The 236,011-nt window shown below is 46.4% G+C and overlaps 35 protein-coding genes, 3 long non-coding RNA genes and 1 other non-coding gene across 95 annotated transcripts in view; 15 read left to right on the top strand and 24 right to left on the bottom strand.

The window, feature by feature from the left end:
- The first annotated feature begins 1,795 nt into the window (after positions 1 to 1,795).
- On the top strand, positions 1,796 to 8,558 carry LOC108157742 (neurotensin receptor type 1). The gene is made up of 7 exons (XM_017289920.2): positions 1,796 to 2,433; positions 3,623 to 4,234; positions 4,300 to 4,465; positions 5,194 to 5,326; positions 5,394 to 5,592; positions 7,059 to 7,282; positions 7,351 to 8,558. Exons 2-7 carry the CDS (start codon positions 3,811 to 3,813, stop codon positions 8,101 to 8,103), a joined length of 1,899 nt encoding a protein of 632 aa, XP_017145409.1. The 5' UTR covers positions 1,796 to 2,433; positions 3,623 to 3,810; the 3' UTR covers positions 8,104 to 8,558.
- Positions 8,559 to 23,176: 14,618 nt separating this feature from the next.
- On the bottom strand, positions 23,177 to 28,531 carry LOC108157007. Of its 3 annotated transcripts, none has more exons than XM_017288807.2 (2): positions 28,388 to 28,531; positions 23,177 to 24,034 (listed from the first exon to the last, which is right to left on the bottom strand). In XM_017288807.2, exon 2 carries the CDS (start codon positions 24,019 to 24,021, stop codon positions 23,266 to 23,268), a length of 756 nt encoding a protein of 251 aa, XP_017144296.1. In that variant the 5' UTR covers positions 24,022 to 24,034; positions 28,388 to 28,531; the 3' UTR covers positions 23,177 to 23,265. The 3 variants fall into 3 exon arrangements, with proteins under 3 accessions (XP_017144296.1, XP_017144297.1, XP_017144298.1); XM_017288808.2 differs by lacking the exon at positions 28,388 to 28,531 and adding an exon at positions 25,882 to 25,955; XM_017288809.2 differs by lacking the exon at positions 28,388 to 28,531 and adding an exon at positions 25,779 to 25,873.
- Trnai-aau lies at positions 24,364 to 24,437 on the bottom strand. The gene has a single exon. It is a non-coding gene; the product is annotated as a tRNA-Ile (tRNA).
- LOC108157006 (mitochondrial dicarboxylate carrier) lies at positions 26,139 to 30,277 on the top strand. 2 transcript variants are annotated; one of them, XM_017288805.2, is made up of 3 exons: positions 26,139 to 26,479; positions 28,928 to 29,359; positions 29,425 to 30,277. In XM_017288805.2, exons 2-3 carry the CDS (start codon positions 28,959 to 28,961, stop codon positions 29,870 to 29,872), a joined length of 849 nt encoding a protein of 282 aa, XP_017144294.1. In that variant the 5' UTR covers positions 26,139 to 26,479; positions 28,928 to 28,958; the 3' UTR covers positions 29,873 to 30,277. The 2 variants fall into 2 exon arrangements, with proteins under 2 accessions (XP_017144294.1, XP_017144295.1); XM_017288806.2 differs by lacking the exon at positions 26,139 to 26,479 and adding an exon at positions 28,742 to 28,865.
- A 106-nt stretch (positions 30,278 to 30,383) lies between these two features.
- On the top strand, positions 30,384 to 31,212 carry LOC108154351. Its single transcript, XM_017284616.2, has 2 exons — positions 30,384 to 30,650; positions 30,814 to 31,212. The coding sequence occupies exons 1-2, from the start codon at positions 30,411 to 30,413 to the stop codon at positions 31,129 to 31,131; spliced, it is 558 nt and encodes a 185-aa protein (XP_017140105.2). The 5' UTR covers positions 30,384 to 30,410; the 3' UTR covers positions 31,132 to 31,212.
- Positions 31,122 to 33,239, bottom strand: LOC108154349 (lipase 3). Its single transcript, XM_017284615.2, has 3 exons — positions 33,134 to 33,239; positions 32,355 to 33,074; positions 31,122 to 31,560 (listed from the first exon to the last, which is right to left on the bottom strand). The coding sequence occupies exons 1-3, from the start codon at positions 33,212 to 33,214 to the stop codon at positions 31,180 to 31,182; spliced, it is 1,182 nt and encodes a 393-aa protein (XP_017140104.1). The 5' UTR covers positions 33,215 to 33,239; the 3' UTR covers positions 31,122 to 31,179.
- Positions 33,240 to 34,274: 1,035 nt separating this feature from the next.
- On the top strand, positions 34,275 to 34,894 carry LOC108154633. The gene is made up of 2 exons (XM_017284956.2): positions 34,275 to 34,531; positions 34,587 to 34,894. Exons 1-2 carry the CDS (start codon positions 34,311 to 34,313, stop codon positions 34,798 to 34,800), a joined length of 435 nt encoding a protein of 144 aa, XP_017140445.2. The 5' UTR covers positions 34,275 to 34,310; the 3' UTR covers positions 34,801 to 34,894.
- A 101-nt stretch (positions 34,895 to 34,995) lies between these two features.
- On the bottom strand, positions 34,996 to 39,025 carry LOC108157342 (mucin-5AC). Of its 3 annotated transcripts, none has more exons than XM_017289360.2 (9): positions 38,945 to 39,025; positions 37,879 to 37,982; positions 37,425 to 37,819; positions 36,877 to 37,317; positions 36,578 to 36,706; positions 36,190 to 36,514; positions 36,036 to 36,127; positions 35,837 to 35,966; positions 34,996 to 35,762 (listed from the first exon to the last, which is right to left on the bottom strand). In XM_017289360.2, the coding sequence occupies exons 2-9, from the start codon at positions 37,964 to 37,966 to the stop codon at positions 35,644 to 35,646; spliced, it is 1,719 nt and encodes a 572-aa protein (XP_017144849.1). In that variant the 5' UTR covers positions 37,967 to 37,982; positions 38,945 to 39,025; the 3' UTR covers positions 34,996 to 35,643. The 3 variants fall into 3 exon arrangements, with proteins under 3 accessions (XP_017144849.1, XP_017144850.1, XP_017144851.1); XM_017289361.2 differs by having other exon boundaries at positions 36,877 to 37,284; XM_017289362.2 differs by lacking the exon at positions 36,877 to 37,317.
- A 588-nt stretch (positions 39,026 to 39,613) lies between these two features.
- Positions 39,614 to 40,106, bottom strand: LOC108154233 (28S ribosomal protein S21, mitochondrial). Its single transcript, XM_017284460.2, has 2 exons — positions 39,859 to 40,106; positions 39,614 to 39,789 (listed from the first exon to the last, which is right to left on the bottom strand). Exons 1-2 carry the CDS (start codon positions 40,003 to 40,005, stop codon positions 39,673 to 39,675), a joined length of 264 nt encoding a protein of 87 aa, XP_017139949.1. The 5' UTR covers positions 40,006 to 40,106; the 3' UTR covers positions 39,614 to 39,672.
- Positions 40,107 to 40,642: 536 nt separating this feature from the next.
- On the top strand, positions 40,643 to 43,527 carry LOC108156254 (dnaJ homolog subfamily A member 4). The gene is made up of 3 exons (XM_017287605.2): positions 40,643 to 40,785; positions 41,646 to 42,777; positions 42,862 to 43,527. Exons 2-3 carry the CDS (start codon positions 41,674 to 41,676, stop codon positions 42,970 to 42,972), a joined length of 1,215 nt encoding a protein of 404 aa, XP_017143094.1. The 5' UTR covers positions 40,643 to 40,785; positions 41,646 to 41,673; the 3' UTR covers positions 42,973 to 43,527.
- A 590-nt stretch (positions 43,528 to 44,117) lies between these two features.
- On the bottom strand, positions 44,118 to 47,155 carry LOC108156253 (WD repeat-containing protein 36). Its single transcript, XM_017287604.2, has 3 exons — positions 45,939 to 47,155; positions 45,446 to 45,877; positions 44,118 to 45,383 (listed from the first exon to the last, which is right to left on the bottom strand). Exons 1-3 carry the CDS (start codon positions 47,080 to 47,082, stop codon positions 44,209 to 44,211), a joined length of 2,751 nt encoding a protein of 916 aa, XP_017143093.1. The 5' UTR covers positions 47,083 to 47,155; the 3' UTR covers positions 44,118 to 44,208.
- Positions 47,156 to 48,599: 1,444 nt separating this feature from the next.
- LOC108157615 (neuropeptide CCHamide-2) lies at positions 48,600 to 54,230 on the bottom strand. 3 transcript variants are annotated; one of them, XM_017289749.2, is made up of 4 exons: positions 53,995 to 54,230; positions 50,767 to 50,847; positions 49,128 to 49,354; positions 48,600 to 49,060 (listed from the first exon to the last, which is right to left on the bottom strand). In XM_017289749.2, exons 2-4 carry the CDS (start codon positions 50,840 to 50,842, stop codon positions 48,953 to 48,955), a joined length of 411 nt encoding a protein of 136 aa, XP_017145238.1. In that variant the 5' UTR covers positions 50,843 to 50,847; positions 53,995 to 54,230; the 3' UTR covers positions 48,600 to 48,952. The 3 variants fall into 3 exon arrangements, with proteins under 3 accessions (XP_017145238.1, XP_017145236.1, XP_017145235.1); XM_017289747.2 differs by having other exon boundaries at positions 54,110 to 54,230; XM_017289746.2 differs by lacking the exon at positions 53,995 to 54,230 and adding an exon at positions 51,483 to 51,825.
- A 1,761-nt stretch (positions 54,231 to 55,991) lies between these two features.
- On the bottom strand, positions 55,992 to 59,422 carry LOC108157112 (GILT-like protein 1). Of its 2 annotated transcripts, XM_017288988.2 has the most exons (5): positions 59,232 to 59,422; positions 56,930 to 57,064; positions 56,494 to 56,853; positions 56,306 to 56,434; positions 55,992 to 56,118 (listed from the first exon to the last, which is right to left on the bottom strand). In XM_017288988.2, the coding sequence occupies exons 1-5, from the start codon at positions 59,301 to 59,303 to the stop codon at positions 56,110 to 56,112; spliced, it is 705 nt and encodes a 234-aa protein (XP_017144477.1). In that variant the 5' UTR covers positions 59,304 to 59,422; the 3' UTR covers positions 55,992 to 56,109. The 2 variants fall into 2 exon arrangements, with proteins under 2 accessions (XP_017144477.1, XP_017144476.1); XM_017288987.2 differs by having other exon boundaries at positions 55,992 to 56,434; positions 59,232 to 59,420.
- A 1,304-nt stretch (positions 59,423 to 60,726) lies between these two features.
- On the bottom strand, positions 60,727 to 61,237 carry LOC108154231 (dolichol-phosphate mannosyltransferase subunit 3). Its single transcript, XM_017284458.2, has 2 exons — positions 61,006 to 61,237; positions 60,727 to 60,943 (listed from the first exon to the last, which is right to left on the bottom strand). The coding sequence occupies exons 1-2, from the start codon at positions 61,153 to 61,155 to the stop codon at positions 60,809 to 60,811; spliced, it is 285 nt and encodes a 94-aa protein (XP_017139947.1). The 5' UTR covers positions 61,156 to 61,237; the 3' UTR covers positions 60,727 to 60,808.
- A 98-nt stretch (positions 61,238 to 61,335) lies between these two features.
- LOC108156527 (coiled-coil domain-containing protein 149) lies at positions 61,336 to 65,327 on the bottom strand. Of its 3 annotated transcripts, none has more exons than XM_033388636.1 (8): positions 64,129 to 64,221; positions 63,733 to 64,074; positions 63,483 to 63,643; positions 62,833 to 63,423; positions 62,557 to 62,664; positions 62,396 to 62,486; positions 62,205 to 62,343; positions 61,336 to 62,140 (listed from the first exon to the last, which is right to left on the bottom strand). In XM_033388636.1, the coding sequence occupies exons 2-8, from the start codon at positions 63,788 to 63,790 to the stop codon at positions 61,546 to 61,548; spliced, it is 1,743 nt and encodes a 580-aa protein (XP_033244527.1). In that variant the 5' UTR covers positions 63,791 to 64,074; positions 64,129 to 64,221; the 3' UTR covers positions 61,336 to 61,545. The 3 variants fall into 3 exon arrangements, with proteins under 3 accessions (XP_033244527.1, XP_033244528.1, XP_033244526.1); XM_033388637.1 differs by having other exon boundaries at positions 63,483 to 63,639; XM_033388635.1 differs by lacking the exon at positions 63,733 to 64,074 and having other exon boundaries at positions 61,421 to 62,140; positions 64,129 to 65,327.
- LOC108153971 (copper homeostasis protein cutC homolog) lies at positions 65,200 to 66,308 on the bottom strand (the record flags this gene model as incomplete). The annotated part of the gene is made up of 1 exon (XM_017284067.1): positions 65,200 to 66,308. A coding segment is annotated over one exon (966 nt), but the record flags the coding sequence as incomplete, so codon positions are not given.
- Positions 66,273 to 68,506, top strand: LOC108156528 (programmed cell death protein 10). The gene is made up of 5 exons (XM_017288034.2): positions 66,273 to 66,552; positions 66,662 to 66,839; positions 66,969 to 67,101; positions 67,168 to 67,332; positions 67,761 to 68,506. Exons 1-5 carry the CDS (start codon positions 66,481 to 66,483, stop codon positions 67,843 to 67,845), a joined length of 633 nt encoding a protein of 210 aa, XP_017143523.1. The 5' UTR covers positions 66,273 to 66,480; the 3' UTR covers positions 67,846 to 68,506.
- Positions 68,507 to 69,158: 652 nt separating this feature from the next.
- Positions 69,159 to 99,768, top strand: LOC108157085. 21 transcript variants are annotated; one of them, XM_033388979.1, is made up of 20 exons: positions 69,159 to 69,480; positions 75,796 to 75,961; positions 76,028 to 76,126; positions 76,182 to 76,412; positions 77,987 to 78,110; positions 78,168 to 78,547; positions 80,454 to 80,976; positions 81,042 to 81,153; positions 84,970 to 85,115; positions 85,195 to 85,395; positions 85,636 to 85,820; positions 85,882 to 86,554; positions 86,630 to 86,922; positions 88,108 to 88,188; positions 89,687 to 90,355; positions 91,022 to 91,339; positions 91,459 to 91,545; positions 91,688 to 91,976; positions 94,998 to 95,065; positions 98,496 to 99,768. In XM_033388979.1, exons 1-20 carry the CDS (start codon positions 69,371 to 69,373, stop codon positions 99,300 to 99,302), a joined length of 5,562 nt encoding a protein of 1,853 aa, XP_033244870.1. In that variant the 5' UTR covers positions 69,159 to 69,370; the 3' UTR covers positions 99,303 to 99,768. The 21 variants fall into 21 exon arrangements, with proteins under 21 accessions (XP_033244870.1, XP_033244868.1, XP_033244867.1 ...); XM_033388977.1 differs by having other exon boundaries at positions 85,630 to 85,820; XM_033388976.1 differs by having other exon boundaries at positions 80,424 to 80,976; positions 85,630 to 85,820.
- On the bottom strand, positions 76,442 to 77,504 carry LOC108157086. The gene has a single exon (XM_017288948.2). It carries the CDS (start codon positions 77,360 to 77,362, stop codon positions 76,601 to 76,603), a length of 762 nt encoding a protein of 253 aa, XP_017144437.1. The 5' UTR covers positions 77,363 to 77,504; the 3' UTR covers positions 76,442 to 76,600.
- On the bottom strand, positions 81,168 to 83,563 carry LOC108157087. Of its 3 annotated transcripts, none has more exons than XM_033388988.1 (2): positions 83,469 to 83,537; positions 81,168 to 81,729 (listed from the first exon to the last, which is right to left on the bottom strand). In XM_033388988.1, the coding sequence occupies exons 1-2, from the start codon at positions 83,520 to 83,522 to the stop codon at positions 81,259 to 81,261; spliced, it is 525 nt and encodes a 174-aa protein (XP_033244879.1). In that variant the 5' UTR covers positions 83,523 to 83,537; the 3' UTR covers positions 81,168 to 81,258. The 3 variants fall into 3 exon arrangements, with proteins under 3 accessions (XP_033244879.1, XP_017144440.1, XP_033244878.1); XM_017288951.2 differs by lacking the exon at positions 83,469 to 83,537 and adding an exon at positions 81,781 to 81,846; XM_033388987.1 differs by lacking the exon at positions 81,168 to 81,729 and adding an exon at positions 82,802 to 83,417 and having other exon boundaries at positions 83,469 to 83,563.
- On the bottom strand, positions 83,654 to 84,392 carry LOC117187097. The gene is made up of 2 exons (XM_033388989.1): positions 84,319 to 84,392; positions 83,654 to 84,259 (listed from the first exon to the last, which is right to left on the bottom strand). Exons 1-2 carry the CDS (start codon positions 84,370 to 84,372, stop codon positions 83,723 to 83,725), a joined length of 591 nt encoding a protein of 196 aa, XP_033244880.1. The 5' UTR covers positions 84,373 to 84,392; the 3' UTR covers positions 83,654 to 83,722.
- LOC117187098 lies at positions 97,699 to 98,143 on the bottom strand. Its single transcript, XR_004471871.1, has 2 exons — positions 97,798 to 98,143; positions 97,699 to 97,731 (listed from the first exon to the last, which is right to left on the bottom strand). It is a non-coding gene; the product is annotated as an uncharacterized LOC117187098 (long non-coding RNA).
- Positions 99,769 to 102,125: 2,357 nt separating the features above from the next.
- Positions 102,126 to 106,679, bottom strand: LOC108157582 (sodium-independent sulfate anion transporter). Of its 2 annotated transcripts, none has more exons than XM_017289705.2 (6): positions 106,483 to 106,679; positions 103,759 to 104,417; positions 103,357 to 103,693; positions 103,026 to 103,288; positions 102,782 to 102,967; positions 102,126 to 102,717 (listed from the first exon to the last, which is right to left on the bottom strand). In XM_017289705.2, exons 1-6 carry the CDS (start codon positions 106,511 to 106,513, stop codon positions 102,358 to 102,360), a joined length of 1,836 nt encoding a protein of 611 aa, XP_017145194.1. In that variant the 5' UTR covers positions 106,514 to 106,679; the 3' UTR covers positions 102,126 to 102,357. The 2 variants fall into 2 exon arrangements, with proteins under 2 accessions (XP_017145194.1, XP_017145193.1); XM_017289704.2 differs by lacking the exon at positions 106,483 to 106,679 and adding an exon at positions 104,493 to 104,645.
- Positions 106,680 to 108,594: 1,915 nt separating this feature from the next.
- On the top strand, positions 108,595 to 116,280 carry LOC108156148 (ataxin-2 homolog). Of its 3 annotated transcripts, none has more exons than XM_017287471.2 (5): positions 108,595 to 109,115; positions 111,552 to 111,979; positions 112,043 to 112,976; positions 113,045 to 114,552; positions 114,610 to 116,280. In XM_017287471.2, the coding sequence occupies exons 1-5, from the start codon at positions 109,039 to 109,041 to the stop codon at positions 115,050 to 115,052; spliced, it is 3,390 nt and encodes a 1,129-aa protein (XP_017142960.1). In that variant the 5' UTR covers positions 108,595 to 109,038; the 3' UTR covers positions 115,053 to 116,280. The 3 variants fall into 3 exon arrangements, with proteins under 3 accessions (XP_017142960.1, XP_017142963.1, XP_017142961.1); XM_017287474.2 differs by lacking the exon at positions 108,595 to 109,115 and adding an exon at positions 109,250 to 109,363; XM_017287472.2 differs by lacking the exon at positions 108,595 to 109,115 and adding an exon at positions 111,082 to 111,252.
- Positions 116,281 to 119,336: 3,056 nt separating this feature from the next.
- On the top strand, positions 119,337 to 120,638 carry LOC108156150. Of its 3 annotated transcripts, XR_004471831.1 has the most exons (4): positions 119,337 to 119,431; positions 119,560 to 119,715; positions 120,037 to 120,258; positions 120,598 to 120,635. It is a non-coding gene; the product is annotated as an uncharacterized LOC108156150 (long non-coding RNA). The 3 variants fall into 3 exon arrangements; XR_004471832.1 differs by lacking the exon at positions 119,337 to 119,431 and having other exon boundaries at positions 119,513 to 119,715; positions 120,037 to 120,206; positions 120,598 to 120,638; XR_001775091.2 differs by lacking the exon at positions 119,337 to 119,431 and having other exon boundaries at positions 119,513 to 119,715.
- Positions 120,279 to 121,102, bottom strand: LOC117187021. 3 transcript variants are annotated; one of them, XR_004471829.1, is made up of 4 exons: positions 121,010 to 121,102; positions 120,845 to 120,926; positions 120,590 to 120,786; positions 120,281 to 120,496 (listed from the first exon to the last, which is right to left on the bottom strand). It is a non-coding gene; the product is annotated as an uncharacterized LOC117187021 (long non-coding RNA). The 3 variants fall into 3 exon arrangements; XR_004471830.1 differs by lacking the exon at positions 121,010 to 121,102 and having other exon boundaries at positions 120,279 to 120,496; positions 120,616 to 120,786; positions 120,845 to 120,936; XR_004471828.1 differs by lacking the exon at positions 121,010 to 121,102 and having other exon boundaries at positions 120,280 to 120,496; positions 120,845 to 120,936.
- A 631-nt stretch (positions 121,103 to 121,733) lies between these two features.
- Positions 121,734 to 134,224, bottom strand: LOC108156149 (uncharacterized protein DDB_G0283357). The gene is made up of 5 exons (XM_033388647.1): positions 134,091 to 134,224; positions 126,080 to 126,173; positions 124,802 to 125,963; positions 124,498 to 124,707; positions 121,734 to 124,434 (listed from the first exon to the last, which is right to left on the bottom strand). The coding sequence occupies exons 1-5, from the start codon at positions 134,155 to 134,157 to the stop codon at positions 122,938 to 122,940; spliced, it is 3,030 nt and encodes a 1,009-aa protein (XP_033244538.1). The 5' UTR covers positions 134,158 to 134,224; the 3' UTR covers positions 121,734 to 122,937.
- A 9,213-nt stretch (positions 134,225 to 143,437) lies between these two features.
- On the top strand, positions 143,438 to 144,364 carry LOC117187416 (low-density lipoprotein receptor-related protein 6-like). 2 transcript variants are annotated; one of them, XM_033390069.1, is made up of 2 exons: positions 143,438 to 144,024; positions 144,090 to 144,211. In XM_033390069.1, exons 1-2 carry the CDS (start codon positions 143,460 to 143,462, stop codon positions 144,116 to 144,118), a joined length of 594 nt encoding a protein of 197 aa, XP_033245960.1. In that variant the 5' UTR covers positions 143,438 to 143,459; the 3' UTR covers positions 144,119 to 144,211. The 2 variants fall into 2 exon arrangements, with proteins under 2 accessions (XP_033245960.1, XP_033245959.1); XM_033390068.1 differs by having other exon boundaries at positions 143,547 to 143,625; positions 143,661 to 144,364.
- Positions 144,365 to 145,997: 1,633 nt separating this feature from the next.
- Positions 145,998 to 146,815, top strand: LOC117187417 (low-density lipoprotein receptor-related protein 6-like). The gene is made up of 2 exons (XM_033390070.1): positions 145,998 to 146,076; positions 146,112 to 146,815. The coding sequence occupies exons 1-2, from the start codon at positions 146,020 to 146,022 to the stop codon at positions 146,790 to 146,792; spliced, it is 738 nt and encodes a 245-aa protein (XP_033245961.1). The 5' UTR covers positions 145,998 to 146,019; the 3' UTR covers positions 146,793 to 146,815.
- A 1,524-nt stretch (positions 146,816 to 148,339) lies between these two features.
- LOC108157350 (low-density lipoprotein receptor-related protein 6-like) lies at positions 148,340 to 167,064 on the top strand. Of its 7 annotated transcripts, none has more exons than XR_004472112.1 (6): positions 148,340 to 149,068; positions 164,588 to 164,777; positions 164,833 to 165,301; positions 165,923 to 166,077; positions 166,134 to 166,511; positions 166,567 to 167,064. XR_004472112.1 is itself a non-coding variant. In XM_033390066.1 (3 exons), the coding sequence occupies exons 1-2, from the start codon at positions 148,362 to 148,364 to the stop codon at positions 164,751 to 164,753; spliced, it is 873 nt and encodes a 290-aa protein (XP_033245957.1). In that variant the 5' UTR covers positions 148,340 to 148,361; the 3' UTR covers positions 164,754 to 164,777; positions 164,833 to 165,325. The 7 variants fall into 7 exon arrangements, 2 of the variants coding, with proteins under 2 accessions (XP_033245957.1, XP_033245958.1); XR_004472109.1 differs by having other exon boundaries at positions 166,129 to 166,511; XR_004472110.1 differs by having other exon boundaries at positions 165,923 to 166,287; positions 166,364 to 166,511.
- Positions 167,065 to 167,890: 826 nt separating this feature from the next.
- Positions 167,891 to 208,986, top strand: LOC108155026 (protein split ends). Its single transcript, XM_033390054.1, has 8 exons — positions 167,891 to 168,905; positions 198,803 to 198,966; positions 199,045 to 199,287; positions 199,352 to 203,186; positions 203,247 to 205,908; positions 206,028 to 206,126; positions 206,206 to 206,344; positions 206,410 to 208,986. Exons 1-8 carry the CDS (start codon positions 168,875 to 168,877, stop codon positions 208,822 to 208,824), a joined length of 9,588 nt encoding a protein of 3,195 aa, XP_033245945.1. The 5' UTR covers positions 167,891 to 168,874; the 3' UTR covers positions 208,825 to 208,986.
- Positions 208,987 to 210,952: 1,966 nt separating this feature from the next.
- Positions 210,953 to 214,637, bottom strand: LOC108155025 (endoplasmic reticulum mannosyl-oligosaccharide 1,2-alpha-mannosidase). Its single transcript, XM_017285580.2, has 6 exons — positions 214,253 to 214,637; positions 213,902 to 214,189; positions 213,256 to 213,736; positions 212,857 to 213,197; positions 212,600 to 212,787; positions 210,953 to 212,543 (listed from the first exon to the last, which is right to left on the bottom strand). The coding sequence occupies exons 1-6, from the start codon at positions 214,337 to 214,339 to the stop codon at positions 211,889 to 211,891; spliced, it is 2,040 nt and encodes a 679-aa protein (XP_017141069.1). The 5' UTR covers positions 214,340 to 214,637; the 3' UTR covers positions 210,953 to 211,888.
- An 853-nt stretch (positions 214,638 to 215,490) lies between these two features.
- On the bottom strand, positions 215,491 to 226,477 carry LOC108155731 (RUN and FYVE domain-containing protein 2). 8 transcript variants are annotated; one of them, XM_017286740.2, is made up of 7 exons: positions 224,103 to 224,211; positions 223,038 to 223,917; positions 219,172 to 219,605; positions 218,862 to 219,109; positions 218,385 to 218,802; positions 216,410 to 216,507; positions 215,491 to 216,319 (listed from the first exon to the last, which is right to left on the bottom strand). In XM_017286740.2, the coding sequence occupies exons 2-7, from the start codon at positions 223,882 to 223,884 to the stop codon at positions 215,692 to 215,694; spliced, it is 2,673 nt and encodes an 890-aa protein (XP_017142229.1). In that variant the 5' UTR covers positions 223,885 to 223,917; positions 224,103 to 224,211; the 3' UTR covers positions 215,491 to 215,691. The 8 variants fall into 8 exon arrangements, with proteins under 8 accessions (XP_017142229.1, XP_017142230.1, XP_017142233.1 ...); XM_017286741.2 differs by having other exon boundaries at positions 223,038 to 223,914; positions 224,103 to 224,209; XM_017286744.2 differs by lacking the exons at positions 223,038 to 223,917; positions 224,103 to 224,211 and adding an exon at positions 225,951 to 226,473.
- Positions 219,657 to 222,451, top strand: LOC108155733. Of its 2 annotated transcripts, XM_017286748.2 has the most exons (4): positions 219,661 to 221,464; positions 221,526 to 222,080; positions 222,145 to 222,251; positions 222,315 to 222,451. In XM_017286748.2, exons 1-4 carry the CDS (start codon positions 219,787 to 219,789, stop codon positions 222,384 to 222,386), a joined length of 2,412 nt encoding a protein of 803 aa, XP_017142237.1. In that variant the 5' UTR covers positions 219,661 to 219,786; the 3' UTR covers positions 222,387 to 222,451. The 2 variants fall into 2 exon arrangements, with proteins under 2 accessions (XP_017142238.1, XP_017142237.1); XM_017286749.2 differs by lacking the exon at positions 222,315 to 222,451 and having other exon boundaries at positions 219,657 to 221,464; positions 221,526 to 222,075; positions 222,145 to 222,248.
- Positions 224,787 to 225,886, bottom strand: LOC117187420 (low-density lipoprotein receptor-related protein 6-like). Its single transcript, XM_033390073.1, has 2 exons — positions 224,978 to 225,886; positions 224,787 to 224,912 (listed from the first exon to the last, which is right to left on the bottom strand). Exons 1-2 carry the CDS (start codon positions 225,540 to 225,542, stop codon positions 224,884 to 224,886), a joined length of 594 nt encoding a protein of 197 aa, XP_033245964.1. The 5' UTR covers positions 225,543 to 225,886; the 3' UTR covers positions 224,787 to 224,883.
- A 64-nt stretch (positions 226,478 to 226,541) lies between the features above and the next one.
- Positions 226,542 to 228,834, top strand: LOC108155734 (DNA polymerase alpha subunit B). Its single transcript, XM_017286750.2, has 2 exons — positions 226,542 to 228,506; positions 228,564 to 228,834. The coding sequence occupies exon 1, from the start codon at positions 226,647 to 226,649 to the stop codon at positions 228,474 to 228,476; it is 1,830 nt and encodes a 609-aa protein (XP_017142239.1). The 5' UTR covers positions 226,542 to 226,646; the 3' UTR covers positions 228,477 to 228,506; positions 228,564 to 228,834.
- On the bottom strand, positions 228,508 to 231,274 carry LOC108155735. 2 transcript variants are annotated; one of them, XM_017286751.2, is made up of 5 exons: positions 231,095 to 231,274; positions 230,260 to 230,385; positions 229,869 to 230,185; positions 229,671 to 229,793; positions 228,508 to 229,596 (listed from the first exon to the last, which is right to left on the bottom strand). In XM_017286751.2, the coding sequence occupies exons 2-5, from the start codon at positions 230,263 to 230,265 to the stop codon at positions 229,113 to 229,115; spliced, it is 930 nt and encodes a 309-aa protein (XP_017142240.1). In that variant the 5' UTR covers positions 230,266 to 230,385; positions 231,095 to 231,274; the 3' UTR covers positions 228,508 to 229,112. The 2 variants fall into 2 exon arrangements, with proteins under 2 accessions (XP_017142240.1, XP_017142241.1); XM_017286752.2 differs by having other exon boundaries at positions 231,233 to 231,255.
- Positions 231,275 to 232,002: 728 nt separating this feature from the next.
- On the bottom strand, positions 232,003 to 233,275 carry LOC108154422 (filamin-B). Its single transcript, XM_017284692.2, has 3 exons — positions 232,858 to 233,275; positions 232,410 to 232,781; positions 232,003 to 232,351 (listed from the first exon to the last, which is right to left on the bottom strand). The coding sequence occupies exons 1-3, from the start codon at positions 232,994 to 232,996 to the stop codon at positions 232,053 to 232,055; spliced, it is 810 nt and encodes a 269-aa protein (XP_017140181.1). The 5' UTR covers positions 232,997 to 233,275; the 3' UTR covers positions 232,003 to 232,052.
- Positions 233,276 to 233,912: 637 nt separating this feature from the next.
- The window catches only part of LOC108156650 (tubulin polyglutamylase TTLL13), a 2,862-nt gene continuing 763 nt past the window's right edge, over positions 233,913 to 236,011 (bottom strand). The window contains exons 1-6 of one of the 2 annotated variants that reach the window (XR_004472107.1): positions 235,939 to 236,011; positions 235,728 to 235,881; positions 235,030 to 235,664; positions 234,463 to 234,970; positions 234,243 to 234,408; positions 233,913 to 234,181 (exon numbers count right to left, since the gene is read on the bottom strand). The exon at positions 235,939 to 236,011 is cut by the window's right edge and continues 763 nt beyond it. Coding sequence is in view for 1 of the 2 variants with exons in the window: in XM_033390060.1 (XP_033245951.1) it covers positions 234,298 to 234,408; positions 234,463 to 234,970; positions 235,030 to 235,664; positions 235,728 to 235,881; positions 235,939 to 236,011 (1,481 nt within the window). In the remaining variant the exon portion in view is untranslated. The other variant, XM_033390060.1, reaches the window with a different exon arrangement.

Below are 236,011 nucleotides of genomic sequence, written 5' to 3'. Positions count from 1 at the left end.
ACACGGGCACGGAGGCGGCATCGTTGCGTATACGCAATGCGCAGAGGTCAGAAATTGAGGCCCTATTATTGATGGCGATTACGCTTTCATTATTCACCCTCGAGTTGAAGGGCTCATGAATAACCCAGGAGCTCGACCACCAAATTCAGATTATGAGCCGAGGTTTTTTTGTGCAGAATTAATTTAACGCCCGTTTAATCGTTTTTATGGCAGATCAAAGTGTGTGGAAAATCTGAATCTGTTTGTAAGACCACAAACACCATTCGGATGCTTTCAAATTACTTTTAAGGGCACTCGTGTAAGCGGGATTTTCTCGAGATTCCTTCCATTCCCAGATCGACCACTATGTGAGGCATATCCTTAATGGCTTAAGCCTCTTAAGCTCGCTCCAGACCCTGACCGGATTGTGGTCACGCTTCAGATATTGTGCATATTTACCGCGAGCAGACAACCATGCCGAATTACACTCAAAATTTGTCGGCGGCTGAACCTCTTAAAGTCAGCCACAAGATGGCTACAGCTCTGACGCCGTTTCCCGTATTTCAATCGGATTCGAGGCCCGAGGCAGTCGAGGGAAAATGAAAACAAATCCACAAATCTGCGGACGAAGGCCAAGGCCTGAATCGACATTAATATGCGGTTTTTTCTTCTTTCTTCCAATGAATAGTAGTTGAGTGCGAAGGAGAAGGGGGGCAGGAGAAGGAGCAGCCGGCAATGGGTCATGTCCTGCAAAACAAACACATTTCTCCCCGACTTTACGAGCGCTTGGGAGCTGTCGGACAGTGGTAGCCAGAATGGCTTAGATTTCGCGGAGCGTTGATTGCTGCAAGACCACCCCGTCCCTTCCCTTCCGATTCGCTAAAGGTCAAGTCAAACGCCAGTTAAACACTTTCCAGGGGCGGCGCCACTAGCTATAAATATTAAAAGTAAGTGCGAGTGGTTCGGGCCATTTGCAATTTCAATTAGCAACTCAAAAACTAACCATTCAGACCATTCAGTGTCATTCCATTCAATTGGATCGACTGCCATTTATGGCCGCGCTCCGCTCCGTGAGCAGCTGCCCGTCTGCCCGGATATTACTCATGCGACAAGTATGACATTACTTACGGCAGGCGGACGAGTTCATCTTGGTGCGGGATAAAGTAAGGTACATGAATTTATGAATGAAATTAATTCCCGATGTTTGCGTACCTCAGACACACCAGCCGAGAGAGAGAGACAGTCGTACCGGGAGTGAAAGAGAGGGATAGGGCGACTAGGACAAGGCGAGAGCTGTTGGTTAACAGAGCTCGCGCTGTGGCTAACAGCAGACGCGAAGTGCTGCCTCAATTGCCGCAAGGCAACTCAGTCTTCAACGGACTACGCTGAACTCCGGACGTGCGCGAGCCTGACGAGCCTTCAGCCAAAGGAAAAACTCAAAACTCTCGGAAATCTTGCCACAAATTGTGATTGATTGAAATGTGAAATCAAGAAATCGAAAAAAAAGAGATATAATAAGTTGCATAAAGAAATATCTGTGCAGTGTCCAAATAAATACTAAATTTTTGATGGAAAACACAGCAGTATTCCAAGAATTTAATACATATGTATGTATTTTCATAAATTAAAATTAATTCAAATCATTCTAGAAAAATAATTGTTTCCAAACGTATATATTCCAAAATCGTATTCGGGAAATTGGAAAATACCTTTAAATAAGTAAAATAAAATGTAATTACAATTAAATATAGTTAAACAAGTGTACATATGTACACATAAATGAAGAATTTTAAAAAATAAGTCATTAAATCAACGAAAACTGGAAAAAGTGTTGAACATATTAAAAGGACTTCAACTATAGACACATGTAAAAATCAAATAATAAAAATAAAATCGAACAAAATAAATGAATAAACTTATTATGTTACAAAAACACAATCAACAGAAATTTCGCTGAAATGTGATTGATCAATGAATTTCCTTAAAGCACATGAATAAATTACAATAAAATCGAATTTAAACGAAAACATGAATTAATTAAAGAACATTAATTAAAACAATACTACAGAAAAAACACAATTAAATACCAAAATAATGAATCGATGAATGAATTAAGTGATTGATATGTGAGGCAATATAAATAAATAACTATAGCTGAATAAACAAAAGTTTGTTGAATAAATTTAATTAAAAAACTTCGGAAAAAGTGTAACCTTTAAATACATAAAAAGTGCATTTTGTAGTTCACAAATATCCCAATCAGTCCCAAGCGATTGACAAACGCTTGAATAGATCTCACTGATTGCCCAACAAAGTGCAAAACTAATTTTCCATTCAGTGACTCCATTATATCGGAAAGAAACACCCAAACACTTCAACACACCTTGTGGATGTAATTCTAACAAAAGAAGAGCCTGAACAAATACGAATACAAACGCAGCTGTTGGCCCGGAGGTGAGCATCGTCATCTCAGAATACGAGAGCTGGCTTGATTAAAATTTACTCAGGACCTGCACCCAAATATATATTCCCCAGTATCGAGTGGAACTCGTTTTCTAAATTGCTCAATATTTTCGGATACCGCAGAGTTTAATTAAAAAATGTTGAAGCTCCTCGTTGTCACCTGCTCGTGCTCGTTTGCGGCCTTCACTCTGGGAGGGGAAACACGAAAACTAAAATGGAATTGGCACCCAATAATATGGTCCGCTCTGGGATTGGTTGGCTGATTGGATGGCGCAGCTAGTTCTATAAATTCGATGGGGGCAATTCGATATTTGTTGTGCCTGCTGCTCTACTGTTTTGCTCTGTAATGCCGAATTATATCTAAATCAACTTTCACACCTGAGCTGGCAATTCAATTATTTTTCCAATTAGTCAGCGTCAACAAGAGGAAGTAGCAGTAACAGTGGCCGCTGCCCTGCCCAGCCCTTCTTGAAAAATCCTGTTTTCATTCACATGCGTAGCATACTTTTTAGGGCACTTTAAGTGCTACAGAAAACCATCTTAAGCAAGTACATCCCCTGAAGAACGTGAAAACATAATTAATTGGAAGAATCAAGCACAAAAATGCGGGCCGAAGCCAATAAGCCAGCCTGGTATTAGCTTCAACATGATGTTCCATTTATTTGACTCCTGACCTCGGAATGGGGCTCTTACGTGGCTGCTTCTGTTTCAGAGGCAGAACACCATTCAAAACGTGTCGCTGACATAATGAGTGAAATATTAGCTCGGCTCCCGATAGCCATTTCTCATACATCTTTAAATCGTCGCATGTGCCGGGACCTATTATGGGCCAAGCGACATTTGTGTGGGTTCGAAAAGTTTCCCATTTGAAAAAGTTTGGCGCACATGCAATCAGTTTTCGCTTCAGTCCGAGTACTCGACGCAGTCCGAGCAAATAGAAAAAGTTTGGGGCCCACAATTGTATTGATTGCCAGCGATCTGTATAGATTTAGCTGGAGATGCTTCCGAAGTATTAATAGAGCAAAGTGGCCGTAGTCGTCGAGTGGTTGGGGGTGGTGTAGTGGAGACTATCATCTGCCCGACAGCCACCTGTCGCCGCACCGTTTCGTAGCCGGGCCGGGCCGATTCAATTTAAATTCATTCCTGAGTCTAATGACTTTTAATGTTGTTTGCTTCACAGGCGAGTGCACAATTTGGCCCTGTCGTCGCCTGCTTATCAGCCATGTGCCACCGCAGCAGGGGACGCGCAAACAACACCGCCGCCAGACAGCATTAATAACGCATTGACACAAGACGACGGATTTCGGGGGCTCCCGTTGGAGTTGGAGCTGGAATTGCCGCACCCGCAATTAATTGAGGACTGCTAGCATGTTGCAAGGCGTCAGCGCCATCACCCATGACAGCAGCGATGATGGCCTCAATCAATCATTCATGGCTCATGTGTCGCCTGGCGCTAGTCTTGCCCCCAATCAGAGCCCGTCCTCCATGCTGCAGAATGACAAATTCCTAACACATGTCGCCCATCTGCTCAACATAACGACCGAGAATCTTTCGAATCTGCTCAGTTCAGACAAAGGCACCAATGGCAGTGCCGTGGCCGCCGACTCGTCGGCCGACGACTCCCTGGCCCTGCTCACCGTGCTCACCGTCTGCTACGCCCTCATATTCGTGGCCGGGGTGCTGGGCAATCTGATCACCTGCATCGTGATCGCTCGGAATAACTTCATGCACACAGCCACCAACTTCTACTTATTCAACCTGGCGGTGTCCGACCTGATTCTGCTGGTCTCAGGTGAGCGAGCTCAACCGCGGCACACTCTGCGTATACGTAACGTTACATTCTGCAATTTCACCCAGGCATTCCCCAGGAGCTGTACAACCTGTGGTACCCGGACATGTACCCGTTCACCGACGTCATGTGCATTATGGAAAGCGTGCTCTCAGAGATGGCTGCCAATGCCACAGTCCTCACCATTACCGCGTTCACCGTGGAGCGATACATCGCTATCTGTCATCCGTTTCGGTAAGTTTCGACCCCGACAATGATAGCCAGATGCCAATTACATTCTCTTAATCATTCAAACACCATTCATTAACTTTATTTCATTAACAAAGTGTATAAAGTATAAATAGAACAGAACACAAAGAGGTCAATATGAGATATGGCCCCAGTAAAAGCCATGGATACGATGCGATAAGGTTTAATGAAAGTGATAGGCATAATAATTATAATTATTTATTGTCAAATTGACAAGTTATGAAAGGACAATAAAGGCCTTACACTGGATGTCAGCTCCGTTGATTAATATGAACTAATATCGACAATCAGTGATTCAGAATATTTGTTGGTGTGTATCAGAGGTGTCTTTTTGGATTCGCCAACATGAAAATAGCGACCACGTCCGTACCAGAAATATTAAATCTGCGATATTCTACGAAATTTGAAGCTTTTTTGAGTGTCATTTCGGGGAAATGTGCCTTCAACTAAGAGTCACTTTGAAAATGTACACACATAAATAAATACGAGTACAGTCACTTGGGAGCTTTGTGGAAACTGACGGACATGAAAAGTTGTCAAGGAATTCCTGGAGTCGGTTCCAGAGGTCGGTGGTCAAGCAGGCTGGAGTTGCTTTCCTTTGAGTGTCTCGAGGTTTTGAGTTCATTCCTTCATAAACATTTACATTCAATTCGCTTTAATATTGGCCATAAAATGTGGCATCCTAATCTTTACATTCACTCCATCATTTTCAGGCAGCACACCATGTCGAAGCTGTCTCGCGCCATTAAGTTTATATTTGCCATTTGGCTGGCGGCCTTCCTGCTGGCCCTGCCCCAGGCCATGCAGTTCTCTGTGGTCTACCAGAACAACGGATACTCCTGCACGGTGGGTGGAAGCATACTCAAGTTCACACCATTTCGGGCGTAACTGACTTTACATCTCCCTTCCCCAGATGGAGAACGACTTCTATGCCCACGTGTTTGCCGTGTCCGGCTTCATCTTCTTCTGCGGACCCATGACAGCCATATGCGTGCTGTACGTCCTCATCGGCGTGAAGCTGAAGCGGAGTCGCCTGCTGCAGTCGCTTCCGAGACGGGCCTACGACGCCAACCGTGGACTTAACGCTCAGGGACGAGTCATCAGAATGTTGGGTAGGTGAGTTGGTAGGCGTTGAGATGGGGGCTTGATTGAGGCTGGGGCGTTCCACCCACCGCCTGTCAAAACTTTTTGCCGAAAGTCTTAAATTGAAATTCACTGTCAACATATTTGCGTTGGCGACATCAAACAAGAGATTCGTCATACCCCACTCCTGCCCCCACTCCTCTCTTGCACAGCACTTTTCATTTAGCACATGGCCTGTACTCGTGCGAGTCGTGCGAGTTGAATGTGCCCCATAGATGGTGGGTGGTGGGATGGGAGAACTTTGCGGTGTCGTTAATTTTTTGGATGCATCAAGTGCGTCTTCAAAGCCATTAAGCAGCTATCAGCTGACTGTGCACAGATCGGAGGCAGGTGGCATCTCAAAGTAATCAGCTGGGGACACATCAAGGGAGTCGTGAGGGTCGTGAAGCGTGGCAATACATCTCTCTGGGGCCCAGGCTAGGCATTTGCCAAATAACTCACGGGGTAAATACTCGTACTTACTAAATGAGACGTACGCACCTCGCCAGAAACCATTCTGTGGTTCATTTTATTAGAAATGTACATACATGTATTTTTTGAAGTGTCATCGTGAAAATGTGCAAAGTTCAAAGAAAAATATCTAAGCCAAAAAAAACATACTACAGCCATAGAAAAAATGGCATTGAACCCCGAATAGTTGGATTTAAATGTTTGCATTATATTGCACCGTGGAAAAAAATATAAAAAAAAGTATATATACTTAAAATAAATATTTTCTACAAATTTGATATATTTATTTACTTTAAAGTGTTTGATATTAGGATTAAAATGTATCTAAATCTAGAGAAATTTATATTAACAATTTACGTTCTGGCTAACGATGTACAAATAATTTTAGGTCTTTCGAATCCCTGATTTGTAGACCTGAAAAGCTACAAAGAAGCAGAGCCAACCTTTCCTTAATTGTATATGTATTATATTTAAAGCAATTTAAAACAATTCAGTCGAATAGGGGTCCAGGTACAATCGATCGATAAACGTGAAGAAATTCAACAAGATAAAGGCTTTCTTTTAATTCAATTATGTTGAAACAAATTAATTGAATTACTTTTCCTTGGAGCTCGCCCAGAGCTTGTACAATTTCGGTCACAGTTTGGGGCAGGCCTTGAAGGCCTCCGAGTAAGCTCCTATTAGCCCCTCATGTTGGGAATGTGATTGAAGCCACGAGCTTGGCTAGGGTTCTGGTAATTAGTGTCATTTTACCAAGTGTCCTGGCAGGACAAGTTCATCCCATGTACATAAACATTTTTTGAATGATTGCCCGAACGATGGGATTACCTGGGATACAGGGATACAGTCCTTGTTGTGCCTTTTGTTTCCCTAACATTCCCAGCAGTCGCTGGGAGGACATTGTTCAGAGTAGGGCACTTTATAGTCGACTACTTGGCAATGAAGGAGTATTTAATATGTTCTTTGTCCTTGCCCCTCTTTGCAGTAGCTGTAGCCGTCGCCTTCTTCCTCTGCTGGGCTCCCTTCCACGCACAGCGTCTGATGGCCGTGTACGGCCTGTCGCTGATTAACATTGGGATCAACCGGGATGCCTTTAACGATTACTTCCGCATACTTGATTACACATCCGGAGTGCTCTATTTTCTGTCCACCTGCATTAATCCGCTGCTGTACAACATCATGAGCCACAAGTTTCGGGAGGCTTTCAAGGTAAGTGCCGCGGTCCGCCGCTTCCTTAATTGGCCCTTAAATGCGACTTGTTTCCCGCCAATCCGCAGATCACGCTGACGCGCCAGTTTGCCCTGGCCAGGAACCATCACAACCAGCAGAGCCAGCACCACCAGCACAACTACAGTGCTCTGCTGAGGCAGAACGGATCGATGCGGCTGCAGCCGGCCAGCTGCAACAACAACGCCCTGGAGCCGTACGGCTCCTACCGAGTGGTGCAATTTCGATGCCGGGACGCCAGCCACCAGTTGTCGCTGCAGGACAGCATTCGCACCACCACCACGACAACGACGATTAACAGCAGCAGCATGGGCGGAGGTGGAGGCGGGGGTACCACCAACGGACCTGGCAGACGCATCCGCAAGCAGGACTTCTACGGCGCCGGCACAGGCAGTGCTGTGCCCCACCGCATGCTGGCGGCCCAGGTCTCTCAGCTGTCCTCGCTGGGCGACGCCAACTCCCTGCTAGAGACCGAGGTGGTGGATGTGGGTCGGCACTACGCCTCCGTGCGGGCAAAGCGCGCTTTAATGGCTACCAAGAGCGGGGCGATGCTCGTGACGCCCTCGTCTTCGGAGCAGCCAGAGAACAGCCAGCCGGCCACACGCCTCAAGCTATCGCGGGTCATAAGCCGTCGCGACGAAGCTGTAGCAGCGGCCACGGCTGCCACGGCTCCCTACAGTGGCAGCCACAGCCACAGCCTCCCCGACCCAGAGACCCTCCAGGCCGGAACGCCGCGCGAGTCGCGCAAGTTTCCCTGGCGAAAGCGAAGACAGAAGCGGGACGACGCGCACTCCTCCCAGTGAAGGGCGCAGGCAGAGATAGCCGTGGGTATGCTTAGTTAGGCATTGTTTAGTTAGCACAATAAACTTTCTGATCTGTGGACGAGTCGAGCCGCTTGTGAAAAACTTTGTCCGGCTGGAAAAGGGCTCGAATCGTGGGCTTTGGCTTTGGCGATTTGCATGCAAATTTCATTTTGCCAATTGGCCATAAAAATAAAATCTACGACGGCGATGGAGAAGATGGCGATGGCGGCCACGAGTGGGCCAGACGATTTATGTGGGGCATAAGCCCAGTTAATGAGGCATCGAAGTGACGTGACAAACTTTCTTGCCCCCGCCACAGATAGAGCCTCATAGCCCGTCGTCGCCGCATCTACCGCATCCTAGAGTAGTGCAGTCATAAATTAAGTGTTAAGTGTTAAGTGCTGAGCTACGAGTAAATAACACGAATAAAAAATAAATAAAGAAAATGTTGCCAACGTTACAGCAAAAACCTCTCCACTTCTTTGCACAATGCGTGCCAAAAACATTCAGCTCATCTGCATCTTGAGTTCATCCTCTCGAGACACGAAAGAACAAGGAAGAACGCTATTGTGGAGCACTAAGAGTAGCGACTAAGGGATACCCGCCACCAGTTCGACTTGGACTTCAACCAGCATCTTAAAATATTCAATCTTTTCAAGGAACCCCCTGTGACCCTCAACTAAATTTTGCAGGAAACGAGTTAGCAGCCTGCGGAGCGCCCCTTGCATAAATCTACAAGAAAAGTGTATACCCCTGAACCAAACGCCTGGTGCGTGTAAGTAAGAGCTTCTCACCTTTGCTCGAGCTACTCGAACAGGAATTCCAGGCACTCGGTCCCCGCCTTGCCCCGCCATTGTTCCTGGGAATTGGCAGGCATTTTGCCAGCGACTTCTAAAGGCATCCTCCCCATGCATCTGCATCTGCCAGCTAAGCCATTTCAGTCTGCACTTGGCCAAGTGGCCGAGAGAGACCCATTACTCAAGGGGGCTTTCGGGGAAGCTCTGTATTAAAATTGAAATGGATGTGAGTGCAGTACAGTGCCAGGAAAGGGCTTGTAATCCGGGCGTATTGGCACGTGTTGGATACTCCTAGCAGGGCTAGAATCAGTAAATAAATCAAGTTCAATCTTAAATAAACGGGAATTATGGCTCCCGCTCTTTGGGCATTATTATTAATGATTTTTCGAAAGCAGTGGATCCAGATTCACGGAAAAGTGATTGGGAAATTTGATCATGGAAAGGCAAACGACAGATCTGTTAAGGTGTGACTTTATGCGTACTTACCCCTCGAATATAAATTAGCTTCTTTGAATAGATTTTCATACGCCCTGTTGCCGGGGAAGGAGCCTGGTGATGTGCTGCCAATAAAATACAATGGACCGCCATCCTCGTCCATCATCGTGGAGTGCAGGGCTTTTGAAAGGAGCAAAAGGAACTTCCCAAAATGGACAAGAGCGGGTCTTTCATCAATAAATTGTGTGGCCTGCCGCCTAGTCAATCATAATCTGACACAATAAAGATATTAATCAGAGCCATAAATTTACTCATGGTCTAGACAAGCAGTTTAACGGCCAACAGCTCCTCGCACAAAGCTCCCTGACGGAGACGAAGACGAAGAGTTCTCTGATTCGCATTTTGTTCACCCTTCAAACAGGGCTTTAATATGCTGCTGGAGCCGGAGACCTCCACAGTCCGCATATTGTCCCGGTCATTACGCACAGACATTTCAGATTACTCTTCCAGTTTATGAGCGACAAACTTTCACTTTCCAAAGCAGCAGATTCATTTGTTGTTCTGTCAGAGGGAACAGCAAATAACCATGACTCAGAGTGGCAGGCAGACTGTCTATAAGCCGGTCATGTCCATGTCCAGATTTTAAAGCCAAGCACCCTCACATGCATGCCGCATGCCGCCCGGTCATTCTGCACGGGTCCTTGTCTGCACCTAACGAGCCAGCAAAGAGCTGGACAAAGTTCCCCCAGCTCCCATGGTACCCATCATCGTGTTAGCACAAGGGCCCTCCAGAGTCTCCTCTTTCCTCCAACCCATTGTTATCAATGCCAAACGGATCAACTTATGCCGTAGGCGAGCAAATTAGAATCTGGCCAAAACGTCTCAACTAGCCTTCAATTAAAAATGCACACTGCGGTCGAACAAGAAATCAACAGATTTCTCCGGCCCGATGCGGTTGGTCGAGTCTTCAAGTAAAGCTGTGCAAACAGGACTTCAGGCTGTACATATATGTACGTGCATCTATATATAGCGTAAGGTCCTAGTCCTGGTCCTTGGAAAAATATTTCGGTGAACCCAATTGATTCTTTTGTGGTAATTGTTGTTGTCACGAGGTCAACTCTTGCTGTGGCTCTTGCTCTCCTTCTGGCGATGCCGAATAAATATTATTTTTGATTTGTTCTGGTTTCGGCTTAGCCAGATTTTGGTGGGATAAGTGTGGCTCTCCAGGAATTTCGGAAATACGCATTGATATTTCGAATAAGGCGATTTAATTAAATATTAATTGCATGCCAAAAGGGAAAATGCGGTATCCTTGATGTGGAAAGTGCGCAATAAAAATGGTAAACATCGAAAGGCTCACAGCCTCTGGCCCTGGCCCTGGTCCTGGCCCTGGTCCTGGCCACAGAACAATACTGCAAATTAAAATGAAAAGCGGAATGTTGAAATCCGAGCAGCAGCCAACAGCTGGCACTGGCAGCCAGCATTTGACAACAAATTAGACGGGTGTCCTGCCCTCCGACCCCACCCGGTCACAGTTCAACAAACGAAAAGTGCTTGCTTTATGGCCTCGATGTGGATGTACTCGACGCACTTGAGGAAAGGGCTTCCAGAACCGGTGGCACCCGCCTGCGGCTGCGGGTGTGGGTGACGGTGGGCGGGGAAACAAAACAAAAGTCGCAATCCCCGAAAAGCAGACAACTCGAGATTAGCTGCAGCTCAGTCGCAGTCCAGGCCACAAGACGAGGGCCAAAAATAGCTCGGAATACTGGGCTCAATTGCAGCCAGCGAAACAATAAAGTGTCTTAGCCCGGACCTTGGACACGGAGCATTGAGCATTGGGCATTGAGCAGAGACCCAGACTCAGACTCAGTCCCAGACTTGAGGTCTGTCTATGTTTTTGTTTACCCCTACCAGTCGGTTCCTCGGCCCCAGCAATTGCCCTTAAAGCGCACCAATTTAAGGATTCAACAGAAATGTTCCTAGAACGAGAGCTTAATCGCGTTGCCCTTAGATGTGTGTGCTTTTTGCCCTGCGGAACGTGTCCGGGCTAATTTGTTTGGGATTTAGCGCCATCATCGTCCGTGCGGCTCATTCTGGTAGAGTTTCAGTTGACGTCAGTGGAGCCGAAACTAGTATTGAGAAGACTTCCACAATTGAAATTAGGCCAATTTGCATAGATTTCATTAATTGAGGCGCCACTCGTGCAAGAGAACGGCAGCCTCTCAGCGACAGTTGAGAATCCTGCTCAACTCGGGGACAAAAGTAAAGTTTATTAATTAGCATTCGCCTGGGAACCAGCCAAAGTGTCCTTTTCGTCGGACGGCAGCTGAAGAGGCAGCCACTTCCATCTGGCAAGTCAACAAGATTCTTTAGGTGAAAATGTTGTTGTGGGTGTATTGAATATTTAATTCCAACGCTTTTCACTCTGTTACTTTTTGTAGTTATCCGATTGCACTTCCGATTGAAATTTGGTTTTATTTTAATTGAATTAACTGCATTTTAATTGTCACTATAAATGGAATAACGTACCTCAAAAGAGACAAATTGCATTTCACTAATTTAAAAGTGAGCAATGGATTTCATTCAATTAATTATTCCAATTATTTCTGTTGACCAAAAATCAGCCTGTCAGCTGCGTTTAAAAAGTTTCAGACCTTAGGGGAATGCGCCACCAAAATATTGTCCAGTTTCTAATTAGTGAATAGTTGAGGTTGTTGGGGCATGCCACTATAATTGTCATGCATCAAGGATTTCCATGCCACCAGGCAAAGGAAAAAAAACTTTTAATTGATTTATTGCAAAAGTGTTGTAAAAACAAGTCGATCACTAGATTGCACTAAAAAGTTCTGCATGAGATTATTATAATCGTTTATATTCTAATGGAATTGTAGCTCGTCCTCCGGCTGCTTTTCAGTCCAGTGTATCCTTTTCGCCATTAAACGAAAGAAATTATTTCCACAGACTCAGAGAATAAGTAGACAAACATCAGATCGATTAATGGGAAAACTTACAAATGAACTATAACCAGTGCCCTTTCATTCAAGGGCGTTGCCTCTGAAATAAGAATGGAAATAGGGGAAAATAAAGCGAATGAGTTATTTCTTTGATATCCCATCTTATTTTTCGCATTGCTCATTTAATTGAAAAATACTAAGAACCTCCAAAAGTAATAAAAATGTACTTGTTGTGGTTTTCAGAAATTGCAGCTAAAGTTCCACCAATAGAAACAAAAGGCTGAATACTTCACACATGTGTATGTAGATCTTTTTATTCTTGTCTTGTTCTTTTCCCCATTTAACAACTATTTTCCATTGTCAACAACAGCGACATTTGGTCGACGCTTTTGAAGGAGTGCACATGCAATAAAACTCGAGTAAAAGGAAACGCCACTCTTAAATGTTCTTTGTTACTTTTCTAAGAAAAGCACCATCTAATACTGTACGAATCTGATATGCTGTAAAAAACTGACATTTAAGGAAAATAAACTGTAAGTTCAATAAAATTTATTGCATCTAAAAGCGTAGTTTGTTTTGCAATATATTTATTTATTTGAAAACGCCATAGAAGACCTTTTCTTGCGTTATTTTTGCAATCCAACAGCACATAATTGATTTTATTTATTTAATCAATTAGTTTAATCATGACCATAAGAACCACAATGTTTCTAGGTCTTCAGATGGCGTATCTTTCCATTTGTTACAGTCGCCGCAAAACGTTTTGCCTTTCGACCTTCCACAAAATGTTTGCATCTTGTATTTAATGATGTTTACGGACTTAATGGAGTATTTACAATTTAGTGCGTATACTTTAAAAATATTCACAATGAAACCTAAATATATCTCAATTCAAATACACAAAATCGTATGCATACTTCAGATTACAGTATATAGACCACACTCTAAGAGGTCATCAATGTTTCTTGATAAACTCCTAGGTAATGAACAAAGCAGGATTCTCAGAAGCAGAGCAGAAAACCGACAGAACAAAAACAGCATTCCATGGAACTCGACTTTTTGCGCCAAACCGCTTTCAGCCAGCATCGTGGCCGCAGGCTTCTCCCACAACCTCTGACAGATTGACAGTTAAAAATGGCAGTGGTATATTAAAATAAACCTGAATTGGCATTTAGTTTGCCTGAGAATGAAAATAATAGTCCCATGTATTCCTTTCCTTGTTTTCGTAACGCTTGGATAGTCGCAACCTCAAAGTTTTTCCCAGAATAATGTGGGTATCAGTGAAACACAATTTTCTATTTCATTTTGAAGACATGTACTATCCCTATTCTAAGCCACGACAAAATGGCGTTGTGCTGGACGTGAGATTTCATTTTGGATATCCAAGTTTTAAATTTTTTTCTTCTACCATGCTTTTTGGAAGCATACGATTATGCAGGATTTACCAAAACTGGTACATTCATGGGACCATCTGAATAATAAATAAATATAAGAAATTATTAAATATAAAGTGAATTGCTCTGACGATGGCACTTATTCCAACATCCATTATGTTTGCTTGAGTGGTACATTTTTGTGTTATTTTTTTTCATTTTAATGAATCTTGCTATTGGCCACGTCCACACTCGATGGAAGAACCTCATCCACATGTGGGAGCAGCGAAGAGCTTCCTCTACGTCGATGCTTAACTGGAGATGATTTCGAGTCACGTTCTCATGAATCCCAGTATGAATATATTACATTCCACTTTTGGTGCATGACCATACAGAACCATTATCTAGGAATGCTTTCATTTCCAGTTCGAAGTGAATTCCTACAATGAGCAAATTGCAGTCGAAATGAATTCAATTAAAATTCAGTATAAACTAAAACATATCGTTGTACGGATTAAATGGCAAACAATTGCTAGAGAAACAAAAGAATTTCAACTATTTCGGAAGGAGTTGAAAGCCTCGTTAGGAAGGACCTGTGTGTCTGCATTTAGCGGGACATGTTGCCAACATCCGTTCCACAACAAATCACACAAAGGATCCGAGCCGAGCCGAGGCGAGCCGCACACGCGACCGGTGCGCAGCTGGTGGTACCGCCTTCATGTGGGGCCTGGCATGGGGCATAGGAGCCGTTGCCAGCGTCTGGCACGTAGCTTTCGGTCTGCTGGAGCAACACGCGTCCACTGGCATTCGTCTCCAGCTGCTTGGCGTTGAGGTTCAGGCTGAGGCGATGTCTGACGCTTTAAGCGGCATTAAATCGTTGATATCTTCCAGCCTGGCATGTGGTCCACATTTCCATTGCGGATCCCGACTAGACTTGCCCTAATTGAAATGGCTTACTGGCGTATTGAGGACATTTTCTTACGTTCAGATTAGACAAACGCCCCTAAAGACTGTGAATGAGAGGACAGCTCCAGACAATAAGTACACGCTCATTTGTTATGCTGATGAGAAAATCAGCAGACAAGTGCACTGCAACACAAACACAAACACCAAAGGTACAGGACAACAAAGGAGCCCGACCTGGCGTACAAATGATCTGCAAATCTAGTCAAATTTATCACGAATCCCGCATTCCTTGGTCACGAAATCTGGCAGACTGACAGACAGGAGCCATAATATTTAGAGTGATTTTCACTGCTGACACAGCAGCCAGATATGCAAACTAGCCACAAGCCAAGAAGCTGGGGAGCCCATACATCAAGTGACCTTTCGTCAAGACACGCCTTGACCGCGTCCGAGTCGGATGGACTCCGTCCCGTCGGTCCTCGTCCAGGCCACAAATCAAGTGCAGGCTACAAAAAGCCAACAGACGAACAAACATCGGTCTGGACACATAAATATCACGCCCACATTTAAAACACTCAATGCATAAATCAATGCTAAATAAACAATGGGGCGGGTCACGGACTGGAATAGTGGAGCAGAAGTGGGGGAGAGGGCAAAAACGTGTGCGCCCCGAGGCATGCTACACTTTTCCTGTTTGTGTTTCTGCTTCACTCATCATTATGTAACATTTTGCAGGACAGTCGGGGCAATAATGAGAATTTTTAAAGACAAAAGGCGAAAATACATTGTGACCTCGCACAAACAAGGCAACGAACTGAATTAAATGGGAATGAAAACAGCAATAAGTCAACAGTAAATCAATTGGAGCACATTTTAACGCGATTTCCGACTGATTTATGCACAAAGAAGCGAGTCGAGTCCGAACACCATCACCATCCACAGCACAATTACTGCCATCCGATAACTGAAGAATTTCGCTGGCATCTATATATGTACATATAAATGTTGTATACGGCACTTCACCGCCTTGTCTGTCTATTTTAGTTCAGATAGTACAGCCAGCAGCCTTGAAGCATATGAAAGCCAAATCGGATAAGATAGGATTACAGCTTAATATAATCTCCACGGCATAACCGCCCATTAAACGGCATTAGCAGAGGACGGTTTCCCAGGACCTTCAACAGAATTGCATAAATGCAAGCGAAACAATAACAATTGTATCCAAATGATTACCTTTTATTTATCCACTGGGCTATATTATCTCTGGAATTATCCTAAAAAACTCTTAAATCTCAGCATTGCTACGTTGATTAAAATACTTTTACTAGCGGGGTGAATCTTTATATGATATATGATCTAAGATAGTTTTATGTAATAATTACATATGTAGACTGTAAACTGAAGTTGTTATTCTTTTTTAAGAACTAATTAAAACCTATTTCAGAGTAATGGTAAGGAGCCGTCCTCGAGCTGAGACGTCCTTTACAGATTATTAGCAAATCTGCAATGAACATAAAATGGGTTTCTTCTGCAGCTGGCACGGTGCAAGCCACCAAGTTAATTGCAAGTTTCAGAGCGTCCCGAGAGGAAACGACCACAAAACCACCTCTTCCGTCTTCAAAATACAACTTGGCGCCATTTAGCAGCCATGGAGCTAGCATGTGGCATGGTGGCAGGTTCCTCTGTTCACCACCACTTTAGCAGACGCACAGCGGTGCAGGAAAGCGGCGAGATTTAATTGTTTCTTGGTCTGAGCTGCTGTTCGTATATCGTTTGTCGTCTGTCGTCTGTAGTCTGGCCCGGAGTGCTACCAAAGACACAACCCGGGCAAACAATGCATCATTTGTGCCGTGCACAATGCATGTAAATTAAGCGGCTAAGTAAGCGTAACGAGACGCGAGAAGCCCCACGTGCTCCTGCCACAGACAGCGCACCGGCGCGACCTGACGCCAGGACAATGCGAATGGGGTCGCAGATGTGCGCTGAACGTGTCGCTAGTTCCTTGCTCTCCCATTCCAGGCCCCAAAATAATCAGCCTGAGGATGAGGCCATGTGTATTCTCGAAAATGTAGCCCTTCAGGGCTCCAATTAGCAGGCAACTGGATGCAATAACTCAAGTGAGAATACAACAATTATACTTATGATTAATAAGTAAATTAAATTACATTTACAATAATATCTTCTATCTGCAGTAAGCCGTAAGCCATCTATAGCTATAATTTATAAATATAAATTGTTGGTATTTATCTTTAATAAGTTTGTCAACAAATATTGATATCCCATCAGCAATAGCGCTTCGCAAGTCCAATCTTGTTGCGGTAGGTCAGATTTTTGCAATATTTCAGCAGGCACAGCCCATCCTCAAAAGTTGGGGCATAACTTTAATGGCCAAAATCTATGCCAACGCTATTTGTCTTATCGCCATCCAAGCAACTCCTATGGCTCCGGCTTTGGCAGCCACTCAATTTGCATAATTTTGTGTTAATTGAAAAAGTTTTGCCGTCCAGCGAATTTATTGCCCAGAAGAACAGAACTCCCATCTGCTGGAGGGGAGCTGCAAACTGCTTAAAATAAGAACTGAGAGTGATGTGATTAATAATATAATTGAAACACTGGGGTGGGGAGAGCCTACGCCGGCTATTTAGGCTAAGCATGGCCAAAGGCAGCCAAGGAGACACGCGCCCGCATCGAGGACTCGCCATCAAAGTTATGGCTCTGACTTTGGCAACAGTGCGAGCAGAAGTGTCTCTGTGCGTGAGTCTGTGGCTGGGGCTGTGGCTGTGGCTGTGCATGTTTCTAGGCCGCAGAGGCCGCAGAGGCGTGGGTGGCCACGTGTTGGGGGCCATGTCATACTGTGGTTTTGTATTTCATGGCAACAACAGTAGCTACAACAGTTGTAGCAGCAGCAGCAGGACTGAAACAGCAACAAATTGCTTACACTTACACTTTTTGGGTCGCACATTTTATTTAATTTGATGATTTCATTAAACAAATTGCCCAGCGACCGGGTGCTCTTTCCTCCTCTTCTTTCAGTCTACATCTTAATTTTAACTCTGGCGTCTTATACGAGGTTTGTGTGTACGAGTATGTGTGGCCGTCGATGTTTATGCTTGTAGGAGCTCGGGCCTCCGACTGGCGGCTGTCCCGGAGCAGGACAGCTCTGACAAAGAAATAATTAAAATTAGTCAAAGCTAATGGAGGAGCCACATCGGGAGCAACTACTCGTACAACTGATTGCAGCTAATGTCGAGTGACCTTCATCTTCATCAGGCCCGCGCCTTTCCACGCACACCCACATAGCACCGGGGTGGGCGGGGCTCACCATCCACTAACTCTGCTCGCTGTGTCTTTTGCCATTTTGGCTTTTCAAGTAATCTGCTTTAATGCCTTCCATTATCATTCGCTGTGGTTTGGTCCCTTTTGCTTCCTTCTATCTGTGTGTGGGTGAATGGGTGGGTCTGAGTGTGTGCGTGTGTGTGTGAAAACCCTCTTGTTTGCTTTTGCCTTGCTATTCTGTTTCCGTTTTGCCGACACATGAAAATTACAACACGCGACTCTCCATTTCAGACAGTTCATACATTCTTCGGCCACCTGTGTGAGTGTCGTTTACACACGAGAGTGTGTGTACCTACACTGAGGAAATCCGTAATGTTGTAAGAATGATACATTCCGGCTTTTTCTCCCAGCAAGATGTTCGTGGCACCACACCGTTCATCATTGAACCGGCAACAACAGTAGGGTGCCTTCAACACTTTTCATATTACTTTTCTCTATGTGCGCGAAAATACTCGAGGGCGTAACACTCTGCGGGGGCCTTGCCAAAGCTAGCAAATGTTGATATTCGCCCACTGTCGGCCGCCCCTCTTTATCTTGCCCCATTGTGCAAGGGCTGAGGGTGTGCAAATTTACTGCAACGCCAAAGTTTTCAGCAAAATTACGGCCATAAAGTAGGTGTCGGGGCGTCAGCACAAAGCACACGCAAGAAGGAACCGCAGGAGCAAAACACAATTAAAGGTACAAACATTTTGTGGAACATAATTCTAGCAGCTTTCTGCCCGACCAATGCTTATCAAATGCAGAGCTCACTGCTCGAGTCCTTGGCCATAAACATTAAATTTTTTATTATATAAGTGGCTGTTTTACTAGGACGTCGACTCTTGACTGTTCGCTCACTGTTTTAGTATGCCAGGCAGGATGCGACAGCGGACACGGGCTGCCCGATAAGCCCAGCATTTGTCAAATAAAGATCAGATCGATTGGCTACGTGACGGTAAGTATTTTGCTCAACTTTGGATACTGGGCATTTCTTCGAGCTTCCCTCAGGTTCAACCTACTTAACAATACCAGTCGCTACTATATACATATGAAAATTTCAAAGTCTAAGTGCAGTAAAAATATTAAAAAGATGACATCCAAAGAACTTAGACAAGAGACTAGATTTTGCATTGATATTCTTCAAAAGCCATGCCTTTGTGTCGCCTCTGCGCATCGGTCTACGAGTATGTTTAATATCTGCCAATCTGTGCTAAAATGTAAATTCCAATTCCAAAGTGCCTCTCAAAATGCCCCCTTTGTTACAGCTGAATGGCGCTCTTTCGTTGGTCGTCCGTTGCATCAGTGGCGCGGGCCACGTGTTGCTGCCTCTGATTCTGATATGCCAGTTGTCCTGGCCCCTGGACAACGATGGTCAGACGAGCCCTGGTCAGAGCCAAGGCCACGCCGGGGGCATCTTTATGACAGCCGGGCAAGCCATAAAAAGTGTTTCTGCAAATAAAGCAAACGACCCGACCGGAGCGGACCGGACCGGACCGGACTGGACCGACAAACAACGCGAACGATAGAACGCCAGGGAATAGGAGATTTTTATACAATTTGCTGGTAACGAGCCATCAATATCGTATCTTTCTATGTTATTCTCGGACACTTTTATGGCACGGAAACGTCCAAGTCTGACCGTGCATATCGAAATTGGTAATTGTTTGGCCCGCGTCCATGCTCATGTCCATGTTACAGCCTGTCCCGTGCCCGCTTGGGAGTCGGAGTTGAGTTGGAGCCCAGAAAGATTGTCACACCATTAGATTGAGTTTTCAATTTGCTTTGCGATGCGTTGCGTCGCGTAGGTGCCAGGCAATTTAGCACTTAGCTGGGCTCTAAGCCCGCCCACGCCCACAGGCTCGAGCGCCCCCACAAAGCCATCCAACCGCATAATCGTGGCACAGCCCACATTAGAGTCGCGACTCGAATATCCGAAAGAGTGTCAACCCACATAGAGTGCCACCTGAAGGCAGGGCCAAAGGTTGTGCGGCATGTGTGGCAGGAGAGTGGCAAGACTATCCCCTGGAGCAGGAGCAGGAGCTGCTGGTGAGGCTGTACAGGGCGCCAAATGTTGTGTATACGCCGCGCAATCAATTTGAATGCTTTCCGGTTTATCAGGCACTTTTGCGTCTCTATTCGGGTGGCAGTCACATCGCGCATCGAGTGGCAATGCGATTACTGCATCTATAAATTGTTTGGCCTAATGAAAGCACCCGATTATCAACCAGAAATTGCGGCTGCATTTCACCGCTCTACGAGAGATTTCAAATAAATCCGTTTAAAACGCGCCTGCGAATCCACCTACCGCACGGTCCCCCCCAAATATTTTGCGCACCAGTGCACTGTCATTGGCCCGGGATGCTGCGGCATTTGAGCGAAAATTATTAAATTCGTTAGCGCCCATTTCGCTAAAATGTATCTTTAATTGCTTTCCCGGAAGCGGAACCGAAACGGAACGGAACGGGGGGAAGCCATGCCAGGGAAAAGTTTTTGCCAGCGAAAGGGGAAGGCGGGGAAGAGCACAAAGGACCCCCTAAACAGTTGAAAATTTTCCTTTTTCTTTTTGCCAGAACACGACAAAAATGTTCATATTGAATTAGTGAAATTGCATGCATTTTCCTTGTGTTTTTCCTTCTTGCTCCAAATTCAATTTTAAAAAAACCGGAAAACAGAAGTGGGCAAAAAAATGTCACGTTGCTAGAGCTGCGTATTCAAGGCCAAAGAAATTTTTATTTTAGTAAAGCGATCAATCTCTTTGAAAAAAAAACTCTCTTTTCAAGACTTAAAGCTACAAAATTCCGCTTATGAATATATATAATATAAACATATGTATTTTCCAACCCAATGCCACATCCTGCTCACCCACTAAGGCCACCTTCAGCTCTAATAAAATTTATGTTTTGCAAATTATTTATTAATAAAAGATGCCAGTCGCTATATGCATATGCTTCTTTAATGGATTATACACAATTAGTTCAAGTTAATTTAGTTAAAGTGTTAGCGAACTGATTTGCCTTTGCTTTACCCATTTATATGTAGATTTAGGCTGCTTATCTTGTCTGGGAAACAACTCTTTGAACAAGTCGTCTTAGAGTTTTCCTCCCAGAAGAGTTCATGATGCCAAAGGATGTCGCGAGACGCTGACACTCTAAAGCCCAAAGTATCTGAAGTGTGTGCGGTAGTTAAATAAATATTACGCACACGCCATGTGGGGGGCCACAAAAAAGATGATGGGCCGAGAGGAGCTGCCGATAACTCAGCGGCAACGCAACGACAAAGTGGCGATGAAAATCGAAAGATATGGCGCCATATCAGCTGGCAAGCCAAAGCTGAGCCGAGACCTTAAAAAATTGATGCCCTTTTTCAGTTGAGAAGGGTGAACAGCGAAGCCTTCGCGCTGGGGTTGGGGTAGAGTATCGTATGATGCTGAGGCCTAGGCTGACGTGGTCTGACGTGTCTGTGTTCGTTTGCCTGGTCATTGTACTCGAACTGTTGGCTCCCCAATTTCCAGGCCGGACCGCACTAATACGACGTTATTATCATTGATGAAAGGACGGCCCGGCCCGGTTCGGCTCGGCTCGGCCCGGCGAGCCAAGTTTATGTTTATGGCGCTCCTATGTGAATAAATTATGGGAGGCGGACAATTTTTTGGTCTTTTTTTCTCTCGATGCCCTATTGCTATTGTCATCGGCTCGCGGTCCAACATGGTAAGCCCACATCTACATATTCCTAAATGCCAGTATGTATACATACGAGCTTGTGTCTGGTTATTAGGCAGCTGCATTCCCAGAAATATTGCGGCCGAGAGCGGTCGCCTGTGGCCCGTTCATTTCCGATTGTGCCCGAAAGTACGGGCATGCAACAGAAATTGTACATATACTCGGTCGTATGTAGCTGTGTTATTAGCATGGCTCTGAGAGAGGCGTGCCATAAGCCCCCTCAAAGTAACATCCTTTCGTACTTCATGTTTTTTTGCCCAGTCATTACACCCACTTCCCGCATGTTGCTTCTGATGCGACTAAGGAGGAACCGGCAATTGGATTTGGCCCTCTCCCTGCCTCCGCCCCGACCTGTATACATATACATTTCTGCTTCCGGTTCCACAGCTTTTCGTCTCCATTCCTTTTCAGCCATCTCGAATTCGATAGCATATTTTGCGACTGGATGGCACTATTGGTTGGAGTCCTCGTCCTCGCGGATAACTTCCAATGAGAAACCCTTAGCGCTCTGGTGCACAAAATCATTTGCGTAATTAATGAATTCATCTGTTGGGTTTGTTTAAAGGCAATATCTTCGTGTACGCCACGGAGAAATGCAATTCCCGATTCACGCATGGCAGGGTCTGGCAGCCATTGGGGGGTTCTTCGATGGCAAATTAATGAAAACAAAATTGTAGCTCTGCAGCAGACAATGAAGGCCACAAGTGTTCAAAAATGCTGACATTTGCGGGGTTCCTTTATTGGGCAGTGTTCCGAAATCTGGTGCTTATGAAATCTCCTTTATTTCTGGTGAAAATTTGTCTTTAGGATCTTTAGGAACCCTCCTGCGCTCTTTTAAGAATTTCCAGATGTTTCTGGGACACACCAGATAGCCAGTCATGTTATATGATACCAAACTTGAAAGATTAAGCGCGTAGTTTAACAGTCAAACGAAATACACATTAATCAAGTTCAAAAGATAAACTTAACTTTTTCAACAATAAAATATTAAATTTCTTTTAGAGATTTTCGCTCGAGGGACGACGAACAGTGCGAAGATGGGATAACTTCTCACAATTAACGAACTGAAGGGACACTCGGGAGGCTATACGTATTGCGATGTGGAAACTCAATCCAGTACAAAGAAATCGCAGATATAAATAAATCTTGTCCAGAGCGGAGGACCGACCTCAAAGTCCGTGCCATCCAAGCACATTTGAAGAGCAGTTAATCAACTTTTTTCTGCGTTGTTTGGTAAAATTCAATTGCCAGTTTTATTGTTTTCTTTTTCGGCGGCGTCCTTTACCATATTGGGGGCCTAGCGCTGTCCAGCCCCGGCGAAAGTTTCTCGCTCTGAACTTTACTTTGGGGCCAGCCGATGGCCGGCTGCTGTAAAGTCATTTATACTCGTCCTTTATTGATCGTGACCAGACATAAATTCATCATTATTCCCTCATCAATGTGGCTGGTGACGTCAACAGATGCCACCAGATAGCAGAAGGACAAAAGCAATTACAACGAACGAAGAAAAACAACAGACAGCGACATTGACGAGAAGGCGTATTGCGATGGCTGATTGAAAGTTTGGCTGCGGATCTCAGAATATAGAAAAACATGGCTTTATTAAAATTCATACAAATAATCATATCAAATGGTAGCTCGGAACTGGAGCCCCGGACCGCGGCTAGACTTTCACTCCCACCTCGCCGGGGGTAAACACCTTGACATTGCGATCGTTGACCTTGTAGAGCACCTCTTTGCGTGCCTCCTCGCACGCATAGCTGCCCTCGTCGAGGACCCGCTCAATCAGCAGCTTGCCGTCGACCTCCCGGAACACGCCGCTCTTGAGCCTTACGACCTGGATGCGCACTTGGCCAAGCTTTGCCACGTTGTTGTCGGTCGGCTGGTATATGTCGCTGTTGCTCAGCTTGGTGATGACCGTCAGATTGTCGCGCTCCTTGGCAAGGGAAGCCAGGTCTTGGCAAAACTGCTGTACCTGCAGTTTGCTGGCACCGAGATTGAACAGGATGGACAGATTGTCGATAAGTATGGTGTAGCTGTTGCGGTTGGCGTAGTTGCTCTCCACCTGGGCTCGGATGTCCTCCACCAGCTGCTCGGTCAGCGTCAGCCCGTCCGGGGTCCTCAACCATTTGCAGGAGAGACCCTCGCTGGCCATGTCGCTCAGAACGTCGATCACGTTGAGGGTCTTGCCCTGGAAGATGTTCGTGTTGTAGCCAAGACGCATGCCCGCGTTGAAGTAGTGCTGGTAGTGGTGCTGCAGGCAGACGAGCAGGGTGCCCGCGTTCGAGATACGCAGCCGCTGGCCCAGGATGCAGCTGATCAGGAAGCTGCCATCCACATTAGACTCCTCGCTGATGTGCACGAATCCCGGCAGCTTCTGCTCGTTCAGTCCGCAAGCTAACAGCACTGAGGTGGCCATCACGTTGAAATATCTGAAATGAAGAGTCGATTTATAAGTGCCATCAAAAGAGTTCAATTAATTAACCGGCTGGTCACGGATGTCTGGCCAAGGAGGTTAAAGCACTCGACTTGACCGGAGCAAAAACTCCTAAGTAATTTATTGAGCAGGAGAAAAAAAAAGCAAAATGAAAATAGAGGAATCTACATTTTGTCACTTTATCATGGCTGTCAGGGGCACTCGTGGATATAAATCGGGCAATTACTAGCGGGTAGAGTGTGGGAAAATATGTCAAGAAGCATCAATAAATTATTAAGCATTTGAAACAGCAATAAATTAAGAAAAAAAAGGAAAAAATCAGTCTGGCCCATGAGGGGATCGAACCCGCGACCTTCGCGTTATTAGCACGACGCTCTAACCAACTGAGCTAATGGGCCGATGGACGAAATCGCGACAAACTCAAAATTGAAGCCCAAAGCTTCTGAGCGAAAGCTTTTTGGCAGAGCTTTATTCTCACAGCTAAGTTGTAAACACTTTGCCTTGCCCAAAGTTATATTTAAACAGAACTTAGCACTTGGGCAAAAGTTGCTAAAATTGCCGGCCACTACTTAAAGTGTTAATACACATGTACTAGAAACGTGCGAGGAAATATTTAAATTTGCTTTAAACATGCCCATAATAACAGCTGATGAAAATATTTGCCAATTCATTCGGCTTTTGGGGGGCCAGCTCTTATCGCTGCCTAGCTTCTCCATATCTCCGAGAATCAGATTGCACACCAAATTATAAACAGATTTTGTATTGGGAAGCAGCCAGCTTAAAGTGCCAGAAAGTCGCAGACAAACAAGAACGTTCTAATTAAACCTTGACTCCGAAATGCATTTAAAACCAACTATGAGCTTTGCTTCTTGTGCACATACTCGTGTTGCTACATTAGTGCATACAACAGCGGTCAAAATAACAGAGCTGATAGTAAAAATAATGCATAAACTTTTCTTATTCTTTTCCAATCTGGCGTTACTCGCCAATTTGCATAGTGATTAAGAACCACTATATTTGGAGAACAAAATGACAACAATCGATCGTACGGTATGTACCTGTCGTGACATTACGTTTTGAGTTTGAGTTACAAAATTGCATCTTAATTGCATACGAAGCTGAAGAAGATTGCCGAGAATGCCGACTTTTCTGGAATATTATATGGGATTATATAGTTGGACCCTTTTGCAATGTTTTTGGATATTTTAATGACCTTTTACAACTAGGAAAAAACATTTGAACACCTCAAAGGAAGCTATTTCTTGCTATCCTACTTTTTTGACCGCAGCTGTATAAAAATTTAACTCCTAATTAATAAAATTTGTCGAGCAATTGAGCTAATGTCTGTCACATGATTAATGCCCTTTACCTTGAACTATTTTGGGAAGGCACATGCCTGGATTTCCTCTGATGACGTAAAGCAGATGTACTCGGACTGGGCGTGGAAAAAAAGTTCATAGTATATTTTCACATAGCTTATGTATGACGAAGTGGGGAGGATGTGGGTGGATTCGATATTGAATTGAATGGAGCTCGATATAATGGAACGGTCTGTTGTCACTGGAATGCCATCCAAAAGTTTATTCTTCTGTCTGTAGGGAGGTGTAACCAATTCGATTTCATTCTTGAGCAATTACACAGAATGTCTATATGTTTATATTCTCTTATTGTACAATCATAATGCACGCACATACACACGAAGCTTGGAGAGCAAACGCGCCGTAAAAAAAATCTCTCACCAGTTTTTATTTGTTGCTTACGCTCCCGCTCTCTGGTTCTACACCGCTTGCTTAGCTTTCTCTCTGTCCAGCCGTCTTTCTCTCTCTCTGTCTCTCTATTTACCCGTGCCACTCTCTGTGTCAGCGTTTCCACTTTTGCTTCTGCTTCTGACTGGCGAACCAGCAGTCTGACAACTAACTAACTAAGCTGATCACGATCCCGATCCCGAACCCCGATCCCAGAACACTTCCCATGTGCCCGCCTTGACCGCGCTGCCACCTCGGCGGGCGATAAAACAAATCCAGAGTCGGAGCGAGAGCAAGAGCGCATGTGTAGGGTCTGCTGGCAGCCGGCTGATGTGTGGGCTCCGCTGGCGGTGATCAGTACGATTTCTGTGCTCGACCGTAACGTTACGTATACGTGCGCGCCTAGCCTCCAGCAGCAGAAGCAGAAGCAACCCTGACCAACCCCAGAACCCAGAACCCAGACCCCAGACCAGTTTTCGTGGACAGCAATGACGTGCTGAGGTCGTCGCTCGCTCCCTCCCGGCTAGCTCTCGCGCTGCGCTCTCTTTAGCGTGTACTTGTGTATAGGTGTGGCGTTGCCAAAATATAAACTTACTAAAAAATCTTCTTAACGGAAAGCAGCAGCAGCAACAAAAGAAGGCAGCAGCAGAAACAAGAACGGCAGCGAACACACACGGCAGCATTTCTCGTTCAAGGTAAATTTCAGATCAGCTGTGACCGCCGCTGCTCTTCTCTCGGGCGGGTCGTTTCAACTGCAGTCGTTTTAAAGTGCAATTTGCGTCAGTTTATTATTCAATTTTGCGGTGCCGCGAATGCAGGGGAAACAGGAGGCTCTAAAATCCAGCGACAAATAGATAATCTCCCTGGAATCATTGAATTATCACGCGATGTTGCGTGCCAGATTTAATGATCTAATCTAGTCTAGTCGACACGTGCGAGGCCCCAAAATCGGCTGTTCCCAAGTGAAAGAAACTGTATCACTGCCCCCGATCTCCAAACTTTTTTGGGGGCTCGGTTTGGCAAAACAACATTTTGTATGGCAGCGGATCATGTGATACTTGCGCCGCGTTATTGATTCGACTTTGACCAGCATTCAGTTTTATATTCAGATAAAATTTAGCCAGCCAGAGACGAGAATAAACCAAAACGCACGGAAATAACAAAACAGTTTGCCGAAAAGTCTTTCGCTGTCTGCATCTAATTTATGGAGCAATCGTGGCACGTGGAGGATGTTCGCCTGCAGGCCCATTGTACACATATAGTAATTGAATAAATAAATAGACGGCCGGGAAAACAAACACATGCTAACAACAATGTTGCCGGCTGGGATTTCGATCAGCGGTAAACACAGTATCAATCCATAAACAGGGACACAATAACAAATCGAATGTTGATTGGTACCCACAGACCCGCCTCCAATTTTAGTGCTTATTTATGGCAACAAGGCAACCGTCAAAAGTAAAAATCGAACATTATGGATAGATACGAACTTTAGTCACATCGATGTATTGGCCAATTTCTCTTAGATTACTCGAACCCAAGCGAACTTTTCTTCAGAAGTAAGCGACAGTGTACTTAGGTACTTAAACTCTCCGAATACTGGCAAAAGAATGGATAGTTACCATCGGGGGCCAAAGCATGAAGAAATTCAAGAAAATCCCCAAGAGCCCTACGTTTTTACGAGTATAAAGTTGAAACGCACACTTTTTGAAAAATTAACATATTTTGGGAAAAGCAGATAGTAATAGACAATTTAGAGGCGTCTTTCTTTGCCTCTGGGTTACTTCTACCAGAAAATCAAACCTATATCTGAACCGATTCAATACCTAACCCTCTTTTAAATTTGTATGAATATTACCGTTCGTTACTTACTCGTTCCTATAACTATGATATTCCAATTACAGTTATAGTTTCTGATATAAAATACTCTCTACACGTATATTAAAATGGTTTAATTCTGGCCAAACATTTGGCTCTCCCATTTAATTCAGGTTTTTCATAAGTGGGACGGGACTCTTAGGTTAGCTTTTAGAGAACATTAGATAGAAACGTGGACGTATCGATGCAGAGCCAGAAAATACCAATGTCGAAATATCTTGATCATTGATAAATATATGCCCGTTGTACACAAATAAAATGAATGATAAACATTCTTATCACTGTTGTCCGATCTACCCGATAACCCTACAGGTATATAAGTACTTATGTGTGCAGATGTATACATATATGTATGTACATAAGCTAATAGGTCGAAAAGCATTTAGCTTACATGCATAATACACATATATGTACATATGTACATACATTAGCAAATAGCATCAGTACAAAACCCGCACAAAAATTAACCATTCGGAAGACTTTGTCACGCTCTCTTTCTCCCTCTCTCACTCTCGCTGTGCATATGCTGAGGGTCTGGCCCCTCTGGCACCCAGAATCAGGGCCAACGCGGATGCATTTGCGAAAACTGCAGCGTATACTTAAAACAGAAACTGGAGACGCTCGCCCGAAAACCTTGCAGACTTGTGGGAAAGGGCAGTGACAACCGGCAATGGCGACTTGTTGCGCAAGTTCACGGGTAGCAAACACTCGCTGCAATCACTTACCAGTGGAATGGGCGGGCACGCGAAACTCGGGAACAGTTTAAAGACTGGGAAGATGCACTTTTAAAGATTAATTTTCTAAACAGATTTAAAAAATTCACAAAAAAAACATGTTGATGGGGCTAGTATGACCGTAGAAGCAGCCATCAGCTGTTCGATAGGTTGTTGTCACGCGCGTATCGTTCTGTTAGGCGCTGGAAATGTACTGTTGTGCGCAGAGTGTGCTGCTAGGCGCAAAACGTTAACGCCATTTAAAAGTGCGCGCGCGCGCAATTGCCAAGCTTAAAGCTAAGCCTTCCAGGCTCCGTTAACGTCACGGGTCAGCTGTTGCCGCTGGAGCCTGACTTCCCGTCAGTTCCTGCGTGTGCTTTGTGAAAAGACACCATCATGACATAACACCTCTGCCGCTAAATTTAGTTAAAATGCCGTCCCGCGATAGGATATAGCGTCTTCTAATGTAATTTAGATACGTTTTTACTAGGTAAAACCAGGCGAAGAAGTAGGGGTCCGGCATTAAACGGTTCTCCACGATTTCCATTGCAGCTAACAGTTTTGAAGTCCACACTCATACGAAATGACCACCAAGCAGAAGCAGTCGCGATGGTACTTCGGCGGCCTGGCCAGCGCTGGCGCTGCCTGCTGCACTCACCCCCTGGACCTCATCAAGGTCACGCTGCAGACGCAGCAGGGCAAGCTGTCCGTGTTGCAGCTGGTCCCAAAGATCATCCGGGAGCAGGGCGTGCTCGCATTTTACAGCGGACTCTCAGCCTCTATGCTGCGGCAACTTACCTACTCCACGACGCGATTCGGGGTCTACGAGGTGGGTAAGGAGTACATCAAGACGGACACGTTCGCCGGCAAGATTGCCCTGGCAGGTCTATCGGGCCTGGCGGGCGGCATTGTGGGCACACCCGCCGACATGGTCAATGTCCGGATGCAGAACGATGTGAAACTCCCACCTGAGCAGCGAAGAAAGTGAGTCCCGGACGAATTTCTAGCTGATTGACCGAATTCCAATTAAAGATTTATACCCCCGATAGCTACAAGAATGCCGTCGATGGCCTGATCAAGGTGTACCGGCAGGAGGGATTCGCACGCCTCTTCTCAGGCGCCACCACGGCGACGGGTCGCGGAATCCTCATGACCATCGGGCAGATCGCGTTCTACGACCAGACCAAGCTGTACCTGCTGGCCACGCCCTACTTCCAGGACAACCTGATGACGCACTTCACCGCCTCCCTGGTGGCCGGCACCATAGCCACGACCCTGACCCAGCCGCTGGACGTGCTGAAGACGCGCTCAATGAACGCCAAGCCGGGCGAGTACAGCGGCCTGTGGGACATCGTGCGGCACACGGCCAAGCTGGGACCGATGGGCTTCTTTAAGGGCTACATTCCGGCCTTCGTGCGCTTGGGCCCGCACACGGTGATCACTTTCGTGTTCCTGGAGCAGCTGCGTCTCAACTTTGGCTACGTGAAGTCCAGCTAGCCGGGGCAGGGCCCCAAATGGTTTCCTATTAGGCAATAAGCTGGCCGAGAGGTGTTCCCAATCCCCGTCGCAATGCTAACATTCCAGCTGCATTACTTAACAACATGAACGACACTTCACTACACTGCACTGCACTACAGTACAGAAAATAATTTTGTTTTAGCCAAATGTTAACCGTTAAAGGATGCTTTTATTGTTGCAAATCGAGTGTGTTTTAGCTTTGTAGGCCCATCTACTGTCGCAACGGAGCTGCACTCGTCGCGTCGTTGCGCATACTTTATCATTGCCGTGCTATTAGTAATTAAATATACATATAATTTGTTGTAAATGGGCTTCTGGCTGTTGTTGCTTTCTGTGTTAAGACTGTCTGTCATGCAATAATTAAATAAACTAAGCAAAACCGAATTGAAATTGGATATCACTAATCTATCGACACCCCAAACAAGCTCGCATCCGGTACGATACTTGTACAAGCTGAACTTGTAGCCCAGCGAGATCCTTATAAGGGCCCGCCACCAGGCGTTCACTCAACAGTGAAATGACTTATTCTGCCGGGTCAGTGTCAGTCCAGCAGATGCTGCTTCTGGGCCTAGTCCTGCTGGCCGCCACCCCAATTCGAGTTCAAGCGAAGCACACGCTGAAGCTGCATAGCCTGGAAAAGCTGCACGAAGATAACGACGATCTGGAAAGCGTGTTGCGCATAGCCGAGGACGAGGAGAACCTGGTCAAGGTCAGCGGCGAGCTGAAGCAGCACGTGACCATCGACAACGAATGGCAGGTATGGAATCATCTCTGCAGGAGCTTTCAAATTTAATCAAAGGATGTCGTCCCAATTCAAGATACGGACTCTGCTCCAGCTCAAATTAGTCCCTTACTTTTAAACGATATTTAGTTAAAGTGTGTGTATATTATTAATCCATTCACGGGCGTACCCTTTGCAGATCCACTTTCTTATATCCCGCGCCAAAGAGCGCGACGAGGAGTTCGAGGAATTCTTAAACATGCCTCGGCTCGGCGTCTGCGACGTTATGAAGACCTATTACAAGGAGTTCCTGTACGAGAAGCTGAAGGAGCACTCGAACGCACCGCACCCTGACTCTTGTCCCCTGCCGCCGGAAAACTACCATCTCAAAGACTATCCCCTGGACGTGCACCAACTGAAGAAGATTCTGGTGCCCGGCTACTATCGTATCGAGAGCAAGCTGCTAAAGGAGGACCACATCAAGCTGTCTTATCTGGCGGTTATCCAAGTCGAGTGAAAACAAGTGCACTTTTCCCGCACTGATTTTATTTTGGAATTAGTAAACTTATTCGTGGGACTGCATCTGTTTCAAGACCTCATCGTACACGTATTTCTTGGCTTCCGTTCCCCAGATGAAATCCAAATGCGCCCATTTCTCGAAGGGCACCAGGTAGTCCAGGCCCAAGTTGGGAAGCTCGTCGCGAAGATGCCGCACATCACCCACGTCACACATCCAGTCGTTGGCTCCATAGTAGAGCATGACGGGGGACTTGGCGTTGGCTAGCTTGTAGTTGGGGGGGAAGTACGATCCGTACTCGTAGGGGTTACGCAGAGCGGTGTAATCGAACTTCCGGAACTTGCCCGAGTTGTACTCCTGGCAGAAGTGCAGGTTCTGGTTGACCGAAGCACCTGCCGGAGAGGTGGCCTTGATATGCTCCAATAGTTCCTGAAAAAAGTGTCATATTATAAATATAAATGAGAACCGCACACGTAACTTCAACATGCAAGAAAAAGATATGGAGAAGGTGGGTATTTTCACTAACAGAGAATTCAGGATTTGAAATCTCAGCCATAACTACTAAGACACACTGGGAGAGAGCGAGACTGCGATGGAGAGTGGAACGATCCGATCGCAACGATCTTAACTTATCTTATCTAATAGAAAAGATCATTATTTATTACTCTCGGTTCCCGATTTTGACCGTATCTTCAATATTATGAATAACAAAAGATATCGTATATGACGCGTTGTTTCTATACACTTATTTTAGTGTGATGTTACAGGACCCTCCACACAAAATCAGGTAATTTAGTCGTTATAGTCTATGAGATCTAGGCGCTTATAAAGTCTGACGGCTGGAAAGGTATTTCTATATCGATTCGACTATTGATGCTCAGGAAGAATATATACCAGAGGTCTGAGGTTTTTTTTTCTGGCCTGTACTTTTTGAATAGAGGGTATAAAAAGCGCGAACTATCACATTTACAGGAACAGGGATAGCTGAACTAAATATATACGGTCCTGATTATTGATTTTTGAATCTCTACACTAGACATTCTGCAGTATGCATTAGTTCCTTCAGAGATAGAAGGGGACTGGCACTTGTTAGTACGGGTATTAGAGCAATCGGAACACCTAAGATAGTTCTATAGTAATACGCTATTGATACTGATACGATACTGATTATCGTTTGCAGGTTTAGGTTCGTTGACATCATATATAAAGAGAGAGGTACTCACATAATCCAGCTGATCAGAGTCGTAGCCGCCGATTAGGAAGATCTCGTTGGCGCACATTTCGGCGTAAGGGGAGGTGGCCTGGCACATCTCGATGCCCAGATCCTGCTTGAACTTGTTGCTGGGCATGAACTCCATGGAACCGACGAGCTCCACCATGGCATTGGGCTGGCCGAGGATAGGTGCAAAGGCGCGGGTCATGGGACTCTTCATGTTGCTCATGTAGGCGGCCGGACCCAGCAGATGGGCGGACTTGATTTTGTTGTTGTACTCGGGCTTCTCGGAAACCATGACCAGGTATACGGTGGTACCCTGGGAGTGTCCCACGTACTGCACCTGCGTCTGTCCAGTAACCTCCAGAGCGTAGTCGATCATGGCGGGCACGTCGTAGATGCCAATCTCGTTCCAGCTGAAGTTCCAGAAGAGCTGCCAGTAAGTGGGCCAGTACTTGTGCGCCTTGGAGTAAGTGTTGCCGCGCGCATTGCCCATCCAGACATCGTAGCCTGCATCGGAGAGGATGTAGGCCAGCGACTTCTCGGGTCCCATCAGAACCCAGTCCGAGGAGGAGCTGAGCATGCCGTGCATCAGAAAGGCCACGGGTCTGTTGGGGGTATAGCCCGTCTTTGGGGAGTAGGGGATGCGATGCATGGTCAGGATGTAGTTGTCGCTGGTGGTCACCGTGTGGCGCTCCATCGGATACCCATCGTCCTCGATGCGCTCTCCCTATAATAATGTCTGATAATAGCAGAAGTGCCCCTCACTCGATTTCCCTGCACACTTACGCAATCGGAGATGGGTCGGCTCCCAGCCAGGACCAGGCCTAGGCCGATCAGCACTATGGATAATTGTAGGGTTCGTCTCATCGCTCAACTGTGGTCCGAGCACCCTCGGATTCCTCCTTTTATAGGGGTCTGCTGACCATTATCTTCAGATACGACTAGTTGGCCGCAATCAGATTTATTGTCTGCTGATATAGACGCGACTGAGGCGTGTTCGTAGTGACCCCCCCGAATCAGTTAAATATATATTCGTAATATAGTATGCAGAGAGATAGATAGACTTTGGTCTAATCAGTTTCTTGTTCTGATTGAAATCATTGGTTTTCAATTTACGATCGAAAACCTGGACCCCCAACCCAGCACCTGTTTTTATTATCATTTTCCAATTATTTTGATACCCCCCCATTTATAACGAGTTCAAGGGCGTATTACACTTTTCATTGATGGATGCTACAGGTATAATGGTGTGATGTTCTGGGAAGGGTAAGAAAATTACTAAGTTCCCTAGCAAACCAACTAAGAAATATTAAATTAAGCCAAAGACTGGGGTATTCTAGTATTATAAATGATATAGGTGCATACAAATAATAATAGTAAAGGGATTCAACTCTCTTGACAACCTTGACGACTGACTCTCTGTCATTATGTTGGGAGATATTTCGAAAAAAAAAAAAATCTATCAAAATAATTATCTTAAAATATGCCCGGTTTGTTTTATAGATATAATATTAAGAAATAGTGGAGCTTAAAGTATTAAAATAAGTAAGAGATACTCTTAAGAGGTAGAGAGACGAGTTTTGGCTATAATTTAATTTCAAATGTAGTCTTTACTAGTGGGTATCTTATAGTGTATATAGTAGCCAAACCAAGCAGAGTATAGCATAGTATTTTGACTGGCTTTTGTTTTTATATTAACTCATTTATGCAGAGATAACTGTTAAAAATAGAAAGTGCGATTACCAAAGACGACACTTTCTCAGGAATTTCTGTGCGCACTTCGTCAGCATGCATCTGGGTTCTTGGCCACATTTTGATGTAGGGCTTGGCAACATTTCTGTGAGCAGGAGTTTTTTTTCACGGCCCTTAACTGAAATCAGAGCAAATTGAATATTGATTTCTGGGGACCACACATGATTGGTGGTCTGGTGTCTAGCACACGTATGCCGTGGACTGGCTCCCCATGACGACGCTTGACCACAACATTGCCTCCTGTGTGGGAAGTGGACATGTCAGAACGGCCACATATGACATTCGAAGGTACATTTTTGACGCGAGTGGAGTAGAACTAGCCAAAAGGGATCCCAAAATGAAGAATCAGCAAGTGTTGGTTGACTACTGGACCATGCTCAAGACCTCTGGGCTATGCCTACTGCTGGCCTTCTGTGGATTCGTACTCCTCAAGTAAGCGCGAGTCCCCTGATTGGAGAGCTCCCTTGTAACTCGGAGTTTATTCCAGGATGGTGCAGACTGTATTCTGGCTGCCGGGGCACCTGAAGAAGAACCAACAGCGGCTGGAGGAACTGGCCAGGCAGTACGCCAAAGAGATTGGGGACGACGAGCGGGCCGAGATCGAGAAACTCTTCAACAGCAACGAGCCGCTGACGGAGGAGCGCATCAACCAGTTGCTGGACAAGCCGGCGGACGCGGTCGAGCCCAAGAAGGACCAGTAGACTAGATCGCACGCATGTTTTATATATATATATATATGTATTTTAGTGTATAATCGATATTTCTTGATACAGGTTCTAGTTCTTATTTGCATATCGTATATGTAACTCACAAACAATCAATCGGTTAACCAATTCATTAATAATGCACAATAGCTCAATTACTGCGGGGAGAACGTATAATAGGTGTTATTATTGTGTCTGCTGCTGCTGATTCTGCTGCTGTGTAGGGAGCAGCTATGTGTGTATATTCGCTACTGATATATGCGGACTCAGAGCCCTTTCCTGCTTCGTTACCAAAGATACTCTGCTCCTGCGACCTCGACCGCATTGTTCCTAACTAACTCATATCAAATACAAGCAAGTGTACCATTTACTACGCAGTAAATATTCTACTTTCTGTGTTGGATTCATGTTAAAAGCTCAAAGAAGCGCAAGTCTCCATCTGTTGAGGGTTTCAGTAATTAATTTTGCTATGGTTCCTAAAAATACCGTGTACTTAAGGGGGTTTCTCTGTCTCGTCCTCTGCCTGACAACAAAAATATCACGCGAATCTTTTGCTATATTACACATAGGATAAAAACATATCCATAAATCAACTTGGAAGTGCCAATCGACCGGGTAATTTCGAGTACTCACAATAAAAAACATAGGGCTAAGTCTAATGAAAGAGTCCTAGGCAATTCCGAGAGAGAGCATCTTCAAATCTGTTTGTTAAATGTCGATAGCTGATATCTGGTAGCTGATGTGGATTATGCATGTATACATTTATATATATATATTTATATATAGATAGATTTATATTATTCTGATAACTTTTGCTAAAGCGCTGCGCTACGCCGCGCTCTACTGGCTGGGAGTATGCATTGGAAGCCTGTAAAATGGATTGGCCAGGTTGACCCGTGCTGCCGGCAGCAGTTCTGGATGCTCGGTCAACGTGTCTGACAAGGCGCTAAGCAGCACTCCTGAAACGGATTTAATTGAGAGATTCATTAGTTGAGAGAGAGTCGGGATCGTCTTGGGTGATAGATGGACTTACGTAATACTTTTTTCTGCAAATCAACGGGTATAACGCCTAGGGTGCCCTCGTGCTCCAGGAACTCGGTTAGCTTCTGCAACTCCATTTGTGCCTCATCGGATCCATGGGCCAGGGACTGGGCGAACATCACCTAATCAGGAAGACAATCAATCGTTTAAGAGAGCACACAGAGCTAGGCTATGCTATTTCTTGTTGCTACCTTTGCCAGCTTGTAGAGGATCTCCTCCAGGGAGTACTCGTTGTACAGGTACTCAACTATCTTGGCCCGACCCTCGTCATAGTCGGTTAGGTCTAAGAAAATGGTATAACGTTGAGGAATCTACATATGACTAATATGTCTGGTTAATTCCCACCTTGTTGCGCCTCATTATCCATATCCTTCAGCTTGTTCCAGAAGTTGAAGCTATCAAAGGTTTTCACTGGCACGGCTCCTGCCTGCGGCGCAATCCCCTTCGCAGCATGCACATCCGGGAAGGGTTTCTCCGTAGTTGTACTCGTGGTACTGGTAGCTGTTGTTGTTGTGGATGTTGTTGATGTCGTGGGGCTGGGGGGACTATGGCGCTTCAGCTGGTTCTGACGGACCTCCTCGGGGAAAATGCGGTTGGCATAGGATCGCTGCAGGAACTCAATGCCCAGACGAATATCCTGCAAGAACTTGAGAGCATTCTCTCTGGTGATCTGGGGGATAGAAAGATAAACTTGAGGATCGGACGGCTACGGAGAAGATGGGTGATAACCAACCACTCTGCCACTGACTAGTTCCTCCACTGCCTTGACTACAGCCGTCTCGTCGCCAGTCCAAAATATATACTGAGCCATGTCGAATGAGGAGTACTGTCCATTAGGACTGTGCAGTAGCCCCTGGACCGTCTGGAAAACAGATTAGCAAAGAGATTCGATTAGCAAGAGAGCGAACAAGGTGAAGCTACAAAAATGACTGGATTGAGGTTAAATTTTCGCTGAAATCTGCCAATTTATTGCCAATCAATGGTCAATGGTCTGTGATCGGATATCGGTTATCGGTGATTTGTCATAAAAACCTTGGCCGTTATCTTCGGCGCGCTAGACCTCCGTTCCGGGTTCCATGACACCACATCAAAGATGATGTCCCCAATGGTCTCCTTGTTGACGTCGTGGTCGTGGCTGTGGGGTCCTGCCACCTTGGGAGGTGTCAGGGCGGTCAGTTCTGTTTCCGCTGCAGCTGCTTCGATATTAGCTGGCACGGCCGCATCCCCTCCAGACTCGGATTCGGGTTCGTGATCAGGTTCAGGTTCAGGTTGAGATTCGGCTGCTGCTTGGGGCTCAGATTCGGGCTCGGGCTCGGGCTTTGGTTCCTCAGGTGGTGCTGCCGTTGTGGTTGTTGTTGTGGTGCTTGTGGACGTGGTTGAGGATGTTGGCAACACCTCCGGATTCTGGCCGAAGGCTAGACGAGCTGCACCGTAAAATGCCTGTTGGTTTTTGGGTGGTTTCGTGGATATACACTTGGATTTTCAAAAGACACATTTGGTGTTTACAAGGCGTGAGAGAGAGAGAGCAGGCAAGCCACACTACCGACTGGGAGGAGGGCTGGGGCTGGGATGGGGCTTACCTTGGCATGAACCGTCGGCTCGACCACCGTCTTGATGGCTGTCTTCGGCTCCTCCAACTGTGAGCGTTCGCTCTCCTCCTTTGACGTGGCCGTCGTGGTCGTGGCAGAGGTACTGGTGGTGGTTGTAGTCGATATCAGCGGCGTAGCCACCTCCAGTTGCCGCTCCAAATCCGGCAGGATGTTCACGTTAGCACTTTGATGGGGCTCGGGGGCGGCGGCACCCTCCTCCACGCTCTCCTTGGTAGTAGTGCTGGTGCGGGCGGTGCTACCGTCATGCTGCCGCTTGCTCACACCCACCTGCTCCTTCCGCAGCTGGTCCAGCTCGCCGACATCGTCCTCTATTTGGGGGAAGACCGCATCGTTGCGCTTAACGGCATGAACTTCGTGCGATGGATCTGTGGGAGGGACCTGGATTAGCACTGGGTCCACTACGGTGCAGCGGCTCGTGTCTCACTGTAGATATAGGGCAGCAGGGCCGGGTAGGCCTGCGCTAAGCCGACGCACGCCAGCAGGAAGATGGCCACCAAGTTGCTTGAAAACATGCCGCGGATTCCAGATCTGAAAGTCGCATTAGACATAATTTATTCGATTACCAGCGAGGGCTCGATTAGGCGCACACCAACACTAACATCCACGAAGATGTAACGGCCCGGCCCCAAAAGGAAACACACAATACAGCGGACACACACACACATGCACATATCCAAATCACGCTAAAAATAACACAAGAAATCGATAAAACAGCACAACAGCCAAAGTAAAGCAGTAAAAAAGCCAGTAAGAACGCAGTAATCGACTAAAAGATACTCCCTATTCAGATTTATAGCGTGTGCACTGGTCGGAGCCATTTAGAATTCAACAGGCACAAGCCTTCCCTTTTCCGAAAAAGATTTGCTGAAGATTGTTTCCACTTAACGGAGGGCTAAATTTCAAAATTCAAACGACTATTAAAGCTGATTAAGAATAGCCTTTTTAAGTTACTATGTCAGGGGCCCTCCCTCCTCTTGTTACATCTGACGAACGCATATACCTTGTTCCTACGAGTACCGGGTATTTAAAGAAGCGGGGCGGGAAGACGGAGAACAGCAAAGAACCAAACATGCCAACTTTCGCTCCCACTGCGCCATAGTCCCATCGGACTCACACACACCACAGAGAAAGCTTTTCTTTTGCGTGAATTGGGTAAATTGGCCGCATAAGCGAATTATCGATGTCATTGGAGGAACACTTGAGCACGTTTTGGAATCCCAGTTGTGGGCGCTATAAAAGAGCCATCAGAGACAGAGGCAAGTGTTTGCAGCGCTGCTGCAATTGCACCACACACACATACAATAACACAAACACACATGTACAAACACATGTAAAAACAAGAACCCGCTCGATTGGGCCGCAACGCACTTTATCGAACAAATAAGTTCTTTCTATAATATTTCTGAAAAGTATGCTACATATCTTTGATTTGCAAAATTTAAAAATAATTGGCAATCGACAAAACATCTTCAAGCCAATATAATTTTTACCTCTCAGATTTAAGACAAAAAAACACGTCCGATGCGTTCGAAGGGAGAAAATGTATAAACCTATCAGTACCGTTAGTACTGTGGGTCCGACAAGGTATAAGAAACTAGGGTGAGGCCTCATGACGCTCTTTTAGGGACCAAAGTTGTCAAGTGTCTTTTTCTCTTTCATTGCGACAAATGTGTTTCGCCCCACGTAGCCACTATCCATGTAATCAGCATAGTACGCCAAAATCGAATAAAAAAAATTCTAAACAAAGAATCATATTTAGTAGCCACCATTAAAGCATTTATGAAGTTTGTGTGACCCCAAACAACCAAAAAATCATTTAGTCGTGCTCCCACAGAATTTCATAAGCGTTTAAAAGAAAACTGTGCCATAAGAGGCGCTGATTTAATCTAATTGTTTGAATACCCGTACCCTTACCGGGTAACCATCAGCAGAGTAATATTTAACTGTTCAGATGTTTGTAACGCATCTCCGACAAGTATATTTTCTTAATCAAGATGACAATTCAGTTCAACCATGTCCATCTTAATGTTTCTACAGAAGCATGTCCCTCATTTTTTAAGCTACATATATGGATTTACTGAAATAAAGAAGGATGGATTTCTCACTGGCTCACTGCTATTGGAGATCCCACATGTTCTAATCAATGTAAACATATTCCATTTACCAACAAGTTTTCTTAGATTTATTACATTAAGAACACTACGATGAGCCTAGGAAACTAACTGCAGCCGGGGAAAGGTTCAACACGGTTCTTGCGGAGCACAAACTGTATTTTGCGGTTCATGTCTTCATTGTAGATGGCTTTGCACTTCTCAAAGTTCACACGGCGACGCACCTAAAAGAGATCAATCAGAATTAACGTATTGTTTAGATATGAATACGGAGGAACAGGCCGTCCACCCACCTGGTAGGGCTTCTCATAGAAACGCGTGCGGCGAAATTGATCAAGAATCTCTTCCTTTCCCAGCACGCGGTTGAGCATGCGGCAGGCCTCTTCCACATTGTTATTTTGCACTAGCACAGTGCGGGCCAGGAACTGGACGTGCCTCATGTTGTCCGATTTCAACTTATATTTCAATTTTCAATAAACAAAATAAATATTTATTAAGTAACCAGGCGGCAGTAGTTCGATTGTTTTCGCAAGAAAAATCGATAGTTGGTTCATTTAATTCAATTGATTCATTTGGAACCATCTTAGAGATGCTACAGTTCAACATAATATCATTATTGTTCTTAAACAAAAAAATTTGATAATAATTTAAATATTTAGTAATCCTACAATTATACCAGCTAATAAGATATTGATATGGTACAGCTTGGCGCGGATCTGTAGCGACTATCCAGTCGATAGTATCGATAGCCGTCGAAAAGGTTATTGGCTCCGACAAGGTGTCTTCTACACGCTTACGTTTTATGCTTTGACCTTTTTTATTTAAACCTTATTTCAGAATAAATGCAATAAGGAGTAATTAAAATAAACATATCTTTTAGAAAATTGATCTATCAATCGGACAAAATTATATATTCTGTTATGGAAGTCATATCTAGTTAGTAATATCAAATCGAATATCAACATCGAGGAATATGGTTTCCAATCCTTGACCGAGAACAATTAACCTATTGTTGACCCAGAGGGTAACATTTTCCGCCGACTGTTTAAATAGAGGGGGCTTAAGTAGGCTAAGCTCGTTTCTCGATGAATTTTCTTTCCAAGCGTGGCGAGCACGGAAAAAGTAGTCAGTTTTATAAATTATTGTAAAAAGTGTAATTGTTAATAGCAAAAGTTAGTTTTGCTAGACACTCGAATATACGGCAGCAATTAATTTTAAAGGTAAGTGGCGATTCCCCAAATAATTCCGTTGGTCTAATCTGGCAGATTTCGTTTTGCATTCCCATTGTGTGTGTATTTGGTGGACTTCTCTTGCCTTCCGCTTTTGTTAAGTAATCAGCGATAATTAATTTTTCGCCAGCCAGCGAGATGGGCTACGAAAATTACAATTTACACATTCTTTTGTAAAAATCGATTGAACTTGTTCTTTTCGCTCTCCCATGTCCCTCCGTCATGTTCGTGCAAATTATTCTGACGCAGCGTCTTGCGCGGCACATGTTTGTACCTAGCACACACACAAAGGCCAATGGGTGTGTGTGTGTATGTTCATGTACTTAACTTTATTTAGCGAACATTTATTGGCATGGTTTTCAAAAAACAGAAAGGCAATCAATTGAAAATTCAAAAAAGTAGTTTCTGCATTGCCCTTTATTCTGCTTTTCACTTTGTCCAAGTGCTGGGTGATTTTTTTTTTCTTTCATTATCGTGCTCTTTCTTTGCGGTCGCCGTTCGCAACGGCGCGGTGACCAGGGCTGCCAAACGCTGACGAAATTTTCTAGAAACTCTGGTGTGTGTATGCGTGTGTGCGCCCGTGTCGTCGTTGATAGGGCAGAAGGGCAGGGACGCAAGGTAGCGGCGTCAGCTGCTCATCGGTCACCGACGGCATATTGAAATAGAAAAACTTCTAGAAAACGTGGACTGCGTCGCAATTTTCGCGTACTACTGCTCGGCGTTAACCTTGAACCGGGCCTTCCGGAAGCAGCACATATGCACACACTCATCCCAGAGACATAAAAGCATCGCACCGCCCGAGGTAAAGGGAATCGTAGAACTCTATAGTAATACTTCATTTCTGCTTTCAGTTATACAGGTTCAATATATTAATACAAGATGGTCAAGGAAACCGGATACTACGATTTGCTGGGCGTGAAGCCGAACGCAACTCCCGACGAGCTCAAGAAGGCCTACAGGAAGCTGGCACTCAAGTACCATCCCGACAAGAACCCCAATGAGGGGGAAAAGTTCAAAGCCATCTCGCAAGCCTACGAGGTGCTGTCCGACGTGGACAAGCGTCAGGTGTACGATGACGGCGGCGAGGCCGCTATCAAGAAGGGTGGTGCCGACTCTGGCGACTTCCGCAACCCCATGGACTTCTTTGAGAAGTTCTTCGGAGCCGGATTCGGTGGCGGCGGCGGTGGCGGACGACGTCGCGAGCGCCGCGGCAAGGATGTGGTGCACCAGATGTCGGTGCAGCTCGAAGAGCTGTACAACGGCGCCACGCGGAAGCTTCAGCTGCAGAAGAACGTGATTTGTGACAAGTGCGAGGGCCGTGGTGGAAAGAAGGGCAGCATCGAGAAGTGCGCCAACTGCCGGGGCAACGGCGTTGAGACGCGCGTCCAACAGATTGCACCTGGCATCATGCAACACATCGAGCAGGTGTGCCGGAAGTGCTCTGGCACCGGCGAGGTCATACAGGAGAAGGATCGCTGCAAAAACTGTAACGGTCGGAAGACGGTGCGCGAGCGCAAGGTGCTGGAAGTGCACATCGAAAAGGGAATGCGGGATGGTCAGAAGATCGTATTCACAGGGGAGGGTGACCACGAACCGGATTCTCAGCCGGGTGATATCATTATACTGTTAGACGAGAAAGAGCATTCACTCTTTGCACATGCCGGCCAGGATCTCATGATGAAGATGCCGCTGCAGCTGGTGGAGGCGTTGTGCGGCTTCCAGCGCCTGGTCAAGACTCTGGACGGCCGTGATCTGGTCGTGGCCACGCAGCCCGGTGAAGTTATTCGCCACGAAATGACGAAATGCATCTCGGAGGAGGGCATGCCCATATATAAGAATCCAATGGAGAAGGGAATGCTAATCGTTCAATTCGAGGTGATTTTCCCTGACGTGATCAACCCGTCTGTGGTACCGACGCTCAAGCAATGCCTGCCACCGGCCCCAGAGGTCGACATTCCATTCGAAGCAGAGCAGACTGTTTTGGTAAGTAGATGATATTAAGTGAATCAGTTATCTCCCTTCGAATCTTGCTGATATCATTTGTTTCTTACGTGATGCCCCAAACAGGAGGACTTTGATCCCAAGCAGCGCCGCCAGCAACACCAGCGCATGGCCTATGACGAGGACGATGGCGGCTATCAGGATGGCCCCCGAGTCCAACAGTGCACATCAAGCTAAGCGGTTATACATACTTACTAGTACGCCAAGCCCAACCAATCCATACGGCATGCCAGCGCTGTACCCCACCCCATATTGTAACCTAGAACCCGAGCACCACACTGTAACTATAGATTGCAATGGCCGAAGACCAGCCACACAGACCCAGTTGCGTGTTGCATTGTGCTACTCCAAACACCACACTCTACACTACACTACACAACAAGAAACCAACCAATCCAGAAACTAAAGTTATTTCATCTGGCCACGATATATGCAAAGCTACGATAGCGATATTTAAGTATAAATCAATGGAAACTTATCAGATGTGCACTATGGCTATAATGCGTGGTTGTTCGAAAACTAACCAGAATATATCTTCTCAATACGTTTATGTTGAGTTACGATTGTCGTCGATAAACCCAAAACTGAAACTGAAAACGCTAACAACAAATCAGTCGCCACTAGAACCGTATCTAAGAAACAACGTCTAGCAACAAGTTTAAGTTATTTAATTCCAGCATAAATAAAAGCGTTAGTTTAAACGGATATAACAAATAAATAATTAATACACAATTTCTACTCAATCCGGTGTTCTAGTCGACTCTTTCTTCCAAAGGTCGTGTCGTCCAGTCTGCTGCAGCTATCTCTCATTCAGTTATCGCTGCACCGTCACCCAAAGCATGATTCACAGGCCCCTAATCAAATATACTAAATATGGTATATTATAATAATTATGTTCCGGTGAATTCCGTTTCAAACCCGCACAGCGTCATGGCAGATCCAAAGGGTGTAGTCTGGTTAAACGTCCAGAGAAGTTGATGCCCAGTCTGTTTGGGTGACCTGTGGGACCGTGGGTCTCCTTGTTTTTGATGAACAAAACTGCATTGATGATGGAACGTAGGAGGTTTGCGCTTCTGCCTGGCTTCGTCTTAGTGCTGCATGAGCCTCTTGATGATGGCTTTCATACGTCCAAATTGGTTTGGGTAGGCTTTATGGGAGACTTTATGTTTAGTTGATGACGTGAGACGTATTTATCCTTTACCATTCAGGCTTACAGAATGACAGTTTCCTAAAAACATGCAGTTGCTTGTAAAGAATTTCCGAAGCATGGGTAGGATTTTGCCCAGACAGCATGTCGTCCGCTATTACGAAACTAGGAAGGCTTCGTCGTTTTGTGTTTCAATTTATTTACAGCGTAAATGGATGAAAAAACTACAAATACGAGTGGATTGGGGTATGGGGGGAGTCTATTTACTAGTTCGCAAAGTTACGTAGGGCGGCTACCACGCCGGTTCCGTAGGTCAGCTTACTCTCGACTCTATCCCAGGCCTGCTCCTGCACCCGCGAAACAGTGCGCAGTGCTCGGACCAGGTCAGGAGACTCCGTTAGGGTGAGGCCGTGTGAACGAAGAAAGACGCTCAGGTAGGATTGGGCCAGTTCAAAGTTGAGGTTTGTGCCGAACATGAACTCGATGAGCTTGAGGAACTGCACCATAGCCAGAAGGGTTCCGCCGGCCTCCGGATGCAGCGATTTGATCTCAAAGTCGACCATCGAGGGACCCAGCTGGGTTATGTGAGTCACGGCGGGATTGAAATCGTTGCTGGTGGCAGTTTCCTCCAGCAACTGGCCGAAAGTGGTTAGATTGTTGAGTGTGGAGGCTTGTAAGATGCGCGAGCTGTCCTTGTCTGAGGCCGAATTGGTCACATCGAAGCGCATTTCTAGGCCAGACACAGTGGGCAGGAAGAAAGGCGCCTGCTTCGGCGCCTTGGGTGGGGCCTTGGGCTTGTTGCGCTGCTTAATAAGCTCCAGATCAAGAAGGTTTTGCCAGCGTGAGGCAGCCAGGCCCGATAAGGTGATTAACTCGGGTGCCAACTGTTTTGGTGTCTCGTATTGGGCATCGATCGTCTCGCCCAGTTCGTCGTCATCCCCATCGATTTCCAGCTCCTTCATGCCATCCTCCAGATCCATGGCATCGCAAACGTTAGTGGGCAGTCCGACATATGGGGCTGGCTCATGTGGGTCAATGGAACGCAAGGAAATCTGATTGAACAGCGTCTTGTTGGCCCAAAGGTAGATGCCCAGGAGATTGACGTGAGCCGTGGCCAGAAAGTCGCCATTGGGAGACATGCTCAGCGAGACGCATGGCCGCTCGACACGGAAGTGGTCAATCATGTACGAGGAGGGTATGTCCCACACCTTGATTGTGGAGTCCATGGCCGCTGTGATCAGCCAACGGCTGTCCGGACTAAAGGTTAGATCGTTCAGTTTGGCTGTGTGGCCCACAAACTTTCGCACAATCACCCGCGTGTGCATGTCGATGACGTACACCTTGAAGGTGTCCAGTCCAATGGCCAGCATCGAGCTCTCTCTGTGCTGTCGCATTATCGATATACCATCTGCCAAACGCAATATGGCCAGGGGCTTGTCAACTGCAGAGCGGAGAAAACTTATTTAAATAATTGAATCATTTTCCGAGAGCAGGGGTCATTACCCTTTCCCTTGAAGGGCCAGAACTTGAGCAGCCCCTCAGAGCAGCCAGAAATCACGCACTGATTGAGATTGTCGCTGGCCAATCCGCGCACGGCCTTCTTGTGAGCCGGCGCTCCGTAGCTGGCGCGATGCAGTCCCGACTGGATGTTGAAGCGCTCGATGTCGCCACTGCTGTATCCAATGATCACAAAGTTGCCGCAGTGCGTCAGGACAATGCACGTGGTCTCGCTCTGGAAGTTGACGCGATTCTTGTTTTGGAATTGCTTCGGCACCAGGCGGTGCTCGCCCATGCGGCTCTTGTCGAACGTCCATGTGGTGGTCTGTATGATGCCCGCATGGATGGCGGCTATGTTGTCCCACTCCTTCTCGCGCGCCGTGTCCGAGGTGAACTCCAGAATCGGCGGCATGCTAAACTTGTCGAACTGAAAGCGATCTGCAAAAGGAAATTGTTTCGTGAGAAACTTTTAATGCTTTGGAGGATCATTCTGACTCACTCTTATACTTGGTGGCCTTTGGGTTGTAGGAGGCCCTGCCCATACTCTTGTTTAGAGACTCGGAGAGGGTGGAAAAGACACGCAAGGTGCTGTCCTCGCCGGAGGAGAGTATGGAGACGCCGGAGCTGCCGTGATAACGTATGCAAAGCGGTGGCTTGGTGTGCCCCTCACGAATGCGCAACTGGCGTGCGCCCCCGTCGGGCATGTCGAAGACAAAGAGCTTCATGGAGTTGTCAGGGGAGGTGGTGAACACGACCGGCTCGCTGGGAAAGCAGATGGCAGTGGTGATCTCCTTCTCATGCGCCTGCAGTTGGCCCGCCAGCTTGCGCTCTTCCAGATTCCAGAAGGCCATGTAACCGTTTCTGCAGGCTGACACCAGAATAGGAGGACCGTCCGTGCGGAAGGCTAGACTGGTGACCACGCCCCAGTCCTGCTTGAAGGCCATGAGCACCTCGTCGAACTTCAGATTCAGCACAATGATGGCGCCATCGCCATGCCCCACAGCCACTACGTCCAGTGCTGGCGCAGGCTCGATACACGTCACGCGGCTCTCGTGGTGATTAAAGGTGCACACAATGCTGTTCTTCTTGATGTTTAGGATCTTGATCTGGCCCTGGCGGGAGCCGAGCACTATCTTGTTAATGTATGTGGGCGGATGAGCTACAGCCGTGACCTGGAACTCGTCCACCTTGAACGGAACCTCCAGATACACATCCTCGCTGAAAATGTTCCACACTTTCAGCACGTTTTCGTGGTCCACGGCAATCAGATTCGAGCCGAAGGGCAGCAGAAGGTGCACATCCCGGTTGTGGCCACGATAGACATGGCGTATGTGCTTGCCAGCCCGCCAGGCGTAAATGCACTTGTTGCTCGCCGTGTACGTGTGCAGCCTGTCGGTTGCCAGGGCCGTAATGTCGTCCGGGTGCAGACCACTCACATGGAGCAGGCGGAAGTGGCTGGCAGTGTACACCTGGAAGGAGCGCCCGATGCAGGTGATCACCAGCGTGTCTCTGCGGCGCTGGACGTACCGCGTCACTGCGGGTACATGGTTGCTCACATAGCCCAGGGCTCGGTTGCGGCGAAAGATTTTGCTGCTCTCCTTGAACACGGCCCGTGGCTCCGACTCATTATTATCCTCTGTCATTCTGTGTATTTACTTTTTTTTGCAGTTTTACTCAATAAACAACATGCCGCGACGAAGCACGTGCAGTAAATATACGAAATATACCGTAAATATACTGACGAATTCAAGTTCATATTCCTCGATTTCAATATTCCGTGGAATATTATAAGCTAGATAAAACATTTTGACACGCCCACATAATTTTTTCCGATTATTACATCGATTTCCTACAAGACTGGATAACTTTAAGTTCTCATCATTATTGTATTGTTTATAAAATAAGGTTTAAACAAAACCGGTCAACAACAATTTCCACTAAATTAGTTTAAATACAAAGTAACTACACAGTTGCTACATATTAACTACATATCCATGTAATTACCAAAGGCGACACCTGAAGGGGAAATGTGTACGTTTCAAAAATTTTTGCCCGTTTTTTTTTCATATAAGCCCCATGGAAGCGCCAGTGTAAAAACCTCCGTTATCCATGCCTTTTTTCCGACATTTTTGAAAAAATTGAGATTTTGATGGCAAACGATCAGGAATCCGATTCTGATCGCGAATTAGTATTCGATGTGGCCTGGGACATGGCTCTAAGTGGCATTTCTACACGGTTTCTACATTGGTGCATTGCACAAGAGGGTGAGTCCATAACGCGTCTTAAAATATACTGGAAAATACTAGAAAATACGATGAAAAGTATAAAAATTGCGAGGTGTGTGAGCTAGACGTGGTGGCAAGAAAATAAGAAAATCCGATAAGGTATACGGTCCGACCCTCAGAAATATACCAAAATATATCGTCTTATTTTAAAAACATACCAAAAATATACTGACGAATTCAAGTTCTCTTATACATATTCCTCGATTTTGATATTCCGTGGAATGTTACTAGCTATCTAGATTTTTTAGCCATGCCCACATAATTTTCTCCGATTGATGAATCAATTTTGAACTTGACTGGCTTATTTTAAACACTTGCTTTTATTGGATTTCTTTATACCGTTGAAATGAAAAAAATGAAAAGTATATTGTACACTGCGCAACACTAAAATTTACATATCATAAACTAAGTGGGCTCATGGCACAAAGCTGGCTGCTACAAGCGCACTGGCGGCGAAAGAATAAAGTTTAAATTTTGTTTTTCACCAACATGCATACATTTGTCCGTCAAACAGTAAAATAAAAACCAGCTACTAATTCCATTTTGTTGCTTCTCTAGCACATTAGCTTATTTATTTAACCACTTTTATCATTATAAATAGAAACTCTTGTGAACATTTTATAGGTTGCATTGTCGTAATATAACATTTATACACTTATAACGATTAATGATTAATGATTAACATACATATACAATATACCTTACACTGCCTTCCGCTGCCACATGGAGCTCCAAGCATTGATGGTGCCGTGTGCCTTTGGAATCCGTATAGGTGATATATAAAGTAAAATTACAACTACATATAGTCTTTCGCTTTCCTCGTTAATAAACATAAATAGTGTGTGTATGCATAAAGATATTGAAACACGATGTAATTGAATTGTATCGGTTTTATTCATCTCTCGACTCCTCTATATTTTTTTGTGCACTGAAATCCTTACCAGCCCCTAAAAATTTCAGTTATTTTTCATGCGCTCTAAGAGTTGAAGCAGAAACATTTGCTGCGCTATTTGTAGACATTTATCAAACATTCTATACATTTTGCGGAAGTATGTAAATAACACTCATAGTAATTGGTAATGTCATAATGTTGCAGGTGTTGTGGCTCTTCTTAATGGTTTGGTTACTTTTGCTGTCGGTGCAGTTTTTGTTGGTGTTGTACTCCATTGGATCGGGTGTTACTGATGCTGATGCTTGTTGTGCTTGTAGTTCGTGTGGTCAGTGGTTCTTAGTTCAACGCATTCATCGGCACATCGCGGTTGAACAACTCTCCGGAGTTGGTCAGGGGATAGTCGAGTTCGCTCAGACGTGGGGACGGTCGGCGTGGACGGTTAAACTGCAAGAGGGGAGCCGATTAGCTGTTAGTCAAGCCGAAACCGGTGGAAGCCCTGGCCCACACCTACCCATGACTTCATGATTTTGTACAGCGCCTGACGGGCGGGGTAGTCATCAAACTCGCCCTCGGGCAGGGCCTGTGCCTGTTCGTTTGGCGCCAGCATGGGCAGCAGGCCATTTGGACGCACATACTCCTGCTCAGCCGCAGACTCGCCCGCTCCGGCTCCTGTGCCGGAGCTCAGGGAGCGCTTGCCGTGGCCCCCATAGCACACATGGCCGTAGGCCTGGCATCCCTCTGCAAGAGTGGGAGGGTGAAGATCGAAAATTAATTATCCATCGGCAGGTGACCAAGAAATTGCAAACGCTTCTAGCGGGCCATCTAATCGATTCCAGCGCACAAAAATCCTGGGACCCCATTCCCCGATCCTAGGCCCGACCCCGACCCCGACCCCGAACACGGGCTGAGGCACGACCTGTGCGTGTGCACTCCCCAAAGGAACGCACCACACACAAACTTTGTACCATTACGAGTATGTGGGGCGGGCAGATAGACTGCCGCTCTGACAGCCGAAATCTTTAATCGCTCTCCAATGCTCCGGAGAGACATCTTGTGATAACCATTTGACCCTGCCCGTTCCGCCGGGCGTCTGGGAGTGAGCGAATAAACTTTTGGCTGCCTGCTATTTTTGAATTTCCGCCCACACAGGCAAACATAAATTTCCCCTCTGCCCTCGAGGGAGTTGTCCTTGACATTAGCACAGCGCCGAAGAGATTGTGGGGCAGGGTAGCACGGATTCCTCGTGGTCTCTGACTGAATGCAAATATGGCTGGATTTTTAGGGTATCTTTCACATCGACGATGTGTGGATTTCTCTTGTCCCACAATGTTTTGCTTGTATTCACTTTGGGAGCCTGCTAACAGCCTACTCGTAAATGCTATTTCAAAGGCAATCAAATCGAAAAGTTTCGGTAATTGATGCGAACTGGGATTCAGATGATCATCCAATTATGTACAGACATACGCATATCCCAGAGGCAGCACAAATGCCGTTCTATAATCGAGAATATTCAATCAAAAGTGAACTGACAAGTAATACGGGAATATTTGAGGATACAGACGGACCACAGAAATGCAGGGAAACGGAAATTGCAGACCCGTGTTGCTCGTGCTCTAAGTTTAGGTTATTATTGCTATTCAATTTTTGATTCAATATTATATTCAAAACCCGTTCTAGCGCTATCCTTGCTCTCCCAGTGTGGCAGTTTCCTCTCCTTGACTCCTCGTGAGTCTTGTGCGTAGGTCCACATTGCATTCTCGTGAATAGTGCTCGTTGTACGACAGAATGTACCACACATGACTTCTGTGGCCTTTGGGGGCACCACAGAGGAGTCAGGAAATGGAAATTGCACACCTTATAGCCCCACTGGCCCAGCTCCGCACTTGCCGTTCCCGCAGCTGCATAAACAAAGACTCCGGGGTCCCTGTCAATGGCTGTCGCTAGAAGGAGGAGAAGGGCGGTCGGGTGCCGTTTGTTTGTCTTGCATTAAACTGCAACAATTGATGCTGCCAAGGAGGGGCCTGGATATGTGGCATGTCACACATTTATGGCTTTGTTTTTCGCTCTTAAATTGAATGCGATATTCATGCGAAACGACTGTTCCCGCAGCGTCCCATTTAAACTATGGATCTCTAGATGCGGCTACTCACTTTTCGCCTGGCTCTGTTGAGCGGCCAGGACCACGGTGCAGATGACAACCAGCAGCAGCGAAATGGTGGATTTCATGATAGCTGTAATAGAGAGAAAGGGGAAGAGTTAGAGAGCTGGAGAGCGGAGGATGGGCACCTGTTGAGGACGGTGCCTGGATTTGACAGAGCGCGGCCCCGGAGGGTGTGCTACACTAATTAGGAAATCCGAGCACACGACGGGAAAGAGTCAGAAGTCACATAAATCGCACAAGTCAGCATGCATTTAGGGAGCTAATCCTGGGCCGCAAAACTTTTTGAACTATGATTTATGTAACGCCCCCACACACACCCACACACTCGCACACACTCGCACACAAAGACAATTAACTTGAGGGCAAAGTGGCAAACGTGGAACCTCGGCAAATGTTTGTTTATTACGTGCTTTGAATTCCCAGAACATCCAAGATATTCAAAGATGAAAGATAAACTCATTTAATTTACCGAGACCTGCATGAATCCTCTCTTAGAGTCTGAGCGTGTGTGTGTGTGGGCCTAAGACTGAAATTAAAATTTGATTCCAGATGATGCCGATGCCGATGCGGATGTTTGATGGGTTTTACAGCCCACATCAATCATGCGGCAAGTGTGCGTAATTAAGTTTATTGAGAACCGAACCCGGTCGCGTGTCACACTCGGATGCGACTGCAGTCCCGCTCCAGAGCGGGGAATTCACTAACCTTAACTGATTGTACACGTAACTCCCTTTGTTTTCCCTGCTAACAGGTTGCCGTTGCCTTGATAAACCCTGTTTATCAGCAGCACTGGCACTCACTGGCAATTCGCGCACACTTGGTTTGAGCTTATTTTCAAATTTGATTCGCCTGCCCTGCCTCGGCCTACAATCTAGGTTCGATAGATGGATGGGTTCTATAATCACAGACACGACCGCGGTTGGGGCGGATGTTTTTGCCAGTTTCACTTGATCTGGGACCCTCGAATGCGACTGTTCTCAGCACCGCGCCACCATCAGCCGAATTCTTGAGCACGATTTCACATTTTCAAGCACCCGCCAGCGACTGAGGCCGATCCGCCGACTCGCCCCGATCTATATGCCACATTAAAAGCCCAGCCCGGCCCGGCCCGGCCTGGCTGATAACTGATAAGCCGCGATCTACCCGGTAATCTCCGCGCAATCCGTGTCACGCGTGCTCCTTCCAGCTCCCACCCCCACTCCCATTTCCACTCCCACTCGTAGTCGCAGTCGCGCCCCATTAATATTTCCATTCCTGTCGTCTGCCGGGCTATTTCGAGGAGCTGTTCGGGCTAAATTTATGGTCGGCCGATAAGTGATTATTAATATGTGGAGTGCTACTGTAGAGTGCAGGAAAAATCAACACCCACACCCACGCCAGCGCCAGCGCCAGCGAAAACAATAACAGTATTCTCATTACATAAACAACATGATTACCGGCGGAGGGCGCTGGACGATGGTTTATCAATTTTCCCAGCTATTTAGTCATCATAATGATGCCTTAATGAGTTGGTGCTGACAGAGCCACTGTCACTAATACCCGTTCGTGCGGCTTCAGGGCATCGTAAATCACATTTGGAAAACTTTCCACAGGTGCTGCCGAGCTGTGGCTAGATATGGGTGTACCCATAGATCCCCCTCGGTCCAATCCCAATCCCAATCCCAATCAACATCTGCCAATGCAAAGTTCACGAACACCCGTTCGATCGGTTTCCGTGTGAAATTTTCTAATCGCCAGCTGATAATCCGGACAGAACAAAGCAAAACGATGCTAGATGCTAACCAGGACAGCCTACAGAAGCGTGCCTTTGGCATGGATTGAATGGAGTTTGGGACAGTTGTACTCGGGTCGATTTAAAGATAAAGAGATCCACATTCACCCAGGTGTTGAACTATTTTTAATTATAGCTACGTACGAGTAGTCTTTGAGTCACAGCTTTCTTTGGTCTGTCCACACCACGTTTAAAGTTGGAGCAAGAGGTACCAAAAGAAGAGAAGAAGTTACCAGGTTTGAGGTGGGAGTTTTGATTAACTAAAGAATGTTAATACTAATTGGGGATCCTATGTAAGATGATCATCGTTTCTGTGAACATTTTCTATATTTAATAAGGAAACGAAACCAAACTCTTCGTTTTTAACTGCCTTTTCTTTTAGATCTGCTAAGAGGAAGCAATGGGGAACTTAACTTTTTCTGAGAACTGTTTAAATAAAGCCATTTGGAGGATAATAATCCGATGGTTTCTTTTCTTTAAGAGCTTTGATTTGGAGTCATTCTCCAATTATTTCTTTGTTCAAAAACTGTATTAACTTTTGATTGAATAGATCTCCAAACTCAAAAAGAAGCATTTCGAGTCCAAAATAATGTACATTTTTTGTCTTAATATTCTTAATGTTAACATGCTTCTTTGAATTTTAGAAATCTTAGAATTAAATTAAGTTTAGAGCAAATTACCATCTGTTTAAGGCCTAACCTCATTAAGCATTAGAAGCTTTAATGAAACTAAAACCGGAAATATTATTCAAGACATGATTATATGAATCCAATCTGTTAGATGTCAAATGGTTAGCATTTATAATGCTTCTGCATGTGGAATTCCCATAACTGCTCTGACTATAAATCATAGTAAGTAAACCAATTAAGTAGCGAGCAAAACTCGGGAAAAGCAAGGAAAGTCCCCAAATCGAGTTAAAGTTACACAACAAGTCGGGCTTGAATATACCTACTGCCTGTCTTTCTGTCTAGTATCTGCCTGCCTGCCTGACTGCTCTTACACTGCTATGCATGATTTATGCAGCTGCTGGCTTTCAGTAGGAGCTCTCAACTTGGTCCTGGGTAAATGAGTGATTCGATAGCGTTTCCTAGTTTCAACTTTGGCAGCAAGTGCGTCTGGCCCGCGGCAGTTTGGAGCGGGAGTGGGACCGGGAGTGGGAGTGGGAGTGGGAGTGGGTGCATTATGAAAAATAAATCAAAGTGGATTATCGTCGGACAGGGTCGGAGTGTGGGTGTGGGCTGCAATTATGAGCTTTAATCTAATTTAATTCAATTAAATTGAACAAATAAACAAAAAGCCAAGCACACGCCTCGCCGCAGGGCAGAGGCAAATTAGTTGGTCCTGGCAAACGGCCGACAATTAAAGCAAACAAAGTATCTCGGCAGTAATCGGAGCAGCATATCTTATGGATTCGACAGGCACCTTCGGGAGGGGGCCGCTACTCACCAAGTGTTTTTAATGAGTATAAGTTGCGAGAAATTTTCGAATAATTTTCTTTGGTTCAACACAAACTTTTCACTTGTTTGCCCTTAGATTAGATTCGCGACGATGGAACACCTACATTCACTTCACTGGCCAAAACGACTGACTTTCTCGTCCTCCTTGGGCTGGGGTCCTCTCAGGATGGTTCTTCTCGACGGGATCTCGGCGGTGTTTGTGTGGCTCGACTGCAGTCCGGAGTTCTTGTGATGCCGCCGGACGCAGACGGCCCTGCTTTATACTGCAAGACGGGGCCCTGTCTGTGTGCGCGTGGGTGCGAGCGTGTGTGTGGTATACCACGTGCCAGCCAATCAGAAGCGACCGGAAAGCCGAGTGGCACACGAAGTGCTCGCTGGCAGCGGGCGCCTAGATGTATGCAATGATACGTTGGTCGTTTCGAATGCCATCGGAGGGAGGGGTGGGCGCTCGTAAATGCGTGGGAGCTGTAATGCGGTGGTTTGGTAGTGCCTATCCAAAGAGCATTTCCTTTGAGGCATGGTCAGGGCAGGGCGGGGCAGGGCAGGGAAAAGAGTGGAAGAGGGCTGTCCCGGGGAACGTCAAATTAGCAACGCGCTCAGATTTATTTGCTCGGCAATACCTGGTCCTCTGCCATCGCAGAACAGCCAATGCCACAGCCAAAGCGAGCGCGTCACTTCAACAGATATGAATACATGAATGAATGAATCCATTTTGCACCTGTTTGCCACTTTCCGCCTGCTGACGCAGATGCCACAGTGCCGTGGGCCCAGTCAGAGTGCACTGCGAACCTTACCCCCCAGATGATGCCCCAGTACATGCCCACGTGGTGTCGAAAGCGCTTGCCATTTAATTAGTTTAGTGCCCCACATTTGATCGATTCACTTGAGGTGCTTTTGAATTTTCCCCTAGCTCAGCATTTGGTGTAAAGGAAATCTCACATGCATATCAACAGCGGCCGCAAATTGATTTGCTAATGACTTGTTTACAACAATTACCCGACTCCGCGATAGCCTCCCACCACCAGTCCCCCATCTGCTGTAATCTATCCGGCGAACGCTCCTCCCTGTTGCTGCCCAGCCCCAGCAGCACTGCCGATTCCAGGAGCCTGGCAGCGCAGCTTATCGCCTGGCACCAAAAACAAATTACACGATAAGCAGCTGACGCTACTCCGCAGAGCGATCAAAATATTTGACAACAAACATGTGAATTACGGGTAAGCTCCCACCTATGCAGGGCTTCCTCGTCGGCGCTCATCTCCCCATGCTGCCATCACTAAGGTGCATCATCCGCGAGGACTTTGGACTCATTCAACCATAAACACATCATTTCTAGAACTGGCAGCACCCTGACTTAACCCGGTTCCTTCTCAGAGATTACGCCTACAACTATATTTAAATTTATAGAGAAACCCCGAGATCCATAGGGCTGATTGGGATGATTCTTGAATCGTATTGAAATGCAGCCTTGGGTTCTCCAGGAATGCGCTCCATTTACCATTATACAAATAAACTCAACAACATGTTGTTGAGAGAAAATAGTAATCGTAATCAATGCTTTACTTTACAAACGGATTGAACAGATCTTCAATCTGGATTTCAATGGTCAGGGATGACGGCATCACTGACGTGACCAAAAACAAGGGATAATGCAGTCATCATAAAAAGATCGTGGAACGACTGATGGAATGGACCGTACATCAATTATTCTATCAATTATATACAACATGTAATCTTGAGTCCAAGTCAAGCAGTTAAGATCGCATATTATTCCTCTACAATGTCCTGTTCCGCAGTTTAGCATCCAAATTGTTTCATTTTTTCGACAGCGTCAGGTCCAAGTTTACTCCTTCGTGGGTAATCGGATAGTTTTTTGATGGTATTTTATTCGTGGAGGCTTTTACGATAAAATACAAAATATTCTGCGGAAAATGTTAAAAATATTCCAATACTCTACATAATATCTAAACTTGTACTCAAAGAATTCACAATTTTTCAGTTTTGAACGTTTTATTTAATTGTTACATTTAAGAGCACTCCAGCTCTTGCAAAATAAGTTTGATCTCTGATATATATATTGGAGCTGGACGATTGGACGGCTTGGGTTTCAATTGGCCTGGAAGCAAACCAGTAAACAGAACAAAAGAGAAAAACAAATCATAAGGCATTGAGATTCCCCATTGCACGGAAGTTGGGACGGAAGCAATGGAAGATTGAGATTCAGATTCAGTTGGAAACTTGACAGCTTAGTAGAAGGAGCGGATAAACCAAAGACCCAGCAGGGAGCTTAAGATGGCGCTTACGCTGGCCAGGCTAGGGGTGGCGGCGGCGTTGTGCTGAGCGCAGATTCTGGGCTGGGGCGCCGAGACGTACTGGCAGAGGGTGCCAATGAAGTTGACCTGGGCGCGGTCGTTGACCTTCTTCTCGAATTGCTGCAAGACAATGGAAGATGTGGTTAGGTGATCAGCTCCTGGAGTGACGATGCACTCACCTCGTTGAAGAGAATACTGGGCACGCTGGTGAGGGGCTCCTTGAGCCGCATGGTGGCTTCGCCGGCCTTACGAAGCAGCTGACTGCCCTCGGTGGTGTTGGCGCAGGTCTTGATGTTCTCCCAGTTGTTGATGTGGTTCTCGGTGGCACAGCGCTGGCCGGGGTACACGTTGTCCGGGAAATTCTTGCCGGCCCGCATCAGGCAGTTGATGAAGTCGAGGGTCAGCGACTCGCGCGTGTACTCAATCTGGTAGGAGTTGGCTTGGATGTGCTCGATGGCGCAGGCATGCACCTTGTTGCCGTAGCACTCGTTCGGTCCATGGTGGCAGGTGAAGGTCACCTCGGCGCCCTGCGTGAAGAACTGCAGGGGCAAACAGATACCGATGCAAATGAGCCATTGTCCTGGTCGACCCCATGGCCCCTGCCACAGCACTCACCTGGGACTTGCCGAACGGCACAAATGTGAGATCCACCACATCGCGCAGCTCCCCCTTTACGGCCGGATAGAGCTGCTCCGTAATGAACTTGGCGCTGTCCGGGCACAGGGACTCGTAGTAAATGGCAATGGGGACCTGAGATGGAACACAAAATGGAAAACAGTTGTTTAGGCGGCAATTTGCATTTTTGCGAGAGTCCATCCCAGTTGTGGCATGCAAATCGTTTGCAAATCAGTTGCGGCTGAGTTGGCAACTGCACAATATTATTACTCTTTGTTTGTCGAACGGGGACAATTGCCACATGCCTCATGCCTCACTTGGCAGTTGAAAATTTTGTTCAACATTAACCAGCATTTGTTGGTGGACAAAGAAGGCACAAAGTCGAGTAGATGCAGAAAATATATACGTACGCACGTACATAGGTGCGTAAACAACTCGATAGTGTATGTATTTTAATACATTCTGTAATATTGCTTTTTAGCCAATGTTCCAAATGAAGATATTACTGGCTAGGCCCTAGTCTCTAGGCCCTAACATTGACTGCTAGTTTTCTATGAAATTTCACTTCTCAACACGAAATGACAGACGGACATATATTTCTTATATAACCCAGATCAAATGGTACCGGTCGATTATAGATTATACCTTATTTCGAAGCAAAACAAAAAATTATGAAACGTGGATGGGTTCGTGGATACAAACTTTGAGCGACACTGTCTTCTAGGATAGATTTTGTTTGATTGGGAAGTTACTTAAAAAGAAATTCTTTCTCACCGATGCGTTTATGTACATACACATACACACATTCGTATGTGTGTACCAATGTACCTATACTGGAGTCTATAATTGGCTTGTATGACTTTGATGTACAGATGTTTTTACATATGTACATAGTATATATTTATTGGATTAGCACTTAACATGTGGTTTTATACGAGTATGTATGTCGAGTGCCTCAATTGAGGGAATTGAAGACTCATTCGATTTCGCCGATCCCAGCTAATGAATCTGCTCTCAGTTCGTCTTCCAATTATTCTCCCTCTTTCATTTCGATCAATTTAAGTGGTCGTACTCCCAGCCTGAGTCACAGATTCAATCAAAGTAAAGCTGTTTCCGTTGAGACTGAGTACAGTATGCACCAGCTACAATATAAGTACTAGCAAGTATTCTAACTTTCTAGCAGAAAGAAACTCCAGTAGATCAAAACTAAACTAAATGCATATACATATATAATTAGTAACTGCCAACAATGGAATACTAGAATACAATTGAGAAAATATACAAGTGACCATAAATACAGTGGCCACACAATACAGTGGATTCCAAAACTAGCCTTACATATATGTGCAGCCTGCTTAAAGTCATTCGTTATAGATTTTATATTCTAAATTATATTCTTCTTGCAAAGGATGTACTGGGTTATATTATCTTGGAGAGTATTTAGCGAGAGTTCTTATTTACAAAACTAAAGGTTAGGGCTACAATAAAGTATACATGCACACAAATTTAAAGTACCATGTGGTTAAAGCTTCCACCAATCAGGGGATACCATTTGTAAAAAAAATTACTTTTCATTTTGCCAAACTAGTGTTGTATGGCGTGACTAAGGAGCGGCAAATGATGCGCAATAAATTTAACAATGACTTCTAAAAAATAATAAAAATAAACGGAATGGTGTGCACACACATATGCAAATTATTTTCTGTTTTTTCCACGAACAAAGCGTCGGAGTTGGGGCCAAAGTTATATAAATCCGCTGACACACCGCTGGAAGAACCATACCATACCATTCTTATTTTCGCTGGAACAACCACAACCGAAACAACCACACCAACAGGTTGGTGGGCGGGGGGCGGGGAAGAATGGAGTTGCAGTTGGTCGCCGGCGCACACCGGTTCCCACTATTCGAAACTGGTATCAGAACCGGTTCGCATCACAAACAACAAACGAAAATACCATCAGAGCAGAGTAGCAGAGCTGTACAATGGAAATTATGCTGAATGATTTTCCGTGGCATGGCATTTTCCGACAGCCTACAGTTCAGTCAACCCGTGCCACTTGTTGCTGCCCCGAAAAGGGTGCAGCACCACTCTATAATCACTATTCAGAGTTGGTATTTTCGGTAACTATTTCTTTTCATGCACTTTTCCACCTAAATACTCGCACTCGTGCATACTGCGGCGTCTTCGGGGGCCCTGACACGCTTTTTAGTTGTGCAATCATTGTTTTTGCGCGCTGATTCGCGTGGCCTCGTCTAGGGTTTGACCACTTAAAGATGGGCCAGATGGGGCCGGAGACTCACCTTGGCAGCACTGTGGACGGAGGCGACCAGGCAGCCCAGCAGCAGGCAGACACCAATGAATTTGTGACTCATTTCGCTTTTTATGGAATATTCGGACACGTAACCAGCGGCAGTTCTGTTGCGAGAGACGTCTAAGCGCGATTTGTTTGTGCTCAAAGCTTGACACGCTAGCTAGCCCCCCCAAGAGTCAGAGTTGGCGTCTAGCATGCATAATTGGGGCTGGGCAGGGTAAAACTATAAAAGGTAAGTCCACGTCGCGAGAGCTCTCCATGGGCCGTCCGCTCTGAGAGCTCTCAGCTTGGCTCTGGGTCGAGCCACGTTGCGACTGCATTTGAATGTACGTACATACATATGTACATCTGTGTGCAGACCGGTTCCCTTGGGAACTCTCTCAGCTCTCTTGTTGATACCGTCGCATCTATATACATACATATGTACGTTTGATTAGTGGCCCTACCTAAAACAGATATACCTCGGGACTGGTTAGCGGCTAGCGACTAGGATTAGTTAGAGATGGCATATAATTTGAATTGAATAAAAAAGATTAAACCTGCGGCGACAAAGCTAGCAGTCACTATTTTTAGAGACAGGGCCAGCTGTAGGTGCTATAAAACGAGGCGCCCTATGATAATAATACTCGCTTCGGTTTTTTTTGTTCTTCTGGGATGAACAAAATAAAGAAAACGTAACCAAATTAAATTAGTACGAGTGGTACGACTTAAATATAAACATAAATTTTGAAAAACTTCGCAACAGTTACTGAAATATTGGGAGTGACATCTACAGCACAGCTCAACTCAATAGGTTCAAAAATGTTCAAATATCAAAACCGCTATATCTTTTTAACCAACCTACCAACCTTGATGAAATAATTTATTTTTAATAATTTGTGGGTTTTTCAAAGAAAATGCCCTTTTATTTGATCTCAACTGAATAGGTTCAAGGCAATGATTTTAGTTTGTGCTGTACGATGTCAGTGGTTATTCCTATTTGAATTTAATTTTGTTGAGACTTGTCGCAAAAAGCAGTTGGATAGCCTTGGGTAGCCTTTAAAACAAATACCGCCCCTCGGAAATTTGGTGCTCCTGTTCAGCTGGGTATATGGGTGAAGTACTCAGTTGTCGTCGTCCTACAAATTTACCATGATCGAATCTCCCACCAATTAATAGCTCTTTGGGGACTCTGCGAATACTTATTGAAATTCTTTCCGGTACCTTTGCACTCCAGATCATGCGGCTCTCCATAAATGTACAATCAGCGTTGCGCCATGACGTGGTACGCTTCTTTACGGTTTTTCATTACGGATGGATGCAATATAAGGAAGATATTTTCTTCCAGCGTTATCTGTCACTCAGTCTCGTGGGTGTTCAGTATTTTCATTCCTCACAAACTGAATCTCCAAATGTTTTCAAACTTTTCCACCTGGGGAAATCAATCTCATGCGGCTGCAATGTTTTCCACGCACGCAAGAACCGCAAGAAAAAGCGGCACAAAGTACATTCATATACAACTTTTATAATTAATGGAATTACAAATTAACATGCACAAGGTTTCAGCGTAGTATGTTGCCCACTCCATCAGTCGCGAAACCGAAATCCCTTGGCAATCAAATCTTTGCGGGCCTCTAGAATCTCAGCCTGCAGTTCCTTTGCCGCCTCGGGGCAATCGTTGAAGGTAAATGTCCGGTACAGCACAGTCCACACGGAGTATAGCTAGGGTTATTGGACAAGATGGGAATTAACTATGATTTCTTCCATGAATTCCCTCCACTTACGCCAAAGAGCACCAGCAATAGCAGCGGCAGCAGCTGAATGTGCAGCAGATATTTGCTCGTAAACTGCGTTTGCACTGTGCCCAGCACTACAGAGAGGTAGGGCACTGCGAAGAGCGTTACGTAAAAAAGCCAGCGTTGAAGGTTCGTCATATTTGATTAAATTATTAAATGTTTATTATTTTTAATTCTGCGGTTCTTTACTAAGCGACAAAATATACGGTCTCACCCTCAGAAATATACCGAAATATACGGTCTCATTTTCTAAATATACCGTGAGGCACGAACTTAGCCCACTTAAGCCCTCTTTATTTAAACAGGATAACAACTTGATTTAAGCTGCGGAAAAAAATAGTATTAATAATCGTTGGGAAACGCAGATCCCAACATTCTCTTCCTTAAATACATATATTAATTGTAGGCGGGTATATTAATATATATATATTTAATAATAGAACGGCATCTTGTCAACATTTACGATATGGTTCTATTAAAGTCCTGTCTTGGGGAAAATATATAGAAATATGGGACTAGATTTTGCTACTAATGGATAATAGAGGCCACATTCTCTGCTCTTATAGTGACCAATGCCTCGTAATCGCGCAGGTCTAGCTCATGCAGTGCCTTCTGCACCAAGGTGGCCAAATGCGGTGGCAAGTCCTTAAGATCTTCCATTCGCTCTCGGGCCACAGCGCTGGAAATGCGCGGCGTACCATTGCTGCGGGTGCCAAAGCCACAGTTTCCGGAGTCTGTGGTGGCCGACGATGATTTATGGAAGTCCTCCCTCTGCACATCCACTTCGTAGACGGACGAGTCCACCGATTCGGCTGAAAGCGATGACATGCCATCGTCAGAATGCTGCAGCGTCTCGATCCCATTGCAGTCACTTGGTTTGTGCTTGTTGTGTTCCTCCGGTTCCGGAGTCAGAGTGCCGGCAGCATTATCTGGAGCACTGGACGGAATGCTGCTAATGTCGATGTCATCAACCATAGCGGCGCAGTAGCCATTGAGCAGGAGCTGCGAGGGTGCATAGCCGTAGTCGTCATCATCCTCCTGATCCGCATCAGCACTATCTGCATCCCCGGCCAGGAGTTGCTGCCAACGTTGCTCCAAGTCTGTCATTTTACCAGCGAGTATTCTGTGGAAAAATAGAGTTCATTGAATGGAATTCTCTTGAATAGTTATATCTGAGTATCTCTCACTTGTTGGTCTTCTTCTGATGCGTTAGAGCCAGATTCTTGTCGTTCAGGTTATCGAGTAATGCCAAGCACAAGGATTTCAGGTCATTTATGGTCTCCGTTTTCTGTGGCAAATCAATGCCGCTTTCTAGAATTGTCTTAACTGAAAATGAAAGCATTAAAGTGGAGGTAATAGGAAGGCTACAGAGGCTTACCCTGCCTGGGGCTCAATATGGTTTCATCGTTTGTGCTGGTGCCGCCGCCAAGTTTCACAATTCCTTTTTTGCGCTTCGTATCTAACATGGACTGAGGGGCAGGTTAAAGAGGGATTGGTTGTAGTACAGAGTCGATGAATTTACGTGATTTGTTTTGATACCTTATATTTGGAAATGCTCTGTTTGGTTAGATCCAGCTCGCCCTCCTGGATTTTAACACGTTCATGCAGGTACTTGTTCTCCAACAATACGCCATCAATATCGAGCAGCTGCAAAACATTATGAGTCTTAAGATTCGAAAATACCAAGATATTGCATCAGCCTTGGGCAGCTAAGTCGATCCCAGAATCTAAGAACAATATACAGTCCGAAAAACGTCGAACCACTTTTTGGCCATGCAAAAACTTGGTATTGCTTGAACCAAACAAAAACCTCACCTTGGGATGCGTTTTCTTGGCCCTGAGGGCCACAAATAGTTCGTGATTTAGGCGATGCGCCTTGCACTTGTACGCATCCCGCTCTGTAATCAGTTCCTCCTTTTCGTCAATGATCGCCTTGAAATCAAACGCAAGCTGCGCGTTTTTCTTCTTCAGATTCTCCAGATGGCAAATGAAGTTGGCCCGCTCCCGCCTCCATTGCAGCTCCTCTTTGTTGCGTGCCGCATTCTCGCTGGCCATGGCCTGCACCCGAGCTTTGTTGCTGGCCTCTGTCTCACGCAGCAGCTCCATGTCTCCTTGAATCTCGTTCAGCCGCTGCTTCAAGCCCTCCACTTCGGTGTTTAGCTTGAGGTTCTGCTCCCGGGTCTCGTGTAGCAGTGCAGCAAGACTCGAGTTCTGGCTGAGGGGGCCGCATCCGTTGCCGCCCACGGTCACGAGTTCGCTATTGTGTTTCAGGGCAGAGTAGCGCAGCTGCAGGGTCTCTGCCATCAGCTTATACTGATCCCGTTCCACGCGGAATTGCTCCAGCTCCAGCCGCAGTATCCTCAATGCCTCTACTTTGCTCTGCAGCTTACGATGAACGGCGGAGGTCTGCAAAAACACAGTAACACCTTTCACATATGTAAATTTTTAGGCAGGGGTCGTCTTACCTCAACGTTGTAAGTGTCCATATGGTCTCCGTAGGAGAGCTCGTATTGGCTGACTGCTCCTCCACTGGCGCTGGCCACATCCAAGTCCAACTCCAAGTCCATGCTGAATGTCTCCATAGGTTTTGCAAGTGTCTGACATTGACAATACAAGTCGAGGCTGTCTGGAATTACAGATATCACAATATCTTTGCTTCAGAGGGCTCCATTCTGGCCAAACACAAAGCCAAGAATGAAATGAATCAATTTTTACCTGCGCATGCGCTTAAAGCGTCAAAATGTATGCTACATATGCTGTTTAACGATAACATGTGCAGGAACAATCGGATCAGTTGATATTTGTTGCATTTATTTATTATTCATAAATATGATTCAAAATGTTTCTAGATGTACGGATTTTTATGTGTCAGACACACTTTCGAGAACGTGATTTTATTGAAATCGTTTTCGCGGCGGCGCGGCTGCTTGCAGCCAAACTGAAGGCTCCTCTGCCGTTGAATCAGAGCGCTCCTCACAAGATTACAAAGAATCTTCACATCCGAAACTGTCTCGCTTTTGATTTGCAAACTTTCAACGCTCTCCAAAATGTTTTCAACTGATGGGTCACAGTCTTAAGAGTCATTCAAGTTAAAGATTTCTATTTACATACCTCTTTCAATGAGCTTTTGATGGCGAACCAGATCCTCATCTCGGGAATACAACGACGCCGGAGCAGGAGCAGGAGCATCCAAGCCTCCCCTCTGTCGATTATCCAAGTCAATTTGGAATGATTTATACAGCGCTTGTCTGTCCCATGATACGTCAGTGGAACATCCGGCCGCCTTGGCTTCTTTTTTCGGCAAATAGCCCTCCGTCGTGGGCTTGCATTGGGTCCAGCATATTTCCTCAAATGTGGCCGCCTTGCAAGCCTCACGATGTGGGCTCCTTTTGATTGGAAAGCAAGACCGAGGCGCGCGCAAACGTTCCATTTCTTGATCAATAGAATTCATCCTTTTTCGCACGCCAAGGAGTTGCGCTGAAGCTCTTTGTTCACAGGCACCATTTTCCTGCCAGACAGATTTTCTAGTCACGCCAAGGAGTTGCGTTGAAGCTCTGTTTTCGCAGCAACCATTTTCGCTCAATACGGACTTTGTCCTCGGGCCAGGGAGTTGTTTGGAAGCTCTTCGCTCTAAGGCACCATTTTCGTTCAAGACAGGTTTTGTTTTTACACCCAGGAGTCGCGCTAGAGCTCTTTCTTCAGAGGAACCGTTTACGCCCCTTACAGATATTGTCCTCAGGAGTTGCTTTCCAGGTCCTTGTTCACAGGCACCATTTCCGTTGGGGACCACCTTGACCGCACGGTTTGGTTTGATTGATGGTTTGATGGTTGATTGGTCTGGTCTCCGTCTTTCTTCGATTAGCGACTTGAGAGTCTTCTCGTTGGCCCTCAGCTGGGCCACGACATTTTGATTGGTCCGCACTAGCCTCTTGATATTGTGAATCTGATCGCTAAGCTTGTTTCCATACATTTCGACCCTTTGCAACACATCCTGCATGCTGGCCACCTGTCGTCCAAAGTCCGTTTTAGTTTTTGTTGATGTGGTCTTCTTTTGTTTATGTCCACTCATGACTACGTCTTCGATGGTGGTGCTGGTCCGCAGGTTGGTCTAAAATTTACTAGGAAATTTCCCTTAATTTTTATATTGCTTTTGATTTGAATTTTAGAAAAAAGACTACCATACGAATTTCACAAACTGACAGCTGGGATCTCTATCAATTCTGAATTATATTGATGAACCTGATGCACAACATTTGTCAGTCTGGCGATAGAAAATTAACTTAAAGCTAGCCAACACCATGCACCATCCTCTTATGCTCCTATCCTCATCGACAACTCATGGCATTGGCTATGGTTACCATTTTGCGCACCACATTCGAGTTGGTGCCGTAGTAGGGGTCGATGTCCTGTTTGCCCATCGTCACATCACATTCCATGCGAGTGGTAGTGGGCGCCGTATAGTCCTCGCCGGCCGTGTCCATGGCAGAGGCGTGGAACTCGAGGCACCGACTGACTGTCAGGATCTCCTCTAGATTGGCCACCTTGATGCCCGCTCCAGGCATTATGATGATGTCCCTGTGATGTTTGGCGATCAACTGAGCGAGACAATCGGCTCCCTCGGCTGCCGATGGCCGGAAACCGCTGCTCAGGATACGCTTAAAGCCCAGCTCCCGCAGCAATTCGACATGCTCGTGCATACGCTTCTGGTCGGTGAGATCAAAGGCCCGGTGAAAGGTCACGGGCAAGCCACCAGATTGCTGCATCACTTGCCGGCACTTGTTGGCGTCGATGGTGCGATCTGTGTTGAGCGCGCCAAAAACAAAGCCGTCGGCGCCATGCTCCCGCAGCAGGGCCATGTCCGTGAGAATGGCCTGCATTTCCTCCTCGCTGTACAGGAAGTCTGTGCCACGTCGGGGTCGCAGCATGCAAAATATGGGCAGCGTAAACGAGTCCTTCAGCGTTTTCAGCGTACCCACGGTGGGTGTGAGGCCGCCCTCGCCCAGTGCCGAGCACAGCTCTATGCGCGAGGCACCTCCAACCTCGGCGGCAAATGCTGAACCAATCGAGTCCACGCAAACTTCCAGTTTTATGTCATGTCCTGACATTTTTTGTTTATAAACAAATATTTTGTTGTAGGCGTACAGCGGTGGGCCAACCAGCCGATGCCGATCAGCTGTTTCTGACCGCACATCTCTAGGAGCACGAGTGCAATCGATATAACGAGTGACCGATATACCAGCTCGAGTGCATTGTTGGCAACACTGTGCCCATTTTGTTGTGAACAATTTTTGTTAATTTTTTAATTTAATTTGTGCAAGTCGTGCGAGTGCAGAGTGCGTGGCCCAGATAGCGGAACCATTAATCAAAAGTGCAGCATGCGCCAGTCGACATAGGAAGTACCATCAACGCAACGCAATAGGTTGCAGCCAGATCGGACGTTGGCAATAGACGAAGTACATAGAAATGACCATGGGCGAGCGTGAGCCAACTTCGTCTCTCGTTCTGCCCGTTATACTGCGGCCTATTTTCTCACAGGTATGAAAACCCAAACGGCCAAACAACGCCATGCCAGTTAGTGGAAACTGGGGGGCGGATTGCCAGATTTACGGATGTTGCATAAACGTGTATTTAACTTCATTTTCAGCTGGAGCGACGCGATGTTGGCGCAGCTCAATCTCTGCGCTCGGCCATACTTAAATCGGAGCAGAACAATCCGGGGTTTTGCTACGACCTCGTTGCGACGATCGTGCGACGTGCTGATCTAAATGTCAACCTGAATGAGGCCGTCTTGCGATTGCAGGGCAACATTACAGAAGCAGACCGTAAGTCGAACAATGCAAACAATTGAATGCACTTGCATACACCAATACCATACCCATACCTATGCGCCTGTGCTTGTGCATTCACCTTTTGTGTTTGTTCTCACGTTTATATTTATATATTTATCGCAGTTAATGAATACCGCTTGACACGCACCGAGGAGCCCTTCCAGGAGCTGAACCGCAAGTCAGTGGCCCTCAAGGTGATCCTCAGTCGCATACCCGACGAGATTAACGATAGGAAGACCTTTCTGGAGACCATTAAGTGAGTACCTACTCGTATCTATCTATCGTCACGCTGTTTAATTGTGAATCATGCATCTGCTTGCAGGGAAATCGCCAGCGCCATAAAGAAATTGCTCGATGTGGTCAACGAGATCGGCTCGTTCATACCGGGCGTTACGGGCAAGCAGGCTGTGGAGCAGCGGAAGAAAGAGTTTGTCAAATATTCCAAGAAGTTCAGCACAACGCTGAAGGAATACTTCAAAGAAGGACAGTAAGTGTTGTGACAAAGACACTTTGTCTATTTATCGTTTCTGTAAGGGGCTGCGAGCGAATTTTACCCGCCTGTCTGATAGCCAGCCGGTTTCTTTAATCGTCTCATATCTGGTTTCTTATCGTTTCGGGCCAACCGTAAGAATGATGTCATGCCATAGGCGTTCCGGGTTTATGTTTATCAGCTGTTGGAATGGAATGGAGTAACTCTTCTACGAGTGGGGTGGGGGTGGGGCATTTGCTTTAAATTGCAAATCGAACTGTAATGGTTTCGATTAGGCACTAATGCTAACCGGCCTTGAAGTAATTGGCCTGTCCCCTGTCGTTACTGGTGACCTTTTCCGGACCCTGACCAGATAATCGATTCAGAATAGTGAAGTATGAATACTACCGTACTAATCAACCATCAATGTTTTCTTCTATTTCCAGACCGAATGCAGTATTCATAAGTGCACTTTTTCTAATACGGCAAACGAATCAAATAATGCTGACAGTTAAGAGCAAATGCGAGTAGAAAATTAAATGTTTGAATTATGACAAACCTTAGTGGCATTTTAAATTTATGTTTAAATAACCATTTAACTACACCCACACACACACAAATCAAATAAAATCGAGAAAGAGATAAGCGCATAAGAAATGCAAGCACACAAATATTACACACACTCCTTCGCCCCAAAAAGAGCCCGAAACAAAAGCAGTCCGAGTTAAATGTTAAAACGAAAATCTGTTGCAACTATCTAGTTAAGCCTAATCCTAATGTACACCATATATATATGTATGTATATGGATATGTAACCACTAATCGGAGACTAAACCCAATGCTAAAAAATGCTAAGGCGCCAAGCATTGATTGTAATTTATGATTGACAAAGAGAAACTATTTGATGGAGAGGACGACTGTGTGCATGTGTTGTTTATATTTCTCGTTTACAATTTATTGTAAATAATTCATTCTTTTTCTGTTAACAAGAACAACTGCAGCCGTTTGTTTGCTTTTGTTTAGGAAAAGCGCCTACGAATAAATTTAAAATTAGTGAAAAATGAGAGCGACACAGGAAATGTATGTAGACCAGAGAAGAAGACGATGAATAACCCTTGAATTTTTAACTGTTTTTAATTGTTAGAGTTTGAAATTGAACAACTATACATAATAATAATCATTTACTTGATGATATGTTTGATTTGAAAATGCGGTAGCGAAAGACAGTAGAGTAGGTGGCCGAGAGGCAAACTATCAACAGGATAATGAACGAAAATTATTTTATTTAAAAAATGTTATACAAAAACGAAAAGAAACAAATAAAACAAAAACTCATAATGTAGAAATAACAAAAACAAAAACGACAAATAAATGTATTTATATTCCAAGAGGAAACTTTATGTTTCATATTACTACGGGTCAAAGATCGTTGCACACAAAAGGATGGAGCTGAAAAATAGATCATCTGTACATGGATAGTGGTTTATAGTTTTTGATGTATGGTGCTTACTCTAGAAGGTTTTTTATTTAGTTTAATTTGGGTTTTGTGGGATTATCTTTAATATTTTAGACTACTTTTTGACCTATCCGTTTGTAAGAAATTGTAAGAAATTACTTTCTTTTGTGCGTAAAAAATGACTACCCCTACACTAGGAATCTTTTGTGTTAGCTGCGGCTGTTAGCCTTAACAGTGGCAGAGCGTTAACAGTTTCAACCCCAAAAGGGGAGAGACAGAGAGAGCGCCAACGCCAAAGTGCGGAGAAAATTGCCCATTTTTCAGTGTCATTTGACAGAAAAATCGATTTGCCGTGCACACTGGGCCACTCCGGGCAGGCAGTCGGGCAGAAATCAGAGTACAAACCAGCCGAGCAGCGCGACCGAGATGACCCACTTTTCGGTTTTCGCACCAACTGCTATCCGAAAAAATTGTGCTTCTAAATGGAATTAAATTGAATTTTTTTTGTGAAAAGCAGTTGTTAACTAAACTCGCGCCTAATATATGTAGCTTAGTTTCGATATTATGTACAACTCGTAGCCGTAGCCTAGTGTAAACTCTATGCATTTATGTGAATTCGCCAGAGGAAACGTGGAAGAGGAAACTTGGCATAGGCGACCTGAAAAAGCACCAGCAGTGAGCAAGAAGAAGCACCAGAAGCAGCAAAAAAGGTTCGCATCCCGTACAAAGTCCCGTTTCGTTTCGTTTCGTTTTCCCCCATCCATATCCAGTCCAGTGATAAATCCGATACAAAAAGTGTAACAATTTTCCCCATACGAGAGGAGAGCCACCGTACTGGGCGACTACTGGACACCTCGAACGGTGGGTACGGAAAGAAAAAAAAAATTAATAAAAAAAAAGTCATGAAGCGTGCTCACGGAAAATTTTGCTCTACACCAAATGTTTTTCCCCAACAGCGAGCGCTAGGCAGCAGCCGCCTGCTGCTGCGTGAAAATTTTCATTGGGCCCCATAAAAACGCAAAAAAAAAGAAAGTTCGCGAGTGACAAAAGAGTTTTTCCTAAATGAAAATGAAAAGTAAAGTGAGAAAAGTGCAATACAAAACTCGCAGGACCTCTCGCAGAAGGGGAAGTGTGAAAAAGGGGCCGCAGTGAAAAGTAAAAGTGTAAGAGGAGCTTATCGATGAGGGGAAAAAGCAACCCATCGAACATACATACACGCGGACACATGCATGCACATGTGTATGTACACGTACGAGCATGCAGATATGCAAATGAGAGTAATCGAAACGTTGAATGAAAATGAAATTCGCATAAAAAACTGCTAAGCGTACTGTAAAGTGCATAAACGAAGGCACTCTAATTGGTTAATAAATCAAATCAACTGCATTTGGGCGCGAATACTAACACAATCACACCCATTATACTACACTCGCACATAAAGCACTTTAGAGCGAGAGGTAAGTAGGTAAAGCAGTATGTAAATGGCCCCTGAAACTGAAACTGGAGCACAGGGAGGAGAAGCAGGGGCTCTGCAGGGCCCAGGAGATGTAGGAAGACCAGAGGCAGGGTAGCACGAAGAGCAGAAGCAGAGGCAGAAGAAGAGCGGTGTGCTTACCGTTTGGCGTTCGTGTGTCAGCGCGTGTGTAGGTGTAAACATTGTACATACATATTCATACTACTATAACAGTGGCAGCACCAACAACAGCACAGCTCTCCGGCTGCCATCTCTCTCCCACGCTTCTCTCCGACTCCCTCGCACTGCTCAATGACATTTACTTTTGATTGAATTCCGTTGACGTTTAATTTTGCCCACGTCTTTTTTGTTGTTTCCCACGCATTTTGTTTGTATTTATGGCGTGCCTAACCTTATGCTCTACTCCTTCTGCAATGATCGGAAGTCACGCGCCGAACGACAGGAATAACAAAATCAATCAATAGCAGCTTAGTTATAGGGTCTTGTTAAATGATGCGAGTCCTCTGGAGTCCTTAACCATGTGGATTCTAACTATCCCATATACATACATTTGTTGTTATAAGATCCTATGATAATACCCGCCGTATGATTTAGCAGATCAGCAGACCCGCCCTAGATTTGGCCTTCGCTTCTGCTGGCATCTCAAAAAAAAAACCTATTTAATTTCGTATACGTATTTTCTTCGCCAAGGATTAATCGTTGGCTTTGGCCAATTTTGACATATGGCCATCATTCAATAATTCATGCGCTGTTCGGCTTCGGCGACCCTGGTTGAGTGGCCTCATGAGATTTCCGCCGGCTCTAGCCCCCACTTTCCCCCATAGCTGCGCTATGGTTTTGTCTCCATGAATGGCTCTCGCACGACAACATTTTTACGACTATGGCTGTGAGTGGGTATATAGTTTGTTATAAATAGGCAGGATAGTTTTTTTCCGCCTTGGTGCTCTTGTTCCGTTTCGGCATGGGGCCCGCTTTTCCTTGGCGGCTCTGCGATTGAGGTCAAATCATGAGAAGGATAATGAACTTTTCTCACATCTCAAAACGTAATTGCTTGACTTTAAAAAGTTTCCGTTGTTTTTGTCTTATTTTGAAAAGTTTCACTCTGAAGACTTTCTTTGAAGGTTCTGTTCTCCATTCCATGGTTGTACGTATATTTATGCATGTAATAGTTCTGGTAATAGTTTCTGTAATTGTTGGTATTAGAGGTACTTACTCGTTAAGTGTTTTCGACAATGCGAAGAATTTAATTTAATTGAGCACGCTTCAAGCAGCGGGAAAAACTTTGAAAAAACTCTACGCAAACGTAATTTTGGGAAATGTTCAATAAGTACAAATTATCTGCCAAATGTTTGCGTTGCTGGGAAATTCGTGGAGCAATTTGTCAAGGTAAAGGCTACCGATGCGATGCCAGCTGCAAGTTAATTGCATTTCTTGCGAAACTTGTCTGTCAACACCAACACATAACCCGAAGGTAGAGCAAGTGCCACTTTTCAGTAAATGAATTTTGGGGTGGCAGAACAAAAACCGAAAAACAAAGAAGCCAGAACGACCTAGAGTCGGCTATAGGGATACCCAGCTGCAGAGCTATCGGTCCGAGCTATCATTTTCCGATTCCGAGGAAGTTGTGTCTGAATACTAGTCTTACTCAATTTCCCCCACTACAGATCGACATCTGTATGTCGCAAGTTTGGAACAAACTTAATCTTTATGAGTGTATCTCTAATGCTCTCCGATATCCAGGTTTTATGTACCATCCGATAAGGAATATGCAAGGCTGAATGAATTATTTATGGTTTAAGGAACTCTCTAGTTTTCCAGCTTGTTGCATAAATCTGCCCAGGTACCAATATACCCCTGATGTGCACTATCAGTGCCGTGCAGAAAAACCAAGGAAACTTTTTAAATTAGTTTGCAGTAGTTTGTGGCCAACGAAAGTTGGCAGGACCTGTTCCACTCGCTCGCTCCCCCTCCCTCTCCCTCTGCCTTTGCCTCTTCCTCTGCCATTCCATTAAAAACTTATCAAATATTGTTTTAATTACGAGTATTTACACCATTTCTTGCTGCTGCTCTGACAAATGCATATAGAAACGAGCATTCGCCGGAAATGAAGATATTGAGGTATCCTCCGACTGCTGCAGAATGAATGGGAATTTTCCATTTCATTTACTCCGCTGGCCTGGCCACACAACGGCGGCCAAAATGTGGGTTAATAGAGTGTAAGGCTGCGCTGGGGCATGCCGCAACCTAGTTTCGGTTTCGGGAATGGGAGCGTGGAAGCGTGGGCCCCGGAGAGGCTAATCTGCACTTTAAGAACTCATTAAAATTTCAAGCTTGTGGCCGACATTGATGGCTCAACTATGCGGAAACGGAGCTCTCGGGCTGGGGCTCTCTCTATCCATCTGTCTCGTGGCCAGCGGGGTCTTCAGCTGTTGGCTAAATGTTTAATTGTTTGTTAGCCAGTAGGCTTCAATTCCAAAATGGTGGCTGCTGACAAACAAGTCGGATATTACGTAGGCTACCCTACACTGAAAGAAATACTACATAATTTAAATTTGTTCATTAAAATGTGGTAACTTTTTAACCATGTCTGAATGAAATGAAATGTCTGAAGCTAAAATATTTGACATATTAGAATCGATTATTACATATATTTCTTCCAGTGTAACTTTATAAGTGTATGGGTAATATGTGAGCGAGTGTTGGTGTGTGTGCTTGTACTCTAGGGAGATAAATGGTGCCAAGCACTGCTGCTTCACTGCTACAGACCCAACTATATGTACCATACCATACCATCGCCCTCCTCCTGCGGCAAGTGTGAGTCGCTTAAAATAGTCACCGACAGGCACGGCACAAAACAGATACTCTGGCGATATGGGATGGGGGGTGGGTATGGAGCTGTGGGCTGGTTGCTCTTCCTGTTTTTCTTTGGGTTTAAAGGCAAACAAGGAAATGACAGCGGCCCGATAGCAATCTGCTACTGCTGGACAAAGTAAAGACCAATAAAAATAAAGAACATACACCCACATTTTCACAAAGGCCTTTGTGAACAAGAGGCAACAGCCATTGTGAAATTCATGCCATGATGTCTTCCATCATAATTAAAGCAGAAGAGAAGACTTTGTACCCTTGAAGAATGATCTTCCTGTAAGAGATAGTCATCCGTTTTAGTCACCCGGTTTCTTCTTCAGAAGAAAACCAAGATTTCCAAAAGGAACAGGGATATGGCTATGGTTCTTCAATCATCTGTTGAAAGTATTAACACCCTCTTCAAGGATATAGCATACAAGTCTGGTGGTCCAAACTTTTAAAATGAGTCTAACAGCAGCACTTTACATTGTGTTATTTACATGCTGTAAATGTTGCGCTGTTAAGCGTTAACAGCCTAGCGCACATGCGCAGGTGCGGGCTCTCCGAAGGGACATTTACTCACGCACTCTCTCTCCCTCGAGCCATATAACCGACTCTCTCACACAACTCCAGACGGTTGTCTCTGTCGCCCATTCGAGCAGCGCGAGCTTAACAGCAGCGGCCGCAGTAACAGTGCCAGTAACAGCAACAAAAAGAAAAGCCATCCCCCTGCATAACAGCAACTAGTGGCCGGCTGTGCGAATGTGGAACCTGGTTGCGCCTCGCTGAGGGCATTTCCATCCGAGTCGGGCTGCGCTGAGGTCGAAGTGAAGTGGGTATTTATTTGGTGCATGTGTAATATGCAGAGGGAAATGTCAGCAGAGATTGCGGAGGAGGAAACAGCAGCGGCAGGAGCAGGAGCAGGCAATTAGTAAGTGACAGTGATTGCTGGCTGATTTGCCAGTTAATGAGTTGATGACAGTGATTGTGATTACCAATGGGGGCAGCGCAACAAGAAATAATACGAGTATTACATGTGGGTGCCACAAAGGCGCCAGGCAGCCAGCCAACCAGCCAGAAGGACGGCGTGCCGCTGCAGTGGACAGGTGGTTTTGGTTGGTTCCCTTTGATGTTCGCACCGGAAGGGGCGTAAGTATTGCAAAATGGCAAAAGGCTTCCGTTTTCCATCGGCTGAATGCTGTCATGCTCGCCCACCGTGCAACAGGGCGGGGCAGCAGCACCACACGCTGGAGATAAAGGCATCAGGCATCAGCCAGCAGAGGATAAACGTTGTCATAGCTTTTAAATGTCACACCGCCCATACAGCTATCGCTACCCATAAACACGGCAATTGACAGCCCACTCCGCGCCCAACCAAAGTATATCTGTGTATCTGTGTAGGAGTGCGTGTGGGTGTGTGCGTGTGCACAGGATTGGATGTGGATGCACCTGAGCTACGCCCTAGCTACGATATATTAATAAATCTTAAATCCGTGCAGCAATTAAAAGCTCTTTCTACACCTACACCTACACCTACACTTAACCGTACGGCAACGCGTGCGGCGGCCATATCCTAAATAATTGGATTAAGGTTTCCATTACGGCAAACTTTACTGCACTTTTCGTTCACTAAAAGCCCACGTGCCAAAGCCGCAGAGGAAACCTTTCATCTGGCCAATTAAATTAATACTTAAGCTTCGTTCTTTTTTTCGCATCCTGACTGCAATATCCTTACCTTAAAGACTCAAAATTCCATTGCCAGACGAAAGTGCACTATTCTTTATATGGCGAACCATTAATTTTTCCGCGTTAAACAAACATTTCTCATCTACACTTTCACATCCTTCCTATTCTTATAGCCTTTCCGCCGTCTAGACCATCTGGCGCCCTGGTCTTTCCTCGTTTACACTGAAGAAAAAGGATATTCCGTGAGGGGAAAATTATCTCACTTGACTATTTGATGCCCCAAACTATTATTAATTATTGAAATCATTAAGAAATTGGTATAGACGCTGCTATTCGACCTGTGGATATTCAGATACTGTGTCTTTTTTCTTAGTGTACATTTATCTAGAATGGTTTATGAGTAATGTTTGGCTTGACTCATCCTGGGACTGGCTGAGAGAGTTAGATATGGGGTTTTGATAAAGAGAGGAAGAGAGTCCCCTTAAAGCCAAAATTTTTTACATTTGATGAAGCATTACAATGGAAATTTCTCTCGCAAATGAATCCTAGGGCCCAGCGTCTCTGAGAGATTTCACAGCTGCCTGTGAGGGGGCGGTTGGATGGATATCCAAATGAGCAATCTCTCAACAAGTCTGTGGAGTGCGATGAGTGGCTGTACTGGCAACGCCTCCTCCGAGCCTGTGCGTGGCTATAATACACAACAATAAATCCCGGTCAGCTAGGCAATTAACCTTAAGGTCAAAGTTCACACCCTCAGCAATGACCCACACACACGTGCGTGGTGGCGCCTATTGAAAGCCGCCGAAGCACCAGCAGCTGACCTATTTCCACACGACCACGACGTGCATATAAATAAGTAAAATATCCAATGCAAAGGATATCAAAGACAACAACAAAATACTACTATTTATATGAGCTAAATGGAGTCAAGTCGCAGTCGAGACCCCCGCCGACTGGCTTTTATTTATCGATGATTGAGAGAGAGTCTAATCCTCCATTGTTTTCCTTTGCATTTCAGTCGTCATAGGGGCAGCCACAGCATGCCGTACGAGTCGATGCACCACCATCAGTCGGCGGCCGCTGCCGTGGCCGCTGGCACCGCTCCCAACGGAATGCTGGACTCCCTCAGCCTCCAGCTGCGGGACTCGGAAATGCGACGCACAGAGATTGAACGGGCGCATCAGGTAGGGGGATCCCATCATCTACAACCAAAAAAGCTCCTTGTACTAGTCCATTTGTGTATTCCCCAGGAAACCCTGGCACAAATTCGCAATCTAAGCGGAAGCGCTCGTCCCGATGCCGAGGCGGTTGAGAACCTACAGTCGAGAGCCCGTGAACTGGAAAAGAAGGTATGTCTCAGATTGCTCTATGGACCACTATGTGAATGATTAACTGTTTCTTTAGGTTTCGCTGGAAAACGTGCACTGCGAGGAGCTGCAAATCGAACTGTCGGCCGCCTTGAAGGCCAAGGCAGCGCGTTCGGGCCAATCCTCCCACATGGGCAGTGGCGCTACGGGGTCCGGCGGTGGACTCATTCCAACATCGGCTAGCAGTTCCACCGTCACATGGGCACCGACAATCAGTCACCAGGACCAAGGCTCGGAGATTGATATCATAATGGCAAAGATTGAGCAGGTAATGGGCAGTCAGAAACAGCCAGGAAATTGATTTGGCTAAGGGTTCCCTCCCATTACTGATACTGTAAGGGAACCCAACCTTAGATCTTCATTTTATTCATCGCATGGGTGTGGGTGTGGGTGTGGGTGTGGCTACGAAGAGAGAAACATCTGGTAGGGTTTTCGTGTAGGATCAGCGGAGATGGTTTACTCATACTCGCTGCTTGAAAACGACTCATCGGAATCGTTATCCTTGCTCAGAGCCTCTTCTATGAAGCGATTGACTTCGACCTGGCTGACCACCGAGCAGCCTGATAGAGAATCGCTGTCGTCGACGTCCTGGGACAGACACGACATGAAGCTAATCATACTAGACGCATCCGGAGTCCAGTCGTTCAGATCAAACTGCGTGGCGATCTCGTTGGTCTCGTGGGGTCCCTTGGGGAATCCGCCGTCATTGTTGATCTGCAGCTGGCAGCGCATCATCTCGTTCTCTCCAAAGAGGCGGCGAATAAGCTCCTGGTTTTGCTCGGTCTCCTGATCCTCCATATGGCCGATGTCTTTCATCACATCAAACATGCGATCGATGCGCTCGTCCTGCCCATTGACAATCTCCTGGAGACTCGCCATGTATTTCTCACGGAGGTTGTAGCTGTCCAAGAGAATGTCGCCCTGACAGTGCTCCTTGTACTTGGCCACGATCGTCTGAACGCCGGCAATGTACTCCTCCACTGTGGCCTTCAGTTCCAGGTTCTCGCGCAGCTCTACCGCCTCCTCGTCCTTATCCGCCAGATGCTTGATGAGCTGCTCGTGGCGGTAGTTACAAGATCTTGAAATTTCCGAGTCGACTACGTGGGCATCCAGCAATAGCCCATCGATCTGGAAGATCAGTTGGCCAAAGCTATCGGACAGCTCGCTGGCCGCCTTCAGGAGATCACTCATAGATGCTGAATCCTCGGTATCGCTCATTGCTACGTAGAACTCCAGTTGATTTATTGCTAACGTTGAATTTCGAATTCTTTTCTCTGTTACTTCTTTGTTTTCCTAGTTCCCAGTTTTAAATACTGTTCCGCCAGTCATCCAAGGGTAACAATGTAAGGTCCTACTTTGATCCGAAAATATTGGAAAAGGAAAGTAGGAAAGGGCCTACTTAGACTTGAAAATGCATAAGCGAAAGCGCTCTGTAGTAGGGTCAGGACAGGCACGTACCAATAGTGCCATCTCTAGTATCTCAGCTTCGCTAAGGGTCTAGCTCATGATGCACTTAGTTATAAGGTGACGTCTTCCGCTGTGGTGAGGACCATCCACGCTCTCTTGACTCTCACAAGCGCTAGAAAAACATAGAAAACGTTTTACGTTCTGCACGCTTACAAGCAAACTGACAACCGGACGGTCCTCGAAAGAGAGAAGATTTGCTGACGACATCACCTTATGACTCAATTCATCTTGGTCTAGCTTGCACTGCCTGCGAGCAGCGGAATGAGTTCTAGCGATCAATGAGAATGAAGAGACCCGAATAGAAGTTGCTCTTTGTTGCTTTGGGTTTCTTTTATTTACAACTAATTATTATCTTGTTTACATTGCGTAATTCAGGATAATCGTGTGCTGGCCGAGCTGGAGCAGCCTCGCACCTCGGCCAGCGCCAGCATGTCAGCATTGCCGCCCAGTTCCATGTTGAGCACGGTAAATAGCGAATTTAGAACCATATCAAAGAGTGGTAAGTGCCGTCCCTTAATACGCTTTTCTATGAATTAAACATAAATTTCTTTTGCAGAACTCGAAGAAGAACTGAATCGTTATAAAAGGGCCGTATTAGGCGGCACCTCGAGCGGCTGCGTCTCGGCTTTATCCTCCGGCTATTCGAGTCTGCCGCACTCCCTGGCCTCCACGCTGCCCAATGGTGCCAGCACCAGTTTGAGCGGCGCCAGCGTTGGCTCGCAGAGCGTGGCCGCCGCCGTTGGAGCTGGAGCTGGGAGTAGTGGCCTCCAATCCATATCGGCCCTGGTGCCCAACTCAATCAGCGGCATATCCTCGAGTCTAAGCAGCCATGCCATACAATCACTGAACGCGGCCGCCTACGGCGGCATTGGCCAGAGCTCCGTAGAGAAGCTGCTGAGCGGTACTAGTGGCATCACTGGCATCCCACCATTGCCGGTAAATATTCACACGATGAAGGCTATGCCAACGGCATTAAGTCAGGTAAACCAACTATTTTCAATCGCAATGCATCTAACTACAACAACAACCAGTACAACAGCTGCAATTTCCAATAGTATTTGTAAACGTTCTCGTAATCCCGAACCGATCAAATATGCTTTGAAGCTTTTTGGCATCGCCACGGCATTGGTTCATTTTTGGCTTGCAAAATATCTAGAGCATCACCGAATCATAAGATAATACTTATTAATTCTTTGTACCCATAGCGATCATAACTTAACTGCTTTCATTCGTTCGTTTTTTGATCCGATGATCGTTCATCGTCGATGAGGCTTGGCTCGGCTCCTGCAGCTTCCGACCGACAAATGACGTCTGTGTCTCAGTGTAAATCTCACAAATTGAGTTTGGTTGTAGTTGCATTAGTGATGAAAATATACATACATCCACACACAGCCACACACACCACCCACTACGACATAAACAGCCACAAAAACAACACACACACATAGAGCCTAAGACATTCACTAGATTTTTAATCAATTCATACATACATACATATATCCAATTCCATGTTAAAATTGATTGCTAACTCCATTTAGTCATTAGCTCTTGTTGACCTTTGCACCTAACGCTTTTGCTGGCATGCTAGAAATGCATCTCATCCACACACTCATGTAAAGATTATTATAAACTATACTAAACATATGTGAAGTATGTCAGGAAAGTGTTATCAAGATATGTAATACCAAACACAGTGTAAATTGTAAAATTTCTTTGGGTGGTGTTTGAAAGGGGCTCCAGGCTCTCTTCAAAGCCACCCGCGGCTCTCTCGTATGAGTTATGAGATAGCTAACGACTAAGATGTTACCATGTGCCACCTGTCAGCTCATAATATATCGTATGATTCGATTCATTAAACAGACTTGCTTTAGTTGGTTCTCTATAGCTTAAAGCACTTCCCTAACATACTGCTGCACATACACCTGCATCACATAACATTTCCGACTCCTCTTAGTTCCCATAAATCGACACATATTGTACATACATATATAGTAAACGATACACATGCATATCTGTACAAAACATAAAAAACCTAACTAAGAATTTCATTTGAAAGCTTCCCGTTCGTTGTTGATAAACGTTTTTTGATGATGTTAATGATGATGATGATGATGATGACGATGATTGGATGCTTACCATTCCATACCCGTACATACAATATATATTGCTTGGAAACGGCTTCAGTTCATAGCAGAAACTAATCGTACTCGTACTCGTACTAACCCATTTCATGACCCACATCAGATCAGATCAGTGTATTATCCATACCCAACCAATCCATCGTATTTATGATACGTTTGTCTCTCTCCAGCCGAATAAACGTGTACTCTCTGTGATCTTTCTTTTCCCATTTTATGTGCTTTCTTTCTCTCTCTCTCTCTCTTGTTTCTTGTCTTCCCTCTGCTCTCTTTCTCACTCTCTCCTCTCGACGTGTTCTTCCACTCGTGTGTGATATATTCCATGTGCTTTGACTCTGATAAATCTGCGGTTCGATCGCATACCGTCAAACGCCAATCAATTCGTTCTGCAATCAATCTATATGTATGTCTGCATCTGTATCTATGTATATCTCTCTATGTGTGTGCGTGTACATACAACCAAACCCGTTTCGTGTCTGAATATCCTTATAACTAACGCCCCAACCTGTAAAATAACCCAAAAACAACAACCAATACAAACCCAAAAAACTCACAAAAACCAAAAATCGCATTGTAAATTCGAAACACCCGAAACAAAATCCAAAATTGCAAAACACACCTGCAATCGACACTGAATTGATATTGAAACTGAATCTGAAATCTGAATCGAGTAGCGCGGAACAATACAACTGTACAATTTACAGAGCACAACCATGCCCCTCCTGTCACTCAACTCGCATAACCTGCCGCCCGCTGGCTCGAGCAGCTACTCCGGTCTGGGGCTGGGTGGCAGCGGTGGCGCCGCCGGCTCCTCGCTGACGCATCCCACCCTGGGCAACATCAGCATGCTCGATACCAGCGCCCTGCTGGGCGCGGCCGGACTTGGTCTGGGCGCCGGGCCAAGCGGCAGTGGCATCACGGGCGCCACATCGCTGTATGGCCTGAGTGCCGGAGCCGCCGGAGGATTGGGCAGCTCGTATGGTCCACCGTTTCTAGATGTGGCCTCGAGCGCCTCGTATCCGTTCACGTCGGCTGCCCTGCGTCAGGCCTCCAAGATGAAGATGCTGGATGAGATCGAGATACCACTGACCCGGTACGGCAACCGGAGCTCACCCTGCTCGCCAATACCGCCCAGCAATTGGGGTCTGGACGAATTCGCAGATGGCCTGAGCCTCTGCATGATGCACAATCGGGGTGGCCTGGCGCTGGGTGCCCTGGATCTCGACAGTAAGCACAGTCGTCACATAACCCTATAGGAAGGACCATATCTATAAACATTATTCTATTAACAGCTCGAAATCATGGCTTGAATGGAGCCAGCGAACCGCAAGTGGATATGCTGGATATTCCTGGAAAGGGCCGCTGCTGCGTGTTCATAGCCCGTTTTCCGTACGATCCACCCGAGTAAGTCCTTCAAATTTGCATAGTTATTTGTATATACTTTATATAACCTTTCATGTAGTATGTATATACTTTATAGAACCTTTCACTGGCTAGGAGAGCCCTTGTTTAAGATGTCGAATTGTTGGGAAAGAAACAGGCATCGACAATTTCGAAAACACTTGAGACTTCGAAAAATTTCTTGAACGATTCCTTTACGCATTGCACCGCATTTTCGTGTTCACCACTGCTAATTTCTTCCTGGAATCTTTTCATGACTGCAACTAGATCCAGGATCTGTATTGCAACTCCTTTGACACAAGAGATACCACCAATAACTGCATTTAAGACCAAGCCCGCACAGGCGAAAACAACCTGACCGGCTATGGTCACAAGCTTTTCCAAGGCGGACAGAATTTTATACTCCAAATCTGCGAGTCCTATGCTACAATCCACCACTTCTCGAGTTAATGCTGGCGCTTTCTTGACGAGTTTGTCCAGCCACGATATAAAGCACATCAGATTCCTTGGGTCCAATAATCTTAGGGCGATTGCAAAGGTTGACATATTCGCGGAACTTATTATTTCATCCTCTGCCAACTGCAAGGGATCGGCGATTAGCCAAGATCTTTCTAGTTAAAGGCTTTTTACCGATAAAAGAGGGAACAAGCACAGCGCAACGGCCATCACAAGATGGGTCTTCATGGTGAAATGACATTTAAGCCATAAATGAAAGAGTCTTCAGCTCGCAGAAAGACATACATACCCAAATTGATTTGCCTCGGAACATCTGCACATTAATCTACCATAGTGAAACGATTTCTTACACTTATGTATGTATATTTACTTTATGCATTCTTTTAATGACAGCTTCTCATCAGGTAGCCTCGAATGCATTATTTAGTCAAATAAAGATATTAATTTTTTGTAAAATGGCCGATCAGTAGGAGGCTGGGTAGTTGTAACAGGTTTAGTAGTTGTTGTTGTAACCGGAAGGGAACAGCTATCGATGACTTCGTAAACACTTGAAGCTTCGAAATATTTCGTAAAAGCCGTGTTCGCGCACCCGGATTGAGTGTTTGGTTCACTGTTAACATCGCTGTTGAACTTTTTCAATGATCCAATCAAAGAGTATGCCTTTTGGGCAAATGCTTTCACACAAGATGTTCCACCGACGATTGCATCCACGATTACACCCTTACAGGATTCAAAAATAGGCTTGATTCCTGCGACAAGGTCTTTGAAGGCGGGCACTGCGCCCATCGCTTTTCCACCATATTTTTTGCCACATTTTATCAACTCAAAAGTTATACTTCCTGAATTCTTGACAAGTCTGGACATCCAGTATAGGTAACACTTCATTTTGGTAACATCCGTCAATTTTTTTAAAATTTCAAAGCTTGACATGTTTGCGGAGCTTATTTTTTCGCCATTATCTGCCAACTGCAAGGGATCGGGGATTAGCTAATATCTTTCTAGTTAGGGGCTTTTTACCGATAAAAGAGGGAACCAGCACAGCGCAACGGCCAGCACAAGATGGGTCTTCATGGTGAACTGACATTTAAGCCCCAAATCAAAAAGAGTCTACTACCCGCAGGGCGACAGACATACCCAAATTGATTTGCTTCGGAACATCTGCACATTAATCTACCATAGTGAAACGATTTCTTAAACTTATGTATGTATATTTACTTTATGCATTCTTTTAATGACAGCTTCTCATCAGGTAGCCTCGAATGCATTATTTAGTCAAATAAAGATATTATTTTTTTGTAGAATGGCCGATCAGTAGGAGGCTGGGTAGTTGTAACAGGTTTAGTAGTTGTTGTTGTAACCGGAAGGGAACAGCTATCGATGACTTCGTAAACACTTGAAGCTTCGAAATATTTCTTAAAAGCAGTGTTCACGCAGCCGGATTCATTGTTTGGTTCACTGCTCCTCTCCTTGTTGAACTTAGTCAATGATCCCACCAAAGAGAATGCCGCTTCTGCAAATGCTTTCACACAAGATGCTCCACCGACGATTGCATCCACGATTACACCCTTACAGGATTCAAAAATAGGCTTGATTACTGCGACAAGGTCTTTGAAGGCGGTCACTACGCGAATTGCTTTTCCGCCATATTGTTTGCCACATTTTAACAACTCAAAAACTATACTTCCTGAATTCTTGACAAGTCTGGACATCCAATATAGGTAACACTTCATTTTGGTAACATCCGTCAATTTTTTTAAAATTTCAAAGCTTGACATGTTTGCGGAGCTTATTTTTTCGCCATTATCTGCCAACTGCAAGGGATCGGGGATTAGCTAAGATCTTTCTAGTTAAGGACTCTTTACCGATAAAAGAGGGAACCAGCACAGCGCAATGGCCAGCACAAGATGGGTCTTCATGGTGAACTGACATTTAAGCCCCAAATCAAAAAGAGTCTACTACCCGCAGGGCGGCAGACATACCCAAATTGATTTGCTTCGGAACCTCTGCACATAAATCTACCATATAGATACGATTTCTTACACTTATGTATGTATATTTACTTTATGCATTCTTTTAATGACAGCTCTCATCAGGTAGCCTCGAATGCATTGTTTAGTCAAATAAAAGGTAATATTTTTTTGTAGAATGGCCGATCAGTAGGTTTGGAAGTCACATCAGCTTTAGTATTTGTTGTATTACCCGGATATATACAGCTATCGATGACTTCGTAAACACTGGAAGCTTCAAAATATTCTTTAAGCGCCTTCTTCGCGCACGCGGTTTTACTTTGTGGTTCACTGTTAACCTCGTCGTGGAACTTTTTCAATGCTCTAAACAAAGAGAAAGAATTTAGGGTAAATGCTTTCAAACAAGCTGCTCCACCGACGACTTTATCCACGATTATACCCGTACAGGCCTCAAAAATGCGCCTGATTACTGCGACAAGCTCTTTGAAGGCGGCCACTACGCGCATTGCTTTGTCGCCAAATTGTTTGACACATTTTGTCAGCTCAGAAACTATATTTCCTGAATTCTTGACAAGTCTGGACATCCAATATAGGTAGCACTTCATTTTGGTAACATCCGTCAATTTTTTAATAAATGTATAGCTCGACATGTTTGCCGAGCTTATTTGTTTGCCATTATCTGCCATCTGTACGGGATCGGGGATTAGCTAAGATCTGTAAACAGACTTTAAAGGCATCCTTTTACCGATTTGGTGGCGCAAAAGCAAAGCACAGCGACTAGACCAAGATAGAACTTCATGGTGAACTGGTATTAAAGCCATAAATGAAACCATTTTGGAACAGTACCCGAACTGATTTCTATTGCGAAAACCTGCAAATTGATTCGCTTTATTCCAGTTCAAAAAACTTCATCAGTTAGGTCTTATTTATTAATTATAATTTAATTAAATGAAACATCTTGTATAATAGCTGTATAGGATGTTTGGGAATTTCATTAATTGGATCAGTTTCAGAAGTGCTGTGTGTGGAAGCTGAGAAGCATTCTTTAAACGATTCTTTCGAGGATTTGGTTATACTTAATGGTTCAGTGTTGATCCCTCTGAGGAATTTTTTCAGCGCTATAATAAAAGATTATTATATAATCGTACAGGCCTGAACAATGAGCCGTTCTGGACTCCTGTCGCTTTTGCGCCAAAATCTTTGGTACAACCGACCAAATCAAGAGTCAATGTTACCGAATTCTGGACAAGCCCGGCCACCCAATATAAGAAACACTTTGTTGGAAATGGCCAGACCTGAAACGACGGCCTGAACGAGGCGGACGTTCGTGTTTAAACCATAAATGAAACCGTTTATGAACCATAACCATATTGATTCGTTTAACTTCATTTTGCAGGGAGGCTGAGGGCGAGCTGTCTCTCTGCACCGGCGACTATCTTCTGGTGTGGACCAGCGGCGAGCCCCAGGGTGGCTATCTGGATGCGGAGCTACTGGATGGACGACGCGGCCTAGTGCCCGCTTCATTTGTACAGCGCCTAGTGGGTAGGGGTCCTCGATTCACACTCACTTTCTCTGTCCTGGGCATACGGTAATCTCTCACTTTGTTTCCTTGTCCTGACAGGCGACGATCTGCTGGAATTCCATCAGGCGGTTCTATCGACACTGCGCGATGCCGAGGACGGCTCGATGCAGTGCGACACAACGTCGCTGCCCTCCTTGCCGCCGCACAACCCATTGCTCACACACACCCACGAGGACCTGGCACGTTTGAGTGAGACGCACACCGATCTGGAGCACGACCAGGATGACATTAGCGATAATGGTAACTATTGCCCCTAAGCATCCGGCCCGAAGGGATCATATTTTTAATCTTTTTGGTTTTTGTGGCGATCCGCGAATGCATCGCTCTTTGCATGGCATGAATGTGAGCATTACTCTTGATTCCTGAGACCAGTAGCGACAAAACCCAGTCCCCAGTCCCAGGCTAGCAATCATCTACAGATTGAGGAGCTTCTGACATTCATCTAATGGTTATTTTCTCTCTTCCGTGACACAGTTCCAGCACCCAAACACTTGACGCTGGAACGGCAGCTGAATAAGAGCGTGCTCATTGGCTGGTCACCACCGGAGCCAGTGGGCTACAATCTCATCGAGAGCTATCATGTCTATGTGGATCGTGTGCTGAAGGTCTCTGTGAAGGCTAATGAACGCACACGCGCACTAATCGAGGGCGTTGACTCCACACGGGTAAGGCTTAAGCCCTTCAAAGGATATCCTTCATGATAAAACTTACTGATTCCTTCCACAGCCGCATCGCATCAGCGTGCGGAGCGTGACCCAGAATCGGCAGACGTCCCGGGACGCCGCCTGCACCATGATCATCGGGCGAGACACATCACATCTGGGCCCCTCGGCGGTGCGCGCCTCGCACATAACGTGTTCCTCGGCGGTCATCTCGTGGCAGCCGGCCAATTCCAACCACCAGCACGTGGTGTGTGTGAACAATGTGGAGGTGCGCACCGTCAAGCCGGGCATGTATAGGCACACCATCACCGGTCTGGCGCCGAGCACCCAATACCGGGTGACCGTTCGGGCCAAGCATCTGCGGGCGGTGGGGCAGCAGACACCCCAGACGCCGGGCAGGCCCGGACAGGAGGAGGCACCCGGTGCCTATGCAGATTTCCGCACCCTCACCAAGGGCCTGCCCGATCCGCCGCAGGAGATTCAGCTTGAGGCTGGGCCACAGGATGGTACCATTCTGGTGACATGGCAGCCGGTCGCCAGGCCCACCGCGACTGGGCCTGTTACCGGCTATGCTGTGTACGCCGATGGTAAGAAGGTCACCGACATCAATTCGCCCACCGGCGACCATGCCCTCATCGACATCGGCAAGCTGGGCGTCTTCAATCCGCGGGCCGTGACCATACGCACCAAGTCACGGGACTCCCAATCGGCGGACAGTGCGCCCATCTTGATACCAAGTGAGTGGCGACGTGAAGGGCGCAGAAGAAAGGACCATCCATATCCCTAATCGAATCTGATTTGATCTGTTGCAGACACTGTGCGCAATGCCGTTGCTCGCCGGGGACCAAATCAGATGGGCATGGGTCCGCAGCTGCCGCAGGGGCCACACGGCATGCAGCAGCAGATGGGGGGCATGCCCGGGCAGGTGGGACAGCAGCAGCAGCCGCTTATGATGGGCCAACAGGATCCTCACGGTCAGTACGATCCCAACCACATGCAACAGCAGCAGCAGCAGCAGCAGCAACAGGGCATGCAGCAGGGCATGCAGCAGGGCATGCAGCAGGGGATGCAGCAGGGACAGCAGCCCGGTCAGCCGGGTCATCAGGTGAGTGTCCAGCCGAAGGCGGTGCCCTCGGGAGTCCGTATACACTGTAAATAATGTTCTATGAACTTCGTTTTGTTTTATCATTTCGATGCAAATTGGCTCTGAAATATTCTAAATTCTATTATATAAACTTTAAAGCCAACACACCATCGAAGAATGTACATACCATTAAGATATCTACGGATTGTAGACATATACTCCATATACTCCCTATACTATATATACGTCCGAATGCTACACGATCAAATCATCCAATGAAAAACTTTGAAAATTCCATTCCTAACAACTGCTTGCATAACCACAAACCCTGCACCATCAGAACGAGATTGAATAAGAATCCTTAAACATCACACACTCCCTATAAGTATATCCTAAACGATTGCATCTCTCTCTCAGAGGAGAGGGTCCTGTGTTGTCTTAAGTTTTACTTTACATCTTTACCTTCTCTCGCTCTGTTTTCTGCTCCTTGAGATCTATTTTTGGACTGCCTTTATTTCCAACTACTACTACTACTACTTTCGGTCGATTTGTTTTGCAAATGTACCACATTATATACATACACTGAGAGAAATTCTGAGACCATCGCACCAAATTCACACAAACAAAGTACTTACTAAGGGACTCCCATAGAGTTCTCGATCCTATGTATGTGATAAGAACCAAAGCAATTAAAAGACCTTCTCCCAACCCAAAAAAAAAGATGAACCTTGTATGTATGTAAAGTTATTTTTGATTACTTTTTCTTAAGTTTAAGTTTCAGTTTTATTTGAAGAGATATTTGCCCCAGAGTATGCCAACTTTTGCTAGTATTTTTTCCATATATCATTTCAATTCTTGGGTTCATTTTAGTTGGTTCCGAGTAAAGTTCACAATTATTGTAGCATGTCTTTGGATTGCAATTAAAATTGCAAAATGAAATTAAAATTAATAATAATAATAAGCAAAACCCAAATATATTGCAATATATACGATTTTGAACTTTGTTAAGTTGATTCAGATTTCAAAATAGAGTTTTTATCTAAGTATTTGAGCGGAAATGAAATGCCGACCGATTTTATTAAGGAATATACGCAATGCAACGAACAATTTTAAACAAAACAAGTTACATATTCATTTTCATTATATGAAACCAAAAAACTGATACGATCGATATCCGATCCATACCGATCCGATCCGACATAACAGCCCGACGGAGGCTCCGGCTTGTTAGGTGGCCTGCTCGGTGGCCTCTTCTCGAAACCCACACAGAGTCAAGTGAACCAGAATGTAAGTTTTACCCACAACATCTCTCACATATTACCACACACACCATACGGACACACACTCACCCACACTATAGACATAAGTTAACCGTTAATTGTAACCGTAACACTTGCGTACAAGTATTATATAGAACCATAGAACATATGTTGAGTGTTCGATGCATACATACATATTTTGTTTGGTCAGTAATCTCTAGCCTAGATTTCTCGCTTTCAACTCCAAAACAAAAACTGGATAATTGAACCTGTATATTGAAGTCGAAAACTGAGTAATTTGCAGCATTATTGCCTATACTATAACTATAACATGTGAAAGCCTTTGATTTTGTTTGAGTTCCTTATAGATTCCTTAAACTTTTTGGTTTTCTTACTAAGTATCTTTGTATATGCCATGCCTCTAGGGAAATTATTTAGAAAATTATCTGGCTTGTAAGTACCAAAAACAGGATTGATTGAGGGTATACAATTCTTGCATGTTTAAGCCGGAAATACTCAGTAATGCCCATATGACATTAGACTCTTTGGTAACTGACTAACTGGAAAAACAGAGATAGACTGATGGGTGCACGCAGCATGCAGTGAGAGCGAGAGATATATATGCCAGCTGTGTGTGTTGGAAAACATAATAGTAAACCCAAATAGTGACTCAGTTCTGCGAACACTAATTAGGCGTTTTGTCTCTGTTCGCAGCAAAGTTATCAAAGTCTAATGTCATAACACTATAAATAATATAAGCCATAGTTTCCAGCCTACAGCATAGAAACATCGATCGACATTTATGGGGCAGATTGAACTTTATACATAGGTCCGATCCGATACCCCAGACGATCATTTGTACAAAAAAAAAGTCTTACTGTTGTGATCTTAAATTGAAAAATACTTATAAACTAGTACCTATCATATATCCTATGTAAATCCGCAGTTGCTGCTAGAAACACACAAACACACATACCACTCGCAGATACCGCTACTGTATCTGTATCCATCCACCCACCAAGATACTCCGAACTCGAATCCGTGCTTTCTTACTTCCGATATTACCATTCCTAAAAACCTACTACTTACTGCATTACCTGTACCTGTACCTGTACTCGTCTAGCTTCGTACTCGACTATCAGTATAGATACTTGATACTTTTCAGTTGTTCGTATATAGATCGTAATGCGCCAAACACACACACATACACACATATATACATATACATTTACATACAGTAAAACACATTCAGCTTTCGTACTTCCTTAGTTGTCTAATAAAAAGAGAAAAAAACTTTAAAGTAAAACCAGCTAAACGCAGACGCCTCCACCTTTGCTACTAAACCGAAAAACCTCTCTAAAGACAATGTGAATGAAAAACAGAGTACAGATTAAGAACCTGCAACATCCTCAAAAGAATCTAAAAACATGCTAACAAAATTTTAAATTCATTCAAATTAATTCAAATTCATGCGCGTGCAAACACGATCAACGAACGACGATCCTTGGGAATCGAATAACCTCCAGGGATACCAGCCGGGGGCAGCAGGAGCTCAGCGTGGCATGGCGCCTTTGCCGGGCAGACCGCAGGGGCCACAGCAGCAGCAGCAGCAGCAACAGCTACAGCAGCAGCAGCAGCAGCAGTACGGTCCTCAGGGCCCCAGAGGAGGGCCACGCTTTCGAGGACCAGTTCCCGGGCAGATGAACATGCAGGGTCAGCAAATGCAAGGTCAGATGCCTGGACAGATGCAGGGTCAGATGCAGGGTCAGATGCAGGGTCAGATGCCTGGACAGATGCCTGGACAGATGCAGGGTCAGATCCAGGGTCAGATGCCTGGACAGATGCCTGGACAGATGCCTGGACAGATGCCGGGACAGATGCCTGGACAGATGCCTGGTCAGATGCCTGGTCAGATGCAAGGTCAGATGTCTGGTCAGATGCCCGGACAAATGCCCGGACAGATGCCAGGACAAATGCCCAATCAGATGATGGGTCCACGTGGTCCCCTCAACCAGCAGCAACAGCAACAGGGCCAGCACCAACCTGGCGGCCAGCAGCCGGGACAACAGCAGCAGCAACAGCAGAAGAAACCCCGCTACTTTGTTGCCATGTTCGACTACGATCCATCGACCATGAGTCCCAATCCCGATGGATGCGACGAAGAACTGCCGTTCCAAGAGGGTGATACGATCAAGGTAAGCCACGCTGATCCCCTTCCAACACACACAGAACCACCAAAACACTTTCCAGCTGCTGCCGCAGTTGATAGGCCCCCGCAGATCAGATGGCGATGTGATGACGATCCACCCACCACTCGTACAACGGTAACCCAGAACCAGATATGAACCAGATATCGTCATCAGATTGAAGATTGGATGCAATTGGATGCGATCTCGATATCGATATTGATATTGGCTGCGCTTGCTTGTTGCGCTAATTGAATGATCAGTGCATGTTTTTCCTTCTGCCCACCCACCATTCACCGACTACTCGACTCCCACCTCACTGACTCTCAGACCCACTCATCAGACTCGTTGAGATCTCGATCGAAATCAGTTCAACCGTATTCTGTATCCGTACCGTACCGTTATCCGTTTACCCCTACCCCCTCTGCAACTACAACTACAATCTATCTATATCAACCCATACAGTAATCAAATACTACCCACTAAGTAGACGTTGTTCTCTCTCTCTCTCTCTTCTACTAGTTCCATAAATAATCGTTAAGCTAGCGTTATGCACCCAATACACTTTTACCCACAATAATCTCCATGCGATCCCATACCGAAACTCTGCCCGATCTATACTCATGTCTCCCCATCTCTGGCTCTTCCACTCCGCTCTCCTCTGTCTTGATATAGGTCTTTGGTGATAAGGATTCCGATGGCTTCTACTGGGGCGAGCTGGCCGGTCGGCGAGGCTATGTGCCGCACAACATGGTCTCCGAGTTGGAGGACACAGCGGCACCGATGGCTGCAGGTGGTCAGATGCCTGGTGCCATGCAGGGCGCCGTTGGCGGCCAAGCTCAGGTGATGCCAGGTCAGGTAGTGCCCCAACAGAGCATGCGCAACGTGAGCCGCGATCGTTGGGGCGACATCTATGCGAACATGCCGGTGAAGCGGATGATTGCCCTCTACGACTACGATCCTCAAGAGTTGAGTCCCAATGTGGATGCCGAGGTGAGTCGCGGGAATGGATCGCTTGAAAGTAGTACTACTCCTGTGACTGAGTATCAGCTTGGACTCTTTTGTTTTTTGCGCCTCTTGTTTGATCTGTGAATGTGTTATCTCCTACTTAGCGCAGGGCAAGCCGTGCGGGGAGTGGTCTTATGGGTGGTCTGTTGGGTAGTTTTCTGCCAGGCTTCCGCCAGGACGTGGCAAGTGAAGTGAGTGTCCCTCAGCCCCAGCCACCTCCATAGAACACCGCCACTAGTGCTAAGACTGCTATACCGATCTACACTTTCTGTTTGTCTAACCTTAAACCAAACCAGATAATGGCTAATCCCGAACTCCTTTGCTCATATCCAGCAGGTGGAACTGTGCTTTAAGACGGGCGAGATCATTTTGGTCTACGGTGAGATGGATGAAGATGGTTTCTACATGGGCGAACTGGACGGCGTACGAGGCCTGGTGCCGTCTAACTTCCTGGCCGATGCGCCCGACCAGTACAACAACCAGATGGGTCCCAGCGGCTCGGCCGGCCGTGGTGGGCTCAGTCAGCGGGGCAGGGGCCAGGGACCCGGTGCGAGAGGACCACCGCCGCCGCCGCGGGATAATATGATGCCTGGCGCGGCCGGGCGTGGTCAACCAGGTAAAAGTAAGTAGTCTTTTGTGACGAACAGAACGACAATACATACTATATATCCGCAATTTTTCACATTTTCTTTTACGTTTTGTGTTTTTTTTCATGTATTTTCGATTTGAGTTGAAAACGAATTAATCAAATCCAATCTAATGATCAAATGATACAGAAAACTTATTCGAAAAAAAAAACCAATCACCGGCTTACAAGAGATTTGAATTTTATTTTCCAAGTCTTTGGTTCGGTACTTCTGTTCGTACGATTGAGTTTTCAAAATTCTGAAATCAAAAATATCACCCAAATAATACAAAAACATATACTTTTATCTCGAAATCACTTTATAAGATGAAATAACTACTATGCAGGTTCTTCCAGACTACATAAACAATAATTCCAATTCCACAAAGCAGGATAATGTACTGTGTATACCCACAACTATAGCAAATCCATTTCTGATACCCCCTCCTAATATTTTGAGTTTCATATTATTTCTTCGTTTTGTGTTTGTGTCTTTCCAAATCTTCCCAAAAATACGAAACGATATTATACCACTCAGCCGAACAAACACAGAGAATATTTTCCACTCTTTCTCTCTACTATTTCTGTCTCGACTCTCTATCGCAAAAACTTCAAAATGAAACAAAAAAAACAGTTACAAGTTGAATACAACAAATTCTGATTTTGAACGCCGCCAAAATTTGATTTCCATTACGATTCCGAGCGAAACTTTCTTATGTGCAACTCTTTTTCTCCCATTTCTTTTTTGAATTATTGAATTAATGCGATTTCCGTTGATGTACAAATTAAATGATTTCCAGCACCAATCAGTTTGATATATTTCCAATTATATATTTACTATATATATATATCAATATTCCTTCATTGTTTTGTATGTTGTTTTGGTTTTGTTTTATTTCGATTCAAGTGATATATAATTCTAATCAAAATACAAATATACAATAGATAGTTGTTGTTCTTGTTGTTGTACACACACAATATATTATATCTATATATTTCTTAAGCATATATCACACCATCAATCCATTAACCAATCCATTCATACTCATACTCCAACAAAGACTAAAGAATTCAACGGATCAGTAATAAGTATATCTGGACTTTTCGATATTTATTTCGAAATTTAGTCAGGATCATCAATCATTGACCCTCATGGCCATTACTCACTTTCATTTCTCATCTCATTACGACTTTTGTATATATATTTTCACCTAGCTTTTTCTTCTTCTTCTTGTCTATACCAAAATTCTTAAGTTTATTTTCTCTTTTCTATACTGGTCTCCTGTCTCTTTGTCTTGCGTGCCTTTCTCTAGCCGTGTACAAATTATAGTTGGTCTTTGCATGTCAATTGAATAATGTATTTTTTTTATACAGTTTAACAGATTATACTCCTTACTTTGGGTTTTTGTTTTTAACAGTAAGGCCAAGTGTTTGCATTAACAATACTAGTAATTAACTGCACCTGATTGCCGAATGAACTTGAAATATGCCTAGTAGATCACCCACCAAAATGAGACATAGAAACCAAAACCAAAAGACAACCAGCCCAGCCAGCCAGCCCCTTGAACCAGAATTAGTGAATGATCATGTGAATGATCGATCGTATCTGTAAATACTGTTGGTAAAGTGCCTCTCTCTGACAGACAAGACAGATCCCGAACCCCCGACTAGCAAGCAAAGGGTAAACGAAACCTCTGATTCTTTCGGATTGTAATCCTCTGGGACCGCCCCGAAGATCCTTGTATCCCACAAATACAAACAACATTTTTTGAGTACCGTTAAGTACTCTCGTACTCGTATCTGCTTCTCGAACTACAATAATATTTCTTTTAGCGTTGCTTTCCTCTCGTTGATTTTTGGACTTTTTCGTTTTCTGGTTTTTTTCGTTAAATGTTTTCCTTCTGGTTTTTCTGAATGTTGGTCTTGTTTGTTTGCGAATTAGCTTCTTCGATATATATTTACTATTCGTTCATATTTTTGTTCAAGATATAACAACAAAAACAACAACAGCATCAGAAAAGGGCTAACCAAAAGCACCAAAAAAATATACAAAAAACTTTAAAAAAATTCAATTTCAAATAAATACGAGCCGTCGTCTCTTTTGTATCTAATGTACATCTTTTTGTAAAATACTAAATTTAAATTTAAACTTTAACTTAACTTATTTCCAAATATACAAATACAATATATAAATATACTACTAAGCCACCTAAGTGCCCGTCCAACTACTACTATTTATACTACCAATACCAATACTACCTTTACTTACCCCAAAAATAACTTGTAAAGTGCATACCAAATGCTTTAATCGAATCCCCATCCACTATTCAGAAATATCAAGCACTATCCAGGGCTATATTTCGTTAGATCTGAAAGGTAATATTTAAAACAATTTTAATCTACATATTGTATGTCTGGACAACAAATATCCCAAATAACAATCAAATTAAATGCAAATCAATTCTCTATCCAATCCGATCCGATCTGAAACCATTTGGCGCCTCTCTTCCTCTGGTTTTTGAAAAGCTCAAAATTTTCAACAGAATGAAGCCCGTATTTTATTTGAAAATGATGTGAAACATTTTAAAATGTTTTTTGTTTTGTTTTAAGTTCGATTGTACCCTTTTTGTTATGAGTTTTTCAATTGGTTTGTTTTTTCTGAACTGCGGTGAATTATAGAGAACAAGACCTACCCACGCGGAGGAGACCAACCAAAAAAGCATATCCTGAATAGTCTTTCCAACCCACATTGAATCACAGATCCCAGAACAGATTCAGGCAGCTTCAGCAGTCCTTACTCGAACTCTTTATCGAACTCCAACTCGAAATTGAACGCGACTAAATTTCCATATATTTCGATATAAAGTTTTGGTTTTGTTTTTTCGATCATTTGGTTTTGATTTACGTTTGGGTTTCCACCTCTTGCGTTCGACTACTACAACTACTTCTTTCGAATAATTTTTTGTAATGGTCTGCTGTGGTAAATGTGAAGTCTTTATGTTATATTCGTTGCTATAGATGCTCGCCCTGCTTCCCCTACACTGTTAGACAACACGGGCCATCCTGCCCCCGATCACCAAACGCAGGTAAATACTCTTTCTCTTTTGTTTCCTTTTTGTTTTGAAATATTCGTTATAGCGAACGTATGAAAAAAAAAGAAAGAACAACGATATACAATATTTTCGTTTGTTTTTTGAAAATAACAAAAAAAATAAAACTGCTTAAACTAAATTAACGAAAAAAAGAGTTACGTATACGCCAAAATGTATCCGCAATTGTTCACTAAAAATACCCAAACAACAAAGCCTACTTACAAATACTATATTATTATTACTACAACAACAACAACAGCCACAAACTACAACTACTTACAACAGCTATACCTCTATACCTGTACCTGTACCTATACCTATACCTATACCTATACCTGATCTTCTAGCTATACCTCCTACACCTTGCTATATCTGTCACTCATTTACTTTTCGGTTGAAATTGTCGGACAAGTCCAAAGTCATTCATGAGACCCCGAACCCCATCCTCAGATACTCAGATACTACTGACACCGACAGAACAGTACCAACACTCTATCTGTCCCCTTCCAATGACATACTGCTATCGCTTTCGTGCACACACTCACGCCACTCCAGTAGCGTCGTGCTGTTGTGTACCGGTCTCTTTTTCATACTCGCCAATATTCGATTCGATTGTCCATTGTTTCGTCCTCTTTCTCTCTCTCTATGTCTATAACTATTGTACGCATACTAATACTACTACTACTACTAATCCTCATCTTAAACCTAATCTTGCTCTGTCTATATAAACCCTTTATGTGTGTGTGCCATAACGTATATCCAGTCCCAAGTCAAACGCTTACAGTACAGTACATGAACATTCCGATATAAACGCTACCAATCAACAACCGATCAATAGTACATATGTATAGCTAGCAACATGTTTATCTTGTAGTTAACATCCAAGACAAAAAACACAGACATTTTATATATACCAACATCCCAAAACAGAAACAACATCAGCATTCAGCATCGGCCACAGGCTCGTCCGTGTAAAGATCGTTGAGAGCATCCATATAGCCTGCAAATGACGCACTTCATGTTGATATACTTAAAAACGAACTACAACACTAAGGAACTATTATGATAATCCAGATATCGTGCTTTTGTGTATAGCCTGTACATATATAAGAGTTCCATTCCCGAGGAGCTTCAACACATTTCCACAGCCACAGTCATTCACATCAATTTCCTCTTCAGTTATTAGTTCTTCTTATTTATACATTTTCTTTTGTTATAAGTTTTCCTTATACCGTTTGTTTTTGCCCAATGATTGGTCAGCTTATGGACTTTCTAGCCTCAAGGCCTAGTCGGAGGCTCGTAGAATATATTATACTTATACATAGGGATATACTGATTAAGGATTCTTAACTGATGATTTGATGACAGTAATTTTTATAATTTAAAAATGGAAATACCTTCGGGAAGAAATTATTGAAAAATACTTTAAAGTCCTAAAAATTGGTCTTCATTTTCTCCTTCATAACTATTGTATTTTTTCTACATCTACGAGCAAGCTTCTCCAATTTAGGAAACAAATCATCCGAATAAGGCTTTTAATTTTTAAAAATTTCAATATATTCTGATTCCAATTGTGATCTGTTATCCATTTCCTGGAATTTTCATTCTGATTGCCATGAAGATAACATACCAGCTGCTGCCTCAATTCTATATCTTATTAATTTTATTAACCCTTTTTGGGCTTATGGGAAGGCCACGTTTTAATTTCTAAGATTATTTTTTGTTAGGGGGATTAAATGAGAATTATTTTGCTTCCACATGAATACAGATATAATATACATAGATACACAATTTACAAAACTAGTCCGAACCAAAAGTGTAGGTAGGGTCTGGTGTACTTCTAAACGTCTTCCAGAGCAAACAAAAAACAAGTTTCCCCCAAATTGAGATAAATTCCCAAAAACGAAAATATGTACAGATATATATTCAAACAACATACAACAAAAACAACAAACATCTTATCTAAGTATTACCAGATATACGAGACACACACTCAAGTAAACTCAAGTATTGCTGATAAGAACCAACCCATAAATATACATACATACATACATATATACATAGCATATATATCTATATATGAATACATTTTAGTTTCTTTACTGGTAAACGCTACTAATTATATTAATTAATTGCTACTACTACTATTGGAATATTGGATGTAATGTGTACAAACTTCTATGTGATTCACTGTATGTGTAACTCTTTGACGTTTTTTTCGTTTCGTCAACTGATGTTTCAGTTATTTTCTACCTTCCACGCCTCCTAAGTTGAATCCCAGAACCACCCGAATTATGCTTTTCACTACATAACCCTCATATGATTTTATTTTTGGCTCACCTTTACGTTTTTAGAACTGCATTTTCCTTTATGTTTAGACAAGAAAGAAAAACACAGCGATACGAATACGGAATTTAATTTGATTTTGTTCATCGAATCATTGGAGATTGACCCAATCTATCTCTAGATGGTTTCTGATTATGATACAATCGATCACAAAATACACACCTACTATACTTATCCACATGTCTCACTCTTCTCATCAAGGTAGTGTAAATATATAGCGACTAGATCTACTTAGCGAAGTCCGTGCCACCCTGGGTCCAGCATCGAGAGATTTTTTTTTATTTTTTCTTTTTACAAGACAGAATACCACATATCTGTTGTCGAAAGAAAATGTTGCCACATTTTTTTTTTATTTTTGTAATGCGAATTCTTGTGTTTACCTTTTGGCCCTAGGCCCCAGTTCATTTTGCGTTTGAAAACTATTAAGAAACGTTGCTAGTTCTACATTGTTTTTGAGTTGTTCTTTTCCAAACAAACAAACAAATTGTCGATCCCGTCGACAGATGTGTGTACATTTTACATTTCGCCGAATAACGTACTCGTATTGCTACTGGTATTCGTTTTGATTGAGAAGACGGAATACCATCTTGGAGCTCATTGATTTCTGCTGCACAGGATCCCGCTTCGGTTCGGTTCGATGCGGTTCGATTCGGTTCTTGAGTAGCCATTGCCATTTCAGTACAGTAGTTAAAGCATGTAGTTGCCATTACTAACATAACCAAAACAAAAACAAAAACAAAAACCAAAAACAAACAACCATCTCAAGTAATCTCAGCAACTACTGCTCGTGGACGAGTCCAAGTGCAACACCCATATTAGAGTTGTTTTTCACTGCTACAAACTAACCAATCCCTTGGCCATTTCGAGTAACCACTTGAGAGAACAAAATGAAAATAATACCTACATATGAAAATATTGAGAAAATTTTACCCATAAATATACTATACGTACAATATATAAATATTTGAACAATTAGTTTGCCATTCGTTTGACGAGATTACCGTACTGTATCCCTGATTGGAGCCATTCTTCGACTAACTCGTTCTCTTTGGTATATTCGATAATCGCCAACTTGCAGGGGATGATCGGCCGCGTTGGTAATCAGCAGCAGCAGCAGCCGTACGGTCAGCAACAGACGCAAATGGGACAACAGCAACAGCAGCAGCAGCAGCAACAACAGCAGCAGCAGCAGACACAGCAACAGCAAATGGGACAACCTGGAATGATGGGCATGGGCCAGCAGCCGCAACAGCAGATGGGGCAACAGCAGATGGGACAGCAGCCAATGGGCGGCATGGGACAGATGGGGCAAATGGGCCAAATGGGTATGGGAGGACAACAGCAGCAGCAACAGCCGCCGGTCACGACGCAGGCGCAAACGGGTGGCCTGTTCTCCGGCGCGACTAGCCTGCTCTCTGGTGCTACTTCGGCTGCCACCGGTGGTCTATTTGGGTCGAAGCAACCGCCCAAAACGGATCCAATGCAACCACCCGGCGGTGTGCAGCCAACGCAGCAACAAGCAAATGCCTTTGGTGCACAGCCCGGGATGCAACAGCAGGGCATGCAACAGGGTATGCAACAGGGCATGCAACAGGGTATGCAGCAACAGGGTATGCAGCAACAGGGCATGCAACAGCAGGGTATGCAACAGCAGGGCATGCAACAGCAGGGTATGCAGCAACAGGGCATGCAGCAGGGCATGCAACAAGGCATGCAACAACCGCAACAGCAGCAACAACAAGTGCCACCGCAAGCCCAGCCCCCGCCGCAGGGCGGCGGTCTGCTGGGCGGCCTCAAGGGCATTGCAGCGGCGGCGCCCGGCGGCGATGTCCTCTCGAAAGGCAAAGATCTATTTGGCAAATTTGGGTTCGGCTTTGGCAAATAACCCCGGTCATTCCATAGGGTCCTGTTATATTATTCGTAGATTAGACCTATTATTACTACTATGATTATGATTATAATTATTGCTACTGATTATAATTATGATTACTAAGCTAATATAAAACAAAAACCAACAAAAACGCTAAGAATGATAACAAAAACATAAAAATTAAATAAAATGAAACCCAAATCCCCGGTCCACAGTGGGCTAATGTGAAAGTTGTTGTTGTTGTTGATATGATAAAACAAAAACAAAAAACAAAAACAAATGATAAAAACTGCAACTAATAGTACTAATGGTAATATTTTTTATTAATTAAATTGATAGAAAAATATTATGAGTGACAGACAACAACAGCAGCAGCATCCCAGGGCAGCCACAAAGGAAAATCCGACAAATGAATTGTTGTAAAATTATTTAACAAATACAGAAAGAAAAAAAAAACAGAATCAAAACCCATTATCCCAAAGACATACATAGATATCGAACACACACACACACAATATACTGAATACATATATACAGAAAATGCAGAACAAGAGATGGGGATGCGGATGCGGATGGGAATGGTATGGGATGGGGATGCGAGGGTGGAGAAAAATACATACATATATATATTATACATATACATACATTATATTTACAATTATTTGTTAACGCACATTGTTAAATTTGCTACTGTTGCTGACCAGTTTATAAATATTAAAAAAAAAAAAACGAAAAAAGAAGAAAACCCAAAAAACGAGAATAAATGATAAAAAAAGGCAAACACATAAGATAAACTAAAAACCCAAAAAACATAAAGATACATATATTATATGTATATATTGAAAGTATATTGAAATCTAACAAATGAGATATACTAAAATTACGTTTATAAATCAAAGAAAAGCAAAGAAAAAAGAACGACCGCATGTTGAGAGTAATGTCAGAGGAAGAACAAATATACATACGAGTACATACATTAAAACTAATGAATAAATGATATGATACATATTTACATACATACATACATATATACGCATAGACTATATACAAAAATTCGCATTCAAGCCAATCGGGAGCGACCTTTACTTCCAGTCCAGCTAAAACCAAGCCCCAAACGCCCCAACCCCCTAGCCACACATTTTCGATGATAGATTTCATCTTTCGACTGTTCTCCTAGCTAATACTATTCGATATTCCCCCTCCCCCACATTTCTTTCAGTGTTTTGATGTCCATAGAAGCATATATGCGATAAATATCAGTGTAACTTAAAGCAAACCAAAGACCAAGAGAGATCTACTCCTACATATTGCATATGGGGGATACGGTTACCCATAGCCCCATGTGGCATATATGTATAAATAAATAAAGTACTTAAAAACAAGCACAAGAACTTAGCATTAGATACAGGAGATATACAATGGCCCCACCCCCTAAAAATTCCCTAAAATATGGAGAAACTTTCATTCGTACTTTCCTCTTTCGCCCCCCTTTGCTACTAGTGCTATCTATCCAAACCAATACATAAGTACTACTCGGAACCCTACTTTACCTATTCCAGATGTTAGATTAACCCATTGCTATTGCCTTTGTTTTTCTCTCCGAGGGCTCCGAGAGAAAAAGTTTCCTAAGGTTCCAAAAATTGCTTTAACTCAAATCTCTCACACACTCACACACACACACATACACATACATACATGCGTACCTCTTGCTTTACAAAAAAATATAACAAAACAAAAGAAAAAGAAAAAGTACATACATATATTAAACGACAAAATTTACCAAAAACAAATACGAGTATATTAAACAAAAAGCATATTTAAAAGAGCGCATACATGTATGTACATATGTATATGTACGAGCATATGTATGTGCTTGGATGGCAATGAATTGTGAGCAAAATATTACTTTACATACACACACACACACGCAGAGACACCAGCAGACACACACGCAGACACAGACTAATGCAAACTAAGAACTCAACTGCAGGTTGACACCACTGTACATTGTACGATAAACTGGCAAATAGTAGTTTTTGGGCAGACCAGACACTAGATATCAGAATCAGAACTAGTCGAATGATAGCTAAGAAATGTTGAAATGTGTACCCCCATGAGGGGGTGTTACGAAACAAGTGTTAACTTTTCCCACGTAAATGATTTATATCATACAATCAAAGAGAAAATACCATTGTATTATTTAGAGACACTTCCGAGGGACAAGCAGCGCAATCGACAGATCAGAAAATGACAAGCAAAACTTACAGAACAATCTTACGAGAAGAAAGCCCCAACTTCGGCTTCCACCACCGGAGTGGCTATATCAACTGCAGGGATATACCGCGGCTACACAGATACTTATACACGGTTAACACAGAGATACACTATATAATCACCCCCACATACAAGTACACACGAGTATATACAACAATTTATTTCAATGGAAACCAGAGATAAATACCAGAAAAAACCAAAACCCCACACACAGACAAACAGGAAGATAATAGCGGAAAATACTATGACAAAAAACAAAACAAAAAACAAAAAACAAAAAAATGAAAAACCAACTAAATTGTTATACTGTATTATTATACTTTTTCTATAAATTATAATTTCCTTATTGAACAAACAAAAAAGCGAAAAAAAAAACATAATAATTAAACAACAATTTCAAAGAAAACAATATGGCTCTCAATGGACTTAATTTCATTCAGAATTTTCAGTGCTCCAGCAGAAAACATTACTCATACGACGTGTAGATTTTGTTTTTTTTATGAGCCACCACGACACGTGACTCTTTCTCCACCTGCTGGGGAGGGCCATTATCTTTACAGCCCATCAGAGTATACAATATATAGTTTAATAATGCAATTAAGTATTTACAGAGCCGCTTACTAAATAACTTAATCTACAGAGCTAACCATAAAAGCAATTGCGCAATGCCCGCCCGTCACTGGCAAACGTCAAACGGTGGCAGTTCCCCAGAATCATTTATCTAGATACAATACAAACAGACGCTGACAGGATGACTGACGTGGATGGCAGCGGGGCTTTAGATAGGAACAAACATTCAAAGTTTCGCTTCGAGCTGCGGCGGCACAGACTCTTTCTCCTGCTGCAGGTGACTAATCAACTGACTGTCCTCCTGGCAGAAGCGTAGATTGCCATTCACTGGCAGCATTTCCTGCACCTTCAAGCTCATGTTCTGGAGGATCAACAGCACATCGTTCTCGGCCATCTCCTTGCTGACTGCCGTCAGCATCTCTGTGAAGGTGGCATCGAACTGCATGAAGCGGGTACAGTCCAGGACAACGGGGAAATCGTTGCGATATAGCGAACAGGCACCTCTCAGCTCCCCGCGGAGAGTGTCCACGCCCGTGTAATAGATGTCCGAAAGGGGCACAACATGCACATAAGTTAGGGATTCGTGCTGTAAAGACAGGATATATCTTAGGCATAAGAGAATTCAGAATTTCCATTGTTTCGGGTCGTACCTTTTTCAGGGAAACTTCTATTTTAGGATTACCCAGCCGCAGCAGAATAAACACCATGCTCAGAACAATGCCAAAGAGCAGGCCCAACTCCACACCCGCCACCAGGCAGATGATGAAGCTGCCCACCCAGCTGAAGAAATCCTTTTTGTTGGTCTGCCACAGCTCCCTCACGGGGGCCACATCAATCTGCAGAAATATAAATATATATGATATGTGCCTATGACTACAGTACAAATCCACCCACCATAAAGATCACGGCTGCAATGAGCACAGCCGACAGAGAAGCCTTGGGTATGTACTGGAAGTACGGCGTCAGTATGCTCAAGGCGGAAAGCACAATCAGGCCCGTGTAGATGCCAGCCATAGGTGTGCGTACGCCCGAGGCCTGACTGACCGCCGAGCGGGTGAATGCCCCACAGGTGGGCATGGCACTGAAAAAGGAACCCGCTATGTTGCACAGGCCCAGCGTCAGCATCTCCTGCGAGGCATCCAGATTTCCATCTTTCACTGCAAAAAAAAACCACACCCAAAATGAGGCAACATTCGACAGTTGATCGAATTTTACGTATACGTACCAAAAGCCTTGGCAATGGCGACATTGGCCAATACGGCTACAATGGGGACGACAATGATGCCGCTGCCCAGCTCATGGAGGATATCCGTGAAGACATAGGTACGATTCTGGTATTCGAAGGCAAAGGGCGGCAGCTTGATCGAGGGCATGGCCGAGGACACTTTTGAGGAGAGGGCAAAGGGTACCGCTTCCATGGAGCTCTTCTTCACCCAAATGAAGACCAGCAAGCCGGTGAAGAAGACCACGAGGGCATTGCGCGAGATGCTAATGTACCACAGCACCTTCTTCAGGCGACGCGTCAGCGAAGTGTCCTGCTTGAATTTCACTTGCGAAAGTAGCTGTGGAGCAAAAGAGAGAGATTTCTCTACCCAGGGACTGTTTAGTAATCTCTCCCAAAACTTACACGCAACGACAGCAGCACGCACATGCAGGATATGCCCATGGCGGCATCCGAGGGTTTAATGCTGCTAAAGAACTCCCCGATCGAGGTGAATCCTTTCATGCGAACACCCAAGAGATTCTTGATCTGAGCAAACACCACAATCACAGCCGTGCCGGAGGTGAATGCCTTAGTCACAGGACCCGGAATGAAGCTCACTATGAACCCCAGCTGGAACACGCCCATGGCCAGCTCCACCAGACCCGCAAGGAAGGCCAGCACGATCACAACCTGAACGGGCTTATCAGCACAGAACTGCAGCGTGAGAATGGCCATTAGGCTGGTGGGTCCAATGGAGACCTGCGGTATCGTCCCAAAGAACACGTAGATGATGGATCCAATGAAAGCCGAGTACAGGCCGTACTCGGAGGAGAGGCCCGCGAGCGCCGCATAGGCAATACTCTGTGGTATGATCGTCAGTCCGAGGGTGATGCCCGCTATCAGATCGGCAAAGGCCCGCTCCCGATCGTAGTTCCGTATCCAGCTGAGAATGTAGATGCGACGTAGTAGCCAGTGGGCCTGCTTGGGCTTCGTGTACTTCCCCTCCACGTCAACGGAATGCGACTGGTCGTAGTAGTCGTCGCCATTCTGCAGCGTATACTTTTCCTTCTCCTCGCAGTTGGCTGAAATGAAGGGACAAGTGGACGGCTCTTCAGTGAAAGTTCGAGTCTCAGGATGGGTTGATCAGTGGCTCCTACGATCGTAAATGGTGGCCACTGTTGCTGGCCCAGACTGGCCCTTAGATGCTCCATCACTCCGTTTGCCCGTGGGCCACAAGCCGAACGTGTGCTTTCGCGGCCAACGCATTTTGTACTGATTTGTCTGTTTCAGTTTTCGGTTTTGCCAATGGGCCAAGTACCCAGCACCGCGCTCTCTCCCCAACGAATTTTGTTTGATTTTTGTTCAAGGCAAGGGGAATTTTTTTAGCATTTTAGCACGGAACGAGCAGCAGCAGTCCGGCTTGCCCCGAAGCACAGCCGATCCGAAACAAAACACAGATTAATTGTGTGAAAACGAAACGTAATTAAGCACATATGCATGCTCGGATGGGTGTATCTGTACCTGTGTAATAGTTATAAATAACCGGGGGATTCTTTACTTCGATTGAGAGACATTATCAGTCTAGTCGTTTTCTCTGTTTGTTCCGGACTCGGAAACCAGTTTCAGCTTCCTCAAAATGTACCGAGCTATTATGCAAATTTTGATATTGTAGCCCCGAGATTTGTAGCTCAGTTTAAATTGTGTCAGCAAATCATATACAGCAAACATTAACCAGAGACATACTCGATTGTATGATTAAAATTCACTAGAAAAATTCAAGCTGAAAATTAGCACATTTTGTACTATCAAAAAATACCGACTCTTTTGGGAGACTATGAGTCATCAGTCTAACTACAGGAACAATTGATTCGAATTGGGTGTTAGCTTTGGCACAAATTGCGCTAAAAGCTTGTGCCAATATTGTTCCATAGTTGTACATCACGGTTGTATCGGTTGGGTAATTTTATTTCAAAAAACAATTCATTTCCAATACCCAAGAACTGCTCAATCCCTTTTTTCATTCATCTAATCAATAAAATCATCAAATATCCGTACAAACAATCAATGGGAGATACTCGTACATTTATCACGCTTCCATCGCATGTAGAGCCCTGCCGTTGACTCTCTACCCAACTGCTTGTTAAAATATAAATATATACTCGTAGTAATTATTATAATGACGCCCAACCAATTTAAGCCATAATACAATCAAATCATTATATGATTTCGCTTTTGTCATTTCTGTGGTCGATCTGTTTGTAAAATTTAAATATATTTTGTCATAGCAGCAATATTTATCGGTCATGTTGAACCCAAAATAAAAACCAAAAATTAATGTTAATTTGTAACATCAGGCCAACAATTTTTAACAGCTTTTGTTGGCCAGATTTGCAGCTTTTCTCTGGCTGCTAATTAATGCGGGCGATCGGTAACAGGTATAGAAATCGCAGGTGTAAACTGTTTAGAAGTAAAGAAAAATGTGAGGGATAGATGTACAGGTCAATGTACATAATCGAGGAACAAATTTGTTGAAATTTGAGGTTTTGTTTGGATAAAATGTAAGGTACAATTATCGTTTCGTGGAGGAATAAAACCAGCGGATATTCCTAAGGATATGAAGACTGATATATGTACACTCAGAGAAAAAAGCTCAGAGAATCGAATAGTTCCACTTTGATTTAGAAATGTCTAGCAATATGGTTACACCGAGAATGGAAGTCTTTCACTTTTTGCATTAATATGAAAATATTTGATATAAATATATTTCAAATTTATCTAGATATATTTCATATTTAAAATAAATATATTTCAGATACATATATTTATTTTAAATTGTTTTATATTTAATTTAAATTTTGGTAGCACTATGAAGTCTTTTTAATACATTTATGTGTATTTAATTAAAAACAGAAAATTACTTTTAAAGATGGGTGGGTGTGTTTATTTTTCTACAATACCATATTTATGTCAGTGTAGATAAAGATATGCCCACCGATATAAAGACAGTTGCAGGACCAAAAGTTATAGCCTCTTGTTTCAACATTTCACTTGATCACCACAAATCCTTAACCAGTCCAACATTGTTTAATCCATAAGAATCCACACTTAGTGTCAACTTCTTTGCAACTGATTTAAAGCTCAACCTACCGTCAAAGGATAACTTCTTTACGATCGTCATGCTGCACTTAAGCGTATATCCGTAAAGCCGTTCGATCACAGGACATTCAATATATTTATCTGAAGGATATCGTATCTGTTTGTATATTCCTGTAGGCTTTTCTGTTACACCCGAGTGAACCCAAGTGCACCGTTCCGCAATCTAATGAAAACTGCCGAATGGGCGAATTTCTGAATGATAAATAAGCTGGAGACGGGCAGGGCAGATTTTTCTGATAACACAAAAAATGAAAAAAGTCAAGAAAACGACAAGCGACAAGCGACGAGCAATCCTCCTTCTTTCTGCTCGAGATCAGCGCAACAATGGCACACTTAACGCCCCATCCCATTCGGCAGGCAGATGGGCACACAAACAATGCGGAGAGGCTGGGCCCACAAATAAATACACTATATAACTGGATATGTCAACCGGGAGCAGCATCGCCATGTGGAGGGAACTACGACGATATCGCGGTCCAAGTACGAAGCGGGGGGGAAAGGTGAAACTAGTGGGTTGATAAATATTTCCGCCACCCCACTGGTTGTGGACCCCAAGTTATTTTCCATCTCGGTCTGCTGGTCAATTGGAATTCTCGACAGGCAATATTTGGCTTTGAGTTTAGATACCCACAGATTTATTGTGTACTTCAATCAAACGGCGACGCCTGGTGACAGTCTTTTGAAAGGCTCTTTGTATCGGGTGCGAAAATAGCTGCTATAGGTAGATTATGATTAGATTTTGACCCCCACTTCGCCTGGAGGCAGCTAGGTGTTAGCTACCCCCCAGCCCACAGGGTATATATGTATATTACAATACTACATGGGGCGCGTGGGTCTGTCTTGGCAGATATACAGCTTCGTTATATCTTAACGAGGCTGTTGGCGAGATGGCGTCGTAATTAGTATCTTAAAAATTATCTCTTACGGAATAGCCACAGTAGCTGCTGGCAAAATATGTATTTACGGCTGACTTTGAAATGTTTAAAGTGCAAAATTGCCGCTTTAAAGGAGTTTCTCTTGGCCCCAAGGTCGTTGGGCGTCAGACGCTTATCTGAGTGTGGGGTAAATATGCGGCGTTTTTGTATCTAGACAGCCGCAGAAAGCAGTCGCAACTATTAATAGGTACTTTAATGTTTGTGATCTAGATTTGAAACAAATATTTGTGTGGGTGTCTGACAGCGCAACTTAGTTTTTCCAAGAATGTGTCAGGGCGTCGCAAAGCTGCCTTTAATTTTAAAACATTTTGGCGCGCAGAAATTCAAAAGTGCCGTTGTAGCTGCAAGTGTTTGGTAGCGATGAAGTATCGTTCATTCGATAGATGGTCTATCGCATAGCTGTTTATCGAATATATCGAGTATACACAATTCGGTCGTACCACCGATTGCGGTATATTTTATACCTCTCTGTATATATTTTGACGTCGAAATTTGGTATATTAAGTAGCATAAAGAACAAAACTTCCATACGCAGGTTTTTTCATTTTCGCTCTCTCAAATCGTGCTTCCTGCATTTTTTATTGAACTGGATTGCATTCATATCAGCTTGGAAAACAGTACTGCAATAATAATTTCGGAAAATAGGGTATACAAATTTCTATACTCCTAGCTTAATCCCGTTGACCAGCAAAACTTACGTAGATGTTCAAAACTTATTTTAGACATAATCAAAAAAGAATAGGATTACCAAAAAATTATCCAATCTAGTAGAAAATTGATTCGTCAGCCGGGTAAAATTATAGTTTTAGTGCTGGAAGCCCTAGCTTGCTAGTAATATTGTGCCGAATATCAAAATCGAGGAATATGATTTCCGATCATGGACAGAGAACGATTAACCCATTGTCGACCATTGGGTAGTTTAATAACCTCCACGAAAATTATTAATCTTGAGGAAGTGAAAGATATCGTTTTTTGTAAGTAAAGAGGAAGGATAGGACGGATTTCCAAAAATAACAATTATTAGCTTAACTTGTTCACCTGTATAAAAAGAGGGGGGGTTAGTGGGCTAAGCTCATTTTTTTCATCAGTATATTTACGGTGTATTTTGAAAATGAGACCATATATTTCGGTATATTTCTGAGAGTCGGACGGTGCATGAGGAATTAAAAAGATAACAAAATACTCTTCGCGTGAAAAGTTAATAAATTAAATAAAGACTTTTTTAATTAAACCAAATTCGACCTGTATTGTTCTCGTATCATTGTTCGGTGCAAGTTCTGCAAATAAGCAATGGTAACTAGGGATGGGAAAATATCGACAATATCGAAATCCAACCTTGTCAACTCGTTATCGCTCTCGTACGCAGGGAAAAAATAAATTTAGCAACAAAAGCATATTTAGCAGCAAAGTAACCGTGCTGAACGCCGCCAATATTGCTTTTTTTGGCTAGAAAACGCCTCGCGTCGTGTTAAAAGTGACCGCCCACCACGCGATTATATCAAATATAAATCAGAAAATAGCCCAAGCAAAGGAAAAACGCAAAGTTTCATACGTTTCATCGTTCGTCCACTCTTCTGGTGCTGGCAATTGGCTTGCACTCCCCCAATCTATTATGAACAACAATAGTAAGCGGAAAACTCGACCTAATGGAGGCGGTGGCGGTGGCGGAGCCAGCGGCGGCATCTCAAGGTAAGAAGAAGCACCAGCTGCAGTGGAAAAGCGAATGCAAAAAAGACAAAAGCGACAGACACAAGGAAAAAAGAAACGATACGAAGCGAAAGAAAAAAATAAAACACACACACAAGTGTAATCGGTCGTGTGTTGTGTGGGGCTGGTTTGCTTTTCGCTGCTGCTTGCCGTTGCCCTGACAAATTGAAAACTCGACGACTAAAAACGCCACTGAAAGAAAGAGCGCTCTCCCGGTCCGGTCGAGAAAGGTGAAAGCGCGTCTCGTGTCTGTTTCGTGGTGGCAGCTTTTGTTTTTGTTATTCTTTCTAGTGGCTGCAACTAAATCGAATCGAGGAATTCCTTTCCCGTTTCGTATTGTCTGAAATCATTCTGAATTTTTGGAAGACCAAATCGTAAATGCAAATGGCGCTTATATAAGAGGCCCAGCTGTGTGCTTGTGTGTGTCAAATCAGTGTGTTTAGTGTTCATTGGTGTGCGTTTATCGGTGTCAGTGTGTGTGTCGTCTGTATGTGTGTGCTTTCAGCATCAGATTTTATGCTTTGTTTACATTTCCCTTTCGCCAGAAAAAATTAGTACAAAAACATAATTTGTTTAAAGGTTTCCGTTGTCGCATTAGTGGCTCATGTTGCCCCCAAAGAGTGCCTCCGCCTCGCTCGCTCGCACCCCCAAACAGTTGGACCCAGTTCCCCTCTTGCCGCGCCCCCGCTGCTGCGCCCTTAAAATGTTCAATTGAAATATGACTGCAGCGCGCCGCACACACACAACTACACACATCCGCATTTGTGCACAGTTCCGGGCATAAATGTTGGCACGGCTCTGTATGTAGCTCTCTCTCTGTCTCTAGAAACGATGGAATGTGAGTAAATGTTAAAAGCAGATAAAAGGCAGAATTAATGGGGTTCCTAGAGTTAAACATTTTCAGTCGTGCCAATACTTATCGCCATAGCTGTTTATGGTACACGATCATTATTTATTTATATACCAACACACATGCATGTGTATAATTGTGAGCACTGTGGGGCCTGGCGAGGGCCAGGCCAGGCCAGTGATGCACGCACACGCGCGCACGTATTGTACTATAGTTTTTCTTTTTGTTTTCTTCGTTTGCCTCTTTTTTCGACTGCATTTTCTTGCACAGTAAGCATTTTGCAGTTCTGCCTCTGCCATTGCTATGACGTGCAGCGGCTGCGCTGCGCTGAGTTTCTTTTGGCACACTTCGTCTCCCCCTTCGCTCGGCCTCAGCCTCTGCCCCTCCCTGTTGGTGTTCCGCTGGGCGCTCGAAATTTGGGTCACTTTACAATTCGCTGACCGAACGATACATCGCATCGCTCTTGTTTCCATTCTACTTCTATGCATATTTATCCGCTATTCTGCCATGCACACTTGCCTTTCGAGACTGTGCCGTCAGTGCCTTCGTTTCGCTTCAGCCTATTTCTGAGAGCAGCTCTTGCTCTTAACCGTTCTCTCTCTGACTGTCTCTGGCTCACCTTATCGCCACGCATGATTCACTCTTTAAACGCAATCAATTATTTGTTTTCATTCACGAAAATGTGCACAATGCACGCCACTCCTGCCGCTCCCCCTTCGCAGCGACTGCTGCACACCCACGCCCGTTGCTTGCTGTTGTTGCGGCTATGTGCGTGGCCGGGTTCATTGTGCGTTTCGTTGCGCATTTCACGGTCGTCGATCCTGCACGCAACCAACACCAAGTCCATCCATCCCCCCAAAAAAAAAAACGAACGCCACTGGAAACTGAGCTGAACCGTGATTAAATAGGTACGGAGACAGAGCAGAGTCAGCAGAAAAACGAACGTCGCTTAAAACCATAAATATTTCGGAGAATTCTACAGTAATTACTCACTGTTTTAAACACACAAGCAAAACGTAAACAAAGAGCGGAGGAACCAGATACCCTGAACCCCTGAAAAACGAATTCAGTCCCAGAGGTGATTCCATTTTGTTTCTTTGGCCACACTGCAGTTTTCGTACGGTAAAGCAGCAGCTGGTTGCGAATATTCTTGTGGAAAATCTATCCAATTCGTAATAAAATCAATTTAAGAAGCACAACGAGCGTTTTTGATTTGGAAACCAAGTCGGTGACTTCCATAATTCATTTAGTCGCATAGCGCGCGTATCGGTAAGTTCTAAAAACCGAACTAAAATGAACACACGCACACATACCAACAGACACACACACAGCCCCATTGTGGGGGTGGGTCTTTAGAAGGGGCGAGGGTCGTGTCGTGTCAGAGTTTGCCAACAACGAAACGAACGAACGAATCGATATCGCTGACGTCCCTGAAACGCTTTTCGCTTTGTCTTTAGCCTGGCTACTATATGGCTATGGCTATCACTCTCGCATCACATGAACATTGGCAGCCCCGAGCCGGAGAGACGTTGTGCTTGTGAATAATTTGTGCCGTGCCATTCTTCCAGATACAACGCCAACGACAACAGTCTGAGACCAGCGAACAATAAGCCAGGTGCGGCTGGAAACAGTGCAGGAGCAGGAGCAGGAGCAGGAACAGGCGGAACAGCAATTCGACCGGTGGCGCAGGGCGTCTATAATAACACGTTTTACATGCACTCGGCTACGGCGCTGGTGGGCAGCGTTGTGGAGGTGGTCCTGCGCTCGGGTAATATCTACCAAGGCATATTCCGTACATTCTCGGGCAATTTTGACATCGCACTGGAGCTACCGGCGTGCATTAAGTCCAAGAATCTTCCGGAAGAGGACAAGGTGCCAAAACACATTATATTCCCTGCCGACACTGTGGTTAAAATCGTGGCGAAGGACTTTGATTCGCAGTACGCCACCGCTGGCGCTTTTAAGACCGATGAAGCCATCTCTGATAAGTGCAATGGTATGTCCTATCTAGTATTCAAATCCTTTCATCTCCAGTGCTTATCATTTGCTCTTCGCATAGGTGTGCGTTTGGACGAGAAGGAACTGGAGCCGTGGGACTCTGGCGCCAATGGGGACATTGATATAGAACTGGATGGCGCTGCCAATGGCTGGGATGCCAATGAGATGTTCCGCAAAAATGAGAATACATTCGGTGTGACTTCCACTTTCGACGACTCTCTGGCCACGTACACGATCCCACTGGACAAAGGGGATTCGCTAGAGTTCAAGGAGGCCGAGGCAAAGGCTGAAAAACTTGCTGCCGAAATTGAAAACAATCCGACGTGCCGCGACCGTCTGGACTTGGAGAATGGTGATGAGGAGGCACTCTTTGCTGCTGTCGAGCGTCCGGAGCAGGACCATCGCCGCGATGGTGACAGGGAGCGCGAGCGCAACGATCGCGACAGGGAGCGTGAGGAGCGCGACAGAGACCGTGACCGTGATCGTGGCAACAAGCCGCCACGTGGCGCTGGCGATTTCCAGCTGCGCGAGACCATGAGCAGCGATCGGTATATTACAAAGCAGACGCGCGGACCCCAGATGTCGCATGTGGGCATGTCCTCGCAGGGTGGTGGCGGCGGTAGTCGCGATCGTGATAATGGTCTTATGATGCCCGGGGTCATTAGTGGCGGCGGGGCTGGCCAGGGTGGCGCTACGCAGTCGGCTGCAGTTCTATTGCTTGCAGGCGGCCTGAAGGCCTCTGGGCCAGCCTCGTCCGCCAATGCGGCCGGCATGGACGCCTCCGGCAAGTATTCGATGGTTAAGCGCAAGACGGTCACCCAAGGGGGCAAAGTAATGCGCGGCAATGTGCCCCCCAACAGCAGTGGCGGCGGCAATATCTCTGCCGTTCAAGGCGGCAACGGCAATCCTGTGGGCCAGAGCAAGGGCGGCTATCAGCCCACCATGGTCATGCAGAACCAGTATGCGTATCAGGGCAACTCGCAAATAATGCACGGGTAAGCAAACACCAAAAGCAAAGGCAAGTCCTTCAATATATTAATGTAATTGTTTCGCTCTCGCGCAGGTCCTCTCAATACCGGAACCCATCTCACATGAGCGGCGGCCCCTCCAAGTTGAATGGCGACGCGAACGCCAATACCAATAAGCCGCTTCCCCAGCGACAGATTCGCCAGTACCAAGGCTCTCAAAGCAATTCGCTCAACTACGGAGGAGAGCCACAGCCGCAGATGGGAAAGCCCATGCATAGCTCCCATGGCGGCCATCCTGGCCAAAATAGTAATTCGCCGCCGCTGCAGACGGGTGGGCAGCCGCAACAGCAGCAACAGCAACAGCAACAGCAAGCGCCACAACAGCAGCAGCACCAGAACATGGCGCCACAGGGCCAACAGCCACAGCCGCAACGTCAGATGCGGTCTCGCGATAATCAGCTACAGGATCTGCGACAGTTTGGCCAGGACTTCCAGCTAGCTCCAACAAATAATTCACCGCCACAGCAGCAGCCGCAGCAGCCGCAGCAGCCACAGCAGCAACAGCAGCAACAGCAGCAGGTGCAGGTGCAGGCTCAGGTGCAACAGCAGCAACAGCAACAGCGTGCCCTTCTGCAATCGGCCTCGCCACCGCAGCAGCAGAGCCAACAACAGCAGCAGCAACAACAGCATGTGCCCATGCAGCACCAAGGCCCACCACCTCATCTGCATCAGGCAGCTCTATCACAGCCACACTATGTGCCTCAACCACAACAGCAGCAGCCGCAGCCTCAGCAGCAGCCACCGCCTCCCCAACAGCAGCAGCAACAGCAGCATGTACCGCTGCACTTGCAACAGAAAGCTCAGCAGCCGCCACAGCAACAGCAACAGCAACAGCTGGTGGAGACCCAACACCAACTCGTGCCTAAGCAGCATCAACAGCCACCAGCGCCGCAGCAGCAGCAGCAACAGCAGCCACATCTGGCGCCGGAGCCATCCCAGCAGCCGCTGCCTATATACCATCCAATGCCACCGCCACAGACGTCGCCGGTAGTGATTACGTCTCCGGTCCTGCTGGAGGCGCCGGCGCCGCCGCCGCAGATACTGACGGCCCAACAGCCGCCGCAGCAGCAGCAGCTGGCGGCCACACCCAAACCAGATGCCTCTACGGCACCTGGCAGCAACACCACAACGCCCACTGGCATAGTCAGTACGCCCACGACGGCGGCTGCCTCCAGTGCTGGGTCCGAGAAGTCCACGCCTGCTGCTGCATCGAGTGGAGCCACCAGTGGAACCGCAGCCGCAGCTGTCGGCGCAACTGGTGCTACTGGTTCTAGCGGAAGTACGCCTGTGGTAAAGAAACATGTGCTCAATCCTTCGGCCAAGCCTTTTACGCCACGGGCGGGGGCCGGCACACCCAATCCCTCGCGCCCCCATACGCCACAGACGCCGGTGCCAATGCCGGGCATTTATACGACCACGGGCACACATGTACCGGCGGCGGCGACCAATCAGCCCATATACGTTGTGCAGCAGCAGCATCCATTCCCGCCACCTACACACCCACAGGCCGGACAGCCACCGCGCCTACGTCGCAATAACTATGGTGAGTCCTACGCACAGAGTTTTTGGAATAATAATCGAACCCTTAATTGCATTACAGCTCCAATGGGAGCATCGCAGATGCATGTCTCGGCAACCACGGCCACCGGACAGCCGCTTATGGCCGCCGGTCCCATGACGCAGTTCATCCAATACCCGCACGCACCACAACAACATTTCCAATCACAGGGATATGCGCCCATGCCGATGCGCTTGTATCCGGATCAACAGCCGCAGTTGCAGTTCCTGACACAGACGCCACAGTCGACCACGCCATCGCCAGGACAGCCGCATCAGCCGTTCCATCCGCCACCACAGCCCTCCCCTGCCGGCGGGGGACCACAGCCGGCATACACGCCGCCCACACAGCAAACATACCAGTTTATGTGCGTGCATTCCCCACACGTCCTACCCAATCACTATTTCCAAACACAGCCGACGCCACATCATGCGCCGCAAAATCCACAGTATCAGATTGTGATGCAGCAGCATCACGCACAGTGAGGATGCCACCCGAACAACAGCAACAGCTGCACCTGCAGCTGCAGTGCCAATGGGCAGGGGCAGGGGAAGGCATTGTCGCGCTGCAAGGAACGGAATCTGTACGGGCAGGCAGCCAGTCATTAACAAGCCACATTTACACACCACATAGCCACATAGCCACCAGCATACAAAAATCGCTACACCATCCTTCAATCGCATTCAACCTTGAGTAGGCGCGCGCGGCTTTTGTAGTCGCTCCAAGCGATCCCCAAGAAAAACACACGCATCCAATCCCATCCCATACCCCCAAAATCGTATGCCATGTGCAGGAACAGTTCATTCTGTAGTACATCTCACAGACCGAGACAACAACTAGGAAATTATAAAATACAATTAAAAAAAAAAACAAAAACAAAAAGGAAACTAGTAAATTTTGAAATTGCAAGACTTCTACAGCGCACGGAAGCGAACAAACCAACAAAAAAAAGCAATCACTGAACAACAAACACCAAACGTATAGAAACTACAAAAAAACAAAATAAACAAAAACGAAAAAAAAGCAAAGTTAGAGATGAAGAAGCAAAGCTAAAAGCAGAAGTCGAAGTCGAAGAAACCCCAAATTTATTTGTTAACAACAAAGTGTATAATGAAAGCAATGAGAGGAGCGTTTCCAGCCCCCGGCTCGTCCCGCCCACTTGCGCCCCTAGGCAACTTCCAAATCAAATCTGAAGATTGGCTATCACAAAATTAATACAAAAAAAAAAAACATAAATCGAAAATCGATTAGCGAAGCGAAAAGAAGTCAAATCAAAAGTTTCAGCAAAAAGAAATAGGACGGAGGAGCTACATTTTGTAAAACATTGTTTTAAACATTATCCTTAGATTGCACCTTTTGCTGTTCTATAGTTTTATCCCATTTGGCGAGCCTCACCAACACACACAAACAAACACCCCATACACACCGACACCAGACATGCCACAAATTTCCCCTCCAGCCGCACACCCAAAATCCCTCCCGACGAAGAAAGAAAGCGACATGCAGTCTCACACCAAAACCCAAAAGTCATCATTCCAAGTTGAATTTTCCAAAATGTGCAGGCAGTTGTAACCCCGCGATGGATGGTGGTGGATGGTGGATGGTGGATTGATGGAGGCCCAAGCCGAAACCCTTTGGGCTTGCACTGCGGGAAATGAAAAAAACGAATGTGAATTTCTAGAAAAGCAATACATTTTTATTTTATTTCCCTAATTTTTCTGTAAAACTAATTAATTTGATAGAAATTGAATTTTGTTTTGTTAGCCTTTGTTTTGCACTTAATTCTATAGCATTTATTGGACATGTTTTGATACAATTTTCCTTGGCCATTTGGACCAGGATATAGGATCTTGTGTCTCCGGCTTCTTTCTGGGTTTTGAGTGCCGCCTCCGTTGTCCTTTTACAAAACTGAAGAAGAACAAACCGTATTAATATACTTTGCCGGTCATCAAAAAAAAAACAGTTTGATTATAATTCGTATATGATCAATAAGAGCATCTGTTGTGGTCTGTTTTGTTTTGTAAACCTTCAAGTTTCCTTAAATGAAAAAAAAAAACAAGATTATAAAAGGTAACAATTATTATAAATTTAAATAAAAACAAAAACTAAAAAAAAAAAAACGAGAAAAACGAAAAAAAAAAACCAAAAAATATAAAACATGTGTGTATCCTTATTTCCGAGTATCTTGAGCTGGCGGGCAGCCCGTCATCATTTTTCTCCCGGGGAATGGCTCAGATCTGAAAAGAATGGATTGTTAAGGGGGCATTTCATGTTGAAATTTCTGTACCCAAACTCGTCAAAATGGCTGTGATATGATTCAAGAGTACATAAGGTCACAAACATTTTAACGACATGGTATAAGAAAGATGCTTTCCGTCCACTCTGTGCTCCATCCTGCCCTGCCCCGATCGATGATGGATTGCTGGCCATTCCACACGAAACTCATCAAAATGGCTGTGATATGATTTGATAAATGCAACATTTCACAACCGTTTGATGGGTTACGTAAGTATGGGGATGACGGTTTTTTTTTTGTCCAAAAATTACGAGCCGAACACTTGTTGGGCACATGGGGCTGGGGGCTGGGGCTGCACATAGGCGGGGTACATACGAGTATGTACATTTCTTGTGACGCGAAACTGCAATCGATGCTCATTGCAATGCCCATCAAAGCTGGCTGTGATACGCTTCAAATGCAAATATATCTTTCTTCAGCCATTTTTGATGACACTGAAAGTAAGGATACCAAGTGCCGATATGCACGCACACACACACACGCACACGCACGCAATGCACCAACACCCACACCCACACGCGCCTCAATGCAATGTTCACGTAACTGTGGCGGCGGCAACGTAAAGCGATTTTGGGCGTAATAACGTAGCCATTTACATACGGGGCACAACGCACAACGTAGAGTAAATAACGTAACACATAGGCGGCTTTTCTGTCGTAAACGTATACATATATGTATGCATGCAGTGGGGGTGTGTGTGTGTCTGAGCGAGTGTTGGTGGGTTGTATCCTGCTGTAGTTTTTCTTATTTCCGGCCTTTCAAATTACTCGTCTTATTTGCGGGGGAGAGGTTAGAGCTCAATTCGAGTGAACTAAAGGATTAAATTAGTCTGTGTTAGTGTGTGTGTGTGTGTATGTATGCGCGCGTGTCCAATTGCGCGGCTCGCGCAGGACTCCTGGTATAGTATCATTCTTCGTTCCGTTCCGTTCCGGCTTGCTATGCGATATTTCTTACGTTTCAGGGTACTTTTTGTCTGTATCCTTCTTTGTGTTCTGTAGGTTAAGTAGCCGAAATATGTACGTTGCATGTTGCATATGGATCCCGCGATGTGTGCTCTGCCATGCACTCGTATGTGTCTGTGTGTGTGCAAAGCCAGCGCCGACTGCGACCACCGCCCTCTGCTGCCGGCCGCTAAAATGTCTGCCATCCAGTCTAACTGCTGTGTTGCCTGTTGTCTGTACGTCTGTCTCTCCGATGTCTGGTGTGCCGTACGTACGTACGAACGTACGTTTGCCGGAGTGTACGGCACGGAGTGTTCACCCTTAACATGCCCTTCCCAGGACCCAGACGGCAACAACCACCATACCATTCTCTCTCTCTCTCTCTCTGCCCAAGCGGGAGAGTATTACGGGGGAAAAACGAAAAATTTTTCAAAATTTAATTTTGGAAGAGAGAGGAGCAAAGGAGCCGAGTGGCCATGTTCATTAACCGATAGATTTGGATACATTCTACTGCGAGGAGGACTGACTGTTATTCCATTTGATAATAATTCCAAAATCAATGATCTACTGCGCATTTATGTATCCCTATGTACAGGCAAGGGTGTTTCCCCAGTCGGGCTGATTGATTTGTGGCCAGAGTCGGGTTTGTTGTTGCCGCGTCTGCTGCAGTTTTTGCAGTCGTCCAAATAGTACAATACTCCTTGTACACATACATACAATCCAATGTGTGTGTAGAGCAGGCGAACGACCGACCATCCCTTATTTTTCTTCTTCCTTTCCTGCTGCTGCTGCTTCTGCTCCTGCCTGGCACTCTTTCTCTACACGCCATCTGCTATGTGTGTGCGTGTGTATTACTACAATCGCAGACGGACTTTTTGGGCTTGCCGATGCCGATGCCACCCACCCTTCTACCAAACAGCAACCTCATCATCATCATCGTACGGTACGAGTCCTTCCTTCCTGACTCTCTCTCTCTCTCTCTGTCGTCCAAGCAGTTGTCCTGGTGCTAGTCGGCATTTGTCGTGTGTATACCGAAATTCGTAAAATTTCATTTATGGCTAGGGCTGATTGTTGTTGCTGCTGCCACGGCTGCCACGGCTGACGCTGCCTCTGCCTCTGCCGCTGCGCTGCTTTGGCTTTGTTCCTGTTTCAGGGCGACGGCCGCCGACGCCGCCGTCTTCACCTTCACTGTCGCAGCCTTTTTTTGGGGTGTTCCGCCCAATTCAAAGATGAATTTAATGCGCTTTTAATTGAGGGAATCATTGAACTCTACTCCCACTCTTATGCATGATCCTTCTGCCACCGTCCCTTGGGGGTGCTCCTGTGGACAATGTGGTATCGTTCCTTCTGTATCCGCTCTCCTCGGCATCTTCTGTATCCTGCGGACAGGCATATTGTGCCATATACAAACTTTTCACATCCGCTCCATGTATCCTGGATCCACCGCCAGCCTACCCAGGGACATGCCAGGGCCGGGCCCAGCCTTTTGCGCAGTTTCGAATAATGGCCGCAAAACAAAGGAGAAAGGAAAGTCGTGGACAAATAAAAAAAACGTAGTTTTCACCGTTTCACTTGAGTTTTTCACAGCTTAAGCCATTTCCTACGCCATTTTCGTGCACACGTACTGGTACGCTGCGACCTTTTCGATTTTTGGCATAATCATTTATTTATTTATTGTGCATTTTACCGTTCGATTAGCAATAATTTATTAACCGGTTTTTCTCGTGACGTTTTCGCCTTTTTACAACCACACAGAGAACGGAACGACGACGGGCCAACCATCGTAGAAATATTCAAAAGGATGGTTTGGTTGTTTTCCACCCTCTCTCTCCCTCTCTCTCTCTCTGCTCTCTCTCTTCGAGACAATATGTACAGGCGGACGCAGGGTATAACACTATTGGTGAGGGACAGGTAAGCCACTTTTTGCATCGTTACTTGAGTCGGATACTTAGAGCCAGAGTTAAATGCACCTCATGATTTATTGTACCTTGCGGCCAACTGCCGCTCGTGAGTGTGTGTATGGGTGAGAGCGGGAAAATTTGGCAGGACCTTTTCTCTTTTTCAGCGCTCTCTCGGCCCTGCCTTCGGCCTTCGTGTGTAGTTTTCAATTACAACTGCCGATTGGGTGCGCGCGCGAAAAAAGGGCAAAAAAGGCGCGCCCCCGCCCGCCGACCGAAAAAATACACACAAAATGTATTCCGTTTTTGTTTCTTCCATTTTCACTTTCGACAGAACTGCGCTGACGCATTGAGAGCGGCTCTCACTCTCAGTGTCCCCAGAGAGAGAGAGAGAGAGAGAGAGAGCGCGGATGTATGGGAACTGTACAATGCCGAAGGAGAGATCAATGCACGTATAGGATTCGTTCAACCTCTAGACAGTCAGAATGCCAAAGGATACTTTGTGTCAGTTTAATAGAAAGAACTTATCTTTTTTCGCTCACTCTCGGTAGTATCGGTAGTAATACTTTGAATATAAAAATTTATAAATAATAAAAACCAGAATAAAATTTTATTTCATAATTTGCCTTATACAAATAATCCTATAAGCCTTACGATCCCTGCTTTTAGTGGTAGATATGGATATGGAGCGTTACAGTTTCCATATGAAATTACATTGAAATATTAATGGTATTCCTGAAACATATTTTTGTTTCTATATGTACATTATCCATTCGATTTGGTGGCTGTACGCACTTTCATAATTTTCAAAGCATTCAAAAATTTTTAAAACAATTAATTAGTTGCAAAGTGTATTGATATCTCAATCATCTTTTTTCATTGCTTACCTTTTCAGTTGTTCGTTGATATTTACCTTGTGCTGTAAATGGATCGGAAAATACAGGCCATTATTGACTAACCTTGCTGTTCAAGCATTTGGTCCACTCTATTTTAAGCCGAGCTAAAGACCCCTCGAATATGCAGAATAGGCCCTTGCCCTTTAAGCCATCGGCGCTTTCTGTTCTGTCCTTTGCCCCACGTACTCCTAAGTAGAGATATTGGCACATTACTGTAATTTCTGGTTGAGGAAGTGGAGCTCTTACGTAGCACAGGTCCACTGATGCTTATGCACTCGAACTAATTGCAAGGATATACAAACTTTGATGCCGCGAAATGATGCCCATTCTGCTCATTTTGAAACAAATATCGTAATTTAATCAAAAATTTATGATGAAAGCCTCTTTGCATGCGATTTGGCGTGGCTTTACCTTTGCCCGCCATCATGGTTGAGGTGGCCTGGGTCTGCAGCATATTTGCCAATTCGCCGAGATCCTCGGGGGAGGTCCTTGCCCTTGCCGGCCACCACCTGCTTAACGGCCTTGACCTTGGGCTTGGCTATGGATTCTGCGAGAGTTCCAATCGATTTTCGTGGTTTCTTTGGCTTGGCAGCCAAAACAAATGACGCTAGATGATCCTCATCCACAGCGAACACTGTCACCATGATCTGGAAGTCGGACTTGTCCAAGAAAAAGCCCAAACAAAATTAGAACATAATCTTGGATCTATTTGTGTGTGTGTGTTTTGTGACTGTGAAAGGTTTGCACACCTGATTTTCATCAGTAAGAACAGTAATTTGTGCGATTGATTCATGATTTTCCATCGGCATTCTACATACAAGGCTGGTATCCAAAAAATGTATGGGTAGAAAGAAAACGTGTGACCTTTCATATGATTTTTGTCTTTTGACCATACCCCTGCTTTTTTTTAGAATTTATTTCATTAGATACACATACATTCCAAGTTCTTTATTTACTTTGATATCCAATCCAATCTTTATTCCTGCATAAATTCTTTCAGCACAAAGTATGGACCCACTGTGTGGTAATATGGGATCCCAACAATATATACTGATTATAAAATTGAATGTATCGGGTTTCTTTATTCATTCATTCATTCTTTTACAATAGATAAAATGTTCAACAGCAATAAAAAATATTACACAAATTTTAAAAATGTAAATAAGTTGAATAAATATTGTACGAATTACGCTGTGCACGTTGTTGAGAGTTGATTCTGATTCTGTGAGGCAGGACAGCGATTAGGGGGCTGAGAGTGCGCGAAGGTTTGGCCCTAATCGATGCGTTGGTTTTGCCTGCTGCAATTTGTTGAGGAATATTGGTTCCGTTCCAGCCACATTGGGGCATGTAAAACAATTAACAAGATGCGGAACCCGTTTCCAGGGGAAGGTTACGTGCTCTGGTAACTGGTAACTGGTATTATGTATTATCTGGGCGTGCGTTCATTCAAAAAGGTGTCTGGGTCTGGCAAGTTAAAACTAAAAACGAGATACATATATTGTTCCTTTTTCTTTTCTTTTTCTTTTCTTTTTGTTGTTCCTTTGTAAATGGCATCATGTTCAAAATGGTGAATGGGGGCTCTGAACACGGCCGATGTTATTCCTATACTATATATTTTTATAGTGTACATATAGTACGATGTATGGTGCAGATTGGATGCAGGTTATGCGAATGTGATGTGTATGCATGCGTGTGATTGGTGTTGAGATACATTCATTGTACGATATATACATACGTGTATAGTATGCATAAATAATGTAAGAACTGTGTTAGCGTTAGAGCTGAAAAATCGAAAGGCATATTATACTACAACATACTGCGCTCTACACATACCATAAGATTAATCGATATTAATATATGTTCAACATGAGCTTAACACGTATTGCAACAGGGCCAGAGTTTCCAAAGTGCTAATAATAAATTTGTAATTTCATCAGCGTTTTTGGGATCTACTATACGATACGATTCGATACGATACGATGATGATTCGTGTGAGTCTTAGCGGCTAGAGGGATTGTAAAATGTTGTGTGCTGGGAGTATGGGAGTGCTAGGCCTAACCAATGTATTTGTATGTATTGTGGGGGTGGGGGGTCGGGGTTCATTATAATTACATTAACGATATTAAATGGTATAATAAATAACTATAATTAGCATACTACATAGATCCCTCTCTCTCTCTCTATATATATATATATATAGCATGTATGTATGTATGTGGATGTTGTCTCTCTCTATGTTTAATGTTTTATCAAATGCATACTCTTCATCTCTTCCATCTGGGAATAGTGTCTTCCCAGTTTATGCCTATCTATATTCCGCTGCTGCTGATTAGCGACTGTCATTCGGCATTTTTGATCTCTGAGTTAAGATTGCGGCAGGCCTCTCTCTCCCGCTCCCGCTCCCGTTCCCTTTCCCGCTCGCGCTGCTCCTCCTCCAGTTTGAGGACCTTGCTCTTGAGGCCACACAGTATCTCGGCGGTGGCTATGTTCTTGATGGTGCTCAGGTCCAAATGTTGGCTATGATTGTTGTTGTCATCGTTGTCGTGCTCCCCGTGGCTGTTGCTGCTGTTGTTCTTGTTGTGTTCCGCTTCCTGCTCCTCTGCATGTTGCTGCTGCTGTTGCTGTTGCTCCAGTTCCAGGCTCCGATTGATCGCGCTGAGCAGCTTGTGCTTCCCCAGAGCCAATGCTATGCCATTGTTGTTGTTGTTGTTGTTGCCGATGTCGCCTCCTCCTCCGCTGCTGCTGTTGTTATTGTTCGAGTCCGTTTCCATGTCCATTGCGCGACTGTTGTTGTTGTCGTCGTACTTGCGGTCGTAGCCGCCGGAGAGCAGTTCCTCGTCATGGCCATTGTTCTGGGTGGCCTCGCCCGACAGGTCGTGCTCCACTTCGCGTTTTATCAGCTGTATGTCCGGCGTGGGCGTGGATGTGGGCGTGCGTGTGGGTGTGGGTGTGGGCGTTGAGCGTGTTGGGGTTTGTGGGCGGGCCCGGCTGCCATTTGCATTCGGGATTTGTACGAGATTCAAGGCTTCTTCATCATCATTGTGGCAGTTGCTGCCACTGTTGCTACTGTTGTTGTTGTTGTTGTTGTTGTTGTTATTGTTTTTGTTGTTGTTGTTGCCGCCACTGTTGGTCAGATGATGACTCTCCACGAGGCGAATCTTGAAGCTGTTGTTGTGCGTGGCCGGTGGCGGCGTCTGTGGCACAATTGTCGTAATGGGCTCCATGATGTTGCTCTCCTGCTGGCTGTGGGCGTGGCTGTGGTTATTGTTAAGCGCGTCGTCATGCTGCTCGGCGCTCGGATACCGCTCCCGCTCTCGTTCCATCTCCTTGAGCCGCTTCTCCGCGCCCAGCTCCGTGTTGTAGTGCATCAGGATCTTGCGCTTGGCCAGATACTTGTGCTGCTTGCGGGCCGAGTCCAGCATCTTCTTGCTGTTGGCCTGCAGGATGGCAAAGGAGTTGTTGCTCTCGGCCTCTGTCAGATTGATGCTGCCGCCATTGCTATTGAAGTTGTTGCTGCTGCTGTTGTTGTTGTTGTTGCGATTGAGATTCTTGATGAAGGTCTCCGCCAGCGTCGCCTTCGATTTGATGTGCTCCCGGAAGCCGGCGTAGCTGGCAGCTCCTCCGCCTCCGCCACCCCCGCTGGAAAGGGGAGTGGGACAGCGGTTGGGGCCATTGTGGGACGGTGACGGCGACGACTGGTGCTGGGGCTGTCCGCCGTAGCCGGTGGCATGTCCGCTGGTTATATTGACGCTATGTGTGCCCCGCTCATACCGGCACTCGGTGCCGTCGCTCTCATGCGGCGAACTAATGTCACTGGCATCGCTGTCCAGGTTTTTCTGCAAGTGAAAGTCACATTTAAATAAAAGCGCAGATAATCCCCAGGCCATCCCCAGACCCACCTCTGTGTGCAACCCCTTGATCTTCATGGCCTCGGCCACCTTGAGGAACACCGGCAGATCCTCGTATTTAACGTTCACCTGGCCGCTGTACATGAAGTCGAGCAGTCCGGCCATGTGACCGGCCTCCACGTCCGCCATCAGCAGGATGGGGTGACTCGATGGGTTCTCCAGGAAGATCTGCTGGAAGTAGGGACTGCAAACGGACAGGACCTGCAACGACACAAGACAAGAGCGAAAAGAGAAGGGCGAAAGGAAAGGGCATTGTATGAGTGCGGGAGTTCTTGGGAGTGCGCCGCCTGTTTACCAGTTTGTGGGCCTTGAATATCTTGCCGCCGGCTGCAATGGTGACGTCCACCATTTTCTCGTCCTTCTGCAGAGAGTGGAAGCCGCGACACATGTTGCCGTGGAAGTTATTCCACGACAGCAGATACTGGTCGATGGTGTTGGGATCTGTGTACGGCTGCTGCTGCTGCTGCTTGAGCGTCTGCTGCTGCTGCTGGTGCTGCTGCTGCTGCTGGTGGAGCTGCTGCTGGGCGGCCTGGTGCTGGGTGGCCGTGATGTGGATCTGCTGCGCCGTGGTGGGCGGCGAGCTGGGACGCGGCGTGGGCGGTTGATGGGGATGAGCGAGCTGATGGTGATGCTGCTGCTGCTGCTGTTGCATGTGCGATTGCGGTGGAGTGTGTATCTGTGCCTGGTACGCTTGCTGGCGCGCCGCAAATTGTTGCTGCTGCTGCTGCTGCTGTTGCAGGGCATGCTGCAGGCCCGGTGGCGTCGACGAGGACGACAGGCGGTGTGGATGCGGCGATAAAGCCGGCTGGTGGCTCATGAACCGCTGCTGTTGCTGCTGCTGTGCCTGCTGCTGGGCCTGCTGTTGGGCCTGCTGTTGTTGCTGTTGCTGCTGACGAGCATGCTGCTTGATCTTGACCATGTTCTCCTGCTGCTCCTGCTCGCGCTGGCGCATCAGCTCCTGCTTGATTTTGTACTGCTGCATGGACAGATCGTCCACGCTCTTGGACAGCTTCACCATCTCGCTGTTGCTGTTGAACTTGCTGTTCGGGAGCATCGGCTTCAGCTCGTATTTGTAGTCGCCAGCGGCTCCGCTGGCAGCTGCCGCCAGCTTCCGCTCGGCAGCCAGGGCGGCACGGTCCTTTTGCCGCCTGATCAGCTCATCGATGTCCATGTAGGCGCCGCTGGTGGCCGCGGCAATGGCCGAGGCGATGATTGGATCATCCTCGAAGACGCTGTCGTCGAGGGTCTCCTTCAGGGTCTTGGTGGACGAGAAGAGACGCAGCGAGGGATCGTTCACCTGGTCGCTGAAGTAGACATCCATCAGGGTGAAAAAAGGCCACTCGCGGCGCTTGGGCTCCTCCGACATTTTGATGGCCTTGTACTCCTGCAGGAGATTGTTCCATTTCTTGATGATCTTCGACAGAGGCAGCGGCACATTGAGCTCCCGTTCAACCACGCTACAGATCAAAGGGAAAACAGAAATGGAAGTGCAAATGGACATTGAAATAGAGAGTTATGCAATCACATAAGCTTCGATTCATAAGCGTATCTGATGGATTGTCTGTCTACTTACGCCCAGGCATATTTGGAGGCATTTCGCTTGCCCGTGAACAGAGGCGACAGTTCCGCCCGTAATCTGATCAAAGATTTGACTTTTTCTGCTTCCCCTGCAAAATGAAAAGAAAAGAAATCAAATCAGATCAGATCAGCAAGGGGTTTCCAAATTGTATAAGAATAGGCCTTGGCCATGGAGCCGTGGGACGGCCGACTGAGGGCAATGATCTGAGAGGCTGTTGCAACTTTCCACCTGCCACCTTCCAAATGCAATTCAAGTTTAGACCCCGCTTAAGACCTCTAGGCCATATAAAAGCGGCAACAAATTATAGAAAACTGCAACAAGCGGCAGCAAGGTGTTCAATGAACCCAAGGAGAGTGAGTCCGAACCGAAGTGGGACTGGAAATCGGAATCGGGTGGGTAATCACAGCAATCATCTGAGACAGCGTATCGATCGATTGATCGGTTCGGCCATACGCGACCACTATATAGGCTGTTTGTACCCGTACCCGTATGCCTGCTATGCCTTCTGGCTAATTGCTTGGCAACTTTTACCCAAAAGCCCAAAAATCGAAACTGAAACTGAAAAATGTAGCCAAAAAAGCCAGCAGCCTGGCTCTCATCCATCTACAGTTGCAGAGATGAGCATGGGATGAGCTTGGGGGGGGCTCTGCCTGGTTACATGGCTTAAGCCCATACATATGTAGGTACATACATAGGTATTGTATGTATGTATGTATGTATGTGTGTATGTACAACAACAATGTCCATAATGACTGAAAACTATTCAACGTTGAAGAATTCATTAGCAGATTTCACTTTCGCTCATGACGACGACGACGACGACGACTCTGGCAATTGCTTGTTTCTCTTCTCTTTATTTATTTACCGTAATTTCTACTCGTTCACTTTTTTCTATCCACTCGTCTCTCTTTCGGGGCTTTTGGGGGCTTTCGGGCAGCACTTCGGCTCTTCGGTATTTCTTGCCTTTTGGCTGCGGTTGATTTCTTGTTTTTTTTTGTGGCTGGCTGCACTGCGTCCAAGAAGTCGCACAAGCGCCTGCTGCCGCCACCTTGCCTGGGCCTTCGATGTGAATGTGAATGTGGATGTGGGGAGAAAATGGTTTGCCGTTCGTCGAAGTCGAAGTCGAAGTCAAAGTCGAAGCCGGATCTAAGAAAGAGCTCCAGCTCAACGAAAGGCGGCTGCTTTGATTTTTCTTTGGGACCCCCAGACAAACTATAAAATTTTTTTGGTCATTTCAGAGACCATTCTACAGACTGACTGCACGAAAAAATGAGATAAAGAATGCAGGGAAGATGCCATCGGGGGCTACTTTCTAAATTTGAGATGTATGCCCTGCCCCTGTGCCCTGGGGGTCGACTGGATGCGTCACTCGCCTGTAGAGACTGGTCTATGTCAAGGCAAGGGCCTTAGATTTAGCCAGATTGACATCAATCTTGTGGGATGGTTGAGCAATTCCCAAGCCCCCATTCGATACGTTTAACAGACTTATAACCTAGCCCAACCCCAAAAAAGACGCGGCGCGATCGTTAACAGACAAAAATCAGCAAGAAAACGAAAAAAAAAACATAACAAGCCAAAAAAATATTATTCGCTGGCCAAAAGCAGGCAAACAACGCGCGGCGTCGTCTTGCCAAACAACCTCAACCTTCTGCGTTGCTCTACGCGCATGATCGTGACATGCTCAGGTTCCATGCTCCACGTTCCCGTCCCGTTCCCCCCCACAGCCAGCCATAACTGGAGGGGGGGAATCGCTGAGTGGTAGAGCGCTCACAAAAGTTTCACTTTCTTTGCAACAAGTTTTGTGCGTCTGCGCATACAGGCATGCCCCGTACCCATACCCATACCCGTACCCATATGTGTGCGTGAGTGTGTGTCTCTGAGGTTGGCTTCTTTCGGTTTCTACTTTCCGTTTGCGCCCTTTTATGTAACCCAAATCCTCGCCAGCCAGTCAGCAGCTCTTCCTCTTTCTCTTGCTCTTGTGCTCTTGTGGATGCTGCGGTGGCCACCGCTGCTTCTTTGGCAGACAACAACCCAATGGGTCTGTGTCTTGGCAGAGTGGCTATCAGGGGGCTACAGCAAGCAGAAGAAACAACATTTACCGTTAGTTTCTCTTTTGGCCTATATTTTGACGGAGCGAAGCCACAGTCGTCGTCACCGTCACCGTCCACGTTGAATGGTTGTTGTAGCCTGTTGTTGTTGTTTTTGTTGCATGCTGATGGGTTCTTTATCGCTGCCTATCTCTCTTTCTCCAACTCTATCTTTCGCAGTGTATCTGGTTGTGTGCTCTGTGTCCACTTCCGTTTTGGAGGAGCACAGCACTTTCGTGGGTCGAGAACCGGTTCTATTTTTACGCCACGGAACTGCAATACCCATAGAAATACTACGCTTTTCGGGGGATCGCCCACATATCATTCGTAGAGGAACGGTTAAGGGGAGGGATCTTTAAACATGATTCTGAATCGTTTTTTTTTTTTTGGTGTTCCAATCACGTCGTTGCCTTTATAATTGGCGGCCGCCGACTGATAGAATTCCATGTTTTATTGCCTTGGACTATGGCTACTTAGAATGGCTGATGATGGCTGGATGGCTGAATGGCTGAATGGTTTGTTGGTAAGCTTCTTTGGGGCCCGGTTTCCATTGTGTCTCCGGCTCCGTCTCTGGCTCTCTGTGCTGCGGATCGTTTCGTTTCGCTTGCTTTCTTTTTGCCACGCTTATTTGGCTTCTTGCACTTTTCTTTTTCTTTCACTCGGGCGCAGAGCAGAGCCAGACTCAGAGCCTCGAACCTGGTATAGAAACGAAAATTGTGAAGGCTTCTTGCTTAATTCTTTGTTTGTTTGATTAAACGTGGAATTGTTAACCGTGACGTTTCGTTTTTTTTGACTTCTCTTCTTTTCTTTCTTTCTTTTTGGTTTGCATCTCTCCTCTTTGCGTGAGAATTTCTAATTGGGTCAGGATTTGTGTAGGTTTCTTCTTGGTTCTTCTGCTCTCTCTCTCTCTCTTTCTCTCTTTCTGACTGCCTGCATGCCATACAACGTTGCAGGCAGGCTGAAATTAATGAAGCATTTGACGTGCCCTACTCTCGATCAGCCCGGTACTGAAAGTGATCTTCGGGAGAATGGAACTGGCTTCGATTCAATGGCATGGTACTCGAATTCCACTTGAGATTGAGATTGAGATATGGGCATTTCGTGCGACATTGATTGATGGGGAGATGGGGGGACACAGTGCTTTTCAACCGTAAGAGATTATCAGAATAAAGGTTGGACTTTTATCTTTGAAAACCCAACCTGAACTTCAAAACCTCTGCCTGGAAAAATGCCATTCCTTAAACGAATGCAGGAATTCCTATGGGTATGGAGCCCCAACTTGGGCATTGATATGGTAACCCGATCTCCATGCCGAATCCCAAAGAAATTGTTGCCCGAGCATGAGGCGGCTTTCCCAGCTCAGTTTTCTTTTAATGCTGCTGCTGCTGGTGCTGCATTTCCTTTTCCTTCGCTTCGGTTCGGTTTGGTGTTTTCTCTCCAGCAGCCAGCATTGAAAATGCGCATACGCCCCATACGCCAGCTCCCAGCTCGAGCTTCAGCTGCAAGTCATCGACCAGGCAGCCAAGCAGCCAAGCAGCCAACGGCAACCTAGCGAGTGGAGTGCCATTTAATTCTTGGCTTTTACTTTCTCCCAAATGATGCACAAATGAGTCTGGAGAGGCAAAGCCAAACGGCAAAGAAAATACGAGCGGCACTCTTGTTTATTATGATTTTTTCAAAAGAAAAGTCAGAGCTAGAAGAAAGTCCCGAGAGTCGACACAAAAGACAAAAGTCAAAAGTTGCTAATAGGCTGGAAAAATTCGCTGGAAAATGGCTGCAAAATAGATGATATAAAACCGAAAACTGAGCAGCAAAGCAGCGGTGGAGCGGTGGAGCGGTGGAGCGGAGTAACTTGTTGTTGGGGAATTTTCTTTTGCCAGCGGACTTTTCTCTTTGTGTTGCTGCTTTTCCATTGCTGTTGCTGTTGCTGTTGCTGTTGCTGTTGCAGTTGCAGTTGAATGTACGCTAACCGACAGTGGAGTGGAAATTCCGCACCACATATAATCATGACCAGCCAACGTCATGATCATGATTATCATCGTCATCATAACGAGCCACATCATGGCTGGCAATCATCGTCATTATCATGGACATCACATCGTCAGAAGTAATTTAGGAAAAATCATTTCTTTCATTTTTCTTTCTTTCTTTTTTATGCCCTCCACTTTGTGCATTTCTCTGGCTGGTTTGGCTTTGGGAAAATTTTCGCTGAACTTTTCATGCATGCAGCATCGAGTCGAGCCCCGTAGAAGCCAAAAAATTTTGTGGTAATCTCATTGTTTGCGAGAAGGTTTATGAACTTTTACAAAAAGATTTTCTTTTCGCCCCTCTCTTTGATGTTTGTCATGCACTTGATACTCTGTTGCCTGCCGCATATTTTCTACAAAAGTCTCTTGCTTTTCGAAAGTGCAACAGCGATTGGTGGCAGCAAACATTTACCATTTACCAATGAACATTTGCCTGTTTGCATTTTCTAATTGCTGTTATGATTTAACGGACTGCTAATGAGGGGAAGAGCGAAAAAACACTTTTGATTTCAGCAATTTCAGAGTCCAGTTCCTCCCCATTAATATTCTTATCATGGCGGGGCATATCATTGGCACAGCCAACGCTAACTGTAGGCGAGTATATAGACAGACATATATATAGTATCTACCTGATTCAAGAGCTCTCGGCTTGCCATTCGGGTTCGGTTCGGCTCACATGAGAAACTTTCACTTTGCGCCGTCAGAAGCAACAGCAAAAGCGAAGCAACAATAAAAACCCAAAGCTCTAATGTTAATGTAAATAGCGGTAAGAGCCGCCAACCCGTACACCCATACACACACACACAGATACACATACGCATAGCATTACGTGCTTGAGATACGTCAGAGCAGATAGATACTCTCGTTTATTGAAACAAAGGAAGAAAAAAGAAAAGAAACCCCAAACAGATGCGAGTATATGCATTCAAATGCCAAATCATTTATTTAAAAAAACTATGGTTGGCCCAACTTCAAGAGAAATACAATAATAATAAAAATCAAATTAAATTGCGGCATCTTACATAAAAAAAAAAAAACTTAACCTTCCCCACACACGAAACCAACAAAATGGTTTCATATATATTTTTTTTTCGTTTTTCTCTCTGGGTTTTTTTGCGCCCTCGCCCTCGCTCCTACCACAATTATCCACTCGAAATGTGGAATGACTTGTACTTAATCATAAATATTCGTATATGTATTCGAAATTAGTTTGGTAACTTTCTATCGTTATTGGACAGGCGACTGCTATTACTCATCTGTGCATCTGTATCTGTATATGTCTGTTGTCCCGATTGGATCTCTCAGCATCTCTTCAATTTCTGGGTCACTTCTTTTTGCCTATTATTCAATTGGCAGACCACAAAAGGTGCTCCCTGCCAGGGGGAGGCACTCTTCCGCTGGTGGGGCCACAATTGAAGAAAAACCTAAAGTGAAAGTTCTAATAAACCAGCGGGAACGAGCTCCGGCCGGCCACAATCAAAATATGCAACAGAGCGCGCAAAGGGGGGCTGGAGAGGGAGCTGCCACTGTGTTGTGGTAGTCCGTGGAGTAGAGTGTGCGAAAGAAAGGCAAAAGAAACACCGATGAATGGAGCGGATGGTTGTTAAAATAAAATTAAGCATTTCTTTTTGCGCAGAGTCTGTCTTTTCTATTTTGGGCGAACAATACTGTCTGATTCTTTCTTTATCTTTCAGTAATTCCGAATTAATTGCAACTTCAACAGTGAAATGTATCCATTTCGTACTGGCCATCGATCAACCTAGAGGCTGCCGCCCCCCACTTCTTGCGGCGATTGCATAAAACATACTGTTGGCTCCCAAAAACGCAAGCATTATAAAAGAATTAATAAGCAATTGCATAATGGAGGAGGCTACGTGTGGGACTAGGAAGCGAACTACTAAAACCTAGAAAATAAAGAAAAGAAAGCAAGAGCTGAGGAGTATCGTTAGTCGTATAGATCGGGCTACAACTTTTCCCAACAATTGGAGTGGCTAATGACATTGGCCAGATAGATCCGATGCTGCGGTAACTTTCGAGACGAATGACAAGATACAAGATACTGCCAGGTATTGCATAATGTGCCATACGAAAATAGAAAACAGAGAAACAGAAACAGAAACATCGACAACAATCGAATAACAGGGGAAAAGGGGTAAAGGGGTAAATAACGCCGCTGAAGAAATTGATGTATGTCTGTCAGTAATATCATTTGTAGCGGTTTATCAGCCAACGGTATTATTGGGCAACCTCCACTCTCCACTCCACTCGACAACCCCCTTCGATGGCCGCCAAACGCCAACATTTAAACTATTTTCTTGTTATGTACTTCAGCCGCAAAAAGACACACATTTTGGCAACACTTTGGATTTTTTGACGAACACAAAACCCGATGAGTCATTCTAGATAATTAATGATAAACAATAAACAATAAAATCACAATCGAACGACCAGAAACCCGAAACAGACCGAACAGACAACATTGCGTATACGCAACATGGGCCAGCATCGAGTTTTTTTGGGAGTTCGAGAGAGATCCACACGCGTCGCGTTGCCTCGCGTCGCGCAGGAACTGTTGCAATCCCCCTGGCCTTTCGGTCTTTCTCTGTCTGCTGGCTGTGGGACATTGAACTCGAAACAGCAAAAGTTTTTGTAAACAAAACTCGATTATGCAAGAGCCTTAATTATAATGGAAATGGAAATGCCACAAACATACAACAGACATACAGAAACTTGCAGTTTGGTTTGGCTGCTATTTCTGCCTCTGACTGACTCTGACTCTGACTCTGGCTTTTGTCTGTTGTTGATTCGAAGCCAAAATTGAAGGCTAAGCGTGATGAGATTGGGAATTGGTAAGGGATACTCCTTTCTGTTTAGCCATTTGCATGGCCCTGAAAACTGGGTCAATTTTTGACAGGACCAGGAATCATGGACAACATTCACCCCCAGAGAGAGAAGAAAACAGAAGAGAAGAGAAGCAAAGACTTTTAATAGCCAAGAGAAGACAAATTAATGAACGGCACAAAGGAAACATAAATTCTGCAGCTGGAAAGGGACTCACAGAAGCCACAGATACAGCCAGAGAGGCAGAAGGCAGAAGGCAGAAGGCAGCGTCGGCTGTCGACGAGAAAGAAAAAAACGAAGAAACGAAGCAACGAAGCAACAACTTTCACCTATTAATATTCGTGTCGTACAAACGGCAGAAGCGAGCTGCCGTCAGGCAGTGAAAGAGGCAGCGGACAGAAACAGCAGACGGCAGCGAGTAGAAGCAGCAGCAGCAGCAGAAGAAACGACAACGACTGCTGCTAGTCGACTGCTGGCGATGCTCAACAAAAGCCACATCGCATCGCATCGCCATCCGCCGCTTGGCTGGTTGTGACAGAGCCTCCAAACTGGCTGCAGCTCCAACTCCGACTCCGACTCCGATTCCGATACCGACTGCCACTGGATGAGCATGAGAGCCGCCCACCCCCCTTCCTCTGTGGCATGAAAACTTTCTATAAAAAAGTTGTTTTTGCTTTTTGTTTTGTAAATTTCTTTCTTGCTCTGCAGGTTGCCTGCTCAGCGGCTCAGCGGCTCGGCTTGGATTGTTTGTTTGTTGCTTTCGCCGTGCATTCTGCGGAATGACTTGCAAGAGGGCAAAAGGTGGGGGAGGAGAGTGTCTAATCAAGCCACCCCTTAACCCTAAGTGTGGGCGATACGAGTTTCGAGTCTCTAATTGATAGAACAAGTTTGGTTAAAGGACAGTAGATGGTTAAGAGCAGCATTGGATAGTATAAGAGTTATTAAGTATACGCAACCAGGTACCCATATCTAAAGGAATCATAGTGTTTCGAAGGCTAGGACCTCCTCTGTCTCTCTCTCTCTCTCTCTATCTGTGTGTGTTCAACTTACAACAATATCTGGTTGAGTACTGGCAATTTGCATTGACTGTTGGTGTCATAATCTCGTTGGCAGCCATATCCAATTTCAATTGCCACAGGTTCTCGATGATAGTATCCTTGTTGTATCCTTGCTGGCTGGCTGGCTGGCTGGCTGGCTGGCTGGCTGGCTGGCTTGGTGGTAATCCAAATTTCTTTGATTCGATTTTGATAGTTTTCTCTTGAGGCTGAGACTTATTTGGTTTGCCTGCTGCTGGTTGTCATTGTACGATGGCAATATTTATAATTCAAGTGGCACTCACGCACACGTTGGAGCAGCCCCGAAAAATCACTTTCACTTTTGCCTTGGCGTTTTGATATGCGGAGAACACAAGACGACGACGATGATGATCGGTCTGGTCGTTACCAAAGACTGGGTAGAAAACTATAAACCATCCGCAAAGTCAAGAGAAGTCAACATTTTGATTGCATTTCTGATGGCATGGTGCTGCAGATGCACACCTTACTATATATACAATATACAATATTTTTCACACTGGGTGGGGGGGGAGGTAGCACACTCTTTCGGGGGGGACACACTTTTCTGTATAGATATTTTGTTCGTCCGGCTGTTGGGTTGTGTTCACTGCGCAGGCGCGACGCTACTGAGGCGGACTTTCTACGAGTGCTTCGAGTTGTAGTTCTTCACGCAGTTCCAGATGTTGGTTTGGTTTGGTTTGGTTGCTGGTTGCTGCAGCAGCTTGTTGCTTGTCTGTGGTGCGATGGAGATTCTTGCGCGCCGAACGTTTTGAACGTAACGTCTGCCTCGAACCACTGTCGACGTCTGTGCGGCAGCGCACAGTGAAACCAGCGCTTATCCTCAAAGATCGCCTAAGAAATTTCATGCCCATTCCATTTCGTTTCTCATCGGCAGCAACAGCAACAGCGACGCTTTCGCTTGCCACAGACACACACACACAGATGCATGGCTACATGGTATGGGTTCTTCGGTGTGTGCTTTTACCATTTCTTTCTCTCCATCTTCACACAGATACATACACACACACACACACACACACCCCGAGCAGAGGGAAGCTCTCGGGTTCGCGTTCAAGTTTGGTTCTTCGTTGAAGTCTTTTGTTTTGGTCCGCAGTTTGTGCTTCGCCATGTGCTTCGCTTCGCATCGCATCGAGTAAGAGTTTCGCCTTGGGAGCCACCACACACACACACACACACACACACACACACTACCTAATTATTTACAGTTTCAATTCCAATACGTTCCCCGACTTTTATAACTTTAACTTTCATCGCTGTCGCTGTCGCTGCCGAAGTGGAAGTCGAAGCCTCGCTTCTAAGCGACAAACTTCGGGCTTTTTGGTTGCTTCTTTCTCTTCTCTTCTTTCCTTTCCCTTCTTTGCCTTTGCCTTTCCTTTCCCTTCCTTTCCCTTCCGTTCCGTTTTGCTTGCGCTTGTTGCAAATTACAACTTTCGTCTATTTTTGTCAAGATTTTTTTGATAATTATATAATTTAAACCGTATTTTTTGTTTGTTTGTGGCCTTTGTTTCCAGCCAGACACAATTTTTATTTTTGCGCTTGCCTTTCCATTGAAGCCATTGTGTGGCTTCAGTTTTTACTTTTCTTTGTGGCTAATTACGCACAAGGAGAGTGAAACTCCATTAGATTCTTAATTATACTTTAATTGCCCCCAACAACGGAGCCCCAGCCAGCCAGCCAGCCAGCAAAGCAGAAATTATCTTTCAGTATTTGTCGAGTGCAGTCGGTAGTTGCATTTGGAAATCTTTCACTGGCTGCATTTAGTATCTGTTGTTGCCAGTTGCTTTAGTTGCCTGCCCCATGCTCAGTGAGCGTTGCAAGCTCTGGCTCTGACTTTAGCAGGAGGCTCCATTTTAAGTATCTTTTGGGAGCTCTCTGTACACTTACAGTTGTTTCTTTTGTTTCTTAGCTCTTGCTGATGCTGATGCTGTTGCTGCCCCTCTGCCTGCTGCTGCTGCTGCTGCTGCGGATGCCTGCACTGTCGTTGCAGTTGTGGAAAAACTTTCTAATGTAGAAGATGTCTGCTATACACCACACACCGCATGGTGTACATTTTCCCTGGCTCTAGACCATTGTGCCGCCGCGATTGAATTGCCCGCCGCTGCTCACACAGTAGGCCTATAAGGCCTCTGTTTGTTCTGCGTTTTTTTCCATTTCCATTGTGGATTTTTCTCACAGCTCAAAGAATTGTCGAAGAATTGTCCAATGTAAAAGCGCTACCAATTCTATGGGCACCAATGCCATCGATTGATGGTAATTCTGCTGCGTCTGCTGCTGCTGATGGGTGAAAGTTTTATGCTAAACCCAAGGGACTGTTACATATATAGAGAGATATAAATCACTTCATTACGTGCGCTTTTCCCCATCTAAGAAGCAGAATGCAGATACAGATGGAGTTTCGAAATACTGCCCGATCATGGTGTCATCTGCCATCTCCAGAGACTTTCCAACCATCTAATAGGCCCAAGACCCAAAACCAAATTTTTTTGTATTTACATGCTAATATGGAAACGGAATATTTTGTTGTTTCTCTTTTGATTTTGATTGCCAAATGATGGTGCCAGCAACAATAGCAGAGCTAATAGATTTAATTGGAAGCCCGGTTGGTTATATAAACCTGAGAGCAGCCCCAGAACCGCAACGAAAACTCTCAACAAAGATACAGAAAGATACGAAAAAGATGTATCTGTATCGCTGGGCAAATGATTAATGCAGCCAAAAGCCGAGACCTCAAAAGCCAGAAATCGTATTTTCACTTTTTAATAATTAACATAAAATTATTAACAAGACGCGCCAAGACGGAGGCAGAAAACGCCCGAAGAACTAAAAAGAAAGAAAAAAAAAAAGAAAAAATGAAACGATGCCAAACGCATTAAGCCAGAGAGCACCCCAAAGCCAAAGAATAAGCCATGAAAGTTGTAAATTTTCAAAAAGAGTAGAGAGAGATCTCTCTGTGTGTGATTTCATAAGGTCTCGTAAAAGAACGCATGACTAAGGGCCAGCAGCAGCCGAGAAGAAGACTAAATACACTCGAACATTAAGCCAGGCCAAAAGAATTTTAAGTGAAATGAGTTTGAAAAGCCTTTCCCGAAAGCGGCCATCGTGGGGCCTGACCCAATTACCCATTTAAGCCCAAAAGACCAAACGAAATAACCAAAAAAGAATCAGAGAAGAGGTGGCTGGTGGATGGTAGATTGAGAGCGGGATGGAGTGCGGCAGCTGGGGCACAAGACGAGTAAGTAACAGTTATGTGACGGGCAGACAATCGAAAGTTTATGTCATGCTGCCGACAGCAACAGAGCGGCAGTGGCAGTGGCAGCCTGAAGATACATATGTGGTACGTACGAGCATATATCTGTGGCAAATCCGACAGGCGTGCAGGAGCAGCTCTAATGGCCCTGGATATGGATGGATAGTTCTTTGGGAAGCAGGGGTTTGGCTCAAGAGACACACACAAGATGGTTTGTGTGCGGGATCTGCCTTTCCCAGCCACAAGCGAGTGAAATATAAAACAATGTTTTTTTTCGAAAGTCATGCCAACAAAATAAATGGTTCTTGTGCGAGTATCTTTCATAGGCCTACCAGTAACAGTACCAGCCAGCCACCAGCACGAACAATTGAGAGCAATAAAGCCGCAAGAAAAGAAAAAGTAACTTCACACCAACAAAGCGCACACAGATACACATACACCATCATCATACAATGGGCAGCAGCGTCCGTTGCTGACCAGCAAATCGAAAAGATACACGAAAAAGAGAAACAGAAAATAAAAATAATAAAATCGAAACATGAAACATTCTGATTGTATGGAGCAGAGCCCCTGGAAGTAGGTCAAGCAGCGACGTTGCCGTCACCGTCACCGTTGCTGCCTCTGCCTCTGCCTCCGCTGCTGCTGCTGTTGCTGCTGCTGGCTTCGTCATCGCCAACGCGCTCTTGGATTCGGCTTTGGTTTTGGCTTTGACGTTCGATCTAGCAGTGGGTCTCGGTCTCGGTCTCGGTCTTGGTCTTGGTCTTGGGCCTGGCCTACCTTCCGCTGCTGCGGCGGGGGGAGCACACACAAACAGACACAAGGAGAACAAAATAAACCAGACACAGATACAGACACAGAAACCGCTGACGGAATACTTAAGCATCCGCGTCCACTTGCACTTTCTTTTTCCAGCTCTGCTCTGCTGTGGCTTTTTGCTTTTCTCATTCTCATTCTGTTGCTTTTCCAGTACCCAGTCCCATGGCTCGAGTTCGTGTCTTGAGTCTTTCGTTTGGCTCGGGAGCACGTTTGCTTCGGTTGGCTTTCGCTTTGCTTTGCTTTGCTTTGCGCTCTTTCCCCCTTCCCCCGCTTTGGCGTTGGAGGTGCTGCCAACAAAACGTGTTCTGCCCAGCTTTTGGAGGCTCGTGTTTGGCCATCTATTAGATTCGACGATTGGGCCAGCTATTTTGAATATCATTTTTATTCGATTCGATCTAATGATGAATCAACCCACACTTCTGTAGGACATGACTAGAACATTAACAATTAACAGAAATGGGAAAAGCTTTGGGAAATTTCGTTTTAGCTAGAAACAGTCTTCAGAGTTCAATATAATTTAAGGAAAACATTAATTTTTTTTATATAAAAGATATAATTAAATAAAATATTTTATACTAATATCAAAATTTAAGTAAAAATAATTTTTTATCTTTGATGTCGAACGGGACCAAATAAGTCGGACAAAAGTATATTTTTTTTTTCATTTGAATTGTATTTGAATAAAATATTTATCACAGATACACCGAATTATGTTGTTTGCTCTTACTGTTAGACACGGGAAAAAGTATATTGAGTATATTGAAATGTTTTTTTATTGATTTTTAATTTTGGACCTTTCCATAGAAAGCCCATATTAGTATAAACAACGAGGGGGAACGTTGTGAATTGCTGATGCGACCGCAACTCTACATTTATACCCGATACTTAATCAGTATGGCTCTCCTCCGGCAGACGGCGTTAACATTGAACGAAAAAGATTACGTGCGAGAGAGACAGAACATGTCGTCGGGCACTGCGTAGCGAACGAAAATTGATTTCTTACTGTTGGCTATAATAATAATGCGATCTGATCAAGATTCAACAATCTGGTAGATATGGTCATTCTCTATGATTGTGCGTTTTTAATTTTCCCGTATCTTTAAAATTGTGGATGCCACAGATTTTCGTCATTTGCGGAGGCGGAAAGGGGTGGGGAGAAATTTTGAAATTTTGATACCAAATTTTGTTGCTCTAGCTCTTATAGTCTCTGATAGGTCTCTTGATAGACAAAGCCGACCATGAATCTTGTGTGTTAGAGAAAGACAGAGCGAGAAAGAATAAAATTGTTTTCTTCATTCTGGCTTTTTGGTTTTCTCCACAAATCTTGGTCCTTTATGGGGGCGAAATGGGGCGGGACGAAGTTTTGAAATACATTTCTAACAGTTACATATCACACAAGAAGTTGATCTAGCTCTTATAGTCTTTGAGCACTGGGCGCTCATAGGGACGTACAGACGGACGGACAGGCGGACAGACAGACATGGCTCAATCGATTCGGCTATTGATGCTGATCAAGAATATATATACTTTATGGGGTTGGAAACGCTTCCTTCTGGACCTTACACACATCCATTTTCACCACAAATCTAATATACCCCTAAACTCATTTTGAGTATCGGGTATAAAAATACTTGTTTTTTTAGCGTTCTGATATACCGAAGGAAAAGTCTTTATAGGGCCGAAAGTACTTACTTTCTGCATTACGAAAACTTTGCAACATCCAAATATCCTTCTATTCTTTATCATCTTTATAATTCGTGTTATGTTTATTACCTTTGTATCATTCTTTATCATTTGTACCGGCCAGTAGGATCATGTGGAAGATCGCTGTGATGTTCCAATTTTTCCTGCTCCATTTCACAGAATCTACGGGAGTCGTCTATCTCTGAGGGTGTTGAGTGCACCAAACTGATTGAGCTGTTGGAAACATTCCTCGACCAGTTCGGAAAAATATACGTGAAAGCCCCGCATTCGTAGGCGTTTATGGGCAATGTTTAACCAAAAAGCCTACGGCAGGCAAAGAATGCTCTTGATCAATTTTTTATGGTCGTTTGTAGGGAAGGGACAAGGTAAGTCCAAAGTCCACAAACCTTGTACCTTCTTTTATTTTCATGAACACTTTTAAATTTTTCCCGCTTGCTTTTGAACTGCCTCGCAGGGATGATATTGATAAATGTATCTATCAGAAACAACAAGTCCACTAGATGGCGGCACTGTACTTTTACATCAATTTCATACCATACATTTCAGCTTTTGTCGAGTGACAAATCGATCACGATATAAAGCGGCGAGCTTCTGTCAGAGTGACATTCGACAACAGCATCGAGGAACCACCACCACCAGCAATCAGCTGTCGCGATTTATCGAAGCAGTACCATCTCAATTGGAGGATTTCCCGTGGACGGGTATTTTAATATTCCACCGAAAATAATGAAAATTTAATAATTTTAGCGCAGTTCAGTTGCCAGTTAAACGGAAGGATAGGATGGATTTACAAGAAGAATTTACAATCAGTAATATTTTTCGCCATTTACTTCAAGTCGTTGAACTGTTTAAATAAATATCATCACATTGGCCTTGAGTCAGTTCAAACTCTTGGAAAAAATGGAATACGGGTTGGTTTTATGTGTCTCGTCATTCTGAAACCAGGAGCAGTAGAGTGAACATCGAAAAATCTTGTTTAATTTTTAGTTTTGTGTTTGTAGACTGTGCTGCGTCGGCCGCTATAGTCCTTGCTGTTGACCCTGTTGACCTTTGTGGACCTGTCGCGACGGTGAATGCTGCAGCAGCTGTCAACCATACTGCTGAGATATAGCCCATGTCCGTGGAATCCGAAAAGGTAACTGAATGTTAATTTCTAAATATATTTGACTTATTCTCTCTCATTTCACCAGGCACCCTACCTTTCTGTTCTGTTCATGATGGCAGCCAGTAATTTTTGGCGGACCGGCGACGTCTAGCTCTTCGCCTACTTCTGGTGGATCAATCTCTGGAATTGGTTCAGCCTCCCAGACTGCGCACTGCTCGTCCAATTTTTGCCTGCTCTACGGCCACATGCAAATCACTGAGGAGGTCGCCATAGAAAAGCGCCGGTTCGAAGAAGGAAGAAGTAGCGTAGCAAGCATCCGCTCTGAAGAGGGCAGATTGTGGTGCCTACAGTGGGGGCGTTGCGATCTTCCCGCCTTCGAGCGCAGCTGCTGTCTTCTCTACATCTCCTGCTTCCATCTGGCGCTTGTTTATGGCCACCTGATGAGTTGCATGGGGCTGAAGGGCTGGAAGAAAATGGTCGAGCAGGGAGAGTCTGAAAGGATGAACCAAATCCTCCTGATGATAAAGGGCTGCAATAAATTGGATGCCGGCTGTTAAGGGTAATAAAGCTGTAGTCGAACGAACTTGATGTGTTTTTTGTATAGTGGGTGGTGGTTACAAAGGGTTCATTATCTGTGAAAGTCTACAACAAGAAACTTATGAAGATACAATATTTTTAGTCTGACAGAATACTCAAAACCTACTTATAGTAAAGCACGAGAGATATAAATTCCAAGGTGTTTTTGTAAGCAAAGAGAAAGGACAGGATGGGTCTACAAGAAGAATATACAATCAGTATATATCTGTCGTTGGAATGTTTGAATGGTGGCGGCTTAAGTGGGCTAAGTTCGTTTTTGTCATGGGTATACTTTTTGGTATATTTAAAAAAAACACGGTATATTTCGAAGGGTCTGGCAACGCCAAAATGGCGATGGTTTTTCGACATCGATCTATCGATAGTGCTATCGATACCGGAATGTTGAAACCTTTTTTAAAAGACAGCTCATTTTTAAAATTACATGAAAATTTCATGGAAAAAAGAAGAAGAAGACGAATTCACAGCAAAATCATAGCAAAATCAGAGCAAAAGGAAGAAGAAGAACAGACGCCGGACTGGGGGTGGGGGTGGAACAGCTGTTCGTCTGAAACGGCATCTGGACACAGGCGTCTTCAGGATTCTGGCGTCTGGTGCGTGGAAAGACCGTGGAGAACGTGCGGGAGCCGTGGGTAATGGGGCCTGCTCCACCGCCTGTACCTGTGCCTGCCGCCTTCCTGCTGTTCTCTCGACCGAGTACAGCGACGGGAACGGAACCACGACGACGAGCGATACCCTTCAAGGATGTGGGCGATGCGCACGCCCTGGACGTGTCGGTGGCGGAGAGGCGCATCTACTGGACTGACCAGAAGACCAAGTGCATCTTCCGGGTCTTTCTCAATGGCTCCTATGTGCAGCAGATCGTGGACTCGGGTCTGATTGGGCCGGACGGCATCCGATGGTCCGATGCGGAGGTTCGTCTCATCGAGGTCGCCCGCCTGGATGGCAGCAGTCGGCGCGTGCTCTTGTGGAAGGAGGTGGAGGAGCCCCGGTCCCTGGTCCTCGAGCCGCGCCGCGGCTACATGTACTGGACAGAGTCGCCTTCGGACTCCATACGGCGTGCCACGATGGACGGATCCGAGCTGCAAACCATCGTGGCGGGAGCCAACTATGCGGCCGGGCTCACATTCGACCAGGAGAGGAGTCGCCTCTACTGGGCCACCCAGTCGCGGCCAGCGAAGATAGAGAGCGCCGACTGGGGTAAGAAGCACCCGATACTGGTTTGCAGCGACACCGATGAGCCGTACGCGGTTTCCCTGTATCAGGACTACGACTGGAACACCGGCGACATTGAGCGGGTGCACAAGACGACGGGCGAGAACCGCAGCCTCGTCCACTCGGGCATGACTTACATCACTTCGCTGCTTGTGTGCAACGACAAGCGACAGGTGGGGCTAATACGTGCAAGATCAACAACGGGAGCTGCTCCCACCTGTGCCTGGCCCAGCCCGCAGACGGGGCACGACCTGTGCCTTGTATACGATTTAAAAAGGCCAGTAAATTTCGTAAGCAAGTGAATATATAACTAAAAGAGTGTGAACTGCACACAACAGCTGCTGCAGATACAGGAATAGCCTGCACGAAAAAGCTCGCTATTTCTAACAGAGCACAAAAGCTTATTAACAGAGTGTTAACAGTCTCCCGGTTCTAGCCGGTTGACAAAAAGAAGAAGAAGACGAATTCACAGCAAAATCATAGCAAAATCAGAGCAAAATCAGAGCAAAATCAGAGCAAAAGGAAGAATAAGAACAGACGCCGGACTGGGGGTGGGGGTGGAACAGCTGTTCGTCTGAAACGGCATCTGGACACCGGCGTCTTCAGGATTCTGGCGTCTGGTGCGTGGAAAGACCGTGGAGAACGTGCGGGAGCCGTGGGTAATGGGGCCTGCTCCACCGCCTGTACCTGTGCCTGCCGCCTTCCTGCTGTTCTCTCGACCGAGAACAGCGACGGGAACGGAACCACGACGACGAGCGATACCCTTCAAGGATGTGGGCGATGCGCACGCCCTGGACGTGTCGGTGGCGGAGAGGCGCATCTACTGGACTGACCAGAAGACCAAGTGCATCTTCCGGGTCTTTCTCAATGGCTCCTATGTGCAGCAGATCGTGGACTCGGGTCTGATTGGGCCGGACGGCATCCGATGGTCCGATGCGGAGGTTCGTCTCATCGAGGTCGCCCGCCTGGATGGCAGCAGTCGGCGCGTGCTCTTGTGGAAGGAGGTGGAGGAGCCCCGGTCCCTGGTCCTCGAGCCGCGCCGCGGCTACATGTACTGGACAGAGTCGCCTTCGGACTCCATACGGCGTGCCACGATGGACGGATCCGAGCTGCAAACCATCGTGGCGGGAGCCAACTATGCGGCCGGGCTCACATTCGACCAGGAGAGGAGTCGCCTCTACTGGGCCACCCAGTCGCGGCCAACGAAGATAGAGAGCGCCGACTGGGGTAAGAAGCACCCGATACTGGTTTGCAGCGACACCGATGAGCCGTACGCTGTTTCCCTGTTTCAGGACTACGACTGGAACACCGGCGACATTGAGCGGGTGCACAAGACGACGGGCGAGAACCGCAGCCTCGTCCACTCGGGCATGACTTACATCACTTCGCTGCTTGTGTGCAACGACAAGCGACAGGTGGGGCTAATACGTGCAAGATCAACAACGGGAGCTGCTCCCACCTGTGCCTGGCCCAGCCCGCAGACGGGGCACGACCTGTGCCTTGTATACGATTTAAAAAGGCCAGTAAATTTCGTAAGCAAGTGAATATATAACTAAAAGAGTGTGAACTGCACACAACAGCTGCTGCAGATACAGGAATAGCCTGCACGAAAAAGCTCGCTATTTCTAACAGAGCACAAAAGCTTATTAACAGAGTGTTAACAGTCTCCCGGTTCTAGCCGGTTGACAAAAAGAAGAAGAAGACGAATTCACAGCAAAATCAGAGCAAAAGGAAGAAGAAGAACAGACGCCGGACTGGGGGTGGGGGTGGAACAGCTGTTCGTCTGAAACGGCATCTGGACACAGGCGTCTTCAGGATTCTGGCGTCTGGTGCGTGGAAAGACCGTGGAGAACGTGCGGGAGCCGTGGGTAATGGGGCCTGCTCCACCGCCTGTACCTGTGCCTGCCGCCTTCCTGCTGTTCTCTCGACCGAGTACAGCGACGGGAACGGAACCACGACGACGAGCGATACCCTTCAAGGATGTGGGCGATGCGCACGCCCTGGACGTGTCGGTGGCGGAGAGGCGCATCTACTGGACTGACCAGAAGACCAAGTGCATCTTCCGGGTCTTTCTCAATGGCTCCTATGTGCAGCAGATCGTGGACTCGGGTCTGATTGGGCCGGACGGCATCCGATGGTCCGATGCGGAGGTTCGTCTCATCGAGGTCGCCCGCCTGGATGGCAGCAGTCGGCGCGTGCTCTTGTGGAAGGAGGTGGAGGAGCCCCGGTCCCTGGTCCTCGAGCCGCGCCGCGGCTACATGTACTGGACAGAGTCGCCTTCGGACTCCATACGGCGTGCCACGATGGACGGATCCGAGCTGCAAACCATCGTGGCGGGAGCCAACTATGCGGCCGGGCTCACATTCGACCAGGAGAGGAGTCGCCTCTACTGGGCCACCCAGTCGCGGCCAGCGAAGATAGAGAGCGCCGACTGGGGTAAGAAGCACCCGATACTGGTTTGCAGCGACACCGATGAGCCGTACGCGGTTTCCCTGTATCAGGACTACGACTGGAACACCGGCGACATTGAGCGGGTGCACAAGACGACGGGCGAGAACCGCAGCCTCGTCCACTCGGGCATGACTTACATCACTTCGCTGCTTGTGTGCAACGACAAGCGACAGGTGGGGCTAATACGTGCAAGATCAACAACGGGAGCTGCTCCCACCTGTGCCTGGCCCAGCCCGCAGACGGGGCACGACCTGTGCCTTGTATACGATTTAAAAAGGCCAGTAAATTTCGTAAGCAAGTGAATATATAACTAAAAGAGTGTGAACTGCACACAACAGCTGCTGCAGATACAGGAATAGCCTGCACGAAAAAGCTCGCTATTTCTAACAGAGCACAAAAGCTTATTAACAGAGTGTTAACAGTCTCCCGGTTCTAGCCGGTTGACAAAAAGAAGAAGAAGACGAATTCACAGCAAAATCATAGCAAAATCAGAGCAAAATCAGAGCAAAATCAGAGCAAAAGGAAGAAGAAGAACAGACGCCGGACTGGGGGTGGGGGTGGAACAGCTGTTCGTCTGAAACGGCATCTGGACACCGGCGTCTTCAGGATTCTGGCGTCTGGTGCGTGGAAAGACCGTGGAGAACGTGCGGGAGCCGTGGGTAATGGGGCCTGCTCCACCGCCTGTACCTGTGCCTGCCGCCTTCCTGCTGTTCTCTCGACCGAGAACAGCGACGGGAACGGAACCACGACGACGAGCGATACCCTTCAAGGATGTGGGCGATGCGCACGCCCTGGACGTGTCGGTGGCGGAGAGGCGCATCTACTGGACTGACCAGAAGACCAAGTGCATCTTCCGGGTCTTTCTCAATGGCTCCTATGTGCAGCAGATCGTGGACACGGGTCTGATTGGGCCGGACGGCATCCGATGGTCCGATGCGGAGGTTCGTCTCATCGAGGTCGCCCGCCTGGATGGCAGCAGTCGGCGCGTGCTCTTGTGGAAGGAGGTGGAGGAGCCCCGGTCCCTGGTCCTCGAGCCGCGCCGCGGCTACATGTACTGGACAGAGTCGCCTTCGGACTCCATACGGCGTGCCACGATGGACGGATCCGAGCTGCAAACCATCGTGGCGGGAGCCAACTATGCGGCCGGGCTCACATTCGACCAGGAGAGGAGTCGCCTCTACTGGGCCACCCAGTCGCGGCCAGCGAAGATAGAGAGCGCCGACTGGGGTAAGAAGCACCCGATACTGGTTTGCAGCGACACCGATGAGCCGTACGCTGTTTCCCTGTATCAGGACTACGACTGGAACACCGGCGACATTGAGCGGGTGCACAAGACGACGGGCGAGAACCGCAGCCTCGTCCACTCGGGCATGACTTACATCACTTCGCTGCTTGTGTGCAACGACAAGCGACAGGTGGGGCTAATACGTGCAAGATCAACAACGGGAGCTGCTCCCACCTGTGCCTGGCCCAGCCCGCAGACGGGGCACGACCTGTGCCTTGTATACGATTTAAAAAGGCCAGTAAATTTCGTAAGCAAGTGAATATATAACTAAAAGAGTGTGAACTGCACACAACAGCTGCTGCAGATACAGGAATAGCCTGCACGAAAAAGCTCGCTATTTCTAACAGAGCACAAAAGCTTATTAACAGAGTGTTAACAGTCTCCCGGTTCTAGCCGGTTGACAAAAAGAAGAAGAAGACGAATTCACAGCAAAATCAGAGCAAAAGGAAGAAGAAGAACAGACGCCGGACTGGGGGTGGGGGTGGAACAGCTGTTCGTCTGAAACGGCATCTGGACACAGGCGTCTTCAGGATTCTGGCGTCTGGTGCGTGGAAAGACCGTGGAGAACGTGCGGGAGCCGTGGGTAATGGGGCCTGCTCCACCGCCTGTACCTGTGCCTGCCGCCTTCCAGCTGTTCTCTCGACCGAGTACAGCGACGGGAACGGAACCACGACGACGAGCGATACCCTTCAAGGATGTGGGCGATGCGCACGCCCTGGACGTGTCGGTGGCGGAGAGGCGCATCTACTGGACTGACCAGAAGACCAAGTGCATCTTCCGGGTCTTTCTCAATGGCTCCTATGTGCAGCAGATCGTGGACTCGGGTCTGATTGGGCCGGACGGCATCCGATGGTCCGATGCGGAGGTTCGTCTCATCGAGGTCGCCCGCCTGGATGGCAGCAGTCGGCGCGTGCTCTTGTGGAAGGAGGTGGAGGAGCCCCGGTCCCTGGTCCTCGAGCCGCGCCGCGGCTACATGTACTGGACAGAGTCGCCTTCGGACTCCATACGGCGTGCCACGATGGACGGATCCGAGCTGCAAACCATCGTGGCGGGAGCCAACTATGCGGCCGGGCTCACATTCGACCAGGAGAGGAGTCGCCTCTACTGGGCCACCCAGTCGCGGCCAGCGAAGATAGAGAGCGCCGACTGGGGTAAGAAGCACCCGATACTGGTTTGCAGCGACACCGATGAGCCGTACGCGGTTTCCCTGTATCAGGACTACGACTGGAACACCGGCGACATTGAGCGGGTGCACAAGACGACGGGCGAGAACCGCAGCCTCGTCCACTCGGGCATGACTTACATCACTTCGCTGCTTGTGTGCAACGACAAGCGACAGGTGGGGCTAATACGTGCAAGATCAACAACGGGAGCTGCTCCCACCTGTGCCTGGCCCAGCCCGCAGACGGGGCACGACCTGTGCCTTGTATACGATTTAAAAAGGCCAGTAAATTTCGTAAGCAAGTGAATATATAACTAAAAGAGTGTGAACTGCACACAACAGCTGCTGCAGATACAGGAATAGCCTGCACGAAAAAGCTCGCTATTTCTAACAGAGCACAAAAGCTTATTAACAGAGTGTTAACAGTCTCCCGGTTCTAGCCGGTTGACAAAAAGAAGAAGAAGACGAATTCACAGCAAAATCATAGCAAAATCAGAGCAAAATCAGAGCAAAATCAGAGCAAAAGGAAGAAGAAGAACAGACGCCGGACTGGGGGTGGGGGTGGAACAGCTGTTCGTCTGAAACGGCATCTGGACACCGGCGTCTTCAGGATTCTGGCGTCTGGTGCGTGGAAAAACCGTGGAGAACGTGCGGGAGCCGTGGGTAATGGGGCCTGCTCCACCGCCTGTACCTGTGCCTGCCGCCTTCCTGCTGTTCTCTCGACCGAGAACAGCGACGGGAACGGAACCACGACGACGAGCGATACCCTTCAAGGATGTGGGCGATGCGCACGCCCTGGACGTGTCGGTGGCGGAGAGGCGCATCTACTGGACTGACCAGAAGACCAAGTGCATCTTCCGGGTCTTTCTCAATGGCTCCTATGTGCAGCAGATCGTGGACACGGGTCTGATTGGGCCGGACGGCATCCGATGGTCCGATGCGGAGGTTCGTCTCATCGAGGTCGCCCGCCTGGATGGCAGCAGTCGGCGCGTGCTCTTGTGGAAGGAGGTGGAGGAGCCCCGGTCCCTGGTCCTCGAGCCGCGCCGCGGCTACATGTACTGGACAGAGTCGCCTTCGGACTCCATACGGCGTGCCACGATGGACGGATCCGAGCTGCAAACCATCGTGGCGGGAGCCAACTATGCGGCCGGGCTCACATTCGACCAGGAGAGGAGTCGCCTCTACTGGGCCACCCAGTCGCGGCCAGCGAAGATAGAGAGCGCCGACTGGGGTAAGAAGCACCCGATACTGGTTTGCAGCGACACCGATGAGCCGTACTCTGTTTCCCTGTATCAGGACTACGACTGGAACACCGGCGACATTGAGCGGGTGCACAAGACGACGGGCGAGAACTCTCGTCATTCTGAAACCAGGAGCAGTAGAGTGAACATCGAAAAATCTTGTTTAATTTTTAGTTTTGTGTTTGTAGACTGTGCTGCGTCGGCCGCTATAGCCCTTGCTGTTGACCCTGTTGACTTTTGTGGACCTGTCGCGACGGTGGATCCTGCAGCAGCTGTCAACCATACTGCTGAGATATAGCCCATGTCCGTGGAATCCGAAAAGGTAACTGAATGTTAATTTCTAAATATATTTGACTTATTCTCCCTCATTTCACCAGGCACCCTACCTTTCTGTTCTGTTCATGATGGCAGCCAGTAATTTTTGGCGGACCGGCGACGTCTAGCTCTTCGCCTACTTCTGGTGGATCAATCTCTGGAATTGGTTCAGCCTCCCAGACTGCGCACTGCTCGTCCAATTTTTGCCTGCTCTACGGCCACATGCAAATCACTGAGGAGGTCGCCATAGAAAAGCGCCGGTTCGAAGAAGGAAGAAGTAGCGTAGCAAGCATCCGCTCTGAAGAGGGCAGATTGTGGTGCCTACAGTGGGGGCGTTGCGATCTTCCCGCCTTCGAGCGCAGCTGCTGTCTTCTCTACATCTCCTGCTTCCATCTGGCGCTTGTTTATGGCCACCTGATGAGTTGCATGGGGCTGAAGGGCTGGAAGAAAATGGTCGAGCAGGGAGAGTCTGAAAGGATGAACCAAATCCTCCTGATGATAAAGGGCTGCAATAAATTGGATGCCGGCTGTTAAGGGTAATAAAGCTGTAGTCGAACGAACTTGATGTGTTTTTTGTATAGTGGGTGGTGGTTACAAAGGGTTCATTATCTGTGAAAGTCTACAACAAGAAACTTATGAAGATACAATATTTTTAGTCTGACAGAATACTCAAAACCTACTTATAGTAAAGCACGAGAGATATAAATTCCAAGGTGTTTTTGTAAGCAAAGAGAAAGGACAGGATGGGTCTACAAGAAGAATATACAATCAGTATGTTATCTGTCGTTGGATTGTTTGAATGGTGGCAGCTTAAGTGGGCTAAGTTCGTTTTTGTCATGGGTATACTTTTTGGTATATTTAAAAAAAAACACGGTATATTTTGGTATATTTCTGAGCAGGCAGCTGTTGCGATTTAAATTTAAATTTATTTATTTGAGGTCAAAATTGAACCGACGAAATATCGGTATATAATGGTATATTTGGTCAATTTTATCAATCTATTAAATTTAATTTTCAATGTGCATACCCTAGGGAAAAGAATATAGAAGCAACAAGCAACAAGTCTTTCAATTTCCAGCAACATTGACGTGACAATATTGCGACTGTTTGATTTTGTCAAAATACAATAAATGGGAATACTTAAAAGTAGTTAATCTTGAAGAAAATTTATTCATAAAAGGGATAAAACTATGTGGTCAGAGCTGAGAGATTTAACTAGCTAGTAATATTTGACAGAATATCAAAAACTAGGAATATGTATAATAGAACTTGAATTCGTCAGTATATTTACGGTATATTTTTAAAATGAGACGGTATATTTCGCTGTATTTCCGAGGGTCTGGCAACGCCAAAGTGGCGATGGTTTTTCGACATCGATCTATCGATAGTGTCATCACAGTCCGCCATATTGTCCGCGTCAGTGTTTGGCTCTGGCAACGCCAAATCGTCGGGCGATGAAAAAGAAATAAATGAGAAAAAAATTGTGCGAAGCGAGAACATGCGCTTTGTTTAATAAAAAATTTGTGTGTGCATGCTAAAATCGTACAACGAAACGCACAAAATACTACATATATTTTAGGCAGTTTACAACTTCATTCGTGCTTCTGCTCTCGTCGGCGCGGCGCCGCTCTTTTCGTTGTATGGGCCGTGCGTAACAAATAAAATTGCCAAAAAGTCACGGAAAATGCACAGAGGCTGTGCGGAAATGTAAATAAACGAAATTCGAATGAATTGCAGTGTAATTCGTTTAATCAAAATGTGTGGAAAAGGAAAAATCTTGTGACGACGACGACGACGTGCTGCTGCTGCTGCTGCGTTCATTGACGTGACGCGCGAGTGTGTGTGTGTGTGTTTTGATGTGTGTTGGCGCGTGGGCCAGTGTGTGTGTGGCTGAATGTGGCTGCGAATTGTTGTCAAACCAAAAATATACATACAACAAAAGCCAGCGTGGAAGCAGCAACAAACAAAACACCACAACACAGCAGAAATAGCAATACAAAAATAAGCATAAATTATTTAATAACAACAACAACAAGTTGTCCAAAGGAAAAGAAAGCCAACAGTCAGTCGCGTGCAGTGCAAAATGTCTCTCTCGTTTGAGTGTGTGTGTGTTGAGTGTATAGAATTGAATAAGCAGTGGCACACAGCAAGAGGAAATAGGCAAGGCAAGCAGTAGTTTAGTCCAAACAGCAACAAGAGAAACGGAACTGTCAAATACGAAGAAGTAGCGGGCCAACAACTGCCGCACAAATGAAGCAATCAAATTTTGTATAATTTTTGCACAAGCCGAAATTTGTCTGTACCCCCCACTACCCCCCACACCACCCTCTACAACAAAACAGCAGCACAGGGAGCATAAATCTTTTGCCAATGAGTCGCAGACAGTCATTGGATCGACCAGGTGAGTGTATAGAAAAAAAAAATAATGCCTAATGCTCTTCTCTCTTGGCAAAGAACAGAGAGAACAATCAACGGAAATGCTGATGCTAAGTGGGGGAGAGAGCGAGAGATGCTGCTGCACACGATGTGCACTTTCCGCGCCTGCTCTCGTTCTCTCCGTCTCTCGGAGTCTTGCTGCTAAAAATAACAGCGCTCTCTCTCTCTCTCTCTCTCGTTGTGCGATGCGCAGCTGCTCTCAAACACTTGAACTGTTGGCTTTGTAAACATCAACCAGAAGCAGAAAAATTAGAATCATCGGCAAGCAGTAACAAAATAACTGTATAATTGCTCTTTTGCAATACAAAAAGAATCCTGAAATATGAATGGGACGACATCGCGTGCCCCCCTTTGGTGGCAGTGTCTCACTCGCTCGCTCGCTTGCTGGCAATTCTATTTATAGAGGTAAAACTCGAGCGAGGAAAAGAGAAAGTATGTCTGGCTGGGCCACTACTGTCACTGTCTCTTGAGCACATGTAAATGTGCACTGTCTGTGTGTGCGTCTGTGTGAGAAGAAAGAAAGCAAGCAGTGGACGTAATGGCCAATAACCATAAACAAAAAACAACTAAAAAAATTCCCCAACATTTTGCTTATGCCAGTTTCTGTGTTTCGCTAAGGTTTTAAATATTGTGAAAAAGGAAAAACACGGCAGGAATGTTGTCTAAATACGAGTATAAACTGCAATTAGCATTGAATGCCGCTTTCCGTACAACTGTCTGGCCACCCGGCACCGCCCACTAAAATACTTACACCTGCTTTTGCGTGTCTGTAGTCTTTAATTTATTTATAACATTCAATGTAAACTCTGGCTAAAGCGCCAGCGAGAACACAAACATTCCCGCGCGCAAAGGCAGCAGCCAAGAGGCCGCCGACTAGGGGATACCCTCTAAAAAAGAGAGTGAACGTGGCGAAATGAGCGGCAAAAGGATGTCAAAGCAGTAAATAAGAGGAGATGCTTCTACCGCTTGTTGCCTTCGCTTATCAGAGCACATATACCCCTCTTGAATCCAGTCTTGTAACAAGTATAACAACAAAACGCAACACGAAGCCGCAACACAGCACACCATAAAACACTGGCAGTCAGCAAGGGGCAGCCAGTCAGTCACTCAGGCAGGGAGTCGCGTTTGCTTGGGGTTTTTTTTTATTATTATTATTTGCCGCTTTGTAGGTCAGGGTTGTCGTGTGTAATGCAAAACGTGCCAGCAGCAAATTGAATGAATAAGCGTGGCTGGCTGCACCGCCCATATCCCATATCCCATATCCATATCCATATTCTATTGCAATTGCAACAAAAGCATTAACAATTAACAATTCCCGGCAATTTCCCGACAAAGCAGAAATTACTCCAAGCAGCCAGGGCGCACAATAAATAAACAGAAGCTCGTGCATATTTTAATTGAAAGTGCCGATAATAACCGCTTGATGGTCATTGATCTATAAAAGTGCATTCCCATGGGTCCCTGGATTGAGTTTCGTTTTCTAATTGATATCTGGAGTGCCGCCGGCAAAGATATGGCAATGTTTACACTGAAAATGATTTATTATCTTCCTTTTTGGGGCCTTTTATTCGGGTCTTATATAGGGGGCTTTACACAAAATCATATTTTTATTGCTTTGTGTGGGCGTTGCCGTCAATTGGTTTCGATTTTCACGTGACAAGACCTCATTAAGCAGTTTTTAAGGTTAAATCGATTTTACAGGCCATTAAGCGCAATTGAAATTGTTTTTATTTCGGTTTTTATTCTTTATGGATAAATTAACTTTCGATTTAGTTCGAATATATTATTCGGTGCTTTACTATGGAAATGTCGCACTTCTGAGGGACGATCTATTGGTACAACAATTATTTCTATCTTCTTTCAGGCCTTTCGTATGCCTCATTAGTATAAAAGCTTCCTGTTTGATTTTCGATTATGAAGCGATTAGTAACCATGACTCTCTCTCTTTTTTTTTTTTTGTGTCATTTGATGACACGTACAACTTACATACATGCTAAAATCCCACCATTATCCATAGGTGTGTGTGCGCTGACAGAGGTTTTCATTAGAATTTTTACTCTGTAATATACACACGGTAGATATTTGATTTGCTTATCAGTCAAAGAGAGAAAGATAGAGAGCGGGAGCGGGAGCGGGAGCGGGAGAGGTATAAGAAACCAAGGCTACTTGGGCACAAGGTGCGCTCCAAGACGATACAGAGCGTACGAGAGAGAGAGCGAGTGAATGATTCACCTTGTAGATTTATACACCTTGCTTGGGCAATGCTCTCGCGCGCGCTCTCTCTCTCGCTCCCTTGCTGGGCTCTCTCGCGCCCACGTTTTCTTATCAATGCATTGTTGCTTCGTTGCGCCTAATTGCCGTTGGGTTTTCGATCTTTTGTGTAATGATTTATAAGCAGCAGCCAGACGTTAATTCGCCAACAAAGTAACAGCGAGGCCAAGAACAAGGCATAGAGGAACCCCAGAGGCCCATGACCAGGCTTAATATCGCCCCCCACTCCCCACCCCCCGTTTTAGGGGGAAAAGTCGAGCATTCGAGCGAGTCATCAGCCTCAAGTGGCTGACTGCCTGCTTTGGAACATCATTAATCTTGGCTCACAAAAGAGAGATGAAAAAAGTTGTCAAAAGTTGCCAAAGCAACACACACCCCGCACCACACTCTACTCTCCCTCTCTCTTCGGCTTCTGTTTCTGCAAGTGTCGTTCTCTGTCTGTCTCATTCCCACCTAATGAAATTGCTTTGATTTTGAGACCAAGAAAGTTTTCTCATTTGTGACAGAAGAAGAAGAAGACGACGAAGCAGAAAAGAGAGAGTAAGAGGCAGGGAAATTACTCGAATCTTTGTGGTTAGGTTGAAAGTTTACACTTCTCCCTTTTTGGGGGTTAATCTGGTTGGTGTGCCCCCACTACCCCCTCGGCTGCTGCGATGTGTATCTATCTATTAAAAAATTGAGGGCGAGTCGAAATGTGGCCAAAAGACGACGACAATCGCGAAGAGACGACTCCTCGATGGCACGACGCTCTCTCAGGAAACTGTTTTTGGCGGAGCCCCCCCACACACGCACACACAAAGAGAAATTAACGGCCATAACAATGTGCTCTTGGGCACGCAGAATAGTAGGCAATGCATTTACCAACACTGCTGAATGTTTCCCCCTCTCTGTATCCCCCCGGAACCAGACGACATGTGGAATGTTTTGTATTTTCTAATGGCATAAATTATTTTTGCCGCCCGAATGTCTAATATGGCGGTTCTTTTGCCTCTCTCTCTCTATCTGTCTCTCTCTGGCACGCTGCTTGTGTGTTCTCCTCTCACTCTCTTTTAATCGATTTGGTAACAGTTGCCGCCGTTGTTTTCATTAGGGGTTATATTCTGGTTTGATCTGGAGCCACAGGGAACAATGGAGAAGAAGACGTGACAGGACGAGATGAAGCGAGAACAAGGTACATAGCATAGAAGGTAGAACGGAATGGCTGCCAGAACGTGGACTGCCTAACCTCATCGTGCGTTTCGTCTGTTATTTGTACCGCTGCAGCGCGCTGCTTGTTTCGTTGCGTCGCTGCGCCTCTGCTTTCCGGGATGCTGTTGTCCCGCTCTTGTTCTTTCTGTTGTTTTTGCTGTTTCGGCTCTCGGGAGAGTTTTTGATTCGACATGTCCGCTCCTGCAACCCTTTTTTTCCGACGTGTGTGTGTGCGTGCGTGTAAAGTTTTGCATTTTTATTATAGATAATTTGTGTACAGGTTTTTTGCGGCTGCCGCGCAAACTCCCAACTTGACGACTCTTCACCTCTGCCCCACCCCCTCCCCCTCTGGCCGCTTCTCCCTCCTCCTTCTGTTCGCTGTTCGCTGTCGCTGTCGTCGTCCTGTCTGCATATGTTGTTGGATACTGGGTTTTGTTTTTGTGCTGTTTCCTCCCTTTTGTTGGGGGGAGCCATAATTAATTTTCGACATTTGCTTTCGAGTGCGTTTGAAGTCTGGCAACATTGGAATATCCACCGCAAATAGTTCTGTACATTAGAGAGGGACAACAAATGGGGGGAAATTGTGTATTTAAATTGTGATTAATGCATTAGGGGGGGTGCGGAGAAGCGAAAAACCAACAGAGAAAAGAGTATAAATCAAAATGAAAATAATGGGAAATATGGTTTATTGAAATAATCAAATATTTATGAGAAATATACTCAAAAATATATGCGATCCATAGGAGGAGGAGGCTTGGAAAGATATATTACTGGGCTTTGTATATGAGAAGTTGATTCGAAAGAACAGCTAATAAATATCTATGGGGGATCTCAAAGAAGGCTTCCTGTGTTCACAAGGAAAAGCCCTAGAAAGATTTAAAGCTGAAATTGTACAAGGACTTGCCACTCTTGAAAGTTCTTCAAATTATCCTCATGGAAACAGGATGTATTCATCGTAAATCCTAATAAACTCGTTGAATGTAAATTTCCTCCATGAATGACTTTTATAACAGCCAACAGCCGTAACATATGGGCGGCAAATGTAAGCTCAAGATTAATCCTGTTGCCCTGAGCGACACCACCCCCGCCACCCGCCTGATGGAATATACTCTGTCTCTTTCTCTTGGGCTGGGTCTCTGAATAACAATCGCGCAATGCTACCGTTGTTATGTGTCAGGACTCGACTTGTTTCCTGTTTCCTCTTGGAAAGCTCTTGGACAAGCCCACACTCAAATGATAGACAATAGAAGATGCACTTCCTATGCTCTGGCTCTGTCGCACAAAATTCTGCCGCCTGTCATGGAAGGGAGGGGAGGGGCAAAGGGAAAGGCGCAGGCGGAGGCGGAGGAAAAGCATCATCTTATTACACTTCAGCGGATGCATTTTGCATGCCATTCACTTCTCTCTGGTCTCCCTGGGGGGATCATTCATTCAGTCATGTGTGCACTCTGCCATTCTGTACAACGGCACTTGACATTCGCAGTCGCATTCGCTGGCAAGGCAGGGGAGGGGTGGGGCAGAGGGGAAGGCGTACAGTGCAGTGGCAGATAATGGGTTAAGTTAATGGTCTAGTGCTCTCTACCACGCACAGTGGGGTAAATAAGTAATTGACTAGGAAATTTAAAAGAATTTCAAGAACTGGAAAAGCTTTTTTCATACGTTTTAGAAACATTTATTGAAACGATACCTACAACTATGACCTGCACTGTTTCTGTATTATTTATATCGGTGTGTGTGTGTGTGTGTCTCTGCCCCAAAGATACCACGCACAGTGGGGTAAATAAGTAATTGACTAGGAAATTTAAAAGAATTTCAAGAACTGGAAAACCTTTTTTCATACGTTTTAGAAACATTTACTGAAACGGTACCTACAACTATGACCTGCACTGTTTCTGTATTTTTATATCGGTGTGTGTGTGTGTGTGTGTCTCTGCCCCAAAGATATTATGATAAAAAAACCGAATTTGAGTTTGTTTTCTCTGGTTTACGCTACGCTGGATAATTTCTGGGCCGCCCCCCCGCGCCCCAAGGCGGACGGCTGGATGCTTCATTATGTATTCAGAGGGTAAACATTTGCACAAGTGTCCGGAGGGGTACGCCTGTACCCGTACACGGCCACGGATCGCTGCAAAGTGCGGAGTTTGCTTCGATGATGTGGAGAGCACTTTATGGAGCCTCTAAATGTTGGTTAATTGTGATCGCGTGCCACACACACGAAAAGGGTTTAGTGCAGCGGCAAATCGCTGGCAACAAACTGCAAGAGGCACGAACAGCTCCGGCAGTTGACCCAATTCCCAAAGCACTGGATGGATGACCTTAATGCTGGCCAGACCCTAGTAAAAGTGGAAGTGGAAAAGTGGCAGTGGCAGGGTTAACTTTTGTGTGTGCAATGTTGGAGAAAACTTTGCATATTTCAAGAGGCAGAGAGGGAGGGAGAGAGAGGGCCCCAGTACTCCCAACTTTGAAAGTGAGCAACTGTTGTTGGGCCTGTTCCTCCACACACACACACCAACACACACACCAACACACACACCAGCACACACAGATAAACATTCATTCATTCCCAAAGGCATTTGCATAGCCCTTGGGTTTCTCGTCCTGGGGGTGCTGTGGGTACATGCCTGAATGGAGCTGGTGCTGTTTTCCCCTTCTTTTGCTCATTTCATATTCCCATTTGCCGGCAGGGGGGGTGCAACAGTTTGTTTAATAATCCAATTACAGTCACTTTTCATTTTGAAGAAATCGGACACGTTGTCACGGGCTTCAGGGGCAGGAGGAGGAAAAGGAGGGGAAGCAGAGTGTAGTGATGATTGGATTTCACTCATCCATGAAACCGTTTAACGAGTCGATCTATTTCGAGATCAACACAACACTGCTTTGAGTGGGTATCACTCTCTCTCTCTCGTCCGCTCTTGCCCTCTCTCAGATCTGGTGGCCACATGAATCAATAACCGCTAAGAGAGCTCCTTAATTAGCAAATTAACGAAAGTGCAAAAAATAGAAAAGATAATAATTATGGTAGGCCAACAGACAGCTGGATGCAGCAAACAAAACGTGTAATGGTCGATAATGATGGGAAACAACACACACACACACACACACACACACTAAAGGAGAAGAGGAGTGGCGAGGAGAACCATCTGCCGCCACCGTTGCTGTTCTTGGGAGTTTTATGTAATCTAAGCAATACCTGCTGGGCATATCAGACAGCACAAGCAGCAGCAGAAGAGACTCCCGACTCCGACTGCTCTCTCTCTGTCTCTCTTCCTAATCTTGCAAGCAGTTCAATCAAGAACAATGAACCAAACAAAAGCCAAGTGCACACACAAAAACAGAGAGAGAGAGAGAGATAGTGGGAGAGCAACACATACACGTAAAAGGATAACAGGCTTTGTCTCATTCACACACATAGAGCTCTCCCGAATGTCGGTGGCGGGGGGATATACAGGTAGCATCATCGCATCGCATCGAATGGTCTTCTGCTGTTCTCTTTTGTCTGTCTGCGGCAACAGCAACAAAAAATTGCAGGCTACAAAAATTGGCCCGAACCACTTGCCTGTCCGGCCCGCCATGCACCGTGCTGTGTGTTAGATGCTCCTTTGAGCTGGGCAATTTTCAGGCATTTGGTAGAAGCAAAACTCTATTACCTGTTGTAAGAATGTGGCCAACAGCAGATTGATGGTTCCCCCGTTGCTCTGTTGCCCAAAATTGAGGAGATTGATGGGGGGATGAGATGTCCGAGAAAGGAAGAGCCCCTGATGCACCAGAGGAAAAGTTTTAATTGTGGGATATGTAAGGGGGAGTGGGAGGAAGAGTGAGAATATAATGCGAGTGGAGATGGGAGATTACATTCTCTCCATACTAAAGATTTGGCCAATTTGCAGCCATCAAAGGATTGCCAACTGCAGCTTAAATACAAACAAAACCAAGAAGGAACCAAGTAGTCGACCCATGGGATGGCCTTTGAATGTCGATGGTTGGTAGTTTAGTAAGAGAATAGATTAAAGAGTTGGATGTTTTCTTTTTAATAAATTACCTCTCGTTTTTGTATGGTAAGATCTGCTTTTTGCCCTGCGTTGAGCTCTGCTTTGTGCCGTGCTTTGTGCCCTGCTTTGTGTCCTGCTTTGGGCCCTGCTTTGAGCCCTGCTATGAGCCCTGCTTCTCTTTCTGCACTGCTTTGCAAAGCTTTCAATAAAACCGCTATACTCCCCACCACCAACCAGCAAGGGTATCAAAACATTGTCATTTGAATGTGTACATGTCTGTGCATGCATGCATGCGTGCATGTGCATACATACAACCATACATATGTATGTATATTCGTCTCCCGCTCTGCATATTGCGCTTTGCGTTGGAATTTCAAACTGAATTTTGCCGATGGCCATCATCTCTCTTGCATGCGAATGACGGGTGGAGGGGAAAGGGAAAGCAGACCAAAAAGAAGAGCAAAGACCAGCGGAGAGCAAAGCTCATCCATTAGCTGACGTCACACACACACACACGCACACACACTACCTGAAACATATTTTCCATTGTTTGTCGTTGTTGTTGGTTCTCCTCTTCTGCTTCTTCTTTAGTCTATGCTTGAATGTGTGTGTGTGTATCTGTCATTTGGCCGCTCATTGTGTTTGAATAGGCAAAGAAAGCGTGTAGGGCAAAGGGTGGCGTGGCGAGAGAGAGGGAGGGAGACACAGAGAAAGATTGACAGATAAGCCAGCGATGAGGTTATACACACATTTAGTGGACCACCTTCGCAGGTTCGTTCTCCCGCACTATCTGTCTCCCCTACCCCAGCCTTCCCTTTGCCACTGAAGCGCATCTAAAAAGGTAATTTGCTTCACTTTTAAGGATATTTCGTTCGTTACGAAAGAATCGTTAGTGTCTGTCTTCGTCTTCGTACGTGTTCGTTTCGTCTATCTCTTTGTTTCTGCTGGCTCGCAGAACTCATTGTTGTTCTGTCGGCTGTGGGCTGCCGTCTACCTGCGCTGCTCTGCCCTGCTCTCATCCGTCTCTCTTTGCCTCTTCTCTCTTTGACCGCTCGTCAAGCCGTTGTGTCGGACAGCAAGCAGTGCTCTTGTTTATGTGCTTTGATGGGCACAATTATTTCCCATTTAATGTGGGAAATTTCGGTTTGCGGGAGAGACAGAGATGATCATCGATAGGCGATTGTTTGGTATCGAAAATAGTACAATTGAGATCTCCATAATCACTGTTAATCGTTATAATCCAATATCTACTCTCTTTCTTGTCATTTCAGGTAAATAAATTTCCGAATTATCCCCCAAAAACGCACTAGAGTGCTTATGGCAAACGGTAAAACAAAATCATAATTCTTAATCTCCATTATCTCTGGGGTTTAACGACCTCCACGAGGTTTACTCAACATTTAATTGGTTTGGCAAAGAGAGGAGGTGGGGGAGGCACCTAATTATGAGTAGATTATGTTCCTTCTTCGAGAAAGAGATTTCCAAATGATGTACTACCCGCGCACGTGACAGACTGGACACCCGTGGAATGGGAAAGGGATACGCTTTGCCCCAACGACGGCTGCAAGATGACTTCTTATTTATTTATAATGCAATTTTTTAAGGGACAGAAAATGGCTTATAAAAGCGCCACCAAGATGTCAAAAGAACGAACGATGGATATACAGCGGGTAGAGAAGGAAGTGGATTAAAACTAATTTCCTACGTAATACGCAGGGCGAAGAGGGAGAGGGAGATGGTGGAAAGGGGGAGAGTGGAAAATAGTCACTCAACTAAACTGAAACTTTGGCCCCCTCGGAGAATGGAATGACACAAAGCAATCAAAGCGCAACCAACTGGGCGAACCACCGGCCAAACTCTCTCTCTCTCTCTCCTCTGCCGGTGGGTCGGTCAACCAAGCAGAACCCAACCAAGCCGACGGGAAAAAGAGCAAGCAGAACAGCAACAGTAAATGCTGGATATGTAAAAACAAGCAGTTTCTTCTAGGATTCCAACGGTATTTGCTTGGATGGGCTTGAAATTTAAACCCAACAAATATTGAATGGACAATGGTCTATTAATTGTTTATTCGATACGATTTGTATAATGAAATTACCCTTTGAGTATTGGTTATAAAAATATTTGTCACATTTTATGAGCCCATAAATTCACAAAATGGCAAGATGCTTGATTTTTCTCCTTAAGCGGCTACTGAAATGCGCCATTATCGAGTGTCTACTGTTTGGACATAAAACAGAAAAGCAGGACAGAGAGAGAGAGGTACGGTGGGCCTTGGGGAGAGACAGAGAGTGCGGGCCTTAAGAAATTGCTTCGAGTACACACACACACACACGCACACAGAGGCATGCACCATGTAGTGCTTTGACATTTGTGGGTTACAAAAAAAAATAAAATAATAATTACCCTAATATTTATAGGGGGGCCGCCGTAAAACAGTTATATACGCGGTCGAAGCCATGCCACAGATTTCCCCCCCACCCCGTCGGGTTTCCCACTTTCTGCTTTGGGTGTGTTTCTGTTTCTGTTTTTTTGGCTAATATAATTTAGCATTTTGATTGTGCCCCGAAATAAATGATTACTTTGCATGTCGTGGCAATGAACCCGCCACAGTCCACAGTAGAAACCATCAGCAGGTACTCCCCCCCACATCTCTGGTAAGGGAATTTGTATACGCTAGAGATCCGATAGAGAGGTGGCAGGTTGTGGTTATAGATTCCCACTAAAAAGACCAAACGATTATAATGATTATTGGAAATCAAGGTAGATGATAATTCCAGTATCTTTTAGTGAAGAAAGGTCCGCTTTTTGTATCTAGGGACACATTTGAATACTTTGTAGTATGGGTTCTAATGATCCGATTCCCATAAGTTTGGAAACTCTGGCAGATAATATAATTATCTTTTAATCAAAACCAATCCGCGCTCTGTATCTTCCACGAAATATTCCCTCATATATTTTTTCGATCCCATGCAATATTTTGGGGGCTCTTATTTTTCGATCATACATGAATGGGCCCCAAGCGCAATGTATTTTTAACTGAAAAATGATAAATAATAAATTTGTAAATTGTTTTTTTTTTTTTGTGGCTTTTGTTGGCTTGCGGCCCACGATCTATTTTTGCTGACTTTTAATAGGCCAACTACAAGCATATATTTTTTTTCATGGCTGTCAGCATTTCACCGCCTTCACCGCCCTCCACTGCCACCCACTTGACCTGACGACCCATTGAGCAGAGGGGCTTTCCCTGGCCCCGCCTCCGCAGTCCATTGAGGCAGGGAATTAATTGCCAAAAATCTGACCAGATTTTGCTTGGTTTTTGGTTTTTGTTTGCTAAGGTTTTGGCCAATTTTCATACATTTTGGGGCGAAGATTAAAAGATATTTTTTGGGGGGAGGCCCTTTGGAAAAATAAGAGGCTTTAAGCCTCTCTAAGGGAGAGACCTACCTTGCTGGAAATACATTGGATATCTCCAATATGTAATATTCAAGTTCAAAGGTTAAATCCTGGCGCTTTTGCCGGAGTCCTGGCCATCAAATGTTGCCATAGAGACATAGAGATGCCGGTACATCAATTAAAATGCCTGTACATTCTGTAGGAGGCTGCACATTAAAGGGATACACAACTATATACCATATACGAGTGTGTGGCCCTCTCATCCAACCGCTCCCCGCACCATGCCCTGCTAATCGGATTAGTAGATACTTTGCTCCCTAATTGGCCTCTCGACAAAAGGGTCAGTATCTCTCTCTCTCGAATTTCAATTGATACTCGCTTTTGATTTTGATGGCCATAATTTTGAACAACAGACAGAAATGTTTTGTTGTCAGATACAGATACAGATACATACAGTAGCTACAGATACATTCGGGAGATTCGTGTTGTGCAAACAAATAATGAACAATTTTGTGCATTTTGTTATTGCTATTGTTCTGCGGCGCTTTCCACAGAATTGTATCTGAGTTTCAGGGCAGGCTTTTCCTTTTTAAATTCAATTCATTCGGCTCTGCTTTAGATACTAGAACGGGGCCAGACTACGCCCTTAATTTCCTCGAAATCGAACGCCTTGGGGCAGCTCAAAAAATTGCAGGAAAAGCTGTTCCAGAAAGTAAATGAATATTTCAGGGAAAAAGTTCGAAATGAGACAACTTTCAATGGAAAATATACGGATTTGTTGGTTAAGTTTGCCTGGAAGGGAACTTCTTTTGTGACTAATTTAATAAACAATTTCTAGGAATTTTTAGCAGAACCGATAGGTTCTAATTGAAAAATATTGAATTTATATTTAATTGTTTATTCCCAAGATCCGATTCTAAAGGAATGGATAGTTAATAGCCCTATCTTTAAGACAGTAAAAATCCGACAGTACTCCCTAAAGATTTTGATATTTTTATATACATTCTTGTCATTCGATTCTAATGATTTTGGTGATTTAGGCAGATATTATCACCATCTTTAAGGCAAGCCAGACCATAGCTTTGTATCTTTAAAATTGTGGATGCCACATGGGATTTTTTTCATTGGAAATTTTATATTTATTTGATCCAGTCTTGTATCAACGTTGCTTTTCCCCCAACCCCCCCCCCCTCCCCCCCACATCTGCAGGTTCTCGTGAATTTTTTTCTCTACAAAAAACTGGAAACCCCCCCTCATCAAGTCCTTGCCAGACATAGGATCTCATTCCTGCTTCGAGATGATTTCGGGGAAATAATTTATGACTCAATTTATGAATTTTCTCCCTCTCTCTTTCTCTGTCTCTCTCAACTGCTGCTGAATCACCCAATTTTCCTGCCAAGTGTCTCGTCCCGTCTTTTAACTAAACATAAAATTGACAAACATTTGGACTGTCCATGCCATGGCGGGTGTGTGGCAGACACCTCCTCCTCCTCCTCCCTCCTTCTGTCTCGCTGAGAAACGTGTAAAAGTCTGAAGGAATTTTCCACCTTCTTCGTTTATGAAATGTCGGCGGAGACGGAGACGCAGACGCAGACGGAGACGACAAATGAAAGCCAAAAAGGATATGAACATGAACTCCAGACGATAAAATCAAAGTGTTTCAGACAGACAGAGTGACAAATCGATCACGATATAAAGCGGCGAGCTTCTGTCAGAGTGACATTCGATAACAGCATCGAGGAACCACCACCACCAGCAATCAGCTGTCGCGATTTATCGAAGCAGTACCATCTCAATTGGAGGATTTCCCGTGGACGGGTATTTTAATATTCCACCGAAAATAATGAAAATTTAATAATTTTAGCGCAGTTCAGTTGCCAGTTAAACGGAAGGATAGGATGGATTTACAAGAAGAATTTACAATCAGTAATATTTTTCGCCATTTAATTCAAGTCGTTGAACTGTTTAAATAAATATCATCACATTGGCCTTGAGTCAGTTCAAACTCTTGGAAAAAATGGAATACGGGTTGGTTTTATGTGTCTCGTCAGTCTGAAACCAGGAGCAGTAGAGTGAACATCGAAAAATCTTGTTTAATTTTTAGTTTTGTGTTTGTAGACTGTGCTGCGTCGGCCGCTATAGCCCTTGCTGTTGACCCTGTTGACCTTTGTGGACGTGTCGCGACGGTGGATCCTGCAGCAGCTGTCAACCATACTGCTGAGATATAGCCCATGTCCGTGGAATCCGAAAAGGTAACTGAATGTTAATTTCTAAATATATTTGACTTATTCTCCCTCATTTCACCAGGCACCCTACCTTTCTGTTCTGTTCATGATGGCAGCCAGTAATTTTTGGCGGACCGGCGACGTCTAGCTCTTCGCCTACTTCTGGTGGATCAATCTCTGGAATTGGTTCAGCCTCCCAGACTGCGCACTGCTCGTCCAATTTTGCTCTACGGCCACATGCAAATCACTGAGGAGGTCGCCATAGAAAAGCGCCGGTTCGAAGAAGGAAGAAGTAGCGTAGCAAGCATCCGCTCTGAAGAGGGCAGATTGTGGTGCCTACAGTGGGGGCGTTGCGATCTTCCCGCCTTCGAGCGCAGCTGCTGTCTTCTCTACATCTCCTGCTTCCATCTGGCGCTTGTTTATGGCCACCTGATGAGTTGCATGGGGCTGAAGGGCTGGAAGAAAATGGTCGAGCAGGGAGAGTCTGAAAGGATGAACCAAATCCTCCTGATGATGAAGGGCTGCAATAAATTGGATGCCGGCTGTTAAGGGTAATAAAGCTGTAGTCGAACGAACTTGATGTGTTTTTTGTATAGTGGGTGGTGGTTACAAAGGGTTCATTATCTGTGAAAGTCTACAACAAGAAACTTATGAAGATACAATATTTTTAGTCTGACAGAATACTCAAAACCTACTTATAGTAAAGCACGAGAGATATAAATTCCAAGGTGTTTTTGTAAGCAAAGAGAAAGGACAGGATGGGTCTACAAGAAGAATATACAATCAGTATGTTATCCGTCGTTGGACTGTTTGAATAGTGGCGGCTTAAGTGGGCTGTATGGGTATATTTTTTGGTATATTTTAAAAAAAAACACGGTATATTTTGGTATATTTCTGAGGGTCTGGTAGTTTTTGCGATTTTTAAAAGCCTACGGCAGGCAAAGGATGCTCTTGAGGGTTTTTTTATGGTCGTTTGTAGGGAAGGGACAAGGTAATTCCAAAGTCCACAAACCTTGTACCTTCTTTTATTTTCATGAGCACCTTTGAATGTTTCCCGCTTACTTTTGAACTGCCTCGCAGGGATGATATTGATAAATGTATCTATCAAAAACAACAAGTCCACTAGATGGCGGCACTGTACTTTTACATCAATTTCATACCATACATTTCAGCTTTTGTCGAGTGACAAATCGATCACGATATAAAGCGGCGAGCTTCTGTCAGAGTGACATTAGATAACAGCATCGAGGAACCACCACCACCAGCAATCAGCTGTCGCGATTTATCGAAGCAGTACCATCTCAATTGGAGGATTTCCCGTGGACGGGTATTTTAATATTCCACCGAAAATAATGAAAATTTAATAATTTTAGCGCAGTTCAGTTGCCAGTTAAACGGAAGGATAGGATGGATTTACAAGAAGAATTTACAATCAGTAATATTTTTCGCCATTTACTTCAAGTGGTTGAACTGTTTAAATAAATATCATCACATTGGCCTTGAGTCAGTTCAAACTCTTGGAAAAAATGGAATACGGGTTGGTTTTATGTGTCTCGTCAGTCTGAAACCAGGAGCAGTAGAGTGAACATCGAAAAATCTTGTTTAATTTTTAGTTTTGTGTTTGTAGACTGTGCTGCGTCGGCCGCTATAGCCCTTGCTGTTGACCCTGTTGACTTTTGTGGACCTGTCGCGACGGTGGATCCTGCAGCAGCTGTCAACCATACTGCTGAGATATAGCCCATGTCCGTGGAATCCGAAAAGGTAACTGAATGTTAATTTCTAAATATATTTGACTTATTCTCCCTCATTTCACCAGGCACCCTACCTTTCTGTTCTGTTCATGATGGCAGCCAGTAATTTTTGGCGGACCGGCGACGTCTAGCTCTTCGCCTACTTCTGGTGGATCAATCTCTGGAATTGGTTCAGCCTCCCAGACTGCGCACTGCTCGTCCAATTTTTGCCTGCTCTACGGCCACATGCAAATCACTGAGGAGGTCGCCATAGAAAAGCGCCGGTTCGAAGAAGGAAGAAGTAGCGTAGCAAGCATCCGCTCTGAAGAGGGCAGATTGTGGTGCCTACAGTGGGGGCGTTGCGATCTTCCCGCCTTCGAGCGCAGCTGCTGTCTTCTCTACATCTCCTGCTTCCATCTGGCGCTTGTTTATGGCCACCTGATGAGTTGCATGGGGCTGAAGGGCTGGAAGAAAATGGTCGAGCAGGGAGAGTCTGAAAGGATGAACCAAATCCTCCTGATGATAAAGGGCTGCAATAAATTGGATGCCGGCTGTTAAGGGTAATAAAGCTGTAGTCGAACGAACTTGATGTGTTTTTTGTATAGTGGGTGGTGGTTACAAAGGGTTCATTATCTGTGAAAGTCTACAACAAGAAACTTATGAAGATACAATATTTTTAGTCTGACAGAATACTCAAAACCTACTTATAGTAAAGCACGAGAGATATAAATTCCAAGGTGTTTTTGTAAGCAAAGAGAAAGGACAGGATGGGTCTACAAGAAGAATATACAATCAGTATGTTATCTGTCGTTGGATTGTTTGAATGGTGGCAGCTTAAGTGGGCTAAGTTCGTTTTTGTCATGGGTATACTTTTTGGTATATTTAAAAAAAAACACGGTATATTTTGGTATATTTCTGAGCAGGCAGCTGTTGCGATTTAAATTTAAATTTATTTATTTGAGGTCAAAATTGAACCGACGAAATATCGGTATATAATGGTATATTTGGTCAATTTTATCAATCTATTAAATTTAATTTTCAATGTGCATACCCTAGGGAAAAGAATATAGAAGCAACAAGCAACAAGTCTTTCAATTTCCAGCAACATTGACGTGACAATATTGCGACTGTTTGATTTTGTCAAAATACAATAAATGGGAATACTTAAAAGTAGTTAATCTTGAAGAAAATTTATTCATAAAAGGGATAAAACTATGTGGTCAGAGCTGAGAGATTTAACTAGCTAGTAATATTTGACAGAATATCAAAAACTAGGAATATGTATAATAGAACTTGAATTCGTCAGTATATTTACGGTATATTTTTAAAATGAGACGGTATATTTCGCTGTATTTCCGAGGGTCTGGCAACGCCAAAGTGGCGATGGTTTTTCGACATCGATCTATCGATAGTGTCATCACAGTCCGCCATATTGTCCGCGTCAGTGTTTGGCTCTGGCAACGCCAAATCGTCGGGCGATGAAAAAGAAATAAATGAGAAAAAAATTGTGCGAAGCGAGAACATGCGCTTTGTTTAATAAAAAATTTGTGTGTGCATGCTAAAATCGTACAACGAAACGCACAAAATACTACATATATTTTAGGCAGTTTACAACTTCATTCGTGCTTCTGCTCTCGTCGGCGCGGCGCCGCTCTTTTCGTTGTATGGGCCGTGCGTAACAAATAAAATTGCCAAAAAGTCACGGAAAATGCACAGAGGCTGTGCGGAAATGTAAATAAACGAAATTCGAATGAATTGCAGTGTAATTCGTTTAATCAAAATGTGTGGAAAAGGAAAAATCTTGTGACGACGACGACGACGTGCTGCTGCTGCTGCTGCGTTCATTGACGTGACGCGCGAGTGTGTGTGTGTGTGTTTTGATGTGTGTTGGCGCGTGGGCCAGTGTGTGTGTGGCTGAATGTGGCTGCGAATTGTTGTCAAACCAAAAATATACATACAACAAAAGCCAGCGTGGAAGCAGCAACAAACAAAACACCACAACACAGCAGAAATAGCAATACAAAAATAAGCATAAATTATTTAATAACAACAACAACAAGTTGTCCAAAGGAAAAGAAAGCCAACAGTCAGTCGCGTGCAGTGCAAAATGTCTCTCTCGTTTGAGTGTGTGTGTGTTGAGTGTATAGAATTGAATAAGCAGTGGCACACAGCAAGAGGAAATAGGCAAGGCAAGCAGTAGTTTAGTCCAAACAGCAACAAGAGAAACGGAACTGTCAAATACGAAGAAGTAGCGGGCCAACAACTGCCGCACAAATGAAGCAATCAAATTTTGTATAATTTTTGCACAAGCCGAAATTTGTCTGTACCCCCCACTACCCCCCACACCACCCTCTACAACAAAACAGCAGCACAGGGAGCATAAATCTTTTGCCAATGAGTCGCAGACAGTCATTGGATCGACCAGGTGAGTGTATAGAAAAAAAAAATAATGCCTAATGCTCTTCTCTCTTGGCAAAGAACAGAGAGAACAATCAACGGAAATGCTGATGCTAAGTGGGGGAGAGAGCGAGAGATGCTGCTGCACACGATGTGCACTTTCCGCGCCTGCTCTCGTTCTCTCCGTCTCTCGGAGTCTTGCTGCTAAAAATAACAGCGCTCTCTCTCTCTCTCTCTCTCGTTGTGCGATGCGCAGCTGCTCTCAAACACTTGAACTGTTGGCTTTGTAAACATCAACCAGAAGCAGAAAAATTAGAATCATCGGCAAGCAGTAACAAAATAACTGTATAATTGCTCTTTTGCAATACAAAAAGAATCCTGAAATATGAATGGGACGACATCGCGTGCCCCCTTTGGTGGCAGTGTCTCACTCGCTCGCTCGCTTGCTGGCAATTCTATTTATAGAGGTAAAACTCGAGCGAGGAAAAGAGAAAGTATGTCTGGCTGGGCCACTACTGTCACTGTCTCTTGAGCACATGTAAATGTGCACTGTCTGTGTGTGCGTCTGTGTGAGAAGAAAGAAAGCAAGCAGTGGACGTAATGGCCAATAACCATAAACAAAAAACAACTAAAAAAATTCCCCAACATTTTGCTTATGCCAGTTTCTGTGTTTCGCTAAGGTTTTAAATATTGTGAAAAAGGAAAAACACGGCAGGAATGTTGTCTAAATACGAGTATAAACTGCAATTAGCATTGAATGCCGCTTTCCGTACAACTGTCTGGCCACCCGGCACCGCCCACTAAAATACTTACACCTGCTTTTGCGTGTCTGTAGTCTTTAATTTATTTATAACATTCAATGTAAACTCTGGCTAAAGCGCCAGCGAGAACACAAACATTCCCGCGCGCAAAGGCAGCAGCCAAGAGGCCGCCGACTAGGGGATACCCTCTAAAAAAGAGAGTGAACGTGGCGAAATGAGCGGCAAAGGGATGGCAAAGCAGTAAATAAGAGGAGATGCTTCTACCGCTTGTTGCCTTCGCTTATCAGAGCACATATACCCCTCTTGAATCCAGTCTTGTAACAAGTATAACAACAAAACGCAACACGAAGCCGCAACACAACACACCATAAAACACTGGCAGTCAGCAAGGGGCAGCCAGTCAGTCACTCAGGCAGGGAGTCGCGTTTGCTTGGGGTTTTTTTTTATTATTATTATTTGCCGCTTTGTAGGTCAGGGTTGTCGTGTGTAATGCAAAACGTGCCAGCAGCAAATTGAATGAATAAGCGTGGCTGGCTGCACCGCCCATATCCCATATCCCATATCCATATTCTATTGCAATTGCAACAAAAGCATTAACAATTAACAATTCCCGGCAATTTCCCGACAAAGCAGAAATTACTCCAAGCAGCCAGGGCGCACAATAAATAAACAGAAGCTCGTGCATATTTTAATTGAAAGTGCCGATAATAACCGCTTGATGGTCATTGATCTATAAAGTGCATTCCCATGGGTACCTGGATTGAGTTTCGTTTTCTAATTGATATCTGGAGTGCCGCCGGCAAAGATATGGCAATGTTTACACTGAAAATGATTTAATATCTTCCTTTTTGGGGCCTTTTATTCGGGTCTTATATAGGGGGCTTTACACAAAATCATATTTTTATTGCTTTGTGTGGGCGTTGCCGTCAATTGGTTTCGATTTTCACGTGACAAGACCTCATTAAGCAGTTTTTAAGGTTAAATCGATTTTACAGGCCATTAAGCGCAATTGAAATTGTTTTTATTTCGGTTTTTATTCTTTATGGATAAATTAACTTTCGATTTAGTTCGAATATATTATTCGGTGCTTTACTATGGAAATGTCGCACTTCTGAGGGACGATCTATTGGTACAACCATTATTTCTATCTTCTTTCAGGCCTTTCGTATGCCTCATTAGTATAAAAGCTTCCTGTTTGATTTTCGATTATGAAGCGATTAGTAACCATGACTCTCTCTCTTTTTTTTTTTTTGTGTCATTTGATGACACGTACAACTTACATACATGCTAAAATCCCACCATTATCCATAGGTGTGTGTGCGCTGACAGAGGTTTTCATTAGAATTTGTACTCTGTAATATACACACGGTAGATATTTGATTTGCTTATCAGTCAAAGAGAGAAAGATAGAGAGCGGGAGCGGGAGCGGGAGCGGGAGCGGGAGAGGTATAAGAAACCAAGGCTACTTGGGCACAAGGTGCGCTCCAAGACGATACAGAGCGTACGAGAGAGAGAGCGAGTGAATGATTCACCTTGTAGATTTATACACCTTGCTTGGGCAATGCTCTCGCGCGCGCTCTCTCTCTCGCTCCCTTGCTGGGCTCTCTCGCGCCCACGTTTTCTTATCAATGCATTGTTGCTTCGTTGCGCCTAATTGCCGTTGGGTTTTCGTTCTTTTGTGTAATGATTTATAAGCAGCAGCCAGACGTTAATTCGCCAACAAAGTAACAGCGAGGCCAAGAACAAGGCATAGAGGAACCCCAGAGGCCCATGACCAGGCTTAATGTCGCCCCCCAGTCCCCACCCCCCGTTTTAGGGGGAAAAGTCGAGCATTCGAGCGAGTCATCAGCCTCAAGTGGCTGACTGCCTGCTTTGGCACATCATTAATCTTGGCTCACAAAAGAGAGATGAAAAAAGTTGTCAAAAGTTGCCAAAGCAACACACACCCCGCACCACACTCTACTCTCCCTCTCTCTTCGGCTTCTGTTTCTGCAAGTGTCGTTCTCTGTCTGTCCCATTCCCACCTAATGAAATTGCTTTGATTTTGAGACCAAGAAAGTTTTCTCATTTGTGACAGAAGAAGAAGAAGACGACGAAGCAGAAGAGAGAGAGTAAGAGGCAGGGAAATTACTCGAATCTTTGTGGTTAGGTTGAAAGTTTACACTTCTCCCTTTTTGGGGGTTAATCTGGTTGGTGTGCCCCCACTACCCCCTGGGCTGCTGCGATGTGTATCTATCTATTAAAAAATTGAGGGCGAGTCGAAATGTGGCCAAAAGACGACGACAATCGCGAAGAGACGACTCCTCGATGGCACGACGCTCTCTCAGGAAACTGTTTTTGGCGGAGCCCCCCACACACACACACACAAAGAGAAATTAACGGCCATAACAATGTGCTCTTGGGCACGCAGAATAGTAGGCAATGCATTTACCAGCACTGCTGAATGTTTCCCCCTCTCTGTATCCCCCCGGAACCAGACGACATGTGGAATGTTTTGTATTTTCTAATGGCATAAATTATTTTTGCCGCCCGAATGTCTAATATGGCGGTTCTTTTGCCTCTCTCTCTCTATCTGTCTCTCTCTGGCACGCTGCTTGTGTGTTCTCCTCTCACTCTCTTTTAATCGATTTGGTAACAGTTGCCGCCGTTGTTTTCATTAGGGGTTATATTCTGGTTTGATCTGGAGCCACAGGGAACAATGGAGAAGAAGACGTGACAGGACGAGATGAAGCGAGAACAAGGTACATAGCATAGAAGGTAGAACGGAATGGCTGCCAGAACGTGGACTGCCTAACCTCATCGTGCGTTTCGTCTGTTATTTGTACCGCTGCAGCGCGCTGCTTGTTTCGTTGCGTCGCTGCGCCTCTGCTTGCCGGGATGCTGTTGTCCCGCTCTTGTTCTTTCTGTTGTTTCTGCTGTTTCGGCTCTCGGGAGAGTTTTTGATTCGACATGTCCGCTCCTGCAACCCTTTTTTTCCGACGTGTGTGTGTGCGTGTAAAGTTTTGCATTTTTATTATAGATAATTTGTGTACAGGTTTTTTGCGGCTGCCGCGCAAACTCCCAACTTGACGACTCTTCACCTCTGCCCCACCCCCTCCCCCCTCTGGCCGCTTCTCCCTCCTCCTTCTGTTCGCTGTTCGCTGTCGCTGTCGTCGTCCTGTCTGCATATGTTGTTGGATACTGGGTTTTGTTTTTGTGCTGTTTCCTCCCTTTTGTTGGGGGGAGCCATAATTAATTTTCGACATTTGCTTTCGAGTGCGTTTGAAGTCTGGCAACATTGGAATATCCACCGCAAATAGTTCTGTACATTAGAGAGGGACAACAAATGGGGGAAATTGTGTATTTAAATTGTGATTAATGCATTAGGGGGGGTGCGGAGAAGCGAAAAACCAACAGAGAAAAGAGTATAAATCAAAATGAAAATAATGGGAAATATGGTTTATTGAAATAATCAAATATTTATGAGAAATATACTCAAAAATATATGCGATCCATAGGAGGAGGAGGCTTGGAAACATATATTACTGGGCTTTGTATATGAGAAGTTGATTCGAAAGAACAGCTAATAAATATCTATGGGGGATCTCAAAGAAGGCTTCCTGTGTTCACAAGGAAAAGCCCTAGAAAGATTTAAAGCTGAAATTGTACAAGGACTTGCCACTCTTGAAAGTTCTTCAAATTATCCTCATGGAAACAGGATGTATTCATCGTAAATCCTAATAAACTCGTTGAATGTAAATTTCCTCCATGAATGACTTTTATAACAGCCAACAGCCGTAACATATGGGCGGCAAATGTAAGCTCAAGATTAATCCTGTTGCCCTGAGCGACACCACCCCCGCCACCCGCCTGATGGAATATACTCTGTCTCTTTCTCTTGGGCTGGGTCTCTGAATAACAATCGCGCAATGCTACCGTTGTTATGTGTCAGGACTCGACTTGTTTCCTGTTTCCTCTTGGAAAACTCTTGGACAAGCCCACACTCAAATGATAGACAATAGAAGATGCACTTCCTATGCTCTGGCTCTGTCGCACAAAATTCTGCCGCCTGTCATGGAAGGGAGGGGGAGGGGCAAAGGGAAAGGCGCAGGCGGAGGCGGAGGAAAAGCATCATCTTATTACACTTCAGCGGATGCATTTTGCATGCCATTCACTTCTCTCTGGTCCCCCTGGGGGGATCATTCATTCAGTCATGTGTGCACTCTGCCATTCTGTACAACGGCACTTGACATTCGCAGTCGCATTCGCTGGCAAGGCAGGGGAGGGGTGGGGCAGAGGGGAAGGCGTACAGTGCAGTGCCAGATAATGGGTTAAGTTAATGGTCTAGTGCTCTTCAAGAACTGGAAAACCTTTTTTCATACGTTTTAGAAACATTTACTGAAACGGTACCTACAACTATGACCTGCACTGTTTCTGTATTTTTATATCGGTGTGTGTGTGTGTGTGTCTCTGCCCCAAAGATATTATGATAAAAAAACCGAATTTGAGTTTGTTTTCTCTGGTTTACGCTACGCTGGATAATTTCTGGGCCGCCCCCCCGCGCCCCAAGGCGGACGGCTGGATGCTTCATTATGTATTCAGAGGGTAAACATTTGCACAAGTGTCCGGAGGGGTACGCCTGTACCCGTACACGGCCACGGATCGCTGCAAAGTGCGGAGTTTGCTTCGATGATGTGGAGAGCACTTTATGGAGCCTCTAAATGTTGGTTAATTGTGATCGCGTGCCACACACACGAAAAGGGTTTAGTGCAGCGGCAAATCGCTGGCAACAAACTGCAAGAGGCACGAACAGCTCCGGCAGTTGACCCAATTCTCAAAGCACTGGATGGATGACCTTAATGCTGGCCAGACCCTAGTAAAAGTGGAAGTGGAAAAATGGCAGTGGCAGGGTTAACTTTTGTGTGTGCAATGTTGGAGAAAACTTTGCATATTTCAAGAGGCAGAGAGGGAGAGAGAGGGGGCCCAGTACTCCCGACTTTGAAAGTGAGCAACTGTTGTTGGGCCTGTTCCTCCACACACACACACCAACACACACACCAACACACACACCAGCACACACAGATAAACATTCATTCATTCCCAAAGGCATTTGCATAGCCCTTGGGTCTCTCGTCCTGGGGGTGCTGTGGGTACATGCCTGAATGGAGCTGGTGCTGTTTTCCCCTTCTTTTGCTCATTTCATATTCCCATTTGCCGGCAGGGGGGTGCAACAGTTTGTTTCATAATCCAATTACAGTCACTTTTCATTTTGAGGAAATCGGACACGTTGTCACGGGCTTCAGGGGCAGGAGGAGGAAAAGGAGGGGAAGCAGAGGGTAGTGATGATTGGATTTCACTCATCCATGAAACCGTTTAACGAGTCGATCTATTTCGAGATCAACACTACACTGCTTTGAGTGGGTGTCACTCTCTCTCTCGTCCGCTCTTGCCCTCTCTCAGATCTGGTGGCCACATGAATCAATAACCGCTAAGAGAGCTCCTTAATTAGCAAATTAACGAAAGTGCAAAAAATAGAAAAGATAATAATTATGGTAGGCCAACAGACAGCTGGATGCAGCAAACAAAACGTGTAATGGTCGATAATGATGGGAAACAACACACACACACACACACACACACACACACTAAAGGAGAAGAGGAGTGGCGAGGAGAACCATCTGCCGCCACCGTTGCTGTTCTTGGGAGTTTTATGTAATCTAAGCAATACCTGCTGGGCATATCAGACAGCACAAGCAGCAGCAGAAGAGACTCCCGACTCCGACTGCTCTCTCTCTGTCTCTCTTCCTAATCTTGCAAGCAGTTCAATCAAGAACAATGAACCAAACAAAAGCCAAGTGCACACACAAAAACAGAGAGAGAGAGAGATAGTGGGAGAGCAACACATACACGTAAAAGGATAACAGGCTTTGTCTCATTCACACACATAGAGCTCTCCCGAATGTCGGTGGCGGGGGGATATACAGGTAGCATCATCGCATCGCATCGAATGGTCTTCTGCTGTTCTCTTTTGTCTGTCTGCGGCAACAGCAACAAAAAATTGCAGGCTACAAAAATTGGCCCGAACCACTTGCCTGTCCGGCCCGCCATGCACCGTGCTGTGTGTTAGATGCTCCTTTGAGCTGGGCAATTTTCAGGCATTTGGTAGAAGCAAAACTCTATTACCTGTTGTAAGAATGTGGCCAACAGCAGATTGATGGTTCCCCCGTTGCTCTGTTGCCCAAAATTGAGGAGATTGATGGGGGGATGAGATGTCCGAGAAAGGAAGAGCCCCTGATGCACCAGAGGAAAAGTTTTAATTGTGGGATATGTAAGGGGGAGTGGGAGGAAGAGCGAGAATATAATGCGAGTGGAGATGGGAGATTACATTCTCTCCATACTAAAGATTTGGCCAATTTGCAGCCATCAAAGGATTGCCAACTGCAGCTTAAATACAAACAAACAAACCCAAGAAGGAACCAAGTAGTCGACCCATGGGATGGCCTTTGAATGTCGATGGTTGGTAGTTTAGTAAGAGAATAGATTAAAGAGTTGGATGTTTTCTTTTTAATAAATTACCTCTCGTTTTTGTATGGTAAGATCTGCTTTTTGCCCTGCGTTGAGCCCTGCTCTGTGCCGTGCTTTGTGCTCTGCTTTGTGCCCTGCTTTGGGCCCTGCTTTGAGCCCTGCTATGAGCCCTGCTTCTCTTTCTGCACTGCTTTGCAAAGCTCTCAATAAAACCGCTATACTCCCCACCACCAACCAGCAAGGGTATCAAAACATTGCCATTTGAATGTGCACATGTGTGTGCTTGCATGCATGCGTGCATGTGCATACATACAACCATACATATGGATGTATATTCGTCTCCCGCTCTGCATATTGCGCTTTGCGTTCGAATTTCAAACTGAATTTTGCCGATGGCCATCATCTCTCTTGCATGCGAATGACGGGTGGAGGGGAAAGGGAAAGCAGACCAAAAAGAAGAGCAAAGACCAGCGGAGAGCAAAGCTCATCCATTAGATGACGTCACACACACACACACACGCACACACACTACCTGAAACATATTTTCCATTGTTTGTCGTTGTTGTTGGTTCTCCTCTTCTGCTTCTTCTTTAGTCTATGCTTGAATGTGTGTGTGTGTGTATCTGTCATTTGGCCGCTCATTGTGTTTGCATAGGCAAAGAAAGCGTGTAGGGCAAAGGGTGGCGTGGCGAGAGAGAGGGAGGGAGACACAGAGAAAGATTGACAGATAAACCAGCGATGAGGTTATACACACATTTAGTGGACCACCTTCGCAGGTTCGTTCTCCCGCACTATCTGTCTCCCCTACCCCAGCCTTCCCTTTGCCACTGAAGCGCATCTAAAAAGGTAATTTGCTTCACTTTTGAGGATATTTCGTTCGTTACGAAAGAATCGTTAGTGTCTGTCTTCGTCTTCGTCCGTGTTCGTTTCGTCTATCTCTTTGTTTCTGCTGGCTCGCAGAACTCATTGTTGTTCTGTCGGCTGTCGGCTGCCGTCTACCTGCGCTGCTCTGCCCTGCTCTCATCCGTCTCTCTTTGCCTCTTCGCTTTGACCGCTCGTCAAGCCGTTGTGTCGGACAGCAAGCAGTGCTCTTGTTTATGTGCTTTGATGGGCACAATTATTTCCCATTTAATGTGGGAAATTTCGGTTTGCGGGAGAGACAGAGATGATCATCGATAGGCGATTGTTTGGTATCGAAAATAGTACAATTGAGATCTCCATAATCACTGTTAATCGTTATAATCCAATATCTACTCTCTTTCTTGTCATTTCAGGTAAATAAATTTCCCAATTATCCCCCAAAAACGCACTAGAGTGCTTATGGCAAACGGTAAAACAAAATCATAATTCTTAATCTCCATTAACTCTGGGGTTTAACGACCTCCACGAGGTTTACTCAACATTTAATTGGTTTGGCAAAGAGAGGAGGTGGGGGAGGCACCTAATTATGGGTAGATTATGTTCCTTCTTCGAGAAAGAGATTTCCAAATGATGTACTACCCGCGCACGTGACAGACTGGACACCCGTGGAATGGGAAAGGGATACGCTTTGCCCCAACGATGGCTGCAAGATGACTTCTTATTTATTTATAATGCAATTTTTTAAGGGACAGAAAATGGCTTCATAAAAGCGCCACCAAGATGTCAAAAGAACGAACGATGGATATACAGCGGGTAGAGAAGGAAGTGGATTAAAACTAATTTCCTACGTAATACGCAGGACGAAGAGGGAGAGGGAGATGGTGGAAAGGGGGAGAGTGGAAAATAGTCACTCAACTAAACTAAAACTTTGGCCCCCTCGGAGAATGGAATGACACAAAGCAATCAAAGCGCAACCAACTGGGCGAACCACCGGCCAAACTCTCTCTCTCTCTCTCTCCTCTGCCGGTGGGTCGGTCAACCAAGCAGAACCCAACCAAGCCGACGGGAAAAAGAGCAAGCATAACAGCAACAGTAAATGCTGGATATGTAAAAACAAGCAGTTTCTTCTAGGATTCCAACGGTCTTTGCTTGGATGGGCTTGAAATTTAAACCCAACAAATATTGAATGGACAAATGTCAATGGTCTATTAATTGTTTATTCGATACGATTTGTATAATGAAATTCCCCTTTGAGTATTGGCTATAAAAATATTTGTCACATTTTATGAGCCCATAAATTCACAAAATGGCAAGATGCTTGATTTTTCTCCTTAAGCGGCTACTGAAATGCGCCATTATCGAGTGTCTACTGTTTGGACATAAAACAGAAAAGCAGGACAGAGAGAGAGAGAGAGAGAGAGAGACGACAGGTACGGTGGGCCTTGGGGAGAGACAGAGAGTGCGGGCCTTAAGAAATTGCTTCGAGTACACACACACACACACGCACACAGAGGCATGCACCATGTAGTGCTTTGACATTTGTGGGTTACAAAAAAAAATAAAATAATAATTACCCTAATATTTATAGGGGGGCCGCCGTAAAACAGTTATATACGCGGTCGAAGCCATGCCACAGATTTCCCCCCCACCCCGTCGGGTTTCCCACTTTCTGCTTTGGGTGTGTTTCTGTTTCTGTTTTTTTGGCTAATATAATTTAGCATTTTGATTGTGCCCCGAAATAAATGATTACTTTGCATGTCGTGGCAATGAACCCGCCACAGTCCACAGTAGAAACCATCAGCAGGTACTCCCCCCCACATCTCTGGTAAGGGAATTTGTATACGCTAGAGATCCGATAGAGAGGTGGCAGGTTGTGGTTATAGATTCCCACTAAAAAGACCAAACGATTATAATGATTATTGGAAATCAAGGTAGATGATAATTCCAGTATCTTTTAGTGAAGAAAGGTCCGCTTTTTGTATCTAGGGACACATTTGAATACTTTGTAGTATGGGTTCTAATGATCCGATTCCCATAAGTTTGGAAACTCTGGCAGATAATATAATTATCTTTTAATCAAAACCAATCCGCGCTCTGTATCTTCCACGAAATATTCCCTCATATATTTTTTCGATCCCATGCAATATTTTGCGGGCTCTTATTTTTCGATCATACATGAATGGGCCCCAAGCGCAATGTATTTTTAACTTAAAAATGATAAATAATAAATTTGTAAATTTTTTTTTTTTTTTTTTTTGTGGCTTTTGTTGGCTTGCGGCCCCCGTTCTATTTTTGCTGACTTTTAATAGGCCAACTACAAGCATATATTTTTTCATGGATGTCAGCATTTCACCGCCTTCTCCGCCCTGCACTGCCACCCACTTGACCTGACGACCCATTGAGCAGAGGGGCTTCCCTGGCCCCGCCTCCGCACTCCATTGAGGCAGGGAATTAATTGCCAAAAATCTGACCAGATTTTGCTTGGTTTTTGGTTTTTGTTTGCTAAGGTTTTGGCCAATTTTCATACATTTTGGGGCGAAGATTAAAAGATATGTTTTGGGGGGAGGCCCTTTGGAAAAATAGGAGGCTTTAAGCCTCTCGTGTTGTGGGAGGGACCTACCTTGCTGGAAATACATTGGACATCTCCAATATGTAATATTCAAGTTCAAAGGTTAAATCCTGGCGCTTTTGCCGGAGTCCTGGCCATCAAATGTTGCCATAGAGACGCCGGTACATCAATTAAAATGCCTGTACATTCTGTAGGAGGCTGCACATAAAAGGGATACACAACTATATACCATATACGAGTGTGTGGCCCTCTCATCCAACCGCTCCCCGCACCATGCCCTGCTAATCGGATTAGTAGATACTTTGCTCCCTAATTGGCCTCTCGACAAAAGGGTCAGTATCTCTCTCTCTCGAATTTCAATTGATACTCGCTTTTGATTTTGATGGCCATAATTTTGAACAACAGACAGAAATGTTCTGTTGTCAGATACAGATACAGATACATACAGTAGCTACAGATACATTCGGGAGATTCGTGTTGTGCAAACAAATAATTAACAATTTTGTGCATTTTGTTATTGCTATTGTTCTGTGGCACATCCATCCGTTGGTGGCGCTTTCCACAGAATTGTATCTGAGTTTCAGGGCAGGCTTTTCCTTTTCAAATTCAATTCATTCGGCTCTGCTTTAGATACTAGAACGGGGCCAGACTACGCCCTTAATTTCCTCGAAATCGAACGCCTTGGGGCAGCTCAAAAAATTGCAGGAAAAGCTGTTCCAGAAAGTAAATGAATATTTCAGGGAAAAAGTTCGAAATGAGACAACTTTCAATGGAAAATATACGGATTTGTTGGTTAAGTTTGCCTGGAAGGGAAGCTTCTTTTGTGACTAATTTAATAAACAATTTCTAGGAATTTTTAGCAGAACCGATAGGTTCTAATTGAAAAATATTGAATTTATATTTAATTGTTTATTCCCAAGATCCGATTCTAAAGGAATGGATAGTTAATATCCCTATCTTTAAGACAGTAAAAATCCGACAGTACTCCCTAAAGATTTTGATATTCTAATGATTTTGGTGATTTAGGCAGATATTATCACCATCTTTAAGGCAAGCCAGACCATAGCTTTGTATCTTTAAAATTGTGGATGCCACATGGGATTTTTTTCATTGGAAATTTTATATTTATTTGATCCAGTCTTGTATCAATGTTGCTTTTCCCCCCAACCCCCCCACATCTGCAGATTCTCGTGAATTTTTTTTCTCTAAAAAAAAAAACTGGAAACCCCTCTCATCAAGTCCTTGCCAGATAGGATCTCACTCCTGCTTCGAGATGATTTCGGGGAAATAATTTATGACTCAATTTATGAATTTTCTCCCTCTCTCTCTCTGTCTCTCTCAACTGCTGCTGAATCACCCAATTTTCCTGCCGAGTGTCTCGTCCCGTCTTTTAACTAAACATAAAATTGACAAACATTTGGACTGTCCATGCCATGGCGGGTGTGTGGCAGACACCTCCTCCTCCTCCTCCTCCCTCCTTCTGTCTCGCTGAGAAACGTGCAAAAGTCTGAAGGAATTTTCCACCTTCTTCGTTTATGAAATGTCGGAGGAGACTCAGACGCAGACGGAGACGACAAATGAAAGCCAAAAAGGATATGAACATAAACTCCAGACGATAAAATCAAAGTGTTTCAGACAGACAGACGCCAGAAAGGACATCAGACATCAACGGGAGAAAACTCAAAGATTGCCAGTTCTGGCCAAAGGCACTTCGAACATTTTGTACTGCTGCAGAAAACATGTTTCGCAATTAGAATTTTCAAATTAAAATGTGATTTAGACACATTTAAAGTCGATAAATATTTTGCAGATTTTTAAAAGTCGAAAATTAATCTATAAACATTAGCAAACATCGAAAATCAATCAGGATGAGATGTGTTGTTAAGTGATTAAGATCCTACTTGTCCTTGGGGCTACTCCCTCTGAATAAATCGAGCTCCCAGAGAGAGGATTCTTTTCGGACTTGGTGCGGCTGGAGAAGACTGTGACTGGAAAAGAGGGCTACAGGCATTATGGAATGCAGTAATGGACTTCCAGATGTTCACCAGAGATGATGTTTGGTTTCTTTTTGAGAACTGCAAGAAGTTAAAAGAAAGAACCCCAAAGGCTCTCCTCCATCGATCAGAAGGAGCCTCTAAATGTACCATATAGTTTTTGTATTTGTACGTTTATGGAACTTTCATGTACGGAATGACATTGAAAATATTTAGTTCTAAACAGAATTCTAGAAAGCCAAAGCTCTACAACAAATGGGATGTAGGGTTTTTATATGGATATTTATGTAAAGGACAGGGTATCAAGCAGTTAACACCATTCCACTTAGGACCCATCGATAAGGCCTAACCGATATAACAGAACTTAACCGATATTTGAAAGGCCTAACCGATGAGGGGTTATCGATATGACAGTCGGATTTTAGTCGAACAAAAGTCGGGAGAACAGACTCATTAATTGTACCTTTTGAACCGTACACTTTATCTCTTTTTTGAATTGAACACTATTAATAAACGATATTTTATTATAAATCTTACACTTATGTAAAGTTTGGCAGCCTTTTAAAGAGTATCGATCTATCGATAGGGAAGATATATCGATAGGAGAGGAAGAGTTGGACTTCAGGAGAGAAAAGAAGTGCGGAGAGAACTAAGAAAAATATACTTATTTGTAACCACTCGCAATTATAAAATAAATACAATACAACGACGTGTGGAGTTTCTGGAGCGGATTCCTACTCACTTGTAGGGATCTCACCAAGATTCCCTACATTTTAAACTAGCCTCCAGGGGATTCCTAAAGGATAGGTTTGTTGTTGTTTCCATGAGTGGGGTGTGCTATAGAAATGCTGTATAGACCACAAGAGGGAGTATCTAGTAAGGTCTTTGATAGGGAAACATACATATCTTTCAGATGTAAACCATCTTTGAGATCTAAGAGTCTTCTTCCATAACTGAAAATCATCTCTTAGACCTGTAATCCATCTTTGAGATACCATATTTTCATTAAATTTCATGAAAGGTAAGCTTTGGCCATAGAAAGAGGAATGTGGAAAATGCAAAGCCAGGCTGCTTCAATCTCCTTCTCTCCTTCTCTCCTCCTCTCCTCCTCTCTCTCTCTCTGTCTTTCCACATCTCCGACTGTTTTGAGGGGCATACCATCTGCAGGGCATATTGTGGTCGTATTTGTACAGGATATGCAATTGCTCTTATTGTTTGTTCTTGGAAATATGTAGGCTTGTATCTTGTATCTTTGTGCGTCTGTCATATGGCATTTTGCAATTACTGTGTGTGCGGACTGCAAAAGATACACAAAAAGCACAAGCACACAGATTACGCACCCACAAAAGATACACAGCACACATCGAGCAGCGGATACATGCACAGATTACGCACCTATAGATACAGGATCCAGGGGATAAAGGACTCAACGGATAGAAGTTCATGCAGTGCTCCATCCTCCGCCCCGCCTCCCCGTTGGAGCCCCGAGGTCTGTCTGCGGTTCGTGGCCACAAAAGAGAGAGAGAGACAGCTGAATATCCGAATTATTTGCATTTATTTCGAGAGGCCAACATTTAATTAATAACCAACCCCCAACCCCGTCCACACTGGCAGATACACAGATACATGGGAGGACATATGACACTCGAAAAAAGATACAAACATAAATATGGAAACCCCAAGACACGCGACTCCAACGAAAACCCTTTGTTTTTTTTTTTTAGCTGTCGATGAAATGTGAGAGAGAAAATATAAACAAAGGGAGAGAAGGGAGGCGGGCAATCGAGGGGGGCATGGAGATGGCCATGGCCATGGCCTATGGCCTATGGAAAAGATGGGCCACTTCAGTGTGACAATCTAATTACACGGCTCGATGTGCTTCAAGGAGAGCAGCAATGGAGTGGCATCTAACCAACCGTCAAGCCCATCAGGCAGCCTCCCATCCTCTAGAACTGCCTTTGATGTCTGGTCTAGTCTGCCTGCCTGTCCCATCAATGGAGTGAATGATTGAATGATTGTTGAAAGGGCTACTGGCACTGCTGCTCCCACGCCCCCACAGTCGAAAGGTTCTTTCAGAAGCAAAAAAAGAAGAGCCGCCGTCGAACAAATTCATTCCCTCATTGTCGAGCGGAACACGTAGCGGCCATAAAGCGTACACGTACCAAAAGACCGCCCCCCAATATGCTCCAGGGCCAGGGCCAATCTGTCCAAAGAATAAAACCAAAATAAAATTGTCCATTAAATTGTGTTTTTCATTTCTTGGAAATGTAACATAATCGCCAGAAGGGGGGCGGGGGCCCTGGCTTTTGTAGAAATGGATATGCCACGCGATTTTCAAAAGCCAACGAAAATGGGGGGTGACTTTTAATAAATAGAAAAAACACTTGATTAACTCTTGAAACTCGACTTTTTAATAAGTGCATGAGACCAGGTTTAGTTATCGATATTTATCAACTATCGAAATGATTTGCCATCTCGCTCAAGTTTAAACATATTTTTGACTGACTACTTTGATTTTTCATAGGTTTGTGGTTGTTTCTTCTCAATTTGTAAAGAATACGAGCATTAATCGAATCAGAAATCAATTGGCTCAATTAATTAATTCACTTATCGATTGTAAGCGATTAAAAACGCTTAATTGTGGAATGAAAAGGTGTTTGCCATTAAATCAAGTATAATTCAATCAAAAGATAATTGAAAGACTGATAATTCAATGACGGAACAAATTGAACGGATGATAAGTCAATGAATGGCAATGATAATTCAATAAATGAAGAGTTCAGCGGGCGATAGCCCAATGAAGGGCTATTAAACAGTCCTACGAGACATTCTCTTGTGAGGATATGACTTCAGGGGCATAAGGTTCCGTCTATCCAATAAATCTATAAATCTATCTATAACTTTTAGGCCTAAGCTCCTGCTGGCGGCGTCCCTTCAAAAATTCATTCGATTGGAAATCGTATCCAAGATATTATATCCTTTTAAACCTTTTTATGCACTTCGACCCTTTTTTTTCCTTATTGCGGGGAGAGCCATAAAATCCAGGCAATTGCCAGAGGGGAAAGCCAGCCCCCACATTCAATTGCCAAAAATTCTCCAGAACATTGGCATTTGATCTCCGGACAGTAATCGGAGAGTTGATTATATTGAATGGCCATTCCGGGGGATTTCCGAGGAGCTCTTTTCGGTCTTTTCAGTCTTTTCGGCCTTTTGACTGTCGCAAATTGTGCGACAATAACAAATTAACGGGAATGTGTGGCAGCCGCCACATGGGGCACTCGTAGGAGTAGAATGGGGGGATGGGTCATGGGTATTACCGTTTACCGTTTACCGTTTCTCTCCCTCGCACTCTCTCCTTGCCGGACGACCTGTTGTTCATGCAATTTAGACCCTTTTTGTGGCTTTTGTTGGCCAGACAGTCGCCGTCAAAAGTCAGTGGATGGATGGCTCTGAGTTTTAGAGGGGGGGCAAGGGCTCTGCTCTGCTCTCCATGTCGTTCCAGGTTCCGCGTGTGTGTGTGTGTGTGTGGTGTTCCAGTTCGTTGACTCTCACGTGTGCTCTCACGTAGGTTGTTTTTTTTCGCTGCTTTTTACGAGTTCTATTCCACTGCTTTACCTCTGCCTTCTACCTGTGTTGAGTCCGTGTGTCCGTGTGTGTGTGTTGTACACGTTTGGCGTTTGTAAATGACAATTTTACCGTTTTGTTGTAGGCCTCTGTCTGTCTGTCTGTCCGTCTCGCTGTCTGTTTCTGTCTGAAGTGCTTTAGACTGTTGCAAGTGCTGGGGCAGCAATTTGTTTAAGCCGCTTCAGTGTATCTGGATACCCTTTCACGAGGGTATCCAGATTTCTGCGTCACAGAAGCGACGCTCAGAAAAAGAGCTCAAAGGGTATAAGACCAAGCGGTGCCTTGGCGAATGCTTTTCCTTCCACTTAATTTTTCTACAGTTACTCCACTCGTTTTTTTTTTCATCTTTTGTGCAGCAAATTTTTGTTATGTCTTTGCTAATGTCAAGTGCAAACAAAAGTTAAACCAAGCAGTCGAAAGAAAGAAGACTGCTTCTAAACAGAGTGAAACGACAGGAGCTGAAAGAAGCAGTGAACGAGAGAGACCACACTGTTTGGAAGATCAAGCAGTCACAAGCAGTTTGGCAGAGGAAGCACCAAGAGAGAGCAACCAGCAATAAAAGTTCCGTAACATTTTGTTGTAATCAGCATAATCAAAATAAACAAAAAGCAGTGCAGAGAGAGAGGGAGGGGAGAGTGAGAGTCATGGTGTTTTGTGGACAGATAATCACACCACAGGGAGTGGGGGAGAGTGTGTGTGTGAAACAGCAAATGTGTTTCAGTTTCGGTCTCAAGTGTCAAGTTATTGCATGTCAAGCAGGTGCTTCAAGATGAAACGGGAAACCACAAGCAGAGCAGGGTTCTCGTTCTCACCTCCGCTCTCGTCCTTCCAACCTTGCAGCTCAGCTGTGCGCTGTCTAGTCTCGTCTCGCTCTCCCACTTGACTGGAGAGTGTGTCTGTGTCTCTCTCTGTGTGTGTAATGATGCTTTGAAGAGGCTGCAATACAAATGCAAACACACGTACAACATTTCATAAATAATTTGGATTTAATTAAAACAAAGCAACGAATGGGGACGATAAAATGTGCAATCCTAATTGCAGGAGGGAGCGCGACTAAACGATGAACATCGGGTATCGTTTAACCGCTACGCGACTGCTAGTAAAGCTCTGCTCAAACGGGGAACATGGAGGAGAGGGACACTCAATCGGCATACACTCGAATGTCAATGTAATATCGTTGTTGCTGATGTTTTTGGATATTAATATGTTTTCATCTGTTGACCTGTACATATTTATTTATCCATCATCTCTCTCTATCCCACATTTTGATATATTACACAACGTAAAACAAATAAAACCCACAGACGGACAGTCGTATACTCGTATACAGTGCCGGCCAGAGAAAGAGGATACCCATTTGATGGCAGTTTTATTATTTCTAATGCTCAATCACGAGGGAAATTTCCAACAGCAATCGCAAAAACCTTTAAATCGAATGATGTCATCCCCCCCCCCCCCCACCTGATGCCTAATGTAAACACAGATTTGAGTCTCCTATTTCGTTGTCCCCCACTGTATGATTCACGCCGCTCACACGGCAGGCCAGACTCGGTGTCTGCTTGGCAAGAGAGAGAGAGAGGCAGAGAGCGAGCGCCAGAGTGTGGGAGAGATTATGTTCATGTGTAAGCGTCTGTGTGTGTGTGTGTGTGTGTATGCATTCAAAGGAATTAATTAATGGAGACGGCAGCTGCAGCCGCCGCCGCCGCGATTGTGGAAATGTGAAACAAACTGCAATTGTGCTCATTTTTCAAAGAGAGAGAAAGAGACAGGCGGTTAGAAAAGAGAGAACCAAACTAATTATCTCCGCCATATGTTGAGTGACAGAGAGACAGACAGACGGACAGTCCAGGGAATCCATCCATCCGAATGGGGGAAGTGGAGTGGAAGCTCCCGGGGATTGGGGAGAGTGGGGCGCAGTGGCAATGGGATCTACGGCTCAATGAAAAATGAGTACATCAAACTCGCACATAAACTATAAATAAATGCTGCTGCATTTCGGTGCATGGAAGGGTACACAGGATATAATAATGTAATAAATATAATATACCGCTCAATTTACTTAAAGTTCGAATTAGACAACTTTTGACTAGCTGTAATTCCCATCTCGAATTTTGTGGTTAATTTATGAGAAGTTTTCGACGTAAACTTTTGATTTGTTTACTGCTTGCTCTCTCTCTCTCTCTCCCTCCCGCTTTTTGCATGTCTGTCTGGATGTGTCTTCCTTCTTTCTCACTTTAATAAAGTGTTTGCATTTTAATTCCATTTACCAGCCGCCGCCATCGCCCTTCCAGGGAACTACTAACCAGAGCAGAGCAGAGCCCCTGCTGGCACTGCTGCGGGCACTGCTTGCGCTGGGCGGGGGCTGGGAGGCGTTGCCAGGCTAAAAATATAATTTCTCATTGCGCTTTAAGCACACTTCACTGCTCTGATGTATGTCAATTAGTCGACAAATTGATTGCGCCGCACTCTGAAGGGAGGAGAGCAGGGAAGGGGCTGGCTAGAGGCTTGCATGGAGGCTTGAGGCTTGTGTGTATTTCTGTGGAATGGATTTTATAGAGGTCTGCCCTTAATTTTATTACGAGTATATGCCACACGGAGTTGTGTGTTGAGTTGGTCAATCCCTGTCTCTGTCTCTGTCCCTGCCTCTGTCCCGGTCTCTGGGGTCACCCCTAATGCCCCGTCAATTTTAACGATTTCATTTGAAAGTTAATTTTAATTGCACTAAGTAGGAAATCTCAATTTCACAGCAATTTCGCATCGGGCCTCTCAATAGTGATTTCGAGTGCAATTTTTCATCCCCCCCTCCCTGCCTCCGCGAACCACCGAAATGAACGAACCAGAGAACCAGAAAGATGAGAATGACGCTGATGTTTATTTGAATGGTTTTTGATGTCGGATTTGAGTGAATGGGAAACGACTGATATTCCCGTAACGTTTTTCGTTTCAATCAAAATCCCCGCACAACTGAAAATACAAACATTTTCGCAAATCAATGAAATCCGCCCGCTCCAGCAAAAAGCGAACTTTGATGATTCTTTTATCGAAATTGTGGGGCATCTCACTCGCCTGTTATTAACTCAATTACGATTCGGCTGGGGGGGCTTTACAGAATATCGATGCAAAAATAGCGAAAGAACTGCTGTTGTGGGAGGGTGAGTGGGAGTGAGAGGGAACAACCTTTTCATATTTCTATTGTTGGACAGATTAACAGATTTTACACTCGATTTTACTTTATACTTTTCAGAGTACTCCAAAGGGAAGGGTGTATTGTATTCGAGTAGATTATGGAGAGAAAAAATATGTGACCACCCACCAATCTTGAAAAATAGATAAAATTCAGATAATTTTCAGAATGGCTGAAGGATACTGTGAAAGGCTGAAAGGCTCTGTTTAGAGGAGGCTATCATCTGGAAGCTCTAGACATGATTTGTTTTTGTAAAGTAAGAGGCTCTGTAGATATTCCCTCTCTCAATTCTGCAGGGACTTCCTCTCCAAATACATATATCACTATTTCCAAAATTGCATAAACAAAACAGAATACAACCCAATATTTAATGTCATGGTCTCCCCACTCTTTCCCTCTATTCTTTCGGCTTTCCTAACCTTTCTGCAGCTACATCGTGTGCTTTGATTTGTGGTTTGTCATTCGATGCTAATTCTTAGAAGTCTTTATCATACATTTATCAGAGCAAATACCTCAACAAAGAGAAAAGGAAACTGGATTCGGGTGGAGGAATCTTTTGATGCCATAGCGGAGATATTAGTCAGATAGAAAGATCTATCTTTATTTATAGAAAACTCCACATAAAGTGTGGATCTAATTAATCGAAGCTGGGAGTTCTCATTCAGCTGGGGAATTGGATCTTCTTTCCAAAAGAAATCCAACAAGGATATTCGATATTGGCTGACGATTCTAATAAAGAGTAAATATTTTGTATGGGTTCAAAAATGGTGCCTTGTCTTCGGGGCAAGCATTAGATCATAATCTTAAGAGCCTCTGCCACAGAAGGGTATGGGGGCATTACAAAAAGAAATCAAGGTGCGTGTTTCCACATTTATTTTATGCTCTTTTCACGCCGCTGTTTCTTCAACACTCTCCCTACCTCTCCTTTGTTATTGCCTTTATTCCGAGTAGTTTTTGTTTATTCGTAGTAGAGGGGATAAAAGGCAATACCTCTGTAAACAAATGCATGAATGTTAATTGTATTTTGATTGAATGGGGCAAGGGGGGGGAAGAGGGCTTTGGGCGCCTGTGAAATATGTATTTACTCAACAATCACAGAAGAGTGTGTGTGTGTGCTCATATGGGGAATTGAATCGAATGGTTAGTTAGTCATTTTATTAGCAAAAAGCACACACACCCCCCCTTCCTTTTTTTATAACAGGATTTTCCCCGCCTCTTTTCCTTTTTGTGGGCAAAGAATGGAAATTGCTTTTGACAGAAAATTGTAAAAATGCGGCTACAGTTTTTTCCGGCGGAAAAAATATGCTACACTCCCTCCCCACCCCCTTTATTCGTGTGTGTGCCCCATTTTTACCCTCATAATATAATCCATAACCATATTTTGATTCATGTCCATTGTTCGCACTGCTTGCTGCCGTTGCTGCTGCCTGCCTGTATTTTTGTTATTGCTGTACTCGACACGAGTCGAATCCAGGGTTGCATTTTTGTGGATTCGATGCTCTCGCTCTCTCTCTCTCTCTCTCTCTCTCTCTCGCTAGTTGTTGCTGCAGTTGGTGGCTGCGCATAAGAGAGCCGCCGCTCTCTGGCTTAAACGCCGCTCTCTCTCTCACGATGCTCAAGTGTGCAGGGGGTGGGGGCAGTAGTTTTTGTCGGCTAACCTTTATGTTGTTGTTGTTGTTGTTGTCTTTGATTATTATTATAGCTTATAGCGCCATAAAGTGCCCGCTAGGTGGCGCAGGAAATAGTCGTGACAGGAGGCGTCGAAAAGAGTGAAAAGAGAGGGAGAGAGCGGGGAAATTAAGTTGATGAACTTTGATGGCCCCCCGGGGCGGTTCCTGTGTGTAAAAATACTACTCCTAGATGGCGTGGGGGGGGGGCAGGGGAGGGGGGTTCTACCATTATTTTAGATCCCGTTTTGTTTTCTGCATAAATTAATTTGAATATTTTCCCCCTACCCCAACGCTGGTCACATTAAATAGATTGCATTTCCCTCCCCCCCCCCCCCCCCCCCTTGCGCTGTTACCCCCGCCATTGCCTTATCAGTGTACAGTGCTACCACCTGTTATCACATGTCCTGTCGACGGGGAGATGAGATCCATCTGGCAACGCTGTCGCTGCCCGCCCCCCTCTCCGCCTCCGCAGTCTATTTGTACTGGGCCTCTAAGTGATTTTACGTGTTTGGTGCACCGCACACGTCGTCTTCTTCCTTTCCGATTGCGATGCCGATTCGGTTTTTAGTTTCGATTTTTTTCATGACGGTTTCTACTTGAAGCTCGCTCTCGCTGTCTCGGCTTTCGGCTCGCTCTCGCTCTTGCTTTGCTCTCTCTCTCTCTTGTTATTATTGTATTCTGCCAGTGTGACCGCCGCTCTGTTGTTTTTGGTTTTTTCTTTCGGTTTCGAGCGCCCGCCGAGTTTTGTTGTTCTCTCATTCTTGGGGATTCGCGCGCGCGAAGCACAGCCATCACGACACGGCGGATGAGGACACGCAGAAGTGAGTCCCGAAGACAGCGAGAGCCAGTAGAGTCCCCTCGAAATGCTAACGGGATATAAAAATGCCGAGTGCAGTGCGAGGCGCGACTAGTAGTCTTATGTACGTGCCGGGGTCACCCTAAATGATGATTGTCGAATGTCGTCGTCGAATGTCCTTCCGCCCGTCGTCTCGCTCGCACGCTCTTATTAACGGGAATCGAATTAATGGACTGTTTTGCTGGTGTCAACGGGAATAACGGTACCCTAAAGTGCTCTGTGCCCTGTGTGTGTGCCTGTGAAAGTGAAAGAAAATAAAAAGAGAAGAGAAGAGCAAAGAGCAGTGCATTTGCCACTGACTAATGAGCCCTCAAGAAAAGCCAACAAAGTCGAATCCCACGAAAGCGATTTCCATCAATTTGTTGTATCCTTCTTCGACTTCCACTTCCACTTCGTCTTTGGTTTCGTCTTCGTCTTCGTTTTCTTCGCGTAGTGCAGTGCATAAAAAGCAGTCAAAATTTTCACCATTTATCCGCAAATATTTAGTGAGTATCTCGGGAAGATGCCTCTGGCACCCACAAAAACACATACACACCCCCAAACACAGGCAGCCCCCTGGCACCCCCCCTGCACTGACGCCACTCTCATAACCTCATCAGAGCAGAGAAGAGCGGAAAGAGCACGCGTGCAAATGATGTTTTGGGGCTCCAGAAGTGTAAAGCGCACGTCTTTGGGGCACACACACACACACACGCCACGCATAGATACAGATACGGATACACACACTATCAAAACAGCAACAACAACAACAACAACAACGAGAATGAAAGAGAATGACGATGACGACGACGACGACGTAAATTGTGAAGAAATGCGCGCTCGTGTGACCCTATAAAAGCTCCCCACCCCAGCCCCCCTCCCTCCTTTCGCAGGCAAAAACAAATAGGATATAGATACAAATTTTTTCGTATGTTTCAACGTTGGTGGGCTTGGGCTTACACGCTCCCATTTGAGGCAGAGCCCGAGACAGACAGAGCCCTCTTTCCGAGTGGGTGAGAGAGAGAGAGAGTTCGTGTGTGGATGTGGCCCCGGGGCTAGTGGCAGTAGGTAACCATTAGATACTTGGCCACAGCTGTCGACTGGAGGGCTGTCGAGGTGGTGGCTGGTGCTATGGGTATCCATTAGATACATTTGATGTTGCCTTCGGGCGTGCGGCTTGTTGCTGGTGTGATTCCAGGGATTGCCCGTTTTATTGCGGGTGTGAAATGTCAAGTGGAACCCCTGAAATTTGGGTTTATGGCTGAGCAAGTGTTCATTACGCTGAATAATGGCTATTCAATTGTCTGCGGTTAGAACTCGACTTTGATTAGTCCCGGAGGCAGGACCGCAGCAAACGCCAAACCGCAGCAGCAGCACACAGCCACCGCAGAGAGTGCAGCGGCAGTGCAACCACAGCCACCAGCCACCAGCCACCGGCACAGCCACTGCCACCCTTTCAATGCCACACGACACTTTAGAGGTCTTTACGGAAATGATTTGGCTTTGAAAACAGCAGGAGAATTTATCCTGGCCACCAAATCAGGGGCAACATCCACAATAAAAACATTGTTAATTATTTGTCGGACGGCAAAACCTGTCGCATGTCTCGACTTGCGGTCGGAGCACTGAATGAACGTTTCATTTACAACTTTTCCACCATCAAACTGGTTTCATTAACCATTGAGTAGACCCTGTGAAGTGGACTGTGCAAGTTGAAGCCCTGATCTGCTGTCAAGTACTACCTTCTATCGATTGATTTCGTCGCCATGGCTGTCATTTAATGAATATTTAATAGTCTTGCTGCATTTGCCGTAATTGCGATAGAAAGGGGGAGACATAGAGTCTAAAGGGAGTAGGCAGGGCAGTAAAATTTGATCAATTAGGGCGATAACAACTCCACTTAGGTAATTGGCAATGGCGGCCCTTGACAGGTCTTTGACACGTCTTCGACTGGCAGTAAAAGATTTATTGGATGGATATTTTCCCGCCTTTGAGACAGACATTCGAAGCAGTAATTAGGTACATCGATTGATACTGTGGTTGAGAAGTTTACTTGCTCTTTTTGGAGTATGTTTATTGGAAGGTTGTCCTTGAAAAGCACCCCCATCGAGGTAGGATTAATATCTACTAATATCCTGTGTAGGGTTACATTTTCTTGAGCTCTTTTTATTTGGTTAAAGGTATATTTCATCGCCTCTGAGAGTTTTCCTGCCACAAATGCAACAAAGTTTAAATTAAATCATTTCGGGGGTGATAAAATATCGATAAAGTATGGACACTTATCGAAAGTTTTTGACGCAAAAGGTAACGAACATTTGGGCTTATTTGTTCTTTGGGAAACAAGGACCTTGCTCTCGCTTCGGATCTCTGTTTTGGTGTGAAATAATGGCTGAAAATTTATACACCTCCTTCCCAGGAGATGGAGTTTAAAGGAATCCTGAAGATCTTCCTCTTCTGCCAGCGCCTCATTGGAAGGAGGCTCCACCAATGCCTTTTTTCCTAGGAGCTTAACTAAACAAACCAAAGATTATTTTGTTACGGTTAATAATGATTCACCTGCTGACTCCCCACCCACTCCCACTTCCCTACCATGCACACACACACACACACGAAAATGTGCTCAACAAGAGACATGAATAAGCTTCCGGTTTCAGTTCTTGTGGAGAGAGACGGAGACAGCGACAGAGAGACTGTCCTGTCTGGTCACATTTTAATTGCAATTATTGGCCAGTTGGAAGGAGATGGATCTTGTTCAACGAATTATTCAGCATTTAATGACATCCAAACGTGAGGCAGAGACCAGAAGAGATGGGCAGACAAAATAAAATAGAACCGAAGGAAGAGGAAGAGCGGGCGGCTGGAGGGTGGGAGGGTGGAGCACGTTTCCAAGAATGTGCCAAACAATACACAAAGTGCGCACACACACAAATACACATATGCCCCCTCTCCCCCGCTTCCCCGCTTCCCCATTCAAACGTGCCTCTACCTATCGATTTTTATTTCATTTTTATCCGCCAACCATCACCCCCTCTCCTCCTCACGGGCCACTGTCACTGTCACAGTGCCTCCTCCGCCGCCTCCTCCTCCTCCTCTATAGATCTCTCCCTCTCCTGCTCCCGCTCCCGACTTCCTCTATGTACGAATATGCCTTGGTCTCGGTCCTATCCTGTCCTGTTCTGTTCTTTTCTTTTCTGTTCTGTCCTGCCTCTGCTTATTGCTTTTTTTTCCGCACAAACATTTTTTTATGCTTCTACTTATAAACGCGCGAGACGCTGTAGGAGGGGGTGGCGAGGAGATTGGATGCTGCGACGACATATCGCCATAACACCATCAACAGTTCATGCGCCAAAGTAAAGTCGGTGTAGTCCTCCAACCTACTACTTTGCTGCACCCTTTTTTGGGCAAAGGGTATATGTGTTTCACTAAATTCTTGATATGGAAGGCCATAAAGCTTATAGCGATAGAGATCGGATAAATCGGTTAAGGTTTGTGAGAGTGAAGAACACGTCCTTTATTCTATTCCTGCGCCATTTCGCATGATCGATCGTCCATCTACCTACTTTTTATGTGCCCGTATCTTCGTTATTTTTCTTAGAGTTGCCGTACATTTGTGGATTATTAATCTAAGCTCCTAGCACAGGTTTTTGTATAGAACATAAAAAGATCTTCCACGAGAGATCTAGATATTAATTCCACCTAGAATCCGCCACTTTTCCACAGGATTACCTCCGAGGGTATTTTTATCCGCCGTAGGGTATCAAATTCTTCGTCACTCCAATCTCGAATCTAGTCTTTCCCTCTTGTTGTTATTGGTCTGATGATGATGATGATTCTGCTGCTACTACACGCCTGCTCCAGCTCCAGCTCCTGCTCCTGGCTCTGGCCTGTCGTTTACTCGGGGTCCTTTTTCGAGTCCGATTCGCGCGCACGGCTGCCATTGTTACAAAATGTGACAATAGAACGAACGGGGCAGAAGCTGAAACAACAGCAACAACAACAACAACAACAACAACAACAGAATACGTAGGAGAAAAAGCCAGAAGAAGGGTGGGACAGGGAGGAGAGGAGAAGGTGAAGAAGCAGCCAGCCAGAAACAGAATCAACAACAACAATCGCAGGATGAAAATTTCAGGCAAAAAAAACAAAATAAAAATGGAATGCAGAAAAGGCTCAACCAATCAACGAAGTTTATATACCCTTGCCTTAGGAAATATGTTTAATGGAAAAATAAATAAAGCCTTAACTGGTATTCTACAATGATATGTGATCCTTAAGCAAGGAAATCAAGAAACATTTTATTTGATTTCCATCTGTCCTCTGAAATATCATTGTACCCCACTCCCAAAAGGGTATTAAAAACCGACGATGGCGTCGCCGTTGCTGCTGCAGCATCTCCTACTTAGTGGTAGAGGGTGGCTGGGAGGGATTATGGGTTGGGTGGGCAGGGAGAAGGTGAAAAGGAGTTGCCAGTCAACCAAATAAATGAAACAACAAAGACAAAAACGCATACACAACCAGGCACACGCATACACACATACATACACTGCCGCCGCCGCCGCTTAAAATATGCGAAAGCATACGGTGCCCGTGCCTGCTCCCGCTCCCGCTCCCCCCCCCCCCCCCCCCCCCCCCCCCCCCCCCCCCCCTTTGGTGGCCAACGGCAACGATGTTGAGCCTCTCTGGAGTGTCCTCCTATGTGTAGGGGGGGTCCGAACCTTGCATATAAATAAACTGTTTTTTCGTGCTCTCTGTGAAATGAGATTTACTGGAGCAGAGAGAGTGAGAGAGATAGAGATGGACCAGCAAAGCAGTGTAGACTGCGGATGGTTATGAATGTGGATAGATCTCATTAACGCATGATTGCGCTTTCGTTTCAATGAGAATTAACACAAATACAGATGCACTCAGTGGGGATTGTATTTAGTTGGAAAACTTTTAAATCTGGGATACAATTTAGTATTCCATCAAAGCCAATTACCTGCCAAAAGTGCAGGAAAGAGTAAGGGAGTGGGTGGGTGGCCACCCAACAAAAAAAAGGGACACAAAAAACACACACTTTTGCCACACTAACTTTTGCTTGCACTTTGCATTTTTTTGCTTGCTGTCTTTACCTTTGCTACTGCTGCTGCATCTCCTTTTAGCCAGCACAGCACTCAAATTTTACTGACTTTGACAGGCCCCACAGAGTCTTTTGCTCTCACTCTCTCTCGCACTGGCACTCGACTAACTGTCAGTGTGGTGCTTGTGTGTGTGTGTAAATAGAATTCATCTCGCGACGACGCCCTCCGCCTCCCACCGCTCACTGGAATGAAATGCAAAATATTACGCGTCGCCCGCTCTGTCCTGGCAGGAGCGGAGCTCTCCTTCAATGACGGGCGGCACTCAGACACTCAAGCAAATGGCTACCAAAAAGCAAGCAGTCTCCACTCGCTCATTCCCTTGTAGCAGCCAGCAACACACACACACACACACACACAACCATTTCAGGCGGCGTCTATCCATGTCAGGCAGAGAAAAGTGCGCTCATCTGTGGCTCTTCTCGGCCCAAAAGTTTTTCGAGTATCTCTGTGCACATCAAGAGTGTATCTGTTTGTCGATTTATCCTTTAGTTGCGCTTTAGTTTTGGTTTTTTCTGTGGGACGAGGGGTAGTCGTTCCGCTCTTGCTGCGCTAGTTGCGTTTGTGGTCTGCCTTTGTGGGAAATTACCATTGGGTCTGCCATTGCGTCTCTCCTTCAGATTCTCCTCCTTTCACGCTGTTTGTGTCTGTCTCTTCTTTTGCTGTGCTGTAGCCAACTCCCTTTCTTCCTTTCACTCTTTGGCTAACTGTTTAATTAGAGACGAATACAAAAAGGGAGCCTTTTTTTGTGTCAAACATATCGATGGCGCATCTCTGCTGCTGCCAGTTGTCTACCATAATTAAGAGACTATTGGATGGCATAAAGCAACAGGGGTGTATGTGTGCTATAATTAGTTTTTAGAGCTTCCTTTTAATTTAATTTAATAATAAATAGAGGCTATAATTATTTTGGAAAGAGTCTTTGATGGTGGTATTTAAATACTGTTAAATATCGATGCATGCCATAAAAGTGAATCGATAACCGTAATCGATCCTTGCTCTCAACTATAGTGTGGCTTGCTGTCCATTTACGTAATTGAAATAGAAATATACTACAACGAAAAACTGTTGATGCCGGTATTATCCGCACGCCTTAGGTCACTGCATCGCATCTTCCATTCAAGCGTCGAGCGAGTGCTCCTCCAAGGTGCCACCGCTCGCACTGCTGTGCTGTTGCTTTTGATTTGGATTTCCTTCCCCATTCGCCATCCTCAATCCTCCCTCCTCTGGCATATTACCAAGGCAACAAACAAAGGGCCAGGCCAGGAATATATCACAGAGAACACAATCTCTTCTTGCTCCTCGAGACGAGGTTGAATGAGGATTGAATGGCGGCTGCCAGCGGGAGGGCAGTCATGCATTAAACGGCTGGTGGAGCAGAGGGGAATGGCAGTGGCGCAGTGGCTGTCGTGTAGGCAGATGCACACACAGAAAACACAGTGTGTGTGTGAGAGAGAGAGGGAGAGAGAGAAGGGCGCTTGTTAAATTCTTTTGCATTTAGTTTTTGCTGTCGATAATGATGCCGCCGATGGATGATGGCTTCTCTATAGCCCCCATCTCCAATCCCATCCAATCCTCTGCAACGAAACGAGATGATGTCGATTTTGATGCATGCTTATGTTCGTTTATCCTCCTCTTTGTTCCCATACAGGAAATATTTTTCTTAACCGTTTACTTTCATGGCTTTTTTACGAGGGTATTCTCGAATTCGAATTGAGTTCTGGGCTGTGTTAGAGCTCTTCTGTTTGCGTATTATATTCAATTTTGTGCTGCTGCGGTTCTTTTGCTTCTGCATCTACTGCCACATCCTCCTCCTCCTCCTGCCTGGACTCCAGCTGTGGCGGTGCGACGGCATATGCAAATTATTCCTGGGAGCAAAGCAAAGGATAAATTGGAGGAGAACCGAACCTCATTCTCTGTCTGCTTCTGCTGCTGCCGCTGCTGTTGCTTCCTCTTTGGCTGGTGGCGGCTGCTCCGTTTAATTCCATTTAGTGGGAAAAAGTCTTAAATTATTGCGCAATATGGTGGAAGGCCACGGAACATACCCAAAATACTAAAAATTCACCTAAACAAAAATACTGCTCATTGCAATGGTTTTTGGCCGACGCCGCTGCCACAAATTGAATTAAATGCTTCCCGCCACGATTGGCAAAGCCTATGGCTAATATTTTGTGGCAGCCCCAAATACTCGGTCGCAACAACAAAAGAAATGAGTGAAAAAACACTCCAAAATGAAGAAGTGCAAAGAACTCTTCAAACACAAAAAAATGAAGAACACACACACACACGTGTGAAACTGGTTCTGGAATGAGCGAGTGTGTGTGTGTGTGAGAGAGAGAGATGTGGAGTGTGAGTGGCTCTCAGCTGGTGTTTGAAAATGTGCTAAATATGCCTGCACTGCTCAAAGGGATTCAAACAAAAGAGAGGAGGGAGGCATGGAGAGGGGACACTTAGAGTGCCTGAGAGAAGAGAGCGAGGTATATTAATTGAAAGGTACGGCCCAAACGTATGGAATGCAACGCATAGAGCCTGCACTTTTGCACTGCCTTACCTTCGTTTTGGAATGTACCTTGGGCAAGGGTAAAATACACAACTTTGCGAAATGGCGGACAATTATAAATGCCATTTAAGCGGTAGGGGTAGGCAGTACCGTTGCCACTTTGGTCACGTACCGAACAATTGCAGATCTCAGATATAACATCATTCCATTCCCCATATGCATACACTGTACGCCATTTGGGTCAACTTTTGGAGTGGAGTAAATATTAATTTGTGCGTGTTTATTTTGTTTGTGTGTTCTTTTTAGGAATATTGTCTCCTCCGGGTCCGTTTCTGACGCCCAGTCCATCGCCATCGATCTCAGCTAGCCCACGTCTGCAGCCATCGCCATCGCTATCGCCGTTCCCACAGGATGTGGTGCTCGTAGCCAGTGGCAGTCAAGTAAACGCCAACAGCAATCCCCAGGACCACGTAAATACTAGATAGATCGAGTAATCATCCAAGAGCAACCCCCCACTAAAACCTTGAATCTTTCGAATCTTGAAATAGGAGCGCAAGGCGGCGACGCCTGGCAGGCGACAGTCCATCCATCAGTTCGCAAATGGCAGCCCCAATGCTGGAACCGTTGTCTTCCAGCCGAGCCCCTCGCAGTCACCGGCGGCCGCTGCCACGACGGTCATCGGCGTGACGAGTGGTGGCCTTATCGCCGCCTCAGGAGTGGGATCAGGCAATGCCATAGGAAACGAGCTTAATGCCACCCTCGTGGGCTCCAATAATATCCAGCTGAATAAGGTAGGCACCCTTCCACTTCCCCTTCCCCGAAAAGATCATCTGAAGAAAGCATTTCCTCTCGCAGAAGGGCAATAAACGTCTCGGCCAGCATCAGCAGCAGCTGGGACACCAGATCTTCAGCAGCCAGGCCGTTGCGCCCACCTCCATCAGCAGCGTAGGGACAGTAGCCGGCGGCTATGGGCAACAACTCAATGCCACGGCCATCAGCATCAGCAGTACGCCCACTTCGTTTGCGACGGCAAACGTGGTCAGCAGCGGGTCCAAGAATCAGGCGAAGAAGGCCGCCCAGACCACGGTGGTGAGCCATCAGCAGCAGCAGTTCCAGCACTACCAGAGCAGCAGTCCCCTGATAGCGGACAGCCCCATCCCGAGTCCGAGCAACGCCATCACGGCGGCCTCCATTAAGCCGCCAACGCCCCAGCCCCAGCAGCAGCAGCATTCGCATTCGCAGCCGATGCAGATGCTGCCCCAGCAGTTTACCATCACCGGCGGCGCCCAGCAGCATCCGCACCAGCAGCAGGCCACGCAGCAAGTGTTCCAGTTCATCCAGGGGCCGCAGGGCCAGCTGATAGCCACCACCACCACCACCCAGCAGCAGCAGCAGCCACAGCCGCAGCAGGTGCAGCAGCATCACCAGCAGCAGCACCATCAGCAGCAGCACCATCAACAGCATCAGCAGCAGCAGCAGCGGTTTGTGAGCAGCAATGCAGGGCTCGGGCTGTCCACAAAGTCCGGGAAGGCGCCACAGCAGATTCTGCCCAAGCCGCAGCAGGAGCTCCTGCAGCAACAGCAGCAGCAGCAGGGCAAGGCCAAGGGCTCCAATGGAGGGCAGATCTCACAGTCGCCGCAGCAGCAGCACCAGTCCACGAATCCCGGCCAACAGCAGCAGCAGCAGCAGATCCTTTTGCCTGCTGCTGGGAACCAGCATCAGCAGCTGCTCCTCAACCAGATGCCCGTCCTGGTGCAGCAGAACACCCAAGGGGTGCAGCTGATCCTGCGCCCGCCCACGCCCCAGCTGACGGCCGCCCCCTCGCTGGTAATCCAGCAGAATGGACGCGGTCAGCCGCAACTGTCGCAGCCGGCCCAGCAGCAGCTGCTGCGCATTGTCGGAACGAATGGCGCCACCATGCAGCTGGCTGCGGCGCCCACCTTCATCGTGTCCTCGCAGGCGAACCTCATCCAGCAGACGGCGACGGGCGGCCACTTCCAGAGCGCCATCAAGACGGGGACCCAGCTGTCGGGCCTGCATGCGGCTCTGGCCCAGGCACAGGCCCAAGCACAGGCCCAGGCCCAGGCGCAGGCGCCACGATCTCAGCCGTTTGCCACGACGGCCACCCTGAACACACAGCTCCTGGGCCAGAGCGTGGCCCAACAGCTGCAGAACCTCCAGCTGGCGGCCGCCGCCCAAATCCAGATGCCCAACGGCCTGACGGCCATCTCCCAGCTGCCCGCCCACCTGCAGCAGAGCCTCAGCGGGGCCACCATCAATCTGAACCAGCTGAACGGGGCGCACATCCAGCAGATAGCCACCGCCTTCCAGCAGCCCCAGCCACCGGCCTCCAATGGCCCCACGAATGGCAGCGGCGGCGGCGGCGGCAGCAACTCCGTCGGCCAGGGCGACATCTTCACCCAATCCTCGCCCGCCCATGTCCCGGTGGCCGTCACGCCGGAGCCCCTGCGGCAGTCCACCCCCGTGCCGGTCATGCAGCACCAGCAGCAGGCGGCCATGGCCACCATCCAGCTGCAGCAGCAGCAGCAACAGCAGCAGCAGGCCCAGATTCAGCAGCTGCAGCATCAGCTGCAGCAGACGCAGTCGCAGGTGCAGCAGGCCCAGCAGCAGCATGCCACCACGGCCACCGCCACAGTGGTTGTGGCCGCAGCTCCGACTCCTGCTTCGGCGGAGCCCAAGAAGAAGCCGCGACCGCGAAAGAAGAAGCCCACGGCGGCGGCAGCAGCGGCAGCTGCAGCGGTTGCAGCAGCAGCAGCGGCGTCGGCAGCGGCCGATCCACCTCCACAGAAGATAGCCATAGCCGCCGCGGCCACTGCGACACCCTCCGCTCCGCAGTCGACAGTGCGCTCCAAGTCGCCATCGCCGCCGCCCACGCACATCCAGAGGAGCAGCAACGGGAAACTGGACCTCGGGGACGTTATGAAGTTCTGCGGCATCACGGGCGACGACGACGATGACGAGGACTATGGCATGGGCATGGACACGGGCAGTGAACAGCAGCAGCAGCAGCAACAGGAACCGCAACAGCAGCAACAGCAGCAGCAGCAGCAGCCCGGCTCCAATGATATCATGATCTCTATACCGAACCAAAACGGCAGCGATGGCATGCCCTTTACGCTGACGATACCCGCGCCACAGCCACACGGACAGTCGCTGCCGTCGAACGAAGCCACCGAAATACCAAATATCCTCATTAAGATTGATCCCAGCGATCCCTCAGCCGGTGCAGGTGCAGGCGCAGGAGCCCTGACCTCCACACCGTTTACCCTGTCCACGCCACGGCTGCCGACGGCCGAGGAGATCCAGAGGCAGGCCCAGCAGCATCTGGCGCAGCAGGCAGCAGCAGCCGCTGCCGCAGCAAAGATTAGCCTCCCCCCAGCAGCAGCAGCATCCACGCCAGGAGCAGCAGCACCACCACCAGCAGCGGGAACAGCGCCCACCATTAGCATAAGCCTGCCGCTGCAGCCAACGCCCAACGCTCCTGCGACCGCCCAGCCGCCCACTGGGACACCCATTGCCGTGACGCTGACCTCCTCGGGCTCTGCCACGGCAGCAGTGAAGCCACGAAGGAAGCCCGCGGTGCGGAGGAACACCAAGAAGTCAGAGGCTGCACCTGCCACGATTTCAATGAGCAGCAGCAACCACTCGACGAGCGGCAGCACCACAACGATCAGCAGCAGCCTGAGCGGCGGCAGCAGCAGCAGCATGTCCACCACCATCAACACAATCACCCTGACAACACCCACAACGACACCCGTTCCAGTGTCGCTGTCGCTGCCTCTACCAGTCCACAGCAGCAGCAGCAGCAGCACCATGAGCACCATGAGCTCCAGTTCCACTCTGATGCTGGCCCATGGCCTGGGCGGCAGCACCACAACGACCGTCCCGAGTCAGATCGGGAACATACAGATCTCCCAAGTGCAGAACCATCACCAGTCGGGGGTTCCTCTGAACAGTGCTGTGGTGGAGAACAAGATCCAGATAATGCCCATCATGCCGCCAGGAGCCACTGTGATGGGGGGAACGCCACAGCCACAGCAGCAGCAGCAGCACGGCCAGCAGCAGCAGCAACAGCAGCAGCATCAACCACAACCCACCGCCAATCATCATCATGCGACGCAGTTGGTCTTCCAGGGATCCTCTTCGATGACCAGTGCAGAATCGCACACAACCATCAAGATGTCCAACGATGGGCGGCAGATGCAGCTGGTGGCCATACCGCAAGCCACGCCCCCAGCCACCGGCAGTGCCGCCTCACAGACGACAGGCACAGCCGTGATGACCGCAGGGGGAGCCACCATTATGGCGCCGCAGCTGAATGTGGGAGGCCTGCCGGTGGGATCGCCAGCCTCGGCTGCGGCTCTGGTGCCGCAGCTGACGGGCAGCCTCACGCTGGCCGTTTCGGAGCAGTGCGAGCGCCTGATACTGCGCCACGATCCCAACAATCCGCAGGACCATCAGTCGCAGCTGATCCTGCAGGCCCTGCTCAAGGGGGCGCTGCCTAATGTGACGATCATCAATGAGCCAGCGAGGATGCCGATGGAGGCCAGCAAGCAGCAGGCACAGCAGCAGCCACAGATACAGATACAACAGCAGCAGCAGCAGCATCCACAGCAGCAGCACTTGATCAAAGTATCAGCGGCAGCAGCGCCCAAAATAGAGGTCAAAGGTGAGTGCCAGACGATGCTGCAGACAGGAAAGCGATTCAATCATTCGTTCTTTCGTTCAGTGGCCAACAATCGGAAGCCGCCCAACAGCATAACCATGAAACCACCACCGACATTGCCTCCGGCGGCGGCCCCAAAGACCGCCACCCACGAAGTGCTGTCCTTTCCCCAGATGTCGCTAAACAGTCAAGTGCTCATCCAGCAGCAGCCACAGTCACAGCCACAGCCCCAACAGTCGCCTGTTGCTCCTCCTCCTGCTGCTGCTCCGCCGATAGTTGCTGCTCCTCCAGCAGCGGCAGCACCCGCAGCCGCCACCAACAATGGGCAACAGCGATACATTGCCCTGCCACCGATCGATCCTTCCACGCAGCAGCTGTTCTGCCTGAACAGCGTCACGAATCACATCACGGCCATGAGTGCCGGGCAAACGACCGCCTCAATAGGACCCACAGAGCGGCTGCTGATCGCACCGGCGGGAATCAATGCCCAGCAGCTGGCGCAGTGCCTCCAACTGGGGCAGCTCCACTTCAACGATGTGAATCCGATGCCGGCCCAGCAGGCAGGGGCAGCGGGAGCAGGGACAACGCTGCCGTTGAGGCCGCAGCCGCCGCAGCAGCAGATCGTGCACCCGGTCCAGCCGATCAGCAATGGACTGGCCATCACAACGACAGCCAGCTCCACGCTGACGACGACCACCAGCACCACCTCGACAACCACCACGGTGACGAAGCAGGTGGCCAATGTGGCGCCCATCATCGACCAGAGCAAGGCTAAGCTGGAGCCCGCCAAGGCGGGGGGACCGGCCACCAGCAGCACGGGGGCTGTGGTGAAGAAGAAGCCTGTGCGCAAGCCCAAGGCCACGCCCACAGCCGCCGAGCTGGCGATCCTCAAGAACGCGGGGGTGGTGAAGCCCATGCCGAAGCTGGATCCGCTGTCGCAGAAGCCGAACAACAATCCCGTGCAGATCGTGCAGCCGAATGTGGCCAGCGGCAAGCAGATTATTGTCATCGGAAGCTCCGGCGGTGGACAGACCACGACGACCACAACCACGACGATGAGCACCAGCATACAGCCGTTTCAGACGACCAGTGGCACGAAGCTGGTGGGCGTCACAGCGCCCATGCAGCAACAGCAGCCGCAGCCAGCGACAGCGATCCTACAGCAGCAGCAGCAACGGACGAGCTTCAGCCTGACGGCCACCACAGGGGCTATCAATCAGGGAGCCACTGCTGCAGCACCGCCGGTGGTCAATCAACTGCAGATGCAACAGCAACAGCAACCTCAACAGCAGCAGCAGCAGCAACAACAGCCACAGATCCAACAGCAAACGGCACAAAAACATCCGCCACCTCAACCGAATACCGTGTCCCGAGTGCAGACGATCCAGCTGACGCCCCAGATGCAGCAGGTCTTCAAGCAGGTGCAGATGCAGATCCAGTTCCTGACCTTCAAGCTGCAGAACAAGACCTTTCTGCCGACGATGAGTCCCTCGCAGGAGATGGACACGGCCACGATAGCCGCCTACAACAAGCCGATGAGCGATGCGGAGATCAATCTGACGCTGCAGCGGCTCTTTGCGGAGCAGCACCGCATCCTGGCCTCCGGCAAGGAGGTGCCCACAACGCTGCCGACAGCCAACGGGAACTTCAATTTGATTCCACAGGCAGTGCAGCAGCAGCTGCAGCTGCAGGCCGGCCCAGAGCCCCTGAAGACGGCGGCCTCCATCTCGATACCGGCCAATGTAGTGCAGCCGAACAACCACTCCTCCACCGCCACCACCACAGCTGTGGCAGGAGGAGGAACCGGATCAGTGGCGGTTGTGCAGCAGCCACAGCCACAGCCGCAGAACATTACCCAGCGCATCCATATCTATCCGATGCAGCACCAGCAGCAGCAGCAGCAGGCCAACAAGCAGAAGCAGGCGCAGGCTCAGCAAAAGGCAGTCGCCACGAACAGCAGCATGCCGCAGCAATTGGCACAACAGGAACAGCAGCAACAGTCGCAGCAGCAGCAACAATCACAGCCGCAGCTGAAGCTCAAGGAGGCTCCTGCCATCCGCAACAAAGTGATTGCCAATGCGTCCACTCAACAACAACAGCAGCAGCAGCATCCACCGAATGGAGCCATCAATATGCTGCCACAGAAGACCATCACCATGTTGCCACAGCAGCAACAGCAGCAGCAGCCGCCGCTCTTGAAGAGTGGTCCGCCACCGCTGATCTTTGCCAGCTCCACAAATCTGTTGGCCAGCAGCAGCAGCAACAGCAATCAGAACAACAACAGCAGCAACAGTAGCAACAGCAACAGTAATAGCAACCACAGCGGTAGCAACATGATGCATGTGGCAAACATGCTGCCAATGCCACCATTGCAGCCCCAGCAGCAGCCCCAGCAGCAATCGCAGCAGCAGCCACAGACGCAGCCACAGACGCAGCCCCAGCCGCAGCCGCAGCAGGTGCCACAACTGCAGCCCCAACAGCAACAGCAGCCACAGGTGCAGCAGCAACAGCCGCAACAGCAGCCACAACCAGCGGCTCCGCCAGTGCCTGTCCTACCAACTGTGGCAGCACCAACACCAGTGCCACCAGTGGGAATGGGAGTGCCAGGAATCGGAAGTCTGATGCCCACCCTGCCGACACCCGTGCTGCCCAGCCTGCCGCTGTTCATGCCACCAAAACTGGATGAACTGCCGCCGCTGAAGCCGAAAATTGCACGCCTCTCCTTGTGAGTAGTTGGTTGAAACAATGCCGATTCTTAGCGGGAAGGCGGCCGACAAATGGATTTTGCACTGCCAGTGCTTTGGCCGAACCAGAGACTAATCCTTCTAATCCCTCCCTTCGCAGGTTCGTGCGCCAGCTGGAGGTCGACCAGGAGAGCTGCCTGAAGCCGGACTATGTGAAGCCCTTCCGCACCAAAGACGAGGCCGTCAAGCGATTGATTAGGTAGGTTATCCCCCCACCCCCCCAATCCCATCTCCCTTTGGAGGCTAACATCTGTTATGTTTCTCTGTTCTTTGTGTAGGTACCACTGCATGCACGAGAATGACTTGGAGCTGCCCTCCGACGAGGAGGAGGAGTTTGAGGCCACCGCCCTGGGATTCCAGGATAAGTTCCGGCAATTGAACGGAAAGTTCCACGAGATCCTCATGCAGGAGTCCACTGTAAGGCTTACTAGATGGCGGAGATTGGATAACTTTAATTGAACATATTTATTGGTGCTTTCTAGCTGCCGCATCGCACCTCGGAGTCCCTGCAGATGCAACAGCTGATGATCGATGACCTCAAGGGGGAGATCAATGACATTCGCACCGCGGAGAAGGAGCTGGAGCAGCAGCTGAAGGAGGAGCTAAGCAGCGAGAGATTGGCCACAGAATCCCAGCTTCAGATCAAAGAGGAGATCAAGCAGGAGCCACAATCGAAGGCAGCCGCCGCAGTGGTGGACACGTTTGATTTGCTCAAGAACAGCGCCGATGTGAACAAGGCCTTCAGCAAGTCCCAGTCGCAGTCGCATCCACAGACAGACTTTGCAGCCGCAACAGCCGTGAAGCAAGAGGCGCCGGAGGAGGAGGAGGAGGAGCGGGAGCAACCCACAACCAATGGCGAGGTGAAAAGAGAGAACCAAAGCAAGGATTCGAGCGGTAGATATATCAAAAAGGATTACGGACACTTTGACATCGAGTCGGAGCTGCAGACCAGCTTCATTCTGAAGAAGATCGAGGCCAAGGCAAGGGCCAGCCAGATGCCCTATGGGAGCGAGAGACCAATGCAGGAGCAGCAGCCACAACAGCAACAGCAGCAGCATCAGTCGATGCAGCAGCAGCAACATATCAAAGGCAATGGCGTGGGTCAGCATGTGGAGCAGGAGGATGGCTGGTATTGCCTTCAGAATGAGCTCAATCTGATGAACAGCGAGGGATTGCCGCAGCAGCAGCAGCCACCGCCACAGCCACAGATGAATGGAGGACAGCACCAACATTGCCCCATCAATCGCCAGCAACAGCAGCAGCAGCAACATTTCCTGGACACCTCCAATGGCAGCGGAATGATGAACAACAGCAGCAATCAAATGGGGGATCTATTCCCCAACGGCTGTATCGACAAGAGCAACCAGAGCTCGACGAGCAGCAGCAACAGCAGCACCTGCGGCAGCGACAACAACGCCCCCAGCGGCAGCGCCAGTGGCGTCGATCCCAGCAAGCACAATTCGAGCATTGGCAACTCCTCGTGCAGCGGACAGCGCCAGCAGCCGGTGGCCATGGATGCGGCGGAACAGAACCAGCATCCGGCCATCAGTGAGTTCTTCAGCAGCGACTCGGATGTTCAAAAGTCGGTGGAGACGCGCCTGGAGGCCATGTTCGGGGAGTCGCCGGTGCATTTGGATGTGAAGAACAGCAGCGATGCCCACGACATTGAATCCAATCTGGACGAGATCTTTGGCGATTCGAAATCCCCAGAGGTCAAGAGCAAATTGAACATGTGGGTGCCAGATGCCAGCTTCATGCAGCAGCCGCAACCACAGCCACAGACCCAACAGCAGCAGCAGCAGTATGCAGCACCACAGCAACAGCAACCATCACAGCAGCAGCAGCAGCATCACATCGAACTGAATTGCAACAATAATCCCAGGTGGATGCAGAGCATGGAGGCCCACTACAGCGACTTCATGTCCAGCACTAGCACCAGCAACGGCGACGGACCCGGCGCTCAGGGGGCGATGCTCGTGAACGGGGGAGAGTCGCGCAAGCGGCACTGGGACAGCCAGATGATGGGCTCCAGCAGCGAGCTGGAGGACGACAACAGCAGCAAGCGGCTGTGCACGGGCTCCTCCTCGTCGTCGTCGCCCATGTCCTCGCAGCAACAGCTCGTGGTGCCGCCGCACGGCCTTCTCGATCCGGAGATGCTGCTGCACGACGGCATGGGAGTGGAGCCGGCCAACGGGCCCGCAGGCTTCTCCCAGATGCTGCAGCAGCAGCCGCAACAGCAACAGCAGCCGCCACACAACTTTGCCAATCATCAGGCCTACGCCAGCATGATGAACACCCAGCAACAGCAGCAGCACTACCAGCACAGCATGCAACAGCAGCTGCAGCAGCAGCAACAGCATCCCCAGCAGATGCACGTGAACCACTTGGGCGGACAGCCCGTGGTGACGGGGGAGTACGACGACGACATTAGCCGGCATGTGGCCAGTGCCATTGACAGCATACTGAACCTGCAGAACAGCGCCGACTCTCTGCAGTTCTCGCTGGGCTCGATCCTGGGCGACAGCATGCTGGAGGACCAGCGGCAGGGGGGCCAGGCCAATCTGCCGAGCTGCCAGCAGGAGCAGCTGCAGCTGGCCCACCAGCGTCGCCGGCAGCTCGGCGAGGAGATGAATGACTGCCTGATCAGCGGCGGGGGATCGGCGGCCAATGCCGTGGCGGACAACAGCAGCAACATCCTGCTGGAGCACCACCACCAGCACCAGCTGCAGATGCAGAGCCACAGCGTTGTCCAGCCGCCGCATCTGCAGCACCAGCAGCACCAGCACCACCAGAGCATCGGACAGGCACCCTCCCAGCACTTGGTGGGGCAGCTGAATGACTTTAGCTGCGTGGCCGCCGGCCTGGACGACCCCGTCAAGTCGATAATGACCTCTTGACTTGGACTGACCTCAACCGCCGGTGGAGGCGGAGCGGCTGCCCCGACATCGGCGGCGGAGCTGGCCAACAGCCTGATTCTCGAGTTCAATGCCACCACCTTGTGAGCGTGGGCTGACAGCGACTTGATGATTGTATAGAAAAAAACGCCCCTCACCCCCCCCCCCCCAAAAAAAAAAACAGCGAAATTTTAAATTTGTTTCGAGTTTTTTTCCCCATTTATTTTAGACCATAAGCTTACAAATTTTAGCCTAAATTGTTTTATACTTCTTCTGTTTGTATTTTTTAGTCCAATATTTTTTGTACAAATTCTGAACCACTCGCTGCTTATTATTGGTTACTTAAAGAAACGAGAGGAAGGAAAAGGGAAAGAAAAGAATACCCAAATAGATGGCCAAGAAAGAAGGAAGTGAAAGGAAAGCAATTGACGCGGCGAATTGAAATGCAAACTAAACGACGAATAGCATACAATGCTCTCACGGAACACCCCCTAATATAATAAATTATATAGTTACACTAGACAATTTATATTCATATAAAACCAAGAGAAATGAGAGAAGAGTGAACGAAGAACCAAGAAGGTAACGGATACGCGCAAAGAAAAGGAAAGAAAAGAAAACATAAAGAATTGGTTGTATAATTAATTCCGTAATTAAGTTGAACTTGAAGCAATTCTGTGGAACAATTGAAATCGAAAATGTCGCCAATGCACGTGTTCATATAGAGAGAGAGGAAGAGAGGCGGAGGAGCAATCAAATCCATCAACCACACCAGAAGATAGATCCTTCCCTTATGTACGAGTATTACTAAAGAGATTGTGTATATAGTTTGAGCAGTTTCAGGAATGGAATATAAGTTGATAGGAATTTTAACAGGACGATAGCAGATAGCAGATACGTAAAGCACTTTACTTTCCATATGGCTGCTTCTGATATTACAAACGAATCAAGAAACAAACCTATGGACGTGTGCTCAATTTGAATGAAATGAAGAGTCAGTCGGGAGAATGATGAGGAGGAGAAGGAGGAGGGATATATTTCGGCAATGCTATGGAAAGATCTTAGGGATTTAAGCACGAGCAAACCGTACAGCAGCTCTGGCAACTACGAAGCAAACCAAAAGCAGTTCAAAAATCACAATTTTAGCCAATTTAGTTTAAACATTTATAAATTATTGAATCTATAATGTAATAATACTATCTTCTACACTTCAATGGAACGGATGGATCGATGAGAGGAACAAACAAAATGGAAATTTAACGAATCGTATCAATTGTATCTTGATCTTGCGACAAATCTGACTTGTGATTTGTGCCACGTTTTAAATATAGATGTCTGATTAGCTTGTAAAACATAAGTAATAACTACGATTAAAAGTCTAAACACAGTAAGACACTACGAAGTTTATCCAAAAACAAAAAAAAAACAAAAACAAAAAAAGCAAAAACGAATTAATGAAAGAGCAAAGCAATTGTAATGTTTCCAAGCAATTACAATACTACTACTTTAATACCACCACCAAAACAAAACAAAACAAAAACAAAAAACACCTACTATGATACGTACTTCCAGACGGACGTAATGGAATGGAATGAAAGGGAATGGAATGGAAGGGAAATGCTTGTATTACGTATAGTCAGTAAGGGAACTTTCAAGAGGTATCATTAATCTAAGATGTGCTTCAATATTCGGGCCTCCATGACCCCCTAACGATCCCATCCCCATCCCCATCCCTTGTGTCCCCTATGTGTTGCTTCAACTAGAAGTTCCCAGCACTTTCTAGTTATTATTCAAAGACAAATAACTTTCGTGTAAAAATGTACATGTAATAGAATAATTTAAGTTTGGAAAAACCTCAAAAACTGAATAAATTTAAATCTATTGCTAGATTATTAATGCGAATTGTTTTAAGTTGTATTTAGAACAAGACTCAAGAGAACTCAGATTACCCCCGATATCCGACACCCGACACCCATCCACAACAGACACCCGTCATAAGAATTGTTCAGCTAAAAATGTGTCTAAATGTAATGTAAAACATAAAGAGAAAACTAAAGATTTTAATAGAAAGAAAAACCAGGCATCATCGGCATAAGGAGAGAGAGTAAAAAAAGAGAAACAAGAAAGTAAAAACAGTTTAATATTTCATAGTTTATTAAGCCCATCCATTCATAGTCGTCATAAACATTAAGTACATAAAGAAAACTAATATATCATCCCTATGCTCTTTGAGTAACGGGGAGATAACAAACATAAAATCTCACTGAAAACGAAACGAAACGCAACAAGTAACAGAGAAATCAGAAAAAACCCAGCTAAAAGTGAAAGGAAAATGCAATCAAAGTTCATGCATTTCATGCGTACTGGGTGACAACGTTCTTAGGAAAATAAAGAAAATTCCATACAATTTTAAAAACTATTTGCATTTTATTCAACACGTATGTATTGTTGGCTCTGCTTATAACTTGGGGACTTGGATTCGAGTTCCTGTCAGATTCAATCCTTGCATTACACACATGCCTCCTTTCCTACATATTCGAACACACAAATCGACTTTGTGCCGCCAGTTGCTAAAATTTCTGCAAACATAAACGTACTACTGCTAGATACATACATAATATTCGACTACAGGGTGGGGGGTATTACAAAAGTAAGACCTGCAGATTGATTCGATTGGTGGTGCTACCAGCGGTAAGATGCTACAACTAATGAGAGAGGGCTCCTGCCCCAACCAGAGATTAGTGGTAGGTGCTTATACGAGAGAAATAAATTATTACGAAATAACAGGTATCGAATTAGAACAAATAATATGATACAGAATCGACTGCTGTAGACTGCTCTGATGATAGTGGTGATAGGTTTTTATATTCGTGTGGGGGCATTACCCTACTCCCTACACAGCCAGGCGGCCAGTTGTGGCTGTCTAGCCATTGCATAGCTTAGCATAGTATTTGGCATTTGCGCTAAAGTACGATACGGTTGTGGCAGCTTAAATGCTGCGCAAATCGGCTCCCATGCACAGCTTGTTGTTGCGCAAACTTCTAGTAGTCTTGTGCTTAGATGCTATTTATGTCTTAGGCGGATAGACTGGCAGTGGATGACCCTCCGAATTGAAGACCCATTGGTCCAGATCGATCTCCTTGCGATTGTCGCTGAACAGCAGATAGAAGTACTTGAGGGTTTCGCTCAGCCAGAAGCTCTCCATCAGATCCCGCATGCGCGTGTTCTGCGTATTCCGAACGTTCCCCAGCGACGTGTAGCCCGCATTCACTTTGGCGTGGGTCTCGAACGCCTGGAAGATGGTCCAGCCCATGTCCTGATATGTGCGATTGCCAGTGATCGCGTAGAAGTAATACAGACTCTCGATGAACTCGGGCCTCAGCAAATTATGCGCGTCGTTTGGCTTCACATAAATGTCGTGCTCCTCCTTGTCCGTCAGTGCAAAGTACGATATCTCGGCCGCCAAATGGGTGGGGTGCTGCATGTACGTCTGATAGCATGTGTCCAGCAAATCTCTGGCGAGTATCAGGTGAGAGTCGGGCATGCCGTTCTGGTGGCCCAGGATCAAGGTGCCCGGCAAGTAGCACGTCAGATGGTCCATTTTGGGCTTGAAGTCCTTGCCGTTGATCAGCTCCCCAATGTACACCCAGTGCTCACGTGGGGTGCGGCGCATCAGCTTCGTGAGCACCCCATCAATGGCCTGCATATAATCCAGAATGAGACTGCAACGAATCGAGTGTGATAGGTCTATAAACTCCTTCTCCTCTGTTCTACTCACTTGTCGTTATCATTGCGGCCTGTCTGAATCCACTGCTTGAGCAGATACTCGTAGTAGGAGTCGCCACGGGCTCCCAGCGAAATGGTGGCATAGTTGCGGAAGGTGCCCGTGTTGGCGTTGATGAATATGGGCACCAGTCCATCGGTCTTGTCAAGCTCGTGGACCTTCTCATTTACCTTATTTACGACCTGAAATGTGCATGTGCCTGATAAGCTTTTGTGCTTGGAAGAAGAACAGATGCTGGTGTTTTGACTTACGTTCTCATAAATGGAAATATTCGTGGACCTACTCAGGTCACGGAACTCCAGCTGGATGGTGGTTACCTCGCTGGTGGAGCTGTCCGGCGACCATTTCGGCGAGTGGGCGGACAGGTCGCCGAGATTCACATCCGAATAGGGAATGCCCGAGGGCGAGAGGAAGGCCGGCAGCAGGCGATTGCCCAATTCCGCCGACTTGCTGAGGAACATCGTGTCGCCGCTCAAATGGTATGCAGACAGCAGACCGCCCAGCACACGTATTGTCACCTCAAAGAGATTCACATCGCGCTTCGTGCTGAAGCGCAGGGAAAGATCCACCCAGTCACGAGCCTCCTTGAACTCTGCGGGAACCAAACAGCTTAGAACTTAGATCGGATATTTAAATCAGTGGTCACTCACCCTCATCGAGCCCCATTATGTACATGGTGTCCAGAGCGTCGACAATAGTCAGGCCCAGGCCGAACCATTCGTGGGAGAACTGCGAGACGGGCTTCAGGTTGTCGTGACCCCAGGCGTACTTCTGGTAGCCGGCCCAGGAGTGCTTGAAGGCAGCCACTACCGCGGATTGTCGCTCATTTGTGGCGCCATGGAAGTGCTGCCCCTTGGCCAAGAGCGGCTGAATCTTCTTCAGGTGCCGCTTAATGCTGATGCCGCCCAAGTGTAAGGGACTCCGTATGGCTTCGTTGAGCTGTTCGCGTTCGTCCAGCTGCTCAATGGGGAGACGCTCGATGGGCTCCTCCACATTGTTCAGTATATCGATGCTGCCGTCGTTGTCCGCTGTCTTGTCCAGCAGCGCCGGCAGTGCCACAGCTGGTGTATCTGGCACTCGAACCACATTCTCAGCCGAGTTCGCTTCCCCATAGGCAACATTTCCATCAAACTAAAAGCAGTCAATTATCATTATACAATCTCCCAATTCCCCGAATCAAACTTCAGACACCAATAACCAATTCAAGTAATTAAGGAGATGGGGCTATGCTCTTATCATAAAGGGGTTCTGTCGTTCTCTCAATTAGGCACTTATCAGTGAAGAGTAGACAATTACCTTATCATTAGCGGGTTCTAAGTTTGGGTTGGGCAGGCGCCTATCTAATTCGGACGGTGTGGCAGCAGCAGCGATCAGATCCTTATCCTTGTCAGGATGGTGGTGGGGATTCTGCAGTGGGATCTCGCGTCGCAGCTGATAGGAGGAAGCTATGGCCTTCTCCTCGACATCCTTGATGCTCGCGGCAATCAATTGGTCGCCGGTTAAACAGAGCAAGACCGTTACGCAAAAGGCCGTTACGCCGAGTATAATGAGATTGCGTTGACAACGCGGCAGCTGATTCCAAGCCTAGACCGTGCAAAATAAATATGAATATTCATTGTTTGTTTGGGGGCATTTATGGCCTCTTACCCGCCGCAGACTCTTTCGGCCCCGCTCATCCGAGCTGGCTACCGCCCCTGACGAGAGCGTAAGGGTGATGTGTCCGTTCTCTTTCATATCCGTCCGTATTCTGAATGCTCTGTTCCGATCCGGCTTTACTTTGGGTGCTTCGAGTGGGAAAGTTTTGTAAAATTCTGCTGCATTCGGGTACGAATAAAAATCGATGCCAGAGCGGCCGCCGCCAGCAGTGCGGGGGGGAGTTGTGCTAACTAACCAATGGGCTGGTCGCGCTACTTGGCTTTTTCACATCGAAATCGTTTATAGCGCAGCACGTGCATGTGGTAAATCCATATTTTTTAACAGCTAAAATTCTAAAACATTTGTTACCGCAGATTTGTTGATTAACCCACTTAACCCCCCTGTATTTAAATATGTGAAAAGCTTGAGTTAAATGGCTAAAAATAATACTTTTCGTACATTCTTTTAGATCCATCCTATCATATCCTTCCCTTTTTTTAAATTATAACAAAAATTAGTAAGATATCTTTCACCTTAACTGCGCTAAAGCTCTTGAAGTTTTTTAATCATTTTCGTGGAGTGTATTTGAATACCCACTGGTCAACAATGGGTTAATAGTTTGCTGCCCTTGATCGGAAACCATATTCCTCGATTTTAATATTCAGTTTGATATAACTAGCTAGGCAGGACTCTCAGCACTGAAAACAAAATTGTATTTGATCGATTAACTAATTATCTACATATATGACTGCCTTATTTTAAGTAGTAATTTTTGCTTGATTTTGTGTAAAATAAATTTTAAACAAAAAAGGTCAAAGCACAAATTGCAAGTGTGTACGGAATTGTTTCCGGTTAATTGGTTTCAGCTATGAGTATGGACATCTGTATACCCTATTTCCTTTAATTAATGTTAATCTTCCATTTTCAAAGCTGTTTTGAAACAAAATTGAAAATGTTTTGTTCAAAGATTGCCATATATAGACCTATTCAATTATTTGATTAGATTCCTTTATATATATCTCGATCACGAGATTATAGGTTGATGTAATTGATTCCATTATATACCAATAAACCGTAAATATACCTTCAATATCTACGTCAAAATGTACAGAAAATCATATAATGTACCGTAAATGTACCGAGCGGACTATCATTGGCCAGGGCTGCAGTGTTGGGTACACTTGTCGACAGCTGTATATCGATGTACCATGAGCAAACGGAAATTCAACCTGCGAAAAGATTCTCAGAAATATATTTTGAGACATTTATTCAACAATTCACACAAATGGCGGCATTGTTTTACATAATTGGATTACAAAATTCAATGTATAACGTCAGTGTGTTGCCAGCTAGGAATGCTTCGCACAGGCAATTTCTTTTCGACTACATACAAATACAAATTACAATAATTCTTAGATATCTATAGATATATGTATATGTGAATATTTGCATCATTTTGCTGCATAGCAGGCATTGCACACTCGCACCGGTTTGCCCGGCTGCCCCTGGGCATTGAGCAGTGGCAGCGTGTGCTCGGAGCAGGTCCTGCAGAAGATCTCCCCACAGCTGCGGCAGTGGTGCTTGCGCCGCGTTAGATTGAACTCTCGCTCGCAGCCTGTGCAGTGGGAGGCAATTGAGTCGGGCGCCCAGATGCCGGGACTGCCAAGGCTCTCCGGCATCGTTTGCAGCGACTGCGAGGATCCCGACATCAGCTGGCGTTGTCGTTTCTCGTTGTCCTGCATCTCCGACACCTTCAACTTGCTCTCACTCAACTGGATGCCCAGCTCCTCCAGCGTGGTCTGCGCCTCGGCCCACTGGGCCCGCGCCTTTTCCAAATCCAACCTCAGCTTCTCATTCCTGTCCTTCTCCTCGGCCAGCTCCTTGAGGCAGCCCTGAAGCGTGGCTATCTTCTCCTTCAGCTTGATCTCCTTCTCCTGCAGCGAAATTCGCCACTCGCGCTCAATACGCGACTCGGCTTCGGCCCGGGCCGCCCGCTCTTCGCTGGCCGTGACCTGGGTGGTTAGCGTTTGTGACGTGGTCTTCAGTATCTCGCCCAAGTTGCTCTTGTCATGGGTCCACCTGTTGAAGGGAAAGCAAACATCGATGATGGGAACCATCTACGAGAGAACCAGAGAGAACGCCCCCACCCCCACCCGTAAGAGATCTTACTTCTTCTCCAGCTGCTCAATCGTGCTGGCCATGTCCTCCTTTTGGTCCTCTAGCTTGTCCATCAGCTCCGTTTTATGCGTTAGCGAGGCCTTGCAGTCCTGCCAACGGAAAGAGAGAGAGAGAGAGAGAAGCGTTTGTACCATCGTGGGACCATCTCAGAGGAAGTATTTTGGTGGCAAATGAAAGACTGACTGACTGTCGGTTAAGGTTTATTTCTTGGGGTTTCTCTTTGGGTTTAGTAGAAGTAGAAGTACATTACGAGTAGAATATATATGCAGTATATGCAGGATGCTTTCAAGGCCTACGATTATAGTTACATTTATTTATAATTACAATACTTGTGTGTATTCTTCGACTAGGTTTAGGATTAGGATTAAATATAGTACATTCAGTATTACAATATAAGCGATAAGCGCAGCTGTTGGGCAGGGCATACATATATCAATACGAGTATGTCCATGCATACCACCCAGAGAAAAAAGTAGACCTGACATTCTAATATTTGAACATAGATTTCAAAAGTTTTTTCACTTACATTTTGCCATAAATATGAAATTATTTTATTTAAGTGTATTTCATATTTAAAATAAATACATGTCAAAGTTAAATTAAACATTTTCATATTTAGGTTAAATATATTTTGAAGTGTTTTATATTTAGATTAAATGTGAGCCGTATTTAAAACATGTCTGTTTAAATCAAAGTGAGTACGATTTGATTTCTCTATTTTTGTGGGTGTAATTTTCTCTGAGTGTATGTATATACGTGCTTACAGTTCTCATCTGAATCTGAAACTGAAGCTTCTTTTACATATATACATAAATACGTTCTGTTCTTCATATATCATCATACATCATTTATGATTGTTCCATCTCTCAGGGGTTCCTTTGGGGCTCAGGGGGAGTGGGCAGATAATTAAGCTATCAGGTTGCATATTATTAGTCAAACCTTTAACAAAGTCTACATATACTCTGTCTAGGCTTCCTATACACTATCATGGGCCTAGGGACCCGTACATGGACATGGACTTTGAGTGCACGCCAAGGCCTTGGATACATAAATATAGTATGGGAGTAGTAAGGAGGCAACAACTATGCGCAGTATATCTCGCAATACATAGATTAATGGGGTTCTGTTCTTCTTTATCTACAATTAATACGCGTCTAAGAGTCGCCCGCTGCGGCGGTTTCCACAATCCCGGACAATGTGTAGTCGCTGCGTGATCCATCGCCGCCAAAGTGTTGGGTTATATCTGCTGCCGCCTCGGCCAGCTCATCGTTGAGCGACTTGGCGGTTGTGGGCGTCTTTGGGTCATTCCTTTGGGCTTCCTGTGGCTCCAGGGGCTCTAGGGTCTCCAGGGGCTGGGGTCCAGCAGCAGCTGCAGCACTCGATGGGGACTTGCGATACTTGTTGGGATCGAACGGCGGAAAGGCATCCATCTTGAGGTGCATCCGCTTCATGGGTGGCCCGGCGTCGTGTTTGTGCTTCTTGGTGAGGGCCTCGAACTTCTCCAGATTCTGCTGGCGTCTGGTGCTGGGCGAACGGTCCCCGGCATTGGCTCCTCCTCCGAATACGCTTCCTCCTCCTCCTCCTGCTCCGTGCTGATCGTTCAGCTTCGACTCGTACTTCTTTTCTAACGATTGTAAAATGTTACCAATTTGTGAGGCTTTCGTTTGCAAGCGCGAGACCATCTCGCCCTTCTGTGTGAGTTCATCTTCACATTCCTGGTTAAATTGGTGGCAAAACGAGGGAGGAGTACATTTGACTTTGGATTTCTTTTCAGAATTGATAAGCTTAAACCGATTCGATTGCAGGGATATGCTTGACTAAATCATAAATCAACTGAAACCAAAGAGAACCAAACAGAGAAAAACCAAAACTCTAGCGACCAGATGATGGGAGGATGAATGTGGAAAGATGAGTGTTGTGTGGTGTGGTGTGGTGTGTCTCGGTTCTGTCTCGTGTAAATACTCACCTGTAGCTTGCGATACATCTCCAGGTTGATCTGCTTGATGTCGTCCAGCTGGCGGCGCAGCGAGACTATCGTGTCCTGCTTCTCGTGTATGTCCTTCTCCAGCAGCTTCATTGCCATGTCCGACTCTGCCTTCAGAGACACCTGTAGCTTCAGCTCCTTCTCCAGCTCGCCGTTCTTGCGCCGCTCCTCAGACAGATCCGTGCTTACCCCTTCGGTCTTTTCCTTTTCGGAGCCACTGCCAGAGCTGTTGTCCGAGTCCTTCTGCTGCTGCTGCTGCGTTTGGCTGGACTGGCGCATGGCCTGGTTCTCGGCCTGCAGGGCCAGCAGACTGTTGCGTGCAATGGCCAGATCCTCCTTCATCAAAGCATTGGTGGTGGTCAGCGACTCGACCTTGGCCTGCAGATTGCCAACGGTGGCACTAAAAGAGGGGGAAGTTGAGAGGGGGGGGGCTAAGGTTTGCGACTGCTGGGAACCCACTTTAGATGACGATTCAGCTCCTCGATGTAGTTCTTCTGGTCGAGCACGGCTATCATGTTGCCCTGCCCGGTGGCATCCAGCAGCGCAGGCGGGGCACTGTCGTCGGGGACATCGGGACTGCGCGAACTGGAGCGCAGGTACAGGGAGAAGTCGATGACGCCCTGCTGCGAGTCCAGGTCCTCCTCCTTCACGCACAGATTGCAGTCGATCACATTGAGTCCCACCAGAATGCCCATTATCACAACGATCTGACAGAGGAGAGGATAAGATTATCCTGGACAGGACTACGGATCTAGAGTGTGGATTTCACCTCGTCGCTCATCATCAGGGCATGCGGCTCGTAGTAGTCGTAGAGCGAGTCATCGCGGTGCTCGATCAGCGCCTGGAGGTAGTCCGACAGCTTCTTCTGCATGAGGGCGATCCGCAGCCAGGCCCGTGCCCGTCCGATGTGCGTGCGAACGGTGGGCAGGTCCCGTACACTGGCCGTAATGTCCTGCGCCTCGGGGCAGTAGTGCTCGACGCTCTGCAGCAGGTCCCACAGCTCCTTCCTGGGTCCGAGCAGGCCCTTCTTGGGCCGCAGCCCATGGCCCAGCACGTGCTCGATCACGATGAAGAAGTGCTGCAGCGGCAGATGGTCCGAGTCCAGCATCCGACCAAAGCGCAGCGACTGCTCCAGCAGCTCCTTGACGACCAGCTTGCAGATGTTCACCAAGTTACTCCGCTCGATCTCCGCGGTGTCGCGCGCTGCAAGAACAGGCAAAGGCCACAAGGCAAAGTGGATTCTGAGTCGTGGATTCTGAGGTGCAGCGAAGCAACGAGACTACGGATTAAGGATTGAGGACTAGGGCTAATGCTACAGCCAGCTAGTAGGCGTTTCGAAAGGGATTTCTGCGTCAAACTTTGACAACTGGAATGACAACTAGTAATGAACATTCATGTGCTGCTCGCGTTGGTGTTTTTCCTGACGCCGGGAGGTTGTCCCATGTACAGCATCGACCTCTCCACGCTGGAGGTGCCAAATGACTTCCAGGACGAGCTCACGCTCCAGTCCATGCTCAATTCGGAGCTGGAGCAGTCGCGGAACGACCTGAACGGCAACCAAGCGTCGCCGTGGCAGAGATCCGTCCCGGATGACCCTCCAGGCAGGCACAGGGGCAAAAGACCCCGAGTGGCACCCAGGGAGGAACTCCTGCCAGAGGTATCCCACAGGTCCGCCAACAACAAAGCGAAAGAGCTCTTCCTCGGCACCAATCTGTTCGGCAGCAGCACGAGGAAGTGCTTCTCCGCGGAGGAGATCGCGCTGATAGCCGCCCGCAGGGACTTTGAGTCGCTGCTGCCCAAGTCCTTCCCCAGCAGCCTGCTCTGCGACAGCGTCATCCATATGCTGATGAAGTACTTCCACACGGTCAACCGGATCATCAAGAGCAAGGCCAAGGACGAGGCGAGGATGGTGCTGCAGCGGGCCTACTACGATGCGCTGGGGGGATACCTGCGCTACTACCTGGTGCCGGTGGCCCAGATCTCCTTCTACGCCGGCCGCCTCAAGCTGAACACGACGGAGCGGCTGGTGAGCCTCTACCAGCAGTGCCGGATCGTGCTGAACACCAACGGCAATGGCTGGCGGACGCCCATGGTGGACGTTTTCAGCCAGCTGAAGAGCGTTCGAATCAGACCCGTGAGGCTGCCCGCTGCCCCGAAGGAGGGGGACGATGACGCGCTCAGCTGTGCGCTGCTCGAGCAGAGCTCCGGCTGCAAGGAGGCGCAGAACGACCAGATGATCGTCCCGCTGCCCCGCCTTGAGGCCGTCGACGGGAACGGGCACCTCACCCTTATCTACCTGCCGCTGAAGCAGCGACGCATCTACAACCTGCGCTGCCCCCAGTCGGCCTTCGTGCTGGTGAAGTTCTTCCAGACGGTGACCCAGTGCTACCGCTTCCAGGGCATGTGCCAGAGGACGTACAACAGGAAGCTGCGCAACTGGATCCGCGAGAGCCTGCAGCTGCACTACAGAGACGAGGTCTTCTATCCCGGACTGGGCGGCGTCCTGCAGGTCTACGAGATGCTCAAGATCGAAGACCAGAGCAAAGCGAAGCAGCCTGTAGGCGAGGGCGAGGGCGAGGAGGAGCAGTGTTTCAGAGGCTATCAGCAAACAACGGATGATGTCACGGACACCGGAAGAGTGGCAGTCGCAGGAGCTGGGGATGGGACAGGAGACAACTGCCTCAAGCAGAGTCGTTCCGCGAACACCAAAAAGCAGGAGGAAGATAAAGCGGAGAAACACTACAACAAGGATGGAGAGGAGTGCCGGGAGTGCGATGATGATCCCTCAGCCGCATTCGTGGCATGGTTGGCTCTGTTTCTGGTCATGTTCTTGCTATTCCTTTTGCTGCTCATTTACTGCTGCATGAAGAAGAGTCGCAAGCCGCAGATCACCCCGAGGCCCAACCGTAGGAGAGTGCCGGCAGAGCAAGAGCCGAAAAGTACGAAAATAGCCATCGACTCGAACCCCTCGATGCCCCGGAGAATGGCCATCCACGGATCCTACTACTCGTCGCCCATTGAGATCAGTCAATCGGAAAAGTCCCCCCAAGGCAATGACAATGGTAAGATCCATAGATGCCAGCCCTATCTATTCTCTTCCTTTGTTTTCTCTTCTTTTGGCAGACTTCCGAAGGTTCCTCGATGAGTCACACACCTCCACCTCCTCGCTGGCCTGCCAATTCAACAGAAAGTGCCTGCCCGTGAAGTTCTCCCGCAGCTCCCCGGACCAGTACTACCCCAAGAAGAAGCGCCAGCCCACCACCAAGTTGTTCAAGCAAAAGGTCACTCAAGCGTTCCATCCCCTAGACACTGACGACTCCGAGCTGCAATCGGATGCAGCTACCCCAGGTCCCTCGCCCAGAAGAAAACCTCCTTCGCCTGCCGGCAAGGAGGAGGCACTGGATCAGGGAAGATACACAATGCCCACACTGGAGTCGTATCGAACCAATACCACAGAAACTGAGCGCACGGACAGGGCCCCGGAGAAGCAGAAGGTGGCCAGGCGGTGTGACAAGGAGCGATGTGAGGGCTTCAAGCAGACCGAAAAACATGAGAAGGAACCCGAGAAGCAAAAGCCGTCCAAGCGGTGTAGGGAAGACCGGTGTGAGAAGGAGCCAAAGGAGACCAAACGAAAGGAGAAACCTCCGGAGAAGAGCAAAAGAAAAGAAAAAAAGTTGGGTGAGATTTCCCCTATTTACGGAATACCAATTCCCACCGCATTACCCCCTGTTATCCCCCACAGAGACCGACACGGGCCAGGATGAGCGACGAAAGCCCAGCAAGAAGTCCGATCCGAAAGCAGAGCCCACGGAGACACGGCTATCAGGAGGAGGCTGTAATGTGAGGGGTGTAAGCGAATTGTCAGACTGAGATCGTGTGAGGATACATCAAATTAATTGAAAAACCCCACAGCCACCGAAGGACTCGCCAGGATGGGAGACGATTTTTGAGGATTCAAGCATCGTAGAAGGAGGTTCCATCTGATTGTCAAATTAAAATTTTTTGATTTTCGTTTCTGTTTTATGAATTAAATTGAGTTGAGTTAACTATTCCGTTGTGTGGGCCACCATTCGGCGCAAAGCGTAGAAGTTTCCCTTAAGCGAACGGATACATTCGTTTCGAATGACACTGAAACGGAACGGTAGTGATGCTTGGACGTGGTAGAAAAGGGTAAAGAACGATCCTAGCTATCTATCTATTCGTTTGTCGTTCGTCTAGTCTCCTGCAATATAATTCCCCATTAAACTATGTTGAGTGCAAGCAAAGGAAAGAAGGTGCAACATACTCGTAAGTGCAGAGTAACATGCCAAAATGAATATATCAATCAAGAGCCAGAATCAGAATCAGAACCAGAACCAGATAGATGGCTGATATCTGAGACAACAAAAAAATGAGAAGAGAAAGCAACAAGCTACAAAGAATAAGGTTTAAGGTAAGGTATAAACTGGCAAGCAGAAGATACAACAGAAGAAGCAACAGAAAGAAGCAACCTACAGAGATGCGACCACTCTGCGAAGAGGCCCACATTTTTGTGCTGCGACTGCGTCTGGGAGTGCGACTGGGAGGCATTGAGTGCATTGGAGCCGACCATGTCGCACAGACGACGACCGATTAGATTTTCAAGTGCCATAATACCATTATCCTCGAGAGCCGCGGCAGCACTTCCGGCCGCTGACAATCCGGAGAAGCGTTTGCTGTTCCGCTTCCCAAACTGGGAGCCACTGCCACTGGCATGTGTCCCAGCAGTACCGTGGCCGGAGCTGGAGTTTCCAGTGTGTGGCTGGTTGACGCCGACGCCTCCGCCTGCCTGCTGACTGCCGGCCACATCGATATCCTGCAGCTCCTTCAGGCACAGCCACTCGCCGTCCACGGACACACGAAAGTTGCACAGGTAAATGGTGTCCTGCACGCCGTTGGCCAGCTCCTCGTTAGTGTGGTTGGCATGCGAGGCCTTGGGCAGGGCGATTGTCGTGCTGCTGCTGCTGCTGTTGTTGCTCGGCTGAAGGGGTACAGCCTGTGCCGGCGGCTGCGGTTGCGGCTGCGGCTGTTGCTGCTGTGGTTGTGCCTCTTTCTGTGGCGCCTTCGACGACGACGACTGGGGCTGCATTTGTGGGGGTGGATTCTGACCCTTTTGTGTTTTTGCAATTGGCTGTGCGGTTGTTGCCGCCCTTGCTGTGGCACTTGCTGCCCCTGATGACGACTTGGCGGACTTGCCAACTTCGTGTTGTTTTTGTTGCTGTTGCTGCATACTCTGTGACGTTTTCTTGGCTCCTCCGCCCAGTCCCAGTCCCACCGATGACGTAGTTGTCGTTGGCGTTTTAACGACACTCCTCAAGGGCTTGGCGGATGTGCTGCTGGCACTCGACATGGCTGCCGTCGAGGATGCCTTGAGACGACTTCCACTGGTCGCACTGGTGGCCACATTATTATTGTTGTTCTGGGACAATTTTGTCCTTTTCGTATCCTCGACGAGTCCGCGCATTTTTTTTTTATTCAGGCTTCGATTTAGGGCCTGCTGCATGTGTTCGTTCGCGTGGGTGTGAGTGTGTAGCCATAAAAATACATATACATATCGACATTAGGAGAAGTTGCAACATCTCAAAGCTGCCAAACACATTTCCCCCCCGCACAGCACAGCCAGGCACTCTTTTCTTCCTGCTGCTGCTGCTTTCGGGTGGAAACGCTTGCAATTGTTGTTACCTTTTGTGTGATGTGTCTTTGCGGTGGAAACCACTTCAAATGGCTTCTTTTATTAAATTAAACTCTGAACAATTGCAATTTTACGCCGTCACTTTAGATATACCGTTATGACAAAAGTGACGATAAAATATACCGTCCTACCCTCAGGAATATACCGAAAGATACCGTCTCATTTTAAAAATATACTGTTAATATACTGACGAGTTCAAGTTCTATTATACATAATATTCTGTCGAATATTAGCTAATTTTATCCACATAATTTTATCCAATTAATGATTATATTTTGCCGTTTCAGACGAACAGCTGTTCCACCCCCACCCCCAGTCCGGCGTCTGTTCTTCTTCTTCCTTTTGCTCTGATTTTGCTCTGATTTTTCTATGATTTTGCTGTGAATTCGTCTTCTTCTTCTTTTTGTCAACCGGCTAGAACCGGGAGACTGTTAACACTCTGTTAATAAGCTTTTGTGCTCTGTTAGAAATAGCGAGCTTTTTCGTGCAGGCTATTCCTGTATCTGCAGCAGCTGTTGTGTGCAGTTCACACTCTTTTAGTTATATATTCACTTGCTTATGAAATTTACTGGCCTTTTTAAATCGTATACAAGGCACAGGTCGTGCCCCGTCTGCGGGCTGGGCCAGGCACAGGTGGGAGCAGCTCCCGTTGTTGATCTTGCACGTATTAGCCCCACCTGTCGCTTGTCGTTGCACACAAGCAGCGAAGTGATGTAAGTCATGCCCGAGTGGACGAGGCTGCGGTTCTCGCCCGTCGTCTTGTGCACCCGCTCAATGTCGCCGGTGTTCCAGTCGTAGTCCTGAAACAGGGAAACAGCGTACGGCTCATCGGTGTCGCTGCAAACCAGTATCGGGTGCTTCTTACCCCAGTCGGCGCTCTCTATCTTCGTTGGCCGCGACTGGGTGGCCCAGTAGAGGCGACTCCTCTCCTGGTCGAATGTGAGCCCGGCCGCATAGTTGGCTCCCGCCACGATGGTTTGCAGCTCGGATCCGTCCATCGTGGCACGCCGTATGGAGTCCGAAGGCGACTCTGTCCAGTACATGTAGCCGCGGCGCGGCTCGAGGACCAGGGACCGGGGCTCCTCCACCTCCTTCCACAAGAGCACGCGCCGACTGCTGCCATCCAGGCGGGCGACCTCGATGAGACGAACCTCCGCATCGGACCATCGGATGCCGTCCGGCCCAATCAGACCCGAGTCCACGATCTGCTGCACATAGGAGCCATTGAGAAAGGCCCGGAAGATGCACTTGGTCTTCTGGTCAGTCCAGTAGATGCGCCTCTCCGCCACCGACACGTCCAGGGCGTGCGCATCGCCCACATCCTTGAAGGGTATCGCTCGTCGTCGTGGTTCCGTTCCCGTCGCTGTTCTCGGTCGAGAGAACAGCAGGAAGGCGGCAGGCACAGGTACAGGCGGTGGAGCAGGCCCCATTACCCACGGCTCCCGCACGTTCTCCACGGTCTTTCCACGCACCAGACGCCAGAATCCTGAAGACGCCTGTGTCCAGATGCCGTTTCAGACGAACAGCTGTTCCACCCCCACCCCCAGTCCGGCGTCTGTTCTTCTTCTTCCTTTTGCTCTGATTTTGCTCTGATTTTTCTATGATTTTGCTGTGAATTCGTCTTCTTCTTCTTTTTGTCAACCGGCTAGAACCGGGAGACTGTTAACACTCTGTTAATAAGCTTTTGTGCTCTGTTAGAAATAGCGAGCTTTTTCGTGCAGGCTATTCCTGTATCTGCAGCAGCTGTTGTGTGCAGTTCACTTGCTTACGAAATTTACTGGCCTTTTTAAATCGTATACAAGTACGAACTAACTTTAGAATCTAAAACTAAAACTTACCACGCTTTGCTCTTTTCGAGATTATTTTGGATGGTGATGGAGAGGCTGCCGCTTCAGTAGTATTGGCGGCAGGAGCAGTGGCTGGTGGAGTAGTTGGTGCTGTAGTCTCCCCAGAATAGGGAGTCGTGCCATCAATCACTTCAGAGGCAGCCGCCGCTGCCGCAGCGTTCGTAAACTGAGTCGAGATGTGGCTGAAGATCTGCGAGGAAATACTCTCCGTTCGTCGAAAGGTGTTGCGCAGGCGATCAAATGAAGAGCTGGGCGCAGGCGCTGTTGCGGCTCCCGTTGGGGGCGGTGGCGTTGTTGGCGACGCAGTTGGCGAGGAGTCGTAGCTTCTATCATGGCGAACAACCAGCAAATCGTCCGTGCTCATTTCACCCTCTTACACATACACTGCACTGCACCACTTTAAAACGCACTTTTTTACATTAATTAACTAACCGAAGGATCAGCAATACTTTTTTTAAATGCACTTAGTTGCACGGGATAAACAACAAAACAATTAAAAAATGTAAACAGCTGTTCACGTGGTGATGGTAATTTTTCGATAGAAGTATTAAACTAACCATGGATGCATACAAAACCATTTAGAGCTATCGAATGAAGCGGCAATAGCAATCTATCGGTTTTTTTTGCCGCCAAAAGTATATTTCTACAAGAAAAATTCTATAAAACAACACGCGAAACAAAATAAAAATGGACACGGAAATAAAGCAGCAATTCGACGAGATAGGCGTGGAGCCCAGCGAAGCTGTGCTGGACAAGTGCATGGAACTGGCCATCACGTACAGCATTGAGGATGCCACTGAGTTCGTGGAGCAGTGGATGGCCTTCAGCTTGTCCCATCTGCACGGGGAGGATCCAACGCCCGAGAATCTGGGCGAGTTCGAGCGCAAGGTACTCCAGCTTAAGAAGGACAAGGTGGGCTTCAAGACATCCACACAGAAAACGTATTCCCCAGCTTCTGTGGTCGCCACGAGCTCTCTCTCCACTTATGGCGTCATCGAGGATGATCCCATGACGTATGACTATGGTATCGAGTCGGTGACAGACTCCTCGATGATGCACACGCCCAAGTCCAAGAAGGATCCGTCACGCTCCTCTGCCCTCAAGGGCGGCGTTCTCTTCAGTCCCGCCAGCTACACACCGCAGTCGGCCAAACGTACCCCAGCGGCAGGAACGGGAACACCATCGACGACAACAGTGGCCAGACGACCAGGAGACATTGTGGACACCTTCGGACACCCCAAACTGCTGGCCGGAACCACGTGGCAAGCCAAGCTGGAGCATTCCCTGCCCGTGTCGCAGAGATTACTGCACCAGGAGGCTCCGCTGACGCTCAGCAACCTGGGCTACATGAACGACCTGCTTAGCGATAAGTGTGATAATCTGTACGACCGGCTGGAGGAGACGGGGCGAGCTCTGGTGGAGAAGAAGCTCGGTGCGGAGGGAGCGGCCGAGTGCAGCTGGTATCCACAGGACGGGCAGACGCTGCAGGCGCTGCACATGCTCTATGCCGTTGGCATGATACATTCCGAGGACGATGGCCCCCTGGACGCCCACTCGGCCTTCCTGGCCGTGACAGATGGAGAGGAAAGCAGCTTTCTGGATTTGAACTTCACGCGTATCAAGTCGGCCAGCATCTTTCCAGGCCAGGTGGTGCTTGCGAAGGGATTCATACCCAAAGGCAACTCCTTTGTGGTGGAGGAGATCCACACCGAGCGGAAGCTGACGCCGCCCTCGCCATTGAAGGTGGACAGAGAGCTGCAGTTCGTGGTGGCCGCCGGTCCCTATACACACAGTACGGACTTGTTCTACGATCCCCTGCACGATCTTCTCAAGTACCTGAAGGACCACAGACCGGATGTCCTCGTTCTGGTGGGTCCCTTTGTGGACGCGGATCACAAACTCGTCGCCGAAATGGCAGAGACCTTCGACTCGTTCTTCGAGAAGATGATTTCGGGCATCATAGACGTGGTTGGAGGTCACACGACAGTCTTGATGATCAGCAGCCAGAAGGATGCTATGTCTCATACGGTCTACCCCACCCCGCCGCCTGCTCTACGCAAGACATACCCTAATCTGCACCTGCTGCCCGACCCCTCGATGGTGGACCTGGACGGGATCACGCTGGGCGTCACCTCCACCGACGTCGTGGACCATTTGCTCAGCCACGAGTTTGCGGCGAATGCCGGCGAGCGGATGCATCGGGCAATCAACCACCTGTTCAATCAGGGCTCCTTCTATCCCATGTACCCGCCGGGGGACGAGGACATGTCCTACGATACGCAGCTGGCACTGAAGTACGCCCAGCTGCGGCAACTGCCCAATGTCCTCCTGCTGCCCGGCGACCAGAGGCACTTCATCCGGCTGGTTAGCGATTGCCTAGTAATCAATCCCGGACGGCTGTCGGACAAGAAGGGCGGCACCTTTGCCCGCTTCTTGGTTGCGCCCACAGCCCCTACGGCCACGGGCAAGGCCGCCAGCTTGTTCAACAGCGTAGCCTGTCAAATCCAACGTATCTGAAGACCCAGGCCCGTACCCGCTGCACAGATCGTTAGTAGTTAAAGCATTTATTAATTTGTAATTTATATATTTATATATGTATAATAGTTTACAGCTAACAGTAGGAAATGATGTCTAAACGTAAAAGTACTCGCTAGGATCTGATCTCGCTATGTACGATTGAGATGGAGTCCCAGTCACAGTCCCAGTCCAAGTCCTGTTCTGGCCTGGCCCTTCCGCACACGAGTCAGTTCCGAACTCAATTCGGTATCGCAATCGCACAGAAAAGTAAACTAAAAACTCCGATTGTATATTTTAACTATACAAAAAATACTGTATGCCATGTTTCGTTCCAAAAAACACATCGCTCCAATATAAACCAGACCATCCAGCCGATCTAGCGGCATGCCGGCGTGGGGGTAGGTAGCCGTTAAGTAACTGCCGTGCCGTGCCGTGCCACCTGCGTGTTAAGTAATCCTCGCCCTGCTCCTCGTGTCTCTTGTACTGTTGCGTACTGCGGTTTCATAGTTGGGTTGGAGTTCCTGGAGCTGCTGCTACGGCCGCCTACGACCGACCGCGTGGGCTAATGGGCGGCCGTCCAACAACTATCTGCACTGACCTTGGCTGCGTTTAGTTGTTGGGCTCCTGCTTGTATTGTTATTGTCGGTTGTTGACCCCCTCTGGATTGTGGACGCCGCCACCGCCGCTGACCATGCTGTGCTCCATATTCTTGACAATGACGTAGTTGGTGATGTGATTGATGGCCTCGTCCTGGAGCCGCTCCGGCCAGCGCTTCATATACGACTTGATGAAGTCGCTGAACGTGTCCACCTTGTCGGGTGTGCTCTTGTGCGTGTCCACGATGTTCTTCACAATGTCCACGAACTTGTCGTAGTCCTCGTGCGATTTTTTGATCTTGTTGTAGTTGGCCACACCGCCGTTGGTGTTGCCCCCACCGCTGGCCCCACTGCCGCCCGCAGCATTCATCTGCTGCTCCATGTTGTTGTCCGCGAGGCGAGCGGATGCAGCGGCAGCCACCGCCGCCACGGCCGCCGAGGAGGTCATGAAGTTGTCCACGCTGCCCGTGTTCGGCGGTGGCTGGGAGTGGTCCATAAAGTGGCGATGCATGCCGTACTCGGTCCTGCAATAGAACAGATAGAGAGATCAGTATAAGCTTCGGAACAGAATAAAGAATAGAGTGTAAGAAGTACTCACTTATAGAACCCCTCCGTGTTGTTGCTATTAAACTCTTGCTGAGACATTGGATTCTTCCAAACTGGTGACTCGGATGTGGATGGTAGGCTACTAGTATTCGAGGCACTAGTCATGCGTTTGTCTCTGTGGAAGATCAGATTCGCATTAGTTTCCATTAGACATTAGATCCCTTCCATGGGATTTGCATTACTTATTTACTTGTAACCCGTGTGAGCTGCCAGGCTCTTGAAAACATCATCCACTTGACTGTAAAACTTCCAGGTGCTGATTATGCCCGTTGTCTCGAAGGTCTTCTGCTCCTGGCGATATCGCTGCGTGAGATTGTTGACTTTGAAGTGCACCTCAAGTGCGGTAACAGGGACGCCCAGGGACGTTAGCTGCTTGGCCATAGCCACATACAGATGGCCATTGCGTTTGATGGTGCGCAGCTCATAGGCGCAGACTTTCCATAGTTTGATTAGCTCTAGTACCCCACTATCCTCCCATTGTCGACGCTTTTTGTTGAATTTTTCATACTGCAAGAGATACAGGTAAAGAGACGGATATCCAGGAGGAGCTTCAGATGGGCAGGAGATAGGAGAGTACTCACAGGCATTTCACATGGGTCTCGCTGCCGACAAATGGGATTGCCCAACAAACTGCGTCTGCCAGCTGGAGCAGGACATGAAGCAGTACTTATCTAGTAGGCTGGCATATTGGACACGCGCATCCACTCCTGCAACAGCAACAACAGAAGTAAATCAATTAACAACGTATTTCACTTTTAATTACACTGATATAATATAATATTTATATAAATGCGGGAAAATCGCATACACCATTTCTAAGGCGAATCTTTAAAGGTTACGGGGGGACGAGAACACCCACGCCTCCATTCCCCCAACTAACGAACGAACGGGACTTGCCTGCGCACTATAATAACGGATTTTTAATTATCATTAAGCCGGCGCACACACAAACACACGGATGAGGCCCTCACACAGGCCCACACACAGCACACAGACATAATACGCAATCCGTAAACAAATGCAAATATAGGGGGAAAAGGCAGACAGAAACTAGCTGTAAATTGTATCCAGCAGATACAAGATATGAAGTTGACGCGACGTTGGCTCAAAGCGTACTGACGCGGTTATTCCAGTATACTGCTATACCAGAGAAGAGATGAAGATGCTACATGCCACACAACTTTGACGCCGACGCCGCGGCCTGCCTTCGCACTTGCTTTTGCTTGGAGCCGCCGCCGCTGCCACTGCCAGCAAAAGTGTAGTTGTAAGTGCGCAAAGCGAGGGAGGGGGGCGATTCGATGGTTACTTTTCTTCAATACACACACGCACAACTTTTCCCTTTGCAGAGATACACACACACACACACAACATCAACTTTTTTTGGTGAGTCGATTACGGCCACAGTGCATTCTTTACTTATTCTCCATGAGTAGCAGATTGCCGGGGGGATGGGGGAGAGACAACACCAACACAACAACAGGCAGGCAGCACAAAACACAACTTGATTATAAGTCAAATAATTAAATTTTAATTATCTTCGAGAGGGAAACACACGAAAAACGACGTATCTGGTAGTACGCGCAGCTCTCGCCACCAACACACCAACAAATAATGATGTTCTCTGCACAAGCGAGACAGCAGCAGCGCAAGCAACATGGTGTGAACGGGCCAGCTATAGTGCATAGGGTTTTTCGTGTCAGTGTGACCAGACAGTGGCAAAACAATACGTTGGGAATTGAAAGGGCCCGAGGGAACTGTTCAGTTTGGAATAGTAGATAATGGTACTACCCCCCCATCCGCTCTGCCATGCTTGATTTATCTGGCTTGATTTTAGGGCCTGGCAAAGCGCAATTTATCTTGTGGCCCCGCAGTCGCTCAGTCGGCAGCTGGCTCCTCTCTCCTCCTTCTCCTCCATCCAAACTCAGCTCTGCTCGTTAAGGCTGGCGGGCTACAAAGCAAACGCATTATCATCATCATCAACTTTGGCTATGTTATGTTCCCCCCGCCCCCCCCCCCCTCTCTCTCTCACCCTCTCTGGCACCATCAGTGATGATGCGCAACTGCTTTTGTTGGAGCATAACACACACACACCAACACATGCATGTATTTGCCGGTCATCATCATTAGGTTGGAGCGACGGCAGCGACAGCGGCAGCAAGCAGCCCCCAAATGCGAACGTCATTAGCGCCGGGCTAAATAACAAAAAATGATAATGTTGCTGCCGTTGCTGCTGCTGCCACAGTGTAATCATCATTAAATTGCACATCGTCCCGCGGAAGGCGGGTGGCAGAGGGTAGGAAGCGGAGAAGCAGAGGCAAGAACAAGGTCACCATCAGATTTTCGTCTATTCACATTTATTCTACTCCTCCAACTCCTATTCGGTGGCCAGGCTGAAGGGCGACCCCGGTATGTGCTGTTCCCCCCACTTGGCCACCAAAATGTAATCCCCAGGATCCGACACGCGGTACGTGACCCGATGTACGTTGCGGCCCAGATGCTTCACCAGCACCTCGTCGCAGGGGCCCCGTGGTCCCAGGATGGCCACGAAGAGCATGTTGCTACCCGCCTGGCTGCAGTCCACGGTGAACTCGTTCCTCTCCAGGCAGCTCATGTGCGAGAGTCCTAGGCCCCGGCTCTGTACCTTGCTGGCATCCGACTGAAAGATAGGCACTCCTGCAGGAGAATATGGAGGGATTACCGTTGTGGAGGATTACACTCGAACGGGACCCACCTGCTGGACTGCTGGATTTTGTTTCCGTGGCCTCGGGAGCTCCCGCTATGGCTACTATGATGAAGGGAGACCGGGGCAGAGTCACGGAGTTGCATTTGACGTGCACCTTGTAGAGTCCTGCACCAGAGGACAGCTGGCAGTCGATCTGGAAGCGCTCCGGGTCCAACTGCTGCTGCTGCACGGTCTCCAGCTGGCCGCTGGGACCCTCCACCCGCACATCAAAGTTCCCTTTAACACCGTTCCGCTTGAGGATGAAGCTGACGGAGCTGTTGATGCGGACAGCTCCGCTGGGAAAGTGCAGCAATTGCACCCTGCCCGCGTCGGTCAGCTCGGGAGCTATGAAGACGCGGGGCGGCTCTGTGGGATACGCATCTGCGGAGCGGATCGGTTGGGGGTGTATATAAATAGACGCTTCGGTTCGATGTTTACTTCCTCATTGTCGACTCACCCGCGTCGGGCGTGCGCTGGTAGCGCCCAAAAATACCCTCCTTCTCCGCACTCGGCCCCTCGATCCCACCACTCCCACTCGGACACAGAGAGGCAGCTGCATTGGTGTTCAAACGCATCTCCTGCGACGCTTTGAACATGCCGCAACGGTCTCTGGGCAAATCTGTTTATTACGGCTTTCTAAATATTTTCCGGATTGTAATTGCCGTGGACTATGGACTGCCCGGTGGCTGCTCCTTGGCGAGACTGAGTTCAGTGCGCTCTCCCTTTCAATGCGAACGCATGGAAGAGTCTCCTCCTCCCCTCAATCGGAATGGAATTGCTCTCAAGATTCTCAATATTCGATGCTCAATCTCAGAAAACTCTCTCTCGTCTCTAATGGATCTTTCGATGGGGCAGCGAACAGAACACGCGCCAAAATGCAAATGTTTATGATGTTTGTTTGCCGGGCAGCCTGCCAAGTCTATAGGAAGTCGGAGAGCCAGCTAATGACGAACTAATGCTGGGCTATGCTACCCATTCCTATTCCCCATATGATATATTGAGAAGAGGCAAAAGAGATGAGATTAATTTGAGAAGAATTACCCCTGAAATAAACCCACAAAATGAGATGCGAGAGAGTTATGCTAAAGAGTTTTTGATACAGAATTTATTCATTCAGAAAACAGCACCGTCTGCATTTCATTCTAGATTTATCCCTCTCCAATATGTTTCTCTTAGTGAAATTATCAGTTATTTTTCCTAATCATAATATAAAACATTTATTGCATTCATCCATCAAATTCTCATCATCTCCTAAGTTTCTGGAGAATCTATTCATTAAGAAATCGTCGAATAACTTATTTCCTTTTAGAACTTCAACCTCTAATAACACTTTGCAACTAACTGTAATCTTTTGAATGTGGATACATTCCACAAGACAAAAATTATGTTGGTTTGTATTCAAATTTCCAATATACCCCGAAATCCATTTTAAAAATACAAAAACCCCGTTTTTTTGACTTTGTGCACTTTTGTATTTTTCATTTGACATTTGCAGCGCCAATATCCAACAAAAATGTATGGGTCGAGAAGAGAATAGCATGACCTTTCATAAGATTTTTTATTCATAGCGATAAAATGCCTATACCTGAGTCCCTCAGTCTCTTAATATCTTGCAGTTTAGTATTTCCTTATAGGAACTGAGTCTCTTAATATCTTGCAGTTTACTATTTCCTTATAAGATAAGTCTGCATTCTTCTATGCTCATTGTTCATCACGGAACCCGTCAGCATCAGAACCAAACAGATTGAGGACACTTCTCTGATCGGTTTAATGGGGCAGCTCTTTAATTTTTTCTTTTAATTAGAAATTAAAATTTAACATATAACAAATTTAACAACATACGTGGAAATGTGGAAGTTCAAATGGGGAGGGAGGACGAAAGGCCATGTGTGGCGTCTCATGTGTGCTGCTTGATGTCAAAGCCGTTCTGTAGATGCTGGTACAGATGCGGAAAAACGACCATGTCCGTGTTGGTCAGGTTGCCCGCCTCGTACAGCGTGGCATAGACCTAAGGAAAGGATCGGAAATATAAGGACAGAGGAAAGTAAAGATGTTTACTTACATTCTCGGTGATCCGCAGCGTCTTGATCGCTTCAGTGCGCATTTGGAGCCAGGTGTGGCGCAGCCGTTCCTCCGCCTCGGAGATGAAGCCCGGCACCCAGTGCTCCTGCAGGCGGTAGAGCTGGACGCGGTTTTTCTCGCGCACAGCTCGCGGCAGGATGACGAGCTGACGCTTGCGCTTGTCGGTCTTGTTGCGTCCATGCAGCATCTGGTCCTGCTTGGCCTTCTTCTCCTCGATCTGGAGGCGCATCTTGCGGGCAAGATCCTCCCGCTTCTTGCTGGCCGCCGTCTCGGCGAAGATGGACACCTGATTGGTCTGGCCATAGAACTGGCTGTAGTACTCGGCCTTGGTGCCGTCGGGCGGAGGCATGATCCTGCGAAAGTTTCCCATGTGACTGTCCTCCCAGGCGACTTGTTGGGCCAGCGGGTCCTGGTCCTCCTCGGGCTCAACCTTTTTCGGGCTGCATTCTGTCTTTGTGGATCCACTGCAGACACGGGGACGCTGCAATCTGTATGGATGGCAGGAGTAATATGATGGAAGGGTCACTGGAACAAATGGATTTCTTACGTCTCGCCCTTGGCCTTGAGGAGGCGCTGCTTGACACGCTTGCGATCCTCGCGCATGATCTGCTTCTTGTCCGCCAGCACAGCGCTGACCAGATTGAGGGTGTCCCGGATGAGAGGACGCTTGACTTCGCGATCCACCTGCTCGTTGGTGTGGAAGCTGGGCGAGTGATTGACCTCCAGGATGTAGGGCTTCAGCTTCCAGTCCACCAGAATGTCGAATCCGAGTATCTCGAAGCAGGCCTGGATCTTGTCGTGGCCCGGGAAGCAGGCGTGGTAGTTGTGCTTTAGCACGGGCCAGGCACTGAGCACCGTCTTGATGATCACATCGTCAACGTTCGTCCAGAACTCCTCCACATCGTAGTTGTGCCTGCGCATCCAGTTGTTGATGGCGCTCAGCTTCCGCTTGCTGCCGCAGTCGTCGTTGTCGCACAGCTCGTAGTGGGAGTTCCTTTTGTTCACCGAATAGTTCGTGAGGTGCATGAACAGGTCGTGGGAGTTGCCCGGCGTGGGCTCCACGTACTTGTTCGTGGCGAACCGGGCCAGGCCCTCGTTGTACACGAAGATACGCAGCGGATCCACCGATGTAATGAGTGTATAGACCCGCAGATCGAACTTGTAGCCATCGATGAGAAGGGGCTGTTGGAATGGTTATGGTATGGGTTAAGCATGCGGCCGATCTAGAGTCGAATGGTTACCCACTCGGTGGACGTAGGTCTGGCAGATGAGCCGCTCGTTGGCCCCGATGGTCTTCAGATCGTTGGTCAGCCAGATGCCGCGTCCCTGGGCTCCCGAGTCCGGCTTTAAAATGAACGTCCGCTTGTGGGTCAGAGCATAGTTCATGGCATCCCCATAGCTGGACAGAATGGGGGACACTTAATGATCGAACGGGGAAGAATATACCTTCACTTACTCCGCTGGCAGCATCCAGGTTTTGGGGAAGATCTTGTAGTCGTGTGGATACACCTTGAACATGCGGTTGAGGT

The sequence above is a fragment of the Drosophila miranda genome, chromosome 2, assembly GCF_003369915.1.
Source record: "Drosophila miranda strain MSH22 chromosome 2, D.miranda_PacBio2.1, whole genome shotgun sequence".
NCBI lineage: Eukaryota > Metazoa > Arthropoda > Insecta > Diptera > Drosophilidae > Drosophila > Drosophila miranda.
This window is presented reverse-complemented; position numbering and strand designations above follow the sequence as displayed.

Excerpts from the sequence above, each read along its gene's own strand:
- LOC108157742 (XM_017289920.2), top strand. The coding sequence starts at position 3,811 with ATGTTGCAAGGCGTCAGCGCCATCACCCATGACAGCAGCGATGATGGC. Across the intron at positions 4,235-4,299 it reads CCTGATTCTGCTGGTCTCAG|GCATTCCCCAGGAGCTGTAC; the intron begins GTGAGCGAGCTC and ends AATTTCACCCAG. Across the intron at positions 7,283-7,350 it reads AGTTTCGGGAGGCTTTCAAG|ATCACGCTGACGCGCCAGTT; the intron begins GTAAGTGCCGCG and ends GCCAATCCGCAG.
- LOC108157007 (XM_017288807.2), bottom strand. The coding sequence starts at position 24,021 with ATGGCCACCTCAGTGCTGTTAGCTTGCGGACTGAACGAGCAGAAGCTG.
- LOC108157006 (XM_017288805.2), top strand. The coding sequence starts at position 28,959 with ATGACCACCAAGCAGAAGCAGTCGCGATGGTACTTCGGCGGCCTGGCC. Across the intron at positions 29,360-29,424 it reads CCACCTGAGCAGCGAAGAAA|CTACAAGAATGCCGTCGATG; the intron begins GTGAGTCCCGGA and ends TACCCCCGATAG.
- LOC108154351 (XM_017284616.2), top strand. The coding sequence starts at position 30,411 with ATGACTTATTCTGCCGGGTCAGTGTCAGTCCAGCAGATGCTGCTTCTG. Across the intron at positions 30,651-30,813 it reads CCATCGACAACGAATGGCAG|ATCCACTTTCTTATATCCCG; the intron begins GTATGGAATCAT and ends TACCCTTTGCAG.
- LOC108154349 (XM_017284615.2), bottom strand. The coding sequence starts at position 33,214 with ATGAGACGAACCCTACAATTATCCATAGTGCTGATCGGCCTAGGCCTG. Across the intron at positions 33,075-33,133 it reads GCCGACCCATCTCCGATTGC|GGAGAGCGCATCGAGGACGA; the intron begins GTAAGTGTGCAG and ends ACATTATTATAG. Across the intron at positions 31,561-32,354 it reads ACTCTGATCAGCTGGATTAT|GAACTATTGGAGCATATCAA; the intron begins GTGAGTACCTCT and ends CACTTTTTTCAG.
- LOC108154633 (XM_017284956.2), top strand. The coding sequence starts at position 34,311 with ATGACGACGCTTGACCACAACATTGCCTCCTGTGTGGGAAGTGGACAT. Across the intron at positions 34,532-34,586 it reads TGTGGATTCGTACTCCTCAA|GATGGTGCAGACTGTATTCT; the intron begins GTAAGCGCGAGT and ends AGTTTATTCCAG.
- LOC108157342 (XM_017289360.2), bottom strand. The coding sequence starts at position 37,966 with ATGTTTTCAAGCAACTTGGTGGCCATCTTCCTGCTGGCGTGCGTCGGC. Across the intron at positions 37,318-37,424 it reads AGCCGACGGTTCATGCCAAG|TGTATATCCACGAAACCACC; the intron begins GTAAGCCCCATC and ends TGAAAATCCAAG. Across the intron at positions 35,967-36,035 it reads TCCTCTACAAGCTGGCAAAG|GTGATGTTCGCCCAGTCCCT; the intron begins GTAGCAACAAGA and ends CTTCCTGATTAG.
- LOC108154233 (XM_017284460.2), bottom strand. The coding sequence starts at position 40,005 with ATGAGGCACGTCCAGTTCCTGGCCCGCACTGTGCTAGTGCAAAATAAC. Across the intron at positions 39,790-39,858 it reads TCTATGAGAAGCCCTACCAG|GTGCGTCGCCGTGTGAACTT; the intron begins GTGGGTGGACGG and ends GATCTCTTTTAG.
- LOC108156254 (XM_017287605.2), top strand. The coding sequence starts at position 41,674 with ATGGTCAAGGAAACCGGATACTACGATTTGCTGGGCGTGAAGCCGAAC. Across the intron at positions 42,778-42,861 it reads AAGCAGAGCAGACTGTTTTG|GAGGACTTTGATCCCAAGCA; the intron begins GTAAGTAGATGA and ends TGCCCCAAACAG.
- LOC108156253 (XM_017287604.2), bottom strand. The coding sequence starts at position 47,082 with ATGACAGAGGATAATAATGAGTCGGAGCCACGGGCCGTGTTCAAGGAG. Across the intron at positions 45,878-45,938 it reads AAAGGCCACCAAGTATAAGA|ATCGCTTTCAGTTCGACAAG; the intron begins GTGAGTCAGAAT and ends TTCCTTTTGCAG. Across the intron at positions 45,384-45,445 it reads CTGGCCCTTCAAGGGAAAGG|TTGACAAGCCCCTGGCCATA; the intron begins GTAATGACCCCT and ends TCCGCTCTGCAG.
- LOC108157615 (XM_017289749.2), bottom strand. The coding sequence starts at position 50,842 with ATGAAATCCACCATTTCGCTGCTGCTGGTTGTCATCTGCACCGTGGTC. Across the intron at positions 49,355-50,766 it reads TCAACAGAGCCAGGCGAAAA|AGGGATGCCAGGCCTACGGC; the intron begins GTGAGTAGCCGC and ends CCACTCTTGCAG. Across the intron at positions 49,061-49,127 it reads ACAAAATCATGAAGTCATGG|TTTAACCGTCCACGCCGACC; the intron begins GTAGGTGTGGGC and ends CCCCTCTTGCAG.
- LOC108157112 (XM_017288987.2), bottom strand. The coding sequence starts at position 59,303 with ATGAGTCACAAATTCATTGGTGTCTGCCTGCTGCTGGGCTGCCTGGTC. Across the intron at positions 57,065-59,231 it reads CCGTCCACAGTGCTGCCAAG|GTCCCCATTGCCATTTACTA; the intron begins GTGAGTCTCCGG and ends GTTCCATCTCAG. Across the intron at positions 56,854-56,929 it reads TGCCGTTCGGCAAGTCCCAG|TTCTTCACGCAGGGCGCCGA; the intron begins GTGAGTGCTGTG and ends TTGCCCCTGCAG.
- LOC108154231 (XM_017284458.2), bottom strand. The coding sequence starts at position 61,155 with ATGACGAACCTTCAACGCTGGCTTTTTTACGTAACGCTCTTCGCAGTG. Across the intron at positions 60,944-61,005 it reads TATTGCTGGTGCTCTTTGGC|CTATACTCCGTGTGGACTGT; the intron begins GTAAGTGGAGGG and ends CAATAACCCTAG.
- LOC108156527 (XM_033388635.1), bottom strand. The coding sequence starts at position 65,086 with ATGAGTGGACATAAACAAAAGAAGACCACATCAACAAAAACTAAAACG. Across the intron at positions 62,665-62,832 it reads CCAAGAAAACGCATCCCAAG|CTGCTCGATATTGATGGCGT; the intron begins GTGAGGTTTTTG and ends AATGTTTTGCAG. Across the intron at positions 62,141-62,204 it reads CATCAGAAGAAGACCAACAA|AATACTCGCTGGTAAAATGA; the intron begins GTGAGAGATACT and ends ATTTTTCCACAG.
- LOC108156528 (XM_017288034.2), top strand. The coding sequence starts at position 66,481 with ATGACCATGGGCGAGCGTGAGCCAACTTCGTCTCTCGTTCTGCCCGTT. Across the intron at positions 67,102-67,167 it reads ACCTTTCTGGAGACCATTAA|GGAAATCGCCAGCGCCATAA; the intron begins GTGAGTACCTAC and ends ATCTGCTTGCAG. Across the intron at positions 67,333-67,760 it reads GAATACTTCAAAGAAGGACA|ACCGAATGCAGTATTCATAA; the intron begins GTAAGTGTTGTG and ends TTCTATTTCCAG.
- LOC108157085 (XM_033388971.1), top strand. The coding sequence starts at position 69,371 with ATGCATTTATGTGAATTCGCCAGAGGAAACGTGGAAGAGGAAACTTGG. Across the intron at positions 76,413-77,986 it reads TAATGGCAAAGATTGAGCAG|GATAATCGTGTGCTGGCCGA; the intron begins GTAATGGGCAGT and ends TGCGTAATTCAG. Across the intron at positions 85,116-85,194 it reads ATTTGTACAGCGCCTAGTGG|GCGACGATCTGCTGGAATTC; the intron begins GTAGGGGTCCTC and ends TTGTCCTGACAG.
- LOC108157086 (XM_017288948.2), bottom strand. The coding sequence starts at position 77,362 with ATGAGCGATACCGAGGATTCAGCATCTATGAGTGATCTCCTGAAGGCG.
- LOC108157087 (XM_033388987.1), bottom strand. The coding sequence starts at position 83,522 with ATGAAGACCCATCTTGTGCTGGCCATTGCGCTGTGCTGGTTCCCTCTT. Across the intron at positions 83,418-83,468 it reads GCTGGTTCCCTCTTTTATCG|TTGGCAGATAATGGCGAAAA; the intron begins GTAAAGAGTCCT and ends GATCCCTTGCAG.
- LOC117187097 (XM_033388989.1), bottom strand. The coding sequence starts at position 84,372 with ATGAAGTTCTATCTTGGTCTAGTCGCTGTGCTTTGCTTTTGCGCCACC. Across the intron at positions 84,260-84,318 it reads GCTTTTGCGCCACCAAATCG|ATGGCAGATAATGGCAAACA; the intron begins GTAAAAGGATGC and ends GATCCCGTACAG.
- LOC108157582 (XM_017289704.2), bottom strand. The coding sequence starts at position 104,601 with ATGCGTTGGCCGCGAAAGCACACGTTCGGCTTGTGGCCCACGGGCAAA. Across the intron at positions 103,289-103,356 it reads CGCCATTGCCAAGGCTTTTG|TGAAAGATGGAAATCTGGAT; the intron begins GTACGTATACGT and ends TTTTTTTTGCAG. Across the intron at positions 102,718-102,781 it reads TAGAAGTTTCCCTGAAAAAG|CACGAATCCCTAACTTATGT; the intron begins GTACGACCCGAA and ends CTGTCTTTACAG.
- LOC108156148 (XM_017287471.2), top strand. The coding sequence starts at position 109,039 with ATGAACAACAATAGTAAGCGGAAAACTCGACCTAATGGAGGCGGTGGC. Across the intron at positions 112,977-113,044 it reads AACTCGCAAATAATGCACGG|GTCCTCTCAATACCGGAACC; the intron begins GTAAGCAAACAC and ends GCTCTCGCGCAG. Across the intron at positions 114,553-114,609 it reads CCTACGTCGCAATAACTATG|CTCCAATGGGAGCATCGCAG; the intron begins GTGAGTCCTACG and ends ATTGCATTACAG.
- LOC108156149 (XM_033388647.1), bottom strand. The coding sequence starts at position 134,157 with ATGGCTGCCAACGAGATTATGACACCAACAGTCAATGCAAATTGCCAG. Across the intron at positions 126,174-134,090 it reads GTACTCAACCAGATATTGTT|GGGAAGCAGAAAAAGTCAAA; the intron begins GTAAGTTGAACA and ends TTCATTTTGCAG. Across the intron at positions 125,964-126,079 it reads GCCTCCAAATATGCCTGGGC|CGTGGTTGAACGGGAGCTCA; the intron begins GTAAGTAGACAG and ends TTTGATCTGTAG.
- LOC117187416 (XM_033390068.1), top strand. The coding sequence starts at position 143,569 with ATGTGGGCGATGCGCACGCCCTGGACGTGTCGGTGGCGGAGAGGCGCA. Across the intron at positions 143,626-143,660 it reads GGAGAGGCGCATCTACTGGA|CTCAATGGCTCCTATGTGCA; the intron begins CTGACCAGAAGA and ends TTCCGGGTCTTT.
- LOC117187417 (XM_033390070.1), top strand. The coding sequence starts at position 146,020 with ATGTGGGCGATGCGCACGCCCTGGACGTGTCGGTGGCGGAGAGGCGCA. Across the intron at positions 146,077-146,111 it reads GGAGAGGCGCATCTACTGGA|CTCAATGGCTCCTATGTGCA; the intron begins CTGACCAGAAGA and ends TTCCGGGTCTTT.
- LOC108157350 (XM_033390066.1), top strand. The coding sequence starts at position 148,362 with ATGGGGCCTGCTCCACCGCCTGTACCTGTGCCTGCCGCCTTCCTGCTG. Across the intron at positions 149,069-164,587 it reads TCTCGTCATTCTGAAACCAG|GAGCAGTAGAGTGAACATCG; the intron begins GAGCAGTAGAGT and ends GTCTGAAACCAG.
- LOC108155026 (XM_033390054.1), top strand. The coding sequence starts at position 168,875 with ATGAGTCGCAGACAGTCATTGGATCGACCAG. Across the intron at positions 206,127-206,205 it reads GCCGTCAAGCGATTGATTAG|GTACCACTGCATGCACGAGA; the intron begins GTAGGTTATCCC and ends TTCTTTGTGTAG. Across the intron at positions 206,345-206,409 it reads TCCTCATGCAGGAGTCCACT|CTGCCGCATCGCACCTCGGA; the intron begins GTAAGGCTTACT and ends GGTGCTTTCTAG.
- LOC108155025 (XM_017285580.2), bottom strand. The coding sequence starts at position 214,339 with ATGAAAGAGAACGGACACATCACCCTTACGCTCTCGTCAGGGGCGGTA. Across the intron at positions 213,737-213,901 it reads TAGAACCCGCTAATGATAAG|TTTGATGGAAATGTTGCCTA; the intron begins GTAATTGTCTAC and ends GACTGCTTTTAG. Across the intron at positions 213,198-213,255 it reads CATAATGGGGCTCGATGAGG|AGTTCAAGGAGGCTCGTGAC; the intron begins GTGAGTGACCAC and ends TGGTTCCCGCAG.
- LOC108155733 (XM_017286748.2), top strand. The coding sequence starts at position 219,787 with ATGAACATTCATGTGCTGCTCGCGTTGGTGTTTTTCCTGACGCCGGGA. Across the intron at positions 221,465-221,525 it reads CCCCCAAGGCAATGACAATG|ACTTCCGAAGGTTCCTCGAT; the intron begins GTAAGATCCATA and ends TTCTTTTGGCAG. Across the intron at positions 222,252-222,314 it reads GAGGCTGTAATGTGAGGGGT|CCACCGAAGGACTCGCCAGG; the intron begins GTAAGCGAATTG and ends AAAACCCCACAG.
- LOC108155731 (XM_017286740.2), bottom strand. The coding sequence starts at position 223,884 with ATGCGCGGACTCGTCGAGGATACGAAAAGGACAAAATTGTCCCAGAAC. Across the intron at positions 219,606-223,037 it reads CGCGGCTCTCGAGGATAATG|CGCGCGACACCGCGGAGATC; the intron begins GTATTATGGCAC and ends CTGTTCTTGCAG. Across the intron at positions 219,110-219,171 it reads CCCTGATGATGAGCGACGAG|ATCGTTGTGATAATGGGCAT; the intron begins GTGAAATCCACA and ends CTCCTCTGTCAG.
- LOC117187420 (XM_033390073.1), bottom strand. The coding sequence starts at position 225,542 with ATGGGGCCTGCTCCACCGCCTGTACCTGTGCCTGCCGCCTTCCTGCTG. Across the intron at positions 224,913-224,977 it reads GATAGAGAGCGCCGACTGGG|GACTACGACTGGAACACCGG; the intron begins GTAAGAAGCACC and ends TCCCTGTTTCAG.
- LOC108155734 (XM_017286750.2), top strand. The coding sequence starts at position 226,647 with ATGGACACGGAAATAAAGCAGCAATTCGACGAGATAGGCGTGGAGCCC.
- LOC108155735 (XM_017286751.2), bottom strand. Across the intron at positions 229,794-229,868 it reads GCAGCTCACACGGGTTACAA|AGACAAACGCATGACTAGTG; the intron begins GTAAATAAGTAA and ends GATCTTCCACAG. Across the intron at positions 229,597-229,670 it reads AACACGGAGGGGTTCTATAA|GACCGAGTACGGCATGCATC; the intron begins GTGAGTACTTCT and ends GTTCTATTGCAG.
- LOC108154422 (XM_017284692.2), bottom strand. The coding sequence starts at position 232,996 with ATGTTCAAAGCGTCGCAGGAGATGCGTTTGAACACCAATGCAGCTGCC. Across the intron at positions 232,782-232,857 it reads CCAGCGCACGCCCGACGCGG|ATGCGTATCCCACAGAGCCG; the intron begins GTGAGTCGACAA and ends TCCGCTCCGCAG. Across the intron at positions 232,352-232,409 it reads AAAATCCAGCAGTCCAGCAG|GAGTGCCTATCTTTCAGTCG; the intron begins GTGGGTCCCGTT and ends ATTCTCCTGCAG.